Source organism: Rhinoderma darwinii, chromosome 7, assembly GCF_050947455.1.
Source record: "Rhinoderma darwinii isolate aRhiDar2 chromosome 7, aRhiDar2.hap1, whole genome shotgun sequence".
In the NCBI taxonomy this organism is placed as follows: domain Eukaryota; kingdom Metazoa; phylum Chordata; class Amphibia; order Anura; family Rhinodermatidae; genus Rhinoderma; species Rhinoderma darwinii.
Window position 1 is genome coordinate 129862934 of NC_134693.1, and position 288358 is coordinate 130151291.

General features: G+C 43.8%; 2 protein-coding genes, 1 long non-coding RNA gene and 1 other non-coding gene across 8 annotated transcripts in view; 1 reads left to right on the plus strand and 3 right to left on the minus strand.

Annotated features, from left to right (window-relative positions):
• Window positions 1-7666: 7666 nt before the first annotated feature.
• Window positions 7667-191618, minus strand: LOC142658178 (FERM domain-containing protein 4B-like). 2 transcript variants are annotated; one of them, XM_075834025.1, is made up of 23 exons: window positions 191372-191618; window positions 124031-124096; window positions 120818-120912; window positions 117448-117540; window positions 103571-103655; window positions 87894-87950; window positions 83819-83841; window positions 50095-50178; window positions 49834-49899; window positions 47861-47918; window positions 39834-39920; window positions 20920-20996; window positions 19560-19698; window positions 17752-17887; window positions 17482-17615; window positions 17198-17317; window positions 16789-17017; window positions 16193-16249; window positions 15908-16043; window positions 14518-14643; window positions 12313-13112; window positions 11057-11183; window positions 7667-10208 (listed from the first exon to the last, which is right to left on the minus strand). In XM_075834025.1, the coding sequence occupies exons 2-23, from the start codon at window positions 124094-124096 to the stop codon at window positions 10088-10090; spliced, it is 2916 nt and encodes a 971-aa protein (XP_075690140.1). In that variant the 5' UTR covers window positions 191372-191618; the 3' UTR covers window positions 7667-10087. The 2 variants fall into 2 exon arrangements, with proteins under 2 accessions (XP_075690140.1, XP_075690142.1); XM_075834027.1 differs by lacking the exons at window positions 83819-83841; window positions 120818-120912; window positions 124031-124096; window positions 191372-191618 and having other exon boundaries at window positions 117448-117535.
• TRNAR-CCG (transfer RNA arginine (anticodon CCG)) lies at window positions 155653-155725 on the minus strand. Its single transcript has one exon. It is a non-coding gene; the product is annotated as a tRNA-Arg (tRNA).
• An 88340-nt stretch (window positions 191619-279958) lies between the features above and the next one.
• The window catches only part of MITF (melanocyte inducing transcription factor), a 178569-nt gene continuing 170169 nt past the window's right edge, over window positions 279959-288358 (plus strand). For all 4 annotated transcript variants that reach the window (XM_075834028.1, XM_075834029.1, XM_075834030.1 and 1 more), the window contains exon 1: window positions 279959-280159. In XM_075834028.1, coding sequence (XP_075690143.1) covers window positions 280056-280159 — 104 coding nt within the window. In that variant the 5' untranslated portion in view covers window positions 279959-280055. The remainder of the gene's footprint in view (window positions 280160-288358) is intronic.
• Window positions 280617-285301, minus strand: LOC142657381 (uncharacterized). Its single transcript, XR_012849913.1, has 4 exons — window positions 285058-285301; window positions 284862-284951; window positions 281540-281660; window positions 280617-280842 (listed from the first exon to the last, which is right to left on the minus strand). It is a non-coding gene; the product is annotated as an uncharacterized LOC142657381 (long non-coding RNA).

The window sequence follows — 288358 nt, forward strand, 5'->3', positions numbered from 1 at the left end:
ACATCAGAGATCCTTTTCCGTGAAACCTGACAAGTTTCAATAGTTGCGTACGCAGGATTTTTGTTAGGGGGGGGGGGGGGGGGTGGGATTAATGCCGTGGAAAAACACGCAAACACATACACTTATGATTTATGGTCGTACCCATGCCCCCCACAGTAGACCCCATATCAGTGCTTGTCATATGCCGCCATGACAGATCCATCCAAATGCCCTCATGATATTGCTTTGTGCTCCTATAACAGTGCCAGCCCCATGCCCTCATAATAATCCTAGTTTACCATATGCCTCCACAACAGTGCCAGCCAGCCAGATGTTCCCCATAACAGTGCTAGACAGTCACTACACTTACCCGCTCCAGCACTTCTACCCTCTAGTGCAATCGTACACATTGGGGAGATTTATTATTCCATTTGTACCAGTATTCTGGAGGGAAAAAAAGTTGGACATCTTGCCCATGTCCCGCAATAATTTGCTACTTTTTTCACTTTTACACTACTTTTGGCACATTTTTGAAAGTCTGCGGGGCTCAGCAGAAGGGCGTGGCCACCCACGGCCCGACAAATATAGATATCGGAAATGCCTGGTCGTAATTGGCGTAAGTTTCAGTTTGTGGCGCCCAAAATGCGACAAATGTGAGAGGTGCGCACTACTAAGAAGCTTCTGTCTAAGGGTATATTGACACGGACTGTTTTCAGACGGAATTCGGGCGTTTTACGCCTCGAATTACGCCTGAAAAAATGGCCCTAATACGCCTACAAACATCTGCCCATTGCTTTCAATGGGTTTTACGATGTTCTGTTCCAACGAGCCCTAATTTTACGCATCGCTGTCAAAATACGGCGCGTAAAATGACGGCTCGTCAAAAGAAGTGCAGGACACTTCTTGGGACGTTTTTGGAGCTGTTTTTCATTGACTCCATTGAAAAACAGCTCCAAAAACGGCCGTAAAGAACGCCGCGAAAAACGCGAGTGGCTTAAAAAACGTCTGAAAATCAGGAGCTGTTTTCGCCTGAAAACAGCTCCGTATTTTCAGACGTTTTTGGTCACTGCGTGTGAACATACCCTTAGGCTGACGTATGAACGCTGCTTTTAGTAAATATGGACCAAAGTTCATAAGAAGTCGCAGGGGCAATTGCCAGTTCTTGCTGCCTTTTTCCAATCACCAATGCTCACATGATAGTCTTTGGGGTGCAGTGCATCCCCTAACAGCTGTCACAGTTTGGGGACACACATCTTGGGATCCGAAGCTCAGACTCCAGATGCCCAGTGAATTGTATCAGGCATCATGGACATTTGTTCTGAAAATTAGTAGTGTTACCAGGTCATGGACCCCCCCGTGACATTCCTCCAGTAAAGAAGACATTCGCCTTTAAAAAATAAAACATGAAAAACGATATAAATAAAAGGAGGAAAAAATGTCACTAATACATATAGGATTATTATTATTTTTTTAGGCCATGCTAGGTTCTTGTTGCGAAAACAACACAGGATTAGCAGGGAACAGCTGAGCGGTGGATAATGATTCAGATTTCAAATATAGTCCCGGCGCAGTGTTGAGGTGTTAAATCCAGCTGGAACTGCGGAAAGCAGTATAAAGACCAGGGGCCGGGGTCAGGACGTGGACTAATGTGGCCCATCTGACATCATGAGTCTCTCCTCTTGCCTGCGGCCACTGACATTATACATTTTTTTGGGTTCCATTATTCTTTACCAATTGCAGTGCTGAATTGAGGCTCATTCACACTGTATATTTTATGCCATAAACAGGAAGGGATCAAAACTGTGGCAGAATCCTATGAAAAACATTAAAACATTTGACTGGCATTTATGGGGCACTGTGGCCAGCACTGTATGTGATTGTTTTGTTTGCTGGAGCAGGCATGTCTGCATGTTGGTGGGGTGGATCTATTTTTTTTATTTGCGAATATTGCGGGGCATATTGAAGAAAATCACCCAAAGTTCCTCATCATCTACACAGCATTTTTATTTATTTATTTATTTATTTAAAATGCCTATTAATTTACAGCCTGTACTATCATCCAGAGCTGCATTTACAATTCTGCTGGTTGTTATTGGAAACAGTCAACAAGCTCGTTGTCAGAAACACCTCGGCTTAGTTGAGCTTTTATAATGTGATTCCCACTTCAGATATTTTACAGTGCCTGATGTAAAGATGACACTTCCCAGAATGTAAATCACCGGAACAAGTTCTCTGCAGAGAACTTTAAGCTTTAAAACGGGATCCGCCGTACAATTACGTCATGGTGATGGTGCGGGAGCTGTGCCAATGGAACCGACCAGTGGTAACTTACAGCCAACATCCTGCTGTAACGGCCGGGATCGGATATAACTCAGATCTCAGCCGTTGAAACCCTTTAACCCCTTAGATGCCTCAAAATCACTATTAAATGCGGCACCTAAGGAGTTTAAGGGTATGTTCACACGGCAGCCTCCGCTACGGCTGAAATTACGGAGCTGTTTTCAGGAGAAAACAGCTCCGGAATTTCAGACGTAATGGCAAGTGCAGGCGCTTTTCGTTTGACAGCGGCGCGTAAAAAAAATTACCGTCGGCACAGAACATCGTAAAGCCCATTCAAATGAATGGGCAGACGCTTTGGAGCCGTATTTTCTGACGTAATTCGGGGCTAAAACGGCGGAATTACGTCCGTAAATAGGGTGTGTGAACCCAGCCTAACAGAGAGAGGGAGCTCCCTCTGTCACCTCATCAGCTCTTCAGATTACAGGGTGCCTATGGGTACTTTTAACTTTTTAACAAAAAATTCACTTATAAAGCAAAAAAAAAAAAAAAACATTTGTAATAAAGTTTAAATATTATTGATACCGTACAGCGAACGACGTGAAAAAAAAATACAAAAAAAAAACAATGGTGGATTTACTAATTTTTTTCCATCTACTCATCTAAAAAAGTTATTAAAAGTTAATCACTGTATTATATGAACCCCCGAAATGGTCCAAATAAAAATATAGCTCGTTCCGCAAACAACAAGTCCCTATAAAGCTACGTCGAATGAAAAATAAAAATGTTATGATTCTCGGAATGAGGTAGTGAAAAAATGAAAAATAAACCACGAAGCTCAAATAGGCCGCGTCCCTAAGGGGTAAAAGGGGTTATTGAGAATTAGAAAAAAGGGTCTGCTTTTTTTTCCCCAGCAACAGTGCCACTCTTGTCCATGGACTGCAATACCAGAAGTAACCCATGGACAAGAGTGGCGCTGTTTCTGATATTGATCCTATATCAAATAGTAAGATACTATAGATATTATAATCATGGACTCCTCAAGCCACTTCTGACTGGGAGCCATTTTAAGAAATAAGAGCGGGCACCTGTTCTGAAAACCCATGATGCCCACTCCCCCGGGATTTACCCTGATATTGGACACTGGTGCAGTTAGACATCTGTGGGATTTGGTAGGGATTAGAGTTATTATACAGTTTAATGATAAGATAGAGCCTGAACTTTCAGAACTTGGCCGACATGAGCATCATGTTTGTCTAGAGTTCTGGGAACTAAATTTGGCTTTGGCTAATAAATACCTGGGATAATTTGGCTGTGGATCATTTTTATTAATATGTATGTAGAAAAAACATGGAACCCAGGTAGGAAGGAAGGAAGGAGTGTAAGGACAGGGGACAAGAATGAAGGAGATATTTATTTATTTTTAGAAATAAATACTTCAAATAAAATGTGTCCATATCAACCAATTAGGTTCCTGCTTTCATTTTTTATTTTGACTTAAAGGGGTTTTCCATTTTTATGTAAATTAAGCTAAAAGGGGGCTGTCTCTGCCGGGGGAGCCGCAACCAGACAGACATTTTCCCTGCAGCGGTCACTAAAGGGGAAATCTATTATTACATGGCGACCATTCAGATGATTGGCTGTTCATGTAATATATATGGACTGCTTGAGTCCGCCAGCACGTGAGCTCAGAATCTTCTGTCCTTGCACAGCGGCTCATAGAGCACGGTCCCGAGTGGGAGAACCCCCTCTAAGACGTCCTTATGCCCTTCTGTTTATGAGAAAAGTCCTTTAATTATGGTATAATGACAATTTTTACAACTTTTTAAATATACTTTCTGTTTCAATTCCTCACTATTTTTTTTTAGATCTATGCTTGCTGTCAGTGAATGGAAACATTCTTGTTTACATCCAGAGTCTGAAAACCTGTCCTGATCATGTCCAACTAACACAGGTGCACGGCTCATGACAGTGGACCAGACCTCTCATTTGTAAGTTGGTTAAAAAAAAAAGTGTATTGTTGGACTTGGATTCCTTGGGGCACCTAGAGAAAATGATTCTGAGGGCCCACCCTTCATCTATACAGAACACATCCACTTTTAATTGCATTGTACATTTTGTTGTTATCATTGTACATACAGGACATATCATCAATAAGGGGGATCTCTACTGTCTGACCTTTGGGGTCTATTATTGTGTCAGAGCCTGGGTCCTTCAGAAGATACTCTGGAAGGCCAGTTCCACCATGTCTGTGTTAGTTGAACACTATCGAGGCAGTTTCTAATGTAAACAGGAATAGTTCATACACTGACAGCAAGCAGAGATATTGAATGTAACCTGCCTGCCTCATAGATCAGATTGCTTTTTAAGGAAAGCTAGCTGATCATTTTCCTTGCATTGGCTTTCCGCTCTATCTCATAAAGGGGTGTCTGGAGTAGAAGACGCCCCCCGCTATGAGGTCTTATATGCCCAAATAAAGCAGCCATGAATATACCCCATATTATAAGGTGGCAGATCTGGCATCTAATTGGGTTTTCCATTTTACAAGTTCCTCAGAAGTCCAAGGAGACCTTGGTTTCCCGTGATTTATTATAGGAACGGATTGTAAACATCAGTGATGAGGATCATGCACAGCAATATGTCAGGATTACAAGGCGGCCGACAGCGCTCAGTGACAGTCACGGATCCAGGATATAATAATACTCAGAGCTTTATACAGACTTCTGTCTCGGGAATCACGGAGACGCCATCTGGGAACAACTTTAAGGGGATCTGGAAATAGCAAAGTTATCTGGAGGACCTGCACATTGCATGGCCAGCCCATTGATTTAAATGAAAATGGTGTAATGCTTCAATTCCCCTGTGGCGGTGCTGCAGGGAAATGGAACACCTGTTTCGAGGTTCCCCTCCAGATTACAGCTGATTGCTGAGGGTCACAGCACCCTGTAATCAGGTTATCGTTGGGGTACCCTTTTAACCCCAAAAAATTTTTTCAAAGCCGACAACCCTTTTAATCTGCTCATCAATCTTTCGTTTACCTACGAGTCCTCGTCCTTTTCTGTCAATCGTCAAAATTCTGTTTAGCTGTTTCTTTGTTATATTTCTTTCTGGGGAAGCCGAGTGAAAACCCATACGACTGCCATTATCGCTTACAAACGGGTTGTCACCCAGCTTTCCCAGACTCCTGAATGGCAACCCTGGCGAATTATGCAGTCATAAAGATGCAGGGATTGTATAACCAGAAAGAATTGCCTTTTAACAGCCTGGGATATATTGGTGACCCCTGGTCTGAGCCCCTTTGTTTAATATATTGGTTATCACCCAGCTTTCCCAGAAACAGATAGAACTAAGAAACAGCTAAATAAAAATTTCTAAAGCCTGATAGGAGCGGACGACTCAAGGGCTTCTATTCACAGGCGAATGCTCCGTAGGTTTATTCAAGCTAGTGTTATTAGCCGTTATCAGCCACCATATGACATGATACTATATAACGCTATAGAGACATGTATATAATTCATCTGTCTCGGATTTAAGAAGATTTTACAATTAGAAAACAAATACATTTAATTTTCCCCTTATAAATAGTGTTATAATCCCATTCACTTTGCATATAGGATTTGTTTTTACATATAGTTAACACTAGGTGGCAGTATTTCATCACACATAGAATAAAAGATTTTTACTATAAATGTGAAAAAACTTTAGGCTATGGTTCGACAGTTTTGTTGCATGACTGCTGCTTGTCAGGGTATGACTGGCCCACCAGAGAATCCTCCATTGGGCCCCGGCTCTGACACATTAATAGGGCCTCTAATACTCCCATAGGTCCAGTAGATGGCAAACCCATTTGGAGCTGACTTTGAAGCCAACCATTTGCCACTAAGGCAGTGATTCCCAACATTTTTAGCATTGGGAAACCCCCTCAAAAAAAATTCCTATCTCGGGGAACACCAACCAATTAATTTTTTTCAAAAAGAAAAAAAAAGGCTAAATACCGTACCGATATGTGAATATTCTCTAAATGTCTAATATGGGAATACCCCTCTAATTAATACCCCAGACCACACGCCTATATTCATTCAGACCCCAGACCAGTCCCCCTAAATTGAATTCTGACCTGAGAGCTCAAAATTAATCAAGACCCCAGACCAAAACCTAAAATAAGTTCAGAGCCCAAAATCAATTAGAATCCCAGATCAGACCCCTAAATTCATTCAGACCAGCTACTAAAATGAGTTCAGAACCAAAAATTAAGACATTAGACCCCTAAATTAATTCAGACCCCAGATATATATACATATATACACAAAATTTACTTCTTCCGGGTCCTTTTTACTTCCAAGTTGCCGCACACAACATCCTGACATCAACAGAGCTGCCTTCATAGATGCATCGCCGGAGATACTCCTCCAATGCATCTTTGATGGCAGGTCTACGAAGTCCGGACAACTGATCCCGATCGCCGCGGAACCCCTGTCGTTTGGTGAAAGACTGCGCTAAGGTCTATTTATTTCTATTTATTATGGGATGATTCACAGATAACCTATTAGATCTTATTGATAATCTGCCCTGTGTGTGCAATGATAACAACAAAGATTACAACGATATTAAAACTGGACGTGCACATATTCTGCGTAGATGGGGGGGGGGAACCTCAGAACCATTTTCTCAGTGCGACAATGGGTTTTGGACGGGAGTGTGATTTTCTAGCTGCAGGTAGACCGTATTTTTATGACTTTGCCTCTGCCTGGACCTACCAGCTAACCACTCATGACATCATGTTCTACACCGTGGTGACCAGTCATTTCACATCTACTGGGGTTGCGATGTCAGGCCACCATTACCATTAGGAAAGCTGCTTTCCTGCTAACTGCTTTGGTAGGTGCTAGAGAGACTTGTGAGGCCCCTTGACGGCGACTTGTCAGGTTATTGGTTTGATCCTGAGCTATATACTCTGCCACGTTGTACCCATAGAGTGATGTGTCTCCTCTGTCTCATGTTGGGTTCTGTATGCGAGTACCCCGTAGAGCACAAGGGAGATATGTCCATGTCAGGGAGCACAGACTTTTGCAATTTAACTCCCCCACTTGTTTCTAATAAGGACCTTATAGCATCCCCCCCTCAATAGGCCCTGCAGTACCACAGATATATATAATACCTTTCTATGCGGCCCGCCCCTGAGGAGCCCTGTGTCCCGGGATCTGAGGTTATGATCACTCCTGGGTTGGTGGAAACTTCTATCCTTTCTTCTCTGGCTTTTTGCATCTTGTACTTGATCCTACATAGTAAATTATACAGTTAAACCCCCATTGTCAGGGCCACTGTTTTTATGCCCCGTTCCTCTAAATCCTCAGTCTTCTACAGATTATTTATTACAAATAGGAATCACACACAGACAAGGAATCCATCACAATTTTTTTTATTATTGGACTCATACAAAAATCGGCCCCAGAAATTTAAATGCAAAAAGGGAACATTTCCAGAGAAGGTGCTATACAAAACAAATAAATATGGTTTTCTAATTTTTTTCTACATCCGGATATTCCAAATGACTAAGGACCAGCTTGATTCCCAAATCTTTATACACAGTAGTAAAAGACCAACAAACACAACCGACCTCACACACATTAGTGGGAAGCAACGTGAGGTTGTGGGAAGGATCTGCAAGCCTGTCCAGCAGAAAACGGGTTAATCCCTTGGAATATGGCCTGAAGGGACGGCAGTACATGGGGTGAGCGCAGGCACCTGTCGTGGCACGCCTTACACGGCACTCACAGCTTTTGTCAAACCAGGGTCGTGACGACTTTTGCAAACTACTAAAACATTTGTTCGCTACTTAGGAACCTTCAGCATGTGACATGTCTTTTAGTTTCTGGAAAAACCTGCAGCCCTTGCAAACAAGTAAGGGTATGTTCACACGGGCTATCGGAAGCAGAACATCTGCCCATTGATTTCAATGGGAAATACGGCGTTCTGTTCTGACGGGGCGTTATTTTACGCCTCATTTTCAAATAACGGCGCGTAAAAAGAAGTGCATGTCACTTCTTGAGCCGTTTTTTATTGACTCAATAGAAAAACAGCTCCAAAAACGGCCGTAAAAAAATGCTGCAAAAAACGCTATTTGCTTAAAATCAGAGGCTGTTTTGTCTTGAAAACAGCTCCGTATTTTCAGCCGTTTTTTGTTAAGCGTGTGAACATAGCCTTAAGCCCCAGAAATCTCTATGAAATGTTCAACTGGCATATTTGGGCATATTGCTTTTTGGACCCCTTAGTTGGCGCTATGCCACGTTACTCCTGCAAACTGTGGGTCCCTAGTTGCTGAATTAGAAGATATAAAAAGCTCCATAGAGCAGTAACCACTCATAATAGGGTGTGTATATATATATATATATATATATATATATATATATATATACCCTCATAGGCACCATATGGGCAAGGGCTCATCTGTTGGTCTTGTGCTGGATTTAGGCACAACCCTATGTGACAGCTGCTGCCGTTCTGGACTTCTTTGACGTAAAGTTGAGCGCTGCTGGAATGATATGGAACGTAGAACAAGCCAGGATTCCTATATCTATGTACCACAGATGCAGCTGCTATGGGTACCCTGAAAAGAGGGGGCCCAGCTCATCCACATTTGGGTTAGCAAATACGTGACCATCTGATCTACAAGTGCAACAACCCAGAAGAGAGGAGTGGGATGTCATGAACCATTACCATCCCAACGTGGGGGGTTTTGTATTTTGCTATGGGTTCCCCTTTGTTTTTTGTACACCCCTGCTGATACGGAACCATAATAACTTATAAATGCCGCCTTGTTGTATGCAGATGCAGCCATTTTTTTGGACTGGAATATTACTAAGTGATGTCACTAGTGAACAGCTGCCCCTTTTTTCAGCATACAGCAGACCGAAACCCTAATATAGGGTTTACCCAAGACCAATGTACTACAATGATGCCACATAACCAGTTAAAAAAAAGTTGGGTTCTAGTTTAATCCATGGAAATGTAATGATAACGATAATTTAGTCTCCATTCTGCACAAGACCCGACAGGTTTCTGGCCCCGGAGGTGCTTGCAGATCCCCACCCGTACCTTCCACACACAACAACTCCTGTTCCACAATTGTTCGATTGCAAATAATAAAAAGATATTAGTGACACCTGACCAGCAGATTATAACCGTTCCGTATATATAGATATAAAAAAAAAAAAAACATTTGGTGATCATTTCTAAAAACCAAGCTGTACCATAAGAAATTCATTCATCGAGCTTTATAAGCGAAGTATCAGGAGAATATATATAAAAACCATACAATGCCGATAAAAAGTAGCCAAGAAAACGTATATATACACATCTTCATATATACAGATTTTTGGGGGTCAGTTTCAACTTTTTGGAAGCATTGGATTCTATTTGAGAAAATGGCGGCTTAAAAAGACGTCTTTCGTAGCATTGCGTTCTTGTTATAATCCTTCATATAATGGTCCAATACTGACTGCAAATTGTTCATTTCATTCCAACGTTTTCGTGCTTTCCTCGTGCTGCAGTTCACCATTTTCGCCACTAGTTTTCTTCACAGTTGCTCTTGTCAAACAATTTCCAAAATAAAAAAAGTGCTTTTTTTTTTGTTGTTTAAAGTCATTTATAAAACCAAGTCCGGTAGACTGTGCCTTGTCAATCAGTAGAAGCTTGACAGGATTTCGCCGGTTTGCCAGTGCCGCTACTCCAATCCAATGAGATTTTGGCGGATTTTGCAATATCGGTGCTCTCGCTGCAAGGCACATGAGGTGATAAATGAAGAATGGGGTAAAGTGTTGAGTCTGTCACTTCATACTAAGGTGCCCGGCTTGGAATCTTCATGCCATAAGAGGTCTTGGTCGTCTGGAAGAGGATCGTTGTTTATTGGGACGATGTCCGGGTCATCCACTTGGGAAGTATACGTATACGTTCTAGGGATAAAAATATAAATAAATGTTTACAATCATAACCCTCAAAATGGTTATGGACATGACACTTTTATATGTACCACACAGGCAGGTAACTGTAGCTTCTATAGGGTCCATTGGGATAGGTCTCATCTCTATAAAAGGCCCTATTACAGAGGCAGCTCGTTGATCGGCGTTCGATTGCTCCTGTCGCAAGGCGCTAGTACGGGGATGAGCGCTCGTTACTCTGATCGCTCGTCCCCACACATTATCATCATGTCGGCAGCGCGTCTCCCTGTTCAGACAGGGAGATGTACTGCCGACACCGATATTTTTCATTTTTAAAACAATACGATCAGCAGATGAACTGGGTGGTAAGAACCTGTGTAGGACTCCCCTCTTAGCAAGCAGGGAGCAATGCATGGGGATGAGCGAACGTCACTACAATCGCTTGTCCCCTTTTTTCGATCATGCCGGCAGCTCATGCGCTGCCGACAACGATAATATTTATTGCTGCATAAATGATACGATCAGTCGATGATCGGGTGTTTGCTCGTTCATTGGCTGATCGTCGACCCTTTCATACAGGACAGTGATCAGGAAACTCGATGTCTCTTGTCCTATCAGCTTCCTTTCTCTACTGGCAGAGTTGCTGTTTCAACAAAGGTTAATAGGGTTAGCAGTTTGGAATGACAAGCATTCTGCGCTTTCTCCCATGTCTTCTAAACAAATGATTGACCTTGCACCCATAAGTCAGAAGAAAAACACAGAGTGACTGATGCAGAGGACCCTTTTCAACATGTTCCGGGTCTGTGGAAGTTGAGAATTTATATACAGCAGCTAAACCGGTCAGACCGCAATCCAGGACTCACCTGCTTGGCAGAGGCGTGCTGCTGTAAGCAGTGGAGTAGCCTGCGTATGTTGGGTGAGGTACAGTGTTTGGGTAAATTAATGTGCCGCTGTGCGCCCACCGACTCCCTGCTGTGCTTGTGGAAGACACTGAAATATAGAGAAAACAAAAGACATGTTATATTATACATTTTCTTTTTATTTAGCAGCAGAGAACCGCCCCCCCCTTGAGACTAATTTGCAAAATCAAGTATAAAAATCAGTTCCTAAGATAAATCATGTAAGAAGTTATTCTTTTAAAGGGAGTTATCTGTAAGATTCCCCAATAAAACAAAGCTAGAGTGTGCACTGGCCCTTTAAAATTTAGTTATTGAACTCTCCTACTGGTTACGAAGGTTTCTAGTCACTCTACTACATTAGACGGTGGGGGTCCCAGCTTTTCATCCCTCACTTGTTGTTATGTTCTGACAGATCTCAATCACCTGCCAGAAGATAATGCAAGGTGGAAGACCCTTTTTAGGTTGCAACAAGGGATTGTCATCAATTTTTTTTAAAATCAAGTGCATTGTAGTGTTACAGATAAAGACATTTTTGCCAAATGTGGTGTCCTGAAAATATCCATTAAAAGAGGTACCACTTTCTGGAACCAACTTTTTACTCCTCTATCAGCTCTGGAGCCACAATACTAATGTTCGCTATGGTTGCAGCGCCCCTATAGGAAGATCAAGGTATAACATTTTGCTTATTTAGGTCAGCCCACCAAACCAAGATCTGAACTTTAGCTCCCTGGTTGGGTTGTCTGGGCACGGGGCGTTTTTTCATACTGATGGCCTATTCACAGGAAAGGTCATCAGTAAAGGATTGGTGGGGGTCCGACACCCGGACCCCGCACCGATCCGCTGCCTCGAAAGCCTTCGGGCACCAGATGTCTGTGCCGGAAGCAGATTCCTTCAATCACAGTATAGCGGCCGTACTGCAGTTCTGCTCCTATTTAAGTGAAAAGGAGCAGAGTTTAAGTACTGCAGAACGGAGCCATGTGCTTCCAGCACAGACATCCGGTGCCCGGAGGCATTCGGGGCAGATTATCGGTGCGGTGTCCTGGTCTCGAACCCCTACCGATCATATACTGATGACCTATCTTGTGGATAGGTCATCAATATGAAAAACCACCCCGTTCCCGGACAGCCCCTACACCATTTGGTAAAGATACTATAAAATGACATTTGAGGAAGGATGGCCCCCATTCTAACCAAGCACTGAAAAGACGGCCCCTACTTACCAGATGAACAAGATGGGGCCCTGATGCTCGGAGATGAAGGAACTTGCATAGACGCATAACAGAGACTCCTCTGTGAACCCCGGTCAGATTCAATCATTCCCTGAAGTCCATGGGGGGGATCTTTGTGATACGATGCCCGCTGGTACCATCCCCTTAAATGCTCGGCCACTATGGCCTTGTTAATGTTCTTTGTTATCTGTTCTGTAGTCTTTACGGGTTTCTTTTTCGGAAGCCTTAATGTTGCATATGCGTTGAGAGACACAAACTGGTCTGAGTCATACCTCATGTCCCTATAATGGTCATGGCCATAGTGCATGGATGATCGATACGATGGGTTAACACTGTACTGTCCTTCTGTGTCGTTTTCATATATGTAGCCTCCATTGTAATAGGGGTCGCCATCATGATAGGCTGAATATCCGGTGATGTAATAGCTGGAAGATGGTTGGTTCTGGGTGATTTGGTAAACACTGTTTCGTGCATCCTTATGTGCCAGGTTTGGCATACTACCAGAGTTTGCTGCAGAGAAGTTTTGCTTCTTGTGACGCCTCCTATCCCGAGGGCGATTGTCCAGTGTCTGGGTGGTGTAACAGTAGTTTTGTTTTGGCGGTGTGCTGTAATATTCAGAGCTAGACTGACTGGTGTAAGACGACCCATCATCTAGAACCTCGGTGCTATTGCTTCTTTGACTCTTTGAGATTGAGAAGGTTGTATTTCCATCAACTGAGTCAACAATGAGAGGTGTATGGGATTCTAAGCTCCCCCGCCGCTGTCTGCCATTATGGCTTATTACTTCATTCCTAGCGAACCAAAAACAAAACATAATACAGTTTAAAAAAAAGAAAATCACAATATATGACCGGTAAATATGCACTTTTAAAGAAGTTTTGGCCTATCCTTAGGCCATCAATGTACGATCTGTTGGGATCCAACCCTTGGGGCCGCCACTGATGAGCAGAATAAAGGGGCAGCAGTGCTTGCCAGACACGGCCATAGATTCATGGATCTTGCCGTATCAGGTACCGCAGTGAAGGGGGCGATGTACTGCATGAAGGGTTGCTACGCCCTTGCTCTGCTATCGGGGGTTGGACACCTTCACATATTGATGGCCAATCCTACAGATAGGCTATCAGTATAAAATCCCTGAAAACCCCTTTAGGCCACGATCACACACACAGTTTCGATGCAGTTTTTGGCTCCGTTTTTTTTTAGCCAATGTCAGAAATGGATCCAAAAAGAATTATCAAGAACAGACTGTTGCATCTCCTTTCTTGTGTGTCCACTCCTGTATTTGGCGGAAAAAAACCAGCCAAAAACGGCATCAAAACTATATGTGTGATCCTGGCCTTAAAGGGGTTTTCCCACGAAGACATGTATCCCCTATCCACAGGATAGGGGTTACACGTGTGATCGCTAGGGGTCCGACCCATGGAACCCCCAGCGATGAGGAGAACAGGGGACCGAAAGTCCCCCCGAAGTGCTCCATGAGAATGCTCGACCAGCGCTCCAGTCATTTCTATGGATCTGCTGGAGACAGTGGTCCCTGAAGCCCCATCTAAATTAATTGAGCGCTCGACTTGCATGCACACCAGCGCTCCATTCTCATGCAGCACTTCAGGGGACTTTCCTCATTGCTGGGGGTCCCAGCGGTCAGACCACCAGCAATCACCCATGTATCCCCAATCCTGTGTTTCTTGAGAAAACCCCTTTAAGTTTTCTTCTTGTGTCAAGTTGCTAAAGATTTCATTCAGCCATTACAGTACCCCAAGTGTGTTCACCCAGCTTTTCCAGGCACCTGAATAGCAAACATGTCTAGTTATGAAGCAACATACAGCGTAAACTATCACTCTATAACTAGGCAGATTTGGCATTCAGGTATTTGGGAAAGTTGGGTGAGTACTCCAAATGAATAGAACTGCAAGGATTTACATTGATAGGTGATTTTAGGTGGAATACTGTTTAAATGATTACATGTAAAGAGTCAAATGTTTGACGACTATTGCTCAATTCATTTTATACGTAGAAAGTTCTAGATAAAGACGAGCTATATTCACAGCAGGTGCAACTCCGCCTAAAAATCGCCACATTCCAACAAGATCTGCAATTATAACCGTCCATTAAGTATTGACCGCTGAACTGATCGCTCGGGTGTCTGTCCCGTGTTCCTGATCTACGGTGCGCTGCATAAAATTATTTCCAACTTACTGGAGATGGCTGCTGCTGTAGGCGTTTCGTGTCAGTACAGGAGTGGAAGGCATGCTCCTGCCCCCGTGAGGTTTTCGTTCGGCAGTCTTGTACGGGCTGCTGTGTGTAGAAGTAGGTTCTCTGTGACTATATATGGGAAAAAACACATAAAATTCATTACTTGCAGCCAAGTTATGCTTAAAAAAAGATTAAAAGCACAAAAAAGCTAAGTAAGAACATAAAACACAATCAACAATCGAGAGAATTGTATCATTTAAGTAAAATAAACAGAAATGCAATAAAACTGCTGTACTAAAAAGTCGTTTTCCTAAAAAAAAATATATATATATGTCCACAATAAAATATTAGATAATGGTTAGTCCACTAGGTGGCACTGTGTTATTACCAGGGGTAAATTATTTCCTTGTTTTCTCTTGTTTATGACTATATTGTGAAATCGGATTGTTTCCCTCACACTACACCTAAAACAAAGGCTGAATTATACAACAATTCCAGTAAACACAGCTGAGCACATAACCAGAAAATACCAACTGGTTACAGAGAAATACAGAGCATCGTGTTCGGGTCTTTCAGTTTATTTAAATGGCGTAGTGAACATCATAGGCCACGTCCAGACGTAGCGGAAGATATCGAAGATATGCATGTGTTACACGCGGATTTTATCGCAGATTGTGCTGCGCGTTTACTTTACATTGAAAGGTTGAAATGACGCTATGAAAAGCTGTGAGATTTCCACATAGGAATGAGCAAGCTACAGATATGAAACAATCATACTTCCATGCAGAATTGTTCTGCTACGTGTGGATGAGGTCTTAAAAACGCCATCTACATGTATTGAACTGTATGTTTGTGTTCCGCCATGTTTGAACTATCTTTCTATCTCATATCTATCTATCTCATATCTATCTATCTATCTATCTATCTATCTATCTATCTATCTATCTATCTATCTATCTATCTATCTATCTATCTATCTATCTGATCTCATATCTATCTGATCTCATATCTATCTATCTCTCTATCTATCTCTCTATCTATCTATCTCTCTCATATCTATCTATCTATCTATCTATCTATCTATCTATCTATCTATCTATCTATCTATCTATCTATCTATCTATCTATCTATCTATCTATCTATCTATCTATCTGATCTCATATCTATCTGATCTCATATCTATCTATCTCTCTATCTATCTCTCTATCTATCTATCTCTCTCATATCTATCTCTCTCATATCTATCTATCTATCTATCTATCTATCTATCTATCTATCTATCTATCTATCTATCTATCTATCTATCTATCGGTTACAACGCAGTAACAAGTGCAGTTTTAACAATCCCGCAATCCCCCCAAAAAACAATGACAGGTCTTAAAGATGCTTTACCCTGGGAGCCGCATGGCTGAAAACTGTTCATTGAGGGAAGATTTTCTAGAAAGACTTCTGTCTTTTGGAAGTCGAGTCTTAGGAGAATTTTGCAAGGAACAGGATCCTCTCTGTCCTTGTAGATAGAGCGATTCATCTGAAAAATAAGGAAAATGTTAATTTTTTCTTAGCATATGAAAATGCACCAAAACTGTATGTGTAACGTGACCGTTTACTCACACAAAACCAGTCACTAGGGGGCGCTGTTAGCAACTAGTTCATAGTAGGCTTTCATTAGATACCTACCATCATCAAATGTGGTTGTGTCAGACAAGGAGCTGCTTTCTGATGGAATGATATCATCTATAAAAGAGTCAATGAAAAAAAAAAAGTTTAGAGATCAGCAGAGGAAGAGGTGACACTAATGGATGAGTAATGTTTTCTTTTGACTAATGAAACCAACAAGAATTAATAAAGTCCGGCTTAAGCCCCCAGTAATGTTTAGGAGGATGCACAGATTTAACAACTTAATCACTTGGAGTAACAATAGAGGAGATATGAAGGAGATGGCGTGATACTATAATGGTAACATTCGTCATAAGATCAGTGTAGTCACAACCTCCACTTCATTGGTGCATATCATTTCTCCGTCGCCCCCTTGGGGTAAAAGAGAATTTTAGAACAAGCATAGCTAAAGGAGGCAAACGTTGTTCACGTGTCTTGTAAGAGGAGCCTTTTTTTAAGGATGAGCCTCCTGTGTGGCACTGTAGCAGATAGCAATTGAGTCTACAGTCAGGTTACTGTCACTTTAAGACTGGGACTTGACAGCTAATATGTTAACCGGGGATTGTAAATTCTTCAATGTTGGAAATTTCACACCGAGTCTAATGTTGCTCATGTACCTTGTAAGAGAAGAGAGGCCCTCTTGGTTGGGTCTTTCCCTCTCTTGATCCTGTATTCGTTGATGGCACTCTCTATATCCTGCAGTCTCTTTATAGAATCGCTGTAATCCTGCTTCCTCTTCCTTTTGACATTCTTCCCAAGGTCAGGCTCCATTAAAAGTTTCTTTGTTGCCTCGATCATTTGTTGTTGTATGAGGAACTTGTGCTCCAAATTTTGTAAGTCGGACTCCTGGGTGAAAAGAAAAAAAAGAAAAATCACATTACAAAAAGTGTCGTCTCCTACAACAAAAATAACAACAGGATACACAGGACGTGTGACCGGACCATGTCCCGTATGCAGATGACAATACTCCGCTACAAAAAGTGGAGGCCGTCATCTATTTAGGTTGAGACGCCGATGATTATTTACCTCTTCACTGTGGAGAATATTATCATCCAATTTAAAGGTAGTGCCCATTCTTCTGCGGACATTGGGCGCCTTCTCACCAGGATTTAGTGGGTACTCATTTGGCATCTTTCCAGTGAGTTCCTAATAAAACAATGATTAAAATGAAGACATCAAGTTTTTGAAAACAAATGTTAAGTAAAATAAAAAAAAATGACCACTGGGTCCGACCACCTGTTGTTACCCCTTCACCCCCAGCAGTCAGGGCGGGGTTCCTAATCATCCCATCAGCCCTCGTAGTCACTTACCGCCTCTCTCAAACATATCTTCTTAAGTTCATCAATTTTCTTCAGGAGAACATCTTGTAAATCTTTTTCCTTTTTCTTTAATTCTAGAATTTTCGCAGCTTTTTGCTCTTCGCTGACTTCTGAGTCAATGGAACCTGTCGCAAAGTAAACGTTTGTTATTTTTCTAAAAAAAAAAATCCGGTTCTGTAACTTTTTTAGATACAATTTTTACAGAATGTTTTTCAATTATCTGAATGAATGCAATAGCCAAAAAAGTAAAATAAAGTATACCTGAGGAGATTAAGCTGCCGCTGCTGGCCATGATCACGGGGTGTTTTCCATCTAACATTTTGGAAATTCTGCCTGTGCTGCTTTCTGTCAGGTCCATAGCAATTTGGTCCAGACTGCGGGCGGTTGGAATTTTGGCCTGTGGAAGATCAATAGGAACTTGTAACAGAAAGTCTATGACAGACCGAACCATGTGGCAATATTTTTACCACATATACATTTACATTTAGACCCTCTGGGCACCCAGCTACAACGATTGTCTGAACCAAATCTATATTGAGTAATTTTTTTCATCAACGTGTAGCCCAAATCCTGAGGACGGGAGAAGTCTCACCAAAAGCTGACAAGCCACAGCTGCAAATTAAGTTCTTTGTCTATTCAATTTTGCAATATAGCCATAAAGTGGCGGCCACCACTGTGATCGGGTTAGTTCACACAGAGTTTTTTGGCACTGATTTTTACGCGGTAACCGTGTCGGAATCAGTGCCAAACAAAGGCCCAAATCGCCCCCATTGATTTCAATGAGAGGCAGAAGGGTTCTTTGTCCTGGGCGACTTCAGGCCAATTGTGGGGGGTGGCATACTCCGTCTGTGAGCGTTTTCCGCCTCAGACCTCCCATTAAAATCAATGAGAGGCAGAAAACAACAGCCCAGTCAAAAAAATACAGAAAAAAAAAGCGTCAAAACAACACTGGCAATTCAAAATTTGAGGCAATTTTTTTCTGCCTGCAAAAAACTCTGTGTGAACTAGGCCTTAAAACTAGGCCTTAAAGGGACATTTGTCCTAAACTCTGTCTCTTCTATATTTGCTGAGCAGTTGAATACAATCTACAATTTCCTGTTATCGGCCATTTCAGGCTGCATAGAGGCTAAGGATCCTTTTATTTGGGCCGTAAAAACTAACTGTGGTGTTCTTCAATGGGATTAATGGCGGGAAGTCCAGAAAAGCTCCCTTACTCCAGGATCACTAGTTTATCTCACAGGTCTGAATACCTCCAGAAACATTTACTTAATTATAAAGGTGACAATTTAAAAGGGTTTTCCCACGAGGGACATTTATGACATATCCACAGGATATGTTAGAAATGTCAGATAGATGCGGGTCCCACCTCTGGGACCCGCACCTATCTCTAGGACGGGGCCCCCTAAATCCCGTTCTAGCTTTGTCTGCTATCACTGACTCCCGGCCACTTCCTGACTTTATAGTCAGGAGTTACGAAAACAGCGTAGCACGCTGAGCTAAGCTGTTTCCGTAACTCCCATAGCAGTGAACAGCAGTTACGGAAGCAGCGATCTACGCTGTTTTCACCTTCATGGTTGGAAATCAGCTGATACACAAAGAGGTAGAACGGGGTTTAGGGGGCCCGTTCTAGAGATAGGTGCGGGTCCCAGAGGTGGAACCGGCATCTATCTAACATATCCTGTGGATAGGTCATAAATGTCCCTTGTGGAAAAACCCCGTTAAGGGTTTTGTGCTCTACAGGCCAAGATGTAAAGAGGTGCTAATATAATTTTCTGTCTCCAGAGGGGTCAGTAGGAGTCCTTTGATTACGTCATTGTCCAGACAAACCCAGAGGCCTTTAAAATGTAAATGACCCCCATTAACCCCATTATCACCTTCATATGAGCATTTTCCCAGTAGAGGGACAGACCTCTCACAGTTTAGTTAATGATGTAAGCGGTTGGGATTATTTTTCTTTTAACACTTAATTGTCTGTAACGATTTACAAAAAAATAACGATGATCAGGCAAATATCTACGGGTGAACCTAAACAGTGACCGCGCGACTCCTGGCTGATTACATTCACTTACTTTGCTCTGTTTTCTATCCAGGTAAAATTGATGTTGACTAATGGCCATCACCCATATGGACTTGATCAGGGAATTGTTTGCATACCAGGTCTGAACTACAAAACTGCTCTGTCCAAAGGTTCTTCTTGACACAGATATTCTGAAAATTCAAGAGAAAAAACACTCAGCATGATGAACGATACAGATAACGGCGACAGATTCATGTACTGCCAGCTAGAAAATATATATGTGTGGACTGTATATATATATATATATATACTAACCAATTACTGTATTTATCTCATTGCCGTGGAATATGTTTGTGCTATATAAATAAAGCCTTTTATTAGTAGTATCTATCCATTTATCTATCTATCTTTATATTATCTATTATTAATCTTCTATGTATCTAATATCTATCTATCTATCTCATATCTATCTATCTCATATCTATCTATCTCATATCTATCTATCTATCTCATATCTATCTATCTCATATCTATCTATCTCATATCTATCTATCTCATATCTATCTATCTCATATCTATCTCTCTCATATCTATCTATCTCTCTCATATCTATCTATCTCTCTCATATCTATCTATCTCTCTCATATCTATCTATCTCTCTCATATCTATCTATCTCTCTCATATCTATCTATCTCTCTCATATCTATCTATCTCTCTCATATCTATCTATCTCTCTCATATCTATCTATCTCTCTCATATCTATCTATCTCTCTCATATCTATCTATCTCTCTCATATCTATCTCTCTCATATCTATCTCTCTCATATCTATCTATCTCATATCTATCTATCTCATATCTATCTATCTCATATCTATCTATCTCATATCTATCTATCTCATATCTATCTATCTCATATCTATCTATCTCATATCTATCTATCTCATATCTATCTATCTCATATCTATCTATCTCATATCTATCTATCTCATATCTATCTATCTCATATCTATCTATCTCATATCTATCTATCTCATATCTATTTATTTATCCATCTATCACATATATATTTATTTATCCATCTATCACATATATATTTATTTATCCATCTATCACATATATATATATATATCCCCCTACCCCTGCTAAGTCTTCATTTTTCTTTTGGTATTCCATTTATGAAGCAGGAAGTTCACAAGAGACAATGCTGTAGCTGCCAGATAAGAGAGTCTGAAACTTCTGCCTCCTATTTTGGCAGGATAAATACATTTTAATCGGTGAACAATGCCGCATCTATAGCTGCAATCTATGAGGCATCGTACAAGACGCTGAACTATGATCAACACGTGGCCTCCTACTCGGCCAATGCACAGACCTGCAGAAACCGTAGCGTAAAGCTGTGTCCGTCTTACCTGCGGGGATCGTGAACCTCTACTGCAAATTTCTTCTCTCGGAAGTACAAATTTTCGAGCTGCTTCCACTGAAATAGCTACAAGAGAGAGAAAAAAAATGTCAATGCTCTATATATCCCCGATCATTATCCATTTAATGTGGGACACTCCACAATTCTATTACAAGCCTAGAGAGTCACAGCAAAGGCAATTGGATAACTAAATCATACTGGAGGGTACGAGGCAGCATTATCTATGGCAACAAATAAAAGGACTGAATTACACATTATGAACAGAGCACAAATTGTACTAAAGGAAAATACAAGAAGACTCAAAGTTCCCAGTTCTATAAACAGGTCATTGGATTTTATCTTTACGGAGAAATGACAGACAATTGTGAGGGCTATGTATTAAAATAAGACTGAAATAGCTCAGGGGGATGATATTTTGGTCAACAGATTCTAAAAATATCAAATCTGAGCTAAATAAAGTACAAAAACAAACAAACAAAACAAAATTTGTGTTTATTTGTTTATTATGTGCTACTCGTGTGCAGTGCGACAGATCATCAAGAGGTGGAGGATTCACATGAGCATAATTATCTGATAATCCCTATAAACCAATGAAATTACCAACATGATGCCCTGGATTTACTAGCTGACTATATCTATTTATCTATCTATCTATCTAATATCTATCTATCTATCTAATATCTATCTAATATCTATCTATCTATCTATCTATCTATCTATCTATCTATCTATCTATCTATCTATCTGTCTATCTATCTGTCTATCTATCTCATATCTATCTATCTATCTCATATCTATCTCATATCTATCTATCTATCTATCTCATATCTATCTCATATCTATCTCATATCTATCTATCTATCTCATATCTATCTCATATCTATCTATCTATCTCATATCTATCTCATATCTATCTATCTCATATCTATCTCATATCTATCTCATATCTATCTATCTATCTCATATCTATCTCATATCTATCTATCTATCTATCTATCTCATATCTATCTATCTATCTATCTATCTCATATCTATCTCATATCTATCTCATATCTATCTATCTATCTATCTATCTCATATCTATCTATCTATCTATCTATCTATCTCATATCTATCTATCTATCTATCTCATATCTATCTATCTATCTATCTCATATCTATCTATCTATCTCATATCTATCTATCTATCTATCTATCTCATATCTATCTATCTATCTATCTAATATCTATCTATCTATCTATCTATCTATCTATCTATCTATCTATCTATCTATCTATCTATCTATCTATCTATCTATCTATCTATCTATCTCATATCTATCTATCTATCTATCTATCTATCTATCTCATATCTATCTATCTATCTATCTCATATCTATCTATCTATCTATCTATCTATCTCATATCTATCTATCTATCTATCTATCTCATATCTATCTATCTATCTATCTATCTATCTATCTATCTATCTATCTATCTATCTATCTATCTCATATCTATCTATCTATCTCATATCTATCTATCTATCTATCTATCTATCTATCTATCTATCTATCTATCTATCTATCTATCTATCTATCTATCTATCTATCTATCTATCTATCTCATATCTATCTATCTATCTATCTCATATCTATCTATCTCATATCTATCTATCTCATATCCATCCATCCATCCATCCATCCATCCATCTATCTATCTATCTATCTATCTATCTATCTATCTATCTATCTATCTATCTATCTATCTATCTATCTATCTATCTATCTATCTATCTATCATTGCCCCCATTAAACAATCCAGTATATAATACCCATGACAATATGATACAAAGAAACACATAACACATGCTGCTACACTGTTCCATAATACCTATCAAATACACTTTAGCCACCAGAAATATCCTTTACAGACACTAGGCTTTGCATGTCCTTGTAAAGGGGGGCCATATTTTCATATCTTTGAATGAAGTTCAATCCAGGGTAGCTATAGATCAACTCAAATGTCCTACACTAGAAGGGCAGCCCATGATGAGGCTTGTAGTCCCACATCAGCAAGTGCATGACGGACGCCCTTAAGGCCAATAAGCCGATAAGCGGCGGTGCAGCGAGTGCAGATTAACGAGACATCGTTGATCGGCGCTCGTTTGCTTCTGACACATGGAGCTATGGATGGGACGAGCGGTCGTTACTCTGATTGCTCGTCCCCATACATTATTCGGCAGCGCATCTCCCTTTTTACACACCAAGATGCGCTGCCGACAACAATAATATTTAACTTTTTTAAAACTATACGACCAGCAGATGATCGAGCGTTTGCTCGTTCATCTGCTGATAATTCCCCTGTTTACACACGGCAATTCTGTGAACGCTCGTCTACCCGATAATCATCCAAAACCCCCTTTACTCTAAACTACAATCTTGAGGAATTAGGCTAATAATCTCAGTTCCGAGTTTTAGAATTACTAATAATCAAGGGACGATGTGTATATAATGTCGACACGAGACTTGACAGCAATTAATAATTACACTAAATAAAATAGTGAATACCGTAGTGACTACTAAAATGTAGTATACAACGATACACTGACACATGCAACGTAGATTCAAATATCCATATTTAAAAAATAACATTCGGAAAAATCGGACGAAAAATTAAAATAACATTCAAAAACTCCACAAAAATAGGAATGACATTCAAAAACTCCACAAAAATCCGGAACAACATATTCAAAAACTCCACAATCCTTTAACAAGACTTGACGGAAAACCGAGTTCTCTCCTGAAGGCAAAAAAAAATGTTGCGAAGCCGTCACCACAAACAGCTGCAGAGCAAATGTCTGTCTTCAGCTCGGTGCTTTGTCCCAGTAGATCATCCATGACTTACCTGCTATACTAGAAGTTCCCCATGATATGCAGTAATCCTCAGGGCTGCTGTTCAGAGCGACTGTAACGCTGCAGTGCTCGCCTAGTAATTCTTGACTCTCCCTCTCTGATACTGAAAAGGTGAAACACCAGTTTCCCAGCCCTGACCATCCCACTAGTGACACAACAGTGCTACGTCACTACACACACCACTCCTGTCTGATACTGCTACATATACATACACATTACTGGAAGAGACGCTCCTACCCCCAATCCCAGGTAGCACAACGCCTGTACTTAAAAAACCCCGAATTATATATATATATATATATATATATATATATATATATATATATATATATATAAAAATATACGTTCATTTTTAACTTTTCTATTCCAGATTCCTATGATGTTCCTACGCATTCCATATTAGACCCCATACGGCAGGTACCGAGTGTCCGTGTGCCACCAAACAGGTAGAGCATTAAAGCGATATTACACAGCCCGATGTGGGCCGTGTAAACGAGCGCCGATTAACGAGACAGCTTGTTGTTCGGCGCTCGTTTGCTCCTTTCACGTGGAGCCAGTATAGGGATGAGCGGTTGTTACTACGATCGCTCGTCCCCATTGTCGGCAGCGCGTCTCCCTGGTTACACACGGAGACGACAATGATAATATTTTCAGCATGTAAAACGATACAATCCTTCTGTGAACGCTTGTTTTCCCGATAATTGGCCTGTGTAAAAGGGCCCCTAGCGTGCGCAGCTTTTCCAGTTGTGTTAGGGCACATGCACATGACATGTTACCACTGTATCTCCGAGTTGTATGGAATCGTAACATTGCACCCATAAACGCCTAGTGAACCTCCATATTCCTCTGATTTCATAGGGAGGCAAACAGAGGTGTATTCTGTCTGATTCATGCTCCATCGGATGCCATATTACAGGAGTATTCTCCCCGGGAAGCATAATACAGTGCAGTACAGCGGCACCATATGGCGGCACATCCTGTGATTACGGCTCTCCAGGACTTATAAAGGTCTCATTCACGTGGCCGTAATACAGGAGTATTTTAGCGTCTATATTATAACTGTAATACCCGGTCCTCTAGTCGTTATTCTAGACCAGATTTAGATCTATGGCGATCGGATCTAATATTTTGTCACTATTTTTGTTAAAAATTTTACATTTTGCAACTTTGAAATATATTTTCACTGCGCAGTCAGACCTGGCGTAGCCAGGTAATATTAGTGAGGTTTAGAGGCGTATCGCACGGGTTACAGACACACCTTGTCTTGTTATACCTGTGTCATTAGTGTATCACAGAATGACTAATTGTACTCACATTCCAGACGCTGAGAATCTTCCCAGGATTATACACGGACAACGACTAGAAGAGGTCACTGGATGATATTCCCTGATAATGATTAATTAAAAAAAATCTAGGAACCCTATGGGATGTATATACATATTGACAGATCTTTGGAAACAAATGTGTCAGCGCGAGTTCTGCCCCCACTTCCCTTAAAATAAGAACATATGATTCAATTTCCCTTTGACATCGACTATGAAGTCATTACCTAATTCTTCTCTACCAATGAGGCTCATCGGGTCACATGACTCGCAACGAAATAGTCACAGGACTGAGGAAGGGGTTAATGGAATAGTTTTATATGGTTAGTCACTGCTTATTACATATTTAGAGACAAAACGTCACAAATAATTATACGTCAATGAATTGTTCTCAGTTTTTACTAAAATTCCATTCAGTTGTAGATCTATTTCTAGGAAAGGTGACAACCAATAAGGCTGCAATTACAGATCCCATAGGGGTAGTCAGTCATCCAGCCTTGGCAAACTTCTGGATTTGCCTAGTTATGCAGCAACACTAAAGAGGGGGATACATGACGAGGCTGATTTGTCATTCAGGGGTCTGGACCAGGTACACCTAGGCAGATGTTAGGGCATACTGGGCTTGGGGAGCCCATGGCAATCTGGATACATAGACATCCTCTATGATTCTCAAGCTGAGTGTATGGTATACAAGGGTCTCACTTTGACTCCATATATACCTGTAGCTATCCCTATTCTTTGCTTCCTCCTAGGAGAGAGTACGATCATAATACCTAGGAGAGAGTACCATCATAATACCTAGGAGAGAGTACCATCATAATACCTAGGAGAGAGTACCATCATAATACCTAGGAGAGAGTACCACCATAATACCTAGGAAGAGAGTACCACCCTAATATAGCATGCATTGGAGCATACCTCGAATTTAAATTGGAGTTAAATGGAGATACAGTATGGGCCCACAGAAGCTTAGGCTCTATGCTAAGAGTGTATAATAGATATATTTATATAGGCAAATGGGCTGTATTGGTTTCTTAAAGCAGCCAGATGATTCCTTCCACCATTAAATAATACAAAGACACATGATTCTCTCATCTGAATTTGTAACTGGATCCGCGGAAAGCAAATATTCCACATTCCCAGTGTCTCCCAGACTGGAAAACCCAGATGTGTGCAGGGACCAAAAGGTTTGCACAACTGTTGAATCCCTTAACAAGTCACAGAAGATCCAGGGTGGGATTGTCCCCCTACGAGACGGATGTTGTATGTGTTAAAAGTAAATACCCCTTTCCCAGGCTTCCCTCCACAACACAAATTTACTTTATCTGTTTAAAGGGTAACTAAACTTTCAGAAAACTTCTGACGTCATAGTGACATGTCAGAAGTTTTGATGGCTGGGGGTCTGAGCACGGAGACCCCCACTGATCACTAAAACGAAGCGGAAGAAACGCTCGGGTGAGCACTGAGCCCCTTGGTTTCTGATCAGATTGTCTCGTAAAGCTGAGCAGTTGGTGTACGGGCTCATAGACTTTCTATTGATTCTGTACACCGTTACCTCGGCTTTCCGAAAAGAGCCGATCAGAAACCAAGCGGCACAGCGCTCACCCGAGCGCTTCTGCCGCTTCGTTTTAGCGATCGGTGGGGGTCTCAGTGCTTGGACCCACACTGATCAAAACTTCTGACATGTCACTATGACATGTCAGAAGTTTTCTGAAAGTTTAGTTACCCTTTTCACAATAGGCTGTGTTCACCATCAGCTACTGTAATAAGTTTTTGAGTAACACTCCAGTATTTTTTTGGGTCGTTTTAGATTTGTCCACCCTCAAAAACAATTTTATAGTTTATATTTAGAACCCATCTATAGAAAAGTTGAGTATCTTTTTGTATACATTGCATTACAGATTCTGATTTACAGTCTGTATTATAATCTGGAGCTGCATTCACAATTCTACTGGCTTCAAAGCTGAACTCTCCCAGCATGGGCTCTCATTCTGCGATATCTTGGTTTCATATCATCAAATATATTCAGTCATTTAGTATAATGTAGACATGACAACATCCTCTATAATCCAATTTCATCTCTTCTATATTATAGAATAGAGTCTTTGGTCATGTCCCAGGGGCAGAATGGCCCTAGATTTTTCTGCAGCGACCCCAGTCAATTAAAACTTGGGATTAGTTCACATCCTTAGGATAAGTGCATACAGGGGGGATATGATGCATGATCACAGAATATACGTCCTGGAAGTCGCAGAATCTTCCGTCGAAAAACCGCACCAAATTGTGGTGCCGTTTTTCAGGCGGAATCTCTACTGCAGAAATACTGCTAGAAAATAAAGTTGATACTTACACCATCTCTGTTGTCATAGCGACGCATCCTGGGATGACGCTGCAGTCCATGTGACCACTGCAGCCTGTGATTGGCTGCAGCGGTGACATGGGATGAATTGTCACCCCAGGAGGCAGGGCTGCCTCAGAGCAGAGGGGCGTGTCGCCATGACAACGCCCGGGGGTAAATATGAACCTTTTTATTATTTTGAATCCCTTCCCGACATCCGGGGTATATATATATATATATGGTGCACGTCAGGTGGGGGAGTATGGAGTAATATAAATTTGGTATCACTATAAGCAAATTGACCCGCAGAATCAAGTTAACATGCTGTTGTTACCGCATGGTGAACGTTGTAAGAACAAAACTCCCCAAAAGAGAATCGCTGTTTTCCTATTTCACCTCAAAAATATATTTTTTACAGTTTCCCACTATATTACATGGCACAAAAAACAAACCCTCATACGGCAATTTTGATGGAAAAATAAAAAAGTTATGGCTTTTGGAAGGTTGGGAGGAAAAAACGAAAGTGAAAATCCGAAAAATGGCTGCGGCGGGAAGGGGTTAAACCCCCAAAAAAAGTTGTTGTTTTTTTCCCTGATCTTGCGATGTTTGCGGAGGAATTGTAGCTTTTCTGCTGCAAAAATTGCAACATTTGCCTATTTGTTGCGGGTTTTACCTCTCAGCGAATTTAATGGGGAAAACCCGCAACAGGAGAGCAGTGATTCCGCAGCATAAATTTAAATAAATAAATTTCTGCTGCGAATTAAAAAACCGTACCGCAGGTCAATTTATAAACGGTTTCTCTGCAGATTTTTCCGCAGTGTGTGTATGATATTTGCTCAAATCTCATCCACTCTGCTGCTACTGTAAATGCTACGGATGTCCGCGGAAAATCCGCAGTGTTTACGCCGTGTGGTCATCCAGACCACCCAAGCTCACTGCCGGTGCGTAGGTGGTGGAACCCATTCTTGCCATTTGTGAGTAGATCGATTACATCAAACAGGTTGGAAATCTCTATTTTCTATTTGCTGCTAACAACTGGGAGCAAATATCATGTCCCTATATATGACCTGATTCTCACCATATTTGGTTGTCTATTGGGGCCGGCCATGGAAAAAGCCAAGGGTGGGGTCCTGGTCATTGCGGCTCTATGTTACAATCAAAGTTGGCCAACACCGATGAGGTCTGCAAGGTCATTTTTTCTTCCGAAGAAAGGTTCATGTGGGGCAAGTCAGGCCCAAACAAACATGAGATGATATAAATAGCAATGAAATTACTGAAAGAAGCAACAAAAGACATGAAGAAATCCCCGCACTTCCCTATTTCGTCTGTAGCGTTTTTACTTTGAAGACATTTTGAGGAAACATTTTGCCTTTCTTGGAGCTGCTGTACTAATCCTCGAGATGACGTGTATGTAGGGGTTGTGAGCGATCACACTGCTACGGAAAATAGTTGCATTTTAGAAATTATTTGCAAGAAATCAAAATATGACTTACCACAAAACCTCAGAAAGCTCAGATGTCAATCAAGACGAACAGACTTTGGGGAGAATTTATTACTGCGCCAATCTTAATGTAAAGAAAGTCGGAGTAAAATGCACCTAATTTTTTAAGAGGCGCTCGCCTCTTACGAAATTAGGCACGTCAGGTCGTCCATGCGCAAGAAAGTGAAATCTATGCCAGCTATGAGCTAGCGTAGATTTTCGCCATAATTTACGCCAGTTCTGGCATAAATCAAGGTAAATTTGTCAAGCCACAAATGACCCCGTCAACTTTTGCAAAGCCAAGGCCACCTTAAAAAAAGTGCCGGAAGCAATGTAAAAGTAAAAAAAGTGTGCGCCAAAATTGTAGACTTTTTCAGCGTTCAATAAATTCCCGGCAATGTGTTTAGATGACGGATATCTAACGGCACGTTCCTCCAATGTTCAACATCACTAAACTCTACATCATAAGACCAGCAAGTTGGCATCTTATTATTAGTTTCTACTTGTGGTGCCCAATGGCTTCCAAGGTGCCAGGTGGCCAAAAGAAGTAAGTCCCACCTTCTTGACTCCTTAGAAACTAGAACTCGAGTGTGTGTAGAAGGCAATAGTTTGTCATTTGACCCTCCTCGGCTTTGCCGAATAGTTGAGAGGATTTACAGAGGACAGGGGCATAACAAGATATTTTCCTGCCCTTTTGTTGAATTGCTTCTTCAATAGGTTAAAGGGTGAAGGTAACAGGTTCCCTATAAAATGGGCGCTGTTGTAAACCATGGATGACGTAAGACAATTCTCACATTATCAATCTTGAAAAAAATGATGCACTGGCATGAACTGGCACGGACAGCATTCTTGGCACATTGCTCCAATTAGTCACCTCCCCCCCAGCGGACTGATAATCTGGAGCGTGCGTACAATGTGGATATGGTTACATATCACACCACAGCAGATTACTCCGTCTAGGACGACAAGTGCATCATTGCAAAATACAGCTGTTATCTGTCCGGAAATTCAAGCTGCGTGTATCTGAATGTGTAAAAAAATAGAGACAATGTGGTCAGTGTACTTATTGTGTGCCAGCCAGATAGCAGAAAAGCTTTGTATGACTTCTACCTCCCCCCTCCCCAGATACTATTATTGGAAATACATTTTAAAGGGATATTACACAGTAGGATTTAGCACCGCAATGTATTCCACATCATGGAATCGCTACTGAATTGTATATGACTGATGTATTACCACCCGTAAGATATCCGTAATGGGTTAAACTAGTAAGTGGGTCCACTACCGCTTATTGAACTATGAAACGGGGGTGGAGGGGCTGCATACTGACTTCACCTACTCACTGAATCAGTCAGGTAGGTGGAGAGAGTGTGAGGTTATTACTGCCTACCTCAATTATCTTGGCAAATCAGAAGAACAGTTCTCTTGGTGATGCGGATTGGTAGACAGCAGGAAGATAGGCAGTGCTAGCCTCACACTGTGCCACCTACTGGACCAATTCAGTGAAAAGTAAAAAGAAATGTGAAGCATGCCCACTCTCTAGATTTGCCCCTGTTGTGTTTTTGGGTGGTATGATGGGCACACTTAAAGGGGTTTTCCAGTCCCAAAAAACTTGATGGCCTATCCTCAGGATAGGCCATCAATATCTGATCGGTGGGGGTCTGACCCCTTGTTGTTTTGAAGGGGCTGCAGCGCTCGTATGAGCACTACTTCCTCTTCATTTCTACTACTCACACTGTGAATCGCAGACACACTTGTAGCGGCAGTTCACAGTATTACAGCCTTCTTCCATTGAGGTGGTTGCTTCATAACAGCTGATCGGCAGGGGTGCCGTGAGTTGGACCCCGACCGACCACATATTGATGGCCTATCCTGAGGATAGGCCATACATTTTTTGGGACTGGCCAGTGATGTAACGTGTAGTTTCGATTGTAATAAATCTACATCACACATGAGGTAATAGAATAAGCAGGGGCGTAGCTATAGGGAGTGCAAGGGTAGCAGTCACACAAGCGCCTGGTTACTGAGGGGGCCCAAAAGCCCCTGTGCCACATAAGAAGACACCAATAATATAAATGGCACATGGTAGGTGGGGCTTTTACATTGGGGCCCAGGAGCTTCAAGTTATGAGGCATACAGTGGCATCCGTCGCCCATAGGCTCCCATGCTAAGGTTTACCGATGTATACCAGCCCGACGGAGGCCAAAAGGACTGTCTTTTGAACTCCGTCGTGTGAATGGGGGCCTATAGAAATGTTTGATGTATGCGCCAGGAGCTTTCCCGACGCATACTCCAAGCAGACACTACAAACGCAAAGCCATAAAGTCTAACTAAACGTTTGAAAGACTTCTGACATGCCATAGTGACATGTCAGAAGTTTGATTGGTGGAGGTTCGAGCACTGAGACCCCCACTAATCGCTTAAACGAAGCGGTAAAAGCGCACGAGTGAGCGCTCAGCCGCTTCGTGTCTGTTCGGCTTTTTCCGGAAATGAATGTATCACAGTACGGACTCAATAGAAAGTCCATGCGCCCGTACTCCGATACATCGGCTTTCCGGAGAAAGCCGAACAGACACGAAGCGATTGAGCGATTGGTGGGGGTCTCAGTGCTCGGACCCCCACCAATCAAAACTTCTGACATGTCACTATGGCATGTCAGAAGTCTTTCAAACATTTAGTTACTCTTTAAAATCGCAATCACTACTTTTACATGTGGGATTTTTCTTATTGAATACAGTTTTTATCAGGAATTGCTGTTAATGCAACGATCTACTATACTAGTCTTTATCCACCAATCAGTAGTCCCCGGCACGAAAGTGGCAGCGAAAAGTTTCTTTAGGGATCGTAAATCTGTTTCTCTGCCGCCTAACTGTGACTCCCATTTTCAGGAAGCAAACGGAGATCAAGCCGGACTTACAAACCATTGAATAAATATTCATTTCCTACCAGATTCAGTGACCCTTATCATTGGTCCCCCAACCAGTACTAAACGCTACGTCCTTACCACCGCGGCTCCGATCTTACAATGTAATTTTAATACGAGGAAAGAATTATAGCTTAATGACCTGTAAACATGGCGGCTCTAAATTTACCCAAACGAGTATTCTCACACTGTACCCATGACAACAATTTCTGACTTGTGCTCTGGTGGTTCAGTGTTAGGGTATGTTCACACGCACTAATTACGGACGGCGTTTTTGCCCCGAATTACGTCCGAAAATAGCGCCTCAATAGCGTTGACAAACATCTGCCCATTGAAAGCAATGGGCAGACGTTTGTCTGTTCACACGTGGCGTATATTTACGCGCCGCTGTCAAATGACGGCGCGTAAATAGACGCCCGCGTCAAAGAAGTGGCCTGTCACTTGTTTGGGCATAATTGGAGCCGTTACTCATTGACTCCAATGAATAGCAGCGCCAATTCCGTCCGTAATGGACGCGGCGTTCAAGCGCCTGCACATGCCGTTACGGCTGAAATTACGGGGATGTTTTCAGGCGGAAACATCCCCGTAATTTCAGCCGTTACGGACGCTGTCGTGTGAACATACCCTTATCATAGGGATTTTATGCTAATTATATCAATCCACATTAATTCGTTAGATACTAGATGCAAACATTTGTGTGGTTGGACTGAAAAGTATGATTTTTTTATATGACATTTATGGGATTTCTCCTCTAAAGTAAAACATCTGTACCGGTAGTCTATGGGGCTTCCTGGAATAGGATTTTTAATTGCAAAGTCTGCCAACTCCATATATTGCACAAAGCTGTACGTGAGCATGGTGATTGAGGCCTGAAGATAGACATACCTGGAATAGCAGAAATAACTTTACCTATAGGATTATTATTAACTTTCCATCTCAACTATTTGCTTGCAATCTCATGATAGGCACCTGGACGTCCGCTTCTAAATTACAAAAATGCCATATGCAATGACTGACATTTTATCTAATAAAAATAAAAAAAAGCTGGGCTCAAACCAGTGCGGCCACCAGTAAAGTTCTCATGAGCTGTCACCCAGCTTTCCTACAGTCCTGAATGGCAAATCTGCCTAGCTATGCTTCTCCAGCTCCAGTATCACTACATAAATAGGCAGATTTGCTTAGCAGGAATTAGTGGGATCTGTAAAGGCGGCCATAATGGTGGTCGCCTTGCCCAATGAAAGCCACCAAAGATCTATCATAGATTTGGATCTGTCCCAGCAGGCCGGGCTGCATATCTCATCTCCCTGTCTATCTGGGTTCTGGCCATTTGCTGAGTATTGTATCACAGGCCTGATCAATGCCGTACTATCTGTGAGAAAAGCACACATGAGATGAAGAAGCCTATTGATAATCCGATCACCCTGCTGAGAAAGGACAAAATGTCTTAAAGGTCTCATCAAAAGGCCTCACCCTGTATATTCAGGAGACCTGAAGAATTGAGTATCCTTTGTTTTGGATCCATAATCATAAAGCCATTCAATTCCCTACTGAATAGCATAACAATCATTATTATTATTTGCAGATCGCTAAACCATTTAAGGACCCCACCGAAAAAAAAAATATTTGAATCGCCCTTATCTGTCATTTTGGTCTCATACAGATAAGAAGCTGGGCGACAGCCATAAGTGATAGCCATTACAGTGCCCATAAATGTTGTCACCCAGCTTTATACAGATGCTGAATAGCATATATATCTGCACCCTCCTGCTCCCTTGTCATAATGCTCTGCCTGTGTATCAGATTTTACTTTACTCTGGTATTCTATTCCAGAACCAGGAGGCTCAGGATGAACAGTCCTTCCTGTAGAAGCCACACCAAAAGTTATGTGGCTGCAATCTATAGGGGCCTTATAAAATAGTGATTTAAAGGGGTTGCCTCGTATAAACAACCCTTTTCCTTTTAAATAGGGATGTTATAGAGGGTATCCCTGGCTCAGGACCCCCCTTCTAATATCCAGAGTGGAGAGCTGCTAACAATGATTGGCTCTCGCTCTGCTGGATTACATGGTCGACCCTTTATTGAAATGGCTGGCATGGAGACAAATGTATGGCCAACCCAGCAGTTCAGCTGATCGCCAGGCCAGATTCAATCAGGAAAGTCTTCATGGGACTGGCCCTTTAAATATAAGTTTTGCTCAGTCTGCTATCTGTCGACCCTCACTGTATGTATATTTTTTTTAGGTTTTTACTCCTGCCCCTGGTTTTAGTTCATACACACATGGCCAGGATGCCTGTGCTGCCTTCAGAGGAAGTTTTTGTTTGCACAGTAAACATTGTCCTTATGTTTTACGGTTGCGTTAATTGGAAATAAACCTTCCCTATAAAGAGACGATATTTTTGCCTTTACATGTTTACAGCTATAAAGTACATGACATTTCATATTTATAGTGTTTTGTATCATAGTTTCTATATTCAGAGCAGATATAGTCAGCGTATAAAAAAAATAACCGAACAATGACAAGTTATTATGGGTCAGTGAGTGACTTGTACAGGTCAAACTGGCTGAGAAGGGGTTAATCAGGGAATCACCGCCGCCCGAACGTAAGTATTAATCACTCCAAAGCTTCTAAAACACGTGTTCAGATGTTTCTGTTTGTGAGAAAGTTTAGTGACAACCAATATGGCCGGCAAAGCAGCTCCCACTGTAGTTGCCACCCAGCTTTTCCAGATCCCTGAAAGGTAAATCAGCCTAGATATGTGAATCCGGCCCGAGATCAGATCAAATGCCATGCAGCAATGTATTCTAGGGGTTGGAGTCTCCCAGTTCATCATCAGGAATGAGGACCCAGTCATCGGTCCTATCTGGTCTTATAATTGCCCGACCATTCAGGTCACACGTCTCAATTCAAAAGAACTTCCCATTGTATTTTCTGTCGTTCACCCTGAGAAATAGGGCGTCAATTCACGACACTTCCTTCCTGCTCCTGTCTCACCTACAACCTGTTCACACCTCAAGCCACCCACGTGAGGCATTGTGCAAGGAGCGTCACTTACAGCTGACTACAGGGAATAGTAGATTGGGGGTAGAAAACAGGTCTAGCTCATACATTCAGGGGCAGTAGGTACGTACTGGACCCTCTGCGTTGCCGTTACCAACAACTACTGACATGTTTGGGTTAATAACCTGCATATCAGGAGTATTTATCACTTGTATTTTCTGGTAGGCCCTGCACATAAGGAACATTGTGACTATCATTGGACCCTCGGGCACTGCCCTAATGGTCAGTCTGCCACTCGCATATGGCATAATTCTTTAAAGGGGTTTTCCAGTCCTAATAAATTGATGGCCTATCCTCAAGATAGGCCATCAATATCTGATCAGGAGTCTGAATCCCGACACCTCCGCTGATCAGCTGTTTTGAAGGGGTCCCGTTTCTCGTATGAGCGCTGCTTCCCTTTCATTCCTCACCTGCTCGTACTGTAAATCACCATCACACTTGTAGCAGCGGTTCACGGTATGACAGCCTTCTCCCATTGATTTACACTACAAGCAGGTAAGGAATGAAAGGAAAGCAGCGCTCGTACCCTTCAAAACAGGTGATCAGCAGGGGTGTCGGGAGCCGGACGCCCATCGATCAGGTATTGATCGCCTATTCTCATGATAGGCCATCAATTTCTTAGGACTAAAAAATCCCTTTAAAGAGGCTCTGTCACCAGATTCTCAAATCCCTATCTCCTATTGCATGTGATCGGCGCTGCAATGTAGAGAACAGTAACGTTTTGTTTTTTTAAAAACGTGCACTCTTTTCTGTGAGATTCCAGCAAGCCACTCGTAATCTCACGAGATTACGGAGGTAAACGAGATTTCGTTTCCCTTGCTGGAAATCTCAAAGAAAAGAGTCAGAAGTGTCAGGATTCTGAGTACACATGACGTCCAGGCTGGATTTCATGTGTATTCATGATCAGGACACTGCAGTAACGTTAATCTCTGTGTATGTGGCTGCACATCGCTTCTGTGTAAATGAATGGAGATGAGTGTATGATGCTGACTGGTCACTGATTGGTCAGCGTCATACACGTAAACACGCCCAGTTAAAAACAATACACGCCCAGTTGGACATAACGAAAAAAAAAACGCCCAGTTGTCCATTTCAAAGCTCATTTGCATATATATATAAAATAGCTCATAACTTGGCCAAAAATGAACGTTTTAAAAAAAACAAAACGTTACTGTTCTCTACATTGCAGCGCCGATCCCATGCAATAGGAGATAGGGATTTGAGAATCTGGTGACAGAGCCTCTTTAAGCTGCTGTTCCAAGGATCACCACCGTTCTTCTTGAAGAAAGCATCTAAAGAAAACTAAAACCTGTGTACAGATCATTGCTCCGTACACAGAATCTCTTTGTTAGTATTTCCTATGTAGCCTGGTGGCTCATGGCAATGCCACTTGGGACTAGTGGTCCACGCATAGGCTTCAGCTTCTGCCTACGGGAGTACGATCTCTAGAACATCTATTTTATCTACATTGACTGTGAAGTTGAATACAATGTCTTATTCCCTGTTATCAGCCATGTCAGTTGGGGTGATTGACTGATAGGTAGTTCAGAACAATGTCTGATCGCTACTATCTCTCACATATCTGTTGTTCTGAGCTCCTATATATACGTTTACATATATGTGACGGATATGACCAGCTGCATATAAAGGTCCTTTTACACTGGCCAATTATCGGACAAAAGCTCGTTCATGGAACGCTAGTTGGCGATCATTGCTTTGTGTAAACAGGGCAGCGATCAACAAACAAACGAGCAAACGCTTGTTCATCTGCTGATCGTGTTTTAAAAATGAAACATATCGTTGTCGGCGGCGCATCTCCCTGTGTAAGCAAATGTATGGGGACGAGAAATCGGAGTAACGAGCGCTCGTCCTCATACACAGCTCCTTGTGAAAGGAGCAAACGATCAATAAGCTGTCTCATTGATCGGCGCTCGTTTGATCGGCACGACCCAGGGCGGGCGGTGTAAGAGGACATTAACGCTCCGGCACTATTATAAGCTGCCGACTTTAGGCTTAGTGCATCTCCAAAAACTCCTTCTTGCAAATGCATTATTGAAGCTTCCTATTGTATGCCAATGATTCCCGCTGTATGGACGTGTTAATAGAACTGAGTGGAGTGTGAATACTGAAGCCTCAGCAGCATTGAAGATACAGATAATCCTCACAATGTTATAAATTGCAGTCTTGTCATCAGGAGAGAATAGTACAGGGGGGACATGACTTCCAGCTGTTACCTTAGCCCAGCATGGATGTTCGGTCACCTCTCCAGACAGCCTCAAAGCCCACGGGGAGACAGGGAGAGATTATGCTGATCTATTCAAAGAGGGTCCCTGAACAGGACGCTCGTCAGACCTAAACAGGATTTGCTTAGGTGGCATCTAATGAGTTAATGAGACTTTGCAAGCAGTAATTTTTCCATAGGATACCCAGAATTCCTTGCAGTCTCAAATTGGGAGGTTAATCAGTCCTAAGTCAATTAATAGGTCATAAAGGTATAATAGGTAGGGAGCATCTGACTTCCGGGACCACACTGAGAAAGAGGGACCCCAAATCCCCAAGCCACACTTGTTTAGCCAGTCCCTATAGAAATGAATAGGAGCGTCGGAAACAGCAGAGCGCTATCATTTGACTGTTTTTGACGCTCCGATTAATCTCTATGAAGAGTGGCATGGCCATAAACAGGAATTTGGGGTCCTTCATGGGTAAATATTTTTTCAATTTATGTTGGAATCCATCCAATTAAGTAGAAAATGTCCGATAGCAGAGAAAAATAGCCCACGCTACAACCGAAGCCATGAAAAATTCTGTGATGACAAATTTTGGGGTTTAAATATATAGAAATAAGTGCGAAGGCACAAACACGTGCAGCCAAACATACCAAATAGGAATCACGCTACTTTTATTTTTGTCTCGTTTACTGCCAAGAGCCAATGAAAACCTGAACTGTGTCATTCAATAAAAATATTTTTCGGCAATTAGGATCCCAGTAGTTTAAGCGGCCATATTAGTCTGGACGGGACCGTGAGAAAGTCATGAATCAAATTATGTGTCCGCTTTCCCTATTGAATTTATTTTTCTCTCCTGTTGCCTCCGCCCAAGTAAATCCAGCAGAAGAGCCGGGGAGTGGAGCAGAAAATATTTATAGAAGAGGTGGAGGAAAACAGATGTACTAAATAGGTTTCAGGGTTGAATGAAAGATCGAGTATACATGTCCACCCCACATCAGCGTGCAGAAACTCCTTGTATAAGTGCAAATTATATACAGTGTATAAGTCAGGACCTCCATTGGTATTCAAGATGGCGGAGGGGTAGAGGAGAATATAGAATGGACAGTGGGTTTGCCGATGCAGCTGGCTAAAAAACATGGGATAGCTGACTAACAACCATTTTCCCCCGACTCTCCATTAACATGCCAGCTTGGGATGTGATGCTTATGAATGTCGAAAGATAATTGTCTGCCAAACATTTCTAGATCTGCATTTCTGGGGGAAAAAATTTCGATTTTAGGGGACCGTCTGGCTTCTCAATGAGATTGTTGGTAGATCCTTGGTGGTGTCTCATCACAAAATCTCATCTCTATGGCCTACGTATGTAGGCCCCCTCCCGTAGCCCCCTGTGCGCATACCCTCGGCAGCTGCCACCCAAGTGGCAGCACTGCGTCGGGATACTGTTTAGTATATGTGACTCTGTAACTGCGCTAGACGCAATTTACATGTGTTCTGTGATGGGACATATGACTAAACGTCCATAGAAATGCATTGAGTTGCACAATATAAGTGGCTGCGATTAAAGGGGTTTAGAAATACATGGCTTCTTTCTTCCTGAAACAGCACCACCCTTGTCCACAGGCTTTGTCTAGTATTGCTACTCACTTGAATGAGACTGGGCTGCAATACCACACATAGCCCATGGAAAGGAGCGGCGCTGTTTCTGCATACAACCTCTTTAAGCCCCTGACATGTCATCCTGATGGCACTTATATTTTTATACACATTCCATCCATCCATTTCTTACCTGCATTGCCCAACATTTTAATATTACCCTTTGTAAAATCACAACGTGCACAAAAATGTCATAGATACTAGAAACGTTACTCATTACAGGTAATTGTATATGCGCTGTGAGTCAAACCATCATAAGCTTTAATAAGTAATGCCATTTTATTTTATAATGTACGCAATGTAATGACTACAGACTGCTTGGACTAAATTTACTGCAATATACGTGAGTCCAGTTTACAGACAGGTGATGCTGATATAAAGAATGTTGTTAGAGTATGTTCACACGCAGAGTCAAAAACGTCTCAAAATACGGACCTGTTTTCAAGGGAAAACAGCTCCTGATTTTCAGACGTTTCTTGTGTCACTCGCGATTTTCGCGGCTTTTTTTACGGCCGTTTTTTAGAGCTTTTTTCAATAGAGTCTATAGAAAACGGCTCCAAAAACGTCCCAAGAAGTGTCCTGCACTTCTTTTTCGCGGCCGTTTTTTTCCGCTTAAAAAAACGCAGCGAAAAACACTCCATCGGAACAGAATACCATTTTCCCATTGAAAGCAATGGACAGATGTTTGGAGGCGTTCTGCTTCCGATTTTTCGGCCGTTTGCGGCCCGAAAAACGGCTGAAAATAGGACGTGTGAACATACCCTTGCAATGCAGAGCTGTGGACAGTGCAGGGCCAGAACAATTGTATGAATGTGATAGAAATGCAGGACCAATTGTATAAAATTATGTTTGCAACCTGTGGCTTCCCACCTGTTGCATAACTATAACTCAGAGTATGAGCTTATGCTGGGAGTTGTAGTTCTACAGCAGCTGCTGAGCCACAGGTTGGTGACCACTGGTTTAGACACAGGCTCTACCTATTCATTAGAGGTTGTAAGAGAACATACCTTCCTAGGCTTTATCTTGTCTTGTATGTCGTATTGTCCAATTCCCTTGTAGCTTATCCCCAGCCACCAGGGGATTCCTTGCTTGTCCTGTTAACAATGGAAAAAAAAATATTGTCAACTGTATCAAAGTTGATCGGCGTTCGTTTGCTCCTTTCACATGGCGCTAGTATGGGGACGGGCGCCCGTTACTATGATGGCTCGTCCCCATACATTTCTATCATGTCGGCAGCGCGTCTCCCTGTTTACACAAGGAGATGTATTTCCGACAACGATAATAGTTTCGGCATTCAAAAAGATACAATAAGCTGATGAACGAGCGTTTGGTTGTTCATCGGCTGATCGTTGCCCTGTTTGCACAAGGCAATGATGGGGAACGAGTGTTTGCCCGATAATTGGCTGATGTAAGAGGCCCTTAGATGTTTTTGGAAACAAAGAAAATATTATAGGAAGCCTGCAAAACCCGCGTAATTCTGTCAGCGTGAGTTGCGTTATGTATCAGTGTGCTTTGCTGTCCGTGGTTTTCACACAACCATTGACTTCAATGGGCGACTAGATGCGTGAAAATGCACCAATATAGGACAGTGAGTTTCACGCAACGGACTCTCGCTGCGTGAAAACTCACGCATGTGTGAATAGCCCCATTAAAATCAATGGGGCCGTGTGCTGTGCGTCTCATTAGTTCTTGCTGGCTGACAACCAATATGGTGGCGCCTGCTTTATTCCAAGAATCACAACATTTTGCATTAAGCCTCATTATTCAGATATATATATATATATATATATATATATATATATATATATATATATATAAAGAGAGTATATAGCTCTTTCTGCAGGGAAACTATATGAGGGGTAACATGACAGGAGGGTTGGGCCTTGTTTTGTTGAGTTTTTAACATGCTTTTTATTTGTTTGTTTTGGTTGATGAACTTCCAATGAGAGACTTGAGACAAAAAAAAACAACTAAAAATGCATTTTAATAAAGCAACAAAAACGCAGTGTGAACCCATCCTCACATATAAGGGTCACAAGGTGCTAAAAGGTCTTGTACATGCACCTCATGGCAGCACGAATGTCTATAGTCTGATACCTTCTCATGATTTACATGGAAGAAAGTTTACTAAGGTCCTTGAGCTTCTGATGGATATTCAGCAAATAAAGGTTTTTTTCTGTAAAATCCTACCAAACAATTGTTGCATGCTTTATCTAAATCTGTATGTATGGAGGGATTCTTCCCTAGAAGCACCGCTTATGGGGGAAAATATGTCCATACACTGAGCCAGTACGGCAGTCATTAAGGCTGTACAGCTCTAAAGGAGTCACACCGTCTCCATGCACGGGGCTATAACAGTGGACCAGGTTACCTGCACCAATAAGGGAAGAAACAGATGAGACCGAAGTTGGGGAATTAATAAGGCTATGTTCACACGCAGTGAGCAAAAACGTCTGAAAATACGGAGCTGCTTTCAGGCGAAAACAGCTCCTGATTTTCAGACGTTTTTTAACAACTCACGTTTTTCGCTGCATTTCTTACGGCCGTTTTTGGAGCTGTTTTTCAACGGAGTCAATGAAAAACGTCTCCAAAAACATCCCAAGAAGTGTCCTGCACTTCTTTTGACGAGCCATCATTTTACGCGCCGTATTTTGACAGCGACGCATAAAATAAGGGCTCGTGGGAACAGAACATCGTAATTCCCATTGAAAGCAATGGGCAGATGTTTGTAGGCGTATTAGGAGATTTTTTTCAGGCGTAATTCGAAGCGTAACACTCCCGAATTACGTCTGAAACCACTGCGTGTGAACATACCCTTCGGATCCTTTAACACTGACCAATATGGGCTGAAAAACAAGCACCGATCAACAAGACAGCTCTTTGATCGGCGCTCATTTACTCCTTTAACAGGGAGATATGACCAGTTATGTATGGGGATGAGCGATCGTTCGTCCCCACGCATTTCCATCATGTCGTCAGCGCGTCTCCCTGTTTACACAGGAAGATGTGCTGCCGACAACGATATTTTGTAAACGAAACGAAACGAAACGATCAGCCGATGAACGAGCATTTGTTCGTTCATCGACTTATCTTTGCCCTGTACACACATGGCAATGATCTGGAACGAGAGTTCATATGATCGCTCGTTTGTCTGATCACTGGCCCATGTAAAAGGGCTTTAGGCCGGATTCACACGAGCGTGTTCGGTCCGTGATATACGGTCCGTATGTCAGACACATTTCCCGGATCGAACACACTGCAGGGAGCCCGGCTGGGAATCACTGCCTCGCTGCGAGAAAACTGTCCCGTACTGTAATCAAGTTTTCAGTACGGGACAGTAGTTCCGCGGAGAGGCCGCGTCATAGATAACTATGAAGTTAGGAGCCCGGCTCTCTGCAGTGTGTTCGATCCGGGAAATGCGGCAATTTACTAAACAGGTGGGAATAATAATATGTGTACTCAGCATGAGAGTGGTCGTGTGAACATGTATTCAGACTACAGAATCCTGCAGAGACATCATGTAACGAGTATTAGCACATCCTATATTATCATCAGGGAAAGCAGTGAGTATTTAGACTTACCATCCCCGTCCAGCTACAGTCCATTCATGATTGAGTTTCCAGGATTCTTCTTTTATGTTGGTGGTGACGGAGGTTCTCGGTGGTGATGGGACAGGAGTTTCCATTTCTCTCAGACTTTCGGAGCTGCGGGCCGTGTAGTGAAGACATAATGATGGATGTTTTTGGACATTACTAGTTTGATGGGAATCTCCATTTGTAGGCAATGATCTCCATGTGATGATGAGATTGTGTAAAGTCGTCCAACTCTGGGGGAAGATTTTTCAGCTTTGGGGCCAGTGTTTTCTCTACGGTGGAGACATCTGGAGGCAGAAATCTCATGAAGTCGGTGACTGAGAGACCAAATCCAGGATTCCTCAAAGTCAATTGTGGTTGAGAAGGGATCGGTCTCCCATGTCCAGAATTATTTTTCTCCATTTCCTCATTTTTATTAATCAGTTCATTCTGTGATTTGGCAATGGTCTCTGATTGGAGCAATTCCTTTTTTAGAGTGTCGACAATTTCTATTTAATTCTCCTAGTTGCGTCCTTAACAGATGCTTCATGAACTCCGGAGTCAGCAGAGGATTCCGGGATATGACATTCTCCCGGTTGGGCCCTCAACAAACACCTCATGGACTACTTAGCTACCAGACTGTGCAGGGATGAGGGAATCTCCTACATCAACTAAAATACTGTGACAGGTAGAGGAGGTCTCTGATGAAGATCCCAATTGACAATTATTGAATCGATGAAAAAATTCAGTAAGTCTGGCAGGATTGCCTTTGCGTTTAGACTTGCCCATGATATAGTAGAATTCTCCATGGCATAGTGGGAGTAGTATTGCAGTGCGGATACCTCCACAAGGCCACCAAGTAAAATGTAATAGGCTAAACGCATTGTTTAATATAGGAGGGTGCCCTTAAATATAATTATCTTAGTGTTGTTTAGAAGCAGACAAATTCGGAAATAAGGGTCGGATTAGAGTCATTTACCGGAGCCCCTTAAAGTCCAGCAGCTTTCCCAGTGATAGGACCAGGGGGACAGCATTAGTGTTTATGTCTAACGGTTGTGGCAAAACCCGGTCCAATTGTTGAATAAAGAGCCCGCTGCTGGTTGGCGCCCATAAAGTATAATGTACATCAGTGCAAAAGGTAAAATCTGCATTATTCATAAAAACCACCAGGTACCAACCACCCTGTCCTATCCCGACAGATGAGAAATCTATTGCCTGAATAGACAGCACTGACCGGCTGGAAGGAAACTGCGCACGCTCGTCCTGTAATAAGGGAACTACTACAGGACGTATACTATGGCAACCTGTTGCATGAAGGAGTAAAATTAGGGGGGGGGGGGTAGGGGGACAATTTTATGCAGAACGCTGAACTATTTAAAATTCAAGTCAATCACATTATTAATTATTATTATATTATTTTTCAGGTCCTTTACATTAGGAATACCCCTTTAATCAAATAACTTACCATTGTCCTGGGGATTGATTTATCCCTTCACCCCTTATCAGCAAGACATGGCGGCTCCAATTAAGCAGGATTGAATCATCCAGGGCAAGGGACCAAAGAGGATAATCGCCTTATTTACCCGTGTGCTAGAAGGAGACTCTGGGGACATACAAAGGGGACACCAGGCAGTAGTGGAGAGTTCTGGTGTGGGACTTGGAGTCTGGTTTAGGGGGTTACGACCTGAAGCAGGTTCCATAGTGTAATGGTTAGCACTCTGAATCTCGGCCAGACTGTCCATCAGCAGCATCAGCAGGAGGGAACCAAGGATAATCAGGGCGGGCCAACCTTGAAAATCAGGGGACAATGAAAGTACCCGTGTGCTAGGAGGACCCTTGGGAATATACAAAGGGGACACCAGGCAGTAGTGGAGAGTTCTGGTGTGAGACTTGGAGTCTGGTTTAGGGGTTACGACCTGAAGCACGTTCCATAGTGTAATGGTTAGCACTCTGTGAGAGAACGGGGGATCATCAGTGCAGGCCTGCCTTAAAAGCAGGGGGGCACTAAAGGTATGTAGTGGGGATCACCCTGAGAAGCAGCACGGCAATGACCCACATCTACAGACAACAAGGTACCAAATCGTCAGGCAGAAGAATAGTCGCTGGTCAAGCAAAGGTCAGGGCAGGCAGCAAACAAGCGTAGTCGATGAACAGGACGGGGTCAGGGCAGGCAGCAAACAAGCGAAGTCAATAAACAGGCCGGGGTCAGGGCAGGCAGCAAACAAGAATAGTCAAATAAACAGGCATAGGTCAGGGCAGGCGGCAGTCAGAAAGAGTAGTCCAATAAACAAGCCAAATGTCAACCAGAAAATCAATCATATGAAATCGCAGCGAGTGCCCTGATGTTACTGGCGCGCTGCAGGAGACTCCACCACTAGATCTTTTTGCAGCGAAATGAAATTTCCCCGTGGAACTCCTTCTCCGGATAGATGGTGTTTCTGGAGAAGGTGTACCGCACATAGTCTCCCTCATCGCTGACATGGCACCTGCAATCATCCGCCAATGGCGTGTTCAGCATGGCTCTCAGCATCCTGCGTGATGCACCACCCATAGTGTCCCATAGTGGGGTCTCATGCACCTGTCTGGCAGTCACTTTAATGCGCGGTGGTAACACATAAGGTGCACTGCGGACCCTGGATTTTCGAGCCACTACTGGTGACCCCCTGTTTGTGGCAGAGACTAATGGCTTTCTTGCCAGAAACTTCTCCCAGGCAGTTGGTCTCTTGGGAGATGGGGCAGTGGTCTGGTCCTCACCTGATGGTATGGTGGGTATGGGCACCTGATGTTCCTCCCTTGCTGCACGGGTAGGAACTGCAGCTGTTGGTGGCAGCTCCCAGGCTGATGGTCTCCTGGGCAATGGGGCAGTGGCCTGGACCTCACCTGATGTTATGGTGGGTTTTGGCACCTGATGTTCCTCCATTGCTGAGCAGGTGGTGGCTGCAGATGTTGGTGGTGGTGGAGTCTTCAGCCTCAGGTATCGGCCCGATTCTTTATCTGGTGTTCTCCACAGATTTTTAAGAAATGGCACGATCCTCAATGCTGCCGTTAGACGTCCAAAAATGCCAGTCTGCCTCTGATGTCTCTCAGGCTCCCGGCTGTACGGGGTCTTCCCGGGACGATGGAGATGTCTCCGGGGCTGGAGCTTTCCACCAGCCCCCGGTGCAGCCATCTGGCTGCCTCTTCCTCCACACACTCGGAAGTGTGGGTCTGGAAGGACTAACAAAAATAAAAGAAAATAAAAAAACAAAAAAGATATAGAACCAATTAAAACCCAGCCGGGATAATCGCAGTAGTGCTTAGCCGCTCCTCTCTCCTCGATATCTGCCTCGCACTGACCGTTACTGCTGAGAATTCCGTGACTGGGTGACGACGCTTCTGTGATGCTGTCCATGGCAACAAGGTCCTAAGTGGTGCTGCCCATGGCATCCAATCAGATTCTAGCTCTCACTGTACAAGTTGTACGTTAGAAAATAAAAATGTGTATGGATTGGCATGGACAGATTGTGCCCAATGTGTGTTTCTTCCACCTTCTCTGTTCGATGAGGAGCCAATAGAGATGTTTTAAAAGTCTAAATACATCCATGTAGTTAATTTCCTTCTGGCAGTAGAGCATGCTGGGATCTGTAGTGCACATTAACTGTGCCGTTGACAGTTAAATAAAAAAAAAATCTGTTTGATTTTTTCTGTTGAGGGGGATGGGAGAGACGTGATGGCGCTGCCGGCAGTTATTTCTCACTGCCATATATACTGGACATAGGTTATAGGAGTTATGTGCACCGGGATCTTGTGAAGGCCGGAAAATTGTATTGACAATCATGTCGCTGGTCCCTGTATAACCACTGACAGGAACATGTCCCATCTTCTCTTCACTGATGCACAGACCACAAACATGGCGGTTTTTATTGAGCTCTTACATGCCGCACAGTACGGTCAGTTACTGTTAATGTTAGGTGCAAACCTATCCCGACAGCTGTCCATATGTTGGAAGGCATTACAGACATATTTAACACCCCAAATTTCTATGGCAAAATAACATTCACCTCAAATCTATAAAAGGTATGGATAAGTTCAGAATCTATGAATAGGGAAAATGATCATAAACATGAGATCTGTCCGGCAAACCATTTATACAAAGATCCAATTATGGGGATGGAAAGATCCAGTTAGGCTGGGTTCACACACCCTATTTACGGACATAATTCGGGCGTTTTAAACCCGAATTACGTCGGAAAACACGGCTCCAAAGCGTCGGCAAACATCTGCCCGTTCATTTGAATGGGCTTTACGATGTTCTGTGCCGACGGTCATTTTTTTTACGCGCCGCTGTCAAAAGACGGCGCGTAAAAAAGACGCCCGCGTCAAAGAAGTGCCTGTCACTTCTTGAGACGTAATTGGAGCTGTTTTCCCTTGACTCCATGGAAAAACAGCTCCAATTACGTCCGTAATGGACGCAGCGAAAAGCGCCTGCACTTGCCATTACGTCTGAAATGCCGGAGCTGTTTTCTCCTGAAAACAGCTCCGTAATTTCAGCCGTAGCGGAGGCTGCCGTGTGAACGTACCCGCAATAAGATGTAAAGTCACTATAAGCCGGGGCGCGCGCTGATGAGGGACGGTCTTATAGTAAAACAAATATAGACCCCCCACCTAGTGTGCAGTAAGACCCTCCTGTGCGCCGTGTCTTTCTCCTAGATGCATCTCCCGCTCCAGACAAGCAGCAACACAACACAGCGGAAAATGTTTGAACTTTGGCGGATTTCAGCCACATTTTGGGAAGCATATTACGGTTGTCACATTTGGAGCCTGTGCGGTTCTACTCAACCGAACTTAGATCACCATAGAGCTCTCTAGTGATCCAAGTTCAGTTCAGCCGTAATTTGGACCCTAAAATGTGGCAAAAGATCCAGAATTCTCCTCCTCAAGTGTCCATTCCAGAATTGAGAAGAAATACTTTGGAATTACACGGGTAACAGGGAAGGTTTGGTGATAGAAATGTCATTGCAGCCATCCTGGCAGTATACGGCTTTCTCAGGACGTGATATAACTAGGAAATGATTGAATAGAAGAATCTTTAACAATCTCACACAAGAGGAAAACTCAAGGACTTGTGTCTATAGAAATGTTTTATTATTTAGGTTGAAATGGTTTTTAATGACTGGTTATTGTTAACATTTTAGCAACAAAATGTCCCCTCCTGTCTGTGTAGAAAACTATTGGAGAAGACATAAGTGAAGCTACAACCAGAATCCACAGTAGCCCGGGGGATGCAGCTCAATGCCAAGCTGCAGCATACAAAGGAAATGAAAGCAACATGAAAACTTCCAGCCCAATATCTTCATAAAAGATCAAACACTGGAAGAGCAATTGTTTTGTCCTTATTAAGGGTCGTCCTGGACTAGTAATAAAGTCTGTGAACAAGAATATAACTTTTTTATGGATGTGTTTATAGGGGAACGGTCACTGACCTTTACTTTGTAGTAATGAACTCCATATGTCGGCAGAGCTTCTACTATTTTCATGTACCTGCAGGTGGGGGAAGAGAGAAAGAAGAAAAAAATGTTATGCAAAATAACCAACATGGTAAAATATACGCCATGCTTGTCATTGTGACAGACATTTGGGGGCATCTACTGGCAACGCACTGCATACAACGGCATTATATGAATATTCATAAGACTAGATATGGCGACAGGTGACCACTGTGATGTCCATGTGGCTGTGGAGGGTCTGGTGGGGGCACATACTGATGACTCCCCCAGAAGTTCTGCCCCCAGGATTTCTCTGGAGAAGTAAATTGGTCCGAACGCTGGACACAAGAAATTATTTACGTATAATATACTGTATATCTGTATGTGTATTTTTTGTAGATGGATTCTGCTGTTGATTGGGGGATGGGGACTGGTGAGGGGCAGGGAAATCAGGCAGGAGAGACTTTATCTCCTGTTGTCCTTATTCTGTCAGGGACCACTGGCATTATCTACATTTAGTTGGAGTTACCAGGCACAGGGTCTGCTCAGAGGCGCTAGTCCCGGAGTGACTCCACAAATCTCTATGTATGGATACTGTCCGTCATCTGTGGACATGCCGGATGTATAGAAATATGGCCGCACATGTCTCCACACCTCCAGAGGTTTCTTCTGGGGGATGAATTGCTGCCGGACATAAATAAATGTGAACATAACCTGCGCTTTATCTGTACAATCCTGGAGAATATTGTGGATGAGTTTGTGGCGATTCCCAGGAAACCGCAGCAATACGTTAGGTTTGGGTATGTTCACACGCAGTGGTTTCAGACATAATTCGGGCGTTTTACGCCTCGAATTACGCCTGAAAAAATGCCCCTAATACGCCTACAAACATCTGCCCATTGCTTGCAATGGGTTTTACGGTGTTCTGTTCCCACGAGGTGGAATTTTACGCGTCGTTGTCAAAATACAGCGTGTAAAAAGACGCCCGTGAAAAAGAAGTGCAAGTCACTTCTTGGGACGTATTTGGAGCAGTGTTTCATTGACTCCATTGAAAAACAGCTCCAATAACGGCCGTAAAATATGCCGCGAAAAACGCGAGTTGTTACAAAAACGTCTGAAAATCAGGAGCTGTTTTCGCCTGGAAACAGCTCCGTATTTTCAGACGTATTTTGCGGTTGCGTGTGAAAATACCCTTAGGGTATGTTCACACGGCCAAATTTCAGACATATACGAGGCGTATTTTGCCTCGTTTTACGTCTGGAAATACGTCTCAAATACGTCGGCAAACATCTGCCCATTCATTTGAATGGGTTTGCCGACGTACTGTGCAGACGACCTGTTATTTACGCGTCGTCGTTTGACAGCTGTCAAACGACGACTCGTAAAAATACAGCCTCGTCAAAAGAAGTGCAGGACACTTATATACATTATATGCAGGGCACTTCTATACATTATATGCAGGACACTTATATACATTATATGCAGGACACTTCTTTGGACGTTTTTGGAGCTGTTTTCTCATAGACTCCAATGAAAACAGCTCCAAAAACGAGTTGGTAAAAAAATGAGTTGGTAAAAATGCGAGTTGGTAAAAAACGTCTGAAAAGCAGGGTCTGTTTTCCCTTGAAAACAGCTCCGTATTTTCAGACGTATTTTGCGGTTGCGTGTGAACATACCCTTAGTGGCACTGTCCAGAGAAATACATTTAAAGTTTTTTTTTCCATAATCATTGTTTATCACCTGTCCACAGGATAGGCGATAAATGTCTGAATGGTGGGGCTCTGACCACTGGGACCCCCACCGATCCTGAGAATGGGGGTCTTCAAGTGCCCTATGTGAATGGAGCGGGACTATTTTATATATATATATATATATATATATATATATATATATTATATATATATATATATATATATATATACACACTAAATATACATTAAATATGATAGAGCTGCACATGAAGATCTTACCGAACTATGGCTTGTCCTCTAGTGACACCTTTTAGCTTCTTGCAATGTTGGATTACTCGATCCTCGCTAGAAGTAAAGACACAAAGTGTTAGATATAATGTTTGATGAAATAAAATATGTTGCGTTACAATTCCCTCGTTTACTGCTATTTTAGTGCATTTCAGCTCATCAGGAAGTATAAACTGTTGCATCTTTTACCTCAAGCATCAGACCACAAGGGCCACATAAAAAAAAATGCAGCCTGTACACCTGTACACATACCAATAGGTGAGAGACGGGTGCTCCTGCAGCGTTCTGGTGGGCAGCGCTGGCAGAATCTTTAGATCTTTTCTTGCATTTTCATCGCTGCAGCAAAAGAAAGAAGAAAAGAGAAACTATTGTTTGTTTTTCCCGGTAGAGGATGAATTACTAATCACCGCGGAGCATTGTTCATTTACACCACACACTCAAACATCAAGGTGGACTGTTCTCAAGTGACGAGGACACAATAAAATGAGGTTATGTGCACTTCTGACTGTCAGGACGGACACTACAGACTGCAAACTTACACAGGAGCCGCCTTGAAAAAGCACAAACAGTAAAGTCGTAAAAAAGTAACAAAAATAAATAAAAATCCTCAAATCGAGTTCCGTCAAGTTGTTAAAAATTATTTTCAGGTTTTTTTTCTGTGCAAACTGGAAACCAACCAATTCGGCCACCATTAAAGCTCACCCAACTTTCCTAGAATCCTGAATGTCAAATCTGACTAATTGTGCATTGATATTGTATTCGGGGTGCATTACGAGGCAGATTTTTCATTCAGGAATCTGGGATAGAAGGTGTTAACCTTTGTTTGAACTGTAATGGGAATCATATTGGTTAGCAGTCAGCTTTACCAGAAACACGACACATAACACTATTATCTTACCAAATTTCTGTTTCAATATCTCTTTATTAAACAGTTGAGACGTCAGAAAGTATATAGGAACGGCTCTACTCGCAGGCAGAAGTAAATAGTTAAAGTCTCAAATAATAATCAAATAGTTGATTCCTGGGAGTTAACGTTTTGAGAAAATGTAATTCAAAATAATATGGATAATAAAAGAAAGATAAATAAAATAAATGTTGTGAAGAACATAATATTGACTCAGAAATGACAACTAAATTTGCTTTGAAGACCCATAAGGGTATGTGCACACACACTAATTACGTCCGTAATTGACGGACGTATTTCGGCCGCAAGTCCCGGACCGAACACAGTGCAGGGAGCCGGGCTCCTAGCATCATACTTATGTACGACGCTAGGAGTCCCTGCCTCGCTGCAAGACAACTGTCCCGTACTGTAAACATGATTATACTACGGGACAGTTGTCCTGCAGCAAGGCAGGGACTCCTAGCGTCGTACATAAGTATGATGCTAGGAGCCCGGCTCCTTGCACTGTGTTCGGTCCGGGACTTGCGGCCGAAATACGTCCGTCAATTACGGACGTAATTAGTGTGTGTGCACATACCCTAATAGTGTCTAAATGTACATGATGGTGAATTTCAGTAAAATCATCTACACTGAGGCCATGTTCAGACGTGGCAGAATTTTTCCGCTGCAAATGTTGGTGCAGATTTGGAGCACATAACGCAACGGATCTGCACCAACATTTGCATATTTGACCGGTAATTCAGACGTTGCAGATATCACAGCGGACTTGCCACAGATTTCAGTTTTTGCATTGCAAAGGCTGAAATCCGCAGTGAAATTCGGCTTTTTCTCTGCAATGTACTGATCGAAACTAGTACAGACAGAGTCACAAAATCAGGAACCACCCAAATACCAATTATAGCTTTTCTGGTACCGGAGGTGAAAAAGAGAAATGGCGACCCCCCAGCACCAAATAATACCACCATACTGTGACTAAATATTACTGCCATACACAGTACCCCCAGACATAATGCCTGTGCTTCCACACATAGTGCCTGTCAGAGTACCCCCACACATAGTGCCTGTCAGAGTGCCCTTATACATTGTGCCTGTCAGAAAGTACCCCCATACACAGTGCGTGCCAGACTGCCCCATACGTAGTGCCGGCCAGAGAGTGCCCTCATACATAGTGCCTGTCAGAGTACCCCCACACATAGTGCCTGTCAGAGTGCCCTTATACATTGTGCCTGTCAGAGAGTACCCCCATACACAGTGCGTGCCAGACTGCCCCATACGTAGTGCCGGCCAGAGAGCGCCCTCATACATAGTGCCTGCCAGAGTGCCCACATACCTAGTGCCAGCAAGAGTGTCATACATAGTGCCAGCCAGAGAGTGTCCTCATATATAGTGCCTGTCAGAGTGCCCCCATACATAGTGCCAGACAGAGAGTGCCCCATACATACTGCCAGGCAGAGAGTGCCCCATACATACTGCCTGCCAGAGAGTGCCCTCATACATAGTGCCGGTGAGAGTGCCCCATAAATAGTGCTAACCCTCCTGCGTGTCCCCCTTTGCACACACACAAAACCAATAACACCCCATGCCATCTGTGAGGACGTAAAGTGTGACAGTCAATTAGCGGCCGCTTACAGGTTATTCTCTCCTCCTGCGAGAGCCTGCGGCTGTGTGATCTGTCAGATTGCTTCAGTCACAGGCGATACACGATTGTATTGCATCCTGTAAAGCCGCTCCAATAATCGTCATCATTCAAAGAAGACTGATCTCTGATCAATTCAAAGAGGACCCGTCACCAGCAGCCGAGGCCGTGATCCTACTAGTGGTTATAACTAATGTCCTGAATTATAAATATTCTTGTAGTTATCAGGATTATGGTGAAGAGATTACAGATTAGTGAGGTATAACCGATTTCTACTTAGGACAGGCGCCATTTTGTTTGAGCCTCGCACATGCTCAGTTGTGATGTTGAGGCTGTGGAGTGTACTGGCTGCCAGTAGTGTTGTGTCTGTATGTGTTGTGTGTATATACAGGTTATATAATACACTACAGGCAAACATTACCTCACAGAAAACACAGATATGGAGTAATACACCTATATTATACTATATGTCTGTGTGTATGTGATGTGTAACAATGTGTCATGTGACTGGCTGCAGCCAATGATTGTGTGACTGTAATGAGAGAGAGGAACAGAGGGGATAGAATGTCCCACTAGTTAGACATTATTTGTATATATATATATATATATATATATATATATATATATATATATATATATATATATATATATATATACACACACATATAATATAGGTGCATTGATCCATATCTGTGTGTTTTCTGTGGGGGAATCTGTGCCTGTAGTGTTTTATATTAGGTTGTGTTCACAATAGGTTTGTTTGTGAACTATGTTCAGCGTATTCGCCGTAAAAGATGCTGTGGTATGAATTGAACATAGGGCCCCGTTCACTCGGCGTATTCCAAAAGGGTGTCATCTTGGCATACAATGAACTGCAATACTTTCTTTTTGCTGTATGGACTAATGTAGAAGATTACACTGTCCCATTCAGAGGCATACAGTAAAAAACGTATACCGCACGGTATACTTTTTTTTACAGCGGGGCCTAGCACTAATGGTTGCCAGTACATTTCACAGGACCCATAGCAACCAATCAGGTTTCACTTTCTTGTTTTCACGAAGTGGGAAAAAGTGATCTAGTCGGTTGCTATGGGTAACAATACTTTTTGGTAGAACAGTTTTAAAGCATTACACCCAATACTCTAATGTAATTGGAACCTGCGTAGGTGATTGGTTCCCTTAAATGAGAAATTCAGTCAAAATCATCCTCTGGTATCTCAAAGAAGATTGGGAAAGTCTGTGACCACCAGGACCGGATTAGGCCCTGTTCACACAGAGTTTTTTTTGCAGGCAGAAAAATTCCTTCAGACAGATCTTGACCTGCCTGCTAATACTTGCCTTGATTTTCGCAGCATTTTTCGCCCACGCCATTGAGCGCTGCAGGCAAAAAATATTGTGAAAAACGCTTTATCTACCTCCCATTGATTTTAATGGGCGGTCAGATGCAGAATGAGCATGTCGCTTTTAAAAACCGCCACAGAAAAAATATGCCTCCGCCTCTTATTGAAATCAATGGGAGGCTGGTTTGGACGTTTTTTGCCACTGATTCCCATGCGGTTTCCACGTCAAAATCACCTTAAAAAAACCTCTGTGTGAACTGGGCCTTATAGGGAGGACACATTGGTCCTATGCTCTGGGGCCTCCTCCACCTTATGGACCTAGGGTCCTCTACCACCAACTACCTATTTGGTGATCCTATCCAAAAGCGGCCATGCATGTGTGTGGTTCTCCCTTTTGAAGTCTATGGCTTTGCTGTCAACATAACACTCATAGATTTCAATGATCGAGGCCACCTCTTCTATATGTGGTTACATAGGGGGTCAGGTGAGGTCCAGGTCGCAGAGGAGAAAATGAGGCTCCTACCAAATGTTTTGCCCAGGGGCCCCTACCAACCACCATTGATTTCCAAATTGAAAGTGCTCGATACAGCGCACAATGCCCTTTGGCACAGCTTAGACTTGAGATTGCTGATCCAATATTCTAAGTGACTGGAAATTTCTGAGCAGCGCCAAAGGGGTTGGAGCGCTCTATAGAGGTCTTTCGTTCTGGAAACCAGATCAAAATCACAGACTTGTGATCTATCAGCTGATTGTTTTGACTGGATTTCACCAGATTTTTACAGAACCTTCCTGTATTTCAGTTTAGTAATTCACAGAACAAGGTTCCTCGTTTGGTCAGAAGGAACATGTTAGAGTTTTTCTGTCAAGATGTGGGTAATATGTAAATCTGTAATAACCATGGAAATTGTTAGAGTTGGAGGAATCACATAGGCAGCCTCGTAATATACATGACCTGCCTAAGTAGAGTCGTGTGTTAGTGCACCTTCCCTTATCCCTACCAATCCCTTCACCCCCACCTTTAGGAAAAGACACGTGACACCGAGGTTGGATGTGAAATGGCCACAGCAGCCGTTTTATTAATTTCACAGTTTTAAAACCAAATTAAATCCGAAACATTCGGATAACTAATTAGGAATCCACCAGAGAATTCCTCCTAATAATTCACATGACCCAACATGGGTCAGAATCATAAATAACAATTTAACGTTAACATTAGACCGAGCAGGGGCAGTCCTTGAAGCCATTTTAGATATTCCTTTTTTACACACCTCGAGTTAGCCATCTGCAAACCACCAATTACCTCCAGCCGTAAACCAGCTCGGAGGCACCACTGACCTCTGCAGATGGCTCCAACCACCAGAAGTCCACTTCAAGGGGATAACACCCGATGAAGCCTTCAAGTGCTATACCGACCACTAGAAGTCCACTTCAAAGGGATAACACCCGATGAAGCCTTCGAGTGATATACCTTCCACCAGAAGACCACTTCAAAGGGATAACACCCGATGAAGTCTTCAACCATGTACCTTTTTTGGGGGACGCATACCCCCGATGCGACCCCCCCACCAATTTTGTACTGACTGGCCTCAAGGACTCCCCCCGCCAGCTGCCATGACACCAGGACCTACTCCGAATGAAAAGAAAAAAAAAAACATGTTAAATAAGCACACAATAAAATTGCCACACTCATAAACAGAATTAATAAAGACCACAAGGGATAACACCAAATGGGAGGGAGGGTGGGAGCTTACTTGTGTGAGTGTTACTTCTCCCGCTGCTTCCGGCTCACTGCCGAAAAACAGCGGGAAGCTCCGTAACGGCCCCCTAACTCCTCCCTGTCCCTCCTCCACCTCTAACTTTCCCTACGAAGTTAACCCTTTCCCTCCTAGGGCTGTCATGGAGGCTTCCCTCCTAAGCCCTGCAGGCTGCGTCCAGCCTCGTCTTGACCTGCCTAAGTAGAGTCGTGTGTTAGTGCACCTTCCCTTATCCCTACCAATCCCTTCACCCCCACCTTTAGGAAAAGACACGTGACACCGAGGTTGGATGTGAAATGGCCACAGCAGCCGTTTTATTAATTTCACAGTTTTAAAACCAAATTAAATCCGAAACATTCGGATAACTAATTAGGAATCCACCAGAGAATTCCTCCTAATAATTCACATGACCCAACATGGGTCAGAATCATAAATAACAATTTAACGTTAACATTAGACCGAGCAGGGGCAGTCCTTGAAGCCATTTTAGATATTCCTTTTTTACACACCTCGAGTTAGCCATCTGCAAACCACCAATTACCTCCAGCCGTAAACCAGCTCGGAGGCACCACTGACCTCTGCAGATGGCTCCAACCACCAGAAGTCCACTTCAAGGGGATAACACCCGATGAAGCCTTCAAGTGCTATACCGACCACTAGAAGTCCACTTCAAAGGGATAACACCCGATGAAGCCTTCGAGTGATATACCTTCCACCAGAAGACCACTTCAAAGGGATAACACCCGATGAAGTCTTCAACCATGTACCTTTTTTGGGGGACGCATACCCCCGATGCGACCCCCCCACCAATTTTGTACTGACTGGCCTCAAGGACTCCCCCCGCCACAGCGAAACAGGCCTTGACCACCTTAAGCCTGTGAGTTCCGCCACACCACCACCGCCCTTTCAATTCCTTCTGCTATTGCCAAGCTCCACAGATCAATCCCAACCTCGGTCAAATGAACCCCATCGCTCCTCCAGTAGTTCCCCACTCCTGACTCCAAGTCCCTGTGCCGAACACAAATGCCCCCGTTTTTGGCTACAATGTCCGACCACACAATTACCAACCTGGGATAAGAAACCCACAAACACAACATATCGTGTTTAATATCCCGCACCAACTCACGAAAAGGGCGGACACCCAAATCGTTCCCACCCACGTGCAAGACCAAGATCTCCGGGACCTTATCAAGCCGGGCATATGTCTGGAATTCCGCTAACACCCTACTCCACGACATACCTCTAAATCCCAGCCAATGCAAAACCGCATCCTGTCGCGGAATGCGCAACTGGCGACCGTCCGGGCGGACGTCCGCCCTCAAAGCCCCCCAATGCACGTAAGAGTGGCCCAGCAACCACACCAAACACGGAGGCGGATCTGAAACGGAAAAGCAAGTTAAATACCACCACACAAAACATTCTTATAAGTGCAAACGGCAAAACTCATAACAGATGGGGGCGGACATAAGACCTAAATCTGTTGGACTCCCAACGACCGATGCGCCGCACCCCCTCATCATCCAACCCCCAGCGCCCTGCTTCCGTTGCTGCGCCAATCCTGAAGGAATGAGATGAGTACGCGTCCGCCGCAACACCGACCGCCGCCAAGCATTTTTTGAATACAGCTCTAAATTGGAATCTAGACAAAAATAACCCGTCCTCGTGACATAGCAATGGCAACTCCGGAGACCCCACTTGTGGCTTAAAACCCTGCCTGCACGCCACCGGGCACATAGCCGAACCCGGGAGAGCGAACAACACTATCAGCTTCCCCTTTCCTAATTGGTCAGTCTTTGACCGACGCAACCATACCTCCAACCGATCTGTATATAGGCTCACGTCTCTCAGTCTCAACCCCCCAGCTTGCTTGGTACTCGGCGAAACCAACTCGCCGATTCTAAATGCCCCAAAGAACGCCAAAGAAAAAGCTAACCGAAACAACCTCATCTCGGCCGAAGAACGACAGACCGATGCTAATGATCCGCCCAAAGAGCTCAGCAGAGAAAACGACACAGGCCTTCTACGATCCGCCTCGACCCTACCTCGGCGCAAACCCTTCAAAGCCTGCCCCACTAAGAATTCCTTAGACACATCCCTAAAGCCCCGTAACTTGAAACCAAACGCCACCGCCGACATGAAGCGGTTAACCTTTGCCAATGAAAACCCCGCCTCCCAGGCGTCCCCTAACCAGTACAAAAGTGCCACCAACCTGTCTCTATCCGTGTTGACATCACCCAACTCTCTTACCCACTCCTCCCACTGCCTCCAGCAAGCAGAATAAGCACTCCACGTTGAGCGCGCCAAAGACCTTTTCACCAATCGTTCTACGGGACCGAGACCAGATCCCAAAGATGTTCCGGGCAGACCAAACCGAGACGTTCCGCTCCCGGTGCCAATTGCCGAAACCGGTCCCACTGCGAGCGAGAAAGAGCATCAGCGATACAATTCCGTACCCCCGGCACGTGCACCGCCACCACCCACGCGTTCAATGACAAGCACACCAACACTAAATGTCGCAACAACTGAATTACCGGAGGAGAGGACGCCGTGATGTTGTTAATGGCCAGCACCACCCCCATGTTGTCGCAGTAAAAACGAACCTTCTTATCCCTGAGCCTGTCCCCCCAGATGGTCGCCGCAACCACGATGGGGAACAGCTCGAGCAGGGCCAGATTCCGCGTGAGTCCACTGGACACCCAGCTAGCCGGCCATTGACCCGCGCACCACGGACCCCCCCCATAAGCTCCAAAACCGCCCGCTCCAGCTGCATCCGTAAAAATATTCAAATCACTCGTATCCTGCGCTGGAGCCATCCATAGCGACCGACCGTTATACTGGCCCAAGAAGTCATCCCATACCTGCAAATCAGCCCGATGCTCCTCCTTGAGCCGTACGAAGTGATGTGCCGCACGCACTCCCGCCGTAGCCGCCGCCAACCGTCTACCGAACACCCTCCCCATTGGCATAATCCGGCAGGCGAAATTCAACTTCCCCAGCAACGACTGAATCTCCCGCAGCGTAATTTTTTTTAACTTGCAAGCCCGACGTACCTCCTGACTCAAAGCCCCCAACTTATCCATCGGAAGACGACACTCCATAGCCACCGAATCTATCTCAATTCCCAAAAAACAAATCGTCGTTACCGGGCCCTCAGTCTTTTCTGGCGCCAAAGGGATCCCAAAATCCCTCGCAACCTTCTGCAGTGCGTGAAGCAGATTACCGCAAACGGGCAAACCCCCCGGGCCGACGCACAAGAAATCGTCTAAGTAATGTATCAACGAATCGACCCCGGCTACACCCTTCGTCACCCACTCCACGAAGCTACTAAAAGCCTCGAAGTACGCGCAAGAAAGGGAACACCCCATCGGAAGGCACCGATCCACGTAAAAAGCCCCATTCCAAAAACAACCCAACAGCCGTTGGCTTTCTGGATGAACTGGCAACAACCTGAACGCCGCCTCGATGTCGGTTTTTGCGAGCAGCGCGCCTGGACCCGCAGCACGAACTAACCCCACCGCTTTATCGAATGAGGTATACACTACGGAGCACAACTCATGATCAATCCCGTCATTTACCGACAAACCCTTGGGAAACGATAAGTGCTGAATCAACCGGAATTTTTGGGGCTCGCGCTTTGGAACAATACCCAATGGGGACACGACTAAATCCTTTATTGGCGGATCAATAAAAGGCCCCGCCATGCGGCCTAACGAAACTTCTTTAAACAACTTTTTTGACACGACCTCAGCATGCAAGTAGGCCGATTTAAGGTTCCTCCGCGTAACCGGGACCTCATAAGGAGGCGGAGGAATAATAAAACCAACACTAAACCCTTCGTAAAGCAACTTCGCCGCAGCCCTATCCGGATACTCATTTAGATAGGGGGCCATCCTTTCCACCCTCACCGGTGACAACCCCTTGACCAGCCGAGGAGGACTGGTTCCCTGACCTCTTTTTTCGCATACATTTTGCCGCCCCATGGGATGCACCATTACACTCCGAACACACGTGCTTGAACTTGCACGTGGCCCCAAACTTACACTGGCCATCGTTGAATTGCCAGCAGAATCCCAACTTTGCCCCACCGCCCTGTCCGACCTGACTGGACTGGCCCCCTTGGCCAACGCTCCCGGGAAAGGGCTGCCTAACCGGAGCCGTGACCCTTAACCAGAGAGCAATATCCTTCTGGTCCCACTGAATCGCCGGCCGAACCGCTTTTCGCTGACGGAATTGCTCATCGTATCTGAGCCAAGCCTGCCCCCCGTACACCCGATGAGCCTCCCCAATGGCGTCAAAATAACAAAACAACGCCGAACAATTTTCCGGCGCCTTTTCTCCTATTACACTGGCTAAGATGGCGAACGCCTGCGACCAATTAACGAACGTCTGCGGGATAAGCCTATACCGCCGACGCTCCTCCTCGTCCTTCTTGCTCTCATCCCGCTTGCTCCTATCCAAATTGAATTTAGCAAGCGGCAGAAGAGAAAAAATCTCAACGTATTCGTCCTTCCAAATACGCTCACGCACCTCCTGCTTTAAGTGCGCCCCCAACGGACCTTCAAAGCAAACATACACCTCCCCGCGAGCACGATCATCAATACGCACCCGATCGCCGTCTTTTTGGGCCTCGGTCTGTACCGACACCGCGACCGCCTCCGTAGCCGCCATTACGGGACGCGCCTGTAACAGTCCCACTTCCCTGGGGCCTTCCCAAACTACCGCCGGGGACACCTCCGTAACTACTGGCGCCGCCGCCCTATCTAGACGCCCGACCAGCTCCCGCAAGCAACCCACCAAGTCCGCTAGACCCGCGCCGTCGCGCCCGCCCGCGCCACTACCGGCCACCGATGCGACGCTAGCAGCCCCCCTGCCGACACCCGACATAAAAATCGCTGGATACGACAAAGATGGAGTTATGCACTCACCGGGCTGCACAGGCGCTGTGTTCCCGTCAGCCGGACCATCCTGCCCTCGCCGATACACGTCTATTTCACCGTCTTCCAGCTCCTCTCTCGCCGACGACTGGCCATCCCACCGACATCTCCGAACCGGGGATGATGACGCGCTGGCAGATGGGCCGGCAACCTGCCGCCCGACCGCTGGGATCCAAACTTCCGACCGGACCTGTTGCCTCGACGTCGCTGCAGGTCTAGGCGTCCGTCTCGACGATCCTGATGAAGCCTGCCCCCTGGCCGGAGCATCACCAGGCGGGGCGGCCGTAACCAGTCTTCCCGATCTTGCATCTGATGGGGGGGGGGTGACAGGGAGCCCGGCCTGCGACTCCCTGAGAACCGCCGGACCCCGTCGCGGCCTGGGATTCCTGCCAGGACGCAGGGCCTGGGAAGGGACGGTCCTCCCAGCTGCCTGGCCTGCAGCGTCCATATTAGGGCTCCCCCTGCGACGCCGTGTCCGCGGGACCACCTCAGGGCTGAGGCGTTCTGGAGGTCGGGACCGCCGGGAGCGACGGGCAGACCCGGCCTGAGTCGCCGTCACCCCCGGCGACGCTCTCTGCCTCCTCTGAGCAGGAGCGGGTGTTGTAGACTCCCCCCCCGCCGCCATATTACTGCCAGGAAGGGGGCCGGGGGAGGGGAGCCTGTCCCCCACTGCGACAGACCTCATATGCCGTGCCTGACGTGGCGAATCGGCGTCGGGGATCATTGTAAGTGCAGCCACGGTCTCCTCCAACCAACCGGGACCGTGGTGCACAGCAGCGGCACGCAGCCGCGCAAGAATCTCAGCCTCAGACATGCAGTACAGAGCGGGGCAACGGGAGCTTACTTGTGTGAGTGTTACTTCTCCCGCTGCTTCCGGCTCACTGCCGAAAAACAGCGGGAAGCTCCGTAACGGCCCCCTAACTCCTCCCTGTCCCTCCTCCACCTCTAACTTTCCCTACGAAGTTAACCCTTTCCCTCCTAGGGCTGTCATGGAGGCTTCCCTCCTAAGCCCTGCAGGCTGCGTCCAGCCTCGTCTGTCCATCAGTTGAGATAAAGTAGTTTATTTGAGTAAAGTAGAATTTGATAGATCATTTATAACCGTTTTGTAATCAGCGCTTCAATCCTGGAATTTCAAGAATGTTAAAGATCACGCTCCTGCAGTGATACCGAGTCTAATAAATCTCCTCCAATCACTAAACACAGCCTGACCGAAAGTTAAAACAAGTCACAATGAAATCCGAAAATAGCAGGCAAGAAAACGTTAAAATGTTATACCTAAGAGTAAGAAACCGCTTCGGAATCAGCGCCAAAAAACGTCTGAAATCGCCCCCTTTGATTTCTACAGGAGGCAGAGATGGTTTTTTTCCCAGGCACCTTTTGGCCACTCGCGGGGAAAAAAAAGCGGCATGTCCTTTCTTGCCGCCCCTGACTTCCCATTGAAATCAATGGGAGGCAGAGAAACCCTGCGACGCAAATTTCTGAGCGTTTTTTTGCCAACGGTCCTTGCGTTAGCTTCAATGGCCGCGGAAGGAATTCTGAATTCGGCCTGCAAAAAACTGTGTAAACAGGGCTTTAACATTTTTATAATAAAGAAAAATGATAACAAACTTTAAATATCATTATAAACATTTCAAAATGCTAAGAGTTCAACGAATCGGAAATTATACACAACGTGTACCAATGATTAATTGATAAAAAAATTTAGGGAAGTTAGATATGTGACCTGGCAGGTTTTTGTTTATACTGTTATCATACGTACTTACCAACATTTTATTGCCAAATTGCTGGATATTTGAAGCCATACCCGTTTTGCCAGGTAATGTCCTCAAAACGCGTGGACCTTAGTGTGACATCAACGCCGTCGTCAGCTGTCAAGTCATTATAACTGGAATTGCGCAAACAAAGACAGACGGGGGGAGGGGGACCATGGGGTTTCAAAGCGAAGTTCAACTTTTTATTTTTATTTTAATTTTTTTATTTTTAATGGAGATGGAAAATCCCTTTAAGGAGCACAAAGTAGTAAGAAGGGACACGTTTTCTTGGGCAGTGGTATAGAAGCAGATTTGTCACTAGTGAATTTAGGAGAGCTGGGTCAAAAACCTCACAGAAGCTCTTATGGCAGCCATATTGGTTGCCACCCAGAAAGAGATAAAACTTTTTACTAACTTTGAAAGGAGAGGATTACTCAATGATTTTTATTTATTTACTGGTGAAGTTCTGATTTTTGGGGAGTATTATTTTTTTTTTTTAACTCCCTTCTTATTTCATGGCTGCGTTATGCCTAATTTTTATGATTAGGAAGTCTCACAAAAACGTATTTACAGGCTGTCATTGATGAATGATACTTATTAGGAAGCTGCGACATTCTCTACTGTAAAAACAGAGATTCCTCGAAGGAGACAGGGCCCTGTGTTTATTCTGCTGTGCGTCCTAATGGAAGTGACAACTTTCAACACATGTTCCGAGGGAGAGACAAGGCTGCCCATTGTAAATCCGGCATCCCGTGCTATTTCTGACATGTAACTTGTGTTTTATTATGTTTGCCTTGTCCATACAGGAGCCAGACAAACACCCTGCCAGTCACCAGAACAACGCTCCCTGCTGGGAAGGCATGTGCTGACGCCACAGAACAGCTTTAATTAAGCAGCGTTTGTCACTTGGGCCACCAAACCTCTCCACTAGATATAAGGTTAATGTGCTCCTGAAACAGTAATTTATGACGACAGAATGAGCTGATCTGGATACAGTTGTTCTTGCCCCAAGGACATGCTCAACTGGTCTCTGCTGTTGACTTGTGACGGGATCAGCAGAATACAGGCCACTAATAACAGCAACTTGTATGGTGCAGCAGACACAGCCTGACATAAAATAGTCTGTGTCTGCTGACAGGCTGTTATGAAACAGCCTATGTCTGCTGACAGTCTGCATGCAAATGTGATATCCTTGAACCTTGTTCTATTATTCCTCGTAAAGGAAACCTTTCCGATAGTAAAAGTATAAGGAAATTTCTGTGCATGTAACTCCCTAATATACTGATGTAGGTTCACCTATGACTCGCCAGACGCTCACCTACCAGGCTAGACAAAATCGTCAAACAAGTAAGACAGAAGCAGCCACAAGTTTCACATGCAACTTCCATTAACTTCTATGAGAAGAATTGACCAAGCGGCAACATTGAGGAGAGGCAGGTTTGGACTGGCCCACCAGAAGACCGGAGAATCCTCCGGTCAGTCTATGCATGATAGTAGGCCCCAGCCACAATAGGGCCCATGAGATCCAGCATAGTTTACGATGCAATTAAAGGGGACATGCACCTGTACTGTGTCACTAGATGGTCGGCCCTGATCTACTCTATTCAGCTCCAGTCTGACCCTGATGGGAGGTTTCATATATCTTAACCAATTTTCAGTTTTGGATGTTTTTGCTCTCTCAAGAACTATTGCATGATCTGCATCGAGAATTGGCGATGCATTGCCTTATATGTAGCACTGGGTGACAATTATAAAAACATATGGTGGCACCCATAGAAGTTTACACTTTTCTTACTCTACACGGCAGTAGATGTGGAAGAAAGGTCTCTTGGCTTTTGGAGAATTTTGTACTTTTTGGTTTTAGACTGGGCGATTATCAGGCAGACGAGCGTTCATAGAACGCCCTGCAAACGCTCAATCATTGCTGATTGTATTGTTTTAAAAAAGTAAAATATATTATCGTTGTCGGCAGCACATCTTGGTGTGTAAACAGGGAGACGCGCTGCCAACATGATAATAATGGATGGGGACGAGCGATCGGAGTAACGAGCGCTCGTCCCCATCCATAGCTCCATGTGACAGGAGCAAATGAGCGCCGTTCAACGATGTCTCGTTAGAAAATGAGCGCCGATCAACGATGTCTCGTTGACCGACACTCGCTGTACCAGCCAAAATCGGTCGGTGTAATATAGACTCTGGTCTTAGACTCCACGAAGCAGCATCAGATTCTAGATTCTTTGCACCTGTCAGTGGAGCGTCTTGTCCCAAGCATATGTGGACCAAGATGGATTGCATATGAGTCACATGATAAAGAAGGTAGTGCAGAATCTCCAAGGTGTCATTATCTCATAAAACAGTTGTTATCCTAAGATGTTTGTTCCCCAGAAGGACTTTTCCTGCGTCCGCGATAAGGAATATGGTTCTAATATTCAGGATAATGTAAGATAGCAGCACAAGTAGAATTTGCAAAACAAGAGGGGCTCTATTAGGGTATGTGCACACGACCATTTTTCATGCGTAATGGAGGCGTTTTTTGCCTCGAATTACGCCTGAAAAGATGGCTCCAATATGTCGGCAAACATCTGCCCATTGCTTACAATGGGTCTTATGATGTTCTGTGCAGACGAGCTGTCATTTTGCGCGTCGCTGTCAAAATACAGCGGATAAAATGACGGATCTTCAAAAGAAGTGTAGGACACTTCTTGGGACGTTTTTGGAGCCGTTTTCTCATAGACTCCAATGAAAACATCTAAAAAAACGGCCGTAAAAAAACCCTGCGAAAACGCAGCGAAAAACGCAGCGAAAAACGCGAGTTGCTCAAAAAACTTCTGAAAATCCGGAGCTGTTTTCCGTTGAAAACAGCTCCGTATTTTCAGACGTTTTTTGTTAAGCTTGTGAACATACCCTTAAATGTAGATAGAGAAGCAAAAGACAAATGAAAATGGAGCCCTCTACCTGATGCTGGTTCACACCACCACACCTCCACCTAGCAGTCAGGACATGCTGGGAGTTGTAGTTTTGCAACAGCCAGAAAGCCACAGGTTGGAGACATAAAAGTTGGTCTTACCATGGGTAGTCTGGTATATCGCCATCAGTACTAGTCTCAGATATAAATATTAAAGAGCAAGTCTAGTAAAATAAATAGGAAGCCCTGTGTCAGAAACAAGATATATCCTCCAATCCATTAGTACTCTGTACACTGAGGTCATGTGGCAAAAATGGGACATGCTCAAACCTGAGGATATGTAAATATTAGCACAGTACTCTCCGAGACTACACCTCTCAAACAAACCCACAGCTTATTCAAGTCAAGGCGGTACAGGAATAGGAAGTCCTTCCAAATACTGTCGAAAATACAATGCACAGTGTGTAAAGACTTTGAGTCACAATAAATTAAACGAACAATGCTTATGTTACATATGACCTATTATATTCCCTTACAGGTGACTAGACTTGCAAAATATTCTACCTTATTGTAATTTAATGAATGGAAGGGCACAAAGGAATTGTGGCTTACATGGTGTTTCACTATTTTCAGCATTTGACATATTGATGAGTATTTTCGCCTCAAAATTTTTATGGTCCCAAAAACCCATGATCTCGTAATAAACCTTATTCTATCAGACAGGTAAACTTGGTCCAAGAACTTTGGTCCATGACAAGACGATGTGGGAGCAGCGAAGTTTGCTGCAATGCAAGTGTCGATCTGACAGGACAATCTTAATCACGTAGACCTTCAGATTGAATGGTATGAATTTTTATATTAGAATCAAGTATAATTACACTTTCTCCAGGATTGTTACCTTTTCCTTCTATTATCTCCAAAAGCCAATGCAAATCTATTCTATAGCTGATCAAGGATCTATACATTGGGTATTGGGCCACCAGTTTTGGATCAACTGTAAAAGGTTATGGTTTGTATGTGGGCTAAAACAGTAAGGGTCCTCTTACACGGCCCGACAGGGGCCATGTAAACGAGCACCGATCCCGATCAACGAGATCAAACAAGGAGCTATGTATGGGGACGAGTGATTGTTACTCCGATCGCTCATTCCCATACATTTCTATCATGTCGGCAGCACGTCTCCCTGTTTACGCAGGGAGATGTGTCCTGCCGACAACTATAATGTATTCGGCGGCATAAACTATACAATACGCCGATGAACGCTCGTTTGCCGATCATTGGCCCGTGTAAAAGGACCTTAAAAGCCCTTTTACACTGGCCAATTATCGGGCAAACGTGTGTAAACAGGGCAGCGATCAGCAGATGAACGAACAAACGCTCGTTCATCAGCTGATCGTATAGTTTTAAATGTGTAAAATATTATCGTTGGCAGCAACACATCTCCTGCCGACATGATACGAATTTATGGGGACGAGCGATCGGAGTACAGATCGCTCGTCCCCATACTAGCTCCTCGTTAAAGGAGAAAACGAGCGCCGATCAACGAGATGTCTCGTTGATCGGCGCTCCTTGCACCGGCCAAACTTGGCCGGTGTAAATGTACCTTTAGACTTCGTTGTACGTGTATTCTAGAGAACAGACTATATATATATATAATGTTTGCTGATTACCAACATGGCCTTTTTATAAATGTTATCTTGGCCATAGACTTGGATTTTTGTTGAGTGGTCCCACCAATATCAGTAAGATCTGCTGACAAACCAACTTGACAGTGATAAACAGTGCCCCAATGTCTGCCATGGGGGAAACAAGGATCCGACAAGATAGATTACCTGTTTGATCCTTTCTTTTATCTTGGAGATAAGCAGCTTTGTCGTTCGTCCATCAGCTATCTAATGTCTATGGTGTCGGAGAGGCTTTCTTTTCATTGTACATTAGTCAACACAACATATTGGTCTAGGGGAAATGTCGGGTATTTTATCGTAGCACAGTCACTCTGCAAAAATGACCGGCTTTAGCAGTTGCTTGGTTTTGGAACAGTCTCAAGTCGCAACACGATTTTTCTTGTGACCATGGAAAGTAGCACAATTTCAAACTGGAACATGATGGAGAAACGACCATAGACTCTCATGAAGTTCCTAGAATGGGCTACTGATAATGACAGTTCTTGGAAAAGTTAAGGACGTATTACCCGGGCCAATGATCGGGTAAACGAGCGTTCACAGAAACGCTCGTTCATCGACTACTTGGATCATTTATGCAGCCTAAAATATTATTGTTGTGGGCAGCACAACTCCCTGTGTAAACGCTGCCGACATGATAGAAACATATGGGGACGAGCGATCGTAGTAACGAGCGCTCGTCCCCATACGAAGCTCCTTGTGAAAGGAGCGCCCATCAACGAGCTGTCTCGTTGATCGGCGCTCACTTACACGGTCCACATCGGGACGTGTAATAGGACCCTCATACTGGCAAAATAATCGTCTTATTTAGGCCAAACATCCTCCAGTAGAAGGAACAGGTCTATCATTTTACCACTGCTTACTGCTCAGACATCAAACTGGTTGGTCTCAAACAGAAAAACGATGTCACAATTTTAATAACGATCTTGTACAGACAGTCCGGCAAGAATTACTCATTTGTGAGTTCTACACTACATGGCAAGGTCTACTTTACTGATACCATTCATTAGGGTTGACTGCACCTTCTCTAAGTTTGATAACCAGCCAGAAATAATGTCTGGTCTAATTTTGTTCCTGGGATTTACCAGTAGTCAGGCCAACATTATTCACGGTCAACTTGATATCTAATGGAAACCATCAAAACAGATTGTTATTGCTACACTCCCATATTCTTCCTGTTCATACAATAGGTGGCTTAGTTACATTAGACCGACTCCTTTTGTTGCTCCCAGCCTTGTATATATGGCCTGGCCTGTTATCACAGTAGCTCTTTTAATAAAGAACCCATGGATCTTTTCATCATTGATAGTGTCTGAGTCTCATTTGTGCCTCGCAGAGTTTCCATGCCTTTGGTACATTTTAGATAGTTCTGCTTTCAATGGAAAGGTGGCTGATGGACGTTGGACTGCATTGTTGTACCTGCCTGTCTATGCTGAACTTTACAGATGTCTAAGAAGATATTCTCTTCTTAAAATATTTCATATGAAAGATATTACCAAACATCAAACCCAACAGCTTCAAACCTACACCCATGTAGGACATTTATTGCATATTCATGGGATATGCCATAAATATCTGATAGGTTCGGGTCCCAGAGCTGGGATCCACATCTATCTCCAGAACGAGGGTCACCTTGATTTAACCCTTGTCATGCTTGATTGGAGTAGCAGCCGCCAGGTGGAGAATGAATGGAGAGGTGGACATGCACATCTGCGGCTCTCTCCATTTTGTCTAAGGAAAAAGCAGTGCATGCCAATTATCAATTGGGGGGAAAAATCAAGCTGAGCCAATTGATAACCCCGTTTTTTGACATTCACCCAGGATTGTATAAGGCCTCATGCATACTGCTGTATAATGGATCTGTGTTGTACAGATCTGTAATACAACACCCATAACTTGCTATGGGCCCATACTGTACCTCTGCGTGCCTTCGATTTCATATGAATGCACATGGAGGTTCCATATAAAATCAATAAGAAAAAAAAAAATCACATGCTCCATTATATGCCATATGGTAGAGCATTGCTTCTGGGGGAGAATATGGTGCCTTATGCCCATCAGATGCCCATGGGTCCGTAATTTAGACATGTAGGGACTCCGTATGCCGCCGTACAGGGTCTGTTGACCAAACCTGCATAAGTTGTCTGAAGTATGCCATAGCCATCCAATGATTATAGGTGACATGAATGGAATTGATATATATAATATGAATGGATGTGGAGCACGACGGTTCTAATAGTTAAGGCCCTTTCACATGGGCCAATGATGGGGAAAACGAGCGTTCATATGAGCGTTCATCAGCTGATTGTATCGTTTATGCAGCAGAAAATATTATCGTTTTCGGCAGCACTTCTCCCGGTTTAAACAAGGGGACGTGCTGCCGACATGATAATAATGTATGGGGATGAGCGATCACAGTAACAAGCGCCTGTCCCCATCCATAGCTCCTTGTGAAAGGAGCAAATGAGCGCCAATCAACAAGCTGTCTCGTTAATCGGCACTCGTTCTTATGGCCAAAATCGGGCGGGGTAAAAGGACCCTATATCTTTATTATTTTAAAAATATCTCTTTCATTTCACCGAATACACGTTGGAGATGAAGAAATGAAGACTAAAAAGTTCTATTAGTGCAGGACGCAATCTAATTTGATGTTTTCTAGTCAGACTATGAGCCGGTAATAAAGATAAATCTTCTGAGGGTCATTCAGAGAGGATTATTACTACAATAGACCAAATGTTCCAATATTTTGTATTTCTTCTAATTTGGAATGATCCTACATCAAAGACTTGAAGAACCGCAGCTTTGCACAGAGAGTAATCCCTACAATTAGCGGACTCACAGAATTGCTGCAAAACAAATAAAATCCTTAAAATTCCTCAATGACTTAAATTTACTGATCATTTTTTATTTTTAGATTTTCCGCTTATATGTAAAATAAAACGTAACCGTTGTTAATTACTGCAACTCTCTAATTTACTTTGTATTCCATTCCTTACCATTTTTAAAATCTCTGCTTGCTGTTATTAAATGTAATACGGTATTATGGATTAATAATATGCTCGTGTGCATGAGGCCAAAGTAAGTCTATGTTTCTGATTTTTTGATCGTCCCTACACGCCAAACATACTCATAGACTTCTATGGGGCTGACATATGCCAGTAGTGTGTCCTAGTATGCTTCAGTATGTCTTTTATCTCGCTGAATTAAAATATTGTAGACAACCCCTAGCTGTGAGTAATATTAGGTCTGTTTGTGTTTTGAGCATCTGAATGGCCCCATAAGCATGCATTGATTTTAATACAGCCATGTGACGGCCATTAAAAAAAAGTCTGTCACAGGGCCACTTATCCCTGTCGTCTGAATAGGGCCGTAGAGGGTAACTAAACGTTCAACAAACTTCTGACACGTCAAGTGACATGTCAGAAGTTTTGATTAGTGGGGTCCGAGCACTGAGACCCCCACCAATCGATAAAACGAAGCGGCAGAAGTGCTTGTGTGAGCGCTCAGCCGCTTCGTTTCTGTTCGGCTTTTTCCGGAAAGCCAATGTAGCGGAGTACGGGCTCATGGACTTTCTATTGAGCCCGTACTCCGATACACTGATCTCCGTAAAAAGCAGAAAATGTCAGAAGTTTGTTGAACGTTTAGTTACACTTTAAAGGGTAACTAAACGTTTAACATGTCATGGTGACATGTCAAAAGTTTTGATTGGTGGGGGACTCAGCACTGAGACCCCCAACGTTCGCAACGAAGTGGCAGAAGTGCTTGTTTGAGCGCGCTGCCGCTTAGTTTTTGAGCAACTTTCCTCGGAAAGCTGAGTGAGTGTTGTATGGGCTACAAGGAAAGCCGATCAGAAACAAAGCGGCAGAGCACTTACCTGATCGCCTCTGCCGCCTCGTTTTAGCCATCGGTGGGGGTCTCAGTGTTCGGACCCCGACTGATGAAAAGTTCTGATATGTCACTATGACATGTCAAAAGTTTTTTAGAAGTTTATTTGCACTTTAAACTTGGTAATACGGAAACTTGCATTAAGGTTTGCTACTTGGCACTGCACCTAAAAACCTAGATCAATAGCAGCATGCAACTGTGCCATTCTCCCTTATAGAAGCCATATAGCAGGGTGTGTAGAGTAAGAGGAGACGCACAATTACTAATTCAGGTCACAATAGCTTCGGGCAGGACAAACTTTAAAAACAAGTTCCCAACTCAACGTGATCCAACATCTTTTTCCCACATATTTCTTGATAGACAAAACCAAATGAAACAAAACACACATGAGGAGGTATTAAGTCTGCACTTGGGTCTGCGTATGGGTATCATTATGGAGTCAAGCTCGGTCACCAAATATAAGCGTTGGGGGACGGGTGATGTTTATTTTGTTTTTAAGTACATGTCTGTTTGTGCAACGCTGGGGCTGCATCTGTCCTAACAGGTCGTACTGCTCCAGAGATATTAAGAGCCCGTCTTTTGGCAGCCTGGAAGATTGAGGCTCCGGTGCTATAACCTAAACCAACAAGAGCTACACCATCTTCATATATTACATTTATACCTTATCTTTTTACACCGCATATATTTTAATGATGGCAGTAGGAATGGGTAAGTATTCCAACAAGATAAGACTCATGAAGTCAACATCCACTTTTTAACACCATGTTGATTTTAGGTCCAATATTCTGTGTTGTTTAATTTAACAATATCTCTTTATAAGGGTTGGAGCACTGTTTTTTCTTTTGAATCCCCTATATAACCATAGTATTAAATGATAAAATTCTGGCTGTCTGCAGTCACCACTAGGGGGAGCTTAGGAGCTTACTGGATACTCTTCTATAATGCAGTTCAATGAAAACATTGTATGCAGTAAGCTCCTAAACACCCCCTAGTGGCGGCTACAGGCAGAAAAAATTTATTATTATTTAAAAGGATTGTATGAGAATAGAAAAAAGACTGAGCGTCCTCTTTCTGCAAAGGATGGATTGAATTCATCTCACTCCCCTACTGAAATGCGTTTTTGGCTTTCTCCAAGTTTTTAAGCCAGGATCATACTAAATTTACTGGATCATAATCAATTAATCAATTAGGGCAGTTCCTGCCTGGTGCTCACATAGTAAACAATATATTGAAAGAGTTACAGCTTGAACTTAGAATACACAGTGACTCATAAGGTAAATATATGACTGACAGACATGGAAGAAGCAGAACAGCACCTACAGCTGTGACCCGGACAGGCTGGGCATTGTGACCAGGTGACTATTGCCCTGTAGCTTACGGAGATTTCAAGGATCTCATCCACCCTAAATGGCAACAGGAATCTAAGTTCTGAAATTCATAAAAGCACCCCGACATTAAATAGTGTCGCCCAAATCCCCAGTATCATAGTTTTAATTATTCAGATTGACACGTAAAGGACAATCCCGTCCATGGGAAAAAAAAGAAAACATTTGGGCAGGTTAGTGAGAATAGGAGGACAGATGGAAGGTAATATGATTGCAGGATCAGACTACACACAGAGTTTATTTGTAGTCTGTTACCACAGAAACACATTGGTCTGCAAAGGAGCTGTAAACACTAAATGTTAGGATATATTTTTAAACAAGACTACTTGGAAAGTTGCTTCATTTTAGAGGCATTGGACTAATAAATAAAAAAAATATTGGTTGCAAAATTTTACATACCCTTTAAAAGGGAATAAACATATTGATCACTGTAGCATTCTGTATCTCCCATGTAACGTCAGTCCCTGGTCTATCCCATGTCCGGCTGCTGTGGACATTATGAGGTATCCCCTGTGTTATGTTGTATTAGCCGAAGTTTATCCCTCCAGCACAAAGCCTGGATGGGAAATTTTACATGTCAGCTCTTTAAAGAAAACAACCCGTACCGGGTGCCCATCTGGAACGCCAGTTCAGTTTCCTCAGCAAAAATCCCTTTGAGCAATGTTTTCTTATTGCTGCTCTCCAAATTTAGACCGAGTTATTATTATCTTGATAACAGACTTCCTGCAGAATCAGAAAAAGAAACGTATCTTGTCTATCACGCGCTCGCCATGCCGCTATCTCTGTCTAACCCTTTCTGCAAGAATAAAATGGATCACTAGCAGTTTGCTCTCATTCGCAGCATTGTTATTGTATGTGTGTAATTTATGCTACCTAGTCCATACATTTTATATTTTCTTTATGCATAGATTGCAAGTAGCTTGTTTACCTATAATGATAAAAAAAAATACACATCTTGATCTTCTTGATTTATGAAAAGAAGTACAAAACTGCCACAACTACTGTGACACCAAGGCAGAGTAGGAAGAGAAAGAGTAAAAAGGAGGTGTGTGCATAACGGTGAAGTGCCAAGTTAGAGATTGCTACATCTGGATGTGCTAGTCAGGGGGGTCTGTCAAAAGATGCATAGGATATTCAAGGGGTCCCTGACTATAGGGAGAATGAGGTTACCCTAACCCAGGTTCTTCTGCAAGTACAAATAACCAGCAGCCACATTAAAGATAAGACTAAATGGAGGAATGGCTCTGTCCATTGAAGTCCTGGAAGTTAAGGAAACAGCCGAGCATAGCCACCTCTCCATTTTGTCTACTTCTGTATCCGGACAATGTCGGACAACTTTGCTTGTAGAATGGCGGTCAGGGAATAGGGGGCCCGTATGAAGTTCATGGGCCTTGATGCAAAATATGTAACAAGGCCCTCAACTATAATGCGTCATTTATAGCTCTGTTCTTATATGGGGCAGATAGTTATTTTGAGCTTCCCCAATCTCCGGGGCCCAGGTGTGACCACAACCCCTCTTGTTACACGTCTTCAGTAGAACCAAAAGGCCTTAAAGAGGTTTTCCCATAATCAATATTTATCAGGTGATAAATATCTGATCGGTGAGGGACCAACCATTGGGACCCCATTGATAAAGAGAACAGGCTTACCTGGCCGTTCCTGGAAGCCCCATAGGAACGGAGCGGTAGTGCATATGCACGGCCACCGCTCCATTCATTTCTATGGGGCTGCCGAATATAGCGATCGACAGCCCCATAAAAATGAATGGAGTGGTGGTTGAGCATACGCACTACCGCTCCATTCCTATGGGGCTCCTAAACACGACAAAGTAAGCCCGTTTTCGTGATCACTGGGGGTCCCAGCGGTTGGACTCCCAACGATCAAATATTTATCACCTGTCCTTTTACATGAGCCAATGATCGGGCAGACGAGCATTCATATGAATTGCTCAATCCCGATCATTGCCCTGTGTAAACAAGGCAACAGTCAGCCGATGAACGAGCAAACGCTCATTCATTGGCTAATAGTATCGTTTATGCAGTTAATAAAATGGTCGCTAGTCGGGAGCACATCTCCGTGTAAACAGGGGGCTGTGCTGCCGACATGATGGGAATGCATGGGGACGAACAATTGTAGTAATGATCGTTCGTTCCCATACATAACCGATCATTGCTCCTTGTAAAAGGAGCAAACGAGTGTCGATCAATGAGCGGTCTCATTTTTTTTTTTTAAAACGTTTATTAGTGACAAAGTTATGAGCATTTTAACATTTATGCTAATTTTTGGTAAAAACCCAACTGGGCGTTTTTTTTTTACTTTAACCAAGTGGGCGTTGTAAAGAAAAGTGCATGACGCTGACCAATGAGCATCATACACTTCTCTTCATTCATGTCCAGCTTTAGTCACAGCACAGTGTGATCTCGCGAGCTCACGCTGTGCTGTCACTTCATCCCGCGGGTCCTTCACCGGATAGACGGGAGAAGGACCAGACATCGCCTCCAGCCGCCTCCTGGCTGGAGGCGATGTCTAGTCATTCTCCCGACGCTCCGGTGAAGGAACTGCAGGATGAAGTGACGGCACAGCGTGATCTCGCGAGATGTTTTAACGGCTGTCACACGGACTACATATACGCTCGTCTGAATGAGCCCTAAGGATGTTAAAACGCAGCCATATTACAGCCATCTGAAACCAGCCCAACTGTGAGTAAAGTTGTAGGTGACAGATAGGTGGATACTCACACACCACTAATGTCTTTAGTCACACAGTCTACTTTTTGTGTAGATAAAGCATTAATGAATATGGAATTTTTTCTGTCTGGGTAAGAACAATTGAAGTTGTTGGTTTTCCTGTGTTTGGGTCACCAGGTTAATCCCCTTTTACCCTTTAGTATCTAGCTATTTGTAATGCATCACTCTCTGGCAGTGAGTCACCATTTACCTACTGGTTGGAACAGAGCGAAGCTGAGGGGCAATGCGTACGGGTCACTCGTGTGAAGTAGACAAGAGGATTAATAAATGAGTATAGGCCGTGTGTAAAAGGCGTACCGTGGCGCTTAGGTAATTAATGACTAGATAATGAGGTTATTAATGACTAGATAATGGTTTTCCTCTATAAGAATGGCTTATATTAAACTCCAAGGTCATGTGGTATCTGCGCGGCCACCACTTCATTCCAGTAAAAGTTTAGATAGTCAACACTGACAGCAAACTTTACATTCCGGACTAATTGTTCTCATTATCTACAAGGATTTAGTACTTTGTGGAGACATTATCTGCGTACTAAGTATTCCTTGCAATAGCTTTTTCTGGGGTTTTTGTTCACTACTTTGTTTTCTTAGGCCACATTCAGACGAGCGTGGGCAACCTCGGACGTGAAAAATGGAAGTTTTTCACCAGTGCGGGACACGTTATCACGGATCCCTCATAGACTAGAGTTTATGGAGGGATGCGTGAAAACGCAGGAAAATAGGACATATCCTATTTTTCCACGGACCCTTTACATGCTCCGTTGAAACAACGGCCGTGTGAATGGCCCCATTGAAATACTTGAGTCTGTGTAATGGCCGTTGTTTTAACGGCCGTCACAAGGGCGAGTTACATGCTCGTCTGAATGAGCTCTTAGGCCATAGTCACATACTGGCGGACGTGCCATGGTGCCGCCTCTGTAAACATTGCAGCTGTGCTATGTGCGTCCGATTATTACCACAACTCTGCAGGTATACTGCTCATGCTCCACCCCATGTGAAAAGCCCTGTACATAACATCCCCCCCCCTCCCTGTACAGCCTCCCCCTTGATCCTTGTCACTAAGGCTGCGTTCACATCTGCGTCAGGGCTCCGTTCCAAGCCCCGACTGACATTGATTTCAATGGTGACGGATCCGGTGCGAATGGTTTTCGTTTGTCTCAGTTGTGCAAGTGTTCCGTCGTTTTGACTGAATCAGTACTGTAGTCGACTGCACTATTCATTCCGTCAAAACGACGGAACCCTTGCACAACGGAGACAAACGGAAACCTATGGTTTCCAGTTGTGTCAGTCAGGGCTCCGTTCCGACGGAAGGCTCCGATGGAACGTCAAAACGAAGCCTTGACCCATATGTGAACCCAGCCTTGCATTAGTCAATCATATCGCACCATGTGTGTGCCTGCTACAGGGCTTGCAGATCCTTTATTCGGAATCCCCAGGGCAGTGCTTCATTCATCCATTAGAGAAATCCTAAATCTTCTCCCATTTTATACTCTGTATAGAGTGAGTAGAGGGATCCCTTTAATGTTAAATTACAGCTTGCACAGGGTTAGAAATAGGTACACATGCAAGCTGATCCTCCCACAGGCGGAGAAAAGAAGCTGCTGCCTCCAGCATGTCCAGGATCTGTATGGGGCCAAAATCGGCTGATAGAACGGGGGTCAGGAAACCATATACTCCAGGTAGGTTATAATTCCACAGGTTGGACCCCCGCCTATAAGACATTTATGGCATATCCTGTGAATAGAATGTCATATATAGGAATAAATGTCTTAAATAGGAAACCCCTTTGTTAAGATTCCAGCACTGTATTCACAGAAGATTCTGGAGCTCCATCTTACCTGAAAAGACTTCTTTGTAATATCTATAATCTAGGTGACATGCTGACTTGGCATTTATAGCACTTTATGACAAGCATGAAATATAAAATCTAATAGTAGGTTCATTTTGTCCACTTTTGATTTTCAAAGCATAACTCCCGGATGAGAAGTTGTCTATTATAAGATTACTGCAGATGTAAATTGAGTGCCAAGTATCATCGCGATTACCCCTCCTGCTGACATTACACTTTTATGAGCTCAACACCTCCCATTAAGGCCTTCATGTGGTTTAATAACATTGAGTTGTGGGCTGAGTCAGTGCCAATGTTTTGTTGGTATAAATGACTTGGATGTGGCCCCCGGTATAAATAGTTGCGCTATCTACGAGACTTGGCTGTTGTCCAGGTGATACCAACGCAATATATCCGCGTATGAGACACATTCTCTCTCCCCTAAAATGCGTCTAAAATCAAAACAAGGAACACAATAGCGAGTTTACATCATATGTTTATGTATCTATATCTATAGACGTTACCTCTTATAACATGTCTGCAGTTTAATAATAGTTTTTTTGAACTTGGAGCTTCGCCGCAGAAATATATATAGGGACACACAGTTGTAGTAGACCCTCAGCTGTGAGACGGATTAGGTCTGTATGGGTTTTCAGCCTCTACATATGCAGTATATAAGTGTTTCTATTCACTGGCAGCAAGCAGAGATCTTGAAAATGGTAATGCATTAAAACACAAAGTATATTAGAAAGCTAACTTTTTTTTGTATACAATGGTAAAATGGGTTGTCTCATTAAGGTCCACTTAAACTACCCCCGCTCTATGAGCCAGTACTGAGAGCCACTCTGTAAGAGCAGCTCTCCTTCTGTGGGACACGAGCCGTCTATATATTATATGGACGGACATTTTTCTGATTGGCCGCCATATAGGATACTACATTTCACCGGCAGGGGACTGGCTGTCTGCAAAATCAGCTGTCTGTTGGAGTGCCAGCAGCAGGATCGCCGCAGTGGCAGGTTTTGAAAGGCGGTGTCTATTATAAGACAACCCCTTTAAGTTTATTTGTGGTCGGAGGGAATATTTGACTTAAAAAGTTTCTTCACCTACATATATTTTTACTTAAAAGCATTTTTTTCCCTCAGTTCAGGGCTTATTCAGACGAACGTAAAATACGCGCGTGCAACGCGCGTGATTTTCACGTGCGTTGCCCGTAGCTATATTAGTCAATGGGGCCGTGCAGACATGGCAGCGTTTTTTGCGCAGCGTTGCTCCGTTGCAAAAAACTCACGACATGTCCGTTGATTCTGCGTTTTCAACGCATCACGCACCCATTGAAGTCAATGGGTGCGTGAAAACCACGCATGTCGCACGGAAGCACTTCCGTGCGAACTGCGTGTTTGCGCAACAGCTGTCAAAAGGATGAATGTAAACAGAAAAGCACCACGTGCTTTTCTGTTTCCGAACATCCAAACGGAGTGTCTTTGCGATTAGCGAAGCCGGACAAGCGAACCGAGCTTCATCGGGTTCGGCCGAACTCGATTTGGCCGAACCCGGCAAAAAAATTATCGGTACGCGACGTCAGGAGATAGTCACTGTCCATGGTGCAGAAAGAGTTAAACTGTTTCAGCACCATGGACAGTGACTACCGATCCCAATAAACATGAACCTGTAAAAAAAAAAAAGAAGTTCTGACTTACCGATAACTCCCGGCGTCTTCCTCCAGTCTGACCTCCCGGGATGACAATTCAGGCCAAGTGACAGCTGCAGCCAATCACAGGCCAAGCACAGCCTGCAGCGGTCACATGGACTGGCGCGTCATCCAGGGAGGTGGGGCCCGATGTCGAGAGGCGCGTCACCAAGGACGCGTCACCAAGGCAAGGCAAGTACGAACTTTTTCTTTTTTTCACGGCATTCACTGTCGAGGGTGCTGAAAGAGTTAGCTCTTTCAGCACCTTGGACAGTGACGGGCGTCGACTAGACTCATCTCTATGATGGCGGCTGCGCGAAAATCACGCAGCCGCGCATCAGACACGGATGACACACGCAGCTGTCAAATGGTGTTTGCGCGCGCAAAACGCTGCGTTGTTTGCACGCGCAAAAAGGCAACGCTCGTGTGAATCCGGCCTCAGTGTCAATTCTGGCTTGAGCTAAAAATCTGAGTAATCTGAGACAAATTAGTTGCCAGGGGCATCCTACCTGACAACGACAATCTTTTCAATTAGGTTGTTAGGCAGTGTATCCCTAGCAACCAGACTGTCAGACATGACACACTTAAGGCCTTTTTACACGGGCCAATTACCTACGGGCCTTTTTACCACGGGCCAACAATCGTTCCCGATCATTGCCCTGTGTAAACAAAGCAACTGTCAGCCAATGAATGAGCAAACACTAGTTTATCTATACCTCCCAACCGTTTTGGATTCAGCGGGACAGTCCCGGATTTCGGGCGGGGTCTCGCTCTCCCGGCCGGTCGGGGGTATGTCCCACTGTCAAACTAATTCTGAAGCAGGAAACCATCAGCTCCCACTGCTCCTCCACTCTGAACTAATTCTAAAGCAGGGAGCTGATGGTTCCCTGCTTCAGAATTATTGGCTACTCCTGAGCGGAATTCCCGTTGCCGATGATCTGGCCGGGGATTCCGCTCCTAGAGGAAAGCCCTGAGGTCACTGTCTATATATGGACATTTATGTCAGTGTCTCCTCAGAGACGGCAACGGGGATTCCGCTAAAGGGGTAGCCACTGACGTCACTGTCCATATATGGACAGTGACATCAGGTCTTCCCTCTAGGAGTGGAATCCCAGGCCTATGCTCTGGCTGGGGATTTCGCTCCTAGAGGGAGTCCCAATGGCGCTATCTACATGGGAGGAGGCTGGCGCTATCTTCATAGGGGTGTGGCACTATCTACATCGACATTGTGGCACTATATAGGGGCACTATCTACAGGGGGGGACACTGTGGCGCTAGGTACATGGCCACTATATACATGGGCACTGTGTCACTATCTTCAAGGGCATTGGCACTAGGGGCAGCTAAGGGGGCATTATACTGTATTGGGCAGCTATGGGGGCATTATGCTCTATGGGGGAATTTGGGCATTATACTGCATGGGGGCATCTGTATGGGCATAATACTGCATGGGAGAATACGTGTGGGCATTATACTGTATGGGAGCATCTGTGTTGGCTTTATACTGTATGGTGGCAGCTATGGGGGCATTATACTGTATTGTGGCAGCTATGGGGGCATTATACTGTGTGGGGGCAGCTATTTGGTATTATACTGTGTAGGAGGCACTATGGGAGCATGATACTGTGTGGGCTGAATCGGGTGTGTATGGGCGGGGATTAGGTGGGATTAGAGGCGTGGCTTAAGATAAAAAATTGCCGCGACGCGGCCGCATCGGTTGTCCCTCTTTGTGATTCTTGAAAATTGAGAGGTATGGTTTATCGGCTGATCGTATCGTTTCTGCAGCAAGAAATATTATCGTTGTCAACAGCACATGCCCATGTGTAAACAGGGAGACATGCTGCCTACATAATAGAAATGTATTCGGATCAGTGATCCAGTAACGATCGCTTGTCCCCAAACATGGCTCCTTGTGAAAGGAGCAAACGAGCGCCGATCAAAAAACTGTCTCGTTGATTGGCGCTCGTTTACACGGCCCATGTAAGAGGACTGGCTTCAAGACGACTGTAAAAATGTCACTTACAAGCTGGACCATACCTTTGAAATGTTATCAAAGGGCCAACACCATTGATGTCTGACCTGTCAATCTAGCATATAGGGAATCTATAGTGTTCTCCACGTATTGTATTAACAATATCGCACCTTTCCCAGGGGAGGAAAGAAAAATCCTTTGCTGCCTGCACATTCTCACATCTTTCACCGGTGACTGCTGACCTTGACTGTCACTGTTGTAAATGTGGTTTGTACGACCAGGTTATTACATGTACAAAGCACGGAGCACACACCTCGGAGCGGTTTTGATGTGCGGCGCTTCCAGGTTGCCTTAGACCTTGAATGAATCTATTGTTAAGATTGATCCAGCTATCCTCCCTGCTGTTAGGACATCTATGGGCTCACTTATGTTATGGGTACAGTAGGTGTTGTCACAGGGGTGGACACATGGCAGCCAGGGACACTGCCCTCTATGCAGGGGAATATTTTTGCTTCATGTGGCACCCTTCCCTTACAGCAGGGGGTAGCATTTTGGCAACATACAGTCTAAATGTGAACTCTTCAATCTCCCATTTGGCGAGTTAAGGGTGGGGTCGAAATTGGGAAGTTTTTTAATTTTTTGACTCAGGCAGAAGAAAGGTTAGAAGCCCCCCTGACTCTATGGAGGGCTGTTGTCCGGATCAGGGCCATGCACTGGATGTCTACAGTATCTTGCCTTACAAATGTATATCTTTATAATTGCCCTCGATTTTAGAGTAGTCACCCAACCCTATATAATCAGGTTGGCACATTAGAATAAATGGGCGAAAGGCTTTGATTATTTTGAGAAATTAGGAGTTGCCTGAGAACCAGCAAAATGTTGTTGATAGAAATAATACTATAGGTCAGTTGTTTGTAGCCTGAGGCTCCACAGCTGGTGTGAAACTACAACAACCTGCATACCCATCATTATTTAATTGTTCAAATGCATCTATAATAATTAATAAAGCAAGTTTGTATATAGTCTCGACTAAAAAAAATCCTACCATTTTGTGCATACAGCTCCAAAGCAGACCTATGAGTCTCCATAGTAACGGACTGCAAATAATCCTTGGTCTGATCCCGCAGTCACGTGTTGATGCCTTCCATCTGCCTCCTCTTCTATTGTCGAGGAGGGGCAGAAGCAGTATCGTAATTTGTAACCATTGGCACACATAGGTCTGCAGGGGAGCTGTATACATAAAACGGATTATTTAATTGTTTCGCTGAACAATAAACGAGTGGTTGCAAATGTATACATACCCTTTAAAACCATTTCTATAGAATTCAAATCTGTCTCATTTTGTCATCAGTTGCCCATTCAAATAAAGATGTTCCTAAAAAAGTCGTCGTCCCCAAAAACAAACAAACCCCAGGCTCAATGCCCTTTTACACGGACCAATCATCGGGCGAACGAGCGCTCCATGTAAAACCCCTTCCTATAAACACAATGATCGAGCCTGGGACAATGTAGCTGCTTACACACAAGTAATGGATTAGGTTGGGCAGTCTCAAGTTCAAATGGTCACTGGTTATTATTAAACCCGGGCCTGTGACATTGTGTGGGAAGGACTTTACATTTTTATTAGCTCGCACTTTGGCAATGAAAAAAAGGGAAAGACGGATGAATCATTAACAGGCCCATGTGTGACCTTTATGATCCGTATTTGCTCAGTGACATGTTACTAATAGGTCTATGCACTTATAGAATGGAAGATTTCTCCAAGGCTGTATTGTTCCTCGTATGTTTGTCAGGTAGAAAGTGAATTAAAGAGTAAACAGTGCTTAAAAAAAGTGCAGCGTGAACCTATAATTCCTGTGCCTCGTGCCAGCCATTATGTAGCAGTTAATGGAGCAGGCAGGGGGGACCCCATAGGGAAGTCAATAAAAAAATAAAATTAAAGGACAACTTTATGTTTAGCACAGGTGGGCGACGAAACACATCTGAGTGGGCCCAAACCCAGTGGGCCCTCCAACGCATGTTTATAACTGTAGAGGGGCGTCCGGCCGGCGGGGTCAGGCTTACATAAACAGCGTAGTTTGCTGTGCTACTCTGCTTCTGTAGACTTCCATAGAGGTGAATGGGTGTTACGGAACAACATAATAGAGCGAGCTACACTGCTTCCGTAACTGCTACGGTATTTACGTAACTTCCATTCACAGTATAATGCCCTCAGTGCCTCCCCACACAGTATAATGCCCCCATAGCTGCCCCCACACAGTATAATGCTTCATAGTGCCTCCCCACACAGTATAATGCCCCCATAGCTGCCCCCCACACAGTATAATGCCCCCATAGCTGCCCCCACACAGTATAATGCTTCATAGTGCCTCCCCACACAGTATAATGCCCCCATAGCTTCCCCCCACACAGTATAATGCTTCATAGTGCCTCCCCACACAGTATAATGCCCCCATAGCTGCCCCCCACACAGTATAATGCTTCATAGTGCCTCCCCACACAGTATAATGCCCCCATAGCTGCCCCCACACAGTATAATGCTTCATAGTGCCTCCCCACACAGTATAATGCCCCCATAGCTGCCCCCCACACAGTATAATGCCCCCATAGCTGCCCCCACACAGTATAATGCTTCATAGTGCCTCCCCACACAGATTAGATGAACAAGTGTAATTGGCTATAGAGAAGGAGACGAGAAGGGAAATTGAGAGGTTGGGTAAAAGGGCTCCAACTCTACCCAACACAGAAGACAGGACCACCAGTGGACTCTCTCAGGAAACTGTCTTTGGCATAGGATACTCATAGACCACCCAACACAGACCCCTCAAGTAAACCATCACATGAAACTGTTCAAGACCAGAAGATGCCCACAGACAAGCCTTCCACCCAATAAAGACGACAGTGGGCTACCGGCCGACTATCATATGTGACTGTCTTTGACTCGAAAACCACCTGTCTACCCAACAATGAAGCCAAGGCCCAGCAGTAGATCCTCACACAAAGCTCAACACTCAATGGGTCAAGCGAGGTGTTCCTTGACTTTTGACTCACTCAATGGGTCACGTAAGATGTTTTCTGACTTTTGTGACTCTTATACATATATATCTGTACATTGTAAAATACAAAATCATTTTGGGATAAAGAGCCCGGTTACTCACTCTGACTTGACATTGAGCTAAAAAAAAACTAAAAACTAAAAAAATGTCCACAAATGATCATCCAGCACTAAAACAGGGACTGTTCATAACCACAAGACCTAAGTAAAGAATATAATGAAAAGGGAGGGAATTAATTAAACCCCAGGATGACAGACAGCTCTAATGCATTCAGTGTCTGAGTTGATGTATTTTGGGCTGAAACCTAGGAGATGTTATCCAAACCTATTTTTGGATTGTCAGCACACTTTCCCTACCAGTCCCCCTCCCTGTCTGCAGACTACTCTCCCCGCACTGCAGACATAACTTCAAGTGGCCTGGGGGAAGATGTAGACTTTGGCAGCTATGCCTACCATTCAGAACCCAACACTGAACATGAATGTACAAGAGACAAAAGACGGTGATTAATTACCTACTGTAGTCTCCCCGAGCCTCCTACATATGGAAAAAAAAAAAAAGTTAGGATTGTCTCAGCTGGATAAAACTCGCTGGCATGCATTTACAACCTGTGACTCTTCCATTAACAAGCAACTACAATTCTCAGCCGGCAAAGCACACTGGACACTTGTAGTTTAATAGTTAAACTGGCTGTATACAAGAGATAGCTGCCGGCCAAATGGGCCTCACTTCTTTTTCTGTCCTTAGGGCCATTCAGAGGGTGCAAATGCCCCACTAACTCAGCTTTAATGTAGTCGAGTTTTAGCAATTAAATGTAATTTTTTTGTACAATGATTATTTTAAATCCCATTTTCTCAAAATGTTAAAACTCATAGGAATTAACAATTTAATTATTATTTGAGACTTTAACTATTTACTTCTACCTGCGAGCAGAACAGTTCACATATATTTTCTGATGTTTCAACGGTTTAATAAACACATATTGAAACAGAAAAGTTCTACAATTTTCCGATATACTTTCTGTATTAATTCCTCACGGTTTTCAAGATCTCTGCTTGTTGTTATTGAGTAGGAACCTTCATTGTTTAGTTCCAGTGGATAAAATTCTGTCCACGGTCAGGTGACGGACACACAGGCGCTGGGATCATTAGAAGACAGAACTCCAATACACATACTGTAACTGTAAGAGTCAGTTCACACGTTGCGTAAATACTGCAGATTTTCCGCAAAGGAATTCATGCGGAAAATCCACAGCAAATTGGATGAGATAAAACAAATCTCATCCACACGCTGCGCAAATAGTGAGCGGAAAAAAAACGCTCAGAAATTGAGCTGCGGTGCGGAATTTTATTCAGCAGCTTATTTGTTGCGAGTTTTCCCCATTGAAATCCATGGTGAGGTAAAACCCGTAACAATTAGTAGTTGTTGCGTTTTTTTGCTGCGGATTCGCAGCAATTCCGCCACAAAACACGAAACTCAGAAAAAAATAAATCTTATACTTACCCAGGAGTCTGTATTTCTTCCTCCAGGCCGGCCTCCTGGGATGACATGTCATCCCATGTGACTGCTGCAGTCAATCACAGGCTGTAGCGGCGGTCACATGGGATGACACATCATCCCAGGAGGCCGGCCTGGATGATATCAGAGAGCCGGCCTCCTGGGATGACGCTTCATCCCATGTGCCCGCCGCTGTAGCCAATCAGAGGCTGCAGCTGTCTCGTCATCCCAAAAGGCAAGCCGGCTAAGTGCTGCAGTTTTCCGCAGTGGACATTCTGGCCGAAAAACTGCCCCACAGTTTGGTGCGGTTTTTCGCCCAGAATTTTCTGCGGCGCACTAGGCAGATATGCTGCGTGCGTATCTGCCCCGTGTCAACTTAGCCTAACGAGCCGTGCACCTCTGTGTCCATCACATGACCATGAACAGAAGTAAATAATGAAGGTTCCTACTGAACAACAACAAGCAGAGATCTTAAAAACCATGAGGAATTAATACAGAAATTATATCTGAATTTTTTTTTAACATAAAATAAAAAATGTAACGACATTTGCTGAAACGGGCAACCCCTCTAATAGGAAATTGTACAAATGGCCTAATTTAAAGGGAACCTGTGCTGATGCTTTAATCCGAGACCCACCACTGTGATCAGCTGACCGGCAGGAGTCTGCTCTTGAGACCCCGGGCTAACATCTTGCCTGGGGAATATGAGACTGACTGCAGAGAAACTGTGATATTACATGGCGGCCATTCAGAACAATGGCCGTCTATGTAATATATAGAAAGCTTGAGTCCACCAGGGCTATAGCCGTTGCATGTGAGCAGCTCTGTGCTCCAACTCATTGAAGGGATTCTGAGACGGGGACCCCTCTCTATGATTTGCCCTAATATGCTTCCTTGTTAGCCCGTGGTTTGGACAGGAATATAATGCTTGGGTGCAAAAGGCCTCATTTATTGAAATGGATATACCGATTAAACCTCCTTATATTACAATTTTCTTAGTAGCAATGTCATTTTTTTTCCCGCCACATTAACATGTCAGCCAATTTACGGACAGTTGAAAAGCCGGATTACCATCCAGTGGCCGCAGTGAGGATTACGTCAGGTCATACAATATTAATAAACACCATGAATGTTTCATAAGATCCATGTATTGTAGTCAAGGACTGGCCCGAGGACTGATATATGAGAAGGAAACTTTCTTCATCAACATCACATAAACGTCAAAAAGTCAGGAATGGAAAATATGTCCCAAGACTTATCTGGGCAGGAAGAGGATCTTATCTTGGACCTGTTGCATCTTTCAAACACCCAGCAGGACATGAAATGAATGGGATGTTATCTCAAAGGACGGTGGAATACCATCATTATGTCTGAACATGCAGATAACAAGAAATTCATCTTTACCATGTTGCTGTACTTGGATTTGGCTGGAAAATAAAAATGCCCAAAGGTGGAGTTTACCACAACTCGAGAATTTCCCCTTGAAATAAAAATAAATGACCTATATATGTCCTGTTGTTAAAAAGTATATTCGGCCTTTTCTTAGACACTGTATATAGGTTTCCGGTAAAGCTGAGTGACAACCAATGTGGCCGCCATTGCAGCTCACACGATGGTTGTCACACAGGATAGTAAATCTGCCCAGTTATAGGGCAATATGGGAGCAGGAATATCTGGGTGACAACCAGAGAGATGTAACGGTGGCCATATTGCTTGTTTTTCAGCTTTCCTAGAGACGGGGTTTGTTTACATGCGGCTCATTTGTACGGCGAGTATCCTGATAATTGTCGTCCAAACTCGCGGTTGTGGCGAGGTCAGCCAACAATCTAGCGTGTATGGGGGCAGCTTGACTGGATTTCAACATGTCCGATCCTTTGAGACAGGTGTCGGGCAGCAGCTTATCATCCTATCGAAAAAAAAAATCGGCTCAGCGTGCATGTTTATGTGGGTGTCGGGAGAAGTAGTTGTCATGTGTACGGCTTTAGACTGTCGATTGACCTCAAGGCCTTGCTAGCCAATAAGAATTTGGCATAGAAAAAAATTGCTGGTACTTGCAGTTCCACAGCAACTGGACACACGTAGGTTAAACATGGCAAGCATTACGTTTTCTATGTATTCAAAGTGCAAAAAAATAGAAGATCTGCAATCGGTTATTTAAACTACTACTACTCCTATCATTCTTCAGCTTCATTGTCCTTCAGCTCTGTTACTGGAAAGCTACGCGTAAATGAGCGCCGATCAACGAGACAGCTCATTGATCGACGCTCGTTTGCTCCTTTCACGAGGAGCTGTGTATGGGGAGGAGCGAACATTACAACGATCGCTGGTCCCCATACATTTCTATCACGTCGGCAGCGCGTCTCCCGGTTTACACAAAGATGTGTTGCCGACATGGATAATATTTTCGGCTGCATAAACGATACTATCAGTCGAGTTTTTGCTCGTTCATAATCTGATCGTTGCCCTGATTACACAGGGAAATGTATGGGATTGAGTGTTCTGTGAACGCTCGTTTGCCCGATAATTGGCCCGTGTCGAAGGGCCTTAAGGTTAGAAGGTCACAGGAGCCACAATATTCAGCCATGGTTTTAACATTGCAAGCGCCTGTACCGGTGCAGCGGCGATTGTGCCATGCAACTAATGTCAACATGAACCCAAGACTGCAACAATTTATTTTTTATGTCCAATGATATTGGCGGAAAAACAGAAGGTTTTAAAATATCCCCAGCGCATTTGTGGGCACTTCAATGGGGGGAAAAGCCTTTATAAGCCCCCATGTGGCATCTGACAGGTGTAATACTGCAGCAGACCGATGCCACACATGTGAACATGGCTTTCATGACACACCATTTACACCTCGCTCTACAATGGAAATGATTAAATGAACCATTACCCCAGGGGCGTCTAAATTGTCCCAGCTATTTCCCAAAATTCATTGTTCTGCATCACCTATGGAACTAGAAACAGTGCAGCAAACTAGACAAAGTGCACAGGATGGCAATAAAAGCTGCAACCTGCGGTAATGCCAGTCTCTGCAAAAAGTGATCACGTAACATTGGCGGCAACAAACTTTGGAGTGCATGCATGCTTACCTGCAGAATGAGCGCAGCCAATTTAAAGACGGTTTCGCTGTCCACTTCGATCTGCCCCTGTTAACACAAGAACAGAGTCAGCACAGGCTGTGGGTAATCGCTATAGTGTCACTGCCGCTGGGCTCTGCTACAACAACAGACTGTACCATTCCGCAACGCAGGGGTAGCCAGTCCTCAGAGGATATGATTACATACAAAGGTGTGAGCTGCTTTGCATTTACACTTTGCAGGCAGGGTAAGCTTATGTTTATGGGGTAGGGATGCAGCATATTCTATCATCTGCAAAGAAAGTTATCGTGGGTGTATTTAAAGGACCCCGTAGTGGCCGGGCATAGTTTTGGGCATTTAGGGTGCCCAGTTTTACCCGCTATGGGTGCATGGTTCTTCCTGATGCCCAGAGATAAGGTTCCACTTCAAGGTTTGGTATTATATACACAGACAAGTGCAGCAGGACACAAAGCAAGCTCTTGTTGTTCTAGCTCAGGGATCTCATGCAGAAAATGTTCATATCCACTGGTGGATGAACTGATAACTTTTTTCTTTCATTGCTTTGCTGAAAGTTTTAACCCAGTGTTGGCAGAGACTAGAGACGTAGGGAAAACACCATGGCAGAAAACAAGTGTATTGAGCAAGGAAGAAAAACACATGTTGGGACTATAATCAGCCCTATCAATAGGGGGCAGGCTAGAGACATTTTTACGGAGAAGCCTAAAACAAGCAGCAGAGGACAGCAGTTTGTAGAATTTTGTTTATTTATAGAGGCTATAGGCTGACTTTAGTTTTTAACATTACTATGAAATAAATGCATTATATTACACAACTTAAAGGAGAACACCATAGCAAACCTGAGAGCATTAAAGGGGTTGTACAGGATTAGAAAAACATGGCTGTTTCTTCCAAAAACAGCGCCACATTGGTCCACAGGTTGTGCGTGGTATTTCAGCTCAGCCTCATTTACTTCAATGGAGCTGAGCTGCAATACAAGACACAACCCGGGGTCAGCTGTGGTGATGTTTCTGGAAGAAAGCAGCCATTATTTTTTTTCAATAATTGTGGACAACCCCTTTAATGCCGAGACCGAAAGAAAAAAAAAACACAGTTCACACAGAGTTTTTTGACACGTTTTTTGACGCGGACACCGTGTCGTTATACGCGCCAAAAAACGTCAGAAAATGCCTCCCATTGATTTCAATGGGAGGCGGAGGCGTTTTTTTCCCGCGAGACATGCCCTATCTCCAGACGTTTACATCTCTGACCTCTCATTGACATCAATGGGAGGCAGAGAAAGCGTATTTCGATGCGTTTTTGCCCATGGCGCTGAATGGGCGTGAGCGAAAAACGCGGCAAACGGCGTGCAGGCAGATCAAAATATGACTCAAAATTACAAATGGAATTTTGAGGCAGTATTTTCTGCCTGCAAAAAACTCTGTGTGAACATACAAGTCCTCCTTTTATGTTCGGTTGCTAAAAAACTAATTTTACGAAATGTTTACATTACTCAGTTTTGGAGAAAGCCGCTTAACAACCGAAATATCGACCATTATAGTTTCCACAAGGGTTGTCATCTAGCTTTCCAAGACTCCTAACTGGCAAATCTGGCTAGTTATCCAGCGATACACCCCCCATCTCATATTTCTGTCATTATTGCTGGACTCTAAAGCCGGGTGACCACTCCTGCTTGTGTTGCAACGGCGGCCATATTGGTTGTCAACAAGATTTCCTAGTCAATTATACAACTTAGGCTATGTTCACATCTGCGTCAGGGCTCCGTTACGATGTTCCGTCTGAGCTTTCCGCCAGAGCCTACTACGCTATTCATTCCATCAAAACGACGGAACCCTTGCACAACTGAGACAAACGGTTTGTTTCAGTCAGGGTCCCGTTCTGACGGAAAACTCTAACGTCAGAACGGGACCCTGACGCAGATGTGAACGAAGCCTTACAATTAAAGAGACTGTTTAATTTTTTTTTTCCCTAATGCCTCTTTACCTGGTTTAATCTTGACAACCAGATTTGAAAGGGAACTAGGTTGTCAGATGTCAGTTCTGCTCCCTGTTAGTGCCTGGCAAAAGAAATTCCAACCGTGTAGGGTCCATCAAACATTGCTGAAGCAAGCAGAGGTTGTAATTCGTTAGTGGGTCTCAGGGGTAAATATAGAGGTGAGGACTGAGGAGCCTTGTAGCAAAGATTAAAATGGGGTTCCTTATGGTGCTGGTTAACAGCAACACACCCCTAACCACCTTCTACACGAGGACTTGCTGCTTATTGACCCCTATTTCCTTTCCGTGATCCTTCGGTTTAGTCTTCAAAAACTTGTGTTCTTACATTGGAGGGGATCTCGGCACACGTTTTCATTAAAATATGGGTGCAGCTAACCTGCGCTGGTCCCCCTCTCTACAGGGACCCGATAGAGCTGCATGGGCTGCCTTTATGGTTCATATGGTCCAGGTTGGGCTTTATTTTTGGGGGTTGGGGATGTTACGAACTTTTTAAATGAGGTTCCCCTTTAATTTTGTCTGTGAAGGACAATGGCCACTTGGATTTTACAGCAGTCTCTACTAAGGTTACCAATACTCCTGCAGGTCACCTGTGCTCATAACTTTGTAATTACACATCATTGTATCCCACTGTCTGTAATGACTATTCTCCACCAGTACCGACGTCATGGATGGGATGCTGCATGAGAAGAAATGTTGATAATGGTCGCGAAATTGTGGCTCATGAATTATTTTCATTGGACATCAAGCAAGGAGTACAAAGTATATAATGATTGTTTTTAACTGCATTAGTAGGCAAACAAAACGTAGGTATAATTTTATCAAACCCTCGTGATCGCCAATCACGTCATGTCAATTCAATGGGGCTGGAAAATGTAGGTCACTCATAAATACCCCTCCACCCACAATAAAGCAACAACTGGAAAAAGGATGTATGTTATTTTCCATGTGAAGCTAGCCATACAGTGACAGTGGAGTAGTTGCATATGGGAACCAATCAGGTCACAGCTTTTATTTTCAAAAGGGCCTTCGAAAAATGAAAGTTGGAATCTGATTGGTTGCTATGGGCTATGCTATTGGTTGCTATACTCCACTTTTGCCTTGTCATACTTCTGATTAATCTCCCCCAATTTAACCGTTGTCATGGAATCCAATATACTTTTCAATCTTAACACCACTGCAATACTAAATACAGCCCATGGACAAGCGGGGCGCTGTTTCTGAACACAAAAATGTTATTCTTTTGTATAAATAATAGTTATACAATTTTCCAATATACTTTCTGTATTTATTCCTCATGGTTTTAATCGGCTTTGTTGTTATTTAGTAGTAACATTTATTATTTACTTCCAATGGATATAATTCTGTCCATGGTCATGTGATGGACACAGGTGCACGGCTCGTTACAATTACATTACGTGTATCAGAACTTTGTCTTCTAACGATCCCAGCACCTGTGTGTCCATCACATGACCATGGACAGAATTTTATCCACTGGAAGTAAACAATGAAGGTTCCTACTAAATGACAACAAGCAGAGATCTTGAAAACCGTGAGGAATTAATACGGAAAGTATATTGGAAAATGGTAGAACTTTTGAATATACAAAGAAAGAACATTAATTTGCTGAAACCGGACAAACCTTTTAAGGATATGACTGGATGTTGTTTTAGAACGTGTATTTAAAGGGAAAGTAATGATCGTGGCATCCTATAAGCTCCATATACACCTGACCTTCTTTCTCATCTTTAATTTAAGGAGGGGGGCTCCATTTTGCGCCCCGCCTCAATCAGCAGAAAGGCTAGATTCACCCTTGTAGCCGGGCATTTATTGCATTAGTGAGTCGCCAGCACTGATCCTTGTATATATATGAAAGGACTAAACTATATAAATGTATAAGTTATTACATGATATCAATTACCCTTAGCGCACAGACACAGGTGACATCACATCCACTAGTAGTATGTTGTCACGTTGTGCTAATGAGAGGATGAGCGGAGAATTAATCATCTACAATGTATCTATCAGCAGATCATCGTTAAGCCAAACTTCATTAACAAATACCAAACATCATTTATTGACTTTTTACACCAGCCGATATTCAGTCGGTGCAGTCACACGGAGCTAAGGATGGGGATGAGCGGTCGTTACTCCGATCACTCGTCCCCATAGATTATTATCATGTCTTCAGCGCGTCTCCCTGTTTACACACCAAGATGTGCTGCCGACAACGATAATATTTTAATTTTTTAAAACGATATGACCAGCAGATGATCGAGCGTTTGCTCGATCATCTGCTGATCGTTCTCCTGTTTACACAGGGCAATTATCGCCAACGAGCGTCCTCTGAACTCTCTGTACGATAATCGTCCTGTGTAAAACCCCCTTTAGGGAAAATGATTATATTGTAATTGAATCTATGATAATGATTAATTGATCCATATGTTGACAAATGTTTGCACAATATTAACATTCCGGTGAAAGGAACAGAGGGCAACGCTCCACTGGATACCACAGTGTGTACAAACTTCATCATGACATGTAGAAGCAGAGGACACAAGAAAATTCACTAAAGTCACCTCTAAATATCAGTCCTTGAATCGTCCTTCTATGTGAAGTTGTTTAAAATTCTGTTCAGTGGTTTCTTAGTTATATATTTTTCCAGAAAAGCTCAGTGACAACCAATATGGCCACTTATGGTACTTAAAGGGTATGTCCACCTTTGCAACAAATTTATTTTAATTGTCCCAATTTATCTAAAATGACAAATGAACAGGGCTTGATTTCCTAGTGTTCTGTTTATACAGCTCCTTCTACAAACCTATGTGTCTCCATGGTAACAGACTACAAACAAACTTGTGTAGTCTGATTGTGCAGTCATACCAAATGTATATTAGCCAAAAGTAGCGGGCAGATGGACAGTATGATGCTGTACTGGCCTCAATGCTGCGGCCAATGATTTTCTGCAGAGGTTAGCTCATCATGTATAGTTGCCTGGCACAGGCAGCAGAGATAAAGTTGGAGCCTAGAAATGTGAGTAACCTACTGGGCCCATAACTATCCTAGACCGCCAGGGATATTCCAATTAACCCAATAACTACCCTATACTACAAGGGATTTTAGCAGTAATCCCATAACTACCTTAGACCAACAGGGATATTACCCTTAACCCCATAACTACCCTAGACCACCAGGGATATTACCATTAACCCAATGACCATCAGGGATTTTACCATTAATTCCATAACTACCCTGGGTCACCATGGAAGCGAACATTAACCTCATAACTACTTTAAACCCACAGAAATTTTACCATCAACCCCTTAACTACCATAGATCGTCTGGGATATTACCATTAACCCCATAACTACCCTAGACCACCAGTGATTTTGCCATTAACCCCATAACTATGCTAGGTCATTAAGGATATTAACATGAACACCCAAATTATCCTAGACCACCATGGAAGCGGGCATTAACCCCTTCAGCACTCTAGACCACCAGGCCTTACTATCCTTAACCACTTTACTACCATAGAACCAACAAGTTTATTTTGCCCTGCCTGGGAGCCAAGAAATTCTATGTCCAGTTCTTCCAGCCTTGATTTATACAGAACATGTGCGTGTCCACTTTTAATTCCATTCTTACCTATTGCTCACACAGGTCAAATCAACAATACATATTAATAAGCTTACCCCCAAAAAAGTGATAGACGCTTGTGATAAGACAACTGCTCTAATGTCAGCTTCAGGTGGAGTTGTGCTCTACTGGCCCTCATGGGTACTGGTGTAGATAGACCCCATTGTGTCAAAACAAACGTAATGATCCTTTAGTGGGACAGTCCGATTATTCTGACCCTGTATACAGTGGCGGATTAAGTAGACCATAGGCCCTTGGCTATTCCACAAACTTGGGCCCCCCTTTACCACCGCCGCTCTGCTGTGTCTATAGTGAACACTACCTTTCTGTGTGAGCATTGACAAATGGGTGTTACGATTCTACTTGTCAAAGGGCTGTGTCCCTACATACTGACATCTACAACCATCGCTGACAGTATCGCACTGTGCAGGGACAGATCCTCCTGACAATGGGAATATTACTCGTATTTATCTACTAGTCCTGGGTACACAAAGACTTTATGTGGAATACAAGGATTTCCTAATCAGGAGAGGACAGATCTCCTATAGATCCAGTGACTCACAAGTGACGTCTTCTCTGATGGGAGTTGTTCTCTTTTCTTCTCCATCTGACACAGACCGCTATGGCGACTTCTCCTGGTCAGACATCTTTGCTCGTCACTTCCGAAGCCATTTCCAGCCTTCATGGAAACACAAAAATTCAGACACCATGGCCCAGGCCGATACATTAAAGAGGTTGTCCGGGCACGGACCGGTTTTTCTATATTGATGATCTATCCACATGCCCGGACCACCCCTTTTACTCAGATTAATAAAGTCGGACCCCAGACTACATCCTAGAATACATACAGACCCCAGACGTTCTAAACTATTGCAGTTCCCAGACCAGACCCCCTTAAACAAATACAAACCTCAGAACAAGCACCTTAAATATATACAGACCACGGACCAGACCCCTAAATACAGACCCCAGACCTGACCCCCGACAGTAATAATGACCCCAGACCTGACTCCCTAAAGTAATACAGACCCCAGACCAGACCCCCTAAACTAATACATACCCCAGACCAGACCCCTACATACAGACCGCAGACCAGACCCCCTAAATACAGACCCCAAAGCAGACCCCCTAAATACAGACCCCCTAAATACAGACCCCAGAACAGACCCCCCTAAATCCAAAATAATTTGCTTTTAAATTTTCACCATTTTAAAGATCTTGGCTTGCTGTCAGTGAATGGAAACATTTAATAAAAAAAATGTTTACATCCGGACTTAAAATCGATGCCTGATCATCTACAGCTAACACAGGTCCACTCCTTCTTACAATGTATCAGAACTCTCTCTTATAACGAACTGTTAAGGCTCTGTTCACATCTGCGTATAGGGTCTCCATTGTTCTGCTCCGTCATAGGAGCAGAACGGAAAATAAATGGGAGAGACAGATCCGTTGTATGACGGACACCAACGGTGCTCAACGGAACCTATTGAGTTTAACGGGTTCCGTCTGCTTTCGATCATGGGGCCTGTCATTTTATTTTGGATCGGAGCCTCCGACACAAATGTGAACAGAGCCTTAGGCTGGGTTCACACACCCTATTTATGGACGTAATTCGGGCGTTTTTGCCTCGAATTACGTCCGAAAATACGGCTCCAAAGCGTCGGCAAACATCTGCCCAGTCATTTTAATGGGCTTTACGATGTTCTGTGCCGACGGTCATTTTTTTTACGCGCCGCTGTCAAAAGACAGCGCGTAAAAAAGGCGCCCGCGTCAAAGAAGTGCCTGTCACTTCTTGAGACGTAATTGGAGCCGTTTTCCCTTGACTCCATGGAAAAACAGCTCCAATTACGTCCGTAAAGGACGCAGCGAAAAGCGCCTGCACATGCCATTACGTCTGAAATTCCGGAGCGGTTTTCTCCTGAAAACAGATCCGTAATTTCAGCCGTAATGGGGGCTGCTGTGTGAACATACCCTTAGGCTATGTTCACACGGAGTATTTTGGGGGAGGAATATCTGCCTCAAAATTCTGTTTGGAACTTTGAGGCAGATATTCCTCTCCCTGCACGCGGCAATTATCGCGCCGTTTTTCGCCCGCGGCCATTGAGCGCCGCGGGCATAAAACAGCGAGATATACGCTTTCTCCTGCCTCCCATTGAAGTCAATGGGAGGTCGGAGGCGGAAGCGCCCGAAGATAGGGCATGTCGCTTCTTTTTCCCGCGAGGCAGTTTTACTGCTCGCGGGAAAAAGACGCCGACGCCTCCCATTGAAATCAATGGGAGGCGTTCTCGGGCCGTTTCTGGCGAGTTTTGCGACGCGGTTTCCGCGTCAAAAAACTCGGCAAAAGACCCCGTGTGAACATAGCCTTAAGGCCCCTGTCCATGATCCGCAGCAACCCAGTTATGTGAATGCAGAGTTGAGGAGGGAGGTGACACCACCAAACCTCCATGCTCTTTCGAAGATCTGGCTCCGGCACTCAAATTGCTGGTGGCGAAAAGGGGCCCAATGCAAAATGTGTAACATGCCCACCCACCTTGCTTCTTCCGTATCCCTGTATAGTTTCGCCCATAGGTCGGGATGAGGTAAGATCTAGGGAGTGGATATTTTTTCGGTAATTCACAATAAAACCACATGTGATTTTTCCCTGTTTTATTCTACAGCTCCTGCAGAGGAATAACACCGGTGTCTCCCTAAGTGACAGGGGTGCATTTTGGTCCCTCAGGCACAGGTACCTGGGTGTGACTGCTAACTTTGCACCCCCTATAGCTACACCCCTGATCTCACAGATGATTTGGCGAGCTCTTGCAGGTGCGTCCTAAATCTCCCTAAAGTTTCTTACCCCCCTACACTGCCCCCTATGTACATCTCTAATCATTACACCCATCCCAATGACAAGTCCGTGAATGGAGCATGACTTGTCAATGAGCCGTTTACAGCCATTCACTATTGTGGTCACTTTCCTTCCCATTTTCACTATAAACAAATAATGCCGCATGAAGGGTTAAAAGGATATTAAAGTTTGGTGTCAGCTTCTATTCTTCCTAACAACAGGAGTTCATGTGAAGTTTACCGCACCCATGGAACAATAGGGAATTATTATAGGGTGTGTTAAGTCGGCTTTGTGACCTGCAAAAGTAGCAGAAGGCGAATTAGGCGCTCGTCCTGTCGGTCTACGTTGGGGAACATTGCAGGACTCAGGATAAAACTGCAAAGGATTATCAATGTGAGTCGGTTTATTAAGCGCACAGGAAATCTACATAATAAATATGACTGCAGATTCATAGCTTGGAGATTTTACAGTTCATTAAACGTATTAATAAGCTTAACCCCTCAATTACCCTGTCTGGGAATGCCCTCATAATGATATTAGCAGTAGTGTTAAAAAGTAAGTATAACTTTGCCCCCAATTTTTGTTGTTGTTGCATTGCTTGAATGAAAAATATCCTACCGTTTTGTGTATACAGCTTCTATGCAGACTTACATGTTTATCTATGGTTACAAACAAACCCTGCAGTCATACTCCCGTGCATCTGTCCTCTACTTCTTGCTAACATACACTACCGTTCAAAAGTTTAGGGTCACTTAGAAATGTCCTTATTTTTGAAAGAAAAGCACAGTTTTTTCAATGAAGATAACATTAAATGAATCAGAAATACACTCTATACATTGTTAATGTGGTAAATGACTTTTTTGTCTGGTTTTTAATGCAATATCTACATAGGTGTATAGAGGCCCATTTCCAGCAACCATCACTCAGTGTTCTAATGGTACATTGTGTTTGCTAACTGTGTTAGAAGGCTAATGGATGATTAGAAAACACTTGAAAACCCTTGTGCAATTATGTTAGCACCGCTGTAAACAGTTTTGCTGTTTAGAGGAGCTATAAAACTGACCTTCCTTTCAGCTAGTTGAGAATCTGGAGCATTACATTTGTGGGTTCGATTAAACTCTCCAAATGGCTAGAAAAAGAGAGCTTTCATGTGAAACTCGACAGTCTATTCTTGTTCTTAGAAATGAAGGCTAATCCATGCGAGAAATTGCCAAGAAACTGAAGATTTCCTACCACGGTGTGTACTACTCCCTTCAGAGGACAGCACACACAGGCTCTAACCAGAGTAGAAAGAGAAGTGGGAGGCCCCGCTACACAACTTAGCAACAAGACAAGTACATTAGAGTCTCTAGTTTGAGAAATAGACGCCTCACAGGTCCTCAACTGGCAGCTTCATTAAATAGTAGCCGCAAAACGCCAGTGTCAACGTCTACAGTGATAAGGCGACTCCGGGATGCTGGCCTTCAGGGCAGAGTGGCAAAGAAAGTCATATCTGAGACTGGCTAATAAAAGGAAAAGATTAATATGGGCAAAAGCACACAGACATTGGACAGAGGAAGATTGGAAAAAAGTGTTATGGACAGACGAATCGAAGTTTGAGGTGTTTGGATCACACAGAAGAACATTTGTGAGACGCAGAACAACTGAAAAGATGCTGGAAGATTGCCTGACGCCATCTGTCAAGCATGGTGGAGGTAATGTGATGGTCTGGGGTTGCTTTGGTGCTGGTAAAGTGGGAGATTTGTACAAGGTAAAAGGGATTTTGAATAAGGAAGGCTATCACTCCATTTTGCAACGCCATGCCATACCCTGTGGACAGCGCTTGATTGGAGCCAATTTCATCCTACAACAGGACAATGACCCAAAGCACACCTCCAAATTATGCAAGAACTATTTAGGGAAGAAGCCGGCAGCTGGTATTCTATCTGTAATGGAGTGGCCAGCACAGTCACCAGATCTCAACCCCATAGAGCTGTTGTGGGAGCAGCTTGACCGTATGGTACGCAAGAAGTGCCCATCAAGCCAATCCAACTTGTGGGAGGGTCTTCTGGAAGCATGGGGTGAAATTTCTCCCGATTACCTCAGCAAATTAACCGCTAGAATGCCAAAGGTCTGCAATGCTGGAATTGCTGCAAATGGAGCATTCCAAGACCAAAGCAAAGTTTGAAGGAGAAAATTATTATTTCAAATAGAAATCATTATTTCTAACCTTGTCAATGTCTTGACTATATTTTCTAGTCATTTTGCAACTCATTTGATAAATATAAGTGTGAGTTTTCATGGAAAACACAAAATTGTCTGGGTGACCCCAAACTTTTGAACGGTAGTGTACATTCGGTAGCAATGGCGTACATAAAAGAGAGAGTGCCCCATAGTAAAGATCAAAATGGGCCCCTCTATTTTGGTACCAGGTTTTGCCATACAGGATAAATGGGCTATGGTTTTTGTTCCCCCTTCACATCCTTTCCATAACCCGTAGGGTATGATCACATGGCCTATTTACGGACGTAATTCGGGCGTTTTAACCCCCGAATTACGTCCGAAATTACGGCTTGAAAGCGTTGACAAACATCTGCCCATTGAAAGCAATGGGCTGACGTTTGTCTGTTCACACGAGGCGTATATTTACGCGTCGCTGTCAAAAGACGGCGCGTAAATAGACGCCCGTGCCAAAGAAGTGTCATGTCACTTCTTCAGACGTAAATGGAGCCGTTTTCCATGGACTCCATGGAAAACCAGCTCCAGTTACGTCCGTAATGGACGTGGCGTTCAACGCCTGCACATGCCGTTACAGCTGAAATGACGGGGCTGTTTTCTCCTGAAAACAGCCCCATAATTTCAGCCGTTACGGACACTGCCGTGTGAACATACCCGTAGGCCAATTCCCTACCCTCTTTGTTTGCGGATAGTGCAGTTACTCTAGAGAGGGAAGTCCTGCACAGTAGCAAAGAGGATGGGACCAAAAATGGCGTCAATCTTTAAGGGCCGCATAGCGGCTGCATGGTCTGCCTTTATACTGTGTATGCCCTTGTTCGATAGGTGAGCATGAATTAGGGGACAGATTGGACAGATTGGAGGGAATATGACTACAGGATCAGACTACACTGGATATGTTTGTAGTCTGTAACCATGGAGACACATAGAAGATTTTTAATAAATACTACTTGCAAAATTGCTTCATTTCTCATTTTAAAAGCATTGGAGCAATAAAAATAAGTTGGTTCCAATGGTGGACATAAACATTTCCTGAACTGTAATAAAGGAAATACCATAAGGAAACATTCTTCATAATAGAATTATAATAAGGATGTTGTCAATATTATGTTCCTGAGATAATCAATGTGGTACTGCAATATTATTACTTTCCCTTTAAGGATTCTGTAAGAATCAAACAAACAAGTTTTATTGCTTGTTAAAGTCTATCTAAATAACAGTGACAGTGGACAGATCTGTATCAGCTATATGGGAAAATGTTGCAAAGCTGAAGATAATTAATCGTGGGGGTGCGAGGTTGCTGCGTTCCTGTCTCTATCAGCAATTACCGGGTCATAACTATAAAGGGTCAATATAACTGCTCAGTCAGGTTGGGTAATAAAGAACTAGCAGAGTATTTAGTACTTTATGATGTCCTCACTCCACTTCTGTTTTTTTTTCCATTTATTAGTGTGTCTGTATATTACCATTCACTCCAATGGAGAATGACTGTGGACGCTGAAAGCGGGACTCGTTCTTGTAGAAATGCGGCCATCAGGGCAGGCACAGGAGATATTGTTGCCAAGAGCCCAGTCAAATAGGTCCGATAAAGGGGCCCACGAGGCCCTATCGAACGCTCGTTCCCGATCATTGCCCTGTGTAAACAGGGCAACGATCAGCCAATGAACGAGCAAACGCTTGTTCATCGGCAGCCCAAAATGTTATTGGTATCGGCAGCACATCCCCCATTGTGAAAAGGGAGGCGCGCTGCCGACATGATAGAAGTGTATGGGGACGAGCGATCGTAGTAATGAGCGCTCGTCTTCATACATAGCTCCGTGTGAAAGGAGCAAACGAGCGCCGATCAACGAGCTGTCTCGTTGATTGGCGCTCGTTTAAATGGCCGACGTCGGGCCATGTAAGACGACCCTTATTTCTCGTCTGTCAGTTACCATCCAAGAGTAACATATGGGAGCCTTTAAATTAATGGGATCCATTTAATAGAAAATAGTGTGCAAACATTGGGCACGTTAACTTCACAGAAATCACCAACATCAATGGTCATAATATTCTGTCTTCTATTCCCGCTAGAGGAGCCCACAGGTTTTGTAATCTATGTATATATTTGGAGTAAAGTAGATGTGGGACGGAGATGGGGGGGGGGGGGCATTTGAATGTAATGGAGCCAGATATTTTGAATGTGTAGAGGTCCCATCTGCCGGACTTTACTGATATAACTTCAGAATACCTCGTTGGCGTAATCAATCTGCATTGACTCCATTTTTTTTTATGGTGTATTAACCTCCATTGACTTCAATAAAAACCTGCATGCAAAAATTACAGATGGTTTTCTGATAGTCGGTTAAAATGCCCAAAATGCTAAAAAAAAAATGTTACATTCAACACGTGTCGAATTTGAAAATTGCAAATCCGACACTAATTCTTACATGACCTGTGGACGTGCTGCTGGCGTGTAGCAGATCTGCACGAAAATGAGCCCAATTGTCTTTCATGCTACTTATTTCCGCAGCTGATTTTTTTTCTACGGTGCAGAAATTTTTACACAGCATGTGAATGGGGTTGTAGAAATTCTTATAAAATCTGACAGGGCCTTAAAATGATTCACTGTTCCTTCACCTCCGCTGTTCAGGTCCTCTGTTGCATCCGTTTACACTGCTGACGTGAGGATATTTAGGTAAGCGGGCCGGCCAATCATGGGCCGCTGCAGTTACATGTCAAACACAGTGACATCAGGACAATAATTATGGCTAGTGTGCTCACGTGAAGTGTCATCCCTATGGACAACTCGTTATCACAAAGCAGTTGAACAGCGGAGACATGAACAGCGGCAGCGAGGGAGCAATGATATATTCTAAAGGTAAGAATTTTATTATTTTAACATATATTAGCATTTTGGGCAATTTCGTGTTTTGTTTTTTTTTGAATCCCTGGAACATTAGGCCCTGTTCACACAAAGGATTTTAAAGTCCGCCACAGAATTATTCCTGCCGTCGGCAGGAATATTCCTCGTCCCATTGACTTCAAAGGGAGGTTCGGGTGGAATCCACCCGAAGATCGAGCAGGACGCTTCTTTTTCCTGCTAGCTGAAAAAATCAGCTCGCGGAAAAAAAAAAAGCATTCGATTCCCTTTTGAAATTAATGGGAGGCGGAATTATGTGGTGGAATCCGCTGCAAAAATTCTGTCATGTGAACAGGGTCTTAGGCAGAATTCACACATAGTGTTTAAAAAACGCCATAAAAAAAAAACATGTACAAAATGACACCAAATTAAAAACACCACTAAAAACGCCATTAAAAACGCATGTTAAATTTCAAAACTGCTGCGTTTTTACAAGTTTTTTGATCCAATTTTGAAAAATTCTGTGTGTGAAGGAGAAGAAACTGCGGCACGGGTCATGCAGTCCGTGTGTTTTTGCTCTTTGGGTCGGCTCCCTCTACAGGTACAGGATGTTGTGTTCCGGTAATAACTAAGGATCCTTCAATGATTTGGACTAATGCCTTTTTTTCTGAATTTATAACCCTGATAAGTATAACCTACAGTATATGGGTGTATCTGAGGAATACCGCGCTCTAATATCCTCCAGCAGTTCAATAGTTATAAAAAGGGGCTGAGGTGCGACACCTGTAAGAGCTCAGGTATCAGCTGATCCCGCGCTGCAGATTCTCCAGCCGGTTGGGAATGACCTTCGCCCTCTTCTCTTTCTGCGTCTTTTAAATTCTGCATTTCTGTGCTGACATTGTCATTCAAAGTGCAACCTCTACAGCCGGTAGTTCAGTTTTATGCAAGATGCCGATGGCAAGATGCCAAAACCATAACCTCCATGTTTATGGAAAAGTATAAAGCGTAACATAGCCGCACGGTTGAGGAGAAGGACACGTCTATCAAGCTCAACCTCTCAGATTGCACAAGTCATTAACAAAATACAACATTTACTTGCAGGTAATTTTTTTCTAGACCATAAGGCCTCATGCACACAGCAAAGCCATGCGAACAGACTGTACCGGCAGCACATGAAGTCCATACGGTTTTACTAACTCCGTATGGCACCGTTATTCCCCCCTAAAAGTAATGCATATTCTGCCCTAGACAGCAGCTAGTTTCCATGGAGACACATAGGCCCGCATAATAGCTGCATACACAAAACGGTATTGGAATTGTTGCTTTATTTTCTATATTAGATGCATTTGGGCAATAAAAAATATGTTCTGCCAGTTGATAATGTCTTTTAAGAGATAAGGCTTTACAAGAGAGATTTAAACTAACTCTCCTCTAACCGCAGTTCCCTTATAGACAGGGGTCTCGCTGCTGGTTCCGCACAATCAGCTGTTATCTAGGGGTGAATTGTGGGCGCACTGGGAACCCACAGGTGTAAAGCGGACCACAGACATGGGATAGCGATTTGCCAAAAGCTGTCATCTGCTTGTTTGCCACTAGAAACCGAAAAGGGGCACGGGCGTGTTTCTATGACCAGTACATTACTTATGTATTGCAGGAATGATACATTTATATACAATATATTTATTTTTTCTTTTGTTGAGAATTTTGTTTATAACAATATGTAATGTTTTAAAAAATCCGAATGTATGAAGTTCTCTACGCCAGTTTTCTGGCATAGAAAAGTCATAATTTGCGCATGAACTTGCCATTTGCGCAAAAATGTTGCGACTTTTCTATTCTAAACTTATGAAACTGGTGTAAATGATAGCGTAAATCTACTATAGCTGAAGTAGATTTAATTTTCTGGACACCCAGAGAAGGCTCCTAATTTATTAAGACGCGTGCGCCTCTTAATCTAAAGAAAGTTGGAGTAAGATGCACCTAATTTATTAAGGCTGGCATATAAAACTGTCTACGATAAATCATTTTAGCCACGCCACTTTTCAGAACTGATGAGGAAGGTGCAAAAAATGTCTAAAACACGTAACAAAATGTGGCACACGGAACTGACGCATTTTGCTTAGTAAATCTTCCTCAATATCTGGAATTACAAATATATTACCTTGAATACACAGGCTTTTGCATTGAGAAAAAACAATTCCACCGTTGTGATTTCTTTCAGAAATGTTATACTTTCAATGTAAAACCTGGAAGGAAAAAAATAAAAGTTAATTAAATTGATAATTTATAATTTCATTTATTCAAGTGCAACTTTTCGGTAAAAAAATTATAATAAGGTTCTCTTCAGTGCAGTAAAGTGAATCCTACCTTGCTGCAAATCTTTACCATGCAGTGGGGAGCTGGAATCTGATTGGTTGCAATGGGCAACTGCACCACTTTTCTTTTGCACCTGCTTTGATAAATCCTTAAATCATGGGCTGGTTTAAGAAAAGGCAATTGAGGCAACTGCATAAAGCCCAAAGTCCATGTATCATGATGCCTATTTAGATACAGCCACAAGCCGGGCTGGCCTTAGGTGTATGCAACCTCTGCTGAAGGGGGCATTACAGGGGGCCTGGCACCCAAGGCATGAAAGAACCAGTATTATTTCGTTATTGTATAGCATTTTATTAGATTACTTTATGTATGGAGCTGTTATATGGTCACTATATGTTGGTATTATTTGAGCACTGTATAGGCATTGTGAGCAAACACACGATCATCTGCTGGTCGTATCGTTTAAAAAAAGTAAAATATTATCGTTGTCGGCAGCACATTTTCCTGTGTAAACAGTGAGAGGCGCTGCCAACATGATAATAATGTATGGGGACGAGCGATCGCGGAGTAACGACCGCTCGTCCCCGTCCATAGCTCCGTGTGACAGGAGCAAACGAGACATCGTTGATAGGCGGTGGCTGCACCGGCCAAAATCGGCCAGTGTCATAGGGCATTAAGGCCGTCCGTGGCCAGAAGTATTGCTCGACCCACGTTACTGCTGCTCAAGTGATACTAATCTCCAAAACATTCTGAAACACCCTTTTGTTTTAATGATAGAAGTTAGTATAAGGCCTCATTTACACGAGCGTGATATACGTCCGTGCGACGCACGTGCTTTTCACTCGGTTCGCACGGACCTATACAAGTCTATGGGGCAGTGCAGACAGTCCGTGAGTTTTGCGCAGCGTGAGTCCGCTGGGTAAAACTCACGACATGTTCTATATTTCGCCGTTTTTCGCGCATCACGCACCCATTGAAGTCAATAGGTGCGTGAAAACCACGCATGCCGCACGGAAGTACTTCCGTGCGAACTGCGTGATTCGTGCAACAGCTGTCAAACTCTGAATGTAAACAGAAAAGCACCACGTGCTTTTCTGTTTACAAACATACAAACGGAGTGTCATAATGATGGCAGCTGCGCGAAAATCACGCAGCCGCGCATCATACACTGATGACACACGCAACTGTTAAGTGCCTTTTGCGCACGCAAAACGCCGCGTTTTTTGCGTGCGCAAAACGCACACGCTTGTGTAAATCAGGCCTAACCCATACGCCTTTTGTAGTCCGGTTCTTGTAACAGTTCCGTGACAATCAAGACTTTTGGCAAGATTGATATTGCAGTGTGTATTAAAGAACATTTCCCCTAATATAATAAAAAGTCACCAGTAAATAGCCCCGTGTTTGTTTTTTTTGTGTGTAATATCTGTAAAAGCTTGGTGACATCCAATAAGGATACGTTACTAGTTATCACCCAGAATTCTCAGATTTATAAATGGAAATTTTTTCCCTGTATCCTTTGCTCTCATTCAGCTACATAACTTGGTGATCTACTAATCTTGTAATACTGGGTTACTGGCCCTTTAAATATTTAAAGGGCCAATCCAATTTCTTTAGTAATGGTATTTTAAGTAAAGAACGAAGTGAAGATGCAGGAGGACCATAACCTACTCTATGTTTGTGTATAGTAAAACATTGGTCAATAGTGTGACGGCAGTACCAAATATCAACAGATACTTCATCATGAAGTCTTGCAGAAAGCATATCTTTCCAAAGTAAACATAAAAATTCCATCAGCGTAGTTTTTATGCCTTGCTCAAAATGACAGTAAAGTAACATGACGGCATCAGGAGGGATTTGTTTTTGAAACAATTACAAAACTCTGGATTTATACATTTTTCCTCCTTCATTGTATTAATATGAATAGACAAAAGAACATCTCCCATTGCAAGTCACACATGACATCTAATACTACTATAGTCTATATTGTGCTGACAGACCTGCAGGGAATATGATATCCTCCAGAGAGTAGCAGGTTGACACAGGGACACTCCCTTCGGACACCCACCCATCAGAAAGTTACCCCTTACCATATGGATAGGGGGTAACTTGTTGTAATACCCCTTTAAGAAAGAGCTTCACTTTCTGCTTATAAAAATCCTCATATGTTACCCAATACACGGGCTCCAGCCTGTCTGAAGGGGGAGGATCAGTTGAAGTTAAAGGGGTTTTCTCATAATCAATATTTATCACCAATCCACAGGATAGGTGATAAATAACTGATCGGTGGGGGTCCGACCGCTGGGACCCCCGCCGATCACTAGAACGGGCTACCTTGCCATTCCTGAAAGCCCCATAGAAATTAATGGAGCGGTGGCCGAGCATGTGCAGTACCACTTCATTCATATGGGGCTACCAGAAACGGCAAGGTAAGCCCGCTGTAGTGATCGGCGGGGGTCCCAGTGGTTGGACCCCCCACCAATTGGCTATTTATTACCTATCCTGTGGATAGATGATAAATATTGATTATGGGAAAACCCCTTAAGACGTGGGGGGCTAAGGGGATAGATTTACAGGAGGGTGAAAGGTGAGATGAAGACGGGAAGAAGAGGTTTATAAGAAGGGCTGGAGAGGGGTTATGCCAGTGCCTTTTGAGAGTGGGAGACAAAGCAAGCTTAGGGGAAAGGGGCCTTGTTCAATTGTGGTCATGTATTGTGTGTGGCAGGGCTCAGCCTGGCAGCTGTGGGCGTTGCAATGTGCATGCTGAGGGTAGTCTCGGATATCGCTCGTGGGCCCCAATGCAAAATCTTTAACAGGGCCCACCACCTACCATGTGCCACGTATAATAATAGTGTTTTCTTATGTGGCAGACTTGCAGATAGGTCTGTAGGCCCCCATGGGTATCACGGCCTGGGTGCGACTGCTACCTCAGGACTGCCTATAGTTACGTCCCTGCTGGAAGCTACCCTGAAGGGCCAGCTGGTTGCAGGCAGAAGCAGCTGGCATAGTGGTGGCACAGTAGCGGCAGGTGGTGACCCGCAGCATTTGGGGAAGGGGCTGGGGGCAAGTGCCCAGACAAAGGTTGATGTGTCGCAAATGGTCAATCTATTCAATGTAAATGAATGTGGACCCCAACAAACATGTCTGTGTTGTCTTTTAATTTAATTAACTGGCATAGAGAGAACCCCCATTATTTAGAGAAGTGGTCTCTAATCCGTGGCTCAACAGCTGATGCAAAACTACTATTCCAAGCATGCCCTGATAGCCGTAGACTTGTAGTTTTGCAAAAGCTGCAGAGCCACAGGTTGAAGGTGACTGATTTATAGATTTCTCGTGCAGATGTTTGTTTACTTCGGTGTTTGTGCTCTTTTTATGTTTACAGAGATGTTCTTCCGACCTGACCACCCCCCGTGCTCCTTCCTGTCTTGCCATGTTCCCATGTTACCCTAATGATGTACAGGAAACTGCTAAAGAAATGTATAACTCTCTGATAGGAAACAGAAGTTATTGTTTGTGATGTATTCACATAAAAGAACAAAAATTTTTGTATTTGGATTTAAAAAATAAATCACGAACAATTGAATAATTTTAAACAGGAAGTCACAATTTTCCTCCTAAATTTAGTTAGTACGGCTCCATTCACACTAGCATCATGGCTTCTATATCGCTGTACCATATCCGTTAGACAATGGATCCAAGCGGTGACCGACACCGATCTGTTATTTTAACAGCAAAAATAACGCTGCATGCTGTGCTGTTTTTGTAGTCAAAAGTGACAAAATCCCTGACGGAATGTCATAGCGAATATGTGAAGAGCCTTAAGCTCCTTTTACAACGCCTTATTTTGGCCTGTGCAACAAGCGCCGATCAATGAAACAGCTCATTGATCGGCGCTCGTTTGCTCCTTTCACAAGGAGCTAGTAGGGGGACGAGTGCTCGTTACTCTGAACGCTCGTCCCCATACATTTCTATCATTTCGGCAGCGCGTCTCCCTGTTTACACAGAGCAATTGTCAGGAACGCGCGTGAACGCTCGTTTGCCCGATAATTGGCCGCTGTAAAACGGCCTTTAGACAGTCATTCAAATAGTATATAAATGCATATATGTGTCTGTGGATCGGCATCCTAAAATCTTTTTAGGCAAACTTACATAAGTCTCACAATTTTTTACCTAAGTCCAACCCATTTTAAAGTTTGTGAAACAGTCCTGCAAAAATCTGCCAAATTTGGCAGATTTCTGAATTTCTTTTTAAGCAAGTCACTAATATTCAAGCTTACACTATGTTGTGCTTACAAGAAATATTATGAAATTCTAAGATTAACATTTTACTTTCGCTGTCAGATTTTTACTAAATTATGAAACAAAAAAATAAAAAACCTTTCACTTTCATCCAACGATTGAGTTACAGAGAATCAGAGTCGTTTCAAAAAGCAGTATGAATCATTTCTCCCGCTCACATCCAGCTAGCACTCGGCTTAACACAGTTTGTCCAGCTCATAATGGGTCAGCGCACAATGGGCATTGCCAATCGGTTCCAGTTTGTACCCATCCTCCCTTTTAATATGTAACATCACATGACCAGAATAGAAGAAAATCTGGTTCCAAGCCAGTTTAATGGATACATTAGGGCAGCAGCAGTCGTGTAGCTACAGGGGGTGTAGAGTAAGCAGTCGCACTTAGGCCCTGGGGCCTGAGGGCGCCTAAAGGCGCTTCTGTCACAAAAGAAGACACCAGTATTATAAATGGCCCATGATAAGAGGGAGCTGCTACAGATTTTACATTGGGGCCCAGGAGCTTAAAATTAATCCTCATGGCAGAGGCGTGCAATCTGTTGCTCTCCTGCTGATTTGCCATTCAGGTCTTTGAAAAAGGTTGGTGACCACCCCGGTGAGATATATTTACTGCCGGTTTTTAGATCTTAGGGGCAATGCCGGCATTAGAAACAAGGATCTACACATAGCAAACAAACGGAGTGGTTACAAGGCTTTAATATAGACCCATAGGGTCCCCAACAAATGCCTGTTAAGAAAAATATTAAAATATCCCAATAATGAAACACAAACACCAAAAATGTAAGGTTTGTCCCCATAGGAAAATTTAATTTTGCACACAATTCTGAAATGAAAAAATATTGGAATTGTTTTTACCTCTTTTTTTTTTATACTTCAAATTTGGCAAATTTACCGTAAAAACCTCTATGCGTCTCTATAAAGCCCTATATAAAGAAGTTGTCTGGTTTTGAAAACCCATTTTTAAATACCATATTAGAGGGGCTTCCCCTTTCAGGACCCTCATTTATTAGTCAATGCAGGGAGTGATTACAAAAGAGCATCTCCCTCTGGAGGAAACAATCATTACATGTTGTAATTCTTCACTTCCCCTGTGGTGGAGCTGCAGGGAAATTGAACACTTGCTGGAAGCTTCCCCCACAGATTATAGTTGGGTGCTGGGGATCCAAGTAGTGGGATACCTTGAGATATTCTTATGGTTGAGGGATTCTTCTAACAAAAAGGGATTCTTTACAAATTAATTATTAATTCAATTAATATAATCTGATTGCAGAGTGAGAATTATTCGGCACACTCTTGAGAGATGAGATTTTTTTTTAAACCCAAACTCAATTTCCTTGTTCGATGTCAATTATTACAAGCCACAAAGGAAACACAATATTTTTATTTCTTCGGATATAATACTCGGCGAGCCCATTATCATCATTGAACGAGCAGATTTTAAACCTATAGGATACAATTAGGAGACCGAGTCGTGTGTTCGGTGGCTGCGTATGGCTCCCAGGGGTCTCACTGTTTAGTAGTGGCAGGATATGACAGCATGGGACTGGTGTTCTGTAGAGATAAGTAGGCTCCTCGCTCAGTTGTGGTCCAGTATTGCAGATTAGAGGATCCGTCTTGTGTTTTTTTTTATACGAACGCATATAATTAAAGTGTAACTTCTAATATTAGTCCTGCATGTTATAGCCAGATAAGATTAACCCTGTTCACTTGATGTCATTGTAAAGGAAACTGGGGGGGCATTTTATGGTAAAATGTGTCATTATTATTTAAATACGTAATTTATTGTCACGTCTTATCTGTGATCATAATTACCCCCGTATTGTACTGGATTCTATTACATTTCCATAACAATATAAGACTATGCTGAAGCTGTGGTCCTAAAGTTTAGATATTCTTTATATGCTTGCATTGCTATATATATATATATTTACTTAGGGCACCATCCCTAAGTGAATGTCAATCACCGTGTCACGTTTGTCTTTTTTCATCTACAATATTCCCATAATTGACTGTTATGGTATATTTCCAGTATATGTTACATCATTCTGATCTGTGTGGGTCCAAAATATGTGACCTCCGCCGATCTGAATAACGAAGAGACCACAGTCCCGTCATTCTAAGGATTAGTGGCGATCCAGTTAGATGAAACCCCTACTAAATCAGTAAGTGATGGAAAAAACGCTTTAAGGTTTAGTCCAGAGCTGCATTCAAAATTCTGCAGGCTATATAGCTAAAAATCTCATTTTCGCTCGCTCAATATCAGCATAGAGCTTGCTCTGTAGAATAAAATTGGGAAATGTCATATATACGCTTTATAAGAGCTCAGCTAAACTGTTGGGGGTGTGTCGGTTGACAAGCTTGTTGACTGTTTCCAATAACAACAAGCAGAATTTTGATGGCTGTGAGTCCTAGTAATTTAGTAAAGCGATTTATATACAGTATATACTGCATATATATATACATATATGTATACAATTATGTATTCAGAAATTTCATATAAATAAATACTATATATATATATGTGTGTATAATGTTTCTATATATGCAATTCCTGAATACATAAGTGTAGGTTATTTTCAGGTTCCCTGTAGGTGATTGTGTAGGATAACCTTTTATAAATGATGTTTAAAAAAAACAACAACTTTCTGCAAGATGTAAAACCTCAGGGGGCAAAATACCAATTCTGTCTGATTCTGATATACAACTACAGGGTTGTCACAAAGCAATTTTACTGAGAAGACAAAGAAAAAACTTAATTTAGAAGGAAAAAAATATAGAATCTCTAGTCGTAGTGTAATATAAAACATGTAAACAGAGTTTCTCTCATTCCTTTGGCATAAAACCGAAATTCCATTTTGCAATAAATTGGTTTTCTAATACATTTCAGGCAGCTGTAAGCGTCTGCTGTGACATGTAAATACCCATATCCTGGTAGAATGAAACCTCCCTGTGGACGATTGTGGAATGCAAAACCTGAACATGAGACTATAAAAAATGGAGCATCACAATTGTTTATAATAAACATAGCTTTAAAAGGTAACTCTATCCAAAAACCCCCGTGGGCCCACTTTAGTTTTTTTGTTTTTTTTTAATAGGCATTTATTGGCTCTCAGGGGCGAAACTATAGGAGATGCAGAAATTGCGGTTACACCTGAGCCCAGGTGCCTGAAGGACCCAATTACCCTTCTACCCCACAGGAGGATATCAGCAACTCATAGTTAGGGGGTCCCATTACAGATTTTGCATTTGGGCACAGGTGCTTTAAGTTATGCCTCTGTTGGCGCTACTATACTAATATAGCAACTGGACTGTTCTATTAGTTGTGACCAAGGGCGTAGCTCTGCCAGTATTATAAATGCTGCATTTTAGGTGAAGGGTCTTGTTACAGATTTTGCATTAGGCACTGGCACTTTAAAGAGGTTTTCACACTAAGAACATTTATGATCTATCCGGAGGATAAGTGATAAATGTATGATCACTGGGGGCCCCACCGCTTGGACCCCTACCAATCCCTAGAACGAGTGTCCCGAGCCCATTGATCGCAGTGAGGAGGAGTTGAAGCGGCGGTCACACACGTGCACTGACATTCTATTAAATGTCTATGGGGCTAGCGGAAACAGTCAAGCGCATATCTGTTTTCGATGGTTTCCCATTTTGAGATGGGAAGGGGGTGTGCTCTGCTGAGACCAGTGACTCTCTCCGCAAAGCTTGTAAATGGCAGTATTTCTTAGGGTAACACACTGCATCCACATGGAGTCCATGCTACAGAAATTTTAGGGGATAATGGCTCCATATCAGAGGAATACCTAGGTATAGTAGGGCCCCTATAGATGTCTATGGGTGCCATATAATAGCTCTGTGCATTTTGGAGAGTGTATGGAGCCATCTCTTGTATGGAATATCTGTCCATAAAAACGGTCGATTGTCGGCAGCACATCACCCCGTGTTAACAGGGGATGTGCTGCCAACAAGATGTAAATGTATGGGGACGAATGATCGTATTACCTATTGTCGTCCCTATATATTCTGATCATTTCCCTGTTTGAATGGAGCAAACGAGCGCCGATCCACAAGATGTATTGCCGATCGCTGCTCGTTTACCATGTATACTTTAAAGGGTAACTAAACTATAAAAAAAAACGTCTGACATGTTATAGTGACATGTCAGACGTTTTGATCAGGGGGGGTCTGAGCACTGAGACCCCATTGATTGCTAAAACGAAGCAGCAGAAGTGATGGGGTGAGCGCTGACCCGCTTCATTTCTGATCAGCTTTTCTCAGAAAGCCAAGAAATTGGTGTACGGGTTCATAGACTTTCTATTGAGCCCGTACACCAATTTGATTTCTTGACCTTTCAAGAAAAGCTGATCAGAAACAAAGCGGCTCAGCGCTCACCCCATCACTTCTGCCCTTCGTTTTAGCGATTGGTGGGGTTCCGACCCCCACCGATCAAAACTTCTGATATATCGTTATGACATGTCTGGAGATTTTTGAAAGTTTAGTTACCCTTTAATTTGGCTTACCCTTTGCAGGTCTTTATAACATTGGAGCGGATCTGTGCTGGGAATGATATCTGCAGCTGTCGCCAATCCTATATACAACACTAATTGAAAGACCACGACAAACATTTATTCCATGACCATAATTACGGCTTTTGTTGGATATAATGCTCAACTGGATGTACAACATCTTATTGTTGCATCTTCTTGGAAACCCAGCAGCTAGATAACTAAGAAACCGTAGACTTTCTCTCTTCAGTGTCTTTTATTATGTTTTAAACAGTAAAAATGTGTGAAGTTGTGAGCAATACAGAATAATGAACAGGCGTCTTCATTGTCTGGAGCTGGATTGTGAAGGTCATCTCGGTGTCAATTTCATGTTCGGAAAAGACTGCAGGGCATCAGACAGGTACGTTCTTGTAACTCAATGGAAGCCTGAGACTCACTATAGATAGGTAAAAACTTATGGACTTTTAGACGACAGAATGAAACTTCTCAGTAGTCGCCGCCTCGTTCTAAAGTTATCTATGATCCTACTAATTACGGATTTAGGTTTACTTGGATCTGTCTGAACACAACTGGTTAATGATAAGGTGTACTGGTAACTACCTGCATATTACTGGGTATGGGACAAGGCCTACCGGTATCTTCCTGCAATATCAGTCACACACCGGTATACCAACCAACCTGGAGATTCTCAGAACTGGAGATACAGGAGATAAAGTAGTGATTGTAGGGGCAGATATTTTCATGGACTTTCCGCCAGTCATCACGCTGAAGAACACTACAGCATATACAATAATAATAATAACATATACAATGATAAAAACAAGGGAAAGTTTCATAATTAAAGAACCTCTAATAACAATGGAAGAAAAAGAGGGGAGACCCTGTCTGTAAGACCTCACAGGCTAGAGGAAATAGACTTATAGTGAAAATTCACCCTTAGACCCCATTTGGGGGCTATTCTGTGCTGATTGAATTTACTTTACATTTTTTATCATGCAAAGTGGCTTTTTTTTCTGATATAGAGCTCTATTTCCCATGAATAACTGTAACATCCGCGGCTGCAGACCGCATACTCTTCTCATCCTGCCAACGCCTTCCTTCCCAGAGATGCCAGCACATGCGGTCGTCCTGGCCTGCAGTGACCACTATGGTGCGTGCGCGAGCTCAGTCCTGGTCTTAAAGGGCCAGTGTGCACATGTTTAGAATTGTATAATCACCCTGGACTATAAGAAGGGCCCTGCCCCGTCACTCATTGCCTAAGCATTGTTGTGTTTACCTGTGTTAGTCTTGCAAATGGTCCCTTAGTGTTTTCCAGTTCCCAGTGTTCCCGTTCCTGCTACCTGTATCCCGTGCTAACTTGTTCCTGTGCCTTAGAGAGTTGGAGTCGTGTTGTGCCACCGATCACGTCTGCTGTGTTACACCACGCCCGGTGTCTGCTGCCAAGGTCCCATCCGCGCCTAACCATCGCTACTGTCTGAACTACCATAGGTACCCTTATTCGGACTATAAACTTTACTTGGTACACTGTTCGGCCAGCTGCTCTCCCTCTACGGCGGTACGGCCCAGTGGGTCCACATACCCCCAGATTGTGACAATAACCAAAGTGTAAAAAGATAAAATTCTGGTTTCCTGCAGTCACCACTAGGGGGAGCATAGTGCATACAACTTGACTCATGCTCCCCAGTATTGGACACTTGGTTATTATCCTAGGGGATTCAACAGGGACCTTGCTGGGTTTTCCTACCAAAGTCATTTATGGTATATTGATTGCATTTGCTATTAATGTCTGATTGATAGGATAATTAAGATCCCTACCAAATCTGAGAAGAGGTATGTATATTCCCGTTTCAGGTGGAAAAGAAGCAGGTCGTCTGTATCCATATTTCCCATAGACTATAATAGAAAGTGATCACCTCCCCAACAGGTGACCAAACACCTTCATTCTCGGTGGAACGCCCACTAATCTGATTTATATGGCATATCCTATAGATATCCCATAAACGTCTATAGTGAATTTGGTGATTTTTTGCAGCTTCACACATGCAGAAACTTCACAGAGTCCAGATCATGCATGTCTGCAAATATTATAAAGTGACTATGTCCTTTCACTCGTCCTGGCCGACAAGCTGCTTGCAGTTCTCTCCGGCCAAACTTTTTTTGAACGTTTCCGGCAGTGTTTGTGGCAGACTCAACCTGCGGTAAAACTCACAAAACCAGTAATACCAGTCTGCTAGTTTAAACACGATGCCCTTTCCTCTACATATTATATAATGGTATTTCTTTATTCCTGGTCTCAGTGACTTTGCCCTGTGTAGTTATTGTGATAGAATGGGTGCAACATATTGGCTGAGGTTCAGATGAGTAACTAGCCCATCCGGCCATCATTAGCCCACGCTTCCAGTGTTTATAAAGGCAGGGCTCAGGAAGACAATCGCTTATCTAGGACAATACAGAATTAAAATCAGATGCAGTCAATCAAACCTCCCAGGACGCAATAGTAACATCATGCATCAGCAATAAAAAACAGACCAGTTTTCTGGTTAAGAAAACCCATTTATAAATACCCTATTAGGGAATTCAGAATTAATAAAGGGGGATCCCCCATTCATGATCATCATCTATTAACCACAGCAGCTAAAATTAGCATGTTTCTCTCTCTGGAGGACCCAACATGTCAATGCATTACACAGCCAGTCTATTGATTTCAATGTAATGCTTCATTTCTCCTGTGGTGGCACTGCAGGGAAATGGAACACTTGCTGCAGAGTTCCCAACAGATTGATCTGAGTGATTGCTGGAGGACGCAGCAGTGTCACAGCTAATCCTAGAGGGACCCTTTTAACTCTTTGTATGGCTCATTCTATTCTGAACTCATTCTTTTTCTGAAAACAAGTATCAAAGTCTTTGCAGGAAGAATTCATTGCATTGAAGCTTTTTCAGCCTGTTCATCGGCCACAAGTTGCTAAGGAGCTTGTAAAAAAAGAAAGCTTCTCTGTGTCTGGCATCGTAAAGAATAAAAACCAGGTCTTTATTGTCTTTTGTTTTCTCGACAATACTTCAGTAGAATGAGGCAACACATTCTGCACTGCTGTGGATTATATAGCTCTACAGGGGACGTAACTTTTCATTAATTTATATAACACTTTCACACATTCTAGACATTACAGTAACAAGCTCGCAAACACGGCTTATTACTATGTGCGAGTGACGCCCCTGTATAAAGGTTTCCATCTGTGGTCAGTGTAAAGCTGTCCGTAGATATCTGCTATGACCACTTATAAGCCTTCCTGGAGTCCAAGCACTTGGTCCCCCCAATCAACTCTTCTTTTGGAGACCTATCAAATAAAAAGGAGTGGTTTTGTCCAGAGGTGTAGCTAATAGGGGGCGGGCTACCGGGGCACTTACCCCGGACACAGAATGTAGAGGGGGTGAAGCATTGGTCACCTCAACAGTAAAGAATAATAATTGTCTGTTATCTATTGAATGAATCCAATACATAATGGCGTGTATACTCACCCTCCTTGCTCCTGGCGCCGCTGCACTAGGTCCTGACGCTGTCCAGTGCCCGGCGCTGAACAAGAGCCGAGAGCGAGGAGGGTAAGTATAATGTCTGGTCTGGGGGTCTGAATATTTCTATTTCGCCTGATCTTGGGTCTGAATTAAGGTAGAGGGTCTGCAATCTGGATATATTTAGGGAGTCTGATCTGGGGTCTCATATTAATATAAGGGTCTGATTTTGGTTCTGATATTAATACAGGGGTCTGATCTTGGGTCTGATATTAACAACCTTATCTTTATATATACTGTATGTATGCATATGTAGATATAGATATAGATATTCATAGACTTGGCTCGCTAATTAAAGTTGCAGGGGTGCACAGGTCAGTATGTTAAAGTTGTTGGACAGTAGGACATATTCACCCTCTATCATTATGCGGTAATATTATAGTTTATAAGATAATATAATGCTGATTGCAGCTTACATCCAGTGTAATGTTAAAATACCTCTGACCCAGTTCACAGGGTGTGTATGTGCTCATCCCGCTGACTAAGACCATCATCAGAGGACTACAATACAATAGACAGCTGCTAACACCCACAACAAGTTGTGTCCAGCAAACTGCATGTACATTGCAATGGCAAAGCTCTCTTCACCTTGCTGCACATAATGGGTAAATAGCGCACCCTGCTGGAGAAGTAAAATCCCAAAAAATAACCAAAGCTTTTCTATTATTATGAGTCCATATAAATAAGTATGCACCCTGGAAGAGTATATAGATATGAGATAGATAGATAGATAGATAGATAGATAGATAGATAGATAGATAGATAGATAGATAGATAGATAGATAGATAGATAGATAGATAGATAGATAGATAGATAGATAGATAGATATGAGATAGATAGATATTAGATAGATAGATAGATAGATAGATAGATAGATAGATAGATAGATAGATAGATAGATAGATAGATAGATAGATAGATAGATAGATAGATAGATATGAGATACATAGATAGATAGATAGATAGATAGATAGATAGATAGATAGATATGAGATAGATAGATATGAGATAGATAGATAGATAGATAGATAGATAGATAGATAGATAGATAGATAGATAGATAGATAGATAGATAGATATGAGATAGATAGATATGAGATAGATAGATAGATAGATAGATAGATAGATAGATAGATAGATAGATAGATAGATAGATAGATAGATAGATAGATAGATAGATAGATAGATGTATTAACTATGTAACTATATTATAAGTTAACAACACCTATGGATGCTTCAAAAAAGTCAGTGTGATAGACATGCAATAATACATAGAATCTGGAAGGGGGGGGGGGCAAATACTTTTCCATAGCACTGTAAATTTGATTTTTTTAACTGTAAACAAGCGATAACTTACCTTACAACAAAATACAGTGTTACTGGGCCCGTTTTCTTTGGCAAGTCATGATCGAGCACTCTCTGATCTAATTGCAGCCAAGCGTACTGACCCCTGCAGGAGGGAAGAGATATATGTCAGAATTTATAGATTTAGTTTCTCATACATGTGCACCTTTATTAATGATGTATATTTCAGATGGGAAAATTGAGTCAACTACGTGGTTGGCATAAGATAAATAACTTGTTGTTATAGAGGTTCTCCTACCCGTAAAAACAACCCCCAACAGGATCCACATGGGGAAAAAAAACCAAATAATATACTACCTGTTGGGGCGCCATTGTCCCCTATCACGTCTTGTTTACAGTAGCGACGTGCCGTACACAACATGACCCAACCGCTGGCCGCAGCTGTGACATCAATATGGACAGCATGTCACAACCAGAAGGGTCTAGCAGCCTATCATACAGAGTGTTCATTCGTAGATCCCACTAGAATGACAAGATACTATGTCTTAAAGGGACTGTCCAGTTTAGGGAACCCATTTTCAGATAACCAATTAGGGATTTCTGTCTTAATAGAGGGGGGTCCTTCCTCTCTACTTATCTCTTGGCCAGAGTAGAGAGCGGTTATAAAGAGTGTCTTTCGCTCTGGAGGACCTGTCCTGTCCTGCATTACACTGTACACTTATTACATTATAATAAACTGTGTAATGCCTAATTTCCCCCGTGGTGGCGCTGCAGAGAAACACTTACTGCCAGATTTCCCCATAGATTACAGCTGATCGCTAGGGCTCCTAGAACGGGAACATTTTGTGATTAGTTTATTATAAAGAGAGACCCTTTGATCAAGTAGGGATTGTCTAAAGCGGAGAACCCCTTTAAAAAGGTTCTTTCAAGGAAGAATCTTCATACAATAATAAAATGTTCCTGTCTTTGGTTCCTGCTCTTGCTGAAGATAATGGGGAGGATCGAGAGATTTGGACTTATAGACTTTACCAAAAGCTATATACTAGTGACGAAGACCTTGTGTCATGTCAGACATTGAACTCTTTAGCTCTCCCTAGTGCCGGCTTCAGGTATGTAGAATTAAATAATGTAGTGCAGTTGCACACGATCGAGTGCCACTCGGGACGTTTTTCACGTCATTCGAGTGGCACCCAATAGTTTTCAGGGACCCATTCACTATAGGGGTTTAATTCGGTCCGTGAAGACAGACCCGACTTTGCGATCCATGCAAAGATAGGACAGGTCCTATCATCCGACGCATCACGGACGGGACCCGGCCGGCACACACAGTCGTGTGCATGAGGCATTAACTGGTTCCCAGTGTATATACGTCCGGCGATACGGGTCCTTAAAACCCGCGCCATATAGTATTTACGGTGCAGGTTTTAGCTTGCTGCCCAAGCAATCGGGCAGCTGAATGCTTTCGCTGCTTCTATCTTCTCTGATCTCTTCTACACAGCGCTCAATGAGCACTGTGTATATGAATAGAGGCAGCTGCAGCCCCTGTTTCAGAATGGCAAATTATCTTGTGACTAGTTGGTTTATAGGTGCAGTCTGTCCTATATTTACTTTAATGGTCCCCATTCCCCACTTTCAGCTCCGCCTAATGTACTACAACTTTATTAAAATTAAAGGGACACACTAGCCAAAACTAAACATTCCCATGTGCTCCATTCTGATATTCCATGTGTCAGTCTCTGTTATTTATCTCTATATATCAGACCGGAATGGTTGCTTACCAGCAGTGTGAATCCGGCTCGGTGACAATTTCTCTACTTGAGTCTATGGAGATCTGTGTCACCCATCACAGGCTTCAGCAGTTCCTGTACCACTAGTATTACACAGGGGGGGGGGGGGGGGCAGAAACTTCTATCATCGGCTACTACTGATACGTTTCTGTCACACAGGTATAATGTAGAAGAAAATAGCGCAGCCTCCCTGTCTGTATACTTATGGTTTCTCAGCTTATTTAGGAGAATATAGAGAGATGTATAATCACAGTGTCCCCCAGCATGCAGAAGTGGTATGCACTTTAGCTGATCATGTGATGCGGTGCTGAAGCATCATGGGATTGATAGCAAAGCAGAGAGGAAGAGAAAGCTGGGGAAATCTAAGAATCAAGATGGAGGCGTTTTTAACGCACAGACAAGGCAGCAGTTCAAAAAGTAAGTGCAGTATATATAAAAGAAGTGTAGAGGGTGGTATACAGTCAGGTGGGGGTGCAGACATGGAAAGTTGCGTTTCCACTGAAGCTCTTCTTTAATTTCTACCATTCTGATTTAAGTACGCCACTAATATTAGGGAATAATGACATAAAATTACGCTAATGCTCATAATGCAATTTTTTTAAATATAATAAAGTGTCTTGTAACTGTCCCTTTAAATATTATCCCTAAGGCAGTAGGCACTAGAGCCCGCTAGACCCGTCTAGGTCTGTCACGTACCAGCTATTTCTCTCCAACTAAACATCAGAGAAAAAATATGAGTTGTACGTGCAAATAGTCCCTCAAGCCCAGAACATCACTTACAATTTAGTTTATCAAGATTACAAATCTCTCCCCAAACAATACCGCAGTGTAGTGGACATGACAGATTACACTTTATAGCGTAAATCAGTCTATGTCGGGGTTTTCTGCTGCCAAGGCCAACGCTATCAATGACAGGAAATAGCTGGTATAATATATGAGCGGCCTGGCATGATTGTACCCCCAGAGCCAGGCACCCAGCCCTCATTCATTTCTATTAAATTATTCAAATATGTAATTATGGGAAGGTTATTTTACATATGAACCGCTACTAATTGATTCATCCCATTCCGTTCTATTGATAGAGAACATAATGTCAGGCTCGTTAAAAATTAATAACGAACCGGCAAATTTCACGTCATTCGGTTATACGTTTCTAAACTGGGAGCGTGGTGAGCGGCTCCACAGACTAACGGTAATGAATAATTTCCTCTGAAGTTCATTGAGATTCTCGTTAATCATATTCTTTATGCAATGAAATATTTTCTTGCTTAAAAGATTAATGAGTAAGTATATGCCGACCCTGTGATATCTTCTTATACTCTACTCAGGAATATGAAGAAAATTCCTTTAATCCGGCATCAATGAGATCTGATTGGTGACGGATCATCAAATAATCTAGATTGTCGGGCAGTTATATAAAAGTAGAATAAACGGTCAGCACTAAATTTGCTACTAAAATAGTTTCTACTTCTGGTTTTGTGACATTCGACATTATATTATATACAGTTCTGTGCTTGACACAAGTGTCGAAATGTCAAGACTTTCTGCACTATTGGATGCTGGATTAAAAGAATTCTGCTATATCTTTTTCTGGGAGAGCTGGGTGACAGTAATATGACTATTTAGGCTACTTACGTATCATCCACAAACGAGATCCCGAAATATTCCTTTTCCTTCAGATTGAAGTGTGAGGCCACCAGGTCCAGCAACTCCCGGGACAACAGCTTAGGCTGCGACAAGAAAATAAAACAGTATTAAGCCTTAGAAATAAGAAATAATAGATAGATATGAGATAGATACAGCGGCGTAGCTATAGGGGGTGCAACATTGGCAGATTAAGTAGACTATAGGCACTGAACTGTTACACAAACTTGGGCCCCCCTTCCCCACCTTCACACTGCTGTGTCTATAGTGAATACCACCTTTCTGTGTGAGCATTGACAAAAGTTACGATTCTCCTTGTCAAAGGGCTGTGTCCCTACATACTGACAGTCTCCAACCATCGCTGACAGTATCACACTTTGTAGGGACACATCCTCTTGACAATGGGAATGGTAACACACATTTGCCTATTAGTCCTGGGTACACAAAGACTTTATGTGGAATATAAGGATTTCCTACAACAAATATGTCAGAGGGGACAGATCCTCTATAGATCCAGTGACTCACAGGTGACGTCTTCTCTGATTGGAGTCGTTCTCTTTTCTTCTCCATCTGACACAGACCGCTATGGCGACTACTCCTGATGAGACATCTTTGCCCCTCTCTTCTGCAGACATTTCCAGCCTTTATAGAAACACAAAAATTCAGACACCTAGGCCCATACATTAAAAGGGGTTGTTCAGGCACGGACCGGTTTTTCATACTGATAACCTATCCACGTGCCCGGACAACCCCTTTTACTCAGACTAATAAATTCGGACCCCAGACCAGATCCTAGAATACATACAGACCCCAGCCCTTCTAAACTATTGCAGTCCCCCAGTCCCCCAGTCCAGACCCTCGATAACAAATACAGACCCCAAAACAAGCACCCTAAATAAATACAGACCTCAGACCCCCTAAATACAGACCCCCAGACCTGACCCCCTAAACTAATACAGACCCCAGACTCCCTAAATAAAGACCCCAAAAACTAATACAGACCCCAGACCAGACACCCTAAATAAATACAGACCCCAGAACAAGCACCCTAAATAAATACAGACCCTAGACCAGACCCCAATAATACAGACCCCGGACCTGAACCCCTAAACTAATACACACCCCGGACCTACATACCCCATAAACTAATACAGACTCCAGACCAGATCCCCTATATACAGACCCCAGACCTGACCCCCTGCACTAATAATGACCCAATACCTGACTCCCTTAAGTAATATAGACCCAAGACCAGACCCCCTAAACTAATACAGACCCCAGACCAGACACCTAAATACCGACCCCTAAATAAAGACCCCTAAACTAATACAGACCCCCTAAATACAGACCCCAGACCCCCTAAATACAGACTCCTTAAACTAATACAGACCCCAGACAAGACCTCCGAAATACAGACCACAAAACGGACCTCTTAAATATAAACCCCAGACCAGACCCCCTAAATACAGACCCTCAAACCAGACCCCTTAAACAAATCCATCCCCTTATACTTATTTAGCAGCTCACCTCACCTCACAGTCTTCTCTATGGAGTCTTGCTGCTGTTCTAGGACCTGCAGTCATGTGACCAGCAGGTCTCTAAACAGTAATAAGAACTGCAGAAATAAGGTCATGTGACCTTATGTCTGCATGTCCTTTTGCAGGACATACACAATGCAGTTTTGTCTTATTTTTTTCCGGCGATTCGCGGCAAAACTGCATTGTACTTTGGGCGGCCTCGGGAGGCCGCCCAAAACGCTCTAATGATGATCCGCCATTGGGGTGCACAGGTAGCAGGAGCAGACAGACAGACATATTAGATAAATAGATAGATAGACACCCTAACGCAGACATTTAGTTTAATTAACTATTTTATGTTTTTGCTGTTAACCTCTATTATAGCAACAACTGGCACACACGAGACAGGGCTGACTGTGTCTTACAAGCACCTGCTTGGCATCACTTTCTAGTCTCGGGTCAGACAGATTTACAGAGCAGATGGCAATCTCAGTCCTTATCCTTCCATGAGGGTAGACAGTATTTCGCCAGTTGGGGAGGGCTGCCCATTATGCAAAATAGGAATATTACACACCACTATTGAGTTGCAAGGAAGTCTGATTCTGCATTTAAAGGGGTATTCACAACTCAGACGTTTATGACATATCTCTCAAAACCCATCCCACATGGTGAGGTGGCGGCATCCAGGCGCAGAATAAATGGAGAGTTCTATGGGAGTTACATTGTTCAGCTGCTCGGCCACCTCTACAATTCTCCGACTGGATACAAATGTTTTCATTTATCTTTCAGTTTTTTTTTTTACTCTTTAAAGTTTCCATCTGGAAACTGTCAACAAGCAGGCTAGCTGCTGACACTGTAGGATTATAGATTCGGACCTGTGTCTTTTTTCAACCCTATCAATTATGTTCCCAGGTGGGACAGGCTCGAGTATACCCGTTCTCCACATAGGTGCGGGTCCCAGAGGTGGGACCCGCACCTATCACACATTTATGGCATATACTAAGGATATGACATAAATGTGTCATTTGGTAATACCTCTTTAAAAAAAACTAGTATTTTCACTATAGCAAACTTTTGATACGTCATAGAGGCATATCAGAAGTTTGGATCGGTGGAACGTCTAATTGAGCCGTCTTTAGCCTGATAGGGAGCGCCGATCACAGTCGAAGGTGCATAGTTCTCAGTTGAGCGCTACTGCACCTTCGTTTTAGCGAAGTTGGGGGTCTCAGCAGCCAGACTTTCACTGATCCATCTCTGATATGATATATCCGAGGACTGGAAACCCAACCTATCGCTAAAACGAAGCGGCAGAAGCGCTCCGGTGAGTGCTGTGCCGCTTCATTTCTGATCCGCTTTCCTCGGAAAGCCGAGCGGGCGGTGTACCGGCTCAATAGGACATGTCACACGTTTACTCATCCTTTAAAGACATTTTTCCACCCACAATGTAAATTTGTCAGCTTATAAGTAAATCAGAAGTGAAGAGCAGCAGCCAAAGTTTGGTAATTCTGTACCCATTACTTAGAGAGAAATTGGAATGTTTCACAGTGGAAACCATTTTTGCAAAAGTGACAAGAAGTGCAGCCTTATTGGTTGTCACCTGTGAATTGTCATTCTACTTTTTTTTAATATATGGAAGGAAGAAAACAAAGATGGCAGCTGATAACTCCTGTAATATGTAAATTCATACCTGCACCAGTAGCTCCAACTTACGGTCGTCCAACAGGTGCACCTTGCAATGTCGGCCTTCTGCCATCTACAAAGAAAACAAAATCACACATAAAATAATCATTCTTCATTTTGATGTTTTTATTTATTTTCCTGTTTTGTTTTTTTTTTTTACCCTGTACAGTTTCCATCTGGAAACGGTCAACAAGCAGGCGAGCTACTGATGACTCTTATTATGGCTGATCTCATCACACATTAACATCCAAGTAACACGAATACCTTTCTTTAATCCCGAATTCAGTAATCAAAAAAGTCTGATAATCCGGTACTGGTTTGCAGCACAAAACTTCAAACTGGTTCTTTACCATGAAAAGTGAGTTGTATATACATTCCTATGGCCATCCCATAATCTGGAAAATGTGGCCCCTATTTGGTCCTGTAGATGTCGGATTAAAGGATGTTTGCTGTGCAGGAAGTATAATTGTGTTTATAGGGGGTTTCCAGGACAATAATGGCCTCAGGATAGGACATCTTTCCATTATAAGGGGGGGGGGTCTGACCCCCAGGACCCTCACAGATCAAAAGAAAAGAGGAGCTAAACGAATGAGGCTAAATTGCAGTGGTGGGACCCCCGAGGGTCTGACATGCTTTTCACGCATAGGATAGGCTATTAATGTGTATTTCTGGAAAACCCTTTTAATTCGCCAATCAGATCGATTCACAGCAAGATGTCATTATGCGCTCAAAGTACTATATACTTATAAGTATAACAGATCCATCAACAGCAGCTTGTTGACAGTTTTAATTAGAAACAGAAAATTATTAGCTACACTACTAAAGGTTAGGGCGTTTCGGTCTCTGACCTCCCATTAATATCAACGGGAGGCAGAGAAAGCATTTTTCACTGCCTTTTTTTGCCCACGGCGCTCAATGGCCGCGGCCGAAAAGCGCAACGAATAACGCGACAAATATAGTACAGGCAGATTTTTTCTGCCTTCAAAAAACTGTGTGAACAGGGCCTAAAAAGCGCTTTGCAAAAACGCTAGCGCTTTTGACGCATTTACATGTTGCTTTTTTTGAGCGCCGTCTGAACAAGGCCTAAAGATTCACTGTTCTCAGTGAGGGGTAAGCACTATTGACACTTGAAGGACTGTGCCCTGAGTGATTCCCACAATAACGTTACAACAGGAAATTGCTTATAGTGCAATTCTTTAATATCTCCCCATGGATGACGCCACACAGCCCTCCGTAAATGATGCCACACAGCGCCCATATAGATGCCACACTTTGGCTGGGGATTCTTCTGCTGGAGGAGCCCCTGACATCACTGTCCATAGGGGATCCTCCTGGATCGGAATCTGATATCAGGGACAACCCCAGAGCAGGAGTCCTGGACAGAGCGCTACTAGCACTCTGCCTGGGACTCCAGCTCTGCTCCTGACATCAATGTCCATATATGGACAGTGATGTTACGGGAAACCCCAGAGCCAGAGCAGAGCGCTAGTATAGGCTCTGCTCCGCAACTCTGGGGAAGCCCCGACATCACTGTCCATATATGGACAGTGATATCAGGTGGTTGCCCAGAGCCGGAGTCCCGGACAAAGCGCTAATAGTGCTTTTCCTGGGACTCCAGCTCTGCTCCTGACATCACTGTCCATACATGGACAGTGATGTCAGGGGTTCCCCCAGAGTCCCAGAGCAGAGTGCTATTAGCACTCTGCCTGGGACTCCAGCTCTGTACCTGACATCACTGTCCAATATATGGACAGTGATGTCAGGGGTTTCCCCAGAGCAGGAGTCTCAGAGCAGAGCGCTAGTATAGTCACTGCTCTGGGACACCTTCTCTGGGGAAGCCCTTGACATCACTGTCCATATATGGACAGTGACTTCAGGGGCTCATCTAGCAGAGGAATCCCCGGCCAAAGCGTCGGCAATGCTCCGGCTGGGGATTCCACACCTAGAGTGAGCGCAAATAGAGCTATCTACAGGGAGGGAGGATGTAGCGCTGTCAACAGGGTGGGGTGTTGGGCTTTATCTACTGGGGGGTGCACTATCTACAGGGGCTGTGTGACGGCATGAAGGAGCACCGGCGCACTCCTCATTCAGACTGCTCACTCCTCCCTATTGTGCCCTCGTGTCTGAGACCCCTGCTGTAGATAATGCCACATACTCCCCCTGTAGATAGAGCCACCCCCCCCTACCCTGTTGAGCTAATGTGGCTCCACCTAGGAAGGGAATCCGCAGACAGTGTTGCGGTCGCTCTGGTCGGGGATTCCACTGCAGGTGGTGCCCGTGACGTCACTGCCCTTATATGGACAGTGAAGTCAGGGGCTCCATCTATGAGCAGAATCCAAGGCCAGAGCATCGGCAATGCTCTGGCTGGGGATTCCGCTGCAGGCGGTGCCCTGTCCTGACATCACTACGCTTATATGGATAGTGAAGTCAGGGTCTCCGTCTATGAGCGGAATCCCTGGCCACGGCAACGGCAACGCTTTTGGCCAAAGATTCCAGTGCTCCAGTACGAGTGAATGGCAGAGCAGGAAACGGATAGTTTCCTGCCCTGCCATAGTATTCAATTGGGGATTCCGTTGCAGGAGGTGTCCCTGACGTCACGGCTCTTATATTGACAGTGAAGTCATGGACTACACCTGGAGCGCCCGAATCCCCGGCCAAAGCGTTGCTGACGCCCTGTCCGGGAACTCCGCTCATAGAGAGAGCCCTGACTTCACTGTCCATACAAGGTCAGTGACGTCAGTGGCATCTCCTGCAGCGGAATGCTCAGCAGGGTGTCGGCAATGCTTTGGCCAGGGATTTCACTCCAGAAGGAGTGAATGGCAGAGCAGGAAGCGAATAGTATTCAATTGTATCTGCGTCTTGAGGATGCAGATTCAATTGAATATAGCAGTTGCCGGGACCGTCTCTGTATATTCAGGACAGTCCCGGCAAATTCGGGACTGTTGGCAAGTATGCATCTCATTCCCATCATCTGTGGGTTTATACCCCGAATCCTTGTTTGCTAACATTACTCTCTCCAAGGCCCACATGGCAGTCTCATGGGCTTTTTCTTTGGTATATACGGCCTTGACCATGGACTAAGTAAATAAGAATATTCCACTCAAATAATATCATAAAATCTCCAGTAAATATCGCCAACATTTATTTTAGTTATATCTTTTTCTGGAAAATCTGGGTTACAAACACTCATAGATGTTGTCACGCTGATCTCCTAAAGTCCTGGCAAATCTAGGTAGTTCAATGCCATGATACAACCCTCAGTCCCATAACTGTGGCATTCAGGGCTTTGGGAAAGCTGGATGACAACCCCCTTTTGAACTAAAGTAGAAGTCACCCAGATTTTCCAAAAACAGATAGAACGGTTAAAATAATTTTTCATAGCCTGATAGAAAGTAGAGAATTAAGGACATGACTATTTTCTGCATCTTTTTACTTTGAGGGTATGTTCACACGGCTTATTTCCAGCCATTTTTCGGGCCGTAAACGCCCCAAAAAATGGCTAAAAATACGGAGACTAAACGCCTCCAAACATCTACCCATTGTATTCAATGGGAAAAACAGCGTTTCATTCCCAAGGGGCGTTTATTTACGCGGCCCTTTGTAAAAACGGCACGTAAAAAAATGCCCCGTAAAAAAGAAGTGCATGTCACTTCTTGAGCCATTTTTGGAGCAGTTTTTTGCCTCAATAGAGAAACAGCTTAAAAAACGGCCGTAAAAAATGCATCAAAAAACGCCTGATGTTTTAAAGACGGCTGAAAATCAGAGGCTGTTTCCCCTTGAAAACAGCTCCGTATTTTACGGCCATTTTTAGTTTGCCGTGTGAACATACCCTAAGGAGAAAAGCTTTTTGATATTTCCTGTCCAGTAGTTTGTAAAGGAAGCTCTGTTTTCTCTTGAGATAAACGAAAAATTTCAAGACATGACATCATTCAGCAATGAAGGAGTATGTGGACTACTGCAGATCCTGCTGAATGACATCATGTTAAGTACATATCATGGAGTATTAGTGTCACCAGGGCTTAAGTTTCTTATCGAGAATGTGGGGTCCATCTCTGGGTGAGGGTGCATTCATGGGTCCAAGTCAAATCATGTTTTTTGCCACAATGTGTGAAAAACCGTGGCTAAAACCACCATATGTTCGGAAAGCTAAAAATTGGATACCCCTTAGATATTTGGAGATCTGAAAAAAAAATTACTCTGCAACTTAATGTGTAACTAGCCACTTGGACAACCCACAAAGGGTAACCGCAAACATGTGTGTGTATATTTATATATATATATATATATATATATATATATATATATATATATATATATATATATATATATAAATCAAAACTCATAATGTTTTGTCTATTCAACTCCTATGGGAGCCTATGAGTCTCCATGGTTACAGACTACAGACTGTGTAGTCTGATCCTGCAGTCATTTGTTATTTCCATCTCTCCCCTGTTCTACTGCCTGTAGACTAGCAAGAAGGACTGCAGTAACCCATAACTGGAGAACCAGATTACACAAAGAGTTTGTTTCTAGTCTGTAACTATGGATACACATAGGTCTGCACAGTAGCTGTAGACACAAAAACGGAAGAAAATTTTTACAAAATTGCATTTTTATTTTTTTTTAAGCGATAAGAAAAAGATAGTTGAAAAGAATGACATAGCCTTTAATACAAGTAATAATTTGGAGTGTTGTAGAGGGACCTTCACAAAGCTAAATATTGAGTTTTCACTCATTTTAAACAGAAAACATTTACCTAAACTATAACAAATCCAATGTAAAAATGTTCTGACTATTGGTTTAGAATCAGAAAATCATCATAATGTCTGCAAGAAAGAAAAAAAGAAACAAGACGAGCGAGAGCTTCTAGTAAAGTGGCAGCTTTTTCCGTCCTCAGTCGGCAGCCTTTGTTTTCGAGTCAATGAGATAGATTTCGGCAGACTGTAATTACCACCGAGGGTCCTGATCAAAGGGTCTCCAGTAGACCTACTAAATGTGTTCCCAGAGTGAGACAACTGCGCCAAGTCTGGCACATGCCCAATAATAAGCAGGGGGCATAAGTCAAGCAGACGTTTTATAAAAGAGAAATATGTAAAAATGAACGGTTAATATCGGAATAAGATGTAATACAAGATCTGAAATGTTTCTATAGTCCACCATTTATGGAAGTCAGGGCTGAATCAAGGTCTGTGGAGTCCCCAAGGACAAAATATTTTTTGGGGACCCTCCCTGGTTTAGAAGAAAGGGACAATAGCTCAAGAAAACCAGGCTACAGATGAAAGAACAAAATGATACAGTTAAGGTCCTCTTACACCGACCTGCCGGTGCAAAGAGCGCCGATCACCGAGACAGCTCGGGAACGAACGCTCGTTTGCCCGATAATTGGCCCGTGTCAAAGGGCCTTAATCAGGATAATCTTTGTAAAAACTACCATATAATGCAGCAATAACACCACAATGCCTAAAAAATAGATATATTGTGCCTATATAAAAAAAGCAATATAGTGCCCTAATAATACCACCATACACTGCATAAGTAACAGCGCTATACAGCGTCCAGATAACAGTGCTCAGGTCCAAGTCAAGCATTAAAGACTTAGAGTTAGACTCTGCAGTGAATCAATTTGCTCCTTTTTTACCCTCCCTATAATTGATGGCATATACGAGATCATGGCTGGAGGCTTTCTTGGTAAAAGGACTCATGAGAGCAGGGATAGGCCATAAAATGCTCCAACATTTAACATATTAAATACGTCCAACGGGCATCCTTTGTTATGGGGTCTGTAGAAAGGGGTTCTCTGCCTATGTTGCCCCATCCACCTTTCTCATGGGCAGTGGGGTTTAACATCAAGAACTATTGATAGGTAGTGTAGTGGGGTCTAATCTAGAAGACTCCCTCTATTCCCAATAACGGATGGTTTTAGTCTTTAGTATTGATGAAATATTTTCAAATATTTGTTTTTACAAATATTCTAAAGTTTTGTGTATACAGCTCCTATGCAGGCCTATGTGTCCCGATGGTTACAGACTAGGATGGCAGACCCAGTAGCTTACTTGAATGGTACAAGCTGCAGTACCATTCACAGCCGCCTGTACGGAGGATAGGTCGTCAATGTTTATGTCCCGAAGAACCTCATTATGGACACGTTCAGATGGCCGTAATTTGGATCTATTTTAGAGTCTATATTACAGCTGCAATAGCCGGACCTCCTGCTGTTCTACTAAAATGGGCTGAGATCACCATAGAATCCTATGTGGCTTAAAAGGCTGTTTTTTATACTGATGACCTATCCGCAGTATAGGTCATCAGTATATGATAGGTGGGGGTCCAACACCCGGACCCTGCACTGATCAGCTATTCCGGCTGCCTCAGCGCGCCTTAAACTGTGCAGGGGTCGGTGCCGGAAGCAGAAGGCTCCGCTCACAGTATATTTAACAAAGTCATAGTCAAAGTGATGATATCTGTAAGATAAAAGAATACATTCCTTTCCCTTCCACACACATCTTTCCCCTCTGAAGTCCCAAAAAGAAGGAGCGTGCTGTATTGCAATGCCTGGCTAGCATTTGGGGTTATTTATATAATATGTATTTAAAGGGGTTTGTCCATGGGTGTAGGTATAAGGGTGGAGAGGTGCCTTAAAATTCCAAACAGCCAATCTGCCCCATAAGAAGACATTAAAGGGGTTTTACCATGAGAGACATTAATGACATATCCACAAGATCCACCTCTGGGACCCGCACCTAGATTGGGGCCCCCTAATCCCCGTTCTAGCTTTTTGTGCTCATGCTGCCCGGCCACTTACTGATTATATGGTTGGGAGTTACGGAAACAGCGTAGCTCAGCGAGTTACGCTGTTTCCGTAACTCCCGACCATGTAATCAGTAGCCAGGAGGCAGCGTGAGCACAAAAAGCTAGAACGGGGATTAAGGGGCCCCATTCTAGAGATAGGTGCGGGTCCCAGAGGTGGATCCTGTGGATATGTCATAAATATCCCTCGTGGGAAAACCCCTTTAATATAAATGATTAATTGTAGGAGGGGGGCATGTTACAAATTTTGGATGAAGTCCAAGGAGCTTCGTTACTTCCCTGGGTCTTTCTTATAGCGAGTCCTCTTTTAAAAAGTTTATGTCCCAACATTTCCAGTCATCACAGATAAACTCCAGCCCTCAAGTTTATAATTCAGCGGATAAAATCCATAGAAAAAGAAACCAAACCATTTAGGATCTATACATTCACATATTTTGGGAATGTCTTTTATTATTAAAGGGGTTGTCTACCTTCTGACAAATGATGACCTATCCCCCGGACTCCGCACAGATCACCTGGTCCCGTACCTCTGTGTACCAGACGTACATGCCGGAAGCAGTTGACTCCGGCCACGGAAAAGCAGCCGAGCTGCAGTTCAGTATTCAAGTGAATAGGAGCAGACCTGCAGTTCTGCAGCACGGCCGCTATGCTATATATGGAGCCAACTGCTTCCTCCGTACATAGCATTATGTGCCATAACATCCGGTGCCCGCAGGCCACAGGAGCGGCTTAACGGTGCGGGGTCCGGGTGTGGGACCCGCACCGATGATATACTGATAACCTATCCGGTGGATAGGTCATTAGTTGTCAAATGTGGAAAACCCCTTTAACCTTCTGGCAATCAATTAACGCACCACTAAATGAGATTACAACTCAAAATATCAACTTCACGCCGGAACTTGGGTTACTACGGATTGGGATTGATGTTATTCCCAAAGTATTTCAAATTGTAACGTGTCATGTTTTAATATCTGCCACATCCGCTGTAGCGTTCAGATGGAAAACATGTAAAATCCCGACCATCACAGACATCATTAAAAAAGTCAAATCAATTTAAACTATCAATATGAATATATTTATGCCCGTAGTATACAATGATATGACCAGTTCCGTAAAGATCGGAGGTGCTGGAGTAACTCTGTATATGTTGTACCCCTCCCTTTCTAGTGGGACCTCGTACATTGTCTGTTGTAGACATCTTTTTTCTTTATGATGACCTGTATATGTTCTTCACAACATTTCATTTATTTGTCTTTCTTTTATTATCCATATTATTTTGATTTACATTTTCACAAAATGTTACAACTTCCAGGAATTAACTATGAAATTATTATTTGAGACTTTAACTATTTACTTCTACCTGCGAGTAGAGCCGTTCACATATATTTTCTGATGTCTCAACTGTTTAATAAAGAGATATTGAAACAGAAAAACAAACCAAATGTAAAGCTAAAAACAATACAAAGCAATAAGCACAATACAAATGCACAACGTGATTATAACTATTCAGAGATAGACCGGGACGGGGAAGTATTTTATTTATAGAATCTAAATGATGACAAATTAAAGGGACCATGGCACAAAAATTCCCCCAAATTGTACTACAAAAAGCAACAAACTGCATAGTATACAAAGTGCCAGACAGTATAGAAGTACAAATCAGACTCTTTCATTCTCTTCGACACTAATTATTCAATTTCTATTTTGAAACACAAACCAGATACTATGATAAGGAGGCACGAGCATCTCAGCATGGGGTATAAAAAGACGCTTACCTTACAATTAGACCCCACAAGTCAAAGAAAACACTGGTAAATTGCAGATCATTGCAGAAAACACAAGCGTAATAAACACATTCCTATAAATACTACACAGTGGAAGTCGGATTGTGGAGCGGCTCCGTCTCCTTCCGTTACCAGGCAATCTCAAGGAAATGACATTCGTGTTTTCTAGGCTGATTACAGGTTGGGAAACAAAAGCCTTTACAATTTTAGTCAACAGAAATCTGGCTTTTCAGTATTTCTGGATTCTCATCACATGCAAGAGCATGAATATATATACTTGGCTATATGGATGTCACTCTATAATTTTCTCTGTTTATCTCTATTTATATCGTTCTTAAAGGGATATTCCATTTTCAGCCAATAAAGATTATTTGTTGACTAATGAAAAGTTACACAATTTTCAATGATACTTTCTGTGTCAATTCTTGATGGTTTTCAAGATCTCTGCTTTTTGTCAGTTATTGAGAGCTTTCATTGTTTACTTCCAGAGGATGAAATAGCTGTCCTGGTCTTGTAATGATCACACAGGGGCGTGGCTTATTACAAGACAGTGATCTGATACATAGTACTGTAACGAGCCGTGCACCTGTGTGATCGTCACATGATGAGGACAGATTTTGCTCTTCTGGAAGTAAACAATGAAAGTTGCTATTTAATGACAAAGAGACATCATGTACCTTGCTGGCACCCCTAATCGGCCCCACACTATATAAGGGTTTAGGCCAAAAAAAATTATTGAGAAAACTTTGTTTCAGCGTTGGGAAGCACTGAAGCAGTGGCCATCTTGCTCCTCGATGTCTAGATATTGCAATTACAAACTTGTTATTGCGCCCCTGGTGTTCTTTCATTCCTTGTCAGAACGTCCACCTAATGTGTGCACACATACCCAGCAGGCCAGTCCCACCGCCCGGATTCTCGAGTATACTTCTCACCAGCACCAGATACATTAGATGGATGTACTTAGGCCTCATGCACATGACCGTAGCCGTGTCCGCGGGATGTCCATAATCACGGACCGAGCACACACAATATGTGCATTGACTTTAAGGAGCCCAGACCGCAATTGTGGTCCGTAAAATGACATGTCCAATTTTTTTTGCGTTCCGGGCTATGCACGGATCATATGCATTGGCCCATAGGATACAGTTGAACCCAATTCTGAAGCAGAGAAGCATCAGCTCCCTGCTTCAGAATTAGTTCAGAGTGGAGGAGCAGAGGGAGCTCCTCCGCTCGCCGAGGATTCCCCGGGCACAGCGGTACTTTAAGCGCTGTGCTCGGGGAAGCCCTTAACGTCACTGTCCATATATGGACAGTGACGTCAGTGGCTACTGATTGAGCGGAATCCCCGTTGCCGATGATCTGGCCGGGGATTCCCTCCTAGAGGAAACCCCTGAGGTCACTGTCCATATATGGATGTTGACGTGAAGTGCTTCTCCTGGAGCGGAATCCCGGCCAAAGTCGGCAACGGGGATTCCGATCAGTAAATAGCCACTGACGTCACTTTCCATATATGGACAGTGACACCAAGGCTTCCCCCTGCTCTGGCTGGGGATTCCGCTCCTAGAGGGAGTTCCAAAGGCGCTATCTACAGGGGGGTAGTTCTATCTACAGGGGGTGCTGCTATCTTCAAGGGGTGTGTGGCACTATCAACATGGAACTATGACACTTTATATGGGCATTATCTACATGGGCACTATCTACATGGGCACTGTGGCATTACCTACAAGTGCACTGGCACTTTATATGTGGACACTGCCACTAGGGGCAGCTTTGGGGGCATTATACTGTATAAGGGCAGCTAAGGAGGCATTATACTGTATGGGGCAGCTATGGGGGCATTATAATTTATGGGGCAGCTATAGGGGCATTATACTGTATGGGGGCATCTGTGTGGGCATTATGCTGTATGGGGGAATTTGTTTGGGCATTGTACTGTATGGGGGTATCTGTGTGGGGATTATATTGTATGGGAGCATCTGTGTTGGCTATATACTGTATAGGTTCTGCTATGGGGGGCATTATACTGTATGGTGGCAGCTAGAGGGCATTATACTGTGTGGCGCTGCTATTTGGCATTGTACTGTGTGGGGGGCACTATGGGAGCATGATACTGTGTGGGTTTATCCGGGTGTGTATGGGCGGAGTTTGGGAGGGATTAGAAGTTTGGTTAAAAGAAAAAAAAAGTTTGTCCCTCTTTGTGATACTTGAAAGTTGGGAGGCATGCCTATACTATATGCAACTGTGGATAGTATGCAGACGCAAATGCACAGCCGTGTGAATGAGGCCTTAGAGGGAACCAAAAGAACACCAGGGGGCGCCCTAACAAATATGTAACAGCAATATCTAGACACAGGAGCATTATACCTTTTTGTGAGTGACACATCTGTACCTACACAAAAGCTTGGGGATATGGATGTGACACCTCCTGCTTTGTTTATCAGAAACCTCAACATATGCCGGCTGCTGCTTAACTTCCCTTAGATCAACCTAATGCAGAATTACAATTAGAAACTGTATCCTATTATGTACCGTAACGTAATATGGGGGGGGGGGGGTTACAGGGTCAAAACCACCCTTTTTACATTGATAGTATTATGTACTCACGACTTGTGCCCGCGCTGTAAATGTTGACAGCAGTCATGGAGAGCTCTGTTGTGAGTGAAGCTCCAGGAACGGCTTCTATAGGAAACCACAATCAGTGTTACATGTGGTTTCTCCTTGCCACAGTTTTCCACAAAGGAAAAATACTGTGGAGAAAATGGCACAAAATCATAGGGAAAATTGTGCAGTGTAAACAGGACTGTACCATCATAAGCTGTACATATAAACCTACTCATAAGGGCAGGGGCTGAGTATACAGGGTTCAATAATATGTTCACCTTTGGGTCTTGTATTATTCCTGTGTTACAGTCTGTATTATAGCCCAGAGCTGCATTCATAATTATGCAGGCTTCAGAGCTGAAATCCCCCTCACTGTTTGTGAGAGAGCACTGGTAGTTGTAATGACCGGGGTAGGGAAACGGACAAGTGAGCCCTAATCTACCCGCCACTCTGTCCCTGCCTACTTGCAACGACCCGCCCTAGGCGACGGGGTAAAACTGGGCGGCGGTCCCTACGCTCAGTAAGTGCACGAGACAAACAGACAAGGGAACACAAAGAAAAGGGAAAGGGGCAGTTGCCCACGGCAACACCGTGAGCAACAAGAGTGGTGAACAAGCCGAGTCAAACCAGGAGTGCACGAGGTACCAAACGCAGAGCAGGAGAGTAGTCAGTAAGCCAGGGTCAGTATGGAGCAGGATCAAATAGTTAGAAGCTGTAGCTGGGCCAGGAAACCACACCAGAAGAATCACAAGCAAAGGAGGAACAGGAAAGGCAGGTATAAATAGACAGAGGGCGGGAGCTAGCTCCGTCTGGCCAGGCTGCGATAGGCTCTCCCACTCCTAAGCCTGCCAGCCTGAGTGGTGGAAGCTGGAGTCAGTCTCAGAGACATAGACTCAGGTGCAGACTGATTACCTATGGGAGTATACACAGAACTTGTGCCTGGCAGATCCTTTACAGTAGTATTGTTTGTTGGGGCACTGTTCTGGCAGTATTGTTTATGGGGAATCACTTTGCTTTTAGTATTGTTCATAGAGACAATTTACTGGCACTGATAATGAGAGGGCACTCGTCTGATACTGTTCATGGGCATTCTGCCTGCAGTACTGTTCCTTGGGAACACTATGCTAGCAGTATTATTTAAGGGGGCTGCTCTGCAGGCAGTATTGTCTATCGGGAACACTGCTGGCAGTATTATTTATTGGTAATACTCTTCTGGCAGTATTATATATTTGGAATACTCTGATGGCAGTATTATTTATTGGGAACACTCTGCTGGCAGTAATATTTATTGGGAACACTCTGCTTGCTGTATTGTTTACTAGGCACACTCTGCTGGTAGTATTATTTATTGGGAACACTCTGCTGGCAGTATTATTTATTGGGAACACTCTGCTGGTAGTATTATTTATTGTGAACACTCTGCTTGCTGTATTGTTTACTATTGCACTCTGCTGGCAGTATTGTTTACTAGACACTCTGCTAGCACTCTATAGTTTTCATTTCTGGGACGGTATACTTCTAAGAAACATATGAGATTTAAAATAGAGACAGATCCGCTTTAGGACTGCTGTATGATCTATTTTAATGTAGATGAAGATTGTATAAGCAGATGCATTAAAATGAAATGTTAATTGAGCGTGAATGATTTTGCGCTATGATTTCCATTCAAATAGCAGCGGAGGAAACTCTTTGTTGTAAGCAGGAAAAATAAAACTCAGATAGAATTGCTTAAGATTTCCTGTCATAGAATGTTATAAATGAAGCCTAATAATTGTATTGGCAGAGCCAGGCAGTAACGAATATAGTGTTAAAACAATACACTGAGATTACTGCCGTCCCGCGCACATCTTGATGACTTCGGAGATGGGAACGAGGCTTAGTGTTGTTTGAATTGAATCCTCTGTTAACATTTGGCATAGCATCGAAAAAAGGAAATGAGCAGCGAGATTTCAGATGGGTTCGACGGTCGCTGTGATTGTTTTAAGAATACACAAATTAGACAGAAGAAATCTAAATGGAGCCGTACACAGAACCTCCTCATTATATACTTGGCCCGCATAAAATCTGATGAAATAATGTCTGACGCCTTGGGATTCACAGAGCAATAAAATGCAGTTTTTGGATGTAAAGTATAATTCTGTTTTCAACAAGATTTCAAGGTTTTGTACAGGTTACAGGCTATGAAACTAATGTCTGGCATTGCTCCAATGCATCTAAATTAAAATAGAAGCGACCTTGAAAACAGTTTTAATTTAAAATCTACAATTATTTTGCGTATACAACACATATACAAACCTATGTGTTTCCACGGTTACAGACTACAAACAAACTCTGTGTAGTCTGATCCTGCAGTCATCATCCCTAACATCCGTCCTCTGCTGCTCGCTATTAAACATTCGGTCAGTAAAAAATAAATAAATTACAGACGGAAAGATGTATGACTGCAGAATCCACACCATGGAGACACAAACATGAGGACACAAAACCAATTCCTTCTCCACACCAGGTATATTTCTACTCCGTACACATCCAAAGTGCAATGTAAAGTGTGTCTATCATTACAAAAAAAACACCAAAATCATTATTTCTGCAACTAAATGTGCATTAGATGTAGTGCAGCCAGTGTTGTCTGCATATTTTGAGACTTTTCCTTCCCTCTGTTGCTTTTTCTAAATGTTAATTTTCTCATACTTACTCAGTGGACGGCATGTTTCTGGTCTGAGCCCATTGATTTTAATGGGTTCCGTTGGGTTTTTGTCATTTTGCCAGACATAATAGCGCTGTATGCTGCGCTATTTTGTCCAGCAAAAATGATGGAATCTGCCACGAAGGCTCCAAATTGAGCCTCCGAACAAATCTGAGCATGGCCCAAGGCCTCATGTATGTGGCCATATTACAGATCCATGCACATAACCAATGATTTCAGTGGGCACCATGTAATGCTTCCTTTGTCCTGTGGTGGCACTGTAGGGCAACTAAGACAGCTGATTGCAGCGGGACATCCTTTGATCAATTTATTTTCTAAACAAAAAGGGATTATCCAAGGTGAACAACCCCCCCAAACCCTATTTTTATAATACAAATGTAAATTTGCTGTTTCCCAGAATTTTCTTTTGTGGGTCAATGAGCAGAAGACATAACACTGCTTATCAAAAAGGAAGAAATGCTGATAATCTGTGTGGCCAAACGTACATTCCATCAGAATAAGCCGGTTAGAAAATGATCTATTAAACACGTTGTAGGATTGTAAATGCATGGACAGCCACTTGATAAATTGTCTCATAAGATTTACCCGGAATGAGAGATAAAGAGACCTCCGTAATTACAGTCATTTATATTCATTCCAGCCATGACTGTACTACTCTACAATTAAACCCCTAAGCCAATAAAGGTACAGACTTATATAAATAAAGCTTAAAGGGGTTGTCTGGCCACGGGACCGTTTTCATACTGGTGACTTATCCACCAGACTTTTGCTGCTCGGTCTTTGTCTTAGACCATGTGTAGTAGGCTCCTAATCTGAGGTTAGTAATCATCTCTGCCGGTGGATTGGTCACCATCGTAGAGGGATGACAGAACGCCAAGGAGAGGGGCAGAGAACCACATGGTTTACGCTATTGGTCGGCTAGCTGGAAAGTCCAGGTTGCTAAGTGCCCCAGGAGTGGTGACCCTGGGGTGCCCGAACTCACGTGGGGTGGAATCCCACTGAGTGATGGCACATTTGCACGCACTGGTCTTTCACGCTATTTGAGCACACACCTTTATTTTCCCTGGCTGGGAAATTAGGAATTTTTATATCTGGCGGATGACCAGGCTGTATCACAGCGCACATTCACTTATTTAATTTTGTTTTTTACTGTGTGTTTGTCACGAGTGTCACAGGATTCTTGGATGCGGTGCCCTTTTGGGACCCTTCCAAGGTCTAGGGGGAAAATGTGTGGCCTTCTGGTTCCTTTTTCCCCTGCAACCCGGCCTCCCTTCTTCGGAAGGAAGGTGCAACCAAATACAGGCTCCAAGGTGGACACTGGGGTGGCAGCCCAGGTAGAAGCCTTGGAGTGTTGTTGGGTCCCCCTAAGCTTTGGCAAGGGGGGGATCATTGATCCTCAATCCTCTTGGCCTATGGTTTGGAGGGTCGGGGAATGGTTATGCGGGGCCTCTCTCCTTTAGGAGTAGGGCTGAGATAGACCGCATCCTTTGTGCGCTTTTTTGTGTGGCACCTCTGCACTTTTCTTGCACTTTGGGTGACAGAAAGCACGACTCGGACTAAAAATAAAAAAATAAATCAGTATATGATCAGTGTGGATCCGACACCCGGACCCAGCACCGATCAGCTGCTCTGGCTGCCTCCTGGCACCGGTTGTCCATGCCAGAGGCAGATGGCTCTGTTCACATAACAGTGGCCGAGCTGCAGTACTGAATTCAAGTGAATAGGAGCAGAGAGGCAGTTCTGCAGCACGGCCGCTATACTATGAACAGAGCCATTTGCTTGCAGCACCAAACACTGCATACCCTGCGTAACATCCGGCGACCTGTGGCAGCCAGAGCAGCTGATCAGAGTGGGGGTCGGACCCCCACTGATCATATACTGATAACCTCTCGAAAAATGGTCTCGCGGCCGGACAACCCTTTTAATCACTGTATAATAAAACATTCTGCACTTTCAAACATACTTTGTGTTTTAATTAACCATTTCCAAGATCTCCGTTTCTGTCAGTGAATAAAAACGTTCTTGTTTACATCCAGGGGCTGAAAACCTGTCCTGACCTAGTCCATCTCACACTTCTGCTGTTTCAATGTATCAATGTAGGTAAGAGCTATCCTACTGGAGTCAGGACAGGACACAGATTCTGCTGCTGTCCTTAGCTCATTGCCTACACTGGTACATAGTAACAAATCAGCTGTTTGTGAAGTGGGAATGGTCAGGACTGGTTTCCTGCTACTGAATTTGTCTACTTACAAACACCAAGCAGAGATCTTGAAAATGGAGAAGAAATGTCACATAACGTAGCTAAGTTTCATAAGTTTTTATTATTATTATTATTATTATTATTGTTGTTAGTATTGTTATTATTATTACTATTGTTGTTATTATTATTATTACTATTATTATGAATTCACATTATTCACAGGCATGATCTTATATATCTATATATGGGAAAGTTAGAGATACAAAGATAAAGTTTTTCGTTTGCATAATCATAAAAAACATCATATAAATTGTAAATACATTTCCAGATGATAATGCCGTACAGTGCCCAAGTGGTATCATAAAATGCCCAGATAAATAATGCATAAAGTGCCTGGATAGAGCCACAAAATGCCCAGATAAATAGTACCATACAGTTCCCACACAGCGCTATACCATGCCTAAAAAGTGCCCTACACTGCACAGAAAAATATATTATATGTCCGGAAAATGTAACATTGTCATCATACAGGACAGAGAGAAACCGTACACCCAGATAACGCCACACAGTGCCCAGATAGTATCAAACAAAACCCAAATAAATAGTGTTATATCGTGTGCATATCTGTACCTATATAGTGCCTAAATAATACCACCTGCCAAAATAACCATGCCTCAAAATTGTGAGGATCTGATTGGCTGGTGGCTTTGTTAAAACTAAAGCCACCAGCCAATCAGATCATCTTCAGTCACATGAAGAAGAGACCTTTGTCGCGTAGGTGGAAAGTAGCCATAGGAGTGTCTATTTGGCATATAATCTGGGGACATATTGGGGATGTATTCAATTGTATGGTAAACCGGTTTACGTTCAGCGGACATGCCGGGAGATTTCCCCAGTATAAACCGAATGTAAAGCAAAGGCGTGATGTGAACAGAGCCTTAGCTGACTGCAACTACAAAATAAAAATTGGCGCCACGTAAGATTCATATATCTGGTGACACTCAGCGGAGACTTCCTTGGAAAATAAGGCAGAGCCCCAAAGTAGTTTGTGTCTATGAGTCATTTTGAAATCCTTCCATAATTTTGGTTTATTCTCTGACTAGTGTGAAATCTCCTAATCTAAAAGTATGTTTACATAGACATCAATACTTACAGCTACCACACGGATTATCACCCAGCTTTCCCAGAATCCTGAATTACCCATCTGGCTGTTTATGCGGCAATACAGAAGTGGGGGGATGTATCATTGCATAACTGAGATTTGCCATTCAGGAGTCTAGGAAAGCTGTATGACAACCCTGGACATCCTGTTTGTAAATATATAGATCCATGTTTTTAGTCTTTGAGAACCACCTGGAAAAGCTGGGTCACACTCACCATTCATTATAACTCCCATAGGTAGTGTTACCCAGCTTTCCTAGACTCCAGAATGTCAAATCAACATAATTATACTGCAATAAAACCCCTTCTCACATATTGTAGCATAATAAAACAGATTTGCTTTTCAGGACTTTAGGAAAGCTGGATGGCAGACCCTCTGAGAGCTTTAATATCAGATATATTGGTTGTCACGGAGCCATCCTAGGATTAGACATAAGCTGGCACTAAAATACTGGAGTCCTGGAGTAATCCTGTTTTGTCAATTATTTTCTGCCATTCCGTGTTTATATTCTGGAAAAGCTGAGTTAAACCAATATGGCGACCACTACAGCTCCCCTAGATGGTGATACCCAGCTTTCCCACACTCCAGAATGGCAAATTTGCCTAGCTATAACCCAATGAAGGTCCTTTTCCCATATTAAAATATAACTAAGCAGCTTTGCTTTTCAGGACTCTAGGAAAGCTGGATGGCAACCCTTCTTAGAACTTTAATATCCTATACAATGGTTGGCCGCCAGCTTTTCTAGAAACGGACATTATTATTATAAACTAACGAGAAGACTTATATAATGACTATATATAAACTGGTATTTTTTTTAATATTTTTATTTTTTTTGAACAGTCACCAACCATGTACTAAAATTTTAGTTGCTAAGCAACAAAAAAGTGACCCCCAAATTAAAAAATTCAGCTATTCAGGATCGGGAGATCCCATTATCCAAGTCATATCCAGCAAAATTGAACTGTAATAAAACTTTTTGAATTATTTTTTTTTACCTGATACACCTCCCTTAGCCCGCACCATGTCCTCAGCATCACCTGGCATGTCCTTGCCCTGTGTGTGTACCACCTCCTCATTGTGGATACAGCCATATTCCACACAAAGCGACTCCCGTTGCACAGCATGTCCTCAATTCCACACGTAAATACAGAAGCCATGGCTGGAACGCTGTCATTCAATAGACCGATCTCCGTCTAGTGCACAGCTTGCTTTGGCAGCGGATGAGAAACCAAGCTTTATTCTGTGCACAGTGACAAAAAAAAAAAAAGAGGGTAGAACGGAGCGAAAAGAAGCCAGGGTCAATTAAACAAACTCGTCTTTCACTCAGTTTCCTGGGCAGGATCCAACTTCTGCTTGAAGTCCAGCCAACGACTGCAACGGCTCAAGCCTTACCCAGAGCATCCAATCTGCTAATCTACAGGAGCTCCAGTGACGTTGTTTAATTAAATATAAGATCTCGAAAGGAACTGAAAATTTTGCCAAAATTTTATATCTTCGGAATGGATCTTCTATTGCATCGATGGTGCCGTCAAGACCATAAAAAACACTTATAACCGGATTTGTGGAGAGTCCTGGTCTGGCTTTGAGGAGTTATAGGTGGGCACTGATGGTGGCAAACGCCAGCAGAAACCCAGAGATGGTCCAACCGAGGGCACCGGTGGTGGTAGACTTCAGACCACACACTCGAGAGCAACCCAGTCAAGTATTATCTGGGTTAGAGACTGAAGGCAAAGATTAGCGCTTGATCAAGGAAAAGCAATCTGTTCCAAGGATAAAAGTCACGTAATGGTATTAATGAAGAGATCCTTAGCTGAGACGGAGATGAATCACACGAGCTGTAAACACTGGCATAATAGCCCACAGGAGAATACTTGAAAAGGAGACTCTGTAGTTATGGTGAACGCACGGCTACGTACGGGCCCCTGAGGACCATGACAGTTCATGATACTACAGCGTTTGTATCTTTGCTAAGGGCTTGAGAGAAAACTTGGGCAAAGATTATGAAAAAGGATATTTTAAGGTGTCTCCCGGGACGGTAATTTCCGAAATCTCTTGAAAGAAGTGAAGTTGTTGGTATCTGTGCCTACCGGGGGATGGGGGGGGGGGGGGTAGAACAGAGAGAGTGGCATGAATAAGTTTTAGGTCAAATAAGGGACTAAAGGGGGAGCGTATATCAATTCCACCCAATTTCAGATTACAGTGCGTTGTGATTGTTACCGAGGATCTGTCACCAAAATGGACCTCTCAATGTGAAGTTCTGCAATTTTCTAATACACGTTGTGCATCAATTCTTCCCTGTTTTCAAAATCTCTGCTTGTAGTCTTTGAATGGGAATTGTCATTGTTTGGGTAGGAACACACACAGCGTGTTCAGGGCGGACACGCTGCGTCAAGCTCCGCAGTGTATCCGCCCTGAACACCGCAGGGAGTGCCGTCCGAAAAATGGTGCGTTTTTCCGCTGGAGTTTCAGCTGAGTAAAGCAGCGTCGGAAAAATAAAAAACTTTTATACTTACCCCCTCCCTCTTCTCTGCTCGCAGGCCGGCCTCCTGGGATGACGTTGCAGGTCATGTGGTCACATAGGATGAAACATCATCCCAGGAGGCCGGACTGGAGAAGCAGGGAACTCTGGGTAAGTATAACTTTTTACATTTTTTTCTTACTTGCGATTTTTGCGGCGGAATCTCTGTGATTCCACCGCAAATGTCGCAACACACACCACTTTGTTACGGGTTTAAGCAGCCCATTTCATTCAAAGGGAAAACCTGCAACAGAAGAGCTGCGATTACGCAGCATTAATTGACATGCTGCGGTTGAAGAAACCGCACCGTAGTTCAATTTATGTGTTTTTTTCGGCAGAATTTTTCGCAGTGCGGGGATGAGATTTGTTGAAAACTCACCCTCACTGCTGCTACTGTAATACGCTGCAAATTCACAACGCGCAAAGAATCAGCAGAAAAATTAGCATATTTGAGCGATCGTCCAGACGTTGCGAATTTCGTAGTGGATTTGCCATACATTTCAGCCTTTGGATTTCCACTGCGGTCTATCCGCAGTGGAATTCCACAGCAAGTCCTCCATATCTGAACGTGCCCTAAGGATATGTTCACACGGCCTATTTACAGCCATTTTTTTGGCCGTAAACGCCCTGAAAAATGGCTAAAAATACGGAGGCTAAACGCCTCCAAACATCTGCCCATTGATTTCAATGGGAAAAACGGCGTTCCGTTCCGACGGGGCGTTAACATAGTCCCTTTCCACACCGTTTTTTTGCAGGCAGAAAAAATCTGCCTCAGCAATCCTTCAGGAATTTTGAGGCAGATTTTGAACTGCTTGCACTTATTTTTCCGAGTTTTTTCGCTGCGTTTTTCGCCCATGGCCATTAAAGCTAATGCAAGGACCACGGGCAAAAAATGCTGCAAAAAATGCTTAGAAACGAGCTGTCCTGAAGGACATGCCGCTTTTTGTTTCCATGAGCGGCCAAAAGCCACCCAGGAAAAAAACGCCTCTGCCTCTTGGGCGAATTCAGACTTTTTTTGGCGCTGATTCCGATGTGGTTTCGGTGTTGAAATCAGCGCCAAGAAACTCTGTGTGAACTGACCCATAAGAAGTATATTAGAAAAAATGTCATTATACCATAGTTGCCAACATTTGAATTTTTTTCCAGGGATACTTAGTGTGTGTTGTCTTTGGTGGGTGTGTCTAATGGTGGCGCGGGTTTTTCTGGTGGGTGTGGCTAGTTGGGTATGGCTTTCCAGTATTTCTGCATACAAAAAAAACTAACAAAATTTCTGCAGTAGTAAGGATATGTTCACACGCAGTGAGCAAAAACGTCTGAAAATCCAAAGCTGTTTTCATGCGAAAACAGCTCCTGATTTTCAGACGTTTTTTTTAGCAACTCGCGTTTTTCGTGGCGTTTTTTACGGCAGTTTTTGGAGCTGTTTTTCAATGGAATCAATGAAAAACGCCTCCAAAAACGTCCCAAGAAGTGTCCTGCACTTCTTTTGACGAGCCGTCATTTTACGCGCCGTATTTTGCAAGCGAGGCGTAAAATAAAGGCTCGTGGGAACAGAACATCGTAATTCCCATTGAAAGCAATGGGCAGATGTTTTTAGGCGTATTAGGGGCGTTAACGCCCGAATTCCGTCTGAAACCACTGCGTGTGAACATACCCTTATGCTTACAACTACTATGGTGGCCGGTATGTCTCTAGTTATCTGGTTGTTTACAGGCAGGTGATGTCTCACTTTATCACTAGGGCTAGGCGATATGTGCTGACCACTACTGGTAGCGTAAAAACCAGCGTAGATAGTGCCACACTCAGTGCCCCTTGTAGATGGTGCTCCACACTGCCCCCAGTAGATATTGCCACATACTGCTCCCTGTAGATAATGATCCACACACTGCTCCCTGTAAATATTGCCACACACTGCTCCCTGTAGATGATGCCAGAGTGCCCCCTGTAGATAGTTCCACATGGCCCCCCTGTAGATAGTGCCACACACAGCCCCCTGTAGATAGTGCCACACAGCCCCCCTGTAGACAGTGCCACATACCCCCCCCCCCTGTAGATACTCCCCCACCCCTAGATAGAGCCATTGTTGCTCCCTATATCAGTGGAATCCCCAGCCAGGTGTCGGCAATGCTCTGGCTGGGGATTCTGCTGCAGAAGGTGCCCCTGACGTCACTGCCCTTATATGGACAGTGAAGTCATGGGCTATTCCTGGAGCCCCGGAATCCCCAGCCAAAGCGTTGCTGACGCCTGGCTGGGGATTCCACTGATATAGGGAGCAACAATGGCTCATAGAATTCCGCTCATAGAGTGAACCCATGACTTCACTGTGCATACAAGGTCAGTGACGTCAGTGGCACCTCCTGCAGCGGAATGCCCGGCAGGGCATCGGCAACGCTTTGGCCAGGGATTTCGCTCCAGGAGGAGTGAATGGTAGAGCAGGAAGCGGAAAGTTTCCTGCTCTGCCATGGTATTCAATTGTATCTGCGTCCTGAGGACGCAGGTACAATTGAATGTAGCAGCTGCTGGGACGAGTCCCGGGACAGTAATTTGCCGGGACGGTCTCTGTAAATTCGGGACACCCGTCAAATTCGGGACAGTTGGCAAGTATGTTATACAATGGATACACAATAATTGCGCCCCCTACTGTCAGTTACCAAGCAGCACAGAAAGATTGCAGGCAAGAGACTTTTATACGTTCCTCATTACATGCAGGGTTGTAGCATTAGGAGGTTCAGAGGTGGCGGTCACACCAGGGTCCTGGGTCTGAGGCCTCTCTGCTGCATAAGAAGACACCAGTATTATAAATGGCACAGTGGGGGTCCTGATACAGATTTTTAATTGGGGTCCAAAAACTTCCATTTACGTCTCTGATTTCACGGATGACATCTAAAACAAATATATCCATCTGACTTGTTCCATTCGTCTCCTCCTTACACCTGTTCTGCTGATTTTACAGAATTTTCGAATGTGACTTTTGCTGAAACAATCATTTCTACAATAGTTAAACATCTGTTTGCTGCCAAGTCAAGAATCAGGATGTCACGGCCCTATAACCAAACAGCGAATCATCAGCACTCGGAAATGTTATATGAGGGGAAAAGTTTTTTTTCTTTTTCATTAAACCAGTGTTTCCTTATACTAGCCGAAAGAGTAGCAAAAATACACGGATCTTCAGGTAAGTAGTTTGGAGTATAAAGCCGTTATCCAATTATGAAAAATCCATAGGACCGCTGAAGCCAGGTACACAAAAACCGGAGACTAAACAAAGTCACCGCTGGAGAGGATTGTAGATGAGAGAAAAAAAATAAATTGTGAAAAATGTAAAAAAGTTGTGAACCATAGTGGCGCTGCTGGTAAGGAGGTTTAGAAAGATGAGGAGAATATATGAAAATATATGGCCACTCATAATAAAACCTTTGTTTTTCATATATTCTCCTCATCTTTCTAAACCTCCTTACCAGCAGCGCCACTATGGTTCACAACTTTTTTACATTTTTCACAATTTTTTTTTTTTTCTCTCATCTACAATCCTTATACTAGCCGGGCGTAGAAGCAGTCACGTTATAGAAAGAGCGAATATGCAACATCAATTATAAAGTCTGTTCTGTTATTAAAAATATGTGCCCCCCATTTCTCTTGCTTAAAATTGTGCTGTAGGCAAGAACTTTACCATCTACTATCTCTCTTCATATCGGATAGCTCCAGGTGTGTAGCGATAGGACATGTAGAGGTGGCAGTCTCACCCATGCCCTGGTACTGAGGAGGCCCAAAGTCTCCTCTGCCACATAAGAAGACCCCAGTATTATAAATAGCACATTTATAGGGGACCCTGTTACGGATTTTGCACGGGGCCCAGAAACTTTGCCTCTCTAGTGGTCCTATATTATTTGTGGTGACATTGTGGTTGGAATCTGGACAAGATGTAAGTCAGGGCTGTCAGGGGAAGAAGCGATAAAGGGGGGGCAGCGTATAGAGTGATCGCTTCTGTGCACACGACAACACTTCTTGTAATCACTGGACAAAAGTGGATTCTAGGCAAGGTGTATATAGAAAAGTGCACCCCACTCTTATTTACATCAATATAATGGAAGAGATTTATCAAAACTGGTGCAAAGGAAAAGTGAAGCCTGACCCCGTCCCACCTGGTAAGCCAGGCGGAGAGTCGGTGCAGCCCAGTATAGAAATTCCAGAAACAGCCGAGCTTGTTAAGCTACGCGTTTTCCGTAACTCCCATAGAAGTGAATAGAAGTTATGGAAACAGCTAAGCAGAGCGAGCTACTCTGTTTCTATAATTTATGCCATTAATATCTGTCACGAGACAATCACTTTAAAGGGGTTATGTGGGGAACAAAAATTATTAGCACAGCACTATGTGATTACACTCGCTAATATACATTCCGGTCCGGGTCGCGCTGATTATGAGATTTTTATAGTACTGCCGGGGTACTGGAAGTCTAGTTGCACTGTCTTCTTTGATGACGATACAACTTTCACACTCCTACTCTATACACCCCATAAGGAAGAACTGATCGCGAAACGCGCGTTGGTGTCTCACACATGACATGCAGGCTTGTAGGACCACTGAGATGGGTAAGGTGCTGTTTCATCCCTGATATGGCATTAATTTTGGAGTGGCCCAACTGTTATGAAAGGGAAGGTGTTCCTTGTGGACACAACTTAGCCCATTACTACATTGCTCCAGTAGTGTATGTATTTGTTACATTCCTACTCTGTAAGCTGTGAGAGCAAAGAATGTAGAAAAAGAAACACACAGCTGAGATTCATTCATACGCAGCTATCCTAAGGCCTCATTCACACGAGCGTGAATCACGTCCATGTGCTGTGCGTTGAAATAACACGCAGCACACGCACCCATTCATTTCAATGGGGCCGTTCACACATGCGTGAGTTTTCAGGCAGCGAGAGTCCGTTGCGTGAAACACACTGCATGTCCTATGTTGGTACGTTATCACGCACCTAGCCGGCCATTGCAATCAATGGGCGCGTGAAAAGCACATCCGTGTGTTGGTGTGTGATTTGCGCATCAATTCGATTGAAAAAAAAAAATCTGCTTTGCGAATGCCACTCGCAAAGCACACTGATGCATAACGCAACACACATGGATCAGATTCACACGTGTTTTTCACACGCGTGAATCTGATACGTTCGTGTGAATGAGGCCTAAGGCCAGGGCTACACGTGGACTTTTTGTAGCGCTACTTGTTGATTTTAAAGCTATGTTCACACACTTAACCAAAAACGTCTGAAAATGCGGAGCTGTTTTCAAGGGAAAATAGCTCCTGATTTTCAGACCTTTTTTTTAGCAACTCGCGTTTTTCGCTGCGTTTTTGGAGCTGTTTTTCTATAGAGTCAATGAAAAACGGCTGCAAAAACGGCTCAAGAAGTGACATGCACTACTTTTCACGGGCGTTTTTTTACGCATCCGTTCTTCAAAACGGCCGCGTAAAAAAACGCCCCGTCGGAACAGAACGCAGTTTTTCCAATTGAAATCAATGGGAAGATATTTGGAGGCATTCTGCTTCCGATTTTGGAAAAAGGGCCGAAAATAAGCCGTGTGAACGCAAAAAAAAAAACGTCTCAAAATCCGGAGCGGTTTTCAATAAGCCGTGCACACGCAAAAAAAAAAACGTCTCAAAATCCGGAGCGGTTTTCAAGGGAAAACAGCTCCTGATTTTCAGACGTTTTTTTGTCAAATTCGCGTTTTTAGCGGCCGTTTTTGGAGCTGTTTTTCTATGTAAAAAACGGCTCCAAAAACGGCTGAAGAAGTGACATGCACTTCTTTTTCGCGGCCATTTTTTTACACCCCGTTGGAACAGAAGGCCGTTTTCCCATTGAAATTAATGGGCAGATGTTTGGAGGCGTTTTGCTTCCGATTTTTCGCCCGTTTACGGCCTCAAAAACGGACGAAAACACTCCGTGTGAACATACCCTCACTCTTGAGCTACAGCTGCAGTCCACATGAATACATTGAGTTGCAGGCAATCCTGTGGACTGCAGCTGTCACACAATAGCAAAAATCAATCAGTCCTGGACTTACAGGGTATGTTCACACGCCCGTTTTACGCCTCGAATTACGGCTGAAAAAATGGCTCCAAACAATCTGCAAACATCTGCCCATTGAATTCAATGGGTCTTACGGTGTTCTGTGCAGACGGGCTTTTTTTTTACGTGACGCTGTCAAAAGACGGCGCGTAAAAAGACGCCCGCCTCAAAGAAGTGCATGTCACTTCATGGGACGTAACTGGAGCCGCTTTTCATTGACTCCATTGAAAAACAGCCCCAATTATGTCCGTAATGGACGCCGCGAAACACGCGTGCACTTGTCAAAACATCTGAAATTCAGGAGTTGTTTTCGCCTGAAAACAGCTCCATAATTTCAGACGTAATTGGCGTTGCCGTGTGCGCATACCCTTACTGTGTCCTTAATGAGAAGTAATATGGGTGAGAAGTTATATACATATACGATTTCTAAAATACAACTTCTCTTACATGATCTCTGGAAATACAGGAGGACTGGTTCAGCTGAGCGTCAGTCTTTGCTTTTTTTGGCATTACTCTTTAGTCCGGGACCCCACCCTGGCAAATGTGATGGTAAAAATGAATGTCAGTTGTAGCTAGACAGGATATTAAGTCACTTTTACAACTGATCCAGGTCCTTGTTAAGGCATAAAAGGAACACAAACCAATTATGCACAGTACAGGGGGCTCCGGCCGCTGCAGCAAAAGTGGGGGGGGGGGAGGTCCCGAGTCCTCTCATCAATTGTGTGTACGCAGTGGAGGAGCCGTATACAGCTGTGCGCTATGTGCTCTGTTATCAATTACATATACATTCATTAAAAAAGACATTCACATCTCTTTATCTACTTTAGACATCATCGGATAAGTTTTGAAAACGTTAATTTTATGAAAAAGTTGTTTCCACCATTTATGCCATTTCAATAGGCTATAAGCAGATATTGTCATCCAACTTTACCAAATTCCTGAACGGCACATCTAACTATTTATTGACTCCCAACAAGGTAAATCATAGCCAAGCCCTTTGGTACTGTTCAGAGATTTCCATACAAAACTTTGTAGATACTACTACTTTCACTACTAAAAACCTACATACTTTATTAGCCCTCCTAGGGGATTTGAACCAGCAATCGTTAGGCTCCTGGGTTGCCAGTAAATCGTCATTTTTACAGGCATCTGTAACAGAGGCAGAGAAAAGGCAGCCCTGGGGGCCTTCATTGGGTCCCTGGGATGCCATAACAACCGTCGTCACCTCCCGATCTCACTGCAGGGGGGTGCGATGAGCTGTCGGAGGGAGCTTTCAACGCCTCAGATGCTGCGGTCACATTTGAGGGGTTAAACAGCCAGGAACAGCGTGATCGCTGCTCCCGGCTGTTAGTCCTGGGTGTCCGCTGTATACAGCCGACACCTGCAGCATATGGAGAGCGCTCCAAGCATCACCCCCACAACCGGACGTAATGGCACGTCCGGGTGCGTGAAGGGGTTAATGGACACAGTGAAATGCTTAATTTCACCTGTGGAGGCACTGCAGGAACATTGAACACTTGCTGCCAGGTTTCCCCACAGATTACAGCTGATCGCTGGGTTTCTCAATAGCAGGAAACCATCTAGTGCTAAATCCTGCTCCCGTCAGGTCCGCGGGACTGACAGGTTCAATGACAGCGGGGTCCTGCGTTACTAAGTTCATAACTAGGGGCTCATTCAGATGAGCGTAAAACTCGTCCGTGTTCTGTGCGTGTAAATCCTTGATTTCAATGGGGCCATTCACACATGCAGGAGTTTTAACGCAGCGTGTGTTCGTTGCGTGAAACTCACTGCATGTCCTATATTGGTGCGTTTTCACGCACCTATGTGCCCATTGAAGTTAATGGGTGCGTGAATATGGGTTAATGGATGCAAATGCACATCGGTGTGCTGTGCGTGATTTGCGCATCAATTCCATTGAAAAGAAAAAGATGTGTTTTGCGAGTGCGTGAAAAATACATGCCACTCGCAAAGCACAGATGCCATACAGAGCAGCTGTATCTCAAAAAGTAAAACGAATTTGTAATAAAGACTATTTATAAAATCGCACCAAACACACTGATTGACCGGATTATAAAAAAAAAAAAATTAGATGCCTTTAAATGTGGAATTCCCCTTTAAGATGTAAGTATTTAATGGAGTCGATTCCTACGCTACTTTTTAACAGGGCTGCACGGGATTGTCTGGTTAACAGTAAACAATGAATTTTTGCCTTCACAGTTCACTGAAGAAAATTACAATTTTGGGGTCCAGTGGTCCTTTAAGACCAGGAAAAGGGTAAAGAACAGATAAATCACCATTAAATTGGTGAGATTGGGTTATATTACTCTTTGCCAAAACAATAACGGCAGCCGGGCCTCAGACACAGGGAAAATAATTGCTCCTCCTGCAGCGACAGTAAAATAGTTGATTACTCCTGTAGCCCTGGAGAAAGCAATATATCAATGAAAACTACTGTGCACCGGGCTCAACCCCATATGCAATGGCTTATGGGAAAACTGGAAGATTCACTATTTTAGTACATTGTATACAAATAAATATAATTTGGACTCTCAAATTTTATTGCATTATTTTCTTTGCTTCATCCATGTTCTTCCTATTCATTTCAATGGAAGGTGACGGCACAGCAGCGTACGCAGAAATCATAGGGCCCCATAGGAAAACTCAGAATGAACTCCACTTCCCACTGAGAGCTCCGCCAAATGTACTACGCTTTTATTAAACGTAATGTCCACCATTCCACGTTTTTAGGTCCTAAATGCGGCGCTGATTAATTTAATTTAATATATCTGTAGAGGAGAGTTCTGTTTTTTTGTGACTTGATAAATAATATAATTCTGGATGCATGCAGTCACCACTAGAGGGAGCTAACTACAAATGGATTTAGTTAATTTTAATGGGAGATGTATAAATCTCTATGGAGTACGCTCCCCCTAGTGGTGGCTGCTGGTATCCTCTATGACAGTGTCATGGGAATGCATAAGTTACAATCAGCCTCAGCAGGGGGCGACAATAAGCACATGAGAAGCTCCTCCCAGTTTTAACACAATATGAATCTGTGCTCTATCCTGAGGCATGATGGGAGGGATATTTATAATAAAAAATATATACTTCGCAATGTCTATTTTTGAACAATGTCTTACCACATAATTTAGAACTCTTTACACTGCGGTATATGTTAACGCTATATTAAGTAGAGTTGCCCTTTAAGAGGTATTTTTTTATTCCACTTTTCCTTGTAGTTATAAAGGTTACTTGGTGGAAAATGTTAACAATGTTTCTGTCATTTAAAGGCACAGAAGGAATATTCAGGCTTGAAATGAAAAACGATATAAAGCACTGTAATATAAAACATCACGTTATAAAAGTAATAGATAAAGCAGAAAAATAATCGGATTCTTCTAAAGCAGAAGAACCCAAGACAAAAATATTTCATGCGTCTACATATAAGAATTGATATTATCCAACTCACTAGGAAAATGACCTCATAAACAATAATGAGCACAAAGATAAAGATGTAAAGATACAGAATATAAAGCAGAAACTCAACACGAGAACAACAAAGGGGATGTCATGCGGCTCCGACACAACACAATGAACACAGAAGATCTAATACAATTATTCCAGAGCCTTGAAAAGCAGACATGACAGAAATGGTGCCACACAGAGGAACACACCATAGAAATTCCCTAATATTATATAAGATAATGTCCGCCATGGAATTCGGATATTAGGGAATTGCTATTTATGCAGTTCTCTAAATCATGATTTTGATGATATAGCTTCAATTTAAAGGGCTGATCCACTTTTAATGAACCTATAATTTTATATAAAAGGAAATTGCATAAATAGCAATTCCCTAATATACTTTTATTATTAGAATCCTTATAAAAGCATTCTGAATATAGAGATGCAGGAAATTCATTATTACATGTTATCCCCATTAGTCCCATTGCATATACTGTGCTACTCTACAGAGGCCCGGAGGGGCGGAGCATGACACAGAGGTTCATAGAACAACAGTAAGAATCCCTGTGTCATGCACCGCCCCCTGAGGCCTTGCTCTAGGAATAAGTGTGCCCAGTGTATCAGTTCTGCCAGACCTGTCCCCTCTTCAGATATGACTATTTTAGTAAATACTTGTATTCCCCGTGAAATAACAATTCTGGAGCATATTTTCTTAGAACTCGAAGTTGTGCCGTTCCTCTGTTATTCCTCCTAGAAATGTATGAATAAATTGACAGCTGGGTGTTACCAGTTGGGTGTGTTCCTACACAGAGTGACAATGTCCAATCAGTGCTCACAGTCTCAGACTGTGTAGGGACACACCGCTTTGACAAGAGGAATAGTAACAACCAGTTGTCAAATTATTCATACATTTCTAGGAGGAATAACTGAGGAATAGAACAACACATAGTTTTAGGAAAATATGTTTCAGAATTGTTATTTTATGGGAAATATTTATTCAAATAGACATGTCAGGAGAAGTGACAGGTCCTCTTTAAAGGGGCTATGGACAACCCTTTTAAATTGGGCAAGTCCCCCGACAATTAGCTTATCCTCAAATGTCCCGTACTTGGAATCACTTGTGATCAGCTGTTGTCTCCAGGATCGCCAATCTGCAAATGCTCCTTGTATTTTGCTGCTGAGAAAGTATAAAATTACATGGGTATGCATCTAAAGGTATTATTGTATGCTGCAGGGCTGATGTCTGCTGTCGGGGGATGGTTAGGCTGCCCCCATACTGATTCATTGGGATCTCTGGTGGAGCTCAATAAAATTGGTAGGTTCGGCCAAGGGGTTAATTAAAGGCTAATATACTCAGATAACATACTCTATATATACTCATAGAACTAAACTACTAGATATACTGATATAACACTCTATATATACTCATAGAACTATGCTACTAGATATACTGATATAACACTCTATATATACTCATAGAACTAAACTACTAGATATACTGATATAACACTCTATATATACTCATAGAACTATACTACTAGATATACTGATATAACACTCTATATATACTCATAGAACTATGCTACTAGATATACTGATATAACACTCTATATATACTCATAGAACTAAACTACTAGATATACTGATATAACACTCTATATATACTCATAGAACTATACTACTAGATATACTGATATAACACTCTATATATACTCATAGAACTAAACTACTAGATATACTGATATAACACTCTATATATACTCATAGAACTATACTACTAGATATACTGATATAACACTCTATATATACTCATAGAACTATGCTACTAGATATACTGATATAACACTCTATATATACTCAGAACTAAACTACTAGATATACTGATATAACACTCTATATATACTCATAGAACTATACTACTAGATATACTGATGTAACACTCTATATATACTCATAGAACTATGCTACTAGATATACTGATATAACACTCTATATATACTCATAGAACTATGCTACTAGATATACTGATATAACACTCTATATATACTCATAGAACTATACTACTAGATATACTGATATAACACTCTATATATACTCATAGAACTAAACTACTAGATATACTGATGTAACACACTATATATACTCATAGAACTATACTACTAGATATACTGATGTAACAGTATATATACTCATAGAACTATACTATATATACTCACAGAACTATACTTTATGTGTATGTAACACTATGTATATCCTAGAACTTTATATAACATCCACTTTATATACTCATGTAATTAATTTAGTAAATCAATACATGTAGCATAAAATCGACCCAGATGGGACTTGAACCCACAATCTCCAGCTCCGGAGGCTGACGCCTTATCCATTAGGCCACTGGGCCTCTGTACACCCACATGCCAGTGTTACTCTTTGTATTCCTCCCTCTCGGTCTGAAGTCCTTGTTTATGTGATAATGACAGGAAGCTGAAAGGTCACAGGTCACATCCTAAGAATGGGGCATTAAGAACAGTCACATAAAGTTTTTTAGAGTAGATATGCCGTATAAAATGGCGCAAGCGTGTACGTCATACATACGAGTTATCATTATTTACATATTCTTCTTTAGTCTACGTGGTCGCTAGCATACACTAACATCTTAGCTGCTAACACGCACCATCACACCTCCCCCACTACTCATTTATAGTAGTTGTCCCCTTTTTATGTGGCACAGGGGCCGGGAGTGACTGCACCCGTCAGAACAGGATCTAATGTCTAACAGGTGATATAAGGGAAAAAGTTAAATATTAGGACACCTCAATTTCATAGAGGAGTCCCTCATCCAGGACACCCCTCGATCAGTCAGAGAGGGGTGCAACTACAAGGTACAACTGTCTGGAGGACATGACACTACCATTGCCAGATCGCCCATCGACGATGTAATGTGACATTTCCCATGCATAATGAAAAAAAGTTTGATTGTTTGATACCTTGGGAGATAAGCGGCATCAGAGGTTTCTTATACCACCTTCCTTATTGAAACAACATGCCCATTTGGTAGAGGTTAACAGGCATGTTTATAGGGGAGTCAGGGAAGTGTATGACCTGTTTTAGAGGTGTGTCTGTCAGCAAACTGTTGACAGGTTCCAGTAGCAACCAGCAGAATTCTGAATGACTCCTTCTACTATAGGACCGGATTAAACTAACACAAACTTGATGCAAATATATTTGTTTCTTTTTACAAATATATGTATCAAAAATGTAAAAAAACAAAAACTATGTGAACCCATCTGCTGTAGCCACTCCTGTACTGATCTGCTTTGTGATGAACAGACCCCCACTGAGAGATTTTCCTGAATTTGCATTTCCTTTGCATTTGTAAATCCCCCCCCCCCTTCAATGCCAAACAACCACCCCCCCTCCCCATCAATTATATGAAAATGTATCGGCAGCATGCCAACAAGTTAAAAAAATACAATTTAAAAAAAAGATACAAAAAGACCAAAGACTGTAGAATGATTCATGGCAGTAGATTAGCAGAATTAGACCCTCATAGTGTTATCTGGATTAATAGAATCATAGATTCGTTTGCGTCGTAAAATACTAACGATGCAAATTATCAGCAGATGTAAAATAATAATCTACAGTCATCCAAAAAGAGAAGTTCAATGAAATGTTAAGCGCAGAGATGATTGCTGCTTGTCTCTCGCTGCCGCTGCTTTAAGAAATTAACCAATTCATTGGTGGTTGCTGAGAGTCGCCTGATTTAAAGGCGTACAAGCGCCTATTTCTGACAAACCACAATATTTCAGAGCAGTTCCTAACTATAAAAATATTAAGGGGGGGGGGGGTGTTCCATAAATCAGTGGTTCCATGGGGGAACTCTTGGTAAAGTGCCCAAGGAACCCCTACCAATGGAATAAAAATAAAAAAAGAGGCGGAGCACATGACAAGGTCACAAGGGTGGGGTCAGATAACATGGCCGCATGGGGGTAAAGGAGTGATGCACAAAACACCCCTTCTGTGTTGTTGGTGGATGACCATGTGTTCAGATAACCATTTAGGGTTGACATTTTGGGGGGCAAATGAAAAATTATTCATACCACCCAAATTTGATTCCCAAATCATGGAACATTTAAGCCCCACCCCTTTTCTACCCAGGTACTGCCACAAAATGACAAGATTTTTATGCAAATCTAAATTAGTCCCGCCTCTTTTCAGTCCCATTCACAGGGGCCCTAAGAGAGTGATGGTGCATCATGGGGGTTGTTGCAATCAGGTTATTTGCTGCGGAGAGTTCTCAAATAAGAACTGTATCAAACAATATAAAGGTTCAATTTCACTTATCAATAGTCCCATCCGAGCTGCATAGACGCTACTTATAAAGATGGATTATAGCATACCTAAGTAGGTGATGTGATGTCATACATTACGCACTGTTATGATGTGATGTCATACATTACGCACTGTTATGATGTGATGTCATACATTACGAACTGTTGCCTGGGGTCCTTCTAAGTGGGGGCTAGCAAAAGCCAGAATTTTTTACGATCACTGTGGAACCCCAGTTGGGAAATACTGCCATATACTTTATTTTATAAATTAGTGATTACAACTCCAGGGGGTGGCGCTGTTGCATTTGTGTCTATGATGGGAGTTTGCTGCTGATAGTGGTTAAAAGTGGTACTGCAAGTCAAAATAAAAAATTGCAGTAACATTTTTGAAACCTTTAAAAAAATAATTGAAAAAAAAAATACTTACATATCATCATCAGATTTCACAAGCGGTGACTTACTCTAAGCAAAGGTCTCACAGAATCCCGCACTTGATCTCACTTCCTTGCATTTACCTCCCATCCTTTTCCTGTCTGAGGACTTCCCTGAGCTTCACTGGCACTAAACAGGTGTCACTCTGTTACAGGAAAAAGGAAGCAGAGATGGATTTCCTCCACAAGGTTATAACTGTCTCAGGATCACTCCCAGCATGCCTCAGGGTAAGCAGAATCCAAAGATAAATTTGCATTAGATGATGACAACGACAAAGGATAAGTAATGTAACAGCGATTTAGAGACCGTGATGTGTAAGCTGCGACAGCAAGGGCAGCATACGGGCACCAATAAATATATAGTAAAACCAGGAGCTGCTCTAGATTTACCCGAGATGGCACAAGGACGTGATCGATTGTGCCAGGAGAGTGCCCTATTTTAAGGCGGTAGTCCAGGATTGGAAAAACATGGCTGCTTTCTTCCAAAACAGTGCCACATCTGTCCACAGGTTGTGTTTGGTACAGCCCTATTCACTTCAATGCAGCTGAGCTGCAATACCAGGCACAACCCATGGACAGGTGTGGCACAGTTTCTCTAAGAAAGCAGCCATGTTTTCAATACTGAAGACAAATTCTATAACAAATAGACTAGAATTGGCAAGTCCAAAAAAAGTAAAAAAAAATCCACTATTTTCAAAGTTTACACAAAAAAAGAAAAGATTATAATCACCGCTCCTGGCGATCCCGTCGCAACGCGTCCCAGGTGCCCCGGCTCGTCTCTGTAAAACCGGCCTCCTGTGATGACGTTTTGTCACATGTGACCACTGCAGCCAATTACAGGTCACATCTGACGATACGTCATCACAGAAGGCCGGCTGTGATGGGGGCACTAGGGGAGGTGGCGATGTCGGTGTAAATAATTGAAAATACCCTTTTGGTAAAATATTTATCCTGGTGTGTTCTTAAATCTTCAGAAATGGCATCAACTGGACACTGAGCAGAAATAGAAATTGAGCTGATGCTGCGCTGCTTGGTGGGGCTCAGCGGAGGATCCTGCTGCAGAGGAGGCGCAATGTGAATGCCTCATTAACCTGCATATATGTAGTGTCTAGAATACAAAGAGCCGTCCTTAAATCATAGCAATGGTCTAATATGCAACATTTAAAGGGGAACTCCGGAAAACAAAATCTCACTTTGATGTGCATCAAAAGTGCAACTCTATGAAAAAAGAAGTACTACAGCGAATAGACTTACATTCAACACCAATGGAACGTAACTGATGCCAGATTATCAGATATATTGGATTATCGAACGGTCATAGAAAAGAATACAGTATTGTTCACACAGTGCAGTTTTCATGCAGTTTTTTTAACAGGGCAATTTCCTAATTCTTTATGTTTCTGATCTTCTGGTTTTGTGAAATTCCATATTGTGGCAGATTAAGGGTCATGCACGCAGCATCGTGGCATGCACGGACCCTGTACGGGGACAGAGATTCCCTAGGGGCCACCAAATGGTGCCACTGCGAATTATGTGTTTTGGTTTTTTTACAAATTGAAACAGCGCCACCTAGCCTTTAAAATGATGAATTACCATTTACAATACTTGACATAAATAATTAAAGAGGACCTGTCACTTTTCTGCGATCAATGCAAGGACAGGATCTGTGCTACACAGTAACGAGCCGGGCACCTTAGTCGTGTCAGATGTAGACAGGTTTTTAGCCTCAGAATGTAGACAATAATGTTTCCATTCACTGACAGAGACATTGAAAATGGTAAAAAAAAATATTATTGCTTGATATTAATATTTTAGAGGAACAACATGGCATAACTGATAGAGTTATGAGAAAATAAAGCAATAGTTAGCTAAATGTTGATAGAAAATGCATCAGTTGTGCCATTTTGTTCTGTTGAAATAGTGTACACTATAATTTAAGCAAAATTTTTAAAAAGGGCCTAACTTGGCTGAATGATGATTTACAGCATTTTCACCTATATATAATATACCTAAAAATATAAGCTAGTTTATAAATACCTAGAATTACTCATCCTATACTGATCCTGAGTTACAGCCTTGTGTTATACTCCAGAACTGAATTCACAATTCTGCTAATTGTCATTGGAAACAGTCAACAAGCTTGTTGTCAGACACACCAATAACAGCTTAGCAGAGCACCTATAATGCAGGTGGACAGTTAGTTCTTTATTCATCAGGTCCCTGTACTGCAGACAATAAGCCAGCTAGAGGTTTCAGCTTTGAAGAATTGTGAATGCAGAACTGTAGTATTAGGCTATGTTCACACGGAGTATTTTGGGGGAGGAATATTTGCCTCAAAATTCCATTTGGAACTTTGAGGCAGATATTCCTCTCCCTGCACGCCGATTTTCGCAGCGATTATCGCGCCGTTTTTCGCCCGCGGCCATTGAGCGCCGCGGGCATAAAACAGCGAGAAATACGCTTTCTCCTGCCTCCCATTGAAGTCAATGGGAGGTCAGAGGCGGAAGCGCCCGAAGATAGGGCATGTCGCTTCTTTTTCCCGCGAGGCAGTTTTACTGCTCGCGGGAAAAAGACGCCGACGCCTCCCATTGAAATCAATGGGAGGCGTTCTCGGGCCGTTTTTGCCGAGTTTTGCGACGCGGTTTCCGCGTCAAAAAACTCGGCAAAATACCCCGTGTGAACATAGCCTAATACAGGCTGATACTCAGGATAAGATAAGTAATGTAATGTATGTACACAGTGACTCCACCAGTAGAATACTAGAGCACAGCTCTGGAGTATAATACAGGCTGTAACTCAGGATCAGTACAGAATAAGTAATGTAATGTATGTACACAGTGACTCCCCCAGCAGAATAGTGAGCGCAGCTCTGGGGTATAATACAGGATGTAACTCAGGATCAGTACAGAATAAGTAATGTAATGTATGTACACAGTGACTCCCCCAGCAGAATAGTGAGCGCAGCTCTGGGGTATAATACAGGATGTAACTCAGGATCAGTACAGAATAAGTAATGTAATGTATGTACACAGTGACTCCCCCAGCAGAATAGGGAGTGCAGCTCTGGATAATACAGGCTGTAACTCAGGATCAGTACAGGATAAGTAATGTAATGTATGTACACAGTGACCCCACCAGCAGAATAGTGAGTGCAGCTGTGGAGTATAATACAGGATGTAACTCAGGATCAGTACAGGATAAGTAATGTAATGTATGTACACAGTGACTCCACCAGCAGAATAGTGAGTGCAGCTCTGGAGTATAATACAGGATGTAACTCAGGATCAGTACAGGATAAGTAATGTAATGTATGTACACAGTGACTCCCCCAGCAGAATAGTGATGGCAGCTCCGGAGTATAGTACAGGCTGTAACTCAGGATCAGTACAGGATAAGTAATGTAATATATGTACACAGTGACTTCACCAGCAGAATAGTGAGTGCAGCTCTGGAGTATAAAACAGGATGTAACTCAGGATGAGTACAGGATAAGTAATGTAAAGAAGAGGCTGGACGCAGCTGCAGGCTTAAGGGAAGCCGACATGACCGTCCTGGTAGGGAAAGGGTTAATGTTATGAGGTGAGGGAAAGTTGAAGGAGCTGAAGGAGGGACGGGGAGGAGTTAAGGGGGACGGGGGGGCCGTTACTGCGCTTCCCGCTGTTTCTCGGCATTGAGCCGGAAGCAGCGGGAGGAGTAACACACACTAAGCAAAGCTCCTCGTTGCCCGGTTTTTTAGTAATGGCAGAGGCCCTGATTTTAGAGCGGCTGCGTGCCGCTGCTGTGCACCACGGTCCCGGATGGCTCGAGGAGACCGTGGCTGCATTAACGCGGATCCCGGACGCCGTTTCGCCACGCCGGGCACGGCGTTCGGGGTCTGTTGTAAGGGACAGGCTCCCCTCCCCCGGCCCCCTTACGAGCATGGCTATGGCGGCGGGGGGGGAGTCGGCAACAACCGCTCCTGCGCTGGGCAGGCAGAGAGCGGTGCCAGGGGTGACGGCGATGCAGGCTGTGTCGACCCGTCCCTCTCGGCGGTCCCGACCTCCAGAGCGCCTTAGTCCGGAGGTAGTCCCGCGGACACGGCGTCGCAGAGGGAGCCCGATCCCGGACGCTGCAGGCCAGGCAGCTGGGAGGACCGCCCCTTCCCAGGCCCTGCGTCCTGGCAGGAATCCCAGGCCGCGACGGGGTCCGGCGGTAAGCAGGGAGTCGCAGGCTGGGCTCCCTGTCACCCCTCCCCCATCAGATGGAAGATGTCGAGAGCAAGGTACGGCCGCCCCGCATGGTGATGTTCCGGCCAGGGGGCAGGCTTCGTCAGGATCGTCTAGACGGGCGACTAGATCTGCAGCGACGTCGAGGCAACAGGTCCGGTCGGAAGTCTGGGTCCCGGCGGTCGGGCGGCAGGTTGCCGGCCCATCGGTCAGCGCGTCCTCATCCCCTTTCCGAAGATGTCGTTGGGAGGGACAGTCGTCGGCGAGAGAAGAATTGGAGGAAGGTGAACTGGACGTGTATCGTCGAGGTCAGGATGGTCCGGCTGACGGGAACACAGCGCCTGTGCAGCCCGGTGAGTGTATAACTCCATTATTGTCTTATCCAGCGATTTTTATGTCGGGTGTCGGCGGGGGGGCTGCTAGCATAGCATCGGGGGCCGGTAGTGGCGCGGGCGGACGCGACGGAGCGGGTTTGGCAGATTTAGTGGGTTGCTTACGGGAGCTGGTGGGGCGCCTGGATAGGGCCGCGGCGCCGGTAGTAACGGAAGTGTCCCCTGCGGTAGTTTGGGAAGGCCCCAGGGACGTGGGATCGTTGCAGGCGCGTCCTGTGGTGGCGGTTAGAGAGGCGGTCGCGGTGTCGGTACAGACTGAGGCACAGAAGGACGGCGATCGAGTGCGCATGGATGATCGTGCTCGGGGGGAGGTGTATGTTTGTTTTGAGGGTCCGTTGGGGGCGCATTTAAAGCAGGAGGTGCGTGATCGGATCTGGAAAGATGAATATGTTGAAATTTTTTCTCTCTTGCCGCTGGCTAAATTTAATTTGGATAAGAGCAAGCGGGATGAGAGTAAAAAGGACGAGGAGGAACGGCGGCGGTATAGGCTTATCCCGCAGACGTTCGTTAATTGGTCGCAGGCGTTCGCCATATTGGCTAGTGTGATAGGGGAAAAGGCGCCGGAAAATTGTTCGGCGTTATTTTGTTATTTTGATGCTATTGGGGAGGCTCATAGGGCGTATGGGGGTCAGGCGTGGCTGCGATATGATGAGCAATTCCGTTAGCGGAAGGCGGTTCGGCCGGCGATTCGGTGGGACCAGAAGGATATTGCTCTCTGGTTACGGGTTACGGCTCCGGTTAGGCAGCCCTTTCCCGGGAGCGGTGGCCAGGGAGGCCAGTCTAGTCAGAGTGGACAAAGCGGCGGGGGAAAGGCGGGGTTTTGCTGGCAATTCAATGAAGGCCAGTGCAAGTTCGGGGCCACGTGCAAGTTCAAGCACGTGTGCTCCGAGTGTAATGGTGCATCACACGGGGCGGCAAAATGTCTGCGAAAAAAGAGGTCAGGGAACCAGCACGGGGCTGGTCAAGGGGGTGTCGCCGGTGAGGGTGGAAAGGATGGCCCCTTATCTAAGTGAGTATCCGGATAGGGCGGCAGCTAAGTTGCTTTATGAAGGTTTTAGTGTTGGTTTTGTTATTCCTCCGCCTCCTTATGAGGTTCCGGTTACGCGGAGAAATTTAAAATCGGCTTACTTGCAGGCGGAAGTCGTGTCGGAAAAGTTGTTAAAAGAAGTTTCGTTGGGGCGCATGTCGGGGCCATTTGGGGAGGCGCCGGTGAAAGATTTAGTTGTGTCCCCTTTGGGTATTGTCCCTAAACGCGAGCCCGGAAAGTTTCGTTTGATTCAACATTTATCGTATCCCAAAGGTTCGTCGGTAAATGACGGGATTGATCACGAGTTGTGTTCCGTAGTTTATACCTCATTCGATAAGGCGGTGGGGTTAGTGCGGGCTGCGGGTCCGGGGGCGCTGCTAGCAAAAACCGACATCGAGGCGGCGTTCAGGTTGTTGCCGGTCCATCCAGAAAGCCAACGGCTGTTGGGTTGTTTTTGGAATGGGGCCTTTTACGTGGATCGGTGCCTTCCGATGGGGTGTTCTCTTTCTTGTGCATACTTCGAGGCGTTTAGTAGCTTCGTGGAGTGGGTTACGAGGGGAGTATCCGGGGTCGATTCGTTGATCCATTACTTAGATGATTTTTTGTGCGTTGGCCCGGGGGGTTCGCCGGTTTGCGGTAACTTGCTTCATGCCCTGCAGACGGTGGCGAGGGATTTTGGGATCCCTTTGGCGCCGGAAAAAACGGAGGGCCCGGTAGCGACGATTTGTTTCTTGGGAATCGAAATTGACTCGGTGGCAATGGAGTGTCGGCTCCCGGCGGATAAGTTGGGTGCTTTGAGGCTGGAGGTGCGACGGGCTTGTAGAAGGAAGAAAATGTCGCTGCGGGAGCTTCAGTCGCTGCTGGGGAAGTTGAATTTCGCATGCCGGATTATGCCGATGGGGAGGGTGTTTGGTAGAAGGTTGGCGGCGGCAACGGCGGGAGTGCGGGCGCCGCATCATTTTGTGCGGCTCAAGGAGGAGCACCGAGCTGATCTTCAGGTTTGGGATGACTTCTTGGGCCAGTACAATGGTCGCTCGCTATGGATGGCCCCAGCGCAGGATACGAGTGATCTGAATATTTTCACGGATGCGGCTGGGGCGGGTGGCTTTGGAGCTTACGGGGGAGGTCCGTGGTGCGCAGGTCAATGGCCGGCTAGCTGGGTGTCCAGTGGATTGACGCGGAATCTGGCCCTGCTCGAGCTGTTTCCCATCGTGGTGGCGGCTACCATTTGGGGGGACAGGCTCAGGGATAAGAAGGTCCGTTTTTACTGCGACAACATGGGGGTGGTGCTTGCCATTAATAACATCACGGCGTCCTCTCCTCCGGTAGTTCAATTGTTGCGACATTTAGTGTTGGTGTGTTTGTCGTTGAACGCGTGGGTGGTGGCGGTGCATGTCCCGGGTGTACGGAATTGTGTTGCTGATGCTCTTTCTCGCTCGCAGTGGGACCGGTTTCGGCAATTGGCCCCGGGAGCGGAACGTCTCGGTGTGGCTTGTCCGGATCATCTATGGGATCTGGTATCGGTCCCGTAGAGCAGCTGTTACAAAGGTCTTTGGCGCGCACGACGTGGAGTGCTTATGCTGCTTGTTGGAGGCAGTGGGAGGAGTGGGTAAGAGAGTTGGGTGATGTCAATACGGATAGAGACAGGTTGGTGGCACTTTTGTATTGGTTAGGGGATGCCTGGGAGGTGGGGTTTTCAGTAGCGAAGGTGAACCGGTTCATATCCGCGGTGGCGTTTGGGCTTAAGTTGCGGGGCTTGCGGGATGTATCGAAGGAATTTCTGGTATCGCAGGCTTTGAAGGGGTTGCGCAGAGGTAGGTTGGAGGCGGATAGTAGAAGGCCGGTGTCGTTTGCTTTGCTTGGCTTGTTGGGCGGTTCATTAGCATCGGTATGTCGTTCTTCAGATGAAAGGGATTTGTTTCGGTTGGCTTTTTCGTTGGCGTTCTTCGGAGCATTTAGAATAGGTGAGTTGGTGTCGCCAAGTACTAAACAGGCAGGGGGGCTGAGATCTGGGGAGGTGAGCCTTTTTGCAGATCGGCTGGAGGTATGGTTGCGTAGATCAAAAACTGACCAATTAGGGAAGGGAAAACTGATAGTTTTGTTCGCTCTCCCGGGGTCGGTCATGTGCCCAGTAGAGTGCATGCGGGGTTTTACAAAAAACAGGGGGTCTCCAGATTTGCCTTTGTTACGTCATGTGGACGGGTCGTTCTTGTCCAGGTTTCAGTTTGGAGCTGTTTTTAAAAAATGTTTGACGGCGGTGGGGGTTGCGGCAGGCTCATATTCATCTTATTCCTTCCGGATTGGCGCAGCAACGGAAGCAGGGCGCTGGGGGTTGGATGATGAGGGGGTGAGGCGTATCGGTCGTTGGGAGTCTAAAAGGTTTAAGTCCTATGTCCGCCCCCATATGTTGTAATTTTGTTGTTTATGCTTGCGAATGTTATGGTGGTGCCTAACTGTGTTTTCCGTTTCAGATTCGCCTCCTTGTCTGGTGTGGTTGATGGGTCATTCGTACGTGCACTGGGGGGCTTTGAGGGCGGACGTCCGCCCGGATGGTCGCCAGTTGCGCATTCCGCGACAGGATGCGGTTGTGCATTGGCTGGGGTTTAGAGGTATGTCGTGGAACAGGGTGTTGGCGGAATTCCAGACATATGTGCGGCTTGATAGGGTTCCGGAGGTTTTAGTGTTGCACGTGGGTGGGAATGACTTAGGAGTCCGCCCTTTTCGTGAGTTGGTGCGGGATATCAAACATGATTTGTTGTGTTTGTGGGTATCTTATCCCAAGTTGGTGGTAGTGTGGTCGGACATAGTCCCAAGGAAGCATTGGCGGTTAGCTAGATCGGTGGAGAGAGTCAATAAGGCTCGGATAAAAGTTAACCGGGCGGTGTCCCGTTTTGTGGCGAAGAACGGGGGCATTTGCGTGAGGCATAGGGATTTGGAGTCAGGATTGGGGAATTTCTGGAGAAGTGACGGGGTTCATCTGACCGAGGTTGGCATTGATATTTGGAGCTTGGCTATAGCAGAAGGCATAGAAAGGGCGGTGGTGGTGTGGAGGAACTCACAGGCTTAAGGTGGTCAAGGCCTGTTTCGCGGTGGCGGGGGGAGTCCTTGAGGCCAGTCAGTACAAAATGGTGGGGGGGTCGCATCGGGGGTATGCGTCCCCCAAAAAAGGTACATGGTTGAAGACTTCATCGGGTGTTATCCCTTTGAAGTGGTCTTCTGGTAGAAGGTATGTCACTTGAAGGCTTCATCGGGTGTTATCCCTTTGAAGTGGACTTCTAGTGGTCGGTATATCACTTGAGGGCTTCATCGGGTGTTATCCCCTTGAAGTGGACTTCTAGTGGTTGGAGCCATCTGCAGAGGTGAACGGTGCTTCCGAGCTGGTTTACGGCTGGAGGTAATTAGTGGTTTGCAGATGGCTAATTCGGTGTGTTCTTGAAAGGAACATCTGAAGGGGCTTCAAGGACTTCCTCTGCTCGGGTTAATGTTAACGTTTAATTGTTATTTATGATTCTGACCCATGTTGGGTCATGTGAATTATTAGGAGGAATTCTCGGGTGGATTCCTAACTAGTTATCCGAATGTTTCGGATTTAAATTGTTTTTATAAAACTGTGAAATTAATAAACGGCTGCTGTGGCCATTTCACATCCAACCTCGGTGTCATGTGTCGTTACTAAATGGGGGTGGGGGATAGTATGGTCTAAGGTTAACACACGACTCTACCTAGGCAGGTCATGTATATACACAGTGACTCCACCAGCAGAATAGTGAGTGCAGCTCTGGAGTATAATACAGAATGTAACTCAGGATAAGTAATGTAATGTATGTACACAGTGACTCCACCAGCAGAATAGTGATTGTAGCTCTGGAGTATTTTTCCCGCAAGCCGGTTTTTCCGCCCGCGGGAAAAAAACACCTCCGCCTCTGTGTGAACTCCCCCTAATACAGGCTGTAATGTAATGTGTTTACAAATTTGCAGCTTTTTGTGCAAAATAGTGTTCACAGGTGAGCAAAACAATCTGCAAGGCAACCTTGGAAGAATATTAGACACTGTGGTACTAAAACCAGAGGATTGTTGCATTGTGAATTCTTATACAGTATAGGGCTTATAAGCGTCATGGCATGAAGATAGATTTGTATTCTAATGGCACTATTTGTAAAACCCTCGTTACACGCATTATATATATATATATATATATATATATATATATATATACACATACACACTTTGCTTGGTTGCTGCCTGGCGGCTTTGGCAATTGCTTCTTCCCAGCTGTTGGTAAATCCCGGGTCTACTCTTGGAGGCAGCTGCTCGACTGAGTTATTAGAGCTCCTGGGAGCCCCAGTACACAAAAGGGGTCCATAGGGAGAGGATGAGACACTGATTTATTGATACGAGCATTTCATTTTCTGCTAAGCAAATCTCCAGAAGTCAGAACATAGCAATTCTCATCTTTCTCATTCTATAGAGCGCGCAGTTAATACAGGGAAAGGTATCAACTGTTGCAATCTTATAAACCATCTCAAAGCCAGGACAGTTCTGTCCATAGATGGCGCATACATTTACCCCCATAAAGTGAATATCCACTTTCTGATGTGATTTTTAGGTTAAAAAATAATTGTGATTATTAATTTCTTGAATTCATCTGTCCTGGCATGTCTGTTTTGGTAAATACTTTTTTACCTAAAGAAGTAACAATTCTGGAGCATCTTTTCTTAGAACTCTACGTTGTACCGTTCCTCTTTTATTGCTCCTAGAAATGTATAAATTAATTGACAACTGGGTGTTACCAGTTGGGGGGGGGGGGGGGGTTGTCCCTACACACACTATCAATTTCCAATCAGTGCTCAAGTTGACAAAGGGAATGGTTACACCCAGTTGTCAGTTTATTAATAAAATTTTAGGAGGAATAACAGAGGAACGGTACAACACAGAGTTCTAAGACAATGTGTTCCAGAATTGTTATTTCACAGAGATTTCAAGTATTTACTAAAATACACATGTCAGGAGAGCTGACAGGTCCTCTTTACTATATCTTTATTGCGGCTGTAGCTCAGTTTTTCTGATACAGAGCTCGAAATCTCCTACATAGAGATAGATAACATGTTGACTGCCTGAACCCGCCACTAGAGGGAGTATAAGAGCTTACTGCATACTGGTCTATCATTGAATACATTGTATAACAGTAAGCTCCCTCTAGTGGTGACTGTATAGAATGCATGCTTTCCTATGGGCCAATGTACACGACCGTGGTTTCCACAGTCCGTGCATTGCCTGGAGCCCGGACCGCAAAAAAATAAATAGAACATGTATTATACGGTCCGCATTTGCGGTCCAGGCTCATTGAAAAGAATGCACATCTTCTGTGTGACACTCCGCGGCCGGCCGGTGCCGTAATCACAGACCGTACACACAGGTGCTGCCGTGTGCAGGAGGCCTATATCTATGCAGGGGATTTGGAGCTCTGTATCAGAAAAATGAAGATCAGACCACTTTAAAGATATATTAAAGTGCAGCTAAACGTTCGACATACTTCTGACATGTCATAGTGATATGTCAGAAGTTTGTATTGGTGGGGGTGCGAGCACTGAGACCCCCACCAATCGCTAAAACGAAGCAGCTGAAGCGTTCGTGTTAGTGCCCATCTGCTTTGTGTCTGTTCCGCTTTTTCCGGAAAGCCGATGTATCGGAGTACGGGCTCATAGACTTTGTATTGAGTCCGTACACGATACATTTATTTCCAGAAAAAGCCGAACAGACACGAAGCGGCTGAGTGCTCACACGAACTCTTCTGCTGCTTCATTCTAGCGATTGGTTGGGGTCTCCGTGCTCGGACCCCCATCAATCAAAATTTCTGACATGTCACTATGAATCTGGGTGAGGAGATCTGTGCCAGAAAAATTCATGGCCATGATTTTAGGGGGAAATGCTTTTAATGGAAACTCAAGTAATCGCAGGCAGAAAATAAAAACTCAATGCAGATGGTGTCTTGTTCGGGGGGATTGGCCCCTTTAAGAGCTCGACAATCAGACATCTCCAACGTGTTGACTTCAACTCTTTTGATCATTGCAGGGAAAACAAACATAAATCTGCTCCTGGCATCAGAAAACCCAGAAACTTGGCAATGGGAACTGGTAGAGGCACAAGTGTAGCCAAACCGATCTCTAATCCCCCTACCCAGCACGTTCGGCAGATTGGCCCTTGTCCTGCCAGCTAAACTTCTTCCAGGTATCTGTTAGGCTATGTTCACACGGTTAATAAAAAACGTCTGAAAATACGGAGATGTTTTCAAGGGAAAACAGCTCCTGATTTTCAGCCGTTTTTTAATCAAACTTTTCGCTGTGTTTTTTACGTGTCGTTTTTGGAAAACAAGGCTTAAAAAAATCGCCCAGTCGGAACAGAACGCCGTATTTCCCATTGAAATCAATGGGCAGATGTTTGTAGGCGTTCTGCCTCCGATTTTTCAGCCGTTTTTTTGGGACGTTTACGGCCTGAAAAACGGCTGAAAATAGCCCGTGTGAACAGACCCTAAAGAGGAATTTGTTGCGTAAAATCCTCAGCAATATCCAGTAGCAGCAGAGTGGATTATATTTAAACAAATCTCATCCACATGCTGAGCGGAAAAAACGTTCAGAAATTGATATGCCGTGCGTTTTTTTCATCTGCAGCATGTCCATTGTATTTTTGCGTAAACGCTACTTTTTTGTTGCAAGATTTCCTCATTGAATTCAATGGGGAAGTAAAACCCACAACAAATAGCAACTCAGGACAAAAAAATAAATCTTATACTTACCCAGAATTCTGTGTTTCTTCGTTCAGGCCGGCCTCCTGGGTTAACGTTTCATCCCGTGTGACCGCTGCAGCCAATCACAGGCTGCAGCGGTCACATGGAATGAAACGTCATCCCAGGGCTGCAGAGCAACAGGACGTCAGAGGGACGCGCCACCATGGTAAGTATCCTTTTTTTTTCTGTGCAGTTTTCCACAGTAGACATTCCGGCCAGAAAACTGCACCACACTTTGGTGCGTTTTTTTCATCTGGAACTCCCTGCGGCACACAGGGCGGATACAATGAGTGCTTTTACGCAGCGCATCCCCCGTGTGAACAGTCCCTAAAAGTCTGTCTTATCTATTTTCTTTGAAGTTCTGCGTTGTTCACATCATAATGGTGGCTTCACACTCAGCGTTTTTAGGAATATCACCATTTTTTTTGTTGCATTTTTCGGCCACGTTTTTTGCAGCAATGATAGCTGAAAGTCAATGGAGAAATATAAAAAGCACTACAAACATTGTGTTTTTTAGGTGGCGTTCTTTCTCATTTGTTTTGCGTCTTTTGGCTCAGTGGCGTTTTTATAAAATCGCAGCAAGGATGGCTTTGGTGTTCTTTTTCCAGCATTTAGTGGCGTTTTTCTCCTATAAACCTCAATAGTTTTTTTTTTGCCTCTTAAAAAAACGTGTCAATGCGTGTTTTTTTTATGGTGTTTTTTGTTGCGTTTTTTCCATTTTTAAATCATGTGTTGCAAAGAGGAATCTTTGAGTTACATGATTTACAATTTAAAAAATGCCACCAAAAAAAAGAAGAAAGTAATAAAACACACTATTAGCAAAAAAACAACACAAACGCCATAAAAAACACATGTACCATTTTCCTAAAAAAAGATGCCTTTATTTTGTCCCAAAAAATAAATAAATGCCAAACAAATAATGTGTAGGGAGCCTTAAAGAGGACATGTGACTGTCATGTAAGTTGAACCGGTCTGATTAGCGCTGTCTCCTAGATTCCAGCGCTGTCTTTATTTTTTTCATAGACCCCCCTATTCCAGAGATATGGCCCACTGTTATGTTGGCTTCTTATATGCTAATTTGAAGTAGTTAGCCAATGGGGTGGGGCTAGCTTCCCTGCCTCTGATGCTGACCAATCAGCGCGAGGCAGCTTGAGGGTAGTTCACACCCTGTTGGATAACTACAGAAAATTAGCATAGAGGAGGACAATGCAACAGTGGGCCATATCTCTGGAACGGTGGGGTCCAAGAAAAAAAGAAAAACAGCGCTGGAATCAGGGAGACAGCGCTATTCAGGTCAGTAAATCAGTTCAATTTATATGACCTAGTGACAGGTTTTGGATTATTAATCTTTTTAAGTAATCAGATGCCGGATTAAAGGAATTTCACTGTATGTAATATAAAATATAAATAATTGCTCCTGGATCCATTTTTTTTCATTATATAATTTTATTTAGAAAATGAAGATTTTCGATTTCATGTTTTGCAGCAGAGAAAACGAATGCAAAAAAATTTACTACGACGATTTCAACGTTTTTTAATGATGGTAGCGATGTGTAACTTATCCCAGACACAGCTGCCCAGCGCCATATGCGATCGCTTTCTGTTCTATGGGGATATTCCGCGGTTCAATCCACTGTCCCTACAATTGCATATGTCTATACCATATGCTGCGTATGTTTTATTAACATGTTCTGAGTCACAAGCGTTTCCCGGGATATATACAGGAGGAGGGGAGGATTAGGAAGAAAACAGAACGCATTCAAACAACAACTTCATCATTGCAAATCTCCACAGAAATAGCAACCTCACAGGATTTCCTGAGTAACAAACAATACAATAAAAAAAAATTACAAAAAGATACAAAACGCGTTTTGAGCCCGAGGCTGAAGTTGCAAAACTCATAAACGAGACCATAAGCATTTGATATTTAACAGAATTGGACGCCTTCTGTTTGCTTGGCAGTAGGGAAGATTTTTAAGCCCTGAACTAAAACTAATGAGATAAAATGCGCGCCTAAGCATACGGAAGCCATTGTTATGTGCGGAGACATTAGACCCTTTGATTCTATGCTGAGTGACAGGTACCTGCTGTGCTGTACAGACCGTCTGTGTCAGCCCTTTAATAGGTATAATGGTCTCTTGGATTAAAGAACAAGTGAAAATAATACACTTGAGGGAGAAAAAAAAAATCATCCATCAGTCCCTGAGCTCATCTCAAACAATCACCCGGATTTCTAAAGACGGCAACACTCTGTTTCTTAAGAGATCTTGAAAGGTTAGAATGTAAATCTGAATCCGTGCCAGATACTCGTCTCACACAGGATCACGGAAGTTCACATTGAATAAAGGCTCTCCAGGATTCTAAGAGGGTGTATCATGTAGCACTTAATAAACGACAAAAGAAAATGAAAAGGCGGTCGCTCCCTTCTTAAAGTGCGATTCCACTTTCGACAACATTTCGCAGGTTAAATCTGCATAAAAAGTCGAGCATCTTTTCAAATACTTTGCTTTACTGATTTTGTGTCGGTTTTGAGTTATTTAATGTTGTTTTCTCTATTCATAGACATAGCCTCTTTTCAAATTCTGCTGGTTGCCTTTGGAAACAGACAGCAGTTTAGCTCCGCCCTCTGTCAGACATGTGTCCTAACCGCCTAAAGTGGCTGTCTAGGTTGGGGGCTGTTTTTTATACTGATGACCTATCCACAGGATTGGTCATCAACATATGTTCGGTGAGGATCCGACAACTGCACCCTGCACCGATCAGCTGTTCCAGCGCCCTACGGGCACCAGAAGCTATGCAGTTGTCGGTGCCGGAGGCAGAAGTCTCCGACCACTGTACCGTGGCCGCGCTGGGTTACTGCAGCTCTGCAGTTGTAAGTCACACAAGACCCCCCCAGAAACGACAACTTTTTGGCATATTTGCATCCGCCCAACCACTTTTCAGGTCCGTTTTACAAGACAATCCCACAAAAAATGGGATGGTTGGAAAGTATACAGTAGAGGCCTCATGCACTAGAATGGGAGCCCTATTATGGCTCCATGATAAAACTGAGCTGTAATACCGCCGTGTCTAATACCTAAAAGTGGCCTTCACATTACGCTTTGATCCTTCGGTCGGAGATATACGTCAGGAGAACTCCCAACATGTACCACAGATAGAAAGCTGAAGTGTATCCCACTGTATAGGCATACAATGGTATACATCGCTGCCAAAGCCAGAGTCCGGCCCTGGGGAAGCTCCTGATGTAACTGTCCATATATGGGCTGTGACGTCAGGAGCATCTCCAAGACAAGGGACTCCTGATGCTCTGCCCGGGGACTGCGGCCCAGGGGAAGCTCCTGACATCATGCTCATATAAAGAACCGTTACACCAGGAGCTTCCCTGGATTCCCCTACCCAGCATTCAGAGAGGTGATGCCATTTTCTCCCGGCCACTCCACCGATGCTCCCGGCCATCCGTGTTCGCTAGCCGCTGCAGTTCGTTACTTAGGTCAAGCCGGTTCCCGATCCCCCAAGGCTGTTGTGTGCAGCGGAGATACAGGCAAAGAGTGAGTTCGGACCGGGGAGTTCCAGTGTTAGACAGTTCGTCACTGGGCTTCCAGACGTATACATTTAACACAGGCCTGTGACGAATGCCATACACTGGCACCCGGCGTCACCCAAAGACCCTGTTCACACAAAGTTTTCTGCAGGCAGAAAAAATCTGCCTCAGAATTCCTTTAGGAAAAACACTCAGAAACGAGCGCCGCTGTTTTTTTCTGCCTCCGATTGATTTCAATGGGAGGTCAGAGCCGGAAACCACGGCAAGAAAGGGGGGGGGGGGGCAATTTTGGCCATTTTCTGGTTTCTGCATCAAAATTAGCGCCAAAAAACTCTGTGTGAACTGATCCAAAGTCCCATTGTAAAAAACAAGTATACGTTTAACATATACTTTTTTTTTTACTGGACTTTGCCGGATGAAATAATCGTCTACTAGGTGATTTTTTTATTTTTTTTTGCGGTGTACTGATGTATACCGGCCGGACGGGGGCCAATGGGACACTCTGACAATGAAGCCCTATGAACGCTTTTAGAGTGTATGTACATGCTGAACACAAAACATGATGTGAACAGGGCCTTAGCTGTAATGTCTAATGTGAGTCTGCGGTAGTCTGAAATCCATCTCCTGTCTTACAAGAGACTCATGCTACTACTACGCTCCTCTTCCATGCTTTACACTGCAGCTCTCCTTGTGCAAGCTGACCCAAGCCCACAGATCTTGGGTCATTGTTGCCCTTCTCTGGATGGGTTTAATCTTCAGTTTTACATGCAGTTTCAGCAGAACTGTTCCTTCTAGGACTAAACAAGCATTTTATATTTTGTCACCTATCAAAGCTCAGAAAAACTGGCTAAAATATTCATCGTCACAGAACGAATTAAATCCACAGAACATTTTATCAAAATCTCGTCTTAATGTTACAGAGAAAAGTAACACCCCAGAACTGTGAAGAGGAATGAAGTAAATAACCTGAGACCTCAGGATCCGCACTGAGAAGAAGTTATTTCTGTCGCTTTATTTGCATTTCTTAACACGTTGTACTTGCTATAAACTGAGCGTTATTTACCATTAAAGGTGCTACTCTGCGGGAAAGCTGCGTACACTCTGCAGTACAGATTACCAGGTCCAAGTAAATATCTACTATTGCTTTAAGGGTTGTATAAAAATAGAAAAACATGGCTCATTTCTTCCAGAAACAGCGCCACTGTGGGCTGTGTCTGGTATTGCAGGTCAGCTCCATTCGATCTCAAACATAAACATTGGTGGCATATCTCTAGTATATGCCACCAATATCTGATCTAGAATAAAGTGGCAACGGCAATAGGAAAGCGATGTGCCACTTTGTCTCCACTCTTTGCCGAGTGGCCGCACGGTCGGCCATTAATGCAGCTTCCGAAAAAAGGAGTGCAGAGCCCACAGGAGACTAAGTGGATCGGCACTTTCCTAGGGCCGCTGCCACTTTAAAGTAGCGGCCTGTGGGGGTCACAGTGGTCGGACCTTGCCAATAAAACATTGGTGGCATATCCGTTTTAGTAAATACTTGCATTTCCCATAAAATAACAATTATGGAGCATAATTTTTTAGAACTCTGCATTGTGTCGTTCCTCTGTTATTCCTCCTGAAAATTACTGAATAAATAGACAACTGGGCGTTACAATTTCCCTTGTCAACAGGGTGTGTCCTTATACAGTGACATTGTTGGCACTGATTGGACAGAGTCAGACTGTGTATGGACACGCCTCCTTGACAAGGGGAATGGTAACGCCCAGTTGTCAATTTAGTGATACATTTCCAGGAGGAATAACAGAGGAGCAGCACAACGCAGAGTTCTAAGACATTTTTCTTTTGCAAGTACTTATTAAAACAGACATGTTAGGAGAGAGGACGGGTTCTCTTTAATACTATCTGTGCATTTGGTGAAATGTGCGAAAATAATTATTCACATTTTAATATATTCCAAATGAATTTTCCACATCAAAGAAAAGATTTTAACACATGGGAAGGGTTGGGTTGAAGGAGTGTAAACCATTAAGAACACACAGCACACACTGATACAGAGGCGGTGGTTTAGCTGGGAAATAAAAAACTTTATTCCGACCGTTATCTATTATTATGTATTCCCAAAAGCGTAGGTGGGATGAATACTGCACATTCCACAAGTGTGGTCTGGTCCCTACCTATTTCTCAGAGGAGTAACCCTCTTCCAGGAGGAGGCCTCCAGCCACAGAGGCAGAATTACTTACTGATGATAACCACATGTTTTGATATAAAAAGATTTGATGAGCATTATTCATCTTACCATTTACATTTCCAGAACTCCAGTACAGTTTAAAATATTCTATCTGGGTAAGATCAACAGTTCTGTTCATCCTGAGCTTGTTGGTTCATGAATAGAATGCAAAAACCGCAGTGTAGACTGACACACAGGTAAGGAAAAAAAAAAAAACAGAGCTAGCAATATCCAATATAACTCTGCAAAACAATGTAAATGTACCGGTATATGTCATTAAAGGTGTGCGGAAAACTTGGCAACAATTTGGGCAAAATTATGGGCACTGTAATGGCTGCTATTGGGGGTAGTCACCCAGTATCTGTTACAAGTGGCTTTCCCACCAACAAATAGATCGCTGGGAGCCCCTAGTGGTCAGTAGGGGCCTAGCAAAGTTAGAAATCTAACTTACAGATGTAGCAGAGCTGAATATGTTTTTTTCTGCAGTGTGATAATTAGCTCAGATAACTTAGTAGGTGACCAGAACTCCTATGAAAAATCACAGACAGCATAATTTGATAACAAGGCACATTGCACGAAATGACATACTCAGCTCTGCTGCATCTGACCAATCAAGTTCTGCTGCATCTGCAACTCCAACCCATCTCTAAGATCTGCTCCTACATTCCTGCAGGACCTATCTTCCAACTAAGTCCTCGTTTCAATAAACTTTATTTATTACAAAAATGAAGAACGCCTTTAAATACAATAAATTATGAGCGATTGCATCACAAGTGACTGTACTGACCTCATGACACAGAGACTTTACCAGAAACTGTTACGATGACACAGATGCCAAGTTCTGACCAGCGTCTGGGTGATGTGGAGGGCTGACCTAGATTATACGTGTCATTCTAACAAGACTGGAAGTCAGGGCCAGACAATCCTCTGTGTAATACAGGGGCAGACATAGCAGAGCTGTCACCGCGGGTATGTGGATCAGATATCACAACACTATTACAGATCAATGGGCCTTGTGCTTTTAGGATGTTATTGTAAAAATATTTTTCCTATTGCCTTTATATTGTCTATTATCTGTGCTTTTTAACGCCTTAGTGGGGGTCTGCCACTAGGACCCCCTAACAGTCAGAGCAGAGAGCTACTGCAAAGAGAGGCTTCCACACTGGCATGGCGCGACTATGAGAAAGTATGTGGATCAGTCCTAGAACAGATGCCCTTTAAAATATGGACCTCTGAGTTATTCTTAAAGGGGTAGACATGCCCTAAAAGAATGCTTGTTGGGGAGCTTACCGATCCCGAAAACAAGGGCGCCCTCAGTGATCTCTATTTTACTTAATGGGCGATACGTAAACAGCCGAGAATGTGATTAACAATATATGAATGTGTATAAGATGGTTAGAGCATGGCTTGGCTAAATGCTTGTGTTATCTCAATAGAGAGGGATAAGCAGGTGCAAGGCACAATTGGCACCGCTGATCTTGGGCGAAACAATAGGATCAAGAAGGTAAAATCCAACCCCTACTTCATAATGACAGCGCTTGGGAAAAGGTCTGCTAGGCCCCCTTCCCCATAGAGGACCTCGCTCTTCTGTGTATTACATGGACAGTTTATTATCCTCAATGGGAACTGTGTAATGCTGCATTTCTCCTGTGGAGGAGCTGCAGAGGAATTGAATACTTGCTGCCACGCAGTCCCGACTGTTGATCGTTGGGGGTCCCAAGGGAGATGGATACTCTGTGATCAGCTTATTTTTTAGGGACCGTTCTAACAAAAAGGAATTGTCCAAAGCGGAGAACTATTTTAAAGTAAAAACAAGATAGAAACTAATAATCTTATTTAAAAAAAACTTATTCAAAGAGACCTGAATTTACCCAAATGGGAAGAATTTCATTGGAATTGGTAATAAAAAGCAGAAAATATAAAGCTCATTTGGGATGATAAATTAGTGGGATGCAATTACTGGCACAAAGCTAGAAACTCAATTAACAAGCAAATTTGTGAAACGTTCTCCTGTCCTATGCTCCGATAATGTGAAAACTCATTTGGAATTTTAATAATCCAAAATGAATATCATGCAAATAGATATTGTCATTTGTACGGAAAAAGGAGAGTTTTGTTGGAAACAACATATTTGTCATATGTATAAGATCGATCACCATTACAGAGGACTGTATTCTGTGCTGTAGTGGGATTTTATATAAAATAAATATATTTAAAGAGGTTCCCTGCCTTGGACAATCCCTACTTGTTAGAAGGGTCCATTGACAATAAACTGATCACAAAAAGTCCCCCTGCTGCGACCCCCAGCGATCAGCTGTTATCTGTGGGGAAACCTGGCAGTATGTGTTCAGTTTCCCTGCAGCGCCACCACAGGAGAAATTAAGTATTACACCTTGTCCATTCACATCAATGTGTTGTCTGTGTAATGCAGGACAGGTCCTCCAAAGCGAGAGACACTCTTTGTAACCGTTCTCCACTCTGGCCAAGACACGGGGATCCTGAACACCCCCACCCCCCCTTGTATTAACTTAGAATTCCCTAACAGGGTGTAGGAAAATTGGGTTTCTAAAGTAGACAGTCCCTGTAAAGGACAACTCTAGTAAATATACTGGCTCCTTACTAACACCACTTGGGGGAGGTTAGTGCATATGGGAGACGTATGCAATAGGCTTCTAAGCACCCTCTAGTGGTGGCACCTGGCAGCCAAAATGTTATCATTTAGGCCCTATTCAGACGAGCGTTGTTCTCGTCCATGTTCTGTCCATTCCTGTGCTAGACTCGCCCATTCAAATCAATGGGTCCATGAAAAATTTGGACAGCATATGGACGCTATCCAAGTGCGGTCCATTTTTCACGGATGGGTTGCTAGTAGATACTGAAAAGAAAGCAGGAACGGATGTGAAAATGTCATGATAACTGATGCTATACGGATGTAAAAAAAAACCTCAAGAACAGAACGCACTCGGATACAATAATGATTCAACTCGGATGTAAAAACACTATATTAGGGGAATCCTATTTAATCAATTCGCTGATATGGTCCTCAAGGTGGAGTTTCATGGTACTTTGCCATACAAGCTTACCTTACGTTGCATCACCAAAATCATCCTAAGGGACAAGTTAGCTTTTATTTTGTCATACACTCTATGGACTGCCACTATTATTAAAATACTCATAAAGGTGTCCTCAACCTCCAAATTGGCGCATGTCTATTATTCATGTAGACAGGGATGCATCCAGCTGACCTTAGTGGGCATCATTTGTTTCCTTAGCTCCATATTTTTGCATATTTATAAAGTGCTGACGTTTTCAAGATGACACATGCAACTCGTTGTTTTCCAGCTGTTGCAAAACTCAAGAGAGTCCAAGGTTGGAGATCATCAATGTGGTGGCACTAAATCTTCTTCTATCTAGATGCTTTGCCTTGTATCTACAAAAGACAAACTAAAATGGAGCAGCCCATTGCTGGTGCACCCACCTACCCCGACACTTGTCGAAGTCCGGCACTTGTTGCCACCTCCTTATCCTTTCTAGGTGAGAATTACAGTATGATCCTCAGGCTGGTGTCCCGATCCTGTGTTCGCTCATGTGTATGAGGAGGAGAAGACCTGTGTAGGTTGTCACCACCCATTGGGGTAAGGGATGGTGCCAACCAGCAGTGGGCTACTCCTTTACTCAGGACTCTTTACAGCGGGAGGGGAGGTTTTTAATGATACACTCTCTTGATACATATAAGTGGCCTGTACAAGGACTGGCGTCAGCACCAGGAAAGCCTTGGCAGATGCCAGGGCCCACTGGGTTTGTTGGGCCGACGGCAATATGGGTAAACATTCTTTACACTTGTCAAGCCAAGATTGGAGTGGGCAAGAGAGCCGCTGTGACTTATCACCCGTGAGCCCACATACCCTTAAAGCCGGTCCTGCCCTGTACTGTAGTCACCCTATGATTTGTAATAAATACCCATAATCCTGTGTGAATTTGGAGCGCTTCCTCATGACCTCAGATTACACTAATTAATATCTTTTAGGACAATGCTGTAAATCTGCGGGTAAACTAATAACCCAGATCTCCCTCTGGACATTGTGCTGCCGGAGCGCCGTCTTTCTAGTTGACACTACAAGCAATTAATGACATAGCGTAAAACTTTCACGGACTTTAAAAACAGCTGAGATGTCCGACCTGACCGCGCCTTTACCGAGACTCAAATTCTTCCTATAAGATCATTGATAGAAGAGAAATGACTTGGGGTCACAGAGTATACAAGAAGAAAAATGAGAACATTATTACTGAAATGGAATATTGATTTCTCTCAGACATTTATAATCATGTAATGCTTCATATTAAAAATTCTGAGAACAAAACCCGCTGGACACGGCCGCTACTTCTGTATCATTTGCGCAAAATCAATTGCTTTATATTAGAGGATTGTATAATGCGGATTGTGGGAACCACTTTCCGTACGAATTGGAAAGGGCCTCCGAGTTTCTTTTTTCCAGGGGTAAATACTTTTTTGGCCACTGGAACATCTGTAGAACTTTCTATAGAACCCTTAAGGACCAAGCAATTTTCAGCCTTTAAGACCGAAGGAAATTTGTGATTTTTTTGCTATCCCTCATTCAGGTGGTTATAAATATTTTATGTTTTTTGAAGGACGAGTTGTAGTTTTTATTAACCATTTCAAGGTTCATATAATTTACGCCGTGTAATATAAAAGACATGCGACTATGATGCTGGGGCCGACAGAAAGAGAACAATGGACACCCCCTGTTTTGCTTTTTCCCTATAGGTATATGGTTAAACAGTCAGGTCAGAACCATGCTCTCGTGGGTAATCTAGCAGGCGCCGCAGCGGTGCCCGTGGGAGCATTTGGACGTACCTATATGTCTAAATACCTTAACCTGTTGTGCATTTGGACAAAGAGGTACGTCCAACAGAGCAATGATAGACATGGGTCTAATTTATCAATACTGTCTCACAGAACTACAGCTTGCAGATAAGCTGTAGGCCTCATGCACACGGCTACGCCCGTAATCACTGCCAGTGTTTGCTGGCACAGTCGCCCGCCGACGGCAGCGGACAGCCACTCGCATTTTCGGCCTGTGCTCCCATACAAAGTATAAAGTATGGGAGCACGGACCGTAAAAAGCAAAAGATAGCACATGTCCTATCTTTTGCGGAGGCTTTCTACGGACCGGAAACCTTCCCGGGAAGGTGTCCGCGGTCAATAGAAGTGAATTGGCCAAACTTGCAAATTCTACGGTCGTGTGCATGCCCCATCCCTAAGAGATAAAAGCTGAGCCCTGATTGGTTGCTATGGCCAGGAAGACATTTTGGTAAATGAGGCCTATACTGAGGAAGTGAAGTAAAAGATGTTAATCTAGAAGGAGCCGAGAGAGATGTTATGGACACATCAGGCATAAATCTTGTTAGTGAGCACATTAGGAACAGATATTTAATAGGTTCATAGGATAATGTTGAAAATATGAGACCCACATCGATTCGCCAGCTTAGATACAGGATTTATCTGATTAAAACTGAGATATCAATTTAGTTAATAACATTTGGGCCTATAAGAGAAATTGACAGATGAGGAGTCGAGTTATTACACATGATAAAGTCATACGTTAATATAATAGTATATCATGTGCTTTAAATAAAGGACTACATAAAGCCATACCTACAAGACCATAGCGCCAAGCCTAAGTCTACCCAAAACCTGGTGACTGTAGTTAACCAAAAAATCGTATTGCCCAATGTCAGAGGTGTAGGAAGATCAGATCTGTTTTTTTTTTGATGGGGTCCTTGCAGGATGGAGCATCTTTAGGTCTTCTTGTGCGTGCCTGTGACATGGAGGAAACACTGTGGTCACCGATGGCCCTGAAGGGTCAAGAATATTTTGTTGTTTCTTTTTATCCCGCAGACTTTCCTCAGTTAAGGAACAGCTCACGGGGGTAGTTACTGTCTCTCATTGAAGAGATCCAGTGGGTGTATGGAGACTAATTTACAGGCAATGCTTCATGGGAAAATAATATGCAAACAAGCTCATATCAGCCAAACCAGAGACTCCTCCCAAAGAAAGAGAGACTCATCTGTAGACAGCCCTGTTGCGGGGGTTCTTGCCCCTCATTAGTACAGAGCAGGGTAATGGTTGGCTGAATGAGATGCTTTAGATGTAGCTCATGGGAGGTACAGGCTTTCATTGAAGAGACCTATGGAGCATTGCCAGTAAATAAGTTACCATACACCCACTGGGTCTCTTCAATGAGCCAGTAACCCCATCAGCTGCATCTATGGCATCTCATAGTTGATGAGGGGAAAAAACCCTGAAACAGTGCTGTCTACAGATGGGTCTTTCCTCCTTTAGGAGGATTCTGTGGTTTGGCCGATATGAGATAGTTTGCAAACTAGTTAAGAAAAGATTTGACCGTGCAAGCAGACTCTACACTGTGAGGACCTCAACAAACATCTCCGCATAGCTCAGTTTCCTGGACTTCTGGGGTATGTTATAGGGGCAGATATTTGCATTACAGTTTTGAGTGGAGACAGTCTTTAAAGGACGATTCTTTTAATTTTGACAGGCTTCACAAAGACGGGGGTGTAGCTAGGGGGCTGGCGGGGCATGTGCCCTGGGTTCTATTTACCAGTAGGGCACCAAAAGGCCATTTTGCCTCGACCATGGCATTTAGATACAGGGCTAAAGGAGCAAAGAAAGCCTAGCACAAAGTTGCCGCATTTGCCATAGAGTAGTGTCGATACATCAGTGGGGTATATAGCAGTACCACTTGGCAGCATCACAAAACAGAAGGTACTCACACAATAGTACTACACAATAACGCCCACTCGGCCCCAACAGTGTCCACATAAGTATGTTGTGATAGTACAGAAGGATCCATATGCATATTTCTTATGTTGGTACCTAACTTTTTCACTTGCCCCAAAGTGACTTCATCCCAGCAGGTAAAATGATCTTTAAACTTATAGTTTTAATTGCACACATCAAAAAGTTGAGCTTCTACGCACTTATCGCTGCAAAACGGCTATTTTAATCTTTCCTAAGACTTCAGAAAATGTTATGTCCTCCAAATCAAAGGTGTTAATTAAATCCCACTGTGTTTTTGTTGTATAAAACATTATGGCAGTCTGGAGCGAAAAGATATTTATAATGCGGCATAATATGAAATTCACAGAAGAAAAATAAAATGTATGTACTCTTGTTGAGGTCCTCTTAAACGGCCCGATGTGGGCCGTGTAAATGACCGCCGATCAACGACACAGCTCGTTGATCGGTGCTCATTTGCTCCTTTCACTCATTACTACGACCGCTCGTCCTCATACATTTCTATCATGTCGGCAGCACGTCACCCCGTTTACACACCAAGATGTGCTGCCGACAACGATAATATTTTCAGGATTTAAAACTATACAATCAGCCGATCAACGAGCGCTTGATCATTCATCGGCTGATTGTTGCCCTGTTTACACATGGCAATTATCGGGAACAAGCCTTCTGTGAACGCTCGTTTGCCTGATAATTGGCCGGTGTAAAAGGGCCCTTACTCATAACAACGAATCAGAAATCCCCTTTTAATTTCCAAAAGTTTCCTCCCGCATCCTAAAAACAAGCTGGCTTCCTAGGAAATTGGCTCTAGTGAGTATGGGCCCTTTTACACGGGTAGATTTCCTGGCCAGTAGAGTGCCGATCCACAATGATAGTTTGTTGATCGGCGCTCGTTTGCTTTATTTACAAGGATGTTAATAAGATCGTTCCTCCTTGTACAGTTGGCACCTTGTTGGCAGCACATGACCTGTTTACAACCTCCCTATTGTAAGTAGATTTAACAGTAATGCATATTTATTTATATTTTGTGGCTTAGGTGACATTAGTGTTCGCAGTGTGCTGTCACTATTTTCTTGTGTGCTGTATAAATTTGCAGCCACAGGCGTTCTTGCACCTGTATACACGTTTTGTTTCATTTTGTTGGATTGTGCTGTTCAAACTTTTGTGTTGTTTATGTGATTCATATATGTGGGGTAAGTGACTGCCTCCATTTTTTGATCTTGCACTCCTCCCATTCTGCCCTGGGTGATTTTAATTAGTTTAATGCTGGTTCCTACCATCCCCAGGTATATGTAGGCTTAGTCCCAGTTCTGGGTGTATGTGCAGCGTAGGTTCCCACCTATAGAGGTCGCCTTGTCGTGGCAGGTGGGCTCACACAATTTGATCAAAGCAGTAATGCATAGTTATCTATCTGTAGTGCTTAGGTGGCATTAGTGTTCGCAGTGTGCTGTCACCATTTTCTTGTGTGCTGTTTACACGGGGAGATGTGCTGCCGACAAACCATAATTTTTAGGCTGCATAAAAGATCCGATCAGCCGACAAACAAGCGTTTGCTCCTTTGTCGTCTGATTGCTGTCATGTTTCCATGGATAAATGATCAGGAACGAGCGTTTAAGCGTTCGCCCGATCAGCGGCCTGTGTAAAAGAGCCTTAAGTGTGTGAGATAGGGAAGTTAGATTGTGTGCACCCTTGAGGACAAGGACTGTGTGTAGTAATTTGAAATATGTTGGCACGATATAAGCAATGGGCAAAAACTAAAATAATAAAAGGCACTGAACAAATAAAACATGGATTCTGGTGGCTATGGGGAATATGGCAGCTTTTACTTTGGGACAGTCATGCCGCATAAGGGCCTCTGTGCTTAGTTGGTTGAAATCCTTTAGACAATGCGTTAGGCCAAGTTCGCACTATTTTTTCTGGTACCGCAGCCCAAGATGTTACGTCTATGTGGGTGAGATGTGTTTGCAAACTAAACAGGTTTTAGGGCTTGTTATATTAACTTTACTACCTGTCGATTGCCCACCCCATGCCACTGAGAGATATTTATCAAAAAATATATGTCAGAAAAGTGGTGATAGAAAATAGTACACCTTGTTTAATCTTCATGTTCAACAGATTAGAATAAAATCATTAGCGTGGGCATGGCAAAACCACTCGCAACGGTCGCACTATTATGGACTAGAAGAATACTGCCATAGATGTAGTTGGGTCAAATCTATAATGTAGTGCGTTGCAATGGACAACATAGACGGCGGTCCCCAGTTCATGACTCTCCTCTCTGAGCAAGAAATGAGAGATGCTGCAAAGAGCGGACTGAATGCCACCAGGTATTACATGGTCACCTATTCATTTGAAAGGGCGCCATGTTATACTACATATCCCAGCCCCGATGCAGGGTAAATTATGGGCTGCATGGAGCTTCCCCGGCAATAACGGCTGAGAGCCGATTGTTAAAGGAACCGGACCCACAGCAGTCAGTTCATCAATGCAATGGCTTTATTCTAAGGCTCTGTTGTTCTGCTCCGTCAGAGGTAGGTTCCTAAGAACAATGGAGACAACCGGCGCCCAACGGAACCCATTGCCTTTAATGGATTCTGTCGGTTTTCCGTCAGGGTGTCCGTGGTTTTACTGGAAACAATACTGTAGCATGCAGCGCTATTGTTTCCGGTATTTTCAGCAAAAACTGTGATGGAGGCCCTAACGCAGATGTGAACAAGGCCTAAGAGGAGGTTGTCCAAATAGGACAATCTCTTTAAACAGTGAGTCTTAAGCAGACCATACACATAATATAAACATCGGTTGAACCCACCATATTCGACAGGAACGGCCATAAATCTAATGTATGTGGGGCACTCCCGACCATCCCCCTCCTGACTGACATGCCAAATGTGACCGAATATGCATGATTATGGTGGAGTCAAGAGAAATAGCTGTCGGCTGACAGCTTTTGCATGTGTATGACCGGCTATAGGCCCTCAAGTACACAGTCATATTACAGATCTAGGGACCTGTAATACTGCAGCCATAGAAATTTACGGGCGCATAGTGTACCTTTGTATCTCAGAAGGCAGACGTGGCGTGTTCCATCACATGCCGCTTTTAGGGGAAAATACAATGCTGCATGGAGGATCCATAGGGATGTATAGTCTGCGGCCTTATAGCTAAAGAAATACAATATATAAAGAGTAAGCCCTAATGCACACGACCGTGTCTGCTGCCCGAGTCCCGTCTGGGATCCATGGAAATAAAAGACACATTCTATGTTTCCACGGCTTGGAGAGTCGGGTCCATTTTCACTGAGACTATTCACCCACTAGTGAATGGGTCAGTGAAAACTATCAAGTGCCACTCATATGCCGTGAAAAACGGCCCGAGTGGCACTTGGTCATGTGCAGGAGGACTACAAGAGTGAATACCAGACATACACAGTCTGTTTCTTTACACACACTGTATGTTCCATACATTTCCTATATACTTTAGTTTAAAAAAACAACAAACAAAATTGTGTAGACCAAAATAGTTATAAAAGGAAGCGTTTCCTGTATGTTGCCGGCCTTAAAGTTGAAAGCTCACAATAACCCAAGCGCTGTCTCCTACTCTGTCATTACACATAGGAAGAGCCTTTGTGCGACTGCCAGCGAGTCTTAAATAAACATCTTTTCTCTTCCACAATGAACTTCCAACCGCTAGAGCCGAATGAAACCGCACCGCCACATGTAGTAATGACATTTTTTTTAATATGTGAATATTAGCTACTTACAATCCCCATACTGTCTATACAGAACAGGACGGCGCTCGAATATGATTCCTGCTGTTTACATTCACACGTCTGGAAAGACAAATTGCTTGATTAATGAATGTAGACAATCCTCATGAATAAGTAATGGCGCGCCTCCGACCTGGGAATACAAAACACTCCTTCAATTCCCAAAGATTCCCCGTTGGGTGGGTCTACTGTGTGACAATGTACGTGATTTTAGCACCTGCTCAGTAGAAAGCTTTTATCACCACGTTGATTTGGAGTAGACTTCTGAGTACTGCCCTTTACATGGCTGCCCTTTTGGTTAATGCCTCACCCAGGGTTTTATTTGGACAAGACAAAGGATTGTGGTAGCAAAGGCAATCAACCTACAAAGAGACTGTTTCTCACTTGCTTGTCCTCATCAGATCAGGGAGCGGCTTACTGTAGTTCCTTATTGTTCCTCAGGTTTGTAGCAGGAACATCTTCCTAATTGTCTTCAGTCTACTTGTTCAACTTAGCAAATCAGCGTACATTGGGTATTCTGCCAGTGGAATTTGCCATTGTAGAGTCTGAGCTTGCTAGCAGCTCCAAAAAGAATTTGGCTCCACCACCAAAAATGACCACTCCAAATTTTCACCCTCGGATGTCAATGGAACCAATTTCCACCAGTTGGGAGCAATCTTACCATCGTCATGGGCACAAAGTTTTTCCCCCAATTGGGATTGTCTGATTTGTACAGCCCCTTCTCACATTGCAGGTCACCTTGACCATGAGGAAGCCCCCGTACCACTTCCGTGCCGCAGTACCACTACAGAGCATTACAAAAAAAAAGTCATGAGTCTTTCTAGCTATCAGCTCCCCCTTCCTTCAGCTTAACGTGTCTTCATAGAGCATTTAAGAAGTTTGTAAAGCAGACAACCCCTTTAAACCTGGTCGTAGATGGTGATGGTGATCCACCAATCATTATTGGTATCCACCAGCAATGTAATGCTTATGATGCCTTTAGGGGTCCGATTGTTGGCAACATGGATCCAACAGTGTGAATTTTTCTTTTCGAATCCTTTTGCCTCCACAGAGATAAGTGGTGTCTGACTTTAGACTTAAGAAAGTGCACACTCGGGTCAGGGGATAAGTGGCCGTCAGACGCATCTGGAAGCACAACTCTATAGGAAGAACAAAGGATTGGGGCAAGTTTAAATCCAACTTGTCCGATCCCCCCCCCCCAATAATAGCCCTCATGGATCCATCAGGCAGACCCAACAGCCATATCTTATATCTATGGCCAGCTTAAAAGACTTTTCCGACAAGTAACTGTATGGCATATCAATTGGAGATCACATAAAGGGTCTGACCGCTGGGACCCCATTGACCCGGATTGTGTGGTCACTCCCCAATGAAGCCTACGGGAGATACAGGAACATTAAAGAAAGAGATCAATGGAGATAAAAGTTTATAGCTTTTTGACAAGCTACGGAGAAAATGCTTTACCTTCCCCTCCTTGGTTTGGCTTTGGGTAATGTAAGTACATCATGTAACGTCCTAATATTAAAACCCATATGCAACATATGGAGACACATTAAACAGCATATTGGGGACTTACATTATGAGAAATTCCTTTTTATATATCTATGACCTGAGTCACTCCTTTTATGAGAGCTCGCGATTTTACTAATAGAGAATGGCAGCTGTGGGAAGCACAAAGTCCCTACGACCGCCCTCTCTGTGCCATCAGCAGAATACAAGCGCCAGGAGCAATTGTTGTAATGTGATGATGAACTTTGCAAAAGGCTCTAAATTCAAAGTCCACTCAGCTGTCCTGTTATCTCTATCATATCGCTTCCTGGTAATGCAAATATATTGGATAATTGCTAATATTGCAATCCCTAATTGTAATACCCATGGCCACGGGCCGTCGGGATTACTCACCGCCCGACGGCTGCAGCCATGGATCTGTTCATTCTGCTGTGTCCCGTAGGGTGCGCGTGCACACTCGTGCCCAGCCTTAAAGGGCCAGCGTGGGCACATGAAGTAAATATGTAATTAGCCCATACTCACCCTGGACTATAAGAAGGGCCCTGCCCCTTCCCTCATTGCCTGAGTGTTGTTGTTTTTACCCTGTGTTAGTCTTTGCAAATGGTCCCTTAGTGTTTTCCAGTTCCCAGTGTTCCCGTACCTGCTACCTGTATCCTGTATCCCATGCTACCTTGTTCCTGTGCCATAGAGATTTGGAGTCGTGTTGTGCCGTATACTACGTCTGTTGTGTTACATCGCGCCTGGTGTCTGCCTACTGCCAAGGTTCCATTTGAGCCTATCATCGTTACTGTCTGAATTACCACAGGTACCCTTATTCAAACTATAGACATTGACTTGGTATCATGTTGGCCAGCTGCTATCCCGCTACGGCGGTACGGCCCAGTGGGTCCACATACCCACAGATCGTGACACTAATAAAGTGGCTTCAAGATAGAACTTTCCTTTATGTCAATGGCAGGTACCCCATGGGGGTAAGAATGCTGGCGCAGGTGCTACAAATTTTTTCCAGTCTGACAGACTATAAACTACTGCTCTATGTTATCAGCCAATCCAAGCAAATTATAAATCTGTCAATTTGGAAGCAGTAAATGACCAGCCTAGGTAGGACACAGACACAACACTATAAAACAATGGTTTATTCCCCTTCCACAAGCAAACATCACACTGAGTACCCCAGACAGTGAGGACTGAGGGGACAGAACTGCCCAGACCATATGACAAACTGCATTAGAAGTAACGTTAATCAAGACAAGTAACCCTTTGTGGCCATGGGCGGCCTCATCTGCACTGCAGTTCTCTGTGACATCAAACCATTATTGAATACAATCAACTAATGGGCAAATCTATCACCGGAGAGAAGAGCCTGAGAGTGCAAAACCCACTGTCCGCAGTCAGAACCCACTCACAATCTCTAATGAAGTCACTTTTGCGAAGCTACAAACCCTGGCACTATGGAAAGAGGCAAAAATAACCCAGAAAGCGTGAGAGTGCCAAAGACCATCTATGGACCTACTTGTTTGGGTGTTATGGTCGCGACCCTGGCGGGCCTGTACCCATCCACAACTCTTTAGACTGTGCGGCTGACATCTTTTTGGTATATTATCTATCTATCTATCTATCTATCTATCTATCTATCTATCTATCTATCTATCTATCTATCTATCTATCTATCTATCTATCTATCTATCTATCTATCTATCTATCTATCTATCTAATATCTATCTATCTATCTATCTATCTATCTATCTATCTATCTATCTATCTATCTATCTATCTATCTATCTATCTATCTGTCTGTCTGTCTGTCTGTCTGTCTATCTATCTATCTCATATCTATCTATCTATCTATCTATCTATCTATCTATCTATCTATCTATCTATCTATCTATCTATCTATCTATCTATCTAATATCTATCTATCTATCTATCTATCTATCTATCTATCTATCTATCTATCTATCTATCTATCTATCTATCTGTCTGTCTGTCTGTCTGTCTATCTATCTATCTATCTATCTATCTATCTATCTATCTATCTATCTATCTATCTATCTATCTATCTATCTATCTATCTATCTATCTAATATCTATCTATCTATCTATCTATCTATCTATCTATCTATCTATCTATCTATCTATCTATCTATCTATCTATCTATCTATCTATCTATCTATCTATCATCATACATCTGATTTAGTTTCTTGTCCATATGAATGACAATATAGCACAGTATAGCAATATATAATTTTTTTTGCAGTATAGTAAAAAGCTTATGAAGTAGGTAAATACACACACACACACACACACACACACACACACACACACACACACACACACACACACACTGTATATATATTCGTTGTTATTATTCTTAAACTGTTTTCAACTCCTTGCAGTAGATATATAATATTGAATATAAATATAAGATAATAATAAAAAATAAATAAATAAACGTAACAATAATAATAATAGATATAATAATAATAATAATAATAATAATAATAATAATAATAATAGATATAGTAATAATAATAATAATAATAATAATATGTAGTTAGGGAAGGGTCAGGTCTCTGTAGAATACTCTGTATGTTCGTTACATTGTGTCTCTGTTAATTGGTTCTCTTTCTTAGTCCATTGACAACAGTTTAGTGATTAGACAGGACAGACTCACAATACAGCAGAGTTCTGCCTTGTCACATATAAGAGGGGATGCAGTACAAATTAAATGCCCCAGGCTTTACTGGTTTCTAGACAATGGGCATCCCTTGAGTGTCTCTCTGTGACCCTATGGAAGTCCCATGGTGATAATACATTCATTGTCCTAAGCAGCATCCATCATGTACAATGTAACTAAAGCAGAGGGTGACAGCAACCAACCAGCACCACATGCCATTAATAGATGCAGAATTTCCACATGCAATGTACTTGTTCAGTATGTCCACATAGTCATAGGATATTGTCCCTGCTGCATATACAAAAAATGGGACCCTACCTCTTTGTTGTGGAGCAGGTCCTCTATAGAGACTCCCCTGGCTTGCAGCTACACATGGGGTGCAGTCCAGGGTGAGGAGGTGCAGTCAGCAGCACTGCTTGTATCCAGAGTACATATAATAGTCCATGCACCACGCCTCTATATCCAGCACTGCCTTATTATTCCCTCAATTGCTGTCTGTCTCCACTACACAAAGCCACACCAGCCTCCCCTCCCTCCTCAGCTGCTGCATGGAGAGATAGATCTGCCTGTCACACCAGTGACTGCAATACAATCCCTGCCTGCCAGCCTGCCTGTCACAGCTCAGGGGATGCCCACACTCCTTGTAGGCACAGCCTCCACCCCTCCCAGATGGAGAACCCCACATCATTGATCCTCCTGGTTATCACTGCTGCAGAATCCATATATTATACAGGGATAGAAGTAACCACTGCAATAGCCAAGTGCTCAGCAATAGGATTGCAGTCCGGACAAGATAGTGAAAGGGGATGAGGCTATTAACCCACCCCATAAACGGAACCCCGACGCAAATGTGAACGGAGCCTAAGATGTTAGAATCATCCTGGTTTAATAAATAGAAAAATATATATATTTTATATATATTTTTTATTAGAATTTTTAAAAATGTTTTAATTAGTGTACCGTCTTACAGGTTTCTTAAAGGGGTTATGCGGGGACCAAAAATTATTAGCAGTGTAGTCACTGCAGTATGTGAGTTTACTCGCTGATATACATTCCGATCCCACGTTGTGCTGGTTATGAGATTTTCATAGATTATAATGGCGCTGCCGCGGGACCGGAAGTCTAGTTGCGCAGTCTTCTTTGATGACAATACGACTTTTCGTCATGTGACCGGCCCCGCTGATCTCTATGTGATTGATGTACTAGTGCTCATGCTTGTACTTAGGGTACAGCGGTACTCTATGTACATTAAATTCCGCACCGAGGGTCAATTTATTCATGTTTACGCTACGTTTTTTTCCGCAGTGTGGGCATGAGATTTTCTGAATCTCATCCACTTTGCTGCTACTGTAAATGCTGCGGAATTTCGGCACAGAATTCCGTTGTGGAAATTCTGCAGCGTTTACGCTACGTGGGAACCCGGCCTAATAGACCTTTTACACATTTAGATAAATTTTTTAAAGGCTGGTTTACACGGGCAGACTTCTGCCAATAACGATCGCCGATATAACAAGTTGATCGTCGCTCGTTTAAATGCCCTTTACACAGGCGGATGCAAACTATAGGAACGAACGATCATTTATATGATCGTTTGGTCCCCGTACACTTTGCAACATTTTGCAACAATGACTTTATAGGCTGCATAAAAGATGTATCCAGCTGACGAGAGCGCGCTTGCTTGTATATCGGCTGATCGCTGACATTTTTACAGGGAATGAACATTTGTATGAACGCTCCTTTGCCCGATCATTGGCCCGTATAAATGGCCCTTTAACCTAACGTTTATCTCTATTTGCTGTGCAGTTTAATGCAATCTATTGTTCTCTGTTATCAGCCATTTCAGGCCGGAAAGAAGCTGACAATGATTGGAGTATGTTCTTCAATGAGCTGAGGGGAAAGGGCCTGCCCCATTATAACTAGATTTGTGGGGTGTATTCTTCTTACAGTACCTAAAAACCTGCCAGAAACTACATTACTTATTAAAGGAAGCCGCTCCAGTGATCAGCTGATCGTCGCAGGTCCAACTCCTGAAACCCCGGCCATACCAGATGATATGCTGCTATGAATGGGTGTCCATACATGCCAGGGCCAAGCAGGAGGTGCTCTTTCTAAGTAATGCTCTGTCTGCTAATAGAATTGTTCCAATCAGGGGACCCACCTCTATGACGTCCATGTTCCCTATTTAATATTATTTTTTCGGTAAAGCGATAGACACCATGTTGGAAACCCAATAGAACCCATTAAAGTCAATGGGTTCCGTCAGGCGTTGTTGTCCGTCATGCCATGGATCCGGCACTTCTTATTTTTTTATTGTTCAGCTCCTGCAAAGAAACAGAAGAACATAAACCCCAAACGCAGGTGTGAACCCAGCCTTAGGCCCCATGCACACGAACGTGCTTTCGCCGGCGCAATTCCCCCAAAAATCCACGGGAGAATTGTGGCCCCATTCATTCCTATGGGGCCATGCACATGACCGTGGTTTTCACGGTCCGTGCATGGCTCAGGAGCCTGGACCGCAGAAAGAATGGGCATGTCTTATTACGGCCGTGTTCTGCAGTCCATGCTCATAGGAAATAATGGACGCGGCCGGCCGACTCGAAAATCACGGCCGTGCAGATGGCTACGGTCATGTGCATGAGGCCTTACTGGTTTATTCTTTGCGCTTAATTTCCTTTTCCATGGTCTGGAAATTCGAGACCATGATGCTTTACGGCACGAAGCTGCAGTATAAATTAAGGTGGCCATACACATTAAACTAATGTTGGCCAACCATCTAATGTGTATTAAATCATCAGCCAATGTTCATTTAGAAGATGTCGGGGGAAAAAATTATCCTTTGTTCTCAAGGAAGATGAGTCGCCACCAGAGGCGTCTGACAGCCGCATAATTCCCCTATTCCCATTGAGAACGCAAACATGCTCAGCTATTGAAGGTGTATGGCCATGTTTAAAGAGGATCTGTCACCAGTTTATTAATTCCCTATCTCCTAACTAATCGAATAGCCGCTATGATGCTGATAACTCCAGTGTAAAAAAAAATCAAAAACTTTTAAAACACTAAATATGATAATTTGTCTATACTTGCCAAATGGGAGGTGACTATCTTTTCTCTCTGGGCGGTGTAATGTTTTCTGTATGACGTTGTACAATCAGCATCATACAGTTCTCTTCCGAGCCCAGCAACACAGTGTGATCATGTAGTATACAGCTTCCATTCCCGACTGTGTATTCAACTGGTGATACCTCCGGTTTTTTCACAGCTAGACATGCGATGCCATCCTGATGCCATATGAAAGATTAGAATCTCCACTTTCATATGCCACCAGAACCGCTGTTCTAGGTGGTCCACAGCCGGAGATCTGGCTATTTGAAGTGATCCCCCTTCCCTCCAGCCTCAGTCTCTTACACTGTGTGAAGCAGCTTCATGCTGATTGGACGGTGTCAGAGGCTGTGAGGAAGCTCCACCTCAGGAGAATCGCTGGTGGTGACACCCACTCGTCTAGTATAGCCTAATTTGCATATTTAAAAAAAAGCTCATAACTTTTCAAATAATAATTTTTGGGACACAATTTTCACTAGTATGATCAGTGTGACAGCGCCATTAGATGAGCTAAGAGATTGGGCATTACTAAACTAGTGACAGATCCTCTTTAACCCCTTAAGGACACAGCTTGTTTTCGCCTAATGGACCCGGCCATTTTTTTCAAATCTGACGTGACTCACTATATGTGATAATAACTTTGAAATGCTTTTATTTGTTCAAGCGATCTTGAGACTGTTTTCTCGTAACACATTATACTTTAAGTTAGTGGTAAAATTTGGTCGATACATTCAGTGTTTATTGGTGAAAAATACCAAAATTTTGAGAACATTTGCAAAAATTTGCATTTTTCTAAATTTAAATGTATCTGCTTTTTAGACCGGCAGTGATACCACACAAAATAGTTACTAGTTCACATTTCCCATATGTCTACTTTATGTTTGCATCATTTTTTGAACATTATTTTATTTTTCCAGGACGTTACAAGGCTTAGAACTTTAGCAGCGATTTCTCACAGTTTCAAGAAATTTTCAAAAGGCTATTTTTTTCAGGGACCAGTTCAGTTCTGAAGTGGCTTTGAGGGCCTTATACATTAAAAAGTCCCCATAAATCACCCCATTTAAAAAATCTTCAACCCTCTAAGTATTCGGAACAGCATTTAGAAAGTTTCTTAACCCTTTTGGCGTTTCACAAGAATTAAAGCAAAGTGGAGGTGAAATTTAAAATTTTTTTTTTTTTGCAGAAGATCTGTTTTAATAAAAAAAAAAATCTGTAACACAGAAGGTTTCACCAGAGAAACACAGCTCAATATTTATTGCCCAGATTCTGCAGCTTTTAGAAATATCCCACATGTGGCCCTAGCGTGCTACTGGACTGAAGCACAGGCCTCAAATGGAAAGGAGCACCTAGTGGATTATGGGGCCTCCTTTTTATTAGAATATATTTTAGGTGCCATGTCAGGTTTGAACAGGTCTTGTGGTGCCAAAACAGAGGAAACTCCCCAAAGAGAAACCATTTGGCAAACTACACCCCACAAGGAATTTATCAAGGGGTATAGTGAGAATTTTAAACCCCCACGTTTTTCACTAAATTTAGTGGAATTAGGATGTAAAAATTAAAATCAAATTTTTTTTCCAATAAAATGTAGATATCTTCAATATTTACAAGATATAAAGGAGAAAAAGCACCCCAACATTTGAAAAGCAATTTCTCCCGATTACGGCAATACCCCATATGTGGTAATAAACTGCTGTTTGGACCAATGGCAGGGTGCAGAAGAGAAGAAGCACAATTTGGCTGTTGGAGCTCAAGTTTTGCTGGAATCGTTTTTGGTGCCATGTCACATTTGCAAAGCCGTTGGCTGTCGTTAAGGGGTTAATCTAGCCTGGCTGGTTCAACTAGTTGGCCATACAAAGACCAAGAACGTGCTAATAAATGCGTCAGACAATGAGCTAATGTGTATGGGAGCTTCCTGATCGGGCATGTTGGACTTCAAACATGGAGGTCGCAGTAGGGTTTGTATCAAGTTTACGGGGGAGTTAGAAGAGATTGTTCAGCCGGACGCTCTCCATAGTATGGCCAGCTTTATGTACAGTCTAGGAAACCTCTGTGCAACTTTGTGAAAGGTCATTGTGCAGATCAGGGGTGTAGTTTACTGGTCTCGGTTAGTGTAATTGCCGAGTGTTTTACTAGGGGACGTGTCCTATCAGACCTATCGAGCCCCGCACCTTTTGTGGTTTGTGTATTGGGACTATTCTGATCTAGACTATTGGGAGGGTTGAGTATTATGAAGCAGACACCCCTGATGTGCAGTAGATATTCTGTAGGATCTATCATGTAGGTGATGCTGCGTTCTCTAATTCCACACGCTGACTCAGCAAATCTCAGGACAACACTTAATCATTTATTAGGCGGGATTCACACGACCGGGTCGGGTCCGAGCCCGAGTGCCGGCCGGTAAAATCGGCCATTCTGCCCGGCCGGTTTGCATAAAGTTATGCATCCGTGCCGGGCCGGGCAGATCCGGACAGTGACATCAGCGGCAGCTCCTGAAGGGGAATCCCCATGTGTTCGGGGATTCCGCTTCAGGAGTTTCCCCTGATGTCACTGCCCAGATATGGACAGAGACATCAAGCGCTCTGTCCAGGAGCGGAATCCCCGAACACACGGGGATTCCGCTCCTTCAAGGAGCTAAAGTGCGGCTAGCACATAGCAGAGCGGGGAGATACCTCCCCGCTCTGCTATAGTGGCGTCGCTGCAGTAGTAGCAGCCGCAGCAGCTGCTGCTACTAGCGGCGCCATCTAAGGTGTCGCCGAGCCAGGGTGCTTTTAACAAGCAGGGGAAGGGAGCCAGCGCAGCGCTCCCTCCACCTGCTGTATACCCCGGCCCTGCAACACAGTGTGCAGCGATGCCATTCGTCAGAATGGCATCAACTCCTCCTCCTCACATGCACTCTGCGCTGTGAGGAGGAGGAGATAGAGCGCAAGCGCCGGGAAACCCGGCCATCACTCGGAACACATTCCGGTGATGGCCGTGTAATACCCGGCCCCATAGACTTCTATGGGAGCCGGGCGGCCGGGTGTCCGGGCAAAGATAGAGCATGTCCTATTTTTTGACGGCCGGATTTTCCGGCCGTCAAAAAATCGGTCGTGTGAATAGCCCCATTAGGGGTCTATCATTCCTAATGCAGCCGGGTGCCGGCCGATTTATGAACGGCCGGCACCCGGACGGGAAACCCTGCCGTGTGAATGAGGTCTAAGACTCGTCTCAGAGCTGCTATTTGGCAAATATGTCCAGGTTTCTGATATCATATATTTTATTCAGTGCAGAGGATTTAATTAGTCAGGATTTATGAGGAAAGATCTTGGACCTTCTATTTCCCTTAAAGAAAATCGTCTGTAAAGAGAAAGAGTCCTCACATTATATATACTGTATATATTGTCATAGATGCAATGTCACAGTAATGGGGAAAAAGAACATAGATAATAAGAACAACTTAGGAGTTAATTGCATAGTATTTAATTATAAGGTTCAATGTATAAAGTTTGCAGTAAGCTCCTAAGCTCCCCCTAGTGGTTGCTGCAGGTAGCCAGAGTTCTATCATTTAACTCTATAGGGGGAATTTATCCACTTTATTACGGCAGCTTTATTGTGTAAAAAAGTCGCAAATGACGCAAAAGTGCTGAGCTCAGCAGAAGGGCCGGGGTATGAAACAGCAGTCTTATAAATTCCCCCAATCTCTATGCAGGGGATTTGGAACTTTGTATAAAAAAAAACGAAGCTGCAAAATGAATTCAGAAATCAGTCCGTACAGAATTTTGGACCTGTAGCTTTTAAAAAAACCAAAATGATGTTCACAGCTGACGTTTACTGGATATCTGCTTCTTAAAAAGTGCATTGGGAGCTGTATAGATCCATATACTGTCAGCTCCCCCTAGTGGTGGTTGCAGGAAGCCAGAATTTTAGAATTTAAGGTGTCCGTAATTGCGGATAAAAATACTGATCCATTAATTTCTATGGGTCATGGGCACCTTCCTGTAAATTTACGGGTAAGTGTCCGGGCTGTAAAAATGATGTGTTAACAAAACATGCTCTATTTTTTGCATTTACGGACCGTTCTCCTATACTTTTTAATGTGAGCACGGCCTGAAAATGCGGATGACAGTCCGCGACCATAAATACTGCACGGACGTGAGCATGAGGCTTTACTCTATGGGAATACAATTAGGTACCAACCCTTATAAAGATATATTATGGAATTATTCAGCACAGAGTTTGGGATCTATTCATATGAAAAAAACATCAAAATGGTCTTGGTATTGGAGTATATGTATTGTCTGTTCTGCCAGTTCATATTTCGTATACTACATCGACTTTCTACAGCAAACCATGATGTATACATATGAAGCGCTTGTATGACAATGAAATATTGGTTCAATTTCCATTGTCTCAGGGAAGATACATCAGCAGCAAGCCAATATTACTTTCCTAGCCTGGAAATGATTTACTGTGGAAAACTTTGTGTAGGCTTGTTGTACCTGCTCAGCCCTAATAAACAGTCCAGAGGTATGGGAATACCCATGCGATCATCTCAGAACCCCCTTATCCTACAACAGCCCCATGAAAAAGTAAAAGGTGCCTGCGCCTGATCCACAATTCGGACCTGCACCTATAGGTGATAAGGTAGAAACAGCAGAGGAGAAAGAGTCATCATCTTAGCTGATCCAGAACCCCCCCTATGTTTGTTTGGGCATGATTGCATGTTTGACTCCTGGATGTCCTATTATGAAGTAGTCGGTGACTAGCGGTCCTATTACATGGGCGTGTAATCGAGTGCCGATCAACAAGACTGCTTGTTGATCGGCGCCTCGTTTGCTCCTTTCACAAGGAGCAATGATTGGTTATGTATGGGGAGTGATTGTTACTATTATCGCTCGTCCCCATACATTTTCTTCATGGCGGCAGCGCGTCTCTTGTTTACACCGGGAGATGTGCTGCCGACAACGATGATTTTTAATGCTGCATAAAAGAGCAGATCAGACGATGAGCGAGCGTTTGCCTGATCATTGGCCCGTGTAATAGGGCCATAAATTGCAGTCATAGAACAAGCCGGGTCAGTTCAAGCATTAAATCTGACTATGCAAAACCAAGGTCATAGCAGATAACGCTACTAATATAATAGAGCTCATTTGCACAGTAATAATAGCAGATGATCAGGCTGTGGAGTTACCTCACATGAACTCTGTCTAGTCCGGATAGGGGCTAATACAATGCTGGGAAAAAGTATTTGCACCCTTTCAGATATCTCCAATTGGTACATATGTGTCACACTAAATGGTTTCTGATCTTAAGGCTGTGTTCACACAGGGCGGATATGCTACGTAAAGGAACACAGCGTATTCGCCCTGGGCGCAGCAGGGAATTACGGCTGAAAAATGGCACCAAATTTTGGTGCCGTTTCTTGGCCGGGAATGTCCGCTGCGGAAAACTGAACATAAAAACAAACAAACACATACTTACCCTTACCGGCCTCCTGAGATGACGTTTAATCCCATGTGACCGCTGCAGCCTGTGATTGGCTGCAGCGGTCACATGGGATGAAACGTAATTGCACCCTTCCAGTTATTGGTATACGGGATGTCACTAAATTTGGAAGACAAGGTGATGTCACAGTTCACGTGACCCGCGACCGGCACACAGAACAGAGGCACTTTTGAAAATGTAAGTAGATTAAAAAGCAAATATTTACTAAGAGTTAGAATCAGTGAGAGCCCAAAAAATAACTTGGAAAACTCATTGGGGCCAATGATCAGGTGAACGAGCGCTCATAAGATCGCTGATTCCCGGTTATAGGTCTGTGTAAACAGGGCAGCGATCAGCGGATGAACAAACATACCAAATCAAGTGGAAAGATAGCCTCCCTTACACAGGGGTTGTCATCTTTGGACTATCCGTTCCTGATGGCTGAGAAGGCAAATTTCCGTAACTCCTATAGCCTTCAATGCAGAAAATCACGCACATGGACCGCCGCCTCTCCACTTCGTCTTCCCCTATATGAGGCTGCCGGATACCACTTTGGCTTGATGAACAGGAATCAAGGGACCACTGTTCTCTCGAAAAGTAGGGTCACCAATGACAGAAAAAAAATAATTTCTATGAATTGAAGTCTTAGTGAAAGGCATGATGATGCTACTCAGCGATCGCTTATTGGCGACTGCTTTGTGTAAAATGTCCTTATGATGGCAGATGTGCAGGAAGGAGTTAAAAGAGGTGCCGAACAATAGGGTCCTGGGCAGACTATTCTCTATAGACAGGATATGTCCAAGGCCTCTACATACATATTCCACTTATCGTGATTATACAGAAGAGAATGGCTAATCGATCCTGCAGGATGTAAACAAACAATAGGTCCATGCGGCCGCGGCCCCTGAGAAGTGTTAGGAACTGAATAAGCAGAATGCATATTAGTCCATTAGAAAAATAGTAACCAAAATAATATAAAATAATATAATAATATAAAAAAAATGTAAACTGTTGGTCTCCTACGACTTGCACAATATTAAGGTTACTACAAAATATATATTTATGATACTTATTGCTAAAACATATCCAAACCAATTTTCAATGACATCAAAGCGGGGCTCCCCTTTGGAGAATCCTTCTTGTTCAAGCAGGCCCCCTAAGGTGCAGCCGATTGTGGGGACCCCCTGTAACCAATTGGTATCTCCATAATTCATGAACATACTTGGTCATGGGGCTTTGTCTAATAGAGTGGGGGTCCTAATTCTTGAATCCCCCCCCCCTTTTACCTCTATATTCCTAATAGAGAAAAAAGGAAAAAGATAAAACAAAACCAAAAAATTATATATATAATATACATCACACTGTACATAATCCATATATACTGTATAGAGTATTGATTGGTGTATTGATATCACTCCAGAAGAGGGATGCATTATTTTAATGCTTTTATAGGCCAGTGTGACCTATGGGCCCCTCGGGTGGTGGGGCATTATTTCACGTGCTGCCACTATAGCTATGTCATTGTGTTCCCCATTCAATGAAAAGTATTGGATTCTGGTCTCACGAACATGACAAAAGCCGGGTCAGTATTATGGGCCCGTAGGCACTCTGCGTGCTGCTGTATGCTGCTGTTATCTGACACTGTATTGGCATTGAATAGCTCCATAACACGGCATGCATTGGCGCATGCCACGTAGGAAATCAGGGGCACACAGAGGTACATAGCAGTCTGTGGATGGCCACGTGCACGGGTTCCTATAGACGCCTCTGTGTTAGAGTTCTTGTATGGGGGATTTGTACCTATGAGGGTTAGTCATTGGGATTGATTGACCTTTTAAAGCTTAGGCTTCTTTCACACCAGCGTTAATATACGTTTACCTTCTTCCGTCAAAGGTAGAGAGGATCGAAAGATTAAACGGAAAGCCACGGTTCCGTTAGAAATACCATTGATTTCAATGGTAATTATTTTGTTGCAGTTGCTTTCCGTTTGTCTCCGTTCGCTAGGTTTCCGTTTTTTTCGACGGAAGCAAAAGTGCAGTCTGCAGAACTTTTGTTTCCGTGGAAAAAAACGGAAACCTAGCGAACGGAGACAAACGCAAAGCAACTGCAACAAAATAATTACCATTGAAATCAATGGTAATTCTAACGGAACCGTGGCTTTCCGTTTAATCTTTCGATCCTCTCTACCTTTGACGGAAGAAGGTGAACGTATATTATCGGTAGTGTGAACTTAGGCTTACTCCTAATAAACACAGTGAATACAGTCTGGAAAACAGCATCCTACAACCCCCTCAGTCGTCTAATGGTAGTTTTTATCTGGATGTAGTTCCAGACTCATAACACCGGCTGTTACCAGCTCATACCCAAAGGGAGTGGAAACGTAATCACCCCAAATTAGTATTGTGCTTATTGTATAAATTCGCTGTAATTGTGTGGCAGCTGTATAGAAGGCGGACGCTGCGCTCATGTTATCCGATCAGCTCTCCATTCTACCAGAACCATTGGCCGAACTTCATTTCGCACAATACGTTTTAATACGCATTACCTAAAATTCCCTAATCCTACAGCACAACATTATAAATCTACATTGAATTCTCATAAGACGGTGTTATAAGAAGTCTCCAGCCCTGACCTGCTCCTGTATAGGGACAGATATTCTCCTGCTGGAAGGAGCCGGCGGTAGAACGACAGTGGGAATCACTTAGAAGATGATAAGCAGCTTTCTGGGCTACAGAATACTAATTCTATTCCGAGCCGTGTAACATTTGACATTATTGGAGTCATTATCCCCGCACGGTGCACGTGAAGCGTTGTTATCTGCAAAGCTCTAGACACATTGCAAATGTACATAACCGTATCTAAGCTAAAGGGGCTTAACTATAGGGGGTGCAGAAGTCGCGGTCACACTCGAGCCCTGTCACGTATCAGGAGACCAGTGCTATAAATGACGCGTCATAGTTGGGGGTCTTGTTAGAGATTCTACATTGGGGCGCAGAAGCTTCAGTTATGCCTCTGCTTAGCCGCATAGACTTAGGGGTAGGATGATTTATTGGCCAATTGAACAGCGTCCAGTGGCGTAGCAATTGCGATCGGGCCCCAAAGCCAGTCGGGCCCATGGCCCCCCGCACCACGTCACTCCACAGTGACTGTAGTAACCAGGGCCTATGTAGTAAACTCTAGTTGTGACACTGAATAGTATCAGGAACCGCGATGTGCCTGGAGATGGTGAGGACCCGATTCAAGAGCTAGGAGGGTAAGTATAAGAATACTGTCCTGAGGATGTATCTAATCCTATCATGTGTGATACTGTCTGCTGGGCCGCTGTATCTAATCCTATCATGTGCAATACTGTCTGCTGGGCCGCTGTATCTAATCCCATTCAATAGCGGCGCTATAGGGGTCATGGTCTTATAGATATGCTCTCTCCGGTATATATATATACATTTTGCGACGGGGGAAAACATGTCTTAAGACCTTAGCAAAACCACTGGCTGCTAGTGTTGCGTTGATCGGTCCCTCTTTGGCGACCCAGCGATGCAGCTGAAAGCTGCGGGCCATCGGCCATGAAGAGAAGTTGGGGGGCCAAGAAGGACTTTTGCACCGGGGCCGATGAGCTTTTAGCTACGCCCCTGGCAGTGTCCATTTTTTCTTATGGCAAATACATTATCTCAAGTCAGTTTACAGAGCATGGGCCATTTTGGTAACTAAAGGGAGCAGATAGCTATTGGCCAAGCATGCATGTATATTTCAAGAGGGGGGAAATCCATGTTAAAAATCGAACGTCCACTCCCATATGCATTAAATCGTTGGCTAGTGTCGATAAAATTGGTGGGTACGGTCCATATTGATCTAATGTGCATGGCCAGCATTATACATATTACGCCGATGCCAGCAGATCCTATTGTTTTGGACTGAGTCAAGAAAATGTCTGGGTATGTAGCTATAGGGGGCGCAGTGGTAGCAGTCACACCTGGGCCCTGTTGACTGATAGGGCCCAAATACCCCACTGCCACATAGGTAGACACCAGTATTATAAAGTGGGGGCCCTGTTTCAGATTTTGCATTGGGGCCCAGGAGCTTCAAGTTCCATCTCTGAAAAGCTCTAATGTATATAGGGGAAAGACTGGCCCACCATAGTACCAGAGGGTCCTTCAGGAGGTTCGGGCCTCGACACGATAATGGGTCTGGGGGGTGGGTGATTAAATAATTTCCTCTAGTGGCCCCAAGGATCCCAAGTCTTAAGGCCCTTTTACAATGCTTAATTATCGGGCAAACTAGCATTCACAGAACCCTCGTTCCCGATCATTGCCCTGTGTAAACATGGCAGCGATCAGCCGATGAACGAGCAAACTATTGCATAGTTTTAAATACAGAAAATATTATCGTTGTCGGCAGCCCCTCCCCCTGTGTAAACGCTGCCGATATGATAGAAATGTATGGGGACGAGCGATCGTAGTAACAAGTGCTCATCCCCATACATAGTTACTTGTGAAAGGAGCAAACCAGCGCCCATCTAGGGCGCTCGTTTACACGGCCCACATCGGGCCAAATAAAAGGACCTTTAGGGTATGTTCACACGTAGTGTTTTCAGGCATTTTTCAAGGGGCATACACGCCTCAAAAAACGCCTGAAAAAACAGAAGCTGAATATCTACAAGCATCTGACCATTGATTGGGAAAAACGTCTTTCTGTCCAGACGGGCGTTTTTTTTACGCGGCCGTTTGAAAAAACGGCGCGTAAAAAAACCCCCATATAAAGAAGTGCATGTCACTTCTTGAGCCATTTTTGAATCCGTTTTTCATTGTGTCAATAGAAAAACAGCTCCAAAAACGGCTCAAAAAAAAAAAACGGATCAAAAAAACGTTTGATGCTTTAAAAACGGCTTGAAAACAGCTCGGTATTTTACAGCCGTTTTTACTGTAGTGTGTGAACATAGCCTTATACTGGGGGATGGGCTGGATGAAATGAACAGGCTGCCTAATTCCTCTTTCATCCTCTCTCCATAGAAATAACATGTTTTTGACCATTTTCTAAACCTGGAGGGAAACGTGGTATTTTCTCAGCAGAAATGTCTTAATTGTGAAATATACAATGCTCTAAGATTGAAGGAAATGGTATCCAGCAGCTGCGTAACCTACTTATTGTTACTGCGACGTTCCTACCCCTGACTTGTGTCAGCCACATGAAAGCAGCTGTAGACAAGCCGAGAGCCGACATGTCTTACTCTTACCAATCCAAGAAATTATTCCGTATTCGCTGCAATTACAGCGGCCGTACGACAAAACTGCTTGTTGTCACCATAATGGAGGTTCATACACAGGACTCCTTGTTTTCTCTGTCACTTCTAAGAAGCGTCTTCATACCTTGAGGTGTTTCATATAACGTATTTGTCTGCGTCTGGATTAGGAGATGCATCTGGTCTTGTCGCACGTTTTTTGACTGCAACATGTGAACACAGCCTGATAAGGCCTCATTCACATTGACTTATTACAGCGCCATACAACCTCCATGGTCATAATAAGGCATCCATACAAGTCTATGGGTCAGAACTGGACCTCTGCATGACTCCGATGTCATAAAAAATTGCTTTGTGTTCCACTAGACGTCACATAACAGAAGTATTCTCTCCGCAACTTCAACCCAACAAGTCGCTAGCAACCCTGCATCTCTATCTAGAGGTACGTCCAGAGGCATGCCATACTCCTGGGCCCTAATGCAAAATCTGTAACGAGGCCCCCCTGGTACCTCTGTACCCCCTATAACTATGCCCCTGGGTATGACGATGCGTTACACAGACAGCCCATTGATTTCAATAGGAGCTGTGTAATACCTCATTTCACCTGTGGCGGCACTGCAGGGAAATTACACACTTGCCCTGCAGATTACGATTTAACATTGGGGGTCCTATGATCAACTTATTTTTGGGGGACCCTTCTAGCCGAAAGAGATTGCAAAAAGTGGACAACCCCTTGAAAGATCGTTTACACCTAACATAAGACCTTACCAGTAAATATCAGTCATTACGCTGTTCTCTTCCTTTACAAATTCTGTTTAGGCCTCGTTCACATCTGCATTGGGGTCCCGTTCTAACGTTCCGCCGGAGCTTTCCATCAGAACGGGACCCTGAACAGACACAAACTGACACAGATGGAAACCAGAGGTTTCCGTTTCCATCACCATTGGTTTCAATGGTGAAGGATACCGGTGCCCATGGTTTCCGTTTGTCTCTGTTGTGCACCGGACCCGTCGTTTTGCCGGTAGCAATAGCGTAGTCGACTACGCTATTGCTTCGCTTCAGTACGGAAAATACGCAGCAGAATACAGTAGCAGCATAGTGGGTGAGATTTAACAAATCTCATCCACACGCTGCGTAAAATTCCTGTCCCGAAATTCACCTGCAGTGCGTATTTTTTGTTCCGCAGCATGTCAATCCCTGACTGAATTGCTGCGAGGAGATGTCACCATCCCACAGACTTGAAAAAAACGCAGGAAATGGTTCGGTTTTTCCGCAGCGCAAGGTCTGCTACGTTTAGGGTTCGTTCTCATCAGCATTCGTTTTGCGTTGATGGGTTCCGTGTGAGCTTTCCGTCAGAGAAACCCGCCAACGGAAAAGCAAATGGAAACCATAGATTCCGATTGCATTACCATTGATTTGAATGGTAACGGTTCCGTTTGTCTCCGCTCCTTAAGGTTTCCTTTTTTTTTTACGGAATCAATAGCACAGTCGACTGCGCTATTGATTCAGTCAAAAAAATATATATTAAGAAATTAATCAGCACAGAATTTTGAAATTATTTAGATTTTTTTTCTTTTTTTTAAATGGTTGGTGTTTAAGGGGATGACCATGTTTTCCACATTTGCTGTGCACTTGAATGTAAGCTGCAGTTCCCAGTTATCAGCCATTTATAGCTGGGGAGAGGATGAATATAATGTTTACCCATGGGATGACTGACAGGAAGTAAAGAAAAATATTTGCCCCCATGATCACTATCTAGAAAAATCATAAATTCTGCCCCCCACAGGTCTTACCCCAAGGGACAGTCCCCCCGTCTTCTAATTTCACTGCTCAGCTGAACACTTCATCCAGCTCATTACATTAAAGACTCAAATTAACCACATCCATGAAATCCGAAAATAATGCAAAGTCCACAAACCATTATGTAAATGTGGATAGTTATCTACTTGCCTTCCGTATTTAGAGTAAATAGTTCTTGCTTGTGTGACGATATATATAATAGCTTTTACAATCACAGACTTTAATAGGCTTGTCTTAAAGGGACAGTACTTTTACGCCATAAATAGATTTAAAGGGGTATTCCCATCTTAGGCATTTATAGCATATCCATAGGATATGCCATCAATGTCTGATAGATGTGGGTCTAATAGGGGGGGTCCAAGCCCTATTTGCCATATTGCCAAGTACAGATCTAAAAAAGTTACATTTTTCATCAAGAATGTTCTGCGGCTAATCTTCCTCATAAATAAATTAGAAATTAAACACTGAGAACAAAGTGGATAAAATACAGCAGGACGGGTACGCGCTGGTCTCCGGGGGCCATCTTCTAGGTCATTGTATAATTACTTCATTCACTTTGACTCTGTTAAAACTAATGAGTTACGTCCCGAAAAGAAACCGGGAAGGATGGAGAGGAGGATGCGTCCTGTAATGTGCTCAGCTCTGTATTAACAGATTGACTACGTTCACGTTTACAATTAAAGAAAATTAAAATTTAAGGAAGGTCAATTCACAAAGACAAGCACAATACCTACCCCCCCTTACTGCAAACTTTGACCATGGGTCATGAGGTCCTGGGATCACCATGTTCTGGTCGGTGAGGCCGAGTAGAAAAAGTTTGAAATGCCCTGAAACAGAGAAACCTAATAACTCACCCCTTCACGTGTATAGCTATAGGGGGTGCAGCGGTAGCAGTTGCGCCAACCCCTAGTGCCTGAGGAGGCCCAAAGACTCCTCTGCCATATAAGAAGACACCAGTATTATAAATGGCACATGGTAGATGAGGTCCCTGTTACAGATTTTGCATTGAGGTCCAAGAGCTTGAAGTTAACCCTCTGAACCCATTTGGTCACAGTATAGCGGCCGAGCTGCGGTATACAGAGCCAACTGTTTCCGACACCGGCCACCATAACATCCGGTACCCAGAGGCAGCAGGAATAGGTGTCGGACCCCCACCGATCATATACTTATGACCTATCCCGTGGATAGGTTATCAGAATAAAAAAACGACAACCCCTTTAAAACCTGGACATGATAGCAAAAAAACAAAATTAAAAACTCAAAAGTTTTCTAAAAATGAGACAGAGAGGCCGGAGCCTTTCATACCATAGTTATCTCCATATTTTGACTTTAGTGCCAAATAGGATGGGCTTAGCTATGTGGCTTAGTTTTGTTTGGTCAATTACAGTCAGATCTGTAGGGCAATTTCTACCGGGGGAGACAAAATAGATGCCCCCAGAAAAAAAAAATGTGTAGAAAAAATAAGACTTTTATGTGTTTCAGCTAAGCTCACACAATGATGGGAGTCGTAGTCTTGCCACATCTGGATAGCGCATGGTTGGGGACTACTGCTTTAGAGTATCGGGACCTAGACAAGGATGCCCTGTTGCTTTTACACATTTGAAGATATATTCCCTATCATACACCACACGCACCACACGCACCACACGCACCACACGCACCACACGCACCACACGCACCACACGCACCACACACACCACATACACCACATACACCACATGCACCACATACACCACATGCACCACATACACCACATGCACCACATGCACCACATACACCACATGCACCACATGCACCACATGCACCACATGCACCACATGCACCACATGCTATACATTTTCTTTTTATCCCTTATTCATTATGAATATTCATCATCAGTGATATAAATCCTGCCTGACACTGACTGCAGAGCCGGGTACATTTAATCTCTCAGTAAAAATATTTATCTTACATTATACGACCGTTAATAAGGTTTACGAGTCTCATTTGTCAAAGCCGTTATGTTTTGAAACATTAAAAATAAATAGCAATGAATGAATCTGTTCCTCGTACAGAATATACTATACATGAAAAGAGAGAGGAATTAGGATTTTGGGTTTTTTAGGGAATACAGAGTTAATAGTGGGGTCCCCCTTTCAGGACTCTTGTCTATATGCCAGAGCAGAGAGCAGCTACAAAGAGAGTCTCTACCTCTGGAGGACCCGGCATTTCCATGTATTACACAGACAGCCCATTCTAAAATAACAAATATATGTATAAAAAAAAGTAATAATAAATGAAAAACAAATACATTACAAATCGTAGAAATCAGTGCAATGTAATTAGACTAAAGAAAAACACAATTGTGAAACAATTATAATAATACTGAAGCTGCCGCAAGTCATAAAAACAGAAGTTGTCGTAAGAAGGCGGAAAGTTTTCTTCTGTATTCAGCTGGTTAAAGCCAATCTAGTCCATCTTCCAAGATCCCGAGATTGTTAATGTTAAATAAATACAATTTTTTTTTTGTGATTTACTCTGACTGAGAAATATCATATTATAATACTTTGTTTATTACTTTTTTTATTTTTTATAATAGAGTGTATTGGCCAGTATGTAGCCGCACGCTTACGCCCCCCCAACGACACACACATGGTCCAATGCAAACACACACTTCCCAGTCACAGTCAGTGTCAATATAGCCCATGTAGAGGATCCAGCCACAGTGTCCCCATATCAGCACCGGCCACAGTACTTTCTGATCATCAGAAGCCACAGTGCCCTCATAACAGCATTAGCCACAGCTCACTATATTAGCATTAGCCATACTGCCCACTTCTCAGCACCAGAAACAGTGCCCCATACCAGCATTACCCACAGTGCCCCTTTATCAGCAGCAGCCACATTACAGGGCCAGGCGCATGCCTCCATTTTAGTACACATGCCCACAGAACTATCCAACCATTTACCTCCAATTCCTTTCGTTCTGAGTCCCCAATATACTAATGACGGTACTTAAGAGAGCAGTGCGCCCCCTATTGTGGTTTAGAGGCGTGCAGCCTGGGATCCTGGACACCCAGTGTGGTTGACCCCATACTCATCCTTGTGCACACCCTTGTTACTGAAAAATAATATCTGAAGTAAAAAAATAAAGTGCAAAAGTACAGGACTAGTGCAGGACTTCTCTCCCCCGATGGAGCCTCCGAAGTAGATGAGATCAGCTGATTCGTTGTAGCTCCGGCACCGGGACTATTGAACAGCTGTCTGGCGGTGTTGTGTGGTTCTAACATCGATCGGATATTGTGTGTCTTTTCTGAGGACAATTTATAAATTTCCAATGCCGGGACATAATCCCCCCAACCACACAATCCAAAACAAGTAACTTATATAGGACAGCAGACATTTTTGTTTTAAGAACATTTATATTTAATAAACCAAATAAACAAGTATCCCCAACATGGTGCAAAAACTAAATTTACAATACCCCAGACCTGAGCAGAACAATCAAAGACAAAAGAAAAAGTTCACATGTCAAACAGTTCATGGTTCAAAGAGGTCGATGCTGCTGGAGGTCCTGAGCTGCGCTCTGCATGTCCAGGTCCAGTTTGAGCTGGTGGGTATGGGCCACTGTGTGATTAGCCAGTGGGTGGGGGGCCGTGGTATTCAGATTGATAGTACCCGTCCTGTGAAACAGGGTTGGAGAGCTGTTATACGGCTGGTAATGGTTAGGGTGTTGTGGTGGTCCGGCTGTGTAATCTGTCGGGGTAGAAGGACACGCCACCCGCCATCTGTACTGCTCCCCATGCTGATACAGGTCCCACGGGTCGTTTGGACCAACAAAGATCTCCACCACTGCAATCAGCATGTTGTGACGGTGTAGCTGGCGGTCTTATGGCACTTGTCGATGATGGGGCGCGAGACTGTGAAGGATGATGGCCCCCGGACATTTGCTGCTTCTTCGGTTCAGATAGTCGGCACACCGGTGTTAATCATGGATTGGTTGCGGGTCCAGGGTCGCCACGCCCCATACTACACCGCGGTGCAGGTCGACTTGGCCGCGTGTTGACCTCTTCAGGGGTTTGTTGCTGGGCGGTGCTGGTGCTACTTTCAGCTGATTCCTATACTCGTGCCTCAATTTGGGTTTTATCAGAATCCTCCTGTGGATCATCCCGACTGTCAACGATTCTAGAATGGAAAAGGAAATCATAAACCCAATAATAATTAAAAATAAATAAACGTCCTGTTTTTCACGTCCGAGTTTCCCCACGTTCGTGTGAATCTGGCCTTATGTAGTAATTCCCATTATGAAATATCAGAAGATGGAGTTTTTCTAATTCTATAATCACATCAGCTTGAAATGTTCACCTCACTATAGGGGTTCTGCGAGTATCAGCCGTGTGACTCCCTCAAGAATAACACAACTTCATTTCACTTCATGTCTTCAACTCCTGATGGGCCGGAGAGAATGATATTATATCGTCTTGTCAGTTTTGCCCGGCAGCTGCATGAATAATGAGCTCAGAGTTCGGTTCCCAAATCCTTGTGCTGTGAAAAGGAGATTTTCAGTTAGATTTCGAGGCAATGTTACAAGGAAAAGGCAACCCTGCAACCTGGAAAATGTGAAATAAGTTTAGAAACTTCATCGTGAAAATCCATTGGATCGCCAACCTATAAACGTGATCCTGAACCTGTTTCCCGTAGTGAAAACTGCATTAAAAAGGACTCATCAGTGGATACTAGAATTTCACAAGAAATAACAATTCTGTAGAATCTTTTCTTAGAACTCTGCGTTGTGCCGTTCCTCTGTTATTCCTCTGGAAAATGTATGAATAAATTGACAACTGGGTGTTACCATGCTCCTTGTCAATAGGGTGTGTCTCTACACTGCCTGATATCTTCAGCACTGATTGGACAGTTTCAGAGTCTGTAGGAACACGCCCCTTTGACACGGGGAATGATAACCAGCCAGTTGTTAATTTATTCATACATTTCCAGGAGGAATAACAGAGGAACGACGCAACGTAGCGTTCTAAGAAAAGATTCTCCAGAATTGTTATTTTATGTAGAATACAATTATCTACTGATAAGTCCTTTTTAAGGCCTCATTTACACGAGCGTGTGCGTTTTGTGCGCACAAAAAACGCAGCGTTTTGCGTGCGCAAAAGGCGCTTGACAGCTCCGTGTGTCATCCGTGTATGATGCGCGGCTGCGTGATTTTCGCGCAGCCGCCATCATAGAGATCATCATAGAGATGAGGCTAGTCGACGTCAGTCACTGTCCATGGTGCTGAAAGAGTTAACTGATCGGCAGTAACTCTTTCAGCACCCTCGACAGTGCATTCCGATCACCATATCGAGTAACCTGTTGAAAAAAAAAGAGGTTCGTACTTACCGAGAACGTCCTTGGTGACGCGCCTCTCTTGACATCTGGCCCCACCTCTCTGGATGACGCGGCAGTCCATGTGACCGCTGCAGCCTGTGCTTGGCTTGTGATTGGCTGCAGCTGTCACTTGGACTGAATTGTCATCCCGGGAGGTCAGACTGGAGGAAGAAGCCGGGAGTTATCGGTAAGTCAGAACTTTATTTTTACACGTTCACGTATATTGGGATCGGAAGTCACTGTCCAGGGTGCTGAAACAGTTTAACTCTTTCAGCACCCTGCACAGTGACTGTCTCCTGCCGGGTTCGATCAAAACGAGTTCGGCCGAACCCGGTAAAGGTCGGTTCGCTCATGTGTAAGACACTCAGTTCGGATGTTTGTAAACAGAAAAGCACGTGGTGCTTTTCTGTTTACATTCAGTTTGACAGCTCTTGCGCGAATCACGCAGTTCGCACGGAAGTGCTTCCGTGCGACCTTCGTGGTTTTCACGCACCCATTGACTTCAATGGGTGCGTGATGCGCGAAAAACTCAGAAGTTTAGAACATGTCGTGAGTTTTACGCAACGCACTCGCGCTGCGCAAAATTCACGCATCGTCTGCACTGCCCCATAGAGTAATATAGGTGCGTACGACACGCGTGAAAAGCACGTGCGTCGCACGCGCGTATATTACGCTCGTGTAAATGAGGCCTAAAACAGTTTATACCTATAGCACGTGCGTGCGTGCGTGTGTGTGTGTTTGTTTGTGTGTCATCCAGACATCAGAATTTGGCCATTGTCAATGTGGCTCAGATTCTTAGGGTATGTTCACACGGCCAAATTACGGACGTAATTTGGGTGTTTTACGCCTAAAATTACGTCCGAAATGACGGCTTGAATGCGTTGACAAACATCTGCCCATTGAAAGCAATGGGCTGACGTTTGTCTGTTCACACGAGGCGTATATTTACGCATCGCTGTCAAAAGACGGTGTGTAAATAAACGCCCGCGCCAAAGAAGTGTCCTGTCACTTCTTGGGACGTAATTGGAGCCGTTATTCATTGACTCCAATGAAAAGCAGCGCCAATTACGTCCGTAATGGACGTGGCGTTCAAGCGCCTGCACATGCCGTTACGGCTAAAATGACGGGGCTGTTTTCTCCTGAAAACAGCCCCGTAATTTCGGCCGTAACGGACGTGCACGTGTAAACATACCCTTACACTTGCCCATTTTTCTGCATCCAAGACATCAACTTCAAGAACTGACTGTTCACTTACTGCATAATATGGGCTTGGACACAACGGAATTGCTGCAGAAAATTTTTGCAGCAATTCGAGCTGAAAAATGCAGACATTCCGCTGCGGCAAAAACGCACCATTTTCTGTGTTTTTTACGGCAGAAAATGGTGCGTATTTTGCGGCGTTTTACACAATGTTAGGAGATGGAGACATCTCCTCTGAAAAACGCAGCAATTCTGGACACTTTCCGCAGCAGGAATTGACATTCTGCGGTCCGAAAAATACGCACCGCAGGCCAAATTCTGCTCTGAATTTTTACGCAGCTTGTGAATGAGATTTGTTATATCTCATCCTCTATGCTGCTACTGTATTCTGCTGCGTTTTTTCCGTCCGAAATTCCATCCGGAAAAAAACGCGGCAATTCCGCAGCGTGTGGGAGAGCCCTATATCCCACCCCTTGTCAGACGCCATTGTAACCAGATCATTAATGTTATTCACTTTACCTGTCAGTGGTAATAATGTTATGGCTGATAGGTGTATATACAATATCTGTCCAATAATCCAGAAAGTTGATAATCCAGCGTTCATCAGGTCCAACCATGTTGGTTAAATTCACTTTTTGCTGTCTTTTTCTCTATAAACTGAATATATAATTTATTATTAGATAATAACAAAGAAATAATTAGACGTTCTTTTTAAAGACAAACAATATATATATATATATAAATAATATCTATCTGTTCTGTATTGTATTGTGACTTGTTTGGCTACTGTTCCCGGGGATCGACTAACTCTGGGAGAACATCACATCCTTTACACATTGATCTCCTGATCCCTCCGCTGCCTCCTGTCATTACCTGAGATGAATGGTGATAAAATGTGTAAATCACTGGTATATAAAACATAAGGGGCACAACGGGCAGAGACTGGGATTTCTGCGCCTGGAAAGATATTGAAATAAAATTAGATTTATGTTGAGTCGCTGTAACTTACATTACAATCTCAGCGTTCAATGAAAACCCAAATCTGACTGAATTCTGCAATATTACATTTTACTAAATAAAATAATCTGAATGTAAATATTCCCAAGTCAATACAAAAATAATATAAAGTCCATGAAAGTCAATTTATGGGGACCATAATATTACACCCACTAAACGGCTCCTGAAGGGCTGAACTGGGGGGGGGGGGCACACAAAAAAGATCTGTGTCTGCAATCTATAGGGGCCTTATGGATAGTGATTTAATGTGGCTGTATCAGTCAGACATCCCTTTTCTATATGTACTATTAGGGTATACGGATGTCATAGTGGAGCATCTCTTGCTCAGGAACCCCCTCTAGTACTGGGCCATTTTAACACATTGGTGGGCCCAGTACAAAGGCTTCATGAGTGACCCCTGTTCTATATGTACTATAAGGCTATGTTCACACGCAGAGTCAAGAGAAAACAGCTCCTGATTTTCAGACGTTTTTTGTGCCACTCGTGATTTTCGCTGTGTTTTTCGCAGCGTTTTTTACGGCCGTTTATGGAGCTTTTTTCAATAGAGTCTATGGAAAACAGCTCCAAAAACGTCCCAAGAAGTGTCCTGGACTTATTTTTCGCGGCCGTTTTTTTACATGTAAAAAAATCGCAGCGAAAAACGCTCCGTCAGAAAAGAACGCTGTTTTCCCATTGAAATCAATGGGCAGATGTTTGGAGGCGTTGTGCTTCCGATTTTTCGGCCGTTTAGGGTATACGGATGTCATAGTGGAGCATCTCTTGCTCAGGAATCACGCGCGTAGCATGGACGTATTATAATAAGCCCTAATAGTGTTTTTTTTTCCCCCAAGCAATCTGTAAAAATTAGCCAAATAACAGCGTACATGATGTCACCATAAGGGCGGATTTACACGAGCGTGTGCGTTTGCGTTTTGCGCATGCAAAAAAAGCGGCGTTTTGCGTGCGCAAAAGGTACTTAACAGTTGCGTGTGTCATCACTTAGGATGCGCGGCTGTGTGATTTTCGCGCAGCCGACATCAATATGACACTCTGTTTGGATGTTTGTAAACAGAAAAGCACGTGGTGCTTTTCTGTTTTCATTTATCCTTTTCACTGCTGTTGCGCGAATCACGCGCGTCCCACGGAAGTGCTTCCGTGTGCTGGGCGTGATTTTCATGCACCCATTGACATGAATGGGTGCGTGATGCGCGAACAACGCACAAATAACGGACATGTCGTCAGTTTTACGCAGCGGACTCACGCTGCGCAAAAATCACTGACAGTCTGCACTGCCCCATAGACTAACATAGGTCCGTGCGACGCGCGTGAAAAACACGCACGTTGCACGGACGTATTACACGTTCGTGTAAATCCGCCCTAACAGAAAATGAGTCCGAAAATGTCTGGAATAGCAGTTACCAAGATGCCAAAGAAGAATATCATGGGTAAGTATATTGTCAGCAACTTCAAATCCCATCTGGGAGAAACATATATTGTCATACCCCTAGAAGTTACGTATGACGATTTTTAGTTTTATGCTAATTTGTTCTAAATGGCCAACTGGGCGTTTTTTTTAAACTTTTGACCAAGTGGGCGTAGTAAAGAGAAGTGTATGAGAGCTGACCAATCATGTCCAGCTGTACTCACAGAACAGGGTGATCTCGCGAGATCACGCTGTGCCGTCACTTACTCCGACAGTAACTTTACCGGAGTGTCGGGAGAATGAAAAGACATCGTCTCCACTGCGGTAAAGTTACTGTGGGGGTGACGGCACAGCGTGATCTCACGAGATCACGCTGTGCTGGGAGTATAGCTGGATATGAATGAAGAGAAGTGTATGATTCTGATTGGTCAGCATCATACTCTTCTCTTTACAACACCCAGTTGGGAATTTAGAACAAATTAGCATTTGTTTAGGATTAGGTAGGAGATAGGGCACTTATAAACTGGTGACAGAGCCTCTTTAAGCCGTGCTACAGTCAGGGCTTAAGAGAGGCAGAGAGAAGGCAGACCTGGGGGCATTAATTAGGCCACTGGGCTGCCATGACAACCATCGACACCCCCCGATCTCGTTGCTGCCGGGGCGATGAGCTGTTGGAGGGGACAACCCCTCTCTTTTCAATGCCTCAGATGCTGCGGTCGTGATTGACCGCAGTATTTGAGGGGTTAAACAGCCAGGAACAGTTATTCCTGGCCGCTAATCCTGGGTGTCAGCTGTAAAACACAGCTGACACCCGCTGAGTATGGAGCGCGCTCTATACATCACCCCCAGCACTATAACGTACATACATCACGCCCAGCACTATAATGTACCTGGCACGTCATTTTGCGGGAAAGGGTTAATATAAATGTCTGAATACTCTGCCCCTCACACTATTGCAGCGTGTCGTGCCGTGCCGTGTATGTAATTGTCTGATGAGGAATTGTCCATATATCATGCTAATAACTATGACTAACATGCTGCAAATACTCAATGGGCTGCAATTGTATGCTGTACTAGAAGACCCCATATACCAGGTATATAATGATGAGAGGGGATTATATAACGCCAGATGTAGCAGGTGTCAATATACATAAGAAATACAGAGAGCAGGAGAGACAAGGCCATGCCATTATGTAATAGATAGTTATCAATACCAGTATAATGATGAAGAACTATGTTGAAAAACTATAACTCAGAGCATGCTGAGAGTTGTAGTTCTACAGCAGCTGCTGAGCCGCAGGTTGGTGACCACTGGTTTAGACACAATCTCTGATGATTAGGCAGAGCCTGTAAGAGAACATACCTTCCTAGGCTTCATCGTATTGTAGATCATTCCCGGCCACCAGGGGATTTCTTGCTTGTCCTGGTAAGAATGGAAATAAAAGTTGTCAAATATATCAAACTATTAGTTGTCTTAGGAAATAAAGCAATTACTATAGGAAGTCTGCGCAGGGAACTCACTTGTTACCACATTGGTTTGGCGGGATGAGAATCATTAAAGGGGCGTCTCATTCCGTATTAAAGAGGCTCTGTCACCAGATTTTGCAATCCCTATCTGCTATTGCAGCAGATCGGCGCTGCAATGTAGATTACAGTAACGTTTTTATTTTAAAAAAACGAGCATTTTTGGCCAAGTTATGACCATTTTTGTATTTATGTAAATGAGGCTTGCAAAAGTCCAAGTGGGCGTGTTTAAAGTAAAAGTCCAAGTGGGCGTGTATTATGTGCGTACATCGGGGCAGATAGGGGTTGCAAAATCTGGTGACAGATCCTCTTTAAGGCATATGGATGTCATAGAGGGATATGCCGCTCTCGTGACAAAAACCCCTGAAATTCCACCTTGGTTCTATGCGTTGTAAATTCACGCCGTTCACTGTGCGGCGTAAATAACATGTTACCCTTATTCTATGGGTCAGTACGATTATGATGATACCACATATGTAGAGGTTTTTTATGTTTTACGACTTTTGCAGAATAAAAACTTTTCTGAACTAAAATTATTTATTTTTGCATCGTCGCTTTCCAAGAGCCGTCATTTTTTATTTTGCAGTAAAATGAGGGCTTGTTTTTTGTGGGACGAGGCGTAGTTTTGATTGCTACTGTTTTGGGGGTACATGGGACTTATGGATTAACTTTTATTATGACTTTTTGGAAAAAAATAGCAATTTTGCAATTGTTTTTTGCGGATTTATTTCACGGTGTTCACCGTGCGTTTTAAATTACATGTTAACGTTATTATTTAGGTCTTTTCGGTCGCGGCGATATCATATATGTGCACTTTTATTTATTTTTTACACTTTTACTGAACAAAACCACTTTTTATGGAAAAAAAATTTATTTATTTTTTCAACTGTAATCTTTATAAATAATTTGTAACATCTAATGCTTTGGTTACTTAGTCTACCAAAGAATTATTGCCTGTCAGTGTAAGGCCTTATTCACACGAACGTGTCCGTTTTGCGTGTGCAAAAAACGCTGCGTTTTGTGCACGCAAAAGTTCAGTGTGACATCTGTATATGGTGCGTGGCTGTGTGATTTTCGCGCAGCCGGCATCATTATGACACTATGTTTTTATGTCACGAAACAGTAAAGAAGGAGGGGCTTTTATGCTTCCCTTCACTTCTTTAACAATTTTAGCGCGAATCACGCGCGTCACCCGGAACTACTTCCGTGTGCCATGCGCGATTTGCACGCACCCATTGACTTCAATGGGTGCGTGCTGCGCGAATCACGGGCAAGTATAGGACATGTCGCGAGTTTTACGCTGCGTGAAAATCACTGACGGTCTGAACGTCCCCATAGCCTAAAATAGGTCCGTGCGACGCACGTAATTTTCACGCGCGTATCACGGTGTAATATACGTTCATGTGAATAAGGCCTAAATCTGACAGGCAATATATTAGGACGGGCCTCTGGTACGTCCTAATAGGTATACAGCCAGGGCAGGCCTGGGGTCCTTTATTAGGCTCACAGCTGCCATGACACCCCATCGGAAGCCCGTGATTGCATTTGCGGGCCGCCGATGGGCGAGAGAGGGAGCTCCCTCCCTCTGTAAACAAGTTAAATGTCGCAGTCACTATTGACCACAGCATTTAACGGGTTAAACGGCCGCGATCAAGGTAAACTTTGATTGCTACCGTTGGAGCAGGAGCCCGGCTGTCTAATGACCGCTGAGTACCCGCTCCTGCCTGCAGGACACCCGTGGAGGCTTAGACTCGGCTGCCATGAAAAGGCGTATTGGTGGTCACTAAGGGGCAAAAGATAAAAATCTTCACTAGTTGATAATTAATGAACATTTCCCCCTCAAATTAAAATATTGCCTTTAAATATAAGTTTTGAGTTGTCCTCTTGTGTGAAGTCACTTATCAGTCTCATTATTAGCTCCAGGTAGCGCTTCTGCCGTGGGGTTTGGCCAATATTTCCCACTGTATACCTAAACAGTGCGATACATTACAGACTTCCGTCACAGGTACTGTGTAATGTGAACAGGGTCTAACTTTCAATTAAGCATCACATCAAAGTGTATAGTTAAGGCTGTGTTCATACATTGCGGTCATATCACAGTTTTTTGCAGCGATTTTCACTACTCAACAAGAACACAGTGGTTTTGCAATGAAGCTGCATTTTTGCCATGCAGTCTTGGCAAAAACATTTGACATGACTGTAAGGGTATGTTCACACGGCCTATTTACGGACGTAAATCGGGCGTTTTTGCCCAGAATTACGCCCGAAAATAGCGCCTCAATAGCGCTGACAAACATCTGCCCATTGAAAGCAATGGGCAGACGTTTGTTTGTTCACACGAGGCGTATATTTACGCGCCGCTGTCAAATGACGGCGCGTAAATAGACGACCTGTCACTTCTTTGGCCGTAATTGGAGCCGTTACTCATTGACTCCAATGAATAGCAGCGCCAATTACGTCCGTAATGGACGTGGCGTTCAAGCGCCTGCACATGCCGTTACGGCTGAAATTACGGGGATGTTTTCAGGCTGAAACATCCCCGTAATTTCAGCCGTTACGGATGCCCTCGTGTGAACATACCCTAACGTGTGAACACAGCCTAAAAGGTCAAGGTAAAACAATGAGGGTGGTCGTGTGAACTTGTATTCAGACTACAGAATCCTGCAGAGACATCATGTAACGAGTATTAGCACATCCTAAATTATCATCAGGGAAAGCAGTGAGTATTTAGACTTACCATCCCCGTCCAGCAATAGTCCATTCATGATTGAGTTTCCAGGATTCTTCTTTTATGTTGGTGGTGACGGAGGTTCTCGGTGGTGATGGGACAGGAGTTTCCATTTCTCTCAGACTTTCAGAGCTGCAGGCCGTGTTGTGAAGACATAATGATGGATGTTTTTGGACATTACTAGTTTGATGGGAATCTCCATTTGTAGGCAATGATCTCGATGTGATGATGAGATTGTGTAAAGACGTCCAACTCTGGGGGAAGATTTTTCAGCTTTGGGGCCAGTGTTTTCTCTACGGTGGAGACATCTGGAGGCAGAAATCTCATGAAGTCGGTGACTTAGAGACCAAATCCAGGATTCCTCAAAGTCAATTGTGGTTGAGAAGGGATCGGTCTCCTATGTCCAGAATTATTTTTCTCCATTTCCTCATTTTTATTAATCAGTTCATTCTGTGATTTGGCAATGGTCTCTGATTGGAGCAATTCCTTTTTTAGAGATTCGATCATTTCTATTACATTGTCCTAGTTGCGTCCTTAACAGATGCTTCATGAACTCCGGAGTCAGCAGAGGATTCTGGGATAAACAAGTCTACTCCATCAGCTGGAATACTGTGATAGGGAAAGGATGCCTCTTCTATCTTATTAGATGTAGTTATCCCAGTACTGAGGCCCAGAGTAGAGTCAATTACCAGAGTAAGTTGTCCCAGGGATAGACATGGGCCCTTCAAGAGTCAGAACAGCAATATAGGACATTTCCATCTCTCATTTATCAGATGAAGAGGCAGCGAGTGTTATGACCAGCGGGTTGTGGACCCACTGTGCTACTCCACCGGTTTGGCTTAGGGCCACCTCTAAGGGCGTTGTCTAAGTAGCCTCCCCAGTCTTCACCCTTTAACCCCCGTACGGGGATCTGGACTTCGCTGCGGGGAGACTACCAGGTCGCTACCTCTTGAGGTGGTCCCGGTGTGAGTAGCGGCTGGCCCAGCGGACCAGAATACAACGGTGAAGCACACCGAGGGTACAGGCACTGGCAGATGATACTTGGCAGACGGGTGAGGATCAGAAGACAGTTTGTGACAGACAAGCAGGGATGAGGGAGTCTCCTACATCAGATAACAGACTGTCAGAGGGAGAGGAGGTCTCTGACCAAGACCCCAGTTGAGAATTATCAGTAAGTCTGGCAGGACTGCCTTTGCGTTTAGACTTGATGATATAGCAGGATTCTGCGTGGCATAGTGGGAGTAGTAGTGCAGTGCTGATACCTCCACAAGGCCATCAAGTATAATGTACATCAGAGCAAAAGGTAAAATCTGCATAATTCTTAAAAACCACCAGGTACCACTCTCAACATTGGTTTTGACATCACCCTGCACATGGGGAGGTTAATGGCAGTAGTGACCGGCCCACTTAAAGGGGTTTTCTATCTTCCCAACGTTTTATTCACAACTCTGACAACATTTAGAAGCATTACCCATTACTGCTCTATAGCGTTGCAGAGGGAACATCTTATGATATATCTATATATATAGAAAGTTTCAGCGTCAATTAGTGCCTGCCCGGGGAAGCGGTGCAGGAGTGTGAAGCCAATGCCCACCCTGTCCTGTCCCGACAGACGAGAAATCTATTGCCTGAATAGACAGCACTGACCGGCTGGAATCACCTTATTTACCCGTGTGCTAGAAGGAGACTCTGGGAACATACAAAAGGGGACACCAGGCAGTAGTGGAGAGTTCTGGTGTGGGACTTGGAGTCTGGTTTAGGGATTACGACCTGAAGCAGGTTCCATAGTGTAATGGTTAGCACTCTGAATATCGGCCAGACTGTCCATCAGCAGGAGGGAACCAAGGATAATCAGGGCGGGCCAACCTTGAAAATCAGGGGACACTGAAAGTACCCGTGTGCTAGGAGGACCCTTGGGAATATACAAAGGGGACACCAGGCAGTAGTGGGGAGTTCTGGTGTGGGACTTGGAGTCTGGTTTAGGGGTTACGACCTGAAGCACGTTCCATAGTGTAATGGTTAGCACTCTGTGAGAGAACGGAGGATCATCAGTGCAGGCCTGCCTTAAAAGCAGGGGGGCACTAAAGGTATGTAGTGGGGATCACCCTGACAAGCAGCACGGCAATGATAATCGTGGAGCCTGGAGCCCATTCTGAGGCAAAAGAGCACTGCCTTCCCCCGGGATCATCCCAATGATGCAACACATGATATGGAGTGCTCCACTCGGGTCCTACATCTGCAGACAACAAGGTACCAAATCGTCAGGCAGAAGAATAGTCGCTGGTCAAGCAAAGGTCAGGGCAGGCAGCAAACAAGCGTAGTCGGTGAACAGGCCGGGGTCAGGGCAGGCAGCAAACAAGCGGAGTCATAAACAGTCCGGGGTCAGGGCAGGCAGCAAGCAAGCGTAGTCGATGGACAGGCCGGGGTCAGGGCAGGCAGCAAACAAGAAGAGTCAAATAAACAGGCATAGGTCAGGGCAGGCGGCAGTCAGAAAGAGTAGTCCAATAAACAAGCCAATGTCAAAACCAGAAAATCAATCATATGAAATCGCAGCGAGTGCCCTGATGTTACTGGCGCGCTGCAGGAGACTCCACCACTAGATCTTTTTGCAGCGAAATGAAATTTCCCCGTGGAACTCCTTCTCCGGATAGATGGTGTCTCTGGAGAAGGTGTACCGCACATAGTCTCCCTCATCGCTGACATGGCACCTGCAATCATCCGCCAATGGCGTGTTCAGCATGGCTCTCAGCATCCTGCGTGATGCACCACCCATAGTGTCCCATAGTGGGGTCTCATGCACCTGTCTGGCAGTCACTTTAATGCGCGGTGGTAAGGCATACGGTGCACTGCGGACCCTGGATTTTCGAGCCACTACTGGTGACCCCCTGTTTGTGGCAGAGACTAATGGCTTTGTTGCCAGAAACTTCTCCCAGGCAGTTGGTCTCTTGGGAGATGGGGCAGTGGTCTGGTCCTCACCTGATGGTATGGTGGGTTTGGGCACCTGATGTTCCTCCCTTGCTACATGGGTAGGGACTGCAGCTGTTGGTGGCAGCTCCCAGGCAGATGGTCTCCTGGGCAATGGGGCAGGGGCCGGGACCTCACCTGATGTTATGGTGGGTTTTGGCACCTGATGTTCCTCTATTGCTGAGCAGGTGGGGACTGCAGATGTTGGTGGTGGTGGTGGAGTCTTCAGCCTGAGGTATCGGCCCGATTCTTTATCTGGTGTTCTCCACAGATTTTTAAGAAATGGCACGATCCTCAATGCTGCCGTTAGATGTCCAAAAAAGCCAGTCTGCCTCTGATGTCTCTCAGGCTCCCGGCTGTACGGGGTCTTCCCGGGACGATGGAGATATCTCCGGGGCTGGAACTTTCCACCAGCCCCCGGCGCAGCCATCTGGCTGCCTCTTCCTCCACACACTCGGAAGTGTGGGTCTGGAAGGTAAATCCAAGAAACAAACAAACAAAAAAATTCAAATAGAAATAAAAGAAACAAGAACCCAGCCGGGATAATCGCAGTAGTGCTTAGCCGCTCCTCTCTCCTCGATATCTGCCTCGCACTGACCGTTCCTGCTGAGAATTCCGTGACTGGGTGACGACGCTTCTGTGATGCTGTCCATGGCAACAAGGTCCTAAGTGGTGCTGCCCATGGCATCCAATCAGATTCTAGCTCTCACCGTACAAGTTGTAGGTTAGAAAATAAAAATAAGTATGGATTGGCATGGACAGATTGTGCCCAATGTGTGTTTCTTCCACCTTCTCTGTTCGATAAGGAGCCAATAGAGATGTTTTAAAAGTCTAATTACACCCATGCAGTTAATTTCCTTCTGGCAGTAGAGCATGCTGGGATCTGTAGTGCACATTACCTGCGCTGTTGACCAGTTCAATTTAAAATAAATCTGCTTGATTTTTTCTGTTGAAGGGGATGGGAGAGACGTGATGGCGCTGCCAGCAGTTATTTCTCACTGCCATATATACTGGACATAGGTTATAGGAGATATGTGCACCTGGATCTTGTGAAGGCCAGAAAATTGTACTGACCATCAGGTCGCTGGTCCCTGTATAACCACTGACAGGAACATGTCCCATCTTCTCGTCACTGATGCACAGACCACAAACATGGCGGTTTTTATTGAGCTCTTACATGCCACACAGCACGGTCAGTTACTGTTAATGTTAGGTGCAAACCTATCCCGTCATAAGGGGACAATCATATTTAACACCCCAAATTTCTATGGCAAAATAACATTCACCTCAAATCTATAAAAGGTATGGATAAGTTCAGAATCTATGAATAGGGAAAATGATCATAAACATGAGATCTGTCCGGCAAACAATTTATACAAAGATCCAATTATGGAGATGGAAAGATCCAGTTAATATGATGTAAAGTCCCTGTAAGCCGGGGTGCGCACTGATGAGGGACGGTCTTATAGTAAAACAAATATAGACCCCCCACCTAGTGTGCAGTAAGACCCTCCTGTGCGCCGTGTCGTTCTCCTAGATGCATCTCCCGCTCCAGACAAGCAGCAACACAACACAGCGGAAAATGTTTGAACTTTGGCGGATTTCATCCACATTTTAGGACGCATATTACGGTTGTCACATTTGGAGCCTGTGCGGTTCTACTCAACCGAACTTAGATCGCCATAGAGCTCTCTAGTGATCCAAGTTCAGTTCAACCGTAATTTGGACCCTAAAATGTGGCAAAAGATCCAGAATTCTCCTTCTCAAGTGTCCATTCCAGAATGGAGAAGAAACACTTTGGAATTACACGGGTAACAGGGAAGGTTTGGTGATAGAAAAGTCATTGCAGCCATACCGGCAGTATACGGCTTTCTCAGGACGTGATATAACTATGAAATGATTGAATAGAAGAATTTTTAACAATCTCACACAAGAGGAAAACTCAAGGACAGGGGCGTAACTAGGAAAGACTGGGCCCCATAGCAAACTTTTGACTGGGGACGTCCCCCTCCCCTGGGTGCCTTTTTTACAGCCCCCTGTAGGTAACGCCATACAGCCCCCCTGTAGATAACGCCATACAGCCCCCCCTGTAGATAGCGCCATACAGCCCCCCCTGTAGATAGCGCCATACAGCCCCCCTGTAGGTAACGCTATACAGCCCCAACCCCCAAAAATAATCCGACCTATAGTGTGTCCTACAAAAGACATGTATCCCCTATCCACAGGATAGGGGATACATGTGTGATCGCTGGCAGCGATAGGGAGAACGGGGGACCGAAAGTCTCCCTGAAGTTCTCCATGACTAACCTCTGACTTCCGGCGTCTGCGCAGTTCAATAAAAATGAAAGGAGCGCTGGTCACGCATGCGCACAAGCGCGACCGGCGCTCCATTCTTTTCTACGGAGCTGCCGACACAGACCCCGGAAGTCCGAGGTTTGTGTTGGAGAACTTCAGGGGACTTTCGGTCCCCCGTTCTCCCTATCGCTGCCAGCGATCACACATGTATCCCCTGTCCTGTGTATATCCTGTGGAGAGGGGATACATGTCTTTTGTTTAATGGCAGAGCGGGGAGTGTTCAGTGGCGTCCCGCTGTAGCAGCCATAGCGGCAGCTAGCGGAGCCTCCAGCCATGGTGGGGGCCTGTGCCGGTGGGCGACACGGGCCCCCTCATGCCGCGGGCCCCGTAGCAGCCGCTACGGCGGTAGTTACGCCACTGCTCAAGGACTTGTGTCTATAGAAATGTTTTATTATTTAGGTTGAAATCGTTTTTAATGACTGGTTATTATTAACATTTTAGCAACAAAATGTCCCCTCCTATCTGTGTAGAAAACTATTGGAGAAGACATAAGTGAAGCTACAACCAGAATCTACAGTAGCCCGGGGTATGCAGCTCAATGCCAAGCTGCAGCATACAAAGGAAATGAAAGCAACATGAAAACTTCCAGCCCAATATCTTCATAAAAGATCAAACACTGGAAGAACATGGGCAATTCTTTTCTCTTCATTACAGGGGTTTTCGTATCTTGGACATTTATGGCACATCCACAGGATATGCCATAATTGTCCGATAGATGCAGGTCCCACCTCAGGGACCCACACCCTATTTCTAGAAAAGGGCCCCCTGACCTTCGTCCTACCTTTTCCGGCTCCTGATGATGCCAGGTCACTGTTTGACGAAGTGGTAGGGAGCTACAGAAACAGTGTAGCACAGCGAGCTTTGCTGTTTCCGTAACTCCGGACCACCTCGTCAGACAGTGGCGGGGAGCACTGGGAGATGGACAAGATAGGACGGGGGTCATGGAGATAGGTGTGGGTCCCAGAGGTGGGACCTGCATGTATCGGGCATTTATGGCATATCCTGTGGATATGCCATCAATTTCCCAGGTGGGAAAACCCTTTAAAGGGTCGTCCTGGACTAGTAATAAAGTCTGTGAACAAGAATATAACTTTTTTATGGATGTGTTTATAGGGGAACGGTCACTGACCTTTACTTTGTAGTAATGAACTCCATATGTCGGCAGAGCTTCTACTATTTTCATGTACCTGCAGGTGGGGGAACAGAGAAAGAAGAAAAAAATGTTATGCAAAATAACCAACATGGTAAAATATACGCCATGCTTGTCATTGTGACAGACATTTGGGGGCATCTACTGGCAACGCACTGCAGACAACGGCATTATATGAGTATTCATAAGACTAGATATGGTGACAGGTGACCACTGTGATGTCCATGTGGCTGTGGAGGGTCTGGTGGGGGCACATACTGATGACTCCCCCAGAAGTTCTGCCCCCAGGATTTCTCCGGAGAAGTAAATTGGTCCCAACGCTGGACAGAAGAAATGATCTACGTATAATATACTGTATATCTGTATGTGTATTTTTTGTATATGGATTCTGCTGTTGATTGGGGGATGGGGACTGGTGAGGGGCAGGGAAATCAGGCAGGAGAGATTGTATCTCCTGTTGTATTTATTCTGTCGGGGACCACTGGCATTATCTACATTTAGTTGGAGTTACCAGGCACAGGGTCTGCTCAGAGGCGCTAGTTCCGGAGTGACTCCACAAATCTCTATGTATGGATACTGTCCGTCATCTGTGGACATGCCGGATGTATAGAAATATGGCCGCACATGTCTCCGCACCTCCAGAGGTTTCTTCTGGGGGATGAATTGCTGCCGGACATAAATAAATGTGAACATAACCTGCGCTTTATCTGTACAATCCTGGAGAATATTGTGAATGAGTTTGTGGCGATTCCCGGGAAACCGCAGCAATACGTAGGTTAGTGGCGCTGTCCAGAGAAATACAGTTCAGTGGAGGATGAACCTGTGATAAAATCTTCTCTCCAGTTACAGCTGCAATAAATCTATGAAGGAACCAGTGACATCTTAAAATCATGTCTCATATTTCGGGAGAATCACATTGAAACTGAACATGTCATAAGAACAACATCATCCAAGCAAGATCCCCAATGTATAATACCACTGCCCCCCACACGTGCTATCAGGGTATATAGAGATAGTAGAGGGGTGTCCCTCCAGTAGTCATAGCGGACAGCTGCCACAAGGGGGACCCAGTGCTTCTAGACATTACACGCAGGGTTCTCTTATATTAACCGGTTAAGGACTAGGCTGTTTTACAGCTAAATGACCAGAGCAAATTTCACAATTTTGCTATGCGCTTCTTTAGATGACTATAACTCTGTAGGTGAATAAAGTTCATCTTTGAATTTTACACTCTTTTTAAAGGACAGATAGGGCTTTGTTTTAGTGGCATTTGTCAGTATATATCATTTTTATTTTTTTCTCTAAAGTGGGCAAAATTGGAAAAAAATGCAAGAATTTAGCAAATGCGTCAGTTTAGGCTAGCATTTTTCACACACGGTATAGTCCACGGACAAAATTCATCTCCTTTCACATTCTTCCACTTCTCCCGTGCATGGGGATACCAAATATGTGTGCCTTATTCGCTGTGCGGGCATGTGCCAAGGCTTGGCATAAAAGGAGGCTTTTTGGCCTTTTCGGTCCAGGAATTTTGCATTTGATTTTATAGCCGCATACTGTTTTCTGGGGGGCCTAATGCTGCTGAAACATTAGAAACACCCCATAAATGACTTCATTCACACAAGTAGACCCCACAAGGTTTCCTTCAAGGGGTTTATCATATTTTTAGACAGTCCAGTTTTCTTCTGAAAGTTTCTTGAATAAGATGGATCAAAATAAAATTAGCAATTTTTTAGCAAATGCGTCAGTTTATACCAGCATTTTTCACACACGGTATAGACCACGGTCAAAATTAATCTCCGTTCACATTCTGCCACTTCTCCCGTGCACGGGGATACCAAATATGTGGCCTTATTTATCACATAGAGATGTAGGAGGGCGGACGATAGAAGAAGATTATTTCATATATCGCTTTTTTTCAAAGCTGGTTTTACAAAACTCAACAGAGTTTCTATAACACTTCCAAAATATCTGCTCTTGAAGCAGAAATCCCAAAATATTCATCTAGGGGTATAATGGGAATTTATTTTTTGGGGTTTTCTAAAATAAGAAATTGCAGGTTAATGCAAATGGAGCTCTCCAGCAGATGAACTTTAGAAAACATCAAACATGACATCCACCCCCCACCCATTCCCTCCCTCACCCTTGGAGTAAAATCAGGGGAAAAATAAAAACGTAATGTAGGGCAAATATATTTTCAACAAATTAACTAAAATCTAATAATTCAGAACAGTGTGGTATTTTTTTAAAACATGGCTCAATGCACAGGCCTGGTTGCGAGGGACATGAGGGACAGAAATATCGGGAATCTTTGCGGTGCCCGTCTTTTCTGCAGACGCGGCACTTTTTCTGGGGGTTGCTTCTGGTTGGTGTTGGGGGAATCCGACTGATGAAGTGTCTTTCAGTCAGTCGCGTGACATCCTCAGACTGGGGGCATTCTCGGGTGTCCTGAACATCAAAAATGAGGCCTTCAATAATTTTTTCCTGGAAATCCAGGTATGTATCTCTGCCTCTGTTTTTTTTGTAGAGCACAAATGAGTTGTGGATGGCCCGGCCACCTGTAACAAATAAATGGCCACCTTTTTGTACCAGGTTTTAGTTTTGCGTTTTACTAAATAGGGCTGTAAAACCTGGTCGCTTAAATCCACCCCCCCCCATGTACTTGTTATATTCGGACACGCTCACTGGTTTGTGCTTGTCCGATGTTGCCCCCCTTTCCCTCACTGCCACTGTTCCTGCGGTATGAATCGTGCTTAGCACATACACATCTTTGCGATCCCTGAATTTGACCGCCAGCAATTCTTCAGATGCATAAGCACAGGAGTCCCCCTTTACCATGCGCTTCCCCACTAATTGCTGTGGAAAACCAATTCTGTTTTTGCGCATGGTACCACATGCCCCAGTCCTTGCAGCATGCAAATGCCTAAACAGGGGCACACTCGAATAAAAATTATCACAGTACAGGTGGTACCCCTTGTGAAGCAGAGGCTGCATTATCTCCCACACGATCTTACTGCTGGTGGAAAGATCAGGGGGGCATCCAGGAACATTTATTGTGCGGTCCCGCCCTTCATAAATCCTGAAGGCGGTGGTATATCCTGACCCGCTTTCACACAATTTGTAGAGCTTAACGCCATATCTTGCCCTTTTTGAAGGTAGATATTGGCGAAAGCTAAGTCTGCCATGAAAGTTGAGCAGGGATTCGTCCACACTTACATTCTGCTCAGGGGTGTAGAGTTGCAGAAATAAATTATTCAGGGAATCTATTAGCGGTCTTATTTTGAACAACCGATCCCGGTTTGCATCGGTACTTGGGGGGGCCTGTGCGTTGTCATTGAAGTGGAGGAACCTCATTATTGTCTCATAACGAGACCTGGGCATTACTGCAGAATATACTGGGGTGGCTTGGGCGGGTCTTGTTGACCAGTAAGACCTAATGGAGGGCTTTTTGACAATACCCATATTTAGGGTGAGCCCCAAAAAAATTTTTAATTCCTGCAAATTGGTGGGCGTCCAATCTCTGGCATGGGTGGATGAAGGTTTCTGCCTTATATATTGCGTGGCATATAAATTTGTTTCGTGGACAATCTGATTTAGGATGTCGTCCGTTATAAATAAATGGAAGTAATCCATTTGGACAAAATTTGTATTGTCCACGGTTATGCCAGGAGTGGCCGTAAATCCGTGGATTCTAGGCCCAAAAGATGGGGCAGGTGCCCATACAAGAGCCTGGACTGGAGGGACCAGGCTGTCCCGTGCTACAGCGCTACTTGGCCCTGCGCTTTCATGTTCTGCAGTTTCGACTGCATCAGGGACAACGTCCCCTGAAGATGAACCTGAAGTGACGCTGTCATCGTCACTACCTAAAACAGGTTCCATCTCGGACGCCATCTCTGATGCGGTCTCCGACTCAGACCACAGCATGGCGTATGCCTCCTCGGCGCTAAACAACTTCCTCGCCATAACGTAACTAACACTAACACTAACTAAACAATTTTTTTTTTTATTTTTTATTTTTTATAAAACACACAAACTAACTGCTATATATATCTACACTACCGCTAACAAAAAAATAAACCGCTATTGCTATATATATTATATATATGTGGCTATATATATAATTATATACTCCCTACCTGCCTATTCTAATAGAATAAAAGAAAGAAAGGTAGATAGATAGAAAAAAAGATAGATGGATAGATAGATTGTATAGATAGATAGAAATCTATCTATACAGAGAATGTTTTAGAGTGTAACTGTATTGTTTGTGTAACTGTAACTGTATTCTTCTGGCAGCAATTCTCCCGAGTCTCTTCTTCTCCTCAAACTGAAACAATGTTTGAGGAGAAGAAAAGAGGCAGGAGATTTACTGCCAGAAAAGTCAAAATAAAACAAATGTGGTCGCTGTGATAGGTTTTCACAGCGACCACATGTTCAGGGACCATCAGATTGGTCCCTGATACTCTGCCCAGTGCCCAGAGCTGTTGGTAACAGCGAGGGCACAGGGCTGTGTGCACGCGATCGCGTGCACACTGTTTTCTATGCAGAAATGCATGTGATCGCTGTGATTGGTTGTCACAGCGATCACATGTTCAGGGTCCAAAAGATTGACCCGTGACATTCTGCCCAGTGCCCATGGCTGTTAGCAACAGCCAGGGCATAGAGCTGTGTGCACGCGATCGCGCGTGCACAGTCTCTGAAGTGCCGCCGTATATATACTATACGCCGGACTTTAGAGACCCTGACCGCTGGCCGTATAAATACGGCCAGCGGTCGGGAACCTGTTAATGAGCACCATGTAATGCTACATTTTTGGGTTACGGCAATCCCCCCTGAAGGACTGACCTAACCCAAAAATATAGCATTACATGGTGTAGCATTACATTAAATGTAGTCCCCCCTGGAGATAGCAGCTGATCATCATGTGTGACAGAGCAGGACACCGGATATATATATATATGTTACATATGATAGAGCTGCACATGAACATCTCACCAAACTATGACTCGTCCTCTCGTGACACCTTTACGCTTCTTGCAATGTTGGATTTCTTGGTCCTCACTAGAAGAAAACACAATATAAAGATCTCATCTAATATGAAGCCTTGTCATTTCCTCATGTGCTGCTATTGTAGTGGATTTCAGCGCATCAGAAAGTATAAACTGCTGTATTTACATCTCATGCGCATCAGACCATAAATGCCACATATAGAAAATGTATAGAAAATATATGGATTATAGGCTCTTCTTTTCTTTTTTCCCAGAAACAGCGCAGCCCCATAGTGAAAGAGTGGGGGTATATTTGGGGAAAAAAATAGACCTTTCTTTCTTATATGGTACAACCCCTTTAAAATAAATGAAAGATAAAATATATATATATTCTGAAATGATTGCCTAGACCGGATACAAGTTTAACAAACTTTCAATAGCTGAAAGTAAACAAGTTTTCATTTGCCGACAGCAAGCAAAGGATTTTTAATAATGGTAAGGATTAAAAACAAAGTATATGAGAAAGTAGTACAGTATAATGTCCCCATAGTACCCTTCACTAAAACACAGTATAATGTCCCCATAGTGCCCCACACAAAGTATTCTGCCCCCATAGTGCCCCACGCAAAATAATTCTCCATAGTTCCCCACACACAGAATAATCTCCCATAGTGTTCCCACACAGAATGTCTCATAGCGCCCCCACACACAGTATAATGCCCCCATAGTGCCCACACACAAAATAATTCCCCATAGTGCCCCACACACAGTATAATGTCTCCATAGTGTTCCCACACAGAATGTCTCATAGCGCCCCCACACACAGTATAATGCCCCCTAGTGCCCCACACACAGTATTATGCCCCCATAGTGCCCCCCACATACAGTATTCTGCCCCCATAGTTCTCCTCACACACAGTATAATCCCACCATAGTGCCCCACACACAGTATAATGCCCCCATAGTTCTCCTCACACACAGTATAATGCCCCAAAGTGCCCCCCACACAGTATAATGCCCCCACACAGAAACAGTGCACCAAAAAATAACAAAATTCTCATCTCTCCCTGTTACCACAATGAATACAGTAGATTCCTCTGCAGGTCTCCGCAGTGGCGGATTAAGTAGACCATAGGCCCTGGCCTGTTACCCAAATGTGGGTCCCCCTTCTCCACCGCCGCCCTGTAATTTCTGTTAACACTATCTTTTTGTGCAAACATTAACAAATGGCTGCTACGATTCCCCTTGTCACAGGGCTGTGTTCCTACATACTGACAGTCTCCAAGCATCGCTGGCAGTATCACACTGTGCAGGGACACATCCTCCTGTCAAGGGGAATGGTAACACCAATCTGTCTATCAGTCCTGGACTGCACAAGGACTTTTTGTGAAATACAAGGATTTTCTATTATAAATATGCCAGGAGAGGTGACAGATTCTCTATAAATCTAGTGACTCACAGGTGACGATGTCTCAGATTCTAGTAGTTTTTTTTCCTTCTTTCTTCTCCATCCGGTCCAGACTTCATGACGACTTCTCACGGCCACCATCCATTTCTTCAGAATTTGCCACTCAGATGTCTTCGGCTCTTAAATTTTCCAAAATTTCCACACCTATAAACAAAGATAAAATGATCATGGTGCCACACACTGTGCCGCTAAATATAATAACACCAAACATGGCGCCCCTGAATAAAATAGTACCAAACACTGTGCCCCTAAATAGAATTGTGTCACACACTGTAAAATAAAGCACCACATACACAGTGCCCCCTGTAGATAGTGCCACACACACACCCCCATGTAGAAAGTGCCACACACACCCTCCTGTGGATAGCGCCACACAGCCCCCTGTAGATAGTGCCACACACACCCCCATGTATATAGTGTCACGCAGCACATCCTCCCCCTTATATATAGTGTCAGACAGCTCTTGCCCCTTGTATATAGTGTCATACAGAGCTTCCCCCCTTGTATATAGTGCCACACAGTGCTTCCCCCTTGTATATATTGTCATACGGCGCTTCACCCTTCTATATAGTGCTACACAGCGCTCCCCTCTTGTATATAGTGTCAGGAGGAGGTTTCCCCCACTTGTATATAGTGTCACACAGCACTTCCCCCTTTGTATATAGTGTCACACAGCGCTCCCCCTTCTTGTATATAGTGCTACACAGCGCCTCCCCTTGTATATAGTGTCACACAGCACATCCTCCCCCTTGTATATAGTGTCAGACAGCTCTTGCCCCTTGTATATAGTGTCATACAGCGCTTCCGCCCTTGTATATAGTGCCACACAGTGCTTCCCCCTTGTATATATGGTCACACGGTGCTTCACCCTTCTATATAGTGCTACACAGCGCTCCCCTCTTGTATATAGTGTCAGGAGGAGGTTTCCCCCACTTGTATATAGTGTCACACAGCACTTCCCCCTTTGTATATAGTGTCACACAGCGCTCCCCCTTCTTGTATATAGTGCTACACAGCGCTCCCCCTTCTTGTATATAGTGCTACACAGCCCTCCCCCTTCTTGTATATTGTGCTACACAGCGCTCCCTCTTGTATGTAGTGCTACACAGCGCCCCCTTGTATGTAGTGCTACACAGTGCTTCCCCCCTTCTATATAGTGCTACACAGCGCTCCCCTTCTTGTATATAGTGCTACACAACACTCCCCCCTTCTTGTATATAGTGCTACACAGCGCTCCCCCTTGTATGTAGTGCTACACAGCGCCCCCCTTGTATGTAGTGCTACACAGTGCTTCCCCCCTTCTATATAGTACCACACAGCGCTCCCCCTTCTTGTATATAGTGATGCACAGCGCTCCCCCTTGTATATAGTACCACACAGCGCTCCCCCTTTGTATATAGGGCCACACAGCGCTCCCCCTTTTACATAGTACCACACAGCGCTCCCCCCTTGTATATAGTACCACACAGCGCTCCCCCCTTTTATATAGTGCTACACAGCACTTCCTCCTTGTATATAGGGCCACACAGCGCTCTCCCTTGTATATAGTGCTATACAGCGCTCCCCCCTTGTATATAGTACCACACAGTGCTCCTCCCTTGTATATAGGGCCACACAGCGCTCCCCCCTTGTATATAGTGCCACACAGCGCTCCCCCTTGTATATAGTACCACACAGCGATCCCCCCTTGTATATAGTACCACACAGCGCTCCCCCTTGTATATAGTACCACACAGCGCTCCCCCTTGTATATAGTACCACACAGCGCTCCCCCTTGTATATAGTACCACACAGCGCTCCCCCTTGTATATAGTACCACACAGCACTCCCCCCTTGTATATAGTACCACACAGCACTCCCCCCTTGTATATAGTGCTACACATCCTCCGGGCGGGACGCATGCGCAGACCAGCGTGATGCAGTGACGTCATCATGCCGGCCTGCACAGGGAGTCTTCCCAGCGCCTTATAGGCTGCAGGCCTAACGTGACCCTCAGCCTATAATATTCATTTGTATTAGCGAGCGTCCTGAGGATGCAAATACAAGTGAATGTGGATGTCGTTAGCACAGATTAGTGAGGTATAACTGACTTCTACTTAGGACAGGCACCATTTTGTTTGAGCCTCGCACATGCTCAGTTGTGATGTTGAGGCTGTGGAGTGTACTGGCTGCCAGTAGTGTTGTGTCTGTATGTGTTGTGTGTATATACAGGTTATATAATACACTACAGGCAAACATTACCTCACAGAAAACACAGATATGGAGTAATACACCTATATTATACTATATATCTGTGTGTATGTGATGTGTAACAATGTGTCATGTGGCTGGCTGCAGCCAATGATTGTGTGACTGTAATAAGAGAGAGGAACAGAGAGGATAGAATGTCTCAAAAACAATTGGCTGACCTTTTTTCTGTATGGAATAGGATTGTCACTATTACATTGAGACGCATACAGGAAACAAAACATCAAATATCAAGGCAATAACTAAGTGTGAACAGAGCCTTTGCTCTAATACAGACAAGCCACTATGTACAGCCATAATGAACAAGTGTTTTAGTGTATTTTGCTGACATCTAGTGGTGGGGGGTGGTAATGACAATGCAGGGATCTTGTATAAAATACAATTATTGGTGCACAATCTTATAAAATCTGTATGTTCCGGCTTCCATTACTCACTTCTACTCAAAATAACTTAATGACAACCTCTGTGGGAGCTGTTATGGTATCTGTATTAGTTGCCACTCAGCTTTATCATAAATATGTTTGTCTGAATGTAATTTTAGGGCTAAATGCTATTTAAGCATTGCATTAAAAAAAATGGGTAGTTGACTGCGCTATTGATTCCGTCAAAACAAAGGGACCGGTGACAAACGGAAACCATTAGCAAAATTTGCGTCACCATTGAGATCAATGGTGATGCAAACAAAAGCTAAGGTTGTTAATATGTTATGTGACGAATAAAATATCAAGCCTCATTAATAGGAAAATAAACTAATAGTCCAGCACGTCCACAAACTAAAAGTCCAGCACATGGGTCTGTGGGTCACTTGCGGCCAACCGGTGATAAGGGATTTATATCATTGGTGGTGCTAAGTAATATAGGTTCCAGCATGGGTAATGCACTATCAATCTCGGCTTCCTAAATATAGACCACTTAAACAAATATAGACCCTATACCACACCCCCTATAAATAGACCCCTTAAACAAATACAGACCTAGACCAAGCCCCCTATACAAATACAGGCCCCAGACCAGACCCCTTAAATACAAACTGTAGACCCCCTAAATAAATACTTACCCCAGTACAGACACTTCTGCCTGTTCTTATGGGATTCCCAGACATTGCAGGAGAGTTGGCATGTATGACTAATATACATTGTTGGTTTGAGTCAAAGGCCTAATTGAGTACATAGAACCACAAAGTTATGGCTCCCTTATCATTGGCCGCGGCCATGGACCCACCCACAAGGAGCCCATCCGATAAATCAAAGAACAATTGCTACCAAAGGTGGCTAGATCTAGCGCAGTCAGTAATGTTCTAATAGAAAGATGTTGGTGGGAGGCCTGTGTTCCTCCAAATCCACAGTGGGGTGAACAAGGAGCAGATGTTAATGGTGTGAGTTATCCAAATCATATTCTAGTTCCCCTGCCATGGAAGAAATCCAGGACCGGTGAGTTGATTACCATCATATAGTACAGGCAGGGAGGCAAAGCCAGGACAGTCCACCTTGACAGGGGATTTCTCGCTGACCAGACAAGTGTTAATATAATGTATTCAGATATATTTTTGCTGTTATTAATATCTATGGATAAAAAAAAAAATCACAAAAACGCCAAAGAGGCACTTTAGTGCAAACCATTTATTCAAACCTTACATCTGTACTAGTATATTATTGTTTAATGTCACAGAGTGAAATCAGAAGAGAAAATGTTGTCATCAGAATCTCTCAGTACTGCAGCCTCAGGCTTTGGGCCTGTAATGTCAAACTTTTCAGCATCAATATTGAAGGGATTGTCCAGTCCCAGCCTCAGTATAGGCCATCAATAACTGATCGGTGAGGGTCCAAATCCCGGCACCCCCCGCCGATCAGCTGTTTTGAAGGGGCTTCCCCTTCCTTACTCTCGCTTGTACTGTAAATCGTCGACACACTTGTAGCGTCAGTTCAAAATATTACTGCCTGTTCCCATTCACTTGAAAGGGAAAAGGCTGTAATACTGTGAACCGCCGCTACAAGTGCGTCGGCGAGTCACAGTATGAGCAGGTAAGGAATGAAGAGGAAGCAGCGCACGCATTAGCGCAGCGGCCTCCTAAAAACATCTGATTGGTTCGGTCAAATCACGGCAAAACACTGGGATTTTTGCGAAATCATGGCAAAACTGTTCCCCTATTGATCATCAGAGAGAATATTAAATATCTCCAGACATCAATTTCCCTGAAACACTTAATTTCTGTCATCCCCGGAGATGAATGATGATAAAAATGTGCAAATCAATACCTGCCAGAAATATACGCCATTTAGATTGATCTTGCAGGGTTACATCTCCTCTATATACGCTTCTACTCCAGGGATGGATTTAAGTCTTTTTCCCATTTTTATATACAGAGGGACAAGGAGAGTAATTTTGTCATGGTAGTGCCCAAAATATAGTTCATAGAGTGGCTAAATAATACCACCAAACTGTGCAAAATACCAGTACCATACAATCAGGGCCGCCATCAGGAATTTCAGGGCCCCCTACAGCTACATTTTCTGGGCCCCCCTACCGTGGCACCGCCTGTTAATGGTACTCCGTCCAGTACTATATCATGGTACCCAGGGCCGCCATCAGGGGGGTATTAGGGGTACTGATGTGAGAGGCCCGGCCAAACCTAATTGAAAGGGGGGCCCGGCAAACTGCCGCGACTTGCCTTTGGTAGAAAAAAAACAGGCCCCTGCAATGGGGCCCGTTTTTTTCACCAAAAGAATGTCATGAGCTGCGGGCCCCCCTTTCAATTAGGTTTGGCCGGGCCTCTCACATCAGTACCCCTAATACCCCCCTGATGGCGGCCCTGGGTAGCATGGGGTCGTCATGGGGGCCGTCAAACACCGCCGCCTGTGCGACCGATCACGCGCACCCGCAAACTCCCGCGCATGCGCACCGGCGACCGCCTGGAACCGCGCACCGAATTTTGAGGCAGATTTTGACCTGCCCACACTATCTTGCCGCGTTTTTTGCCCACGGCGATTGAGGACAGCAGACAGAAAACGCAGCGAAAAATGCATTTTCTGCCTCCCATTGATTTCGATGGGAGGTCAGAGGCAGAACCGCGGCAAGAAAGGACGTGCTGCTTTTTCTTTTTTCCGCGACTGGTTCTCATTGATTTCAGATTAAATCAATGGGAGGCGGTTTTGGAAGTTTTTTGGTGCTGATTCTGACGCAGTGTCCGAGTCAATATCAAGGCCCAAAAACTGTGTGAACTGGGCCTTATTGTTAGGGCTTATTCAGACGAACGTGTAATACGTCCGTGAAACGTGTGTGATTTTCACGCGCCTTGCACGGACCTATGTTACTCTATGGTGCCGTGCAGACTGTCAGTGATTTTCACGCAGCGCGAGTCCGCTGCGTAAAACTCACGACATGTCCGATATTTGTGCATTGTTCGCGCATCACGCACCCATTGAAGTCAATGGGTGCGTGAAAATCACGCCCAGCGCTTCCGCAGCCGTATAAACTATGAATGAAAACAGAAATGCACCACGAGCTACAAACATACAAACAGAGTGTCATAATGATGGCGGCTGCGCGAAAATCACGCAACCGCGCATCATACGAGGGTGACACACGGAGCTGTTATGGACCTTTTGCATGCGCAAAACGCCACGTTTTTGCGCGCGCAAAAAGCACACGCTCGTGTAAATCCGGCCTTAGGGTAGGAACACACTAGGCATGAACGCTGCGGATTTTATGCAACACATTTTATTGTGTAAAATCCGCAGCGTATTACAGTCGCAGCAGAGTGGGCGAGGTTTGAACAAATCTCATCCACACGCTGCAAAAATAATGGACCTGCAGTGTGACTGCAGTCGCATGTCAATGTATTCTGTGGAATCGCCGCTCCTCTGTTGCGGAAATGCTGCGGTTCTGCCGCAAAAATCACAAATGAGAAAAAAAAAAAAAGGCACTTTTTTAAATTTATAAAAAAGTTTAGACTTGCCCCGGCCGTAGTCCTGGTGACGCGATCCTCTATTCTTAGCGCAGCCCCGCCTCCTGTCATGACGTTTCATCCTATGTGACTGCTGCAGCGGTCACATGGTCTACAGCGTCATCCCAGGAGGCGGGGCTACGTTCAGAAGAGAGAGATGCGTCACCAGGACTACGGCCGGGGCAAGTCTAAACTTTTTTTTCCCTGCAGGATTCCCGCAGCGGACACGCCTTACCAAACCTGCGCCACTATTTGGTGCGGTTTTGCTGGCGGAATTCCCTGTGGCTCCCGGGATAAGCTGTGTCGTTTTACTCAGCATATCCGCCTAGTGTGTCCCTTATGATGTCGCTCCTGGAGCTGCTGCCGCTCTCTAAATAGGCAGTTGGTCCAGTAGAATTTGGAATTATTTTTTTTTGTGAACCAGCTTAAAAAAATACAAAACTTTTGTGTTAGGGCCTGTTCACATCACCGTTCGCTTCCGCTCCGGGGTTCCGTCTGAGGTTTCTGTCGGGTGAACCCCGCAACGGAAAGTGAAAGTGATAGCACAGCTTCCGTTTCCATCACCATTAGCGCAGTCGACTGCGCTATTAATTCCGTCCGAAAACCAGCCGGAATGGTGACGAACGGAAACCATTAGCGATGTTTCCGTCACCATTGAGATCAATGGTGACTGAAACGGAAGCTGTGCTGTCACTTTCACTTTCCGTTGCGGGGTTCACCCGACAGAAACCTCAGACGGAACCCCGGAGCGGAAGCGAACAGTGATGTGAACAGGCCCTAACACAAAAGTTTTGTATTTTTTTAAGCTGGTTCACACAAAAAAATAATTCCAAATTCTACTGAACCAACTGCCTATTTAGAGAGCGGCAGCAGCTCCAGGAGCGACATCATAAGGGACACACTAGGCGGATATGCTGAGTAAAACTACACAGCTTATCCGCCCCGGGAGCCGCAGGGAATTCTGCCAGCAAAACCGCACCAAATAGTGGCTCAGGTTTCGTGAGGCGTGTCCGCTGCGGGAATCCTGCAGGGAAAAAAAAGTTTAGACTTACCCCGGCCGTAGTCCTGGTGACGCATCTCTCTCTTCTGAACGTAGCCCCGCCTCGTGGGATGACGCTGTAGACCATGTGACCGCTGCATCAGTCACATGGGATGAAACGTCATGACAGGAGGCGGGGCTGCGCTAAGAATAGAGGATCGCGTCACCAGGACTACGGCCGGGGCAAGTCTAAACTTTATCAATTTAAAAAAGTACCTTTTTTTTCTTCTCTTGTGTGATTTTTGCGGCAGAACCGCAGCATTTCCGCAACAGAGGAGCAGCGATTCCACAGAATAAATTGACACGCTGCGACTTAAAAAGCTACACTGCAGGTCCATTATTTTTGCAGCGTGTGGATGAGATTTGTTCAAATCTCATCCACTCTGCTGCGACTGTAATACGCTGCGGATTTTCCACAATAAAATGTGTTGCATAAAATCCGCAGTGTTCATGCCTAGTGTGTTCCTACCCTAAGGCCGGATTTACACAAGCGTGTGCTTTTTGCACGCGCAAAAAACGTGGCGTTTTGCGCATGCAAAAGTTCCATAACAGCTCCGTGTGTCAGCAGCGTATGATGCGCGGCTGCGTGATTTTCGCACAGCCGCCATCATTATGACACTCTGTTTGTATGTTTGTAGCACGCGGTGCTTTTCTGTTTTCATTCATAGTTTATACGGCTGCGGGAGTGCTGGGCGTGATTTTCACGCACCCATTGACTTCAATGGGTGCGTGATGCGCGAACAATGCACCAATATAGGACATGTCGTGAGTTTTACGCAGCGGACACGCGGACACACGCTGCGTGAAAATCACTGACAGTCCGCACGGCACCAGAGTAACATAGGTCCGTGCGAGGCGCGTGAAAATCACGCGCGTTGCACGGACGTATTACACGTTCGTCTGAATAAGCCCTAACAATAAGGCCCAGTTCACAGAGTTTTTGGGCCTTGATATTGACTCGGACACTGCGTCAGAATCAGCACCAAAAAACGTCCAAAACCGCCTCCCATTGATTTAATCTGAAATCAATGGGAGCCAGTCGCGGAAAAAAGAAAAAGCAGCACGTCCTTTCTTGCCGCGGTTCCGCCTCTGACCTCCCATCTAAATCAATGGGAGGCAGAAAATGCATTTTTCGCTGCGTTTTTTGTCTGCTGTCCTCAATCGCCGCGAGCAAAAAACGCAGCAAAAAAACGCGGCAAGATAGTGTGGGCAGGGCAAAATCTGCCTCAAAATTCTTTAAGGAATTTTGAGGCAGATTTTTTTTTGCCTGCAAAATACTGTGTGAACAGGGCCATACATAAACAGCACTTTGAGATAATTTACTCACTGTCAGAAGAGCTGCTCCCACTCCAGTCCTCTTCCGGCGATGTCTTCCAGGGGAGGTCTTCGGTCCAGACGTCCAGTCCTTCACCTCCAGCCAGGCTCCAGGTAAGTTTTGTCCATGTGGGTCCGCGGCTGCGCGCGCTTCGTTCGCGGGTGCGCGGGCGGCCGGTCGCGGGTGCGCGCGCGGTCGGTCGCGGGTGCGCGCGCGGTCGATCGCGGGTGCGCGCGGGCGGTCTCCAGTGCGGGCGTTCGTGGATGCGCGCTCGCGAGTGCGCACGCGCGGGAGTTTCATTGTGCGCGCGATCGGGTGCGCGCGCGCGGGCGGACGGTTTGACGGCCCCCCATGACGAGGGGAGGGGGCCCGCAGCAGCAGCAGCAGCAGCAGCAGCTCACGACATTCTTTTGGTGAAAAAAACGGGCCCCATTGCAGGGGCCCGTTTTTTCCTACCAAAAGAATGTCGAGGCAGTTGCCGGGCCCCCCTTTCAATTAGGTTTGGCCGGGCCCCTCACACCACTACCCCTAATACCCCCCTGATGGCGGCCCTGCATACAATGCTGGCACCGGAGCCATACACTGGTGTCTTTATAACACTACCATACTCTGCCACATAATAGGGCCATACAGTGAACACATAAATAATAAGACGCCCACAGGCGGTGGGAACGGGAGGGTGGAAGTATCAGGCCAAGGATTCACATAATATTCTATTGAGTGTCAAAAATGAAGTAAAAGATCATAATCACAAGATATTAGTGACAGCGCAGGCACCGCACACATCAGCTGCTTCCCCCGCACACTTGTCCAGAGGACACAAGAGAACAAGCCACAAAATGCGTCACCTCCCGAAAAATCTATTTTGATCCGCTGACACAACTGACAATGCAAGTCCTGCTTTCTAAAACTCCCAGAGATGTCCACAGAAATCCTCATCTTTTCTCACATGTTTTAAATAAGATTAGAAGAAGAAAGCTCTATTTTTTTCCAGGAACATTGCCACTCGGGACCATAAGTTGTGGCTCATCCTCATTTAAATGAACAAAGTGTGTCATCAGAAAATAACATTGTTTAAATCAAGTTTTTGTGTTAAACATATCTTTCGAATTTTCTGTTTTTTTTCCACATTTTCACGTCATTATCTATATTAAAAAATAATCCTATAACCTTGCAGTTTTCACTCTGGCCACTGAGCCTCAAATTAGAGTGACCCTTCCTGTTCTGTAGAGATCACTTCTCAGCAGTCCTCTCATTATCATCACAGGCAGGATTACACTAACAGGTAACACATATATAGATAACACAGGATCATAATGCTAACAACCATTCATAATAGACTGACTCTTCCTGTTCTTTAAAGATCTCTTTTCAGCAGTCATCTCATTACATCACAGGCAGGATTAAAATGAAAGGTAACACCTATATATATAGCTAACACAGGACCCACTGTTCATAATAGACTGACACTTCCTGTTCTTTAGAGATAACGTCTCAGCAGTCATATCTATATGGATAGTGATGTCCGGAGCAGAGCTTAAAGGGAATGTGTTGCCAGCAAAACATGTTTTTTTTTTTTTAGTAAAAATTAGTGTGTAGGTGATTAAACATTGTTCTAATTTTTTATTTTTTTTTCACGAGTCAGGAAATATTATAAATTGGATTCAATTTATAATATTTCCCAGCACTGATCACTAGATGGAGCCATTCCCAAAATTGCAGCATTGCATGTGGTAAAGCAACCACATTGCTTTATGCTGCAAAATTGGGTAAAAATCCCTCGCTCTAGTGAGCTCTCAGAATCCCCCCCTCCTTTATCCTGGCTAGTGCCGGGAGAAACGAGGGGTTTGAACGGTCTAACCTCCTACACTGTGTGTCGCCATTTTTTGAGCTAACACAGAGTGTAGTAGGTTTACATACAGTAGTAAACACACACTGAAACACGAACATACATAGAAATAACTTACCTGCTCCAGTCGCCGCCGCTCCCTCCGGTCCATCCGCTCCGTCTGCTGCCGCTGCTCCATGTGCACAAGTCCGGAAGCCGCGACCGGAAGTAGTAATCTTACTGCCCGGCCGCAACTTCCGGTCCACAGGAAAATGGCGCCGGACGGCGCTCATTTCAAATTGAACTGTGTGGGAGCGGCGCATGCGCCATTCCCACACAGCGGCGTACACGATAGTGGATGGAACGGGCCCCGTTCGCAGTCCCTATGGGACTGGAGCTGCCGTATTCCATGTCTGTATGTGTCGTTAATCGACACATACAGAAATGGAAAAAAAAATGGCAGCCCCCATAGGGAAGAAAAAGTGTAAAAATAAAAAAAAGTAACACACAAACACACAAATTAATCCAAACGTTTTTAATAAAGCACTAACATCTTTAACATATTAAAAAAAATTTTTGGGTGACACTGTTCCTTTAAGTGCCGGGCAGAGCACTAGCAAAGACTCTGCTCCGGCTCTAGGGAAGCCCCTGACATCACTATCCATATATGGACAGTGATGTCAGGGGCTTCCCCAGAGTCGGAGCAGAGTCTTTGCTAGTGCTCTGCCCGGGACTTAAGCTCTGCTCTGGACATCACTATACATATATGGACAGTGATGTAAGGAGCAGAGCAGGAGTCCCAGGCAAGGTGCTAGTAGTGCTCTGCCCGGGACTATGGCTCTGGGCTTGCCCTTGACAACACTGTCCATATATGGACAGTGACGTCAGGGGCTTCTACTGAAGCGGAATCCCCAGCCAGAGCATCGTCAATGCTCTGGCTGGGGATTCCACTCATAGAGGAAACCCCAAAGGTGCTACCTACAGGGAGGGGGACTGTGTGGCACTACCAGGGAGGGTGGCTGTGTGGCACACCAGGGAGGGGGTCTGTTTGGCACTACCTGGGAGGAGGGGGCATTGTGGCACTACCTGGGAGGAAGGGGCTGTGGCACTACATTGGAGGGGGAGCTGTGTTGCACTACCTGGGAGGTGGGGGCTGTGTGGCACTACCTTGGAGGGGGGGCTGCGTGGCACTAACTGGGAGGGGGGCTGTGTGGCACTACCAGGGAGGGGGGTTGTTTGGCACTACCAGGAAGTGGGGCTGTGTGGCCCTACCTGGGAGGGAGGCTGTGTGGTACTACCTGGGAGGGGGGCTGTGTGGCACTATTTACAGAGGGCACTAAATGTATGGGGGTACAAACTGGGGGCCTAACTTCTATATGGGGGCATAAACAGCGCCTAATGTCTATATGGGGACAAAAAGTGACGTTTTCTGCCATTTTACTGTCGCCGAGAGTTCCCCCGCAAAGGCGCCTTCTAAGTCTGTGTCGCCCAAGGGCCCACATAAACCTGGAGCCGGCCCTGAGACTGACCCTTCCTGTTCTGTAGAGATCACTTCTCAGCCGTCATCTCATTATCATCACAGGCAGGATTACACTGATAGGTAACACCTATATATAGATAACACCGGATCCACCATTGACAATACGTGAGGAGCTCCCCTCCACCCCCTCCCTGCACAATGACCTCTGCTCCAGTCACAGGGCATGCCTAGAACGGTCTACCATAGAAGTCAATGGGTTAGCTCCAGACTATTGCTTCCTATGGTCCATGTGGCTACTGTAAAGCATATCTCTAAATGCTGTTAACAGCAGCTTAGACAAGATGGCTGCCCACATAATCAGGAACAGAAAATAGAATATAAAAAATATACAATAAAAAAACTGATTAGAAAAAAAGATTATGTTTCACTATATGGTTTTAATTAGGAAAAAATATAGGCTATGGTGCAATACCAGACACAGCATATGTACAAGAGTGGCGCTGTTTCTTGAAAAAAACAAAACCGGCTAGTTTTAAAATCACATACATACCCTTTAAATTCAACCAATAATCTTTAAATATTTGACGGAATTGGATTAAATTTTTGGCCGAAAAAGGAGACCATTTATCCCCAACTGCAACAAACGGCTATGAGACATATATAGGTCGGAAACTGATCTATTTTCAAGATTTGCTATGGAGCCTTTTTGCTTCTATTTACCCCCTTACATGTGTTTATATGCAAGTTAATTTTAATTCAATTTGTTTTATATTTGTTGTAGTACAGATGTAGCCATCTTTATCTTCACTCTCATAACTTGCTGCTGCTGATATCACACAACAAAAGCCATTGAAGAGGTCAAGGTAAAGGGTCTTGCCACTGTGTATTTAATGCGTTAAAAGTCAAGATGAAGACGGCTACATCTGTATATTTATACCATCAATCTAAATATAACATTCACTTATTATCATCATATACCTAATTGATATATTTCCATATTTACTAGGTGTTTTCAGCTTAATCGGTGTCATGCTGACAGCTAGTGGTGGAGAAGGGAAATGCAGTTTTACAAAAATGCTTTGCACTGGAAACTGGATAAAGATTGTTTTATTTTAGTAATCACTTTCTAGAATGTATCCCCGTGTTTCCATTAATATATTAAACTCCTACCCATCAAAATATTATTGTAACAAGTCACCCAAAGACGTAAAATCGACATTTTACGTCTTTGGGTGACTTCTACATATTTACACCCAGTAGTGCGCTCAGGATAAGAAATCTCCCATCTACATAGTATAACAGTAGTGCATAGTTGCCAACATTTGAATTTTTTTCCAGGGACACTTAGATGTATGTACAGTACTGATATATTTTTTCCTCTTAATTTCTCATCTGTCATTATTATCAGGGTGACAACCAATAAAGCCGCCATAACAGCTCCCACAAGGGTTGTCGCCCTGCTTAACTTTTATCCTCAGCCTCACATCTGCGAAGATATACAATGATTCATTCCCTTCTCTTATATTAGGGCATTACTAGACAGGGAAGTCTTGGTACTGAAATAAGCAGATAACATGCCAGCTATGCTAAAAGTGAGATTTCAGAAATGTTTTGAACTTGATTTATGGCTACTGTCCCTTTAAGGAGGAGCGACCCGTCATGCGTTGATAGTTTTTCCATGCAGTTCAATGTATATATAGGTTTCTATCTATTATTATGTAATATATGTGAATTTATAACCCGGCCTCCGGTTATCTAATCATTCTACTTTATTACCTTTCTGCAAATAGTTCCTTGACATCACCTAGTCACAATCATTAAGGTGGCAGTGTTCATACTCAGGGAATATGGAAGGATTTAATCTTGGCTGATCTCAGGCTGATCTATCTGATCTGACTATTACATAGGGCCCCTATAGATTTCCCCTGCACATGCAGCGTTGCTTACTGACATTGTTCATCCTGGGCTTCCTGGTTCACAAGTATAAAGTATAAATAAAATAATTATATAGATAACTTTTTGTCTAACATCCACATGCTGACATTACCAGCCTGATGACAGTATTTTTAATTTTATTTTAAAAGATGTCTTGTGACGACAACCCCAGTATACGCCGTTCAGCCATGGGCATGTGACGGACACACAGTGCACGGATCATTAGTCCCTGTTCACATGGCAGAATTTTTGCAGCGGAACCCACCGCAGATTCCTCCACAAAATTCTGCCTCCCATTAATTTCAAGGGAGTCAGACGCTTCTTTTTCCCGCAAGCTGATTTTCTTGGTGCCCTTATATGGACAGTGAAGTCAGGGGCTCCCTCTATGAGTTGAATACCCTGCCACGGCATCGGCAACGCTTTTGGGGACTCTGCTCCAGGAGGAGTGATTGGCTGAGCAGAAAGCGGATAGTTTCCTACTCTGCCATAGTATTCAATTATATCTGCGTCCTGAGGACGCAGATACAATTAAATGTAGCAGTTGCCGGGCCAAGTCCCGGGACAGTAGGCAAGTATGGTTGTGTAAAGTTCAATAGAAATGAGTCACTCAGATTCATATTAATTGAAAGTCAGTACAGAAGTCATTGGCCACAGCCAATCAAAACAGAATGTATTATTTATTCCGCTGAGAGGGCAGGGGGAGATTGTCTCCCCTGCCTCCCGTAATACAATGCTCCATTTAGTGCTGTGTGTACGCAGCAATTCTCCTCTAGAAGCAATGCATCTGATGGAGCATGCCCCAATTCTGTACAAATCTGACAGATAAAACCTCTGTATGCCTCCATATAAAATCGGTGCCATATAAAGGTACAGTAAAGGCCACGTGTGTGCCCTTAAAGGGCTCCATACAAAATCCTAATACATTTCTGTCCATGAGGCCTCAGAACAATCATTTTATCAGATACATTAGGGATAGTTTTATTAGGGAGGGATAGAAAGGAGAGGGTGTGTGAGGGAGGAAAAGATTTTACAATTCGAATGCAAAAAAAAAGTGGAGCAGTCGTAGATATGAGATTTTAAACACCCATCCGGGCGACCGAGTGGTTATCTGACGGCTGATACCGCTACAAACATCTACAATCATGCAGCATGGAAGATCAATAGATGCAGCAGACGGAAGGGAAGAGAAAACATTTTATAATGTCCGATCGGCCATTGATAGGATGATTGTACTATAGCTTTAAGGAGATAGTGGACTATTGCAAGCAAATATCCAACATGGTAGATGATGGTAATCGGAACACGGGCAATAATTTTGGAAACGTCAAAATTGGACATTTTGGCCAGTATTTATCTCATGTCTCTAGACAAGAAGAGAGAACCGCAGAGCGGCAGTACATTCTGGCTCATAGAGGGGGATCCCTAGCAGAGAACTCCTATTTATGACGTCCTTATGCCATAATATTAACCCTTTACAGACCAGTACATTTTTTGGTTTTACTTTTGAATTTTTTACCTCCCGCCTTCCAAGAGCCATAACTTTTTCCTTTTTCCATCACCAGAGCGGTGCGAGGGCTTATTTTTTTGCAGGGGGAGTTGTAGTTTCTATTGGCACCATTTAAAGGTCCAATATAATATACTGGGAAACAGAAAAAAAAATATTTGCGCGGTTGAATTTGAATAAACCTAAATTCCTTAATCTTTTTTGGGTTTCGTTTTTATGGCGTTCACCGTTCGGTAAAGACGACAACTTCACTTTTTTCTTTGGCTCAATAGCATTACGGGGATACCAAATTTAGATAGTTTTTTTTTTTTATATTTTACTACTTTTACAAAGAAAACTATTTGTAAAAAAAATTCGTTTTGTGTTACAGAATTCTGAGAGCCGTAACTTTTTAATTTTTTCGTCGATTGAGCGGGATGAGGGCTTATTTTTTACGGGACGAGCTGTAGTTTTTATTGGTTCCTGGCTGTTAGAGCAGCAATTTGCTGACACCTGCAGCGTATGGAGCGGGCTCAACGTGTGAACCAGGAAGCCCAGGATGAACAATGTCAGTAAGCAACGCTGCATGTGCAGGGGAAATCTATAGGGGCCCTATGTAATAGTCAGATCAGATAGATCAGCCTGAGATCGGCCAAGATTAAATCCTTCCATATTCCCCGAGTATGAACACTGCCACCTTAATGATTGTGACTAGGTGATGTCAAGGAACTATTTGCAGAAAGGCAATAAAGTAGAACGATTAGATAACCGGAGGCCGGGTTATAAATTCACATATTTTACATAATAATAGATAGAAACCTATATATACATTGAACTGCATGGAAAAACTATCACCACATGACGGGTCGCTCCTCCTTAAAGGGACAGTAGCCATAAGTCAAGTTCAAAACATTTCTGAAATCTCACTTTTAGCATTGCTGGCATATTATCTGCTTATTTCAGTACCAAGACTTCCCTGTCTAGTAATGCCCTAATATAAGAGAAGGGAATGAATCATTGTATATCTTCGCAGATGTGAGGCTGAGGATAAAAGTTAAGCAGGACGACAACCCTTGTGGGAGCAGTTATGGCGGCTTTATTGGTTGTCACCCTGATAATAATGACAGATGAGAAATTAAGAGGAAAAAATATATCAGTACTGTACATACATCTAAAAGGAGGGATAGGTCCCTGGGGTCTCTGGACTCATCCAGTGTTTTGCCTAGGGGCCTCGACCAATAATTAACTGGACCTGCATATATCAGTCCAGTGGCGTAATTATAGGGGGTGCAAAGGTCATAGTGGCACCTAGACGCTGGTTACTAAGCGGCTATATAACAGGACAACAGTATTGGTGACGTCACTCGCACTGGGCATCCTGTGGCAAACCCGACTTCTAAGTATAATCGCGTCCTCAGGACGTGGATACACTTGAAGTCCATGGAGAAACAGAGAGCCATTTATCTTTTAAGACCCAAGCAACGCCCCTGCAAAGTGGTCTATGATTTTTATCGGGCCCAGGGATGGAGGCTCTTCCAGTGGGGCACCTAGGGAGGTTTCCCAACACCTAGAGGGAAGGGCGAGGGACCACACAGCTGTAGACTTCTGCTTGCAGCCGTCACTATAGGGAACTTCTTGGGAACTATGGGGAACATACGGATTTATACAAAGATTGGAGCTGTATACATCAGAATGCAGTGAGCACCCTCTAGTGGTGGCAGATAAAATGTGAAAATTTTACTAGGACTTTGTGAAGGGAAGCAGAGGATTTGGGGTCCATCAATCACAAATTTTTTGACCTCTTAAATTAGATATAATAAAATGATATGCACACTTTAGCTCTTTACAGCCCTAGACCTCCCTTCATCATCCTAAACCATTAAAAATAATAGGGCTTATCCTCAAATCCACCCTAGATATCCAAGGATATTAGGTATTAACTCATAACTACCCTAGAGCTCCAGTGCAGCATTATGGGGTCCTGGGAGGTGTTCCGTTTCATCAAACCCAAAAAGTTCCAATAAATATATTTTTTCACATAAATTGGAAATATCTCCAGGTAAAAAACCAACAGGAAAAAAAAAATACTTAATATTAACCCTTAAACCCCTTTAGACAACTAAAGATATTATGGAGAATATTATTACGTACCCCTGGATCACCCTCTGTATAAATGTGTGAGTAGAACGTAGGGTCCCTTCTTGCTGCATGCTACCACTTCCCCCATGCTTTGTGGAAGAGGAGGGTAACAGGACCCTCTGACAAATTCCCATGGGGAAAAGGAATGGGGCCAAGTTGGGTTGCTGCTCACCCATATTGGTCATGTAGCAGTCATACGGGCTCCCTCTAGGGTATATGTACAGTATTTGTGATTTACTGCTTGTGCGTAGGGACCTTGCCTATGGGCAGTACCAGTAAGTTATAGTTGGGGCTTCAAAAATTTCTGTGTCAGTTTATTTTTGATTTGGGTCAATCGAGGAGGAACTTTTTATATAACGATGTCACTTGTTTATTGATAGACTCGCTTTGATAATGACGTCATTTCCTATTGCAATATATCACATAGTTCCCAGGGCAGGAAAGATAATGCAGGAACCTGTGCCCAGTCATTGTGGAGAAATGTCACAAATTTGATGACAATGAGTCACTGTGACTGTGTGAAAGTGGATTATGCTCAATAAGCAGAACGCTGGCATACTGCACATACACGAAATCAAACAGGGGTAACATGAGGGTCTCAGGCAGTGAAGCAAATTGTCTATATTTTATTCATGTCCCCAATCGGTCATTGGGACAGACCCCTTTATAAGAAAAGCAAACCAGTGAGCGCTCCTGTACAGTGATGTCCATAGAAGAGAAGGGCCCCACAGCAAAGATCCAAAATAGACCCCCGTGATGGAGCCGGATTTTGCTATGCAGGACAGAAGTTTTTTTTTTTTTTTTTGCCTCCTGTCACACCCTTTCCATGACCCTTGGGACCATTTCTTACCCCGTGCTTACTAACAATGTAGTTCCTCCACAGGATCTCTCACCACCCCAATAGCAAAGGGGATGGGATCAACCAGTGCTGGGTCCCCTGTCTCCGAGGGCACCATTATAGTCGCATGGTCTGTCTCTATGGTATATTCACTCTTGCTCCTGCATCACCTCAACTACTTTGGGGCTCCTCTCTATATGTGAAGGCTTCTGTATCTATCACCACAGGTGACATCAGACTTTCACTTGTTCTTAATAGGACAATTGTTATAAACACGGCAGCGCTTGGGAGTTATGGAACTTATTATGTATCAATACTTTATACTATTTGTATTCTATATATCTAAACTATATTTCTGTTAAAATAAGGTGACTAGACATGTTTTGGGGTGTCTTTCTTAAGTAACACTATCTATCTATCTATCTATCTATCTTTCTATCTATCTATAAACAACAAACAAAATTTGAACAGCACAAACAAAATGAAACAAAACGTGTATACAGGTGCAAGAATGCCTGGGACTGCAAATTTATACAGCACACAAGATAATGGCGACAGCACACTGCAAACACTAATGCCACCTGAGCCGCTAAATATAAATAAATATGCATTACTGCTAAATCTACTTCCAATAGGGAGGTTCTTATCGCACATTTTGATCAAATTGTGTGAGCCCATCTGCCACGATAAGGCGACCTCTATGAGGTGGAAACCTATGCTGCACATACACCCAGAACAGGGACTAAGCCTACATATACTTGGTAATGGTAGGAACCTCATAGAGGTCGCCTTGTCGTGGCAGGTTGGCTCACACAATTTGATCAAAATGTGCGCTAAGAACCTCCATATTTGAAGTAGATTTAGCAGTAATGCATGTTTATTTATATTTATTGACTTAAGTGGCATTAGTGTTCACAGTGTGCTGTCACCATTTTCTTGTGTGCTCTATCTATCTATCTATCTATCTATCTATCTATCTATCTATCTATCTATCTATCTATCTATCTATCTATCTATCTATCTATATCTCTCTCTCTCTCTCTCTCTCTCTCTCTCTCTCTCTCTCTCTATCTATCTATCTATCTATCTATCTATCTATCTATCTATCTATCTATCTGTCTATCGTTGGCAAGTATGGTCTAGTATCATGTAGAATGGACTCAAATATGCCCCTATGTTAAATTCCCTCCAAAACCCCCATAACAAAGCACCCACCAAGATGTTAAATAATTGTATGTGAATTCCAGACTATATGAATCTTACTGCTAAAATCACTAGGTTATCAATTACACAGAAATAACCATATAACAAAATAAATGAGACAACACATTATAGTCAGAAACTCAAGATAAATTAGTTGAAATTACAAAATATTAACCCATACCTCCCAACCATCCCGGATTCAGTAGGACAGTTCCAGATTCTGGGCGGTGTCCCGCTGTCCCGGGCGGCTGGGGTATGTCCCGCTGTTAACTGTATCTGCGTCCCCAGGATGCAGATACAGTTGAACCGAATTCTGAAGCAGGGAACCATCAGCTCCCTGCTTCAGAATTAGTTCAGAGCGGAGGAGCAGAGGGAGCTCCTCCACTCGCCGAGGACTCCCCGGGCACAGCGTTACTTTTAGTGCTGTGCTTGGGTAAGCCCTTGACGTAGCTGTCCATATATGGACAGTGATGTCAGTGGCTACTCTTTGAGCGGAATCCCCATTGCCGATGATCTGGCCAGGGATTCCGCTCCTAGAGGGAGTCCTAATGGCGTTATCTACAGGGGGGTGGCGCTATCTTCAAGGTGGGTGTGGCACTATCTACAGGGGACACTGTGGTGCTATCTACATGGGCACTGTGTCACTATCTACAAGGGCACTGGCACTAGGGGCAGCTAAGGAGGCATTATACTGTATAAGGGCAGCTGGGGGCATTATGCTGTAAGGGAACAGCTATGGGGCATTATACTGTATTGGGCAGCTATGGGGGCGTTATACTGCATGGGGCATTTTTGTGGGCATTATACTGTATGGGGGAGTTTGTTTGGGCATTATACTGCATGGGAGAATCTGTGTGGGCATTATACTCTATGGGGGCATCTGTGTGGGCATTATACTGTATCGGGGCATCTGTGTGGGCATTATACTGTATGGGGGCATCTGTGTGGGCATTATACTGTATGGGGGCATCTGTGTTGGCTTTATACTGTATGGGTGCATATATGTGGCAATATACTGTATGGTGGCATCTATGGTTGCATTATACTGTGTAGAGGCATGTATTTGGTATTATACTGTATGGGAGGCACTAAGCAAGTATGATACTGTGTGGGCTGAAGCGTGTGTGTATGGGCGGGGATTGGAAGGGATTAGAGGCGAGTCTGAAAATAAAAAATTTGCCGCGACGTGCAGTAGAGACCCCAAAAACAACATCCATTCAAAGGTAGGGATCTCCCTTTACTTCCTTCTGGTTCTACTACCTAAACCACCAGGGCAAAAAAAGTAAAAAAATATATATATATTGAATTGCGTTTCACCGTTTAAAAGTTTTTGTCTTCCCTAAACCCAACGTTACATAAACAGAAGACATTGGACAGCATCACAAAGTAATAACCAGCAATGTCCACCAGATGGTGCAGCAGTGCCTCGTATTATCAACCAGCATCTCCAGGAAAGGCAGGTAGCAGTTGTACTGCATATTTGTCACACCCAAAAGTTGTGGCCCATAAACCTTGAAAGCATGGACATGGGAGTTTATAAAGGTCATCACACAACTTTCCAAGCTTTTTATCTCCTGTCTATAATAAAAAAAAGAATTGTAAATAGGAGATTAGACGTAACTGTGCAAATACACAATGATTACTCAAACTCCTTTCCTTTTGGAAACTTGATGAGTTTTAATCATAAAATTATCTTTCAAGGAAAGCGACCAATGAATACAGTTATGTAATATGGCAACACAAGCTCCAGCATGCTCTAAAAGCCAAGCAATGTAATATGAATATTGTCCTATATTCTTACCCATTGTAGGAGGGGGAGTGGAGAGGGCATGCTCCCCAGGTGCGGATTCGGAGTATCTGGTATATGACACTCTGCCTTGGCCAAGGTATTCAGATATAGGGCTAGGGCAGCAAACTAAATCTTTGCCACAGGTGAAAGAAAGCTTTGGTATGTCTCTCGACAGTACTACAGTAGTTAGTGCTGGCGTTGTACATTTATTCAACCTAGTGTGTATGCCCTATGACGGAAAATGATAATACTGTCAAAACAATTTACTCTTTCCATCCCCCACTCCTCCTGGCAGATCATAGAAAATGTACTCATCAGTAGAGGGCGCAAATGAGCACAGGAGAAAGTTGCTCCCAGGATATGACATCTATGCTCCACCCACAGGGTGACAGGGGGGACATTAAAAATGTGCACCTCCCAATATCCGCATTTGCAGGGTATTGTAAAGAACTGCCCCCAATCCGCCACAAAACTACCCAGAAATGCCCCATTGGGGCCTATTTTGCATATAGGCTCCGCCCCTGAATGGAAATGGTGAGGACAGTTCAATAGGTGAAATTCTGGTGACAGGTTCCCTTTAAATATTTTTGATAATTAAAGTGGTTGTCTTCTTTGTTAGAAGGGTCTCTGACCATAAGCTGATCATAAAGTGAATTGCTGGTGGAACCCCCAGTGATCAGCTGTGATCTCTGGAGGAACCTGGCAGCAAGTGTTTAGTTTCCCTGCAGCGCCACCACAGGGGAAATGAAGCATTACACAGTTACCATTAAAATGAATAGGTTGTTCTTGTAATGCAGGGCAGGACAGGTCCTCCAGAGCAAGACACGCTCTTCGTAGCCCCTCTGGCTAATATATGACATGTTCAAAACATGGGACCCCCCACTATTAACTCATAATCCCCTAATAAGGTACTAGTTGTACTGTCTTAGGAAAACAATAAGCTTCATATCTTGACAGTTCTTAGACCTTGTTCACTCTGGTACAGGTAGTGATGAGATTCTTGGAGTTATTCCCTATTGAAGTCAATGGAGGAAAAACACCTAAAAAATACCCAGGAACAGCGGCGGACGTATCATTGGTGCAACCTGTGCAGCTGCACAGGGGCCCAGTAAGAAAGGGGGCCCAACATCACCTTAAATCAGCTTTCTTCTGTCTAATTGATTGCATGTAAATGACTGAGCTAATTAATTTTATGGCTAACAATTACTAATAGATTGTTAGAGAGACATAAGGGGGTGTTCTACGATGAGATATTGGAAAGTAAGTGGCCCATATACTGTATTTGAATGGGGGCCCTCAGTTGTATGTGCCTGCCCCTGCCCAGTTATGAATGACCATGACAAATATCCAGCTCATCTGAAAAATAGGGGTCCTGGTGTTTCTTTAAACGGATTTCTATAAAGGGACACCAAACCTAAAGTCTATCTTATCTCCCTATGTACTGTAATATGCAAATTTTTGTTTTCTGTTATCAGCCATGTCAGACTGGGGAGAGGCTGAATATAATGGGATAACTGAGAGTAAAGGTACTTTTACACTAGCAAATTATCGGGCACACGAGTGTTCACAGAATGCTCGTTCCCGATAATTGACCTGTATAAACGCTCGTTGATTGGCTGATTGCATCATTTGTGCAGCCGAAAATATTATCGTTGTCGGCAGCACATCTGCCTGTATAAAGGGGAGACGTGCTCCCGACATGATAGAAATGTATGGGGAGCAATCGGAGTAACCAGCGCTCGTCCCCGTACATAGCTTCTTGTGAAAGGAGCAAACGAGCGCCGATCAACGAGCTGTCTAGTTGATCGGCGCTCGTTTACACAGCCAAAATGGACCAGTGTAAAAGGACCTTAAAGAGGCTCTGTCACCAGATTTTTCAACCCCTATCTCCTATTGCAGCAGATAGGCGCTGCAATGTAGATTACAGTAACGTTTGTTTTTTTTAAAAACGAGCATTTTTGGCCAAGTTATGACCATTTTTATATTTATGTAAATGAGGCTATCTAAAGTCCAACTGGGCGTGTTTAAAGTAAAAGTCCAACTGGGCGTGTATTATGTGCGTACATCGGGGCGTGTTTACTACTTTTACTAGCTGGGCGTTGTGTATAGAAGTATCATCCACTTCTCCTCACAACGCCCAGCTTCTGGCAGTGCACGGACACACAGCGTGTTCTCGAGAGATCACGCTGTGTCGTCACTCACTTCCTGCCCCAGGTCCTGCATCGTGTCGGCACCAGAGGCTACAGTTGATTCTGCAGCAGCATCAGCGTTTGCAGGTAAGTAGCTGCATCGACTTACCTGCAAACGCCGATGCTGCTGCAGAATCAACTGTAGCCTCTGGTGCCGATGTGTCCTCTCTCGTCCGACACGATGCAGGACCTGGGGCAGGAAGTGACGTCACAGCGTGATCTCTCGAGAACACGCTGTGTCTGCACTGCCAGAAGCTGGGCGTTCTGAAGAGAAGTGGATGATACTTCTATACACAACGCCCAGCTAGTAAAAGTAGTAAACACGCCCCGATGTACGCACATAATACACGCCCAGTTGGACTTTTACTTTAAACACGCCCAGTTGGACTTTAGAAAGCCTCATTTACATAAATATAAAAATGGTCATAACTTGGCAAAAAATGCTCGTTTTAAAAAAACCAAAACGTTACTCTTATCTCCATTGCAGCGCCGATCTGCTGCAATAGGAGATAGGGGTTGCAAAATCTGGTGACAGTTCCTCTTTAAGTCCAGAAAAATTCCTTGCCCCTATGATCACTACATATCCCCAGTTTTAAGAAGCTCTAAGAACATTTCTATACATAGAGGTGAATTATATTAGCAACTGAACTTTTATAAGGTTGTGGATTTTAAGGGTAGTGGCCCTTTAAAAATTAATAAATTATAGTATTTTATGTATTACTATATGTGAGTGAGAAGGATTGGTGGTGTAAGACTAAATAAATAATGTAAAAATAAAATCAGCGTCTATAGTTAGTTTGGTGTCTCTTTCTTTCTTTACACCAGTCGTTCTCAGTCATCACATGACCTGACGTCAAGAGGGGAAGTTTTAGCATCGTGTCGATCTCATGATTCCTGCATTATGTAATTGTTGTTTATACTTATTATTAAGAAAGCGCAGAGACAGTAGAAGATATTGTTTCTTTACCACTACAAACCAGTCCGTTGCCAAAACACTTCACGTTATTTTGCTCTTAAAGCAGATGTCTGCTGATAAGATGATTTCCCGTAATAATGAGATGAGTTTATTTATCACTTTCCATTTTATATTATTTTTGTCTGTAATATTTTTGCAAAAAACACATTTAAAAATATTTTTGTTTCTGTAGATGTAAGGCTCTGTTCACACTAGTATCATAGGTTCTGTTCTTAAAGGGGCCTAGTTTAGAAACTTACTTTTAAATACCTTATTAGGTTTATAGAAACAAGGTTAATAGAGGGGGTCCCTCATTTGAGACCTCCATAAATTAGACAGAGAAGAGAGTTACTACAAAGAGCATTTTTAATGCCGGAGGACCCAGCGTGTCCATGCATTACATGTACAGCCCATTGATTTCAATGGGAAATGTGTAATATTACATTTCTCCTGTGGTGGCACTGTAGCTGATCACAGGGGCTCTCACACCTCGTGATCTGCCTGTTTTTGGGGACTTTTCTATGTCTCCTATACCATGTGTCAAGGGCCAAAAGGCACAGCTGACAAATACACAAAAATATTTAATGAAATTGTATGTTATAGTACATTGCTGAATGCAACATGTCTGCAATTATAGAAGGTCATTTTATTAGTCTAAACCTGTTGCCTGCAACAGTTCTGAAACTACAACTCCCAGCATACTCTTCCCAGAATACAAATAAACCAGAGAAAGTTCTGTGCAGACATTGAGTCAGCAAGGAATGCTGAGAGAGGTCAGTTGTGAAGCCTGCAGAATTGTGAATGCTGCTCTGAAGTATAATACATGTTATTACTCAGGATTAGCACAAGATGAGTAATGTCATGTATTTACAAATTTACTCAACTTTCTATTTAGATTATTCTATGTATATTGTGAAATGGTGCTTAAAGGTGAACATATCCTTTAATCAAAGAATTTATATTGTATCCACTTTAAAGTAAGTTTAGACTGATGACAAGACACCCGTATAAGTGACACGCAATGATCGGCGGAGTAGGGGATTCTTTAAATGCTATGTACACCTTTGATGGGCATTTTTTTTTTAGATAAACAGGTCAGTCAGTGTCTTTTTGGTGTAACTTTATAATATATTTTTATTAAAAATGTGTTTTACTTTTTGAGATACAGCTGCTTTGTATTCTCTATACAGAGCAGCTGTTTCTTTCACTATGACCAGAATCTGTCAGTCCCCCAGACCTGATGGGTTCAGTACCTGTGGGTCCTGCGTAACTCTGACACGCAGGATCCACCTGTAATCTATCACATCTAAGTTATGAATTCAGATGTGATGGATAACAGGTAGATACAGCGTGTCTGACCCGCTGTGGCTGAACCCGTCAGCCCCACGGACTTGACGGGAACAGGATTTAGCGCTGTATAGAGAATACGGAGCAGCTGTATCTAAAAAAGTAAAAGGAATTTTGAATAAAAACTAACAATAAAGTTACACCAAACACACTGACTGACATGTTTATTAAAGAAAGAAAATGCCCCTCAGAGTTGTACATAGCCTTTAATTCTACATTGGTTATTATAACTACAAACAAGTTAGATTCATCACTGTGCATACACAGAGAAATAAAATAAATATTCTGATGATTTGAACCACGGTTATAATTATGATGATCTACAACCAGGGATAGATTTTAACAGCAAAATATAATGTAGAAATAGTATACATGAAGGTAGATAGATAGATAGAGAGAGAGAGAGAGAGAGAGAGAGAGATAGATAGATAGATAGATAGATAGATAGATATGACATAGAGAGAGAGTGTGTAAAGGATCTGCCAGGCACTACGTCTGTGGATACTCCCAGGATTAATCAGTCGACACCTGAGGCCAGACCTCTTAGACTGACACCGGCTCCCAGGCTCGCGGCCTGGTCAGTCGGAGTTAGCTCCGCCCCCTGTCCATTTATACCTGCCGTTTTCTCTTCCTCATTGCTTGTGATTCTTCTTGGATTCCTGGCCCCACTGCTGCCTTGCTCCAGCCTGCTTCTGCCGTGCTTCTGCCTTGCTTCAGTTCCGCTTATCCTGCTTCACTCTGCCCCTGGCTTGCTTCCTGCTCCGTGCTCTGCGTTTGTATACTCCACTACATCCTGATCCTGACTGGCTCGTTCACCACTCCGTTTCCTCACGGTGTTCCGTGGGCTACTGCCCCTTCCCTTGCTTGTTCCCTGTTTGTATTCCCTTGCACTTAGTCAGCGTAGGGACCGCCGCCAAGTTGTACCCCGTCGCCTAGGGCGGGTCGTTGCAAGTAGGCAGGGACAGGGCGGTGGGTAGATTAGGGCTCACTTGTTCCCTTCACCTCCTTCCTGCCATAACATAATCACAAGCCCATACCTAGTCTACCATTTCTCCTACGCTGACGCTATCATGGACCCCCTTGAGACCCTGACCCAGCAGATGCAGGGCCTCTCCCTACAGGTCCAGGCCTGGCTCAGAGGGTCAACCAGTCTGACGCTGCCATAGTAGTACCCCTCACCTCACCTCTAGAACCCGACCTCAAGTTACCTGACCGGTTCTCAGGGGACCGTAAGACTTTTCTCTCCTTCCGGGAGAGTTGCAGACTTTACTTCCGTCTAAAACCTCACTCCTCAGGTTCCGAGAACCAGCGGGTGGGTATCATTATATCCCGACTCCAGGAAGGGCCCCAAGAGTGGGCCTTCTCCTTGGCTCCTGACGCCCCTGAACTTTCCTCCGTTGATCGTTTTTTCTCTGCCCTCGGACTCATTTACGACGAGACTGACAGGACTGCCTTAGCCGAGAGTCAGCTGGTGACCTTACGTCAGGGTAGGAGACCTGTTGAGGAATACTGTTCTGATTTTAGAAAGTGGTGCGTAGCTTCTCGGTGGAACGACACGGCCCTAAGGTGCCAGTTTAGGTTAGGATTATCTGACGCCCTGAAGGATCTGCTTGTTAGCTACCCCTCTTCTGACTCCCTAGACCAGGTTATGGCCCTAGCAGTATGACTTGACCGACGTCTCAGGGAACGTCAGCTTGAACGTTTCAATGTTTTCCCCTCTGACTTCCCTGCGATTCCCCCCGAGGTCCCGTCTCCTCGCTCTTCCATGGAAGACTCGGAGGTACCTATGCAACTCGGGGCCTCCATGTCCCCTCGACAACGTAGAGAGTTCCGCAGGAAGAATGGTCTCTGCTTCTATTGTGGGGACGACAAGCATCTACTGAACACCTGTCCCAGGCGCAAGAATAAGCAGCCGGAAAACTTCCGCGCCTAAGTGATCATCGGGGAGGTCACTTGGGCGCACAGGTATTTCCCGTTAATATGAAACGCAATAAAATTTTGCTTCCATTTCAGGTCTCGTTTGCTGGCCGGTCTGCCACTGGCAGTGCCTTCGTGCATTCTGGCTCATCTGCTAATATCATGTCTGTGGAATTTGCTATGTCTCTAAAAATGCCTTTTATTGATTTGCCTTATCCTTTCCCGGTAGTGGGTATCGACTCCACTCCTCTTGCTAATGGTTATTTTACTCAGCATACTCCTGTTTTTGAACTCCTTGTTGGCTCCATGCATTTGGAGCAGTGCTCTGTACTGGTGATGCAGGGATTATCGTCCGATCTGGTATTAGGTCTTCCCTGGTTGCAGCGGCATAATCCCACGTTTGATTGGAATACTGGGGATCTCACCAAATGGGGTAGTGAATGCCTGACGTCATGTCTTTCGGTTAACTCTATTTTTCCCCGTGAGGAGGTAAACACGCTTCCTGAGTTTGTTCAGGACTTCGCTGATATGTTTTCTAAGGAGGCCTCCGAGGTGTTGCCCCCTCATAGAGATTACGATTGCACCATCGATTTGGTACCTGGTGCTAAGCTTCCTAAGGGTAGGATATTTAATCTTTCATGTCCTGAACGTGAAGCTATGAGGGAGTATATCCAAGAATGCCTGGCCAAGGGTTTCATTCGCCCCTCGACTTCTCCTGTAGGTGTTGGCTTCTTCTTCGTGGGGAAGAAGGATGGTGGTCTTAGGCCGTGCATTGACTATCGGGACTTGAATAAGGTCACAGTAAGGAACCAGTATCCCCTTCCTTTGATTCCGGATCTTTTTAATCAGGTTCAGGGGGCCCAATGGTTCTCTAAGTTCGATCTACGGGGGGCATATAACCTTATCCGCATCAAAGAGGGGGATGAGTGGAAGACTGCGTTCAACACGCCCGAAGGTCATTTCGAATACCTTGTCATGCCCTTTGGGTTGTGTAATGCCCCTGCTGTCTTCCAGAATTTTATTAATGAAATTCTGAGAGATTACCTGGGAAATTTTCTTGTAGTGTACCTTGATGACATACTGGTGTTTTCCAAGGACTGGTCCTCTCACGTGGAGCATGTCAGGAAGGTCCTCCAGGTCCTCCGGGAAAATAATCTGTTTGCGAAAACCGAAAAATGTGTGTTTGGGGTACAGGAGATACCATTTTTGGGTCAAATCCTCACTCCTCATGAATTCCGCATGGACCCTGCCAAGGTTCAGGCTGTGGCGGAATGGGTCCAACCTGCCTCCCTGAAGGCGCTACAGTGTTTTTTGGGGTTCGCTAACTATTACAGGAGATTTATTGCCAACTTCTCGGTCGTCGCTAAGCCTCTTACGGACCTCACTCGCAAGGGTGCTGATGTCCTCCACTGGCCTCCTGAGGCCGTCCAGGCTTTTGAGACCCTCAAGAAGTGCTTTATCTCGGCCCCCGTGCTGGTTCAGCCCAACCAAAGGGAGCCATTTATTGTGGAGGTTGACGCGTCCGAGGTGGGAGTGGGGGCCGTCTTGTCCCAGGGTACCAGCTCCCTCACCCATCTCCGCCCCTGTGCTTACTTCTCTAGGAAGTTTTCGCCCACGGAGAGTAACTATGATATTGGCAACCACGAACTTTTAGCCATTAAATGGGCTTTTGAAGAGTGGCGTCACTTCCTGGAGGGGGCCAGACACCAGGTAACGGTCCTTACTGACCACAAGAATCTGGTTTTCCTAGAATCTGCCCGGAAGCTTAATCCTAGACAAGCTCGATGGGCGCTATTCTTTACCAGATTTAACTTCTTGGTTACCTATAGGGCTGGGTCCAAAAATATTAAGGCTGATGCACTGTCACGTAGTTTCATGGCCAATCCTCCTTCTGAGAAGGATCCTGCTTGTATTTTACCCCTTGGTATAATCGTTTCTGCCACTGATTCTGATTTAGCCTCTGACATTGCGGCTGATCAAGGTTCAGCTCCCGGGAACCTCCCTGGGGACAAGCTGTTTGTACCCCTGCAATACCGGCTAAGGGTACTCAGGGAAAACCATGACTCCGCACTATCTGGTCATCCTCTCATCTTGGGTACCAAACACCTCATTACCAGAAACTATTGGTGGCCTGGGTTGCCTAGAGACGTTAGGGCTTACGTCGCCGCTTGTGAGGTTTGTGCTAGGTCCAAGACCCCTAGGTCCCGACCTGCGGGCTTACTACGTTCTTTGCCCATTCCCCAGAGACCTTGGACCCATATCTCCATGGATTTTATCACCGATTTGCCTCCATCTCAGGGCAAGTCGGTGGTGTGGGTGGTAGTAGACCGCTTCAGCAAGATGTGCCACTTTGTGCCCCTTAAGAAACTACCTAATGCCAAGACGTTAGCTTCTTTGTTTGTTAAACACATTCTGCGTCTCCATGGGGCCCCAGTCAATATTGTTTCTGACAGAGGGGTACAATTTGTTTCCTTATTTTGGAGAGCTTTTTGTAAAAAGTTGGAGATTGATCTGTCCTTCTCCTCCGCCTTCCATCCCGAAACTAATGGCCAAACGGAAAGGACTAATCAATCCCTGGAACAATATTTAAGGTGTTTCATCTCTGACTGTCAATTTGATTGGGTCTCATTCCTTCCCCTCGCCGAATTTTCCCTGAATAACCGGGTCAGTAACTCGTCAGGGGTCTCCCCGTTTTTCTGTAATTTCGGGTTTAATCCAAGGTTCTCCTCCGTTTCTCCTGGTTGTTCCAATAATCCCGAGGTAGAGGACGTTCATCGGGAACTGTGCACAGTCTGGGCCCAGGTTCAGAAGAACCTAGAGGCGTCCCAGAGCGTACAAAAGATTCAGGCTGATAGAAGACGTTCTGCTAACCCCCGGTTTGTCGTCGGGGATCTGGTGTGGTTGTCGTCTAGGAACTTGCACCTTAAGGTCCCATCCAGGAAGTTTGCTCCCCGATTTATTGGGCCTTATAAGGTCATTGAAGTCCTCAACCCTGTATCCTTTCGTCTGGAGCTGCCCCCATCCTTTCGCATACACGACGTCTTTCATGCCTCCCTCCTTAAACGCTGCTCCCCGTCCTGGTCCCCCTCGAGGAAACCTCCTGTTCCCGTTCTCACCCCTGAGGGGGTGGAATTCGAGGTGGCCAAGATTGTGGACAGTAGGATGATGCAGGGCTCCCTCCAGTACCTGGTCCATTGGAGAGGATACGGGCCGGAGGAGAGGACTTGGGTACCTGCTCGAGATGTTCATGCTGGGGTATTGATCAGGAGGTTCCACCTTCTCTTCCCCACTAAACCGGGTCCTCTTAGTAAGGGTCCGGTGGCCCCTCATAAAAGGGGGAGTACTGTAAAGGATCTGCCAGGCACTACGTCTGTGGATACTCCCAGGATTAATCAGTCGACACCTGAGGCCAGACCTCTTAGACTGACACCGGCTCCCACCAATCAGGGTGGCAGGCTCAGGAGTGGGAGAGCCTATCGCGGCCTGGTCAGTCGGAGTTAGCTCCGCCCCCTGTCCATTTATACCTGCCCTGTTCTCTTCCTCATTGCTTGTGATTCTTCTTGGATTCCTGGCTCCACTGCTGCCTTGCTCCAGCCTGCTTCTGCCGTGCTTCTGCCTTGCTTCGGTTCCGCATATCCTGCTTCGCTCTGCCCCTGGCTTGCTTCCTGCTCCGTGCTCTGCTTTTGTATACTCCACTACATCCTGATCCTGACTGGCTCGTTCACCACTCCGTTTCCTCACAGTGTTCCGTGGGCTACTGCCCCTTCCCTTGCTTGTTCCCTGTTTGTATTCCCTTGCACTTAGTCAGCATAGGGACCGCCGCCAAGTTGTACCCCGTCGCCTAGGGCGGGTCATTGCAAGTAGGCAGGGACAGGGCGGTGGGTAGATTAGGGCTCACTTGTTCCCTTCACCTCCTTCCTGCCATAACAGAGAGAGAGATATAGATAGATAGATAGATAGATAGATAGATAGATAGATAGATAGATAGATAGATAGATAGATAGATATGAGATAGATAGATAGATAGATAGATAGATAGATAGATAGATAGATAGATAGATAGATAGATAGATAGATAGATAGATAGATAGATAGATAGATATGAGATAGATAGAAAGATATGAGATAGATAGATAGATATGAGATAGATAGATAGATATGAGATAGATAGATAGATAGATAGATAGATAGATAGATAGATAGATAGATAGATAGATAGATAGATAGAAATAGAATATCAATAGGTTCGACCTCTTTGCACAATAGTTGATGCTGCTTCTTTTTTTTCCTTTTTTCTTTGTTTGCGTGCAATTGTTTTCCAGTGTTAAATTTCGGTCTAAAAGACAAATATTAATAATGTGAAATGTTTTCTTATTCATTATAGATTGTGACAACAACACACTTGACGATAACCTCAGGTTTTCCCGTGGGCACACAGTAAATAATCATCGTATTCATGTATTCCATGACTGTGACTGTAATTTAGTTCAAAACAGGTAACTGTATGTTTGGTTATATACTGCCCCCAGTGGACAGGAATAGGAATTTGAACAGGTAGGGGGATTTGCGTATTTCACTGGAGATTTTAACAAGAAATGCTGGGTGATATGAAGATGATATTTTCCTATATACAATAGACTTGCTGCCACATAAACCCACTCTACTTCCTGACCTCCCCATATACAGGCACTCTCGCTTTGGCCAAGCATGCATGAGTTCTCAATGAGGAGAGGAGATTAAGCCGCTGCCAGACATCCCTGGCTGCGGTTATCTTTTTTAAAAACAAAGGATCGTGCGTGCTAAAATTCAACATCCAAGATTCTTTTTTTCCCCGACATCTGCTGAACGGATACACATTAGATGGTTGGCCGGTCCAGCGTGCTCAGCCGACGTTAGTCTAATGTATATGGCCGCCGTCAGCCTAACCTGAACAATTATGTAGAACAAAACTTTCTACACAGGAAATATGTCAGATCGAAGAGCTACAAAGTAAGGCCTTATGCACACGATCGTAGTGTTTTTTAATGTCCGCAAATACGGATCCATAGTCATCCGCAAGTCCTCCGCATATCTGGCACTCTGTCCTCAAACACGGTCAGTAGTGCATCCCTATTTACGGATCCACGAGAAAAAAGGGAGGCTGCAAATGATGTCACCAACATGTCCGAATCCCTTGAAAAGGTCACATGATCGCTCAGGCGCCATTTTCTTGGAGAATCTCCTGCTGTCGCATAGCAATGCTTCCGCAAAAACGGATCGCTACGGATGCACTTTTGCAATTTTGCATGCGCCCATAGACTTGGGTCCGTGTGGCAATTGCGGACAGGAATAGGACATGTTCTATATGTTGTGGATCACTTCTACAGCCCGGTCACACATCTGTAAATATACGGAAAGGTGTCCATGGCCTATAGAAATTAATGGGTCTGATTATCCGTAATTACGGATAAAAATTACGACTGTGTGATGGGGCCTCAGAAAAGCCCCTGCTTCAGGCCGGTCATATATTACGTCACCCAGTCATCTCATTGGGCGCGTGTATTAATAAAGTTTCCCTGTATTTATGGACGGAAGAAACTTACCTTGGATAATGACAGGCCCATGTTCTATGTTGGAAAATAAAAGGGGAGTTCCATTTGAGACATATCATAAGATAACTTCAGTGGGGGTAAATGGGTGTAGGTTCAGACCCCTTTTATGAAAACGCACTGAGCTTGCTCAGTAGCGCCCAAACTGGTATGAGTGGTTGCTTAGCAACCGATCTGACTGCCAAAGGTGACTACCCTGGATCACCACTCTATTTTCACCACCAGTGTGGTCACTGAAGTGCTGGTGGGATAAATTGCTGATGTGCCACTAGTACGTCCGACCCCTGTAGCTGAGGATGGCTGCCGATCTACAGTGACAGAATGGAAAGTCCAACTTTTGTGGTTTTGTGCTCTGAGGGAGAGAGTAGAAGAACAGACCAGCAGGAGAAACAAGTGTATCCTACCAGACGGTTTCTTTAATGTGGCTTATGTTCATCTGATGTAGGGTTTTCAGAAACAGCGCCACTCTTGTGTATGGGCCCCCGCATCGATCCGTGTAAATCATGGTTCGCCATAGAAAAGAATGTGTCCGCAGAAATGCGGATAAATTGCGGCCGCAAAACTACAGTCATGTGCACGATGCCTTATAGTACATAGCCAGTCTACAGATAGCGGCTTATTAGGACTCGTTCTATCACCCGAAGGCAGACGACATTACTAAACAGATGTAATGAGATAATAATCACATATGATACTTTACACGTTATATGATCGGCTGTTAATTAAATGTCAACACCAGACATAACAGTTCACCGACACTTCCTGCCAATGCATAACTGGGCTCCATCAGCGTCACAATCACTGGTGAAATGCCGCCCATTGCCTTCAGGCTGTCAGTTTGTGCTGTATATAGTCACATGACCTTTCCTGTATTTCTATCTGATATACAGTATATAAACAAATCTCTATAGCGTCATGCACACTATGGCGCCAAAGGCACTCCATGAACCGCCGTATGGTGCCTCCATACGTCAATGTGTTACAGAGATAGTAGCAGTGCTTCTAGTGGTGAATATCTCTGTAATAAGGCATCTGGACAGAATATAAGGGTGGACTAGATGGACCATGTGGTCTTTTTCTGCCGTCTATCTTCTATATTTTCGATGATGGAACATGCCACCATTTATTGCTGTCAGATTCCTAATGCCTCCATCCGGTAATCTGAGGCATATGGAGGTACAGTATCGCCGCCAGGTTTTTGAGCCTCAACGTGAAATCTGTGAGGCTTCGTTCACATCTGCGTCAGGGCTCTATTCTGACGTTCCGTCGGAGCTTCCCATCAGAAGGGGAACCCTGTCTGAAACAAACGGAAACCATAAGTTTCTGTTTGCGTCACCATTGAGTTCAATGGTGACGGATCTGGTGCCAATGGTTTCAGTTTTTGTCTCAGTTGTGCAAGGGTTCCATCGTTTTGACGGAATGAATAGCGCAGTCGACTACGGTATCATCGACTACGGAATCCGTCACCATTGAAATCAATCATTCAGGGTCCCGTTCTGAAGGGAAGCTCCGAGCCTCCGACGGATTGTCAGAACGGGTCCCTGACGCTGATGTGAACGAAGCCTTACAGGGCCAACACCTAGCATGTGCCATGTATAATACTGGATGTCTTTTTAGCTGGCAAAGAGACCTTTGGGCTCAGACAACTGAGGGCCCTGTGCAAAAACAGCACGTTGGCTCCTTCTGTTACAATACCCACAACTTACATCTTCTCAGTGTTAAAATAAATAATTGCTGCAAAATGTTTCTTTTTGTTGTTATCTCTATGGAAGGCAGGCATTTCCCTGCAGCGATGTCTAACATCCCTTATGGCCTAGGACCGTAAAGGGGTTAATGATACCATCCCTGGTGGTCTAGGGCAGTGAATGGTTAATAACATCCCTGGTGGTCTAGGGCTGTAAAGGGGTTAATGGTATCAGACCTGGTTGACTAGGGCAGTACATGGGTTAACGATAACATCCCCTGTGGTCTAGGGCAGTAAAGGGGTTAATGACAAGATCCCTGAGGTCTAGGTAATGGAAGGGGTTAATGATATCATCCCTGTTGGTCTAGGTCATGGAAGGGGTTAATTATATCATCCATGTTGGTCTAGGGCAGTACATGGGTTAATGATAACATCCGTGGTGGTCTAGGGCAGTAAATGGTTAATGACAACATCTGTTATGGTCTAGGTCATGGCAGGTGTTAAAAATCACATCCCTGGTGGTCTAGGGCAGTATAGGGGTTAATGGTAACATACCTGTTGGCTAGGACAGTAAATGGTTAATGGTAACATAACTGTTGGCTAGGGCAGTAAATAGGTTAATGATAACATCCCTGGTGGTCTAGGGCAGTAAATGGGTAATGACAACATCCCTGGTGGTTTAGGGCAGTGAATGGTTCATGATAACATCCCAGGTGGTCTAGGGTTGTAAAGGGGTTAATGATAACATCCCAGGTGGTCTAGGGTTGTAAAGGGGTTAATGATAACATCCCAGGTGGTCTAGGGTTGTAAAGGGTTTAATGATTACATCCCTGGTGGTCTAGGGCAGTAAATGGGGTAAACTTTCTGACTGAAGGCTGGAGGACTCCTTCCTCTTGCCCCTCTGTCTGTGGCTGTAGACTGCTTAGTCCAACAGTCAATGCATCATTAGCCAACAGCCAATCACTGAGCAGATAGAGTCATTGAGTCACTGTGATTGGCTGCTGTGGATGATGAATCCCTTCTGCCATATAAAAAGACACCAGTATTATAAATAGCACATGGTAGGTGGGGGCCCCGTTGCAAATTTTTGGGGCCCAGGAGCTTCGAATTTAAATATTAATATTATTTTATGGAATTGCTATTTAGGCAGTTTCCCCATATAATTACTCGAGTGACTTTCTGAGCGATTTGCTATTATTTTCATCACAGTGGTTTCACAGGCGGAGTTACGCTTTAACTTATTAGCTACTAGAACCAGTATTCCCTATGATTATTCAGTATGAGGTTTTAGTGCCCACAATGTTCCCTTTCAGTATTCTGCAGCAGTTGTCACGTTAGGAAGGAGATGCTTCTTTATATATAGTCGGCATTGATAGGCTCGTTTTCAGAAGTGCTGTGCAGATATGAAGTATGTGACAAGGACAAGGTCACTGATGTCATATCTGCCTTTTTCTACAAATCTGAACCAGAATGCCTGAATACAGAGAACAATAGCTTGCATTCTGCTACCTAATTAGCACAAGAACTACAGAATTTCAGCAATTTGAGGCTCATTTACAACCAATTCTGCTGTATAATGCTTAGTACCAGGGTGTCCGTGAAGAGAATTCCGTGCCATTGGAATGATTGCAAAAATTAAGACGGATTTAATGACTTGCGAGCGGCAAATGGTAATAACGTCTGTAACTAAAATGCAGTGATTGATCTGGGTATCTGACCAGCCAAAGATGGAAGGAAGTTATCATTAACCACTGCACTAGACCACCAGGGATGTTATCATTAACCACTGCCCTAGACCACCAGGGATGTTATCATTAACCCATGTACTACCCTAGACCACCAGGGATATTAACATTAACCTCATTCATGCCCTAGACCACCAGGGATATTATCATTAACCACTGCCCTAGACCACCAGGGATGTTATCATTAACCCATGTACTACCCTAGACAACCAGGGATATTAACATTAACCTCCTTCATGCCCTAGACCACCAGGGATGTTATCATTAACCCATGTACTACCCTAGACCACCAGGGATGTAATCATTAACCCCTTATAGCCCTAATAGAACATATAGACCCGGGTTGTTGTCACGAGACAACCCCTGTAACCAGAAGAATTTCCTAATTATTTCTCTATACTCTGTCTCCTGCTTCTGGTCTTCCATATTATATTACCATTCTGGATTATCAGATTTTCTTAATTATCGGATTTTGGATTAGAAATTTCATGGTATACTGGCAGATGGATTTCATGGTGATTAGCATTGTAGCCAAATGTAAAGGGAGCATTTCCGATAACAGACAGCTATAGGGGAATTATGCAGAATCAGACTACTCTAGTCTGTTTGTAGTCTGTTACCATGGAAACATAGGTTTGCATATTTGCTGTAGATACAAAACTATGGGAGATTTTTAACTAAGGCTTCGTTCACATCTGTGTCAGTGTTCATTTTGTGGGTTCCGTCAGACCTCTCTGTCAGGGGAACCCACAAACGGAAACCAAACCGAAACCATAGCTTTCCGTTAGCATTCCTATTGATTTCAATGGTAACACTTCCGTTGCTAATGGTTTCCGTTTGTCTCCATTCCATAAGGTTTCCGTTTTTGATTCCGTCAAAAATGGAAACCTTATGGAACGGAGACAAACGGAAACCATTAACAATGGAAGCGTTACCAATAAAATCAATGGTAATTCTAAAAAGCTATGATTTCCGTTCATGGGTTCCCCTGACGGAAAGGTCTGACAGAATCCACGAACGTCACCCGGTGCAGATGTGAACGAAGCCTAAGACTATTTGCAAAGTTGCTTCATTTTAGACCAATTGGACCTTTCATTTAAAGAAGAACTCCAGTTTTTTTTTATTTCACCCTCCATTTGTAGGTTGGTGTTTCAGTGGGGGGCTGTGTGCGAAAATACTTATCAATCCCCACATCTTGTATTTTTCGGGTCCAGCGCCGCTCATGTGATCTTCCCCCTGACTTGTCCGGAGTCACTGGGCTTTTGAGTAAACCGGAACTTAGGCTCTCAACACATTCCTATGAGAGCCAGAACGTGGGCAAGATGCGGGGATCGGTAAGTATTTTTGCACACAGCACCCCACTGAAACACCAAAGTACAAATGGAGGCTGCAATAAAAAAAAAATCTGTAGTGCTTCTTTAAGTTGAAAATTTACGTGGGAGTTCTCCTTTAAGTCTGGTTTTGGATGAGCGTAATGAGGTCACATACTAGGGTCCATATTACGGCTGCAACACTGATGGAACCAATTGTGATCCAACGTTGGTTCTGTAGGACTATTGGGCATTTGGATCTTCCGGCCATAATACGGACGCAAAATTGCGTCATATTACTGCCGTCTGAAATTGGCCTGATTATTTATTACCTGCATGGTTATGGATATCTTTATATTGCCTCAAAATTACCCATTTATTATCAATAACTGGTTGAACTTGCTGGACCTTTAACTTGTTTGCAACCTTAGTAACTATAGAATAGCATATATGGGTTTTCACCCCTTTTAGTAACGATCAGGAGTTCTCAAAGCTTGCTTGGCAGCCGTCAGCCAGTGATAAAGTTTTGTGATAATCTAACTCATAAGAACACGAGGAGCTCAATTTGTTCCTAATACAATTGTCCTGCAGAGGAACTGAGAATGATTTGTGTCACATGATTTGTGTAAAGGATAAACATCTGCCGTAAGGAAGCCGTATACATCTTCTGACCCTACTTTATGCTGAAACAGTAAACCAAGGACCATATGACTCAGAAATGTTCATAACTCTAAAATACGTGGAGTTTGAATGATGCTTTCATCTAAAATCAATGATTGTCAGTGCACCTATTCTATATTTTCCCAATTATCCCACTAGGGGCGCTGCTTCATTATAGCTTCAAGCCTACATAAGAATATTCCTGTCATTTATAGCATTAAACACATGAACACATGTCTTTTTTCCGGCGGTAGCTCCATTCTTCTAATACAGAGCTACAAATCTTATACCTAGAAATATAGTTAAAAGATAAAATTTTGACTGCCTTCATCTGCCACCTGAGGGAGCTAAGGAGCTTATTGCATACTGTGTTATAATTAAGTTCTGTATATAAACAGTATGCAGTAAGCTCCTAAGCTCCCTCTAGTGGTGGCTGCAGGCAGTCAAAATTGTATATTTTAATTCTAGACAGGGGGTTTGGAGCTCTGTATCAGAAAAACAGACCTCTGATCCCTTCAAAGATATACAGTAATAAAAAAATAATCAGCATATAATTTTTAGTTATATTTAGATCCTGTATCATGCAGCCGCATAGAGAAAAGGATTGACTTCGCAACCACTAAAACCTTCATATTCTTATAGTTCTCTCCAGAGATATGTATCCTCTAAGCCACAATTGGTTTGGTGTTGGCTAGACTGGGGTGCGGAGGGTAAGGAATCACTCTGTTCTTCCCGCTCACCCCTTCGTGGGCAGGTATAGACTTTACCAGTCGGATTTACCAGTGCGCTGAAGGAACTGTAGCATAGTCAAGAACGAGGCCAATAGTCGTCATCAGAGAAGATATTAGAATGCGACAAGCCAGTTGATGCGACAAGAATTGGAGTTGGAGAACGGACCGAGGGCCAGAACCAGGAGTCGGACAACAGGTACCAGGTATCAAATCCAAGGAGCAAGACAGAAGAAAAATCCAAAACAGACCCAAGGTCAGGGTCAGGTTCAGTGTTAAGTTTAGGATCATGAATAAACAGCCAACCAAGGATGTAGAAAAAAATAGAGACGATCCAGCGATTGTGATATCCAAAATAGGAAAAACTAGGTTTCCACTTTATTAAATGCAAGCTATCCAAGCTTGAAATAGAACACCAGGAGGAAAAGACAGGGTGGTGATATGCGGCAATAAATTAGCCTACGCGTTTCAGGCACTAGGCTGTGCCCTTAATCATGGCTATGCAGATTAAAGGATGTACCTTTAATCTGCCGGCAAGATGGCTGGAGCTGCGGCCGCCACACAGTACACACCACTGGAACGGGGAAATGTCTGGTTTAAAAACCCCATTATGATATTATGAATCATTCAGGACCACCATGGATTAGCCAGGGTCAGAGATTGGCTGCAAAGACAGTCTCTTGCTCTGGAGGACCCAGCATGTCTTTGCATTATATTAACAGCCCATTGATTTCAATGGGCACCATGTAGTGCTTCATTTTCCCTGTGGTGGCGCTGCAGGGGAATGAAACACTTGCTGCAAATTTCAGGTGATTGGCAATTGTCCCAGTAGGATGGCACCCTAAGATCGGCTTATCCTTGGGAGACCCTTCCAACAAAAACAATTTGTAAAAAGATGACAAACCCTTAAATTATATGATGCTCAAAAAAATTATTTATATTAGTGAGAGGGAAAGGGTCATTAGGTACAAGAGGAAGTTTCATGGGTGAGTGAGAATACATCTCATTTTACATCCATTAAACACAATTTAACCTTTTCCATCCACACCTCTTGTATTTCTACCTGGCAACATGCAGCAATGCATTGTGGGTAATCAGCTGTCCATAGAGTTAAATGCTGGATGCATTTGCCTTTTGAAAAATAAGTTAAGTGTTAGAAATACAATGTAAACAGACAACAGCTGCGATGTGAGGGGAACAAATGGCTGGTGTATGACTCAGCAAAATGCACAAAATACTGGGAAAAAATCTGTGAAAAAAATCGTTTCTGGTTTCACCACTTCAGCGACAGAAAGTGGATACAAACAATTAAAAAACGGGGTAAACAGGATTATTTTTGCCTTTTTTTTTTAATATTGAAAAAATAAACTAAACAAATAAATAAAAGAAATTCTACATTTTGTACATTATACTTAGAAACATTTTTAAATTAATACTTACCTCCCAATAATTGATTGCTCCATAAATGAGGACCACAAAGAGGCGTGGCTTCTGTAAATTTGAATAAAAATAGGTGGTACTAGCCAGTTTTATGGGTGTTCCTGGCAGAAGAGGATGGGGCTTAAAGGGGTATTCCTAAGATAGCATTGATGGCTCAGTTTGTTCTTTGTGTATAAATAACCTTCTCAATTACACTCAGGAAATGTAACATTTTTCTGTACTCACTCCCCTCAAAAACCCATGGAAAGTTTTGTTTTCCTTCCGTTGCTCTTACGTCCTCCAGTAGTTCTTCACTCGACGGTCGAGCATGCGCTGTTTGTCTCATATAACTATCTATTGAATAACTGGCTCCCCTTGTGCAGTAAATACCGCGCATGCGCGGTATCCCCGTTCTCACAGGACTGTTGTGTCTCTCTGCTATAACTTGCTCCCATACAATCAATATGCACCACTTGGCTGTAGCCGAGGGTGCACACAAGATGACAATAATTCTAGGGCATACATATTTGCAGGATATACCTATAAGGCGGGAGATGCCTGCAGATGGCACCAGACGCAGGTCACTTATGGGAAATATAGTTAGAATTGGCGGGCATGTGGATCGCAGGACCGCCTAGTTGACTAGTGGCTCCACCCCCTCCCGCGAAGCCCTGTCCACTTCTGAAAAGTGGCAGAGGTGGCGTAAAAATGCAACAGTTGCCATTTTTTGTGTGCAAAAACTGAGTTTTTGTGCAAATTGCACATTTTCTATGCCAGAAAACTGGCGTTGAGTGCTTGATAAGTTCCTCCGAGTATACTGTGTATTATACCCTACCGATTCTGTTCCAGCCACCTGCCTATGATCTCATGCATCCCCCACCACTCCTGCTGCTCAATAGTGACGACATGTCAAATGACATGGCCAATCTATGTGCATTACATTTTGGGCCCATATGCACATGTTTCTAAATCCTGGTAAACCACTTTAACACTGATTAGAAGTTTGAAAATTCCTGACGACAACCCATTTCCATATGTCCTTATTGGGTTTATGAATATCATCGTGTGTGGGGGGGGGGGGGGTTCTCTCAGTCTTTCTATCTATCTATCTATCTATCTATCTATCTATCTATCTATCTATCTATCTATCTATCTATCTATCTATCTATCTATCTCATATCTATCTATCTCATATCTATCTATCTATCTATCTATCTATCTATCTATCTATCTATCTATCTATCTATCTATCTATCTATCTATCTATCTATCTATCTATCTATCTATCTATCTATCTATCTATCTATCTCATATCTATCTATCTATCTATCTATCTATCTATCTATCTATCTATCTATCTATCTATCTATCTATCTATCTATCTATCTATCTATCTATCTATCTATCTATCTATCTATCTATCTATCTATCTATCGTCTCGCTGTCTATCTACTGTATCTAATAAACCTGAGGCGTAGCTAGGTTCTCCAGCACCCGGGGCAAAGATTCAGTTTGGCGCCCCCCCAACCTCTTTCCCGACATCTCCTTCCCCCTCGCCGTGTTTGTTTTCTCTACCAATGACGTGTCATTTCTTTTCCACATTTCTTTTTATGTAACGCGAGCATAAAAACATTTGTACATTTTACAAGCAATATAGTTCTATACACAACACCAGAACCAAGCTCAGTACATAAATACAGCCCCAGAACCAAGCTCAGTACGTATATACAGCACCAGCAGAAATACAGCTCAATTTAGTGCAACCCCTGCCGTATAGGTATGTACGGCGTAAAACTACAGCTCCCAGCATGGTCCGAACAATGATAAGGATATGCTGGGAGTTGCTGTTTCACAAAAAATAAATCCTATCATAATCACACCACCCATCATCTCACTGCAGATCTTAGTGACTACATTACTGATTAGAGGCAGAATAAACATTTACATTAAGTGACTCACCGGTGACGTCTCAGATTCTAGTTCTTTTTCTCCATCCGGTCCAGACCTCTATGATGACTTCTGCCGGTCACAGCCCATTTCTGCAGTTTGCCGCTCACATGTCTTCAGCTTCTCACTTTTCCAACATTTCTACACCTATAAATAAATATAAAGTTCTCATTATACCACACACTACGCCCCTAAATATAATAGCGCCATACACTGCACCTCTAATTATAATAGCACCATACACCATGTCCTACACACACACACACACACACACACACACACACACACACACACACACACACACACACACACACTGTGCCCCCTGTAGATAGTGTCTGCCAGAGAGCCCCCTGTAAATAGTGCCCCCATAGAGCCCCCTGTAGATAGTGCCCCCATATAGCCCACCCCTGTATATAGTGTCCCACAAATAACTCCCCCCTATAGTGCTCTACAGATAGCCCACCCCTGTATATAGGCCCCTGTAGATATAGCCCACCCCTGTATATAGCCCCCCTGTAGATATAGCCCACCCCTGTATATAGTGCTCCACATATAGTCCACCCCTGTATAGTGTGCTCCACTAGATAGTCTACCCCTGTATATAGTGCTCCACAGATAGCCCACCCCTGTATATACTATATACAGGGGTGGGCTATATGTGGAGCACTATATACAGGGGTGGACTATATGTACAGGGGGGCTATATACAGAGGTGGGATTTCTGTGGAGCACTATAGGGGGAGCTATTTGTGGGATACTATATACAGGGGTGGGCTATATCTACAGGGGGACTATATACAGGGGTGGGCTATATCTACAGGGGGGCTATATACAGGGGTGGGCTATCTATGGAGCACTATATACAGGGGTGGGCTATATCTACAGGGGGGGCTATATACTATATACCCCCCTGTAGCTATAGCCAACCCCTGTATATGGTGCTCCATAGATAGCCCACCCCAGTATATAGCCCCCCCTGTAGATAGACCCCCCCATAGATAAAGCCCCCCGCGTGTAGATAAAGCCACCCGTAGATAAAGTCCCCCTTGTAGATAAAGTCCCCCCTCCGTAGATAAAGTCCCCCCTCCGTAGATAAAGTCCCCCCTCCATAGATAAAGTCCCCCCTCGGTAGATAAAGTCCCCCTGTAGATAAAGCCCCCCTTGTAGATAAAGCCCCCCCTGTAGATACAGCCACACACTTTTATTACAATTAAAAAAAAAAAAAAAAAACTATTCAAACTCACCTTAATCGCGTTCCCACGCCGGCCGGCAGCAATGGAGACCTGCTCTCTTCTGCGCAGGTCTCCTGGGGGTTGAACGCAGCGTCTATGAAAGGCGCTGATTGGCTGGGCAGGATGACTTTCCCTGTCAATCAGCGCCTTTCATCGACGGAAGCTTCACTGGTACAAAAGCTCTGAATAGCCGGGCACGGAACGTGCCCGGTCATTCATTGCTTCTAATTGTACCTGTGTCCTATAGACACAGGTGCAATTATAGTGCAGGAGGAGGTGGCGCTCTAAGTTGCGCCCGGGGCACATGCCCCGCCTGCCCCCCCGCTAGCTACGCCCCTGTAATAAACGACAGCATTACACACTGTTTTTGAATTTTACTCTGTGTATGTCAGTGGGGAAACTTTCCGCAACTCCCACAGACAACAATGGAGAGGGCCAACACAAGCTCAGCCACCTTTCTATTGAAGTATATAGACAATGCGGCAACCAGAAAAAGCCAGGAACAGGGTTTGAGAACTCTGAAGTGTGATTTTAATGGGGTTTTCCAATCTTAGGCATTTATGGCATATCCACATAACTCTGTCCCTGGCCTTTTTGTTGACATTTTTTGTGGCTTTTCCTCCTTCAATGTGGAAAAAACAGGAAATGAAACAGCTTTGTCTGAAAATATAAGTCTTAAAACAAAACTTACAGCTGTATTAGTACAATCAAAAAGCAAGGGTTAATGTTAGATTTGCCTATAGGCACAGTAGGCACATGCCCATAGATGACAGTGTACAGAGGGGAGCTGCATCTTGCACTGCCCCGTCCCTATCTACTTAACACTACATGCTCTGATCTCAGAGGATGGAATCGCTGTCATATGACAGCTGTTCTTTTTTCTCCATCTTTTAACAAGACAGTGAGAGCCATGATTGCATCGAAAAAAAATATTATTTTAAATACTCATGGGGCCCCTTAGGACCAAAATGCCAATAATGGGAAAATCTGGTTCCCAACATGATGCCCTTTATTTCACATAAGTGTTAGGCCTCATGCACTTGACTGTAGTTTTGTGGCCACATACTATCCGCAATTGCGGACAGTATAGGACACTCTATCCAATGGGCCAATGCACATGACCATGGTTTCCATGGTCCGTGCATTGTCCGGGACCCCTGAACCACAAAAAATAGGACGAGTCATTTTATGGTCCGCATTTGCAGTCCAGGCTCCTTAAGGTCAATGCACATCTTGTGTTCACGGTCCGTGATTGCAGACAGCGCGAGGACTCTTCGGGCCGTCCGTGCCATAATCACGGATTGTGCACACGGCTATGGTCGTGTACACGAGGCCTTGGTGCAGAGGTCCCAGTTAGCATTCTGTTCCCCATCCTTCATAGTCCTACTAAATATATATAGAAAACTCCAAAATTGCACAACTCTTGGTCATTACATAAAAACGACAGATTAGCTGGAGCGCTAACGAAGGCAGAAGTGACAAGTGGCCTCCAATTTCTGGGGTGCCCAATCCTTTATAACAGAACAGTAGCACTATACATGTAATAACATATGATGGGACACAACATTATCTCTTTTAGGTGGTATAGGGCTATAGAGCTACAAGGTACAGCTCTGATATTTAGTGTTTTTTATGCCGTCATATTGGTGGGATACATATTTTATGGCAAACGCTTGTTCATCCGCAAATCGCATGGTTTTAAAAAAGTTAACTATTATCGTTGTCGGCAGCACATCTTTCTGTGTAAACCGGAAGATTTGCTGCCGACATGATAATAATGTATGAAGACGAGTGATCGAAGTAACGACTGCTCGTCCCCATCTATAGCTCCTTGTGACAGGAGCAAATGAGCGCCGATCTATGAGCTGTCTCGTTGATCGGCGCTTGTTTACACGGCCCAGGACCTTAGGGGGACTTTAATTCCTTTCAGTCTATTATTTGATTGATGACCAGAAATCACCCCCCCCCCCCAATGAGCAAATTATCACATGTAGGAGTCCCAAGTAGAGACGAGTCCTAGTTCTGCTGCATAGCAGTGGAGGACATGCCACTTATGATGCTGCACAGGGATTCTGGAGCAGAGGACCCTCAAAGGAAAGTAACAGTGCTTCCTACTGTCTAGTGATTGCATCTAAGAGGCTTTGCACTAGTGGTTGTCATGGATTACATTATAAATTGGCACATGGTGAGAAATTTGCTAGAGAATCATGTGGGAAGTGTGTCCTTACTCTCGGCAAATTACAAAGGGTCCCACATACTGTACATCCTGGAGAAAAGCCTGCTGCTCTTCTGTAAGTAGATAGATAGATAGATAGATAGATAGATAGATAGATAGATAGATAGATAGATAGATAGATAGATAGATAGATAGATAGATAGATAGATAGATAGATAGAAATGGAAGCACTCCTGACATTTTTTCATGTTTGAAGTGTGGAGATTGAGTCTTATCAAAAGGATTTGCTTTCACCTCTAAGGGTTTTGGTGTTGCCTAATTTTTTAATTTTTTTTACTTCTAGACAGATAGATATGAGATAAAAAGATAGATAATGGATGATTAGATAGATCGATAGATGACAGATAGATATGAGATAGATCGATAGATGACAGATAGATATGAGATAGATCGATAGATGACAGATAGATATGAGAGATAGATAGATAGATAGATAGATAGATAGATAGATAGATAGATAGATAGATAGATAGATAGATAGATAGATAGATAGATAGATAGATAGATAGATAGATAGATAGATAGATAGATAGACATTGGTTAGATAGATAGATAGATAGATAGATAGATAGATAGATAGATAGATAGATAGATAGATAGATAGATAGATAGATAGATAGATAGATAGATAGATAGATAGATAGATAGATAGATAGATAGATAGATAGATAAACGTTGGTTGCTTGGTTGGAGAGATATTCGATAGATAAATAGATAATTAGCTATATAGATTTGAGATAGATAGAAACATAGATATTGGATGGTTAGATTGTTATCTAGATAGATAGACACTTTATTTAAACTTTATAGAAAGTTCAGGAGGTGAAGCATTCTCCCACTGTATTCCAAAAGTATATATAATTGCCGCTAGATGGCAGCGATGAGGCCACATCCGGGAGCACAGTAGTACAGGAGCTGTCAGTGAGAGGAGAATAAGTGTGTGTGCTGTGCAGGCAGGGACAGGGCAGAGCTCAGGGCTGTCACTACTGAGACACAGGGGAGAGGGAGCAGCCTGCACTCTGCTGTTCTGCACTCGACTCTCTTGACAGCTGGAGACATGCAGTCTGAATCAGGGATTGTACCTGACTTTGAGGTTGGAGAAGACTACCAAGAAGAGCCCAAGACATACTACGAGCTGAAGAGTCAGCCTCTAAATTACAGGTCAGTGACATCTGCTGGGACTTGAGCCGCCGTTCTCTTGTGGAGTCAGCTTATTTATTGCGACATTATATCATCATATAGTTTTTCTTGCAACATTGTAACATGAATGGTTTTTCTTGACAACATTGTATCTTTGCGTTATATATTGCAACATTGTATCATAATATCTGTCCGCTTTCCATGTGACATGTATTCCATATTAGGCATGAGAGTGTAACTCAGCGGAGTCCGGATTCTTCTGTAGGACTTTGCAGTTTAAGTTCTCTGCTGGTCCACATAGTGTGGGTTGAATTGTATTTTGGAGGCGGTGATACTGAATATAAATTACTGCCACAACATAGAATGTTCTGCTGTGTATAGTGATAATGAGTACTGCTCAGTGCGTGCCCCTAACATACAATTAGGGGTTGTATGGAGAATGTATTTCTTTGCTGGTGGGGAAAAAAAAGTTTGCAAATTTATGGCTGTATAATGTTTATTGAACCTCCCCTGCTGCAGAACCTCTTGGATGGCAGAGGTAGTACTCACATTTGTACATTTCAATCCAATAACTGAATTATTCTGCAATATTTAAAGGGGTCCTGCACATTTTTCTCTACCTGACCAGATAGTTCACCTTTGCCCATTAAGGTCAGAAGGGGCCAATATTGACTCTCGTTTGGTTGTCTTTACAGTCAGCGAACCTGCAATCAATAAATACATAACTATAACTTAAGCAAATGTATTTTCATCGCATTAGATCTAGATGTTTATAGTCTTCACTAAGTTTACCACCCTAATATCACTTTCATATAGGTAAGCACTACAGGGAAATATTGTTACTTTGGTTAATAGGTAGAGATATTCATGGGATTATTTTATGGGTTTTGTTAACAGAAAACACTGTAGTAAAATATTAGTTTATATATATATACTGGATTGTATAGTTATGTTAGTGCTGGCCTTATTTCATAAGTATTGGCACCCCATAGAATATAATTGATGTGCACATTGAGTTAAAGCCTTTAGGTATTCACCTGCAATTACTGGAGGCAGCCATATTGTGGGCAGTGCCAACCTTCATTAAGGTGCAGCCAATCAATCTAAGAAAAGTATGAGAATGGCATCTGACTAGGAGAAAACACCAAGTGGCATAGGCCCACACAGTTGCTAGATCTACTGAATCTACAGACATAGCAGAGCTGAATTTGTCCTGTGGGGTCATGTGCAGTTCTATGTAAAACCTCAGATAACACTTTCTATATCAGGGTGAGCTGACAAGTTCAGTTCTGTCACCTCTGTAGGTGACAGGTGCGTTTTAACCTGCAATATCCATAGTTGTGTGGCATCTGCTAGTTAACAACACACAATAGAGATCTATATCTAGAACATGTTCCAAACCTTTGTTGGGCCATTGTATCCTTTGTGTGACCTTTTGTGATGGGTGGACTGAGGCGTTGACCTCCTGTTTCACTTTTTGAATTGTTCTGGATTTTTTTGCTAGAATTTATGGTTGAAGCTGCTACACAAAGTAGAAAAAAGTATCAATATCAAACCGCAGTTTGTGTGTATATACTATATAACAATTTCCATATACTGTAGTATCCTAATACAGATTGGAACCGATCTACATTTTCATATAGGAAACGTAATACATGGCACCTTTACTTTAAGCTTTACTTTGAGCCTGTCTAAATACTTTATTAACAGGGTTTTCTGGATTTCCGTCTAGCGTTATTTTCTGGCATTTCTCTAATAAGAAATGAGTCTGTGCAAGTCTGAAGCCCCACCCACTTTTCCCAACGCAGTCGCAGGTGTCGAAAAGAAGAGGCGCAGGGGCTTCAGAATATGGCGTTTGGTCCAAATGTCACGTGTTTCAATGTATTTATACCAGAAAACTGCCATAAATATATCTTTAAATCTACCTCTTTGTGTTTCATTAATCATCATTTTCAAGATCTCTGTTTGCTGTCAGTAAATTGACACATTCTTGCTTTTAGCCAGAGACTGAGAATCCATGCACTCCTAATTCTGCTCTCAGCTGAGGGGTTTCCTCTGAGGGTATGTTCACACGCTTAACCAAAAACGTCTGAAAATACGGAGCTGTTTTCAAGAGAAAAAAGCTCTTGATTTTCAGACATTTTTAATCAAACTCGCGTTTTTCGCAGCGTTTTTTTACGGCCGTTTTTGGAGCTGTTTTTCTATAGAGTCAATGACAAACTGCTCCAAAAATGTCCCAAGAAGTGACATGCACTTCTTTTTCGCGGGCGTCTTTATACGTGCCATTTTTGGAAGGCACAAGAGGCATAAGAAAACGCCCCGTCAGAACAGAATGCCGTATTTCCCATTGAAATCAATGGGCAGATGTTTGGAGGCGTTCTGCTTCCATTTTTTCCGGCTTTCTTCTAGGCGTAAACGCCCCAAAATACGCCTGAAAACACTCCGTGTGAACATACCCTAAAATTGTATCCAGTCCAAACAATCCGGTGTGCGCTAAACAACTCGGTCTCTGGGAGGAGTGCCTAGACTGGACACATTGTATAAATCCGCAGCAAAATCCACAAGTGCTACATACAGTTTTTGCCACAGATTTTACTTTTTGCGTTGCAGAAAGTGAAACTCGTGGAAAAAATCATCAGCAGATTTGAAAACCCTATTCACATGCATTGTATTGTACGTAGTTGCAGATTTTCAGTGCGGAATCCACACTGAAAATCTGCAAGAAATCGGCCACGTCTGAATGTGTCCTTATTTCTATTATGTCTGATGAACTACTAAAGGAGGCCATTAGATCCACTTCTGCCGATTTTGGCAGGATCGGCTGACCATCTAATGTATATAGGGGCCTCCCTACTCTGTGGAAAGAAGGATCTGGCAGTTGGATTTCAACATGCCCGATTCTTTTGTTCTGAGGGAAGATAAGCTGCTGACAGGTGTCTGGTAGCGGCGTACTCCCCTCTCCCCATTCAAAATACAAGCCTGCTCAGCTGAGCGTGCATGCGTAGGTAGGGATCGGGAGGAATAGCTGTCAGCAAAATGAGCGTTCACCCTACAGCTATCTTACGGGTCAGTTCACACGGAGTTTTTTTTACACTTTTTTTGACGTGGAAACCACGTCGGAAAACCTGCCAAAAAACGGCTGAAAAGGCGCTTTTTCCCCGCTAGCAGAAAAACCATCTCGTGGGAAAAAGAAGCGATATGCCCTATCTTCGGCGCCCATGAAGAGCGGTAAGCCGCCAAATACTATTCATAGCAGCGCTACAACGCATTATAGATTCGCATCGATCCAGTCCCCAGTACGGCTCAGTGCCCGACGAAGGTCTAACGACCGAAACGTCGACGTCACACATGTAGCCTCTGGCATCCATCCTGAGAATCCAATAAATATAATTTTTGAAACACAAGCAAGGTGTGCCGACTACAATTCTTAACCTACATCCGGGTTGGGACCCTACCTCGAGCACCCAAGGAAACCGGTGCTATCTGAACACAACCATAGATGCCCTATCTTCGGGCGTTTACGTCTCTGACCTACCATTGACATCAATGGGAGGCAGCGAAAGCGTATTTCGCTGTGTTTTTTTGCCTGTGGTGCTCAATGGCCGTGGGCGAAAAACGCATCAAAAATCGGCGTGCAGGCAGAGCAAAAAGATTTTCTGACTGCAAAAAAACTCAGTGTGAACACAGCTAAGGATATGTGCACACGATAGCAGGCATTTACGTCTGAAATGACAGACTGTTTTCAGGAGAAAACAGCTGCCTCGTTTCAGACGTAAAAGCTCCTCATCGTATTATGCGAGGCATCTGAGACGCTCGTAAATCTTGAGCTGCTCTTCATTGACTTCAATGAAGAACGGCTCAAATTACGTAGCAAAGAAGTGTCCTGCACATAATGTATATAAGTGTTTCTGCACTTCTTTGCCGAGCCAGTCAATTTACGCGTCGTCGTTTGACAGCTGTCAAACGACGACGCGTAAATGACAGGTTGTCTGCACAGTACGTCGACAAACCCATTCAAATGAATGGGCAGATGTTTGCCGACGTATTGTAGCCCTATTTTCAGACGTAAAACGAGGCATAATACGCCTCGTTTACGTCTGAAAATAGGTCGTGTGAACCCAGCCTGAGGCTTCGTTCACATCTGCGTCAGAGCTCCGTTCCGACTTTTGGTCGGAACGGAGCCCTGACTGGCACAAACGTAAACGTAAATGGACTTTTAGTCACTGGCTCGAGTCCTTAGTAATGTCTAGTCAGCCACATTGACAGTGAGAAAAAGTTAACGCTACTGTGAGCATTCTTAAAGATTACATAACAATCTATACGTCTTATCAGAGAAAACTTGAAGACCAACTTTCTTAAACTAACAACAACAGCATCGCTTTAAGGGCTTATTCACACGAACATTGAATACGTCCGTGTGACGGCCGTTAAAACAACGTCCGACACACGGACGCATGTATTTCAATGGGGCCCTTCACATGGCGCTTATCTCAACGGACCGCGTGAGGTGTCCGTTGTAAAATAGAACATGTCCTATTATCTTCCGTTTCCACAGATCCCTCGATAAACTCAAGTCTATGGGGATCTGTGAAAACAAGACACGCATGGGTGCAACTCGGACGTGAAAAATGTCAGTTTTTCACGTCCGAGTTTCCCCACGTTCTTGTGAATAAGCCCTAAATCCTGCATCCATCCCCCCCCCCCCATAACATACTGTTCATACCATTTGAGTCTTTCGTCGGAGGTATACATCGGAAGAATTTCCAGACATATGCCTCTAATGGAGGGCTGCAACGTATGCCACAGGCTATTACTGTAAAATAAAACGTATGCCGCGCGGTAATTATTATTTTTTTAAATATACAAAAATAGCTTGTTCTACTACACTATTCTATACAGGAAAAATAAAGTATGCTGACGTATATGCCATCTCTTGATCGGTGGGGCTCTGACTGCCGGGACCCTCTCAATCCTCAGAATTAGGAGACGGCAGCGGTAGTTTGGCGCTGTTGCTAATTGTCTTTGCATGACAAGACCAAATTAGATTTTCCAATCTAGAGCTGAAGCTCATTATATCCTTCTGTGGGGGTTGTTAATTTATTTTTAAATAAAGTTAATTGAAACAAGCGTTGTACGTGTGCGGCGCGCCCACTTTGTTATGTATTCTGTATAGTCATTTCAGATCTCACTTTACGGACAACTGGGAAGAGTTGGCCAATCAGGCGCAAAGGAAAAGTGTAGCTGTTGCTCTTAGCAACCAATCAGATAGTTACTTTCTTTTTTGATAGGGCCTGTGAAAAGTGAGAGAAGGAATCTTATTGGTTGCTATGGACAATTGCTGGAGGAAGATGTGGCTGACTGCTCATTTTCCCTGCAGCGGCCACTACAGTGGAAATGTAGTATTACATGCAGTCATTTAAATGATAAATTGTACATGGTGGGACTGGGTCTGCCAGCGCGAGATCCACTGTCCATTAGTGGATCGCATCTATGACTTATAGACGGGGACCCCAAGAGGGGGACACCATTATGACATGATGTGGGAACCCCGACTATGACATCATATGCCCCAATAGGGCATATATAAAAGGTTGCCAAAATGAAATGGAATACAGACAAATTATTAAAATGACAGCTCCAATGACAACAATTATACGATTTGCGTTCAACTTTCAATTTTTTTGACATTTTTTTGTATTTATATATTTCAGTCGCAAAAATCTCCTGAAAGTAGCACATATATGCAACTCTACATTTCCACAATGTTATTCTTTGAAATACACCTCTATCTAGGTGGGTAGTATAACACTGTTCACCCTACGCTTCCTCATCCATGAATAGAATTGCAGTGCTGCAGTAAAGACTGACACACACATAATAGATAGAAATAGGCAGCAGGACAGAATGTAGATTTACACACCATTCAGGTTCTGTGGAATGCTTGGTGCAGGCTATTAGTAAGTATGGCCATTATAAGTTACCTTGTAAAAGTCTAGAAGATCAAGGTCATTTATAACTGGCTGAAGAGAATATTATAGTAACATAAGAACATGATCAACAGACAAAAAATTTCCAGGAAACGTTTTTATTTTAGAGAAATGTTCTTTAAGTTTCAGTGAAACAAAAGCAGAATTAACTCGTCACGGCAGAGTAATGCCCCTTTGGTCATATAAAGATTAAGATGATGTGGTAATACATTTACCCTTCCGCCATCTGTGTATTGGTCCATAGTTATTGACTTCATTACTTGACTGTTTATAGTTGGGATGCCTGGGAATAGTTTGGGGGCAGCGGGTGGAGCATGTGCCCTGGGTGCCAGCGGAGGCTCCAACAACCCACTCTGCCTTGGTCGGGGTATTTAGACTCAGGGCTTAAGTAAGAAACTGAATGTTTGCCCCAAGCGAAGGAAAGTCGAGCTACCCCTCTGTTGAGGTGTGCATAGGCAACTTGGCCCTTAGGGTCAGGGGCCCTTCTGCCAACTTCCTGCTTATAGAGCATCAAGGGAACCTCTGTGTTCACCCGAGGAGGTTTTTGTCTGTGAGAATCTTTGAGAGAAAATGTATGACATATTACGGTGGTATTTCCAGGGTACAATATGGTGACTCATGGAGGCAGAATATGGCACCTACAGACTCATATTACAGACCGCTAAGGCTACCTTGTGCCATCAGAAGCATAATTTGAAGCTCCTGGGCGCCAATGCAATGTCTATAACCGGGCCCCCTACCTTCACTGTACCTTTTATAATACTGCTGTCGTCTTATGTGCCAGAGGGTCCTTTAGGCTCGATCAGGACAGGGCCCGGGGGCAACTGCTACCTCTGATCTACGCCCCTGTATACCACCGCACACACTCCATGAAGCCCCAAAAGCTCTGGACACCAGGGAAGAAATGAGCTCACCAAAGACAGATGGGCAGCAAACCAATGGACTGCGGCTCTAAAGCAATGGATATCACAAACTAGGGCACCAGATCAGAGCCCAGGGCACAATTTAGACATTTAAAAAAATATAAAATTGGCACGCTGGTAAGGGTGCTGCCAGGAGAGTAGTGTTCTATGACGACACATTTTACATACAGCATGGGGCCAAATACTGCTCTTGCGCAGGGGTCCGCTGCTGTTTGTGCCCACCCTATTTGCTGACATGGCCTGGAAAGCCCCCCCTGACTTGAGACCCTCAGGTATAAGGGAGGATTTACACGAGCGTGTGCGTTTTGCGTGCGCAAAAGAACGTGGCGATTTGCGTGCGCAAAAGGCACTTAACAGCTCTGTGTGTCATGAGCATATGATGTGCGGCTGCGTGATTGTCGCGCAGCCGCCATCATTATGACACTGTGTATGTTTGTAAACAGAAAAGCACGCGTTGCACGGATGTATTTTTCGTTCGTCTGAATAAGGCCTTAGACATATATCACATCAACATGTGCAGCTGCTTATTCTGTTTTGGTTTCTGTCTCATTTTTACTTATGCAAATTTTGCAGACCCAAAAACACTCATCCTTGAAAACGAATGATTAATATCTTCAGCCTTCTTGTTGCTGCAGATTTTCAGTGCATTCTGCCACATCGCTCCTATAAATAGGTTTGCAGAGTGTCCATTTTTTCACCTTCCCGTGTAGCGCTCCATATGAGGGACACTGATTGTTGGAGGGGGTCGTGGGGGCTTTGCCGTAGAGCTGGGACTATCTGCATACAGTGCTGACTGTTAATCCAGATGTGTCTACCAGCCCCGCTATTACAAAACTCAACCATTCCATCTGTTTCTGATTTTTTTTCTTTGTATGTCTGTGTGTGTGTAATATCTATCTATCTATCTATCTATCTATCTATCTATCTATCTATCTATCTATCTATCTATCTATCTATCTATCTATCTATCTATCTATCTATCTATCTATCTATCTATCTATCTATCTATCTATCTATCTATCTCTCTCATATCTATCTATCTATCTATCTATCTCTCTCATATCTATCTATCTATCTATCTATCTATCTATCTATCTATCTATCTATCTATCTATCTATCTATCTATCTATCTATCTATCTATCTATCTATCTATCTATCTATCTATCTATCTCATATCTATCTATCTCATATCTATCTATCTATCTATCTATCTATCTATCTATCTATCTATCTATCTATCTATCTATCTATCTATCTATCTATCTATCTATCTATCTATCTATCCTAGTTTTTTCTTTTACAACTGTG

Coding starts and splice junctions, on each gene's coding strand:
- LOC142658178 (XM_075834025.1), bottom strand. CDS start 124,096: ATGGCAGAAGGCCGACATTGCAAGGTGCACCTGTTGGACGACCGTAAG. Junction 17,888..19,559: donor TGGATAGAAAACAGAGCAAA/GTAAGTGAATGT, acceptor GATCTTCCACAG/GCCAAAATTCCAACCGCCCG. Junction 16,250..16,788: donor GGCCTCTCTTCTCTTACAAG/GTACATGAGCAA, acceptor ACTCTTTTATAG/ATGATATCATTCCATCAGAA.